The 270,216-nt window shown below is 46.1% G+C and overlaps 5 protein-coding genes and 2 long non-coding RNA genes across 18 annotated transcripts; 3 read left to right on the top strand and 4 right to left on the bottom strand.

Moving 5' to 3' along the window:
• The first annotated feature begins 9,377 nt into the window (after positions 1 to 9,377).
• LOC308577290 (zona pellucida sperm-binding protein 2-like) lies at positions 9,378 to 49,336 on the top strand. Of its 4 annotated transcripts, XM_081177343.1 has the most exons (21): positions 9,382 to 9,558; positions 11,168 to 11,226; positions 13,144 to 13,236; positions 13,688 to 13,812; positions 15,136 to 15,282; positions 15,997 to 16,092; positions 16,206 to 16,373; positions 17,057 to 17,153; positions 24,367 to 24,590; positions 32,000 to 32,153; positions 33,203 to 33,414; positions 34,088 to 34,205; positions 35,634 to 35,839; positions 43,019 to 43,133; positions 43,932 to 44,101; positions 44,609 to 44,682; positions 44,956 to 45,083; positions 46,484 to 46,673; positions 47,188 to 47,326; positions 47,680 to 47,776; positions 49,136 to 49,336. In XM_081177343.1, the coding sequence occupies exons 1-21, from the start codon at positions 9,533 to 9,535 to the stop codon at positions 49,213 to 49,215; spliced, it is 2,718 nt and encodes a 905-aa protein (XP_081033469.1). In that variant the 5' UTR covers positions 9,382 to 9,532; the 3' UTR covers positions 49,216 to 49,336. The 4 variants fall into 4 exon arrangements, with proteins under 4 accessions (XP_081033472.1, XP_081033470.1, XP_081033469.1 ...); XM_081177344.1 differs by lacking the exon at positions 47,680 to 47,776 and having other exon boundaries at positions 9,380 to 9,558; XM_081177345.1 differs by lacking the exons at positions 9,382 to 9,558; positions 11,168 to 11,226; positions 13,688 to 13,812.
• Positions 49,337 to 51,828: 2,492 nt separating this feature from the next.
• Positions 51,829 to 74,170, bottom strand: LOC308577342 (transforming protein RhoA-like). 3 transcript variants are annotated; one of them, XM_081177470.1, is made up of 6 exons: positions 74,012 to 74,161; positions 56,225 to 56,357; positions 55,345 to 55,505; positions 54,205 to 54,325; positions 53,616 to 53,746; positions 51,829 to 53,119 (listed from the first exon to the last, which is right to left on the bottom strand). In XM_081177470.1, the coding sequence occupies exons 3-6, from the start codon at positions 55,498 to 55,500 to the stop codon at positions 52,946 to 52,948; spliced, it is 582 nt and encodes a 193-aa protein (XP_081033596.1). In that variant the 5' UTR covers positions 55,501 to 55,505; positions 56,225 to 56,357; positions 74,012 to 74,161; the 3' UTR covers positions 51,829 to 52,945. The 3 variants fall into 3 exon arrangements, with proteins under 3 accessions (XP_081033596.1, XP_081033595.1, XP_081033594.1); XM_081177469.1 differs by lacking the exon at positions 56,225 to 56,357 and having other exon boundaries at positions 74,012 to 74,170; XM_081177468.1 differs by lacking the exons at positions 56,225 to 56,357; positions 74,012 to 74,161 and adding an exon at positions 73,440 to 73,532.
• Positions 74,171 to 82,393: 8,223 nt separating this feature from the next.
• Positions 82,394 to 132,734, bottom strand: UBA1 (ubiquitin like modifier activating enzyme 1). Of its 3 annotated transcripts, none has more exons than XM_081177336.1 (26): positions 132,534 to 132,734; positions 107,137 to 107,253; positions 105,803 to 105,861; positions 105,430 to 105,598; positions 105,197 to 105,331; positions 104,180 to 104,286; positions 103,846 to 103,936; positions 103,453 to 103,585; positions 100,448 to 100,545; positions 99,931 to 100,077; positions 98,284 to 98,460; positions 97,857 to 97,964; positions 97,455 to 97,535; positions 97,218 to 97,373; positions 96,714 to 96,879; positions 95,783 to 95,979; positions 95,355 to 95,419; positions 92,215 to 92,410; positions 92,054 to 92,128; positions 90,985 to 91,174; positions 90,470 to 90,558; positions 90,133 to 90,225; positions 89,831 to 90,022; positions 83,335 to 83,436; positions 83,135 to 83,235; positions 82,394 to 83,049 (listed from the first exon to the last, which is right to left on the bottom strand). In XM_081177336.1, the coding sequence occupies exons 1-26, from the start codon at positions 132,717 to 132,719 to the stop codon at positions 82,914 to 82,916; spliced, it is 3,366 nt and encodes a 1,121-aa protein (XP_081033462.1). In that variant the 5' UTR covers positions 132,720 to 132,734; the 3' UTR covers positions 82,394 to 82,913. The 3 variants fall into 3 exon arrangements, with proteins under 3 accessions (XP_081033462.1, XP_081033461.1, XP_081033463.1); XM_081177335.1 differs by lacking the exon at positions 132,534 to 132,734 and adding an exon at positions 115,696 to 116,103; XM_081177337.1 differs by lacking the exon at positions 132,534 to 132,734 and adding an exon at positions 115,166 to 115,296.
• LOC308577364 lies at positions 109,214 to 110,320 on the top strand. The gene is made up of 2 exons (XR_014003612.1): positions 109,214 to 109,314; positions 109,356 to 110,320. It is a non-coding gene; the product is annotated as an uncharacterized lncRNA (long non-coding RNA).
• A 3,096-nt stretch (positions 132,735 to 135,830) lies between the features above and the next one.
• On the bottom strand, positions 135,831 to 188,269 carry LOC308577322 (caM kinase-like vesicle-associated protein). 5 transcript variants are annotated; one of them, XM_081177420.1, is made up of 11 exons: positions 188,244 to 188,269; positions 156,357 to 156,452; positions 153,459 to 153,590; positions 150,296 to 150,370; positions 149,395 to 149,533; positions 149,081 to 149,201; positions 148,621 to 148,696; positions 147,990 to 148,126; positions 147,011 to 147,089; positions 137,912 to 137,999; positions 135,831 to 137,035 (listed from the first exon to the last, which is right to left on the bottom strand). In XM_081177420.1, the coding sequence occupies exons 1-11, from the start codon at positions 188,252 to 188,254 to the stop codon at positions 136,832 to 136,834; spliced, it is 1,158 nt and encodes a 385-aa protein (XP_081033546.1). In that variant the 5' UTR covers positions 188,255 to 188,269; the 3' UTR covers positions 135,831 to 136,831. The 5 variants fall into 5 exon arrangements, with proteins under 5 accessions (XP_081033546.1, XP_081033547.1, XP_081033548.1 ...); XM_081177421.1 differs by lacking the exon at positions 188,244 to 188,269 and adding an exon at positions 187,766 to 187,953; XM_081177422.1 differs by lacking the exon at positions 188,244 to 188,269 and adding an exon at positions 177,391 to 177,413.
• On the top strand, positions 179,060 to 189,910 carry LOC308577368. Its single transcript, XR_014003617.1, has 3 exons — positions 179,060 to 179,129; positions 185,130 to 185,295; positions 188,878 to 189,910. It is a non-coding gene; the product is annotated as an uncharacterized lncRNA (long non-coding RNA).
• A 5,793-nt stretch (positions 189,911 to 195,703) lies between these two features.
• On the bottom strand, positions 195,704 to 250,756 carry NDUFB11 (NADH:ubiquinone oxidoreductase subunit B11). The gene is made up of 3 exons (XM_081177476.1): positions 250,533 to 250,756; positions 210,444 to 210,574; positions 195,704 to 195,885 (listed from the first exon to the last, which is right to left on the bottom strand). The coding sequence occupies exons 1-3, from the start codon at positions 250,728 to 250,730 to the stop codon at positions 195,756 to 195,758; spliced, it is 459 nt and encodes a 152-aa protein (XP_081033602.1). The 5' UTR covers positions 250,731 to 250,756; the 3' UTR covers positions 195,704 to 195,755.
• Positions 250,757 to 270,216: the final 19,460 nt, after the last annotated feature.

Genomic DNA, 270,216 nt, shown 5'->3' with positions numbered 1-270,216 from the left:
TAATCCCGGGACCGGGGGGAGGGGACGCTGGAAGAAGATTGGATTGTTTTTATTCTCTTTTTTTTATATCGTCAGAAATGTTTTTATGAAAGTTGCAAAAATGTTGAAATGAAATTACTAGGCTCTTGTAAGAATGTTTAAAGAATTAGGTAAAAAGGTAATGGTTATGAGAAGCTGTTATAAATAAGATTTAAATTTTAAATTTTAAGGTTTAACATAAGATAAGATGAAAATAGAGCAAGGTAATGTATAGACAGAATATTATGAATTATGGAAAGGATTTGCTGTGACAATTATCAATCAAGATACAAGAGATGGGAGGAGGAGGAGGTCATGGAAAGAAGGTAAAGAAAGTGGAGAATTTGAAAATGAGGGTGTTATTTTTTCTTTTTCATTTCTGTTTTTTGTCTTTTTTCTGTAACTTTGTTTTTCTTTCTTTCTTTGTGATTTTAAAAATTCTTTTTTCAATAAAGATCATTTAAAATAAATAAATAAATACTTTTATACAAACAAACATCTCTGCTTTTCTCCATCTCTTTCTGTATCAGAGTCAGGCTGGGGTCATGCTTATGTAAAAGGGCCACTTACTAAAGCAGGGGGCAAGCCAGAAGAGTCTATTATTCTTAATCCTTTGTTACCCAAAGGTCTCCAGATGACTTACAACATATTTAAAACACACACCCATATACAGTGGTACCTCGGGTTACATACGCTTCAGGTTACATATGCTTCAGGTTACAGACTCTGCTAACCCAGAAATAGTACCTCGGGTTAAGAACTTTGCTTCAGGATAACAACAGAAATTGTGCTCTGGCAGCGCAGCAGCAGGAGGCCCCATTAGCTAAAGTGGTGCTTCAGGTTAAGAACAGTTCCAGGTTAAGAACGGACCTCCGGAACGAATTAAGTACTTAACCTGAGGTACCACTGTACATATGTACATATGGTACTTGCATCATATATAAATAGGTTGTAAGTACCATAATAACAGAATTAAACAAACCCCAAAATGGCCACAGGAAGCATTGGTAACACACTGATAACAGGTAAGTACTCTGTTGACCATGTTGTTGGCATTTGTCTGTCTAGAGAGACAATAGAAGAGTGTGTCATCAGAGATAAATTCAAACTATTGGATAGTTACAGCACCTGCTGTGACTGCAGAGACCGATACGGGAGCGACATGTTTTGTTGCAGCTGGGGCAGATGAAGGTGCCTGGTTTTGCTGTTACAGATGCACCATGACATTTCATCTCTCAGCTCTCACCCCCAGTGGTCACTTTTCCTCTGGTCACTGCTGTGGATGCACAACCTGACTGTTTCCAGACACTCTGGTCATCTGCAAGGAATTCCCATATGGCAGGTTTAATGTTGCCAGCCTTTGTGTCACATTTGCAGACATCTTTTTAACACAGATTTGGTCTGCCAGTAGGCCTGGTGCCTGAAGCCAGCTCCCCAAAAAGCACATCCTTTGGGATCCTGCCATCTTACATTCTGTGGACATTACCCAGCATAGACAACTTCCCTTGGTCAGTCTGGCTCACAGCCTTCAGGAGTTCCTGCAATAAGGTCCAAAAATATGATGGTGGCTGGAATGCGGGCCACAGAGCTTCATTGTACCTGTTATAATTATTTTAACCTGTTTGTTTGTTTAATTCAGTCCCTCTTCATGCCATTCATACTTTTGTAACCTTTTGGCTAAACTACTGCAACACAGTCTTTGTGTGGCCGTCACTAGCAATGATTCAATAGAGTGAGACAGCCCATCTTCTGTTGCCTTCCAGGAGTAATTAAAGTTGATGGTTTGGAATTATAAAGCCCTAAAGCAAGGTAGCCAACATGATGGCCTTCAGATGTTGCTGGACCACAACTCCCATTGTCCCTGATGGTTGGCTGGGCTGGCTGGAGACAATGGGAGTTGGAGTTCAACAATATATGGCAGGCACCACAAGTTTATGAATTTATGCCTTCTGAGGGTGTCTGAGCCGGCACACCTGCATGATCTCTAGTTCTCCATACCACTAAGGTGACTAGGTAAAAACCTTACGCCAAAGAATAAACGGACATAAATCTGACATCAAGAATCACAGAACAGAGAAACCAGTAGGAGAACACTTCAATCTCCCAGGACATTCTATACAAGATCTCAAAGTAGCTGTTTTACTACAAAGGAATTTCAGAAATAGACTGGAAAGAGAAGCTGCTGAATTACAACTCATTACCAAACTTAAAACCATGAAAAGACCTGGACTGAACAAAGACATTGGATTCTTATCTCACTATACATGACTAAACCATTTCTCACCTTCCCACCCCTTGCCTTTTCCTGTAAGACCTATTACAGTCGTTAAGAGTCGTCAAGAGGCTCTCTCAGCTATCTGCCAATCTCCCATTCGCACCCTCCCTTCTGAGTAACACCCCTCCCCACCTTCTCACTATATAGAAGGATCTGGCAACTTCTGTTTCAGTGTATCTGAAGAAGTGTGCATGCACACGAAAGCTCATACCAAGAACTAACTTAGTTGGTCTTTAAGGTGCTACTGGAAGGAATTTTTTTATTTTGACTATGGCAGACCAACACGGCTACCTATCTACTACTAGGTAAAAACAATAATGTTACAAGAGTTGGGTGCCACCCATTCTCTCTGCCGGTTGGTAGCAAGATTCCAGGGGGTTCCAGGTGCTCACCCAGGGTCTGTGATCCTTTGGGGAATTGAGACACATTGGAGACTGTTGTAGCTTTAAGAACTATGGTTTATTCACCTCTTTACACATTCAGTCTGCCTACAGAGAGTCCAGATCTTACAGCTTGGTCATTTCGAGAGGTGCTTGTCCCCCACAGCAGTGCAGGTCTGGAGTCCAAGGCAACTCTCCCAGCCTGCCTTCAGCCAGCCTGCCCAAGATGGATCTCAGTCTCTGACCTCTCCCTTCTTCCCAACACACCTTGCTCAAAAGACTCTCTTTTTGTGTCACCTCAAACACACACACCAATCCCATGGCAACCTCAGTTTGCCCAGGCCCAAGATTCCTCTCAGATGGGCCATCAACAGCTTTTGTCATGTTAATGCATCTATCCTGGGTGAGACCCTGACTTGGAAAGTAAGCTTTGCCAGCACTTTTCCATTGGTCTCCAATCTTCCCTTCAATCCTTCAGATAATCAAAATTCTACCATTTATTAATTTCTAGGGTTTAGGGGGAAGAGAAGAATGGAAGATAAAGGACAGGACTGCTGCACCCTTAAGAGTAGGGCAGCAGAGGCAATTTCAGCACCTGCCATTTGCCCCTTTCCCATGCAACCAAAGTGGAGACAGTCTAGCAGCACACACAACAGAAATGTGTGCACCACTCAGACCCTTCCCAGGAGGAGGTGTAAGTGAATCTGCTGTATTGATCTTGAAGCAAGGGCCCCCAGCTTCAGGGTCCCCCCCCCAACTGCTTCCTTTTTTTAAAAAAAGTAAGCAAGCAAAAGTCTCTTGCAGAACAAGAGATACACAGGGAAATATGCAGGTGCCATTCCAACCAATAGCTTTGTGAAAAAGGATCCCACTACTGCCTTTTAGTGTTTTAACCAATGACTGAGGTCACAAATATAATTTATGTTTATGACAGTCTTCTGTGCTATAGAGAAAAATCTAAAGTCACACATGCATCCATTTTTGTAGAGGGGACTTCCTGGTTAATTCTAAAAGTGTTTTTCCCCCTTGCAATTGTTGCCTCCCACTTGGACTCCATGCTTCATTCAAAAAGAAAAGGAGGCAAGTCTCTAGTTCTTGTACAATGACTGCCACTCAAGATTTATTAATATAATTGCCTTAAATTATTTGAGGAGTCTTGGTCCAACATGTACTGAACTTCCTGTGGTGAGTCCCAGAGCCTAATTACATGCTACATCCAAATGCATGTAAAAGTATTTTGATACCTTCCCAAAAATGCAAACTGCTTTACAAGAAGGCGGGGAGGATGTTGCCCTGTCTGTACTGCAAAATCTCCCTCTTCACAGAATTCCAGTTATATGTTTCCACTGTGCTTAGATGTCTGCTTGGAAAGGTAAGTAAATGGCTAAGTATTCCCTCCCCCTTGCAAACCATCTAGTCTAAATTTCCCTCTCCAGAGGAGCTTCTCTTTCAAAAAAAAAATGGCTTTAGGACACTCTTACACACATCTGTAGTTAGGTGCTCAGATGAGGTTTGTTGTGTGTTTTATCCCCAGCAAATTGAATGCATGGCACATTTTAAAGAAAAGAAGAATGAATATCCTGAAGTCTGTGAAGCAGAGATTTGGGGGAGTGTTGGCCATGCAGAACAAAACAGAAGAAGCCCTTGATGACCAGTTACCTGAGTTTCCTGAGATGGTTAAGCAGGTGAAGGAGGACAGGCAGCTGGGCAGATGAATTGGAGGATTATGTATCTCAGTGTCCTTAGACACCACCTCCTACAGGTTACTTAAGCAGTTCTATCTTACTTGCTGCTTTCTGAAGCCAAAAAGGCTGTAAATCCCATTTCAATCTATACTCCCACATCAGACTGTTCCTGGCTAGAAAGACTGTTAAGAGGAAAAAGACCTTGCATGCACATGCATCCCCCCTCTTCATTCCAACTAAACATCCATCTGACTGTCTTGGTGGATTTCCTGCCTGAAGCACAGGAAAGTGTCTTCCTCTCCTGCTGTCAGGCCAGACATTGCCTTGTCAGATTTTGTTAGTTTAATTCAAGTGTGGGCTTGTTCGGGTTCTGCACACAGCCAAACAAGCATTAGAGCTGGAATGAAACTTGTGCACAAAGAAACCGCCAGCTTCCCTGGACTGGGAGGAGAGGTGTGGGCTGTCAGGGGCGGGCAAGGAGTGGCTTACAGACCGATGGGAGCAAAGTGGAGTTGCCAACTCACCAGAAAAATAACTAGCTTGTGTCTTTAACAGCAGCATGTGGTGTAGACATCCACAGGTGGTGCTTTTCATAGAATGGAGATAAGCCTTAGATTACACCTGCTAACATTTGTTGCTAGTTGTTGTTAAAGGCAAAGGACATCAAAAATAATAAAAGCTGGCAACAGTAGAGCAGAAACATGAAGTCTGAGTTTACTCAAAAATAAGTCCCATTAAATGGGATGTTCCCAAGCAAACATAGACCTCTTGCAGTCCAAACCTAGGCATCTATACTCCCAAGATCTGGCCTTTTGAGTGGTGGCTCCCCACTTGTGGAATGCTTTCCCAGGGAGGGAGGCAAGCCTTTACCTGTTTTTAGGCACCAGGCAAAGACTTGTATCTTTACCCAGTTTATACTTTAATTTGAAGGGTAGCATTGAGGCCTCTTTCTGTGGGATCAGTAAGTCCTCATGTGTTTTATCTGTTCTGCTATGTTTTTAGATTTTTATTGGATGAATGTTCTTAGCTGGTTGTCACTTTTTGGTTCGTCCGTGAGAAAAGTGACCAGCAAATACAATAAGAAGTAAGCAAGTGTGTACAAAGATTGCAGCCTTGGCACCATGGCTCTCCATCTCCACCTGTACTAATGCTTCCAAATGGGGGGTAATGAGGACCCTTAATGGGGTTGCGCCTTGCCTCAAGACAGTCGTTTCCCTTAAACTGTTTCTACAGTCACAGCAGTAACCCTTCAGCGGTTTGACTACACCTGTGAAGGTGCACTCTTCCCTTGTCCCTTGAGACAGGCATTTGCTGACATGAGGCAGGAAAAAATATAGCTAGAAAACATGCAAACAGAGATAGCAGGGTTGCCACATCTTTATTTGACACTGCTCCTGTGTCAAGTTTGACCCACAGACATTAGCAAGTGACCATGTTTATCCGCATGCATGGAAGTGCCATGAATTCTGCCATTTTCTGTAGCCAAAGCTGCCTTTAGCACAGGAGCAAGAAAAATGTTTTTCTTGGTTAGTTGGCAACCTCTGAAATAGAAAGTAGGCTGAAGATGGGTCTCATTTTGCAAGCTGGACTTAGTGGTTGATCTCTAAATGAGAAGCCTAACCCAACATGCCATGAGCACTGCGGTGACTCCACAGACACCCAGTGTTATCTGCATCTCAACATAAAGATGCTGTGAAGACAGTGGTCTGAATGGTGCAGCAGAAATGCTTCCTTTGCCTTTTGTCCCTTTGAATGTGCAGCAAAAGCTAGTTTTTTAACCCCAATTAACTGCTGGCACAATGCTTCCGCTGTGTGCTTCCTGCCCAGCTTGGCTGGCTTTGACTTATTTAGCCCACAGAATATTTAACAGGAGGTGAAAACAACAAGGCCAACATGCCATCCAAGCCTTTGATCACAACTTGTAGTCACCAGTGAATTTCTTCCTGTCTTTGTTGGCACACGGACCTCTCTCTCTCCAAAGGCAGCCTCAATCAGCCACCAGGAGGCAGGAAAATAAAGTCAGCCTCTTGAACCAAATAGTCTGGGTGGAGGCAGCATTCGGTCCCTCCCTCTCTTTCTCAGAAGTAATGACTAAACATCTTCAGCAAGTTATGAGATGGCTATACTGTGAGTCCTGTAACTCTCAAATGTAACCCACAAGGTCAGTACAATGATACCTTCACTGGGACAAATCAGTATCTACAAACGGCATATAAGCTTGCACAAAAAATGTTTCTGAGCTAAAGCCCTTGGCTGCTGTGTATTTTCAGTCTTAAGAAGGCAGGTAACAGGAAGAGACTTTTGCAGACTTGACTGGCCCTGAGCAAATCACAACAGACCTTCAGTGTGGGTTTGAGCAGACCCCCACCTCCAAGCCCTAGAAATTATCCTTCCTTCTGGCAATGTTCATAAGAAACAAGGAGGAGGAGATTACCACTCTCTGTACCGACAGAGACCCTTGGCCTTGACCCACTACATGTGAACCTCTTTATGCCATGTTATGCCAACAGTGTGATGCGGCAGCTAAAAAAGCCAATGCAATTCTGGGCTGCATCAATAGGAGTATAGCATCTAGATCAAGGGAAGTAATAGTGCCACTGTATTCTGCTCTGGTCAGACCTCACCTGGAGTACTGTGTCCAGTTCTGGGCACCACAATTCAAGAAGGACACTGACAAACTGGAACGTGTCCAGAGGAGGGCAACCAAAATGGTCAAAGGCCTGGAAACGATGCCTTATGAGGAAGGGCTAAGGGAGCTGGGCATGTTTAGCCTGGAGAAGAGGAGGTTAAGGGGTGATATGATAGCCATGTTCAAATATATAAAAGGATGTCACATAGAGGAGGGAGAAAGGTTGTTTTCTGCTGCTCCAGAGAAGTGGACACGGAGCAATGGATCCAAACTACAAGAAAGAATATTCCACCTAAACATTAGGAAGAACTTCCTGACAGTAAGAGCTGTTTGACAGTGGAATTTGCTGCCAAGGAGTGTGGTGGAGTCTCCTACTTTGGAGGTCTTTAAGCAGAGGCTTGACAACCATATGTCAGCAGTGCTCTGATGGTGTTTCCTGCTTGGCAGGGGGTTGGACTTGATGGCCCTTGTGGTCTCTTCCAACTCTATGATTCTATGATTCTTCATTGGTAATTTTAATATTTCTTGTAGAAATATTAGTACAATCAAGCAGTATATAAATTTGTTGGTTAAATAAAAGTAAAAATGCATCTGTTGAAATTCTGCTCACTAAAAGCATGGGCGTAGGAAATAAAAAGCAGCTGATGAGACTTGCATAGCGCATCATGCCAGTCTTTAAACTAAAATGTTTAAAAACTAAAATGTTTAAACTAAAATGCCTTCTAGGCAAAATTATCTGTCTGTTTGCAGCCAAAAGTGAAAGCTTTGAAAAGCAACAGTTCTGTCAATAGGCGATAAAAGGAATTGAAAGTGAGAGGAATTTATAATATGGCGGTTGCCCACATTCCTAATCCCAAAAGTTGCAAACACACAAGGTCAAGTCACATCACCCCCTTTTCTCTAACTGACCATCCCAATAGTCTCCCAGTGTTTTGTAACTCCCCCCCCCCCACTTTCCAGGAGGTACAGCTTTCCCTCACTTCTTCTGCCTCAATCAAGTCTGGCGAGGGTTTACCAGGGCTTAGTATGTCTAGAAAAAGAACAAAAGTACCCCAGGTCATGTGCAGAGTGCATTCCATCACCTATAATAAATCAGTGAGGTGGGTCCTCCAGTTCAGGGAGTATGGCTTGCAACCAAGCATAAGCTCCAGCACCCATTCACCTTGGTTCTTAAAGTATGGGATCTTCTTTCTTCCTCTCCATACTCTATAAAAACCTATAAAGTTTCCAGACCACTTCATGCATCAGATGAAATGGATAACTCAAGGGATGGTCTAGGCTGCGATGGGTGTTGTTTTTGGCCACTCTAGGCAAGTTCAAATACTTCCCTCCACTCTCACTCATCTAATGGCATGCTGAGCCACAGAATAACATCACATGACCAAGAGTTGACCAAAATGCTATGTTCACATGTTCATTTTAAATGCCTGTCCTGGCTTTATTTCCTCCCATCCCTTTACATTTCCACCTCAGTGGCAGGCCGCCAAGGGAGATCAAGTGGCTCTTGAGTGCGTCCCCTGGAATGCAAAGGATGTGGCCCATCTGGTGAGCTTCTGGAAGCTTCAGTCAGAAGTGTAGGTGGTGGCGGCTCTCTCGCCAAGTGCTTGTCCAAATTGGTGTTCTTTCTTTCTTTCTTTCTTTCTTTCTTTCTTTCTTTCTTTCTTTCTTTCGTTATTTGCAGGACTATTTCTGCAGCATGTTGTTGATGTAATGCTGTTGGCATTGCCTCAAGAGACAATGGAATGTGCCTGCAATTCTAACCCCACTTACAGAGGAGCATGCCCAATTGAATTCAGGGGGTCTTACTTCTGAGCAGACATGTATGGGATTTGATTGGTAGACATTTTAACAGCAAACGTCCCTTAAATTTTGGCTGAAATAAGAAATAAAGTCTTCAGGGTGACATGGGAATCCTGAGGAATCCTTTAGCAGTAACGGATTAATAGGGTTCTGCTCTTCAACAGTTGCATTAAGTGAAGACTGTGAGATACTCAGAGATTGTTCTTAGGTGCAGCAGTTTTTAAATGATGTGTACAGCCCCAGAAATGATTTCAGTGAAGGGTGGCCTAAAAAGGTCAAATGAAGAAGATGTATGGTTCGAATGCAGTTGAAGGACTGGTTGGTGAAACGCTTGGAATTCTTTTCTGATTTGTTAGCTGAGGGTGAATATGGACAGGGCAGGAAAGACAACAGGCAGCTGCTGGAGGAAGCTTGTGTTTTGAAATACTGTAAGCCCCCCCCCCTCCCTCCTGGGCCACATGGAGGCGAAGGAGGACAGGGGAGCAACTCTTTCCCATGCGGGGCTGCCTGGGTGAAAACCAGACCAGGTGGGACGGAGATGCTGCCCGCGGGCTCCCCGCTAGGGTCACACCCCCCCCCCCCAAGGAAAAGGGCAGCTGCCCGCCCCCTCCTGTCCGGCCAGCGCCTCTCCTGCGCGGGCGGGGCAGCTGCTAATTGGGCGCAGCTGGGCGGGCGCGGAGCCCTTGAAAGGCGCGCGGGGCGCGGCGGCGGCGGAGGGTCGGGGACGCCTTGCTAGTCCGGCAAGATGGGGAGCTGGAGCCCCGCGGCCAGGTGAGTCGGCGGGGAGGGGCAGGTGAGAGAGAGGGGCGCTTCTGGTACTGGAATGAGCGGCCAGCAAGGTTTCCTGCGCGGGGGCCGCCCGGTGCAAACTCCCCTCCACGGATAAAGGAGGTTTCCTGTTGAACCTACTGGCTGTAGGGCTGCCCCCAGGAGTCCCGTTGCCTTCCGCACCCCCGCTGCTTCTACTCCGGGAAGCCACGGCCAGTCGGTTCAGACAGACAGAAGCGTTTTTGTTAAAGCGAGACTCCCTGGCCAGGCAGGCGATGCTATTATGTACATCTGACTACACTGGTTTTCTAGCCTGCTCTTTCTTAAAGTCGTCTTGATTTCTATGTTTTCACTAGGTTTTTCACTTATGGAAACTGTTCTGATATATTTGTGATTAAGCTGCAAATAACTCTTGCAGGTCAGGCGCTACATCCTCCATACACCTGTGGTCTCCAACCATCGCAGGGCGCTCTGCCTTCTCTCCCTCTCCACTATTGGCAGCCTCTGGTGGCTGCCTCACCTTGCCTAATGGCTGGGCCACTGGCTAAGGCTCAGTATTCTCGTGGGTATGTGTAGCAACTGGGGTGGGGAGAGTGTCCTAGCCTGGAACACCTTAGGCTTCTCTACTCCACAGACTATGTTTTCCTCCCAGCTGGCTGCTCTTTTCACACCCTCCCACCCCAGACTCCCCAACCCCGAGAGAAAGAGGAGACAGCCCATTGGGCATGCTCCAGATTAATAGAAAACTTCGTTAGCAAAGATGCCCGAGCAAAACTCTTCCAGATTTGGAAGCCATCTTGGGATTCATCTAGTCAATGCCCTCTGCTCAGTTCAGGAAACTTGCAGCTGGTATCCCTGGCAGGTGGATGCCAAGCCTCTACTCAGTGCAGGATTTAGGGCAGTGCGGGTGGTTCCTTTGCACAGGACACCAAGCCAAGGAGACACACAAGAACAACAACAAAAACAACCAAAAAAATCTTTGTTTATATGGGGACCAACTCAAAATTAGGCCCCAGCCAGACAGGCAATTGAGTTGCCACAATTATGATGTAGTGCACTTGAGAGCATGCACAGAGCATGTGAGAGCAAGGATGGCATGAAAATAATATTTAGGGGGGTGCCAGAATTTGCCCTCCCTCAGGGCACCATATTACCAAAGTCTGCCCCTGCTGTGCTTAAGTACTTCCAGTGAAGGAGATGTTGCCATCTTAAGAAAGCAACATCTCCAAACATGTAGCTGAAATCTGTTCCCTTGCTACTTCTGCGCCTATAGTTTTGCTTCTACCCTTCTGGAGCAACAGTAAAGATGCAGAACCATCTTTGGTGTTATCTCCCTTTGGCTCCCCCACTCTTGTTCCGTGTTTTGCCAGGTTTCTGATAGCTGAGGCAGTTTAAGATTAAATTACAAGAAAAGAAAAGAAAAGAAAAGAAAAGAAAAGAAAAGAAAAGAAAAGAAGGGAAAGGGAATCATAGAATCATAGAGTTGGAAGAGACCACAAGGGCCATCGAGTCCAACAAGGGAAAGGGAATAGTGACAGTCTGGGAGCAACCTAGGAAAGGCTTCCACTGTTTGCAGGCAGCGTCAACCACTGTTCCATGATTCTCTTTTCAGGTTGCTGCTTCTTGGCTTTCTGGCTCCTGGAGTGTGCTTTCAATTTGTTCCTGTAGCAGGTAAAAACCACTTGGCTAGGTGAATATAATGCCTAATGTGTTTTTCAAAGCTTTTGCATGCCCTTGATTTCCTTCTTGTTGTGAACAGTCTGTTAATAGGGAAGGAAGAAGGTACATCATTTTCCTCTTTAAAGAAGGTGTGTCCCACTCTTGAACGGCTTATTCATGCAAAGTAAACAGGACAGGAGTTGGCGGCTCGGCCCTTTTCCAGGCGTCTGTCTGCCATGGAGTGGATGATCATAATACTTGCAGCTCCTGTCATGGGTTGGCCAAGATTTGACAGTTGCTGGGTGAGCCCAGACCCATTGAGAGCCACCCAGCTGGAGGCAATGCTACTCTTTGCACTTGGGACACTAGCATACTCTAAGTTAGCATATACAGTGGTACCTCGGGTTACATACGCTTCAGGTCACAGACTCCGCAAACCCAGAAATAGTACCTCGGATTAAGAACTTTGCTTCAGGATGAGAACAGAAATCGTGAGGCGGCGGCACAGCGGCAGCAGGAGGCCCCATTAGCTAAAGTGGTGCTTCAGGTTAAGAACAGTTTCAAGGTTAAGAACGGACCTCCAGAACGAATTAAGTACTTAACCTGAGGTACCACTGTACTGCTTGCTAACATCTGACTTATTGAGGCCCTGAGAGCAATGCAGAAAAGAGTACATCATGAATAAATACACCATCTGCTGCCACAAGGGACCTGAGTACATTTAATTCAGTGAGTTTTTGCCCACCAAAGTTTACAATGAGAACCTGTGGCCCTCTGCATGTTGCTTGACCACAACCCCCATCATCCCTGACACTGGCCATGCTGGCTGCACCTTGTCAGTGGGTGGAATCCAACTTCCAGAGGGTGGCAGGTTCTCCACTGCTGGCTCAGGGCATATTTTTAGTCTTGAAGACTTGCGTTGAAGAGAAGTCTACCGATTGCTGTAGAAGCAAAGGATGCAAGTCCTTACGAATTGATCTGTTCCCTCTTTATGTGGCACTCTTAACTGAACTTCTACAATGTTTCCACTCCTACCCCAAGCCCATCCTACTTAACTGGCTGCATTTCTTTTTCTTCCCCTGCCCATTCGCAAAATAGCCCCTGCAGCCTGGCTCCTTTTGCCCCCCTCCTCAAATAGCAAGACCAGCATTTCTCAAACTTGGGTCTCCAGCTGCTTTTGGACTACAGCTCCCATCTTCCCTAGCTAGCAAGACCAGTAGTCAGGGATTACTGTACTTCACAAAAATGGATCTAGTGCTGATCCTGCTTTCTGTCTTCCCACAAGAGGAGGAAACTCAGTGGGTGCATTATATATCATGGGAGAGCCCTGGCGCTGCTGTGTAAAAAGACTAGGCAATCTTCCACCCAGTTCATGTGGCCAGGGAGGAGGAGAACTGAAGTTCACAGGGCGGGCAACACAGAAGTCAACCCTAGGAGCAAATCAGTTTCCTATCTTGGCTCTTTGTCTTGGAGAAAGAGTCCATGCTGGTCCTTCTGGAGTAGACATTCTGGAAACCCTTTGGAATGTTATTGTCAACCTGGAGCATAAAACACAGCTGTGAACAGATGGAGATAAAGAAAGACTTATTGAAGAACAGCAACATGAAAACAAGATTTGGCTGTCATTAAGTGGGCTACTGTTAGATGCCGCTGGAGGGAATTAGGGCTGCCACCTTTTGAACTCCCCTCTGGCTGTTCCTCTTTGTTCTTGTTTAGAGGGTGCAGTCGTAGGATGGAGGGCAAGGGAAGGGAAATGAGGAGCAAGCCCGTATAGATGTGTTGAGCATCCCCAAGAGGCTCAACCTGATACTGGGACCATGGCTTGGGAACCATTTAGGAGTTTTGCTCCCATGTTGACTTGAGCCTGATAGAAGGTCGGTGCCCAGTTTGCTAACAACTTTGATTTTTTGTTATCTCCTTGCCCTTCAGATCAGGTTAACGTGCAGTGTCTAGGCAGCCTTGCCCGACTCCGATTGAGTTCAGCCTATTTCCAAAACAAGTACATCAGCTTTGCTGCCATTGGTGAGTTCAGTTTCTTTTCCTGCTTTTGATGAAGAGAAGACTTGGGCGTTGTTCTACATGTAACATTCTTTCTTTCACCTTTGGAGAGGGGGGTGCATGGGTCCCGCATGTGCGCCTTAACCAGGTTCTGGCCAGTGGCCAGATGTTTGCTTTGCTTCACTGGCTTGAGACAACCTCTCCAGAGATGCATTGGCTGATATCATCACTGAGGGTTGCAAGACTATGTTTCCTGGTGACTCTTGTTAGCATGCAAAGCCCAACTGGCCAACTATCGAGTATCTGGTGCCACAGCCTGTAGGTGCCTCTTGTCCCACAGTCAGACGTTTGCAGCAGGGTCTCAGTGAGGTATGTTAAAGAATGAAATATTAATGCACACAATGCTGTTGTGGGTAACTATTCTGAAGCGATTTCCCTTTCCCTCATCTAATGATCTACATTCTTGTCCTTCCAGACCAGTTTGGCAGGCCCTGGCCTATAGACGAGGTCCAGTCAGCAAAATGTGGATACACCATTTCCCAAGACGTTTGGGGGAATATAGAGCTCCGTGCCTCGCTGCTTGGCTGTTATACTCTGATGGTGGGATATAGGGCTAAGCTGTATGCTGCAGGGATTGTGAAGAGGCTTCTGGACTGTTTGTGGGAAGCTGTCTTAATGCTCAAAACAAACTGTTTTGCACAGCGGTGAGGAGCCGCCAACATAATGAGGCCTGGCGTGGGTCCCAGTTTGGCCTGTGAGGTGATTCCCCCACAAAACACACCCACTTGCCCCCATGCCTGATGTCATCTATGATGTCATGTGTGGACATAGTCCAAAAGGAACAGCTGGGTCCTTAAAGCCATTTCCCCCATTGTTCCTTTGCAAATGGAGTTCCTTGATACTGCTGACTGACGCTGACAGGAAGGCCCACTGGGATGGGCAGCACTAGGGCATTCTCCATTGACTCTTGAGGCAGAGTGGATTGAAGCCTAGGCAATGCTGACAGCCTGTGAGAGACTTGGGGACGTTTCAGATCAAAAGGGCAAGGCACTATGAAGCACTGAGGCCTTAATTTACCATTCAGATGGCCCAGAGCATGCAGAACTACCTCCCGCCAGAGCTGTGCTATCTGCTTGCTCTGACCAAAGCGGCTGAACCTGTGTGATGGCCTTTGAATTCTGCATCTGAGTCTGTGCAGTGCCTGGAACCCATAAGTCTTCCTGATGGGAGTGAAAGTTATGGGCAGAAGTATGTGCTTAATCATGGAGACTGCTAGAAGAAGGTGACAGAGTTGGGACATAAGGCAGTCACTGTTCCTGGTCTTAGGAGCATCTTAAAGTTGGATCTGCATGCAATGCCCTGTAGCTTCCATGAGGACTAGCAATTTAAAACAAGCAGGAGAATACAAAGAATACAAACAAGGGTGCCATCTAGGGAGGGGGGTCGTTGTATTCTGTTTCAGGCCACCTGTGGTTAGTCCTCAGGAACACCTCGACATCTAGTTATTCCACTAGGTGTACGAAGCTAAGCACAGCTAACTGAAAGCAGGTGCTTTTTAATCTCTTAAAATTTGAAAATATCCACAAATAAATGTTGTGTCAAGTTCATTTTAGTAGGCATTTCTTAATGCAGTGTCTATAAATTCCTTCAGCCGCTTTCCTTTTAAACACCCTTGGAAACATATGCCAGTCCTTGACCTGCCCCAAACACTGTCTTGTGGCTAGGGCCTCTCTCTCCAGCCAAACTGACAACTTTCCCTCTTGCTGGATTGCAGACATTCTAGCAGCTTTGTTCTCTGAGCAGCTGGAATGTTTGTTACATATTTAATCCAGCTCATCCTATACTGCGGGAGGAACACTTCCACCACCGCAAGCATAACCCTTAATGCAGGTTAACTGTTGGTCCTCTTCTTCCCACATTCAGGATGACCAGCACTTCACTTTGAACATCCAGATAACAGCAGCGACAGACCCTGGGATGCAGCATACGGTGGTGCTTAATGTTCCAGTGAGCTGCTCATATGGCCCGTGGCAGCCTCGAGAAATAGTCTGTGAGGCAAACTATATGGAGGTAAATTTTTATATTAGGGAGCCAAGCAGCATTTTGAAATGCATGAGAGGCGTACCTTGAGATCAAGAAGCCAAGTCTCTGAGCAGGAAGACTTTCACTTCCTAGAGCAGGAGGTTGCAGACACAGTGTACAGATTCCCCCAATGAACCTTGGCACTGTAGTTCTTTTTTTTTAAGGTGATGGGAATTGTAGCTCTGTGAGGGGTAAACTACAGTTCCCAGGATTCTTTGGGGAAAACCATGTGCTTTGAATGTATGGGGTGTACACAGCCTGTATTTACAGTGTACACTAAAATGCTCTTGAACCTCTCTGACTCTGCTTATGTCATGTGTGAAAGTTGATCTGGGAGTAGAATGTGGAGGAAAAATTGTGTGTTCCAGATGCACATGGGGAGAGGTGGGTGGCAGTCTTAAAGGTTAGAAACAAATATGAGATGCCAAAAATAATTTGAGGTATACACTTCAAAGGCCAGGAGCCTTGCTCCTTGATTTCATGTCTGTTGCCAGAAGAAGCAAAAATGTTTAGTTGGCAAATCCTAATTGCAAAGTGTGGGTGGGTGGGTGGGTGGGTGTGTGTGTGGGTGAGAGAGAGAGAGAGAGAGAGAGAGAGAGAGAGAGAGAGAGAGAGAGACTCGGATAAGGCATGTGGGAGATCCTGTACAGAGAGTAGCTGTGAAGTCTCTCCCAATTACAATGTCCCCTTTCCCCACTCAAGGTCTCTGTAAGAAGGAACGTACCACCAATCCCAGATGGCTTTCTTCAAGATCAACCTGCAGGTCCCCCTGAGGACTGGGCTGCTGCCTTTCCGGAGGTATCTCTCTCCTTTGCCACAACTGAGAAAGAACTGGGGGGCAACAGACTTCCCTATGGGAGGTTATTTTAAAACTCTGAAATTATTTCTTCCCTCTCCTCCCTCCCCCATAGGCTGTCGCAGGGGCCTCCTCCATCTGGCAAATCGTCTTTCACATGGATGCCAGGAGGAAGGCTATGCGGGTGGAAGAAGCTCATGCTGCTGGCTATGGAGTCAACACCACAGACACGAGGATTGTGCTCAGGGCTCCCTACAATGCCACTGAGGCTCAGAAGGTGGAGGTAAGTGCATAACCCCCCCCCCCAAATAAGAAGGTGCATGTCAGAAGGAAACAGCAAGAGCTTGAATGGTTTGTAGAATTAAGAGTTGTATTTTTGTGTGTGTGTCTTTACACTGCTTTGATGGCCTCAAGCTGTAAAGCAACTTATAAAATTGTAAAGTAAAAACAAAACTTGCATAAGATAAATTTTGCACATATATTTACCTTGATCCCTTCAGCATGGAGCATCCCTGGCATGGCCAGGGACACCTGTGTCTTTTTGAGCTTGGAAAATGTGCACTTTAGTAATGAGAAATGTAGTGGGTGGGTAGCATGTAGTCAGCAGAATGCCTTGGCTAGGAAGTCTCTCTGAGTGTTAGATGATATATTTCTGCAACTGAAGTAGAAAAGTGGGAGTAGTACTAATGATGGTGATGGAAGCTAGACCCTTGACCAGGGCTTTATGTAGACTCATTATCTGTACTAACTTGGCATGAATGGATTTGAACTGAGCAACAAGAGGTGCTGAACTATTTGGCCAACATAAATGATGCAAACTAAGCGCAATTTAAATGGCATGTGCCTAATTCTGCAATGCCATTGAAAATAACTCTGCTTTTGCTAGTTCACGGGAAAAGGGACTGAGCTGTGAGGCACTGAAACATGAGAAATGGCAGAGACAGGAGCTGCTGCTTCTGTTTTCAGGTCAATGGGATTCCCTTCTCCTCTGTGAGGTCCAGCACCTACTACAAGCAGCGCTGGATGCTCCTAATGGTGGACACAGCAGTGACCTGCCCTATAGGTATGTAAACAAGGGGGTCTGTCTTTTGGGCTGTAGACCCCTTAAGCCCACAAGAGTTTCCATGCTTTGGATTCCCTCCTTGATGGGAATTCAAAACAGTTGCATTGAAAGGTGAACCTACCTTCTTCACATCTTCTGAAACAATATGAAAACAAACACAGCTATACTTAAAAAATTGCTTCTCTGAATTTTGCAGTACAGTTCTTCAGACAAGTAAGGTGTACAGCATTGCTTATACTGGGGATAAAGTGTGTATAAACATTCATATTAGTGAAAATTGGGGGGGGGGGGAATGACTCACTGCCAGAACTCACTGGAACTCAGTTGAAGCTCTACTCAGGTTGGTGCCATTGCAATTGTACAAGAACAAGGTGAATGCTGAACGATTTTCATGTGGACTTAGCCTTTCCCTTTTTTATCTTTTGCAAACTAATGTTGAGAACTAAATTTGAGGTTAGAAAAATGAGAAACAAATGACTTATTCACGCATTCCCTCCACTCTTTCCAGGCACAGTCTGTAATTTAAAGCTCTGTGTCTGAGTGCCCCCCCCCTTTCTTTTTTTGTTCTGGAGCTTTCCCTGTGAAAACCCAATCATAAAGCTCAGTCAGAGCAAATGGTCAATCTGCAGAAAATCAGAACTGACATTTGCTTGAATTCAGCTTTAAATAGTGGGTTTTTGCGGGGGGGGGGGGAGCTCTTGGACATGGAGCATTGAAGCAAGGACCTCTGCTAGACTTTAGAAAGAGCAAAAGGCAAGTAAGTGGATTCAGCCCCAAGAGGAGCCAAAACTGGCATGTTCCTCCATCCACTGACAAGCTGTTTGCTTAACATTCATCCTGGTTTGCTTGCACAAAAAGGTTATGTAGAGGTTAGATTACATGCCGTCTCTGTCATTCTGATTTGTTTGCTGGGTAGTTATTTGCCAATGAGCATCCAACCTGCATTCATTCCAATTTGCTTGCAGTATGTCTTCCTGTTGCTCATTCATTCATCCGACACTTCAGTGCCTTTCTCTGTCACTTTCTTTTTTTATATAAATTTTTTATTGGTTTTACAAAATTTTAGAAAACAGACAAACACTTAAAAAGACAAACATACATGTATAATTTCATAGCATATTTTCATAAACCTCTTTTCTAGGGCTTCCCCATACCCCCCCTTTCTGCATCCCAATGTCCATAATTTTATAGCAACTCCCAATTGTTGCTTTCCAACCTCTGTCATCTTAGTCATCTCTATATTCTGACCTTATATCACTGTATCCCTTTGTTTCTGAGAACCACAACACTTTAACATTCATTAAGTTTATAATAGTCCTTAAGATAACTTTTGAATTTTCTCCATTCTTCTTCCACCGTCTCTTTTCCTTGGTCACGGATTCTGCCTGTCATCTCGGCCAATGTCATATAGTCCATCACTTTCATCTGCCATTCTTCCAGAGTGGGTAGATCTTGTGTCTTCCAATACTTTGCGATAAGTATTCTTGCTGCTGTTGTAGCGTACATAAAAAAAGTTCTATCCCTCTTTGACACCAATTGGCCGACAATGCCCAAGAGAAAGGCCTCTGGTTTTTTGGGAAAAGTACATTTAAGTACCTTTTTCATTTCATTATAGATCATTTCCCAGAAAGCCTTAATCTTCGGGCATGTCCACCAAAGGTGATAGAAGGTACCTTCAGTCTCTTTACATTTCCAACATTTGTTATCGGGCAAATGATAAATTTTTGCCAGCTTGACTGGGGTCATGTACCACCTATAGACCATTTTCATAATGTTTTCCTTTAAGGCATTACATGCCGTGAATTTAATACCGGTGTTCCATAACCATTCCCAGTCAGCTGACATAATGTTATGACCAACATCCTGTGCCCACTTAATCATAACCGATTTGACTGTTTCGTCCTGTGTATTCCATTTCAGCAACAAGTTATACATTCTGGATGAATTCTTAGTATTGGGTTCTAACAATTCAGTCTCTAGTTTTGATTTTTCCACCTGAAAGCCAATTTTCCTATCCTGTTTGAAAAACTCCATTATTTGATGATACTGAAACCAATTTTGTACTTTATGTTTCAATTTCTCATGACTTTGTAATTTCAACTTATCTCCATCCTGTTCCAAAATTTCCCAATACTTCGGCCATCCGACCTCCATATTGAGTTTCTTCACTGCCTTGGCCTCCACTGGTGATACCCATCTAGGGGTTTTGTTTTCCAACAGATCTTTATATCTTATCCAAACATTAAACAATGCTTTTCTAACAATATGATTTTTAAAGGCACTATGCAGCTTGATTTTGTCATACCATAGATATGCATGCCAACCGAAAGCATTGTTAAAACCTTCCAGATCCAAAATGTCTGTGTTCTCGAGGAGCATCCATTCTTTCAGCCAGCAAAAAGCTGCTGCCTCATAATACAATTTTAAGTCCGGCAGGGCAAAACCCCCTCTTTCTTTAGCGTCTGTCAATATTTTAAATTTAATTCTGGGCTTTTTGCCCTGCCAGACAAATTTTGAAATATCTTTCTGCCACCTCTTGAAACATTCCATTTTATCAAGAATCTGCAAGGTCTGAAACAAAAATAACATTCTAGGCAATACATTCATTTTAATCACTGCAATTCGGCCTAACATTGACAATTTCAAATTTGACCATATTTCTAGATCTTTTTTAATCTCTGACCAACATTTTTCATAGTTGTCCTTATACAAATTCACATTTTTAGATGTCAAATAAACCCCTAGGTATTTCACCTTCTTGACCACCGTCAACCCTGTCTCCTCTTGGAATTTCTCTTTTTCCGTATCTGTTAAATTTTTTCCTAAAACTTTGGTTTTTTGTTTGTTCAACTTAAAACCAGCTACCTGGCCAAACTGTTGGATTATTTCTAGAACCCTTTTCGTACTAGTGTTTGGCTCTTGCAAAGTCAATACTAGGTCATCTGCAAATGCTCTTAACTTGTAATGTTTAGCTCCGACCTGCACTCCTTTAACCTGCTGGTCATTCCTAATCATATTCAGCAACACCTCCAGAACTGAAATGAAGAGTAATGGGGAAATTGGGCACCCCTGTCGTGTTCCTTTTTCTATCTTAAGTTCCTCAGTTACTGCATTATTTACAATCAATTTAGCTTTTTGTTCAGAATATATTGCAGCCATACCATTCTCAAAACCTTGGCCTACCCCCATCCCATGAAGATTCTTTGTCATAAAGCTCCAAGAAATATTGTCAAAGGCTTTCTCCGCGTCCACAAAAATCAGTACTGCTTTAGTATTTATATTCACCTCTAGCTTTTCCAAAATGTCTATTATGTTCCTTACATTATCTGCTCGGTGTCTTTTTGGGAGAAAGCCTGCTTGGTCCCTATGAATCATCTCCATCAGCATTTTTTTAAATCTTTTTGCCAGAATGTCTGCAAAAATTTTGTAATCCACATTAAGTAGTGATATTGGGCGGTAGTTCTTCAGTTGAGTCTTTTCAGTCTCTGTCTTTGGTATGAGTGAAATATATGCTTCTTTCCACGATTCAGGTGCCCTTTTTCCCTCAAGAATCTCATTACAGACTTCTTTTAGTGGTTGAGTCAACCATTCCTTCAACGATTTGTAGTATCTGGAAGTCAGTCCATCTGGTCCTGGAGATTTGCCCAATTGCATATTCTGAATGGCAGCCTCTATCTCTTGTTCTGTTATTCTCTGGTTCAGATCCATCTTACTTTGATGAGAGATTTTTTGTAATCCATATTTATCAAGGAATTTGTCTATATCTTCTTCATTTTGCGGGCCTTGAGTATAAAGTTTTTTAAAATAACTCAAGAAACAATTTCTAATTTCATTAGGTTTAGATATATTCTTTCCATCCACTTCTAGGCTTGTAACTGTATTTAATTTCTGCCTTTTCTTCAATTGCCATGCCAGAAGTTTGCCACATTTATTTGCTGATTCAAATGTCTTTTGTTTCATTTGCTTTATCTTCCATTCAATCTCTTGGTTCATCAATTCCATATATTGTGTTTGATATAACTTAATCTCTCTTAAGATCTCCTGGGACTTTGGTTTTACTCTTAATTTTTTCTCTCCTTCCTTTATCTTTTCCAAAATCTTTTCTTTTTTCTCATTTTGTTTTTTCCTCTTTATTGAGTTTTGTTGAATCAAGAAGCCTCGCATCACCGCTTTACTTGCGTCCCAGATCACTCTTTTCTCCACGTCAGCCCTCAGATTTATTTCAAAATAGTCTTTTAAAGTTTTTTGGGCCTTGATAAGGATCTCCTTGTCTCGAAAGAGGGTGTCATTCATTCTCCATCTAAATTGACCAGTTGTTGTAAGTTTCATTTCCATCTTCACGGCGTTATGGTCGGAGCAAGTTTTTGGGCAGATTTCTACCTTCTTAATCTTTGGAGCCATACCACTAGTAATCCAGATTTGATCAATTCTGGTCCAGGTCATCATTGCTTGGGAGAAAAAGGTTCCCTCTCTCTCCAGAGGGTTCCTTGTTCTCCATATATCTATCAAGTCCATGTTTTCCATCATTTCAAAAAAGGTCCTAGGAAGTCTCCCTTCCTTGGTAACTGTTAGTCTTTGTGCCTTGTCCATGTTGGTGGAGACCACACCATTCATGTCTCCCATAATTATCATATTGTAATCCAAATAGTCCGTCAGAGTTTCATGAAGTCTCTTGAAGAAGTCAGATTTACCTTCATTTGGTGCATAGATTCCAACAACTAAAAGTTTTTCTCCTTGTACTTGTATCTCCGCTGCCAAATATCTCCCTTGCTCATCTTTGAACATCATTTTTGGGGCCCATTTCTCTTTCACATATATCACAACTCCTCTTTTTTTAACTTTGTCTGATGAGATAAATTCTTGTCCTAGTCTTTTGTTTGTAAGTAATCTCCTGTGAGCTCTGGTTATGTGGGTTTCTTGTAGACATATCAAGTCCAGTTGTTCTCTGTTCAAAATGTGAAATACTTGTCTTCTCTTCAAAGGCCCATTGAGCCCATTACAATTCCAGCTAAGGAATTGCAGAGCCATCTTGTTATTTTTCTGACACTCCTCCAACAGCTCCAAGTTGTTGCTCTTCTTCTGATGGTGGTGGTTTTTGTCCAAGCGAGAAATTCAGAATGTCTAATGCTCTCCTCTGTTCTGCAATTGGGTCCACAGTCCCCTTCTGCAGGTCCTCTTGATTTCTTCCCAAAAATTTGTCTTTGTCCTGAATTGTCTTTATTTTCACCTTCTTTCCCTTGTAATCAAAAGACAGTCCTTGTGGGAATTCCCACCTGAAGCGGATGGAGTTTTTCTTTAACAGAAGAGCTAAATCCTTGTAGAAGTTTCTTAAATCCAAGATATATTTTGGGATGTCTTTAAAAATCTGTACAGCTGAGTTTCCAATTTGCAAGGCCTTTTCAAAGTGTAGTCCTAATATTTTGTCTCTTTCTTCCTTAGATCTAAATGTAATCAAGCAGTCTCTCGGGGTCTTTCTGTCCTGCTTTTTGCCCAGTCTAAAAGCTGTTGTAATTTTGAATTCGTCTTCCTCCAAATCCCAGCAGTCAACAAACTCCCGTGTTAAGTACTCCGCAAGATTGTCTCTTTCATTCTCTGGGATCAATCTCAATTTCAAATTTCTCTCTTTTCTCTGTAATTCCCACAGAGCCAAAGTTGCGTCATGCTCATGGACCTTCTTGGCAATCGGCTCTAAATTCTCTTGGGTCTCTCCAGCAATAGCTCTCGCTTCTTCGGCAATTTTACGTGTAGTAGAATTTTCCTCCACCAATTTGTTTATAGATTCTGTATTCTGGTCTAGTCTTACTGATATTTCTGTTAATTTTTGTGTATTTTCTGAAGTCTGTTTTGTCAGAGACTCCAGAGATTGATTTACCTTGAGCAGGGCTTCTGTCACGGCTTCCATAGAAACAGCTGTCACTTTTTCTTGTCCTGTTGTTCCTGCAAGTCCGGCAGTTACGCCTGAGACTGAGCCTCTTTTCTTTGTCTGTTGTTGCTGCAGCTGTTGCTGTTGTTGTTGCTTGGTCTTGGCTCTTGTGACTATCTCCTCTTGTGAGCCACTCATGTCAAGGTCGTTTCCCACGGGAGCTGTTCCCCACTGGAAAATTCCACTGTCTTAAGCCGTGCCAACCTTTACTTTACCCTCTAGGGGGAGCAAATCAAAATGGCCAAATATAAAATGTCCAAGTACAGAGGCAAAGAGAATCTCCAAAAACGTAGAAGAGAGAGAAAGAGAGAAATTAAAGCAAATGTAGCTGGAGGCTTGTAGCTGCAAATTGCCACAGTTTTCCAGTAGATACTGTTTCGTCTTACTCTGATGTACTGTAACCAAACAATACGGAAACTTTGTATCACAGTGTAACTTTCACAGGAAAAAGTCAGTTCAGTGTCCTATTGTCCTAAAAGGCAGACCGTTTCCTGCTCTTAAATAACTGAGGCAGCAGAGGATTTTTCTTTTAAATAAATCATGCAGTTACCAAAGTCTCTTTCGCCTCCCCTCTGCCCTGCTAGCTAGAGGGGAGATCTAAAGTCCAAATGTCAGGTTTAATTAAATAAGAACAAAGTTTTGACGGATGCAGCTTTAAAGTTCCGTTGCTTTCACTTTCATGCAGTCGGGGGGAGGCAGACTTCCTTGATTTTAACCTCCCCGCTTTCAGCCAAATCTCCAAATTTTAGATCCAAATAAAAGTTCCGTTTTACTCACGGGTTTTTTCTGTCCGTAATTTACAGGAAGGAATCGGCGCTCTCCACTAATAGCGACGCGGCTTCACCCTGCGGGCTGGGTAGCGATTCTCAGCACCGCGCTCCCCCGATGTCGTTCCAGAGCCTTTAAAAAGGCTCTTTCTGCGGTAAAGGGGGGCGCTTTTGGTGCCCACCGAATCTCCTCGTTCACAGGCTTCCGCGCCTGTGATTTTAGGGGTCCCCCGCTTGCCGTAGCGGGACAGACCCGAACTCGCAGGTCAGTCCTCCGGAGCTCGGAAAAAGGACCGCCATTAGCGCTGGCGCCGACCGGAAGTCCTTTCTCTGTCACTTTCCGACCCTCAAAGAGCCTGTTTCTTTTTCAAAGTGGTTTTGTTGTGCTGGGGCAACAGAACCCTTTAAGCCACTAACTGGGAAGTCTAAACTTCTGGAATGGGCTTCAGTCTCTCCCACAAAAGAGTGACCGTCTGGAGACTCCCTAAGCTTCCCTCTCTCCCTCCTCACTCCCCTCTGCCAGATGGTGTGTACTACTCAAAGGAAACAATTACCTGGACTATTCCCAAGAGCATCCCTCCTCTCCTGGTTGGAGCTGGCATTGTCAAGGAGCTGCAAGTGGACATGGGGGTCAACCTGGACAAACTGTCTACACAAGACATCAGAAGTTGGGGATACTCACTGGCTAGTGACAAGGATGCTATTGTACTAAAGATGCCCATTGGTGCACCGGGTGGTAACTACAAGGTGGGTACGGATGTTGTTCCTGGATGCTTTAGATAATTCAATGGTCTAGCACAAAGTGTTTTTGAATGGGGAGTAATTTGTTAAGTGGCAGGGAGGCAAATGGATGGCCATACATTGCTTCACTCCTAAACTATGTACTCTACAAGAGGGGTGGGCAGAAGGTGGATTGGGATCTACTGGTAGTTTCTGGATTGTTTGTAATGGCTCAGCAGGGGGTTGTCTCACAAGGCATATTCATACAAGGTGTCGATGCCTATATGGGCCATTTTTTTTGTGTGTGCGCCATTGTCAACATATGAGTGCTTTCCATTTTATGCCTCCAAAATCTCAATATTTCTTCATGCCTAGATGGGCTCAGTTCACACTCCGTGCTGCCCCTTTCCCACAATAAGTTCTTCCAACCCCTCTCCCTGCCGGTCAGGAAACCTGGGGTCCATTGTGTCCATGACAGCAGGTATTTGTTTACCAGTATGCATGCACCTTCGTAGTGGAATTGTGCAACAATTTTCCATCAAAGCCAAATTTGAAGCATGACTTTTTTATTTTAAAAAATTGAAATACAAGTTTTTCGGTCTACCAGATTTGCACAAAAGAGCAACTCAAAAGAGAGGTGTGTGTGTTGTTTTCTTTTAAAAAGATATTTATTAAAAGTTTTTAAGATATAACAAGAAAAAAGAAAAATAAACATACAAAATAAAAAACAGTTAAAAACACACATTAATTTTCAATAACATAACTTCCATACACTTATTTCCTCGGACCTCCTCATACCTCCCTTCTTTGTATTCCAGCTCGATTTGTTAGTTCAGCAAATCCTTACCATTAAACTTTTACCCATTTGTGAAACCTCTTTTTTTCATATCTCTTAAAGCATTACAGCTGGAAACCGCTTAGTTTCTATCCAACATCCTTCTAACATTCATTAATTTTACAATGTTTCTGTAAGTAGTCTTTGAATTTCTTCCAGTCTTCCTTCACCAACTCTTCTCCCTGGTCTCGGATTCTGCCAGTCATTTCTGCCAATTCCATGTAGTCAATCACCTTCATCTGCCATTCTTCCAGGGTGGGTAGATCTTGTGTCTTCCAATACTTTGCAATAAGTATTCTTGCTGCTGTTGTTGCATACATAAAAAAAGTTCTGTCCTTCTTTGGCACCAATTGGCCGACAATGCCCAGGAGAAAGGCCTCTGGTTTCTTCAGGAAGGTATATTTAAATACCTTTTTCAGTTCATTATATATCATTTCCCAGAAAGCCTTAATCTTTGGGCACGTCCACCAAAGGTGAAAGAATGTACCTTCCGTTTCTTTACGTTTCCAACATTTGTTATCGGGCAAATGATAGATTTTTGCAAGCTTGACTGGGGTCATGTACCACCTGTATATCATTTTCATAATATTCTCTCTTAAGGCATTACATGCCATAAACTTCATACCTGTAGTCCATAACTGTTCCCAGTCAGCAAACATAATATTATGTCCAACATCCTGTGCCCATTTAATCATAACAGATTTCACCGTTTCATCCTGAGTATTCCATTTCAACAGCAAATTATACATTCTTGAAAGTATCTTAGTATTGGGATCTAGCAATTCTGTTTCCAACTTTGATTTTTCCACCTGGAAGCCAATTTTTTTATCTAAATTGTATACCTCTCTTATTTGGTAATAATGAAGCCAATCTCGCACTCTATCTTTTAATTTCTCAAAACTCTGCAATTTCAATCTATCTCCGTCTTGTTCCAAAATTTCCCAGTATGTCGGCCATTTGGCCTCCATATTGAGCTTTTTCAAAGCTTTTGCTTCCATTGGTGAGAGCCACCTTGGGGTTTTATTTTCCAACAAGTCCTTATATCTTATCCAAACATTAAACAAAGCTTTCCTGACAATATGATTTTTAAATGCTTTATGAGCTTTGACCTTATCATACCATAAATATGCATGCCAACCAAATACATTGTTAAAACCTTCTAAATCTAAAATGTCTGTGTTTTCAAGAAGTAGCCATTCTTTCAACCAGCAAAATGCTGCTGATTCATAGTAAAGTTTAAGGTCTGGCAGGGCAAATCCACCCCTTTCCTTTGCATCTGTCAGTATCTTAAATTTTATTCTGGGCTTCCTGCCCTGCCAGACAAATCTAGAGCTATCTCTCTGCCACCTCTTAAAACAATCCATCTTGTCCACGATTTGCAATGTCTGAAATAAAAACAACATTCTCGGCAGTACATTCATTTTTATCACAGCAATTCGGCCCAACAGTGAAAGCTTCAAATTTGACCAAATTTCTCAATCTTTTTTCACTTCAGTCCAACATTTTTCATAATTATCTTTAAATAAATTCCCATTTTTGGCTGTCATGTTAATCCCCAAATATTTCACTTTCTTTACCAGAGTCAATCCTGTCTCATTCTGAAACCTATCTATTTCAATCGGTGTTAAATTTTTCTCTAAGACCTTGGTTTTTAACTTATTCAGTTTAAAACCAGCCACTTGACCAAATTCCTGAATTAATTCTAAAACCCTTTTAGTACTAGATTCTGGCTCCTGTAACGTCAGTACTAAGTCATCTGCAAATGCTCTCAATTTATATTGTTTAGCTCCGACCTGTATACCTTTAACCAACCGGTCCCTTCTAATCATATTTAGCAGGACCTCCAGGACCGATATGAAAAGCAGTGGGGAGATTGGGCACCCCTGTCGTGTCCCTTTTTCTATTTTAAATTCTTCCGTAACCACATTATTTACAATTAATTTAGCCTTTTGTTCAGAGTATATTGCACCTATACCATTTTCAAAGCCTTGGCCTACCCCCATCCCATGTAGGTTCTTCTTCATGAAACTCCAAGAGATGTTGTCAAAAGCTTTCTCCGCGTCCACAAATATCAAAACTGCTTTAGTGTTTATATTCACTTCTAGTTTTTCCAAAATATCTATTATATTCCTCAAATTATCAGACATGTGTCTTCCTGGGAGAAAGCCCGCTTGGTCTTTATGGATCTCTTCCATCAATACTTTTTTCAATCTCTTGGCCAAAATGTCTGCAAAAAATTTATAATCCACATTAAGTAACGATATAGGGCGGTAGTTCTTGAGCTGAGTCTTTTCAGTCTCTGTTTTCGGTATAAGTGTGATGTACGCCTCTTTCCACAACTCTGGTGCCCTTTTCCCTTCCAGTATTTCATTGCAGACTTCTTTCAAAGGTTGCAATAACCACTCTTTCAAAGATCTATAATATCTAGAAGTCAGCCCATCCGGTCCTGGAGTTTTCCCAATTGCATGTTTTGAATGGCACCTTCTACCTCCTGTTCAGATATTTTATGGTTCAGCATTAACTTGCTTTCTTGAGAGATTTTTTGTAATCCATTTGTCTTCAAAAATTGGTCTATGTCCATTTCTTTCTGTGGCCCTTGCATGTATAATTGTTTAAAATACTTCTGAAAACAATTTTTAATCTCAATTGGATTATGTATATTCTTTCCTTCCACTTCTAAATTTGTAATAGTGTTTGATTTTTGTCTTTTTTTCATTTGCCAGGCCAACAGTTTCCCACATTTATTAGCTGATTCAAATGTTTTTTGTCTCATTTGTTTAATTTTCCATTCTATTTCCTGATTCATTATTTCCATATATTGTACTTGATATAATTTTATTTCTCTCAAAATCTCCTGGGACTTTGGTTTTGCTCTAAATTTCTTCTCATTTTCTTTTATTTTCTCCAGAATTTTATCTTTCTTCTCATTTTGACTTCTCTTCTTTATAGCATTCTGCTGTATCAGAAACCCTCTCATAACAGCTTTGCTTGCGTCCCAGATTACTCTTTTTTCTACATTGGTGTTCATATTTATTTCGAAGTAGTCTCTCAAGGTTTTTGGGGCCTTTTTATACACTTCTTCATCTCTAAATAAGGTGTCATTCATCCTCCATCTGAAGGATCCAGTTGTTATTTGTTTCATCTCCATCCTTACAGCGTTGTGGTCGGAGCAGGTTTTTGGGCAGATTTCTATTTTCCTTATCTTTGGTGCCATTCCTCTAGTTATCCATATTTGGTCAATTCTAGTCCATGTCATCTTGGCTTCAGAAAAGAAAGTTCCCAAAAGAGAGATGTGTGTGTTGTGCCACACAAGGGCAAAGAATGACCAGGCAGGGAGGAGCATGGGTGCCTCTGATCACTGACTTAAAAGTTTTGGGGTGGAATCAATGGGGCCATGCAAGCGCTGTGCTTGAATAAAAGGATGTTGCTCTCATTTCTGAGAGAGAGAAGGTCCTACTTTGTCTTGTTGGGAAAGATCTTCCTTTCTTTTTTTCTGTACATGCAAGGGCAAATATTATTATTTTTATTGTTATTATTAAGATTTTCCAACAAAATTTTCACATACTGTATTTTTCGGCGTATAAGACGACTGGGCATATAAGATGCCCCCCCCCAACTTTTCCAGTTAAAATATAGAGTTTGGGATATACTCGCCGTATAAGACTACCTCTCTTCCAACGCACACCAAATAAAAATTTAAAAAACCAGTCTCCAGTCCAGCTTGGAAATCCGCTCCACTTCCCAGTGGCCGGGAGCTTCTGGGGCCAATTTTCAAGCATATTTCTGCTTCATCTAGAGAGCTTGGTGTCCTCTGATTTAATTTGCTGTCGTTTTATCCTTTGGTGGGGAGTTGCTGCAGGAACTGCTGCTGTAGCCAGAGTATAAGATGACCCCCGACTTTTGAGAAGATTTTCCTGGGTTAAAAAGTAGTCTTATACACCAGAAAATACAGTAATCAATGCTAAAAACAAACACAAATTACATCTTATATTTTCTATTATCCCCCCTCAACTTCCCCCAACTTCCCTTTCTGGTTTATCACATATTCACTTCTTCTGCCTATAATTTTATATACCTTATATATTGAAATTGAAATGATACCTTATTAACATTTTCTTAACATTTTACCCTCATATTTATATTTTCTGTTTATATTGATTAATTGTAAGTGTCTTAATCAAATCCTGCAAGTGAGTCCATTTCAGTGCATTGTTTCTGTATATACATCATAAAAGATTCCTAATCTTTCTTGAAATAATTATTGTCCTTATCTTTAAGTCTCTCCGTCAGCTTTACCATTTCAGCATATTCCTTCAATTTTTCTTGCCAGTGTTCTTTTGTTAGTATTTCATCACTTTTCCATCTTTGAGCTACTAAAATTCTGGCCGCTGTAGTCACATACATTAATAATTTTTTCTTGTCTTTTGGTAAATCTTGACCTAAAATACCTAATAGAAAAGCTTCTGGTTTTTTAACTAATGTTATCTCAAACATTTTTTTCATTTCATTATAAATCAAATCCCAATAATTTTTGTTTTACAATTCCACCACATATGAAAAAGGTACCTTCCTTTTCTTTGCATTTTCAGCACTTGTTAGAGCTTGTTCTAAATATTTTTGCCATTTTTACCAGTGTTATATACCATCTGTACATCATTTTCATATAATTCTTTTAGTAATATACAATCATTAAATTTTAACTTAATTTTCCATAAAAATATTATTTTTAATACATCTGTTTGTGCTAGAGCAGCTCTGCAAAAAAGAAGAAAGAAGCTGATTTTTAAATTTCAAAAAAATAACTACACAGACTACATATTTTCCTTTGGGACAGAAACCAAATGGGAGTAAGGAGTATAGTGCACAGATGACCCCCAGTGAAATGGCACCACACATATAAAAAAACCCCTAACATGCCCAAACAGTGCACATGTGTTTGTCCACCACTGGGTAACATGCACATTTATATTAGCTAGACTGTCCTTATTGGATTATCCTCAGATTCGAAAATCCAGATGTAATGTGAGGAAGTGCAGGCTAAGGTTCAAGGAGGAGGCGGTCATGTGGATGAGACTCAGCTGCTTCAAATCCACATTAAACTCCTGTGTGTGTGATCCTGCAGTTGCCTGACGACAGCAGCCACTAAAAGGCTTTCTTCCATGAAGCAGGCTGATGAGAGAGAGAGGGGAAATCAGTAGTGGATTTTTGTGTGTGAAAATATTGAGTGTGGTTCTGGAATTAGATTACTCCTTGGCATGGAGCATGTGCTTGGAGCCACCCCACTCCTGAATTCTAGAAAGAGAATGTTGCCCTTCTCTATCCTCAGACACTGAGCTCATCTACACTTCCACTTGTTCCGCTGCTTTCACCCAGGAAAACCCGCTGGAGCAAATCTCAGTTAGGTTTTCTACAGATTGATGTTTGCTCCAATTCAGCACTAGAGAGCGGGTTTCCCCCAGGAAAGCAGCGGGACAAACTGAGGACTGCTTGGAGCTGTGATTTCTTGGCATGGGATAAGCAGCCATGTGGACAAGCCCACTGTTTCGCACTTGGCTTTGGTTGGCAGAGCTCTAGAACAGTGTTTCCCAACCTTTTTTGGGCAAAGGCACACTTGTTTGAGGAAAAAAATCTCGCGGCACACCACCATTACAGCCCCGTGACGTCAGCGCGCAGCGTCACGCCGGGAGGGACGCACGAAAGTGAAAGTTTTCAATTTTTTTCCCTCCCCCTTGCCGGGGAACCTCCAAGCTTTGGGGGTGGGGGGGGGAGGAGGCAGCAAAGCGAGGGACTGAGGGACGGCGGCAGCTGAGGCGGCGGCGGCTGTTGTGGTGGTGGCGGCGATAGCGGGCGGAGGAGGGGGCGGCGGCGGGGCCGAGGTGGCCGGCGGCAGCGGGGGAGGCGGCGGCGGGTGGAGCAGGAGGGCGGCCGAGGCCGGTGAGGGAGTAGGGTTGCCCGGGGCTTGAGGAGGCGTCGCTGGGAGTTGCTGCTGCTGTTGTTGTTGCTGCTGCCCGGACATGCCGGCCTCCTCCTCGTCCGCTGTCTCGCGCTCCTCCCTTTTGCACGTGCTGCCCCGCCGCCGCCCCATTGGCTGGGTCCTGTCAGCTGATCCTGTGTTATTTTCTGTGTGTGTGTGTGAGGGGAGAATGGAGAGAGAAACCTCGGCACCACCACCGCGGAGCCGCCCCCGGCTCAACGCGGATCCTCGCCGCCGCCGCCTCTCACCGCCCGACTCGCCCGCCTCCCTCCCACGGCACACCAGCCAACTTCTCACGGCACACTAGTGTGCCGCGGAACACCGGTTGGGAAACACTGCTCTAGAAAAAAGTTATAGAAAAGAACAATGTAGATATGCTCACTCCTGCTGTACAAAATGGTCTTAATGGCACTTTCTTACAAAATGAGGGAGATGAAATGTGTCAAGTGTACACCTGTATTAGAAATCCTTAACAAATCTTAAAGTCCAGAGCCCATGTTTTGGGATTGAAATAGCAACAAGGTGGGAACCTGGGAGACAAGGTTCTCTCACACATCCTGTCACAACATGGCTTGTATTAACATTAGGTCCCTTTAACGATGTCTACTTGTTTATCTCTTGCTCCAGACCTATGTGATTGATGGGAAACCAATGATTACCTACAAAATCGCCCCTTATGTAGAGCATCTGTGGGAAGATGACAAGAGGGGTATTACGAAACATACCATCCTGAAGGATATTAGCACCCCTCTGCAACTTGTGTCGGTCATAGTTACAGATTGTGAGTGTTCATTGTAAATAATAGTTCTATAAAGTTGTTGAAACATTGGTGATGGCTGCTTCACAGACAACTGTGTGTGCTAATAGATGCCTTCTATTCTAGCAAGATCAAATTGCAGAATTCCCCTAGATGTTCTTAACTCTTCAGTGGGAGAGTTAGAGATGGCATCATACTCTTGGTCAAAGAGTACACTGGCTTACAATGTTCGTCTTGAGCACAGGAACCACTTTACTATTGCTGTGTGTGTGTGTGTCTATATGTCTATTCTTGATCCTTGAATTCAGGGAAGAGCTTGTCGCTCCATGGTAGAGCCTTTACATTGAATGCAGACGTTTCCAGGTTCAATCCCTGGCACTTCTGGGTAGGGCTGGACGAGAATCCTGTCTGAAAACCTGAGGAGCTGATGCCAGTCAGTGTACACATTACTAAGCTTGATGGACCAATGATCTTCCTCAGTCCCCTGGGTCCTGCCCACCTGCACTGAAGAGCTGAAGAGCTCAGGGGCAGAGCACATGCATTGCCAAAGGTCCCAGGTTGAAGTGTTAGCATCTCCAGGTAGGACTGGAGAGCCTCTGCCAGTCAGTACAGGGCTATATGGTCCAATTATTGGATTCCATTTTCTTTGTTGGAGGCTAGCTGATTTGCTGCTGGACTTCCCTCAGCCCGCCAGTGGTCAGGGATGCCAGGAGTTGCCAACCTACCACATCTGGACAGCCACAGGTTGACCACCCTTGGTCTTTGAAGGAAGAACATTGGATTGGTGAAGGAATAAACAAATAAGCAAACATGTTCTGTGGGAAGGATGAGCTTTGTTAAATAGGAAAATTGTCTAGCTTACTAACGTCCTGAAAATGTCTGCAAAATGACAACCTTGAAGGATTTATAGAAAGGAGAAGCATCATATACTTGTTGGGGCTTGTTGACAGAACAACTGAGGAAATCCATTAGAGAGCAAATTTAACTCGTAAGCCTGATGAGCAAAATTGATATGGGAAACTGGCCTAGAAAAAGGTTTTGTTTTACAAAAACTATTTCTCTTCTCCGTACAGATACTAATGCCAGTCTCCAGCTCTTCAATGCAACAGTTGGCACCTTCCTGCCAGATGTAGTGCTAGTCAGTATTACTGTGGATGCTTCAGGGCCCTTGCCACTACCTGAGGCTGAGAAGAAGGGCTATAAGATCTATGAAGCTAAGTATTCCAATGGAAGTCGGGGCTATGTGGTACAAGTCCCCTTTGATGCCCCTGGAGTTGGAAGGGAGGTGAGTGCTGCCACCAACCAAGCCTAGTCTGTGGGCTCTTGGAGGGGAGTGTATTGCAGTTGTAAGGGGCAAAGCATAGAGAGTGGAAGTGCTGGTAGTCCTGTTGACTGGGGAACTTCAGAGTTGACATTTAAATAACACTTAAGCACTTGCAGATACATCAACTATACATCCTTAAATCATCTGAGCTAGGAAAACAAATTTTGGCATGACATCCTTGGAAAGGTCTAACTCAAAAGAATATACTTGGGACATGGAGCTTCTTTCATCTAATTCTTTCCACGAGGTTGCATCTCTTCCCCCCTGTATCCTATAACTGAATTGAGACTTGGAAAGGGATGGTGCTTGTTTATGCCTCTGGAACTGCAAAGATGCCTCTCACTCCAAATGTGTATTGTCCCTGCAGTCAATAGCTGATGGGATGGAATATATGGATACCTTCTCTCTGGAGCATATTAAAACTAAAAACACTGCAAGGGTATGAAATCTAGTAGGCCACAATGCATGGTTTGTAGGTTAAAGTGTAGGTGCCTATCATGCCTAGCTTTCATGAGTACAACAGAGCCTCCTTCCCCTGAGAGCTGTTACACTCTAAATGATGGTGATATAATAACAAAGGTTTGTCATGATGCTGAATAACCAGAGCTCACCTTCGCTCAAATTATCTTCCCAGTATGTACCAGATAACATCAGAAGCTACACTACAAACCCCATATTGGGATTCAGTGTGACTCCTCAGGGAGACACCTTTGATGTCCCTGTTCCTCTGACAGCCCTGGTCCAGGATGCAGGTGAGTCGGTTGGAACCAACATTCTTATCACTTTCCATTTTGAATTCAAGAATCGGTTAGTGGAAATGGTGAGCTTAACTTTAGTTGCTGAAGGTTAAATTTTGGGCATCTAGGATTTCACCAGGGTCAGGGAGGGTACTTCTGGTTTGCCTGTAAAGAACACAAATATTTAACTATGAATATTGAATAGCTTGGCATCATTAAAACAGTGGTGACTAAATGGAGAAGTTATGCCAAGGTTTAGATAACTATTTGTATTATTTTGTAATGTTGATGCTTGGTGTAGAGGGTGATTTAGCCTACCTTGAAGTGTTATGGGGAGGAAAAAACGAAAGTGGGGCACTCCAGTTCTCCATCCTGGGCAGCTCCTGGAAGAAAGTTGCAATGTTACAGAATTCTGTGAGCTGCTGAACGTAAGAGGCATCCTCCTGTTGCAGGGGATGCTGGTCCACTAGGGCAGAGGGGACACTGTCCCACTCACCTTAGTCTTCCCTCAGCCAGCCCTCACCTGCCTACAATTGGTGCAGGGGAAGGCCCTGCCTGCCTGCCTGCCTGCCTGCCTGCTTGCTTGTCCTCCTTAGTCTCGGCAGGGAGTAGGATGGGGGTAAAGCTGGAATCAGTTGGCTCTGCTGGTCATTGGCTCTGGTTTCTTCTGCCTTACCAGTCCCAATGGGTGCCAGCCACTATTCTGTTGACTCCTGGAAATATAGCTAAGTACTAGAGTGGCAATTTTCAGTAAATAGAGATTAGTTTCTAGCCTGCAATAATTATTCTAGAAATTGTGCCTAGAAGCATAAAACAAATTGCCCCTTAGAGAGGACTTCTAGGAGAAGGTTGGGCGGGACAAATGGTTGTGGGATTCTTTTGCTCTAGGTAAGGTGAGAATTGATGGCCCTTTTCACTTCATAATCAGTAGCTCTACTTCAAGTACTCTTCAGTGGGCTAGGTGGTAAAAGCATGTTAAATGAACACAGATATGATTTGTCATTGTGTGTGGATCACATTCTGTTTGAGAATCCACAGGGAGCACCTTGTCTTTGTAGGTGCTCCACAACAAAGAGCCTTAACTGTGTGAATGGGGTGGAGGTGTGGCCAGTGAAGGGTTAACAAACATGTGCAGGGCCTTTCCAGGTGAGTGGCCAGGCACTGTGTCCCACCTACCTAGACCCAATGTGACCTGAAGTGGTGTGCCTCCGTTCACCTGTGCAATACCTGAGCCTTGGCATTTGGCTTACCCTGAAGAGCATTTGCTTCCAGCCTCATGCAAATACTCCTTTTGGAGGAATTGTCCTTGTCTGCTGCTCGGCTGCCTAGAAAGTTGTACTACTGTTAAATCATGCCGGTGGCATCGGAAGGGCAGGTAGAATGTGAATGGAGGAGGGTTCCTGCTCCTGAAAGCCTTGCTTCTTCCTACTGCCTCCCTCCCAGTGCTGCCCCAGGCTGAGGGATTCTGTGATGACGAAGCCCTCTACCTAGTGGTGAAACGAGGCAACGTGGACCAGGACTGGCTTCCCTTTGCGGGGGACGATCTTTTGACTCGGGAGAAGGCGCAGGCACTCGGCTATACTTTGCTGGACAATGGGACCCACTTGGCCTTAAGGGTGCCCAGGCAGGCAGCCCACGTGCGCTATGAGGTAAGGGGAACACGGGGTGTGTGGGGGGGGGTGTGTGTGTAGAAGCTTGGGTTGCCCAGCCATGAAGCAGGGAAACAAGAAGCAGCTGTGAGGGGTACGGTGATTGGTTTCCTTGGGGTAATTGTTTCCCAAGACTCATAGGTGCCAACGCCCTGGGTGCCCGGGCACCCACAAATTTTGGTGCCAGGCCCTGGGCACCCACAGTCATGGGGCCAAGCTGGCACTCCTGCCAATAATATGGTTCTCTGGCAAGCTCACTTGTACTGTACAAGTACTTTTATTTTATTTTTTTAATGATATTTATTAAAGTTTCAAAGAAAAGAATTACATGAATTAAAAAAGAAGAAAAAGAAAGACAAAAATAAAAATAGAAGAAAAAATACAAAATACAAAAAAGATAAAAAACACTTTAAAAAATACATCAGTCTTTCCATACCTTACATTCATTTCCTTGTTTCCCTGACCTCCTCATGCCTCCCTTTTTTGTATTCCAATTCATGGAATCATAGAATCATAGAATCATAGAGTTGGAAGAGACCACAAGGGCCATCGAGTCCAACCCCCTGCCAAGCAGGAAACACCATCAGAGCACTCCTGACATATGGTTGTCAAGCCTCTGCTTAAAGACCTCCAAAGTAGGAGACTCCACCACACTCCTTGGCAGCAAATTCCACTGTCAAACAGCTCTTACTGTCAGGAAGTTCTTCCTAATGTTTAGGTGGAATCTTCTTTCTTGTAGTTTGGATCCATTGCTCCGTGTCCGCTTCTCTGGAGCAGCAGAAAACAACCTTTCTCCCTCCTCTATGTGACATCCTTTTCTATATTGGAACATGGCTATCATATCACCCCTTAACCTCCTCTTCTCCAGGCTAAACATGCCCAGCTCCCTTAGCCGTTCCTCATAAGGCATCGTTTCCAGGCCTTTGACCATTTTGGTTGCCCTCCTCTGGACACGTTCCAGTTTGTCAGTGTCCTTCTTGAATTGTGGTGCCCAGAACTGGACACAGTACTCCAGGTGAGGTCTGACCAGAGCAGAATACAGTGGCACTATTACTTCCCTTGATCTAGATGCTATACTCCTATTGATGCAGCCCAGAATTGCATTGGCTTTTTTAGCTGCCGCGTCACACTGTTGGCTCATGTCAAGTTTGTGGTCAACCAAGACTCCTAGATCCTTTTCACATGTACTGCTCTCAAGCCAGGTGTCACCCATCTTGTATTTGTGCCTCTCATTTTTTTTGCCCAGTTAGTTAATTCAGCAATTTCTTTGCCTCTTTGTTTTTCTCTTAGTCCTTCCATTTTTACATACACCTTTATAACTTTGCTGCTTAAACCACTTAACTTCATTCTGACATCATTCTGACATTCATTAATTTTGCAATATTTCTGTAAATAGTCTTTAAATTTCTTCCAATCTTCTTCCACCGACTCTTCTCCCTGGTCTCGGATTCTGCCAGTCATTTCTGCCAATTCCATGTAGTCCATCACCTTCATCTGCCATTCTTCTAGAGTGGGTAGGTCTTGTGTCTTCCAATACTTTGCTACAAGTATTCCTGCTGCTGTTGTGGCATACATAAAGAAAGTTCTATCCTTCTTTGACACCATTTGGCCGACCATGCCCAGGAGAAAGGCCTCTGGTTTCTTCAAGAAGGTATATTTAAACACCCTTTTCATTTCATTATAAATCATCTCCCAGAAAGCCTTAATCCTTGGGCACGTCCACCAAAGGTGAAAGAATGTACCTTCCGTTTCTTTACATTTCCAACATTTATTATCGGGCAAATGATAGATTTTTGCAAGCTTGACTGGTGTCATGTACCACCTGTATATCATTTTCATAATATTCTCTCTTAAAGCATTACATGCCGTGAATTTCATACCTGTGGTCCATAACTGTTCCCTGTCAGCCATCATTGTTATGTCTAACATCTTGTGCCCATTTAATCGTAGCAGATTTCACCGTTTCATCCTGTGTATTCCATTTCAACAGCAAGTTATACATCTTTGACAAAATCTTAGTTTTGGGTTCTAGCAGTTCTGTTTCTAATTTTGATTTTTCCACCTGGAAGCCAATTTTCTTGTCCAAATTGTATGCCTCCATTATCTGATAATAATTTAAGCCAGTCTTGCACTTTGTTTAATTTCTCAAAACTCTGCAATTTCTTTTTTTTTTTTTAAGAATAATGTTTATTAAAGTTTCACAAACAATGAAAAGTTTCAAAATTTAAACATAAGAAAAACTACAAAAATGAAAAAATACAAAAGCAAAACACATAGAAAATACACAATAAAAAAACAGTTAACAAAAGAAGGGAAGGAAAAAAGCAGGTTAAAGGTGTACAGGTCGGAGCTAAACATTATAAGTTAAGGGCCTTTGCAGATGATTTAGTACTTACTTTACAAGAGCCAGACACTAGTACAAAAAGGGTGTTGGAGTTAATCCAAGAATTTGGTCAAGTGGCCGGATTTAAACTGAACAAACAAAAGACTAAGGTTTTGGAAAAAAATCTAACAGTCATGGAGAGGGAGAAGTTCCAGAATGAAACAGGTTTGACAGTGGTTAAGAAGGTGAAATACCTAGGGGTTCATTTGACATCTAAGAATTTGAATTTGTATAAAGACAACTATGAGAAATGTTGGTCAGAAATTAAAAAAGATCTAGAAATATGGTCAAATTTGAAACTGTCAATGTTAGGCCAAATTGCAGTTGTTAAGATGAATGTATTGCCTAGAATGTTATTTTTGTTTCAAACATTGCAAATTCTTGACAAGATGGACTGTTTCAAGAGGTGGCAGAAGGACATTTCGAAATTTGTCTGGCGGGGCAAAAAGCCCAGAATAAAATTTAAAATATTAACGGATGCAAAGGAAAGAGGGGGATTTGCCCTGCCAGACTTAAAACTGTACTATGAATCAGCAGCATTTTGCTGGTTGAAAGAGTGGATGCTCCTCGAGAATACAGATATCTTGGATTTAGAAGGTTTTAATAATGCATTTGGTTGGCATGCGTATCTATGGTATGACAAAGTTAAGGTGCATAGGGCCTTCAAAAATCATATTGTTAGAAAAGCATTATATAATGTCTGGATAAGATATAAAGATCTGTTGGAAAATAAAACCCCTAGATGGTTGTCACCTTTGGAGGCTAAAGCGTTGAAAAAACTTAATATGGAAGCCGAATGGCCAAAGTATTGGGAAATTTTGGAACAAGATGGAGATAAGTTGAAGTTACAGAGTCATGAGAGATTGAAAACCAAAGTACGAGACTGGCTCCATTATTATCAAATAATGGAGGTTTATAAACAAGACAGGAAAATTGGCTTCCAGGTGGAGAAATCAAAATTAGAAACTGAGCTGTTAGAACCCAATGCTAAGAATTTGTCAAGAATGTATAACTTGCTGCTGAAATGGAATACACAAGATGAAACAGTTAAATCAGCTATGATTAAGTGGGCACAGGACATTGGTTATAACATTATGTTTGCTGACTGGGAATGGTTGTGGAACACCGGTATAAAATTCACGGCATGTAATGCCCTAAAGGAAAATATTATGAAAATGATCTATAGGTGGTACATGACCCCAGTCAAGCTAGCAAAAATTTACCATTTGCCTGATAATAAGTGTTGGAAATGTAAAGAAACTGAAGGTACTTTCTATCACCTTTGGTGGACGTGTCCGAAGATTAAGACTTTCTGGGAGATGATATATAATGAAATGAAAAAGGTGCTTAAATGTACCTTCCCTAAGAAACCAGAGGCCTTTCTCTTGGGCATTGTCGGCCAATTGGTGCCAAAGAAAGACAGAAATTTTTTTATGTATGCTACGACAGCAGCAAGAATACTCATCGCAAAGTATTGGAAGACACAAGATTTACCCACCCTGGAAGAATGGCAGATGAAGGTGATGGACTATATGACATTGGCCGAAATGACTGGCAGAATCCGTGATCAGGGGAAAGAGACGACGGAAGAAGATTGGAAGAAATTTAAAATCTATCTTAAGAAATACTACAAAATTGATGAATGCTAAAATGTCGAGGTTTTTTAGAAAGGAAAGGAGATTACAGCGATAAAAGATTAAGTTAAAGAAAAGAATAATGAAGGAATACATTTGACAAGATTAAATTTAGGATTTGCTGAAATAATTTTGAAACTTGGGATGTAGAAAGGGGAGGTTTGGGGGAGTCCGAGAAGTGAGGTTTATGAAAAAAAGGATATGAAATTATACATGTTTGTTTGTCTTTTTATTTGTTTGTATTGTTTATAAAAAATTGTAAAACCAATAAAAATTTTATTTAAAAAAAAAGGAAAAAAGGAAAGGAGAGAAAAACCAAAAAACAAAGCAGAAAATAGATTAATATTTTCATATCTTATACTTCATTCACTAGTTTCTTGACCTCCTCACACCTCCCATTTTGTATTCCAGTTCAAATATTAAATTCAGCAAGTCCTTACCCTCTAGTATTTATCCTCACTCAATATATTAACCTATTATAAATATCAATTTTCCAGTTATCAATCCTTAATTACATTTTCTTAGAAATCTTTTTACCAATACCACTTATTTTCCATCAGACATCGTTTTAACATTCCTTAATTTTACAGTGCTTCTGCAAGTAGTCTTTAAATTTCTTCCAGTCTTCCTCCACCGACTCTTCTCCCTGGTCACAAATTCTGCAAGTCATTTCTGCCAATTCCATGTAGTCTATCACTTTCATCTGCCATTCTTCCAATGTGTCTTCCAATACTTCACAATGAGTAGTCTTGCTGCTGTTGTGGCATACATAAAGAAAGTTCTATCCTTCTTTGGCACCAATTGGCCGACTATGCCCAGGAGAAAGGCCTCTGGTTTCTTCAGGAAGGTATATTTAAATACCTTTTTCATTTCATTATAGATCATCTCCCAGAAAGCCTTAATCCTTGGGCACGTCCACCAAAGGTGAAAGAATGTACCTTTCGTTTCTTTACATTTCCAACATTTATTATCGGGCAAATGATAGATTTTTGCAAGCTTGACTGGTGTCATGTACCACCTGTATATCATTTTCATAATATTCTCTCTTAGGGCATTACATGCCGTAAATTTCATACCTGTGGTCCACAACTGTTCCCAGTCAGCAAACATAATGTTATGTCCAACATCCTGTGCCCATTTAATCATAGCAGATTTTACCTTTTCATCCTGAGTATTCCATTTAACAGCAAGTTATACATTCTTGAAAGTATCTTAGTATTGGGATCTAGCAATTCTGTTTCCAACTTTGATTTTTCCACCTGGAAGCCAATTTTTTATCTAAATTGTATACCTCTCTTATTTGGTAATAATGAAGCCAATCTCGCACTCTATCTTTTAATTTCTCAAAACTCTGCAATTTCAATTTGTCTCCTTCTTGCTCTAGAATCTCCCAATATTTTGGCCACCTGGCCTCCATATTGAGCCTTTTTTGAGCTTTTGCCTCCATTGGTGACAACCACCTTGGGGTTTTATTTTCAAGTAAGTCTTTATATCGTATCCAGACATTGAACAGTGCTTTCCTGACAATATGGTTTTTAAATGCCTTATGTGCTTTAACCTTGTCGTAGCACAAATATGCATGCCACCCAAAAACATTGTTGAAACCTTCTAAATCCAAAATGTCTGTGTTCTCAAGAAGCAGCCAGTCCTTCAACCAGCAGAAGGCTGCTGATTCGTAATAGAGTTTAAGGTCTGGCAGGGCAAATCCCCCTCTTTCTTTTGCATCAGTTAGTATTTTAAATTTTATTCTGGGTTTCTTGCCCTGCCAGACAAACTTGGAAATGTCTTTCTGCCACTTCTTGAAACAGTCCATTTTATCCGAAATTTGTAACGATTGAAACAAAAACAACATTCTTGGCAATACATTCATCTTAATAACAGCAATTCGGCCCAACAAGGAAAGCTTCAAATTTTGACCATATTTCTAAGTCCTTTTTGACGTCCGGCCAACATTTTTCGTAATTGTCCTTAAATAAGTTCCTGTCATATTAATCCCCCAAATATTTCACCTTCTTGACCACTGTTAAACCTGTCTCATTCTGAAACCTCTCTCTTTCAGTCATTGTTAAATTTTTCTCAAGAACTTTGGTTTTTAACTTAGTCAACTTAAATCCTGTCACATGACCCAACTCCTGGATCAGTTCTTTTAGTGCTAGATTCTGGCTCCTGTAATGTCAGTACTAGGTCATCTGCAAAAGCTTTCAATTTGAAAACTCTGCAATTTCAGTCTATCTGTACAAGTACTTTTAAATGTAACACATTTCCACCCTGCTCCCTAGCTGAAAATGCTCCCAGAGCAGCTTACAAAAGTCAGTAGTAAGACGGTTCTTTCCAGGTTATTGTTAAAAAGACATGATGTACATGGAAGAAAGAATGGAGCTAGAGGAACCTCAGGTGCCAGTTCTTAGTCCTGATGCATGAATGAACAGCTGGCGTGTAAATGATTCTAGTGGTATGATGAGAGAGGACCACAGGCAGCTGGCCTTGGCGGCAGCGGCACCACAAGAGGCCTTCTTCCCTTCTCTGCTCTTGAGCATGTTGGGCACTGGGTACCATGACCAGAATGGCAAATCTCTTTGCTTCAGCAAAAGGAGTTACTTACCGCCTATTCTCCACCTCCAACAAAAAATCCTTTTAAGGGCCCTGCTTTGCTTTCAGTAGCCCTGAACCCAGGCCCTTGAGCTTTGTAGGAGATCCATCTAAGGCTTAAGGTGACCTTGAGAATCTGGGGCAGAAGACAGGCTGATGTTCCAGTCTTCTGCACACTAATGTGTGAGTGCTGATGACTAGAAACTGTGTAGGAGATAGTTTGAATCTTTGTTGGTGCTTTGTCTGAAATGGGATTTGTGTGTTGTGGGGAGCATCCTTGGCAGTGAAAGATGTCCACAGTCTGGCCTGGGCCTTGGCAGGTGCCCACCTCGTCCATTGGCTGCTGGACATCCTCTTCCATTAATCCAAGATATGGGTCTAAAAGGGCCGTTCATGCTGCTACCTCCCGCTTTGTCCAGAGGGAGGATGACTGAAACCAAGGGTGCAAGCAGGTAATTGAGGACTGCAGAATATCCACCTTGGGTTGGAAGTGGTGGCGGTGAGGTTGTCTAAGCCTCCTAATGCAGCCGGCTCTTAACTTGTGCAACTAGTCTGGTCCCCTTTGCTTTGTAGGAAATAGATTCTTTTGGGATTTTGGTCACCTTCCGGTTGCAGCTGAAGGACTATCGTCTCGCTGAAATGATAGACTTTGCCGTTTCCTGCAGCTTCTCTCCAAAAGACCTCATTGGTAATCTCTCTCTCGAGCCCAGGGGCAGGGGACCCTTTCCCATATGGGGGCCACCTTCCCTTCTGGGAACCACATGCCAGGGGTGGGTGGAGCAAGAAACATAAGAGGATAGAGCATCTGATGCTCTGCATAGCAATGTGCATTTCTGTTGTGTTGTACTCTGTATTTTTATTTGCTTTTCCTAATGTCAGTTCATAATTTCTATCATGTCCATCTTGGGAACCAGCTATTTGTTCTTCATTTTCATTAGCAGAGAAAATGGTTTCATTTGATGGTACAGTGGTACCTTGTGTTACGTACTTAATCCGTTCCGGAGGTCCGTTTGTAACAGGAAACCGCTTTTACCATGAAGCATGCTTTCCCTAATGGTGCCTTCCGCTGCTGCTGTGCCGCCGGAGTGTGATTTCCGCTTGCATCCCAGGGCAAAGGTTGCAACAAGGGGCATCTGCTTCCGGGTTAGCGGAGCACGTAACCCGCAGCATTCATAAGTGGCGGTGCCACTGTATTGAAGTCTCCTGCTTGCTACTCTGCTTATATTCAGCAAGCCACCTTCTCTCATCTTCTTGTCGCTTCCGCTTCTTGACTAGTCTGCGGAGGCAGATTTAAGGGAGCACAACCAGTTGGGTTGCACTGCATGTGGAGCCTTGGGGGTGCCACAACTATGATGTAGAATGGAAGGTGAGAGGCAGGGTGTGTGGAATTTGGGTGTCTCTCAGGGTGCTGTTGAAATTTGAGACCCCAAGGTCTGCCACTGCTTGTCTGTTATGCTCTGGCATATATAATATATTTCCCTTGCAGATTGCCTGGCTAATGGCACAGTGAGGATCTCTGCCTTGAAGCTAGTTGGCACCCCAGATCTGGTGCCTTCTGGCCTAGTGCTGAGAGACAGACGTTGCAGGCCACTTTCGGTGACAGAGGAAGGAGCAACGTTCATCTTCAACGTGACCTCTTGTGGGACAACTCGCAAGGTAAGAAATGGCTGCTTTGTCAGGAGCAGAGTCCATGAGGCCACTCATGTTAGAAGAAGATGGTTCCTGAATGTTTGCTCCATCAGTTCATGTCAAGCTCAAAAAACCATGCTCGCTCTTGACTTGGATTGTCTTGGGTTGAAGCAGCCTGCCTCTTCCTTAGCTACTGGAGATGACTGTGAAGCTTGGCACAAAGTCTTCTAGTCTGGTACTTCAGGCTCCCTGCCTCTCAGGGTTGTTGGGAAGATGGAGGGACAATGTATATGCACAACAAGTGCTATGCTGAGCTCCTTGGGGAAGGAACATTAAGACTGGGGTGGGGTAACCTGTGGTTCTCCGGATGTTGCCAGATTCCAAATACCCAGGAGCCAGCATGGCCCATGGTGGGAAGGGGATATTGGGAGTTGTAGCCCAACCATGGCATCTAGAGGACCCCAGGTTGCCCAGCCTCTGCTCTAGAAGATGGCTGAAACCGCCTCCTGTTTTATCGTCTAATCTCATCTGCAGTTTGAAGATGCCACCATGTCCTATGAAAACGAAGTCCTCTATTTTCTCACAGGCCAAGCAGCACCTATCTATCAGTGAGTACTCGTGGCTTGGGCGAAGGACTGGGGAAGGAAGCTGTTTACCGCATTGTAATCCAAGGGTCACTTGGTGACATGGCCCCCATGTGCAAGCTTGTCCTAGAAGGAGATGCATCCTGCCTTTAAACATAACCAGCTAGAACTCTTGTGCCAGTTTCTGCTGCAGCTTCCTTTTTCCCCCTCCACCCCTCAAAGCAGGGCTATGCCCTCAGAACTGTTCTGGACTGGAAGGGTAACGAATGGACTATTCTCTCACTTGTATTTTTCAAGGTTGAAATGTGCTTGCCGGTACTTTATGGGTGATACCCTGTTGCTCCAGTACAGCCCAACAGAAGCCCCATCGCCAAGCATCCTGCCTGGGCTGGGGGTGCTGGTGCTTGCCCTTAAGCTGGCCAGAGGTAATGTCACAGCACAGCCTTCTGTGGGAGCCTTGCAGGTTAAGGCTGCAACCAAACTTTATCTCAAAATTTGTGAATTTTATCTCAAAACAGCAGACAGGAATAGATAAAACATCTATGAGAAACATTTTTTCATCTGACATCAGGGATGGGGAATCTGTGGCCCTTTTAGACATTGTTGGACCGCAGCTCCCATCAGCCTCAGGCATTATGGCCAGTGGCTGTGGGTGATAGGAGATGCAGTCAAAGATTTGTAGGGACAGATCTACATGATAATACAAATATTGTCTTGATGGTACTCCTGTGTGTTGAGGGAGAATACTTCTTAAGATGTTGCTAGTCAAATGCAATTGCAGTAAGTATTCACATTAAGTCTCTCCCCCCCCCCACAAGGTAGGGAGATTTAACCCAGCCTACAGTCTTTGAGTGTTGAATACCTAGTTTATGCATTGTGGGCTGAAGAGTTCTGTTGCCTTTTCTTCCATCACCCCAAAAGCATGTGGAGGGGCGTTTTAGGAGCAGCCAGGAACATCTCTTGGCTGTTTTGGGTGGGTGGGTAGTGGGGTTATCAGTGGCCTAGTTGGGATTCCTCACAGCAAGTGGTTTGGTAGTGAGCACCAGACTTTCCCAGACCACCTAGCAGAGATGCAATACACAGAGATGTATTGCAGAAAAGGATTCTTTTTGCTCAAAGTCACTTTTCCAAGCTCCTCAGGAGTTCTCCCACCTTGATCCTTGGGAGCAGCTTTTTGTGTGATGGTGGAGGATCTGTTTGGGCAGATTTCCATTTGATTTGCTCTAGATTCAGGCAATTAAAAAGCTTGTTCTCTGTCACTGGTATGAGGTCTTGCCATAGTTTTCTGTGATCTCTCAGCCCTGGGACCAGAGCTGAAAGCATTGCACCAGCCTGGCTCTCGTGCTGGAGAACAGAACCTACTAGGGAGAAATAGCCTGGGCCAGCTGCTCTCAACCTTGAGACCCAACTCCATCACCCCTGACTGCTGGCCATGCTGCCTAGGAATGATGGGAGTTGTAGCCCAACAATATATGGGGGCTTAAGGTTGAGAAAGGCTGACCTGGTTGGAAACTCAAGGCAGTAGAAACGTAAGATGATTGGAACCCCACTGAACTTGAAGCATGGGAAGCCCCAACAAAAATTTGTAATTTGGCAGAATATTTGGACTATATGATATGTATTTGTATAATTTGGAATACTTAATGTGATTTGATTGGATTGTTAAAATGGAAAATTTAATAAAAATTATTTTAAAAAAAAGAGAGACAAAGGCTGACCTGGACTGCTCAGTGCCAGCCTTGGCTTGTTAAAAGCAACTAATTCCTCTGGGTTTGTTAAGGTCCTGATATGTGCTTTTCTTCCCCCCCTGTGGCACCCTGGCAAGATAAGTCCTACAGCAGCTTCTACCAAGACATGGAGCACCCGGTAACTCGCTACCTTAGAGAACCGCTTCACTTCCAGGTTGAGCTTCTCCACAGTGAGGACCCACAGCTAGAACTTTTTCTGGAGGACTGCTGGGCTACAGCATCTTCTGACAGGAAGAGTCTTCCGCAGTGGAACATAGTGATGGACAGGTAAGAGTCTGAATAATACATTACTAGTTCTAAGAGCAAGGATGATGTTTTCACAGCCTGTTAATTGAGGGGTGAGGTGGTTGGCTGGTTTGGCTGCATTTTAAAATAATATCATTCCCTTAGGTATCTGGGGCAAAAATAGAAAAGCACTTCTGGGTGGAGGAGTGATGGCAAGAACTGAATGAAATGATACGGAAAAACACACAACACAAGGCAGAATGGAGCATGAGAATCAGTACTACCTGCTGCTGTATTCTCTTAAGTACCTGACCATATTGAAACAAACATTTCTTAAAGTGGGGAGTTTTAGTAAATTTCAGAAGCCAGAAACAGGGGTACTGGGCTTGTGCTGAGTATCACAAGTGTGCATAATAGCAGGTCACAGGCTCCAGCTTTTCTTGTGGCATTCAGGCTGCCCCGGTGTCTTCATTGCCATGGGGCTGCTAGCCAACAATGATGGGGCAGCAAGGCTTGTATCTCTTAGCTTCTCTGTCATGTTTCCCCCCCCCCCAAGTTGTGAGAACACAGAGGACTCTCATCAAACCACATTCCATGGAGTGACTGAGGACTCTGTCCCGTTCCCTACACACCTGAAGCGGTTTGAAGTGAAAATGTTTACATTTATGGTGGACAACCAGGCACTTCAGGGGCAGGTAAGGGAAGCTCTTGACCATGGGATAATGCTTGCTATTGAACTCCCCCCACCCCACCCAACGTGGTCCCATAAGAGTACAGACTTGCCTGCCTCAGTTGCTGTGCTCTGATAGTTTCTGTGGATGCAAACAGTCTTAACTATTACTTTTTATTATTGTAAGCTGCCATAGGAATTAAAGTTAAGGTTTATTGATTTAAAACAATAAAATTAAAGCTGAGCTGGTATGTATTTTGGCACCAGGAGACACGTGCTGGGGGCAGGGAGGGGAGGACGTAGTTGTTGGTATCCCGACTGTTGGGAGTTTTGCTTCCTGGTTCTCCTGCTATGTTATGTTGCTTTTACTGTCCTCAGATCTACTTCCACTGCAGTGCAGTCATCTGTGATTCCAGCTGGCTGGCCATGGACACCTTCTGTGCCCGGCGCTGCATTCCCAGAAGGCAGAGAGTTGGTAGGTGTCTTGTGAGTTAAATGGCTTCTGTAGAGCTCTCTACCTTCAAATCATAGAATCATAGAATCATAGAGTTGGAAGGGACCACAAGGGCCATCGAGTCCAACCCCCTGCCAAGCAGGAAACACCATCAGAGCACTCCTGACATATGGTTGTCAAGCCTCTGCTTAAAGACCTCCAAAGAAGGAGACTCCACCACACTTCTTGGCAGCAAATTCCACTGTCGAACAGCTCTTGCTGTCAGGAAGTTCTTCCTAACTGCTCTTACTGTCAGGAAGTAACAGCTCTTACTGTCAGGAAGTTCTTCCTAAATACAGCAGCAGGAGATCTGTGGCTCTCAAAGCAACATGGCCAATGGGAACTGTATTCTTAACAGTGGATCGCAAATTCCTCACCTCTCTTCTAATCCCCTGCCAGAGGCCAGCATGGCTTTCCCTAGAACACAGGTGGGAAACCTTTCTCACTCTGCACGCCATGTCCTTGGCAGGATCTGCTTTGCAGGCCAACCCATCTGTCAGTCACCTGAAAGGAGGACTAGCCTGCACAGCCAATGCAAAATTGAACCCCACCCCCATCAGCAGACACCACTGTTATCTTGAAAGGTGGGTGTGGTTTTCTGGGGAAACAGATGGGTTTTAGGTCAGCTCAAAAAGAAATGCACTCAGCAATTGATGTCTTGTCATGTGCGCACATGGGTATAATGCACAGGCAGAGTTTTTTGTTTTAAACTGATGAGCAAATAGTCTCAGTACTGAGATGTCTATTGTTGCCATACCTCAGAGGCCTTTTTAAGGCTACAGGTTCATGTAAGCTAAACACATCATTTAGACTGCTCCTTAAAAAACAACTATAATAGAAATTGCTTTATAATGAGGAAGTGTGATATTAAGTCTAAAACTCATGAAGACGTAATGGCACTACTTATGAAAGCATCTGTTTGACTCTGGAAATCTATCTTAGGAGAGCAGCCTGGCTGAGGCTGTGCTGCAGACCACGCAGTTCTCCAGGAGAACTACAGTGCAAGCTGGACTGTTACAACTTTCTGTAGCATTTCAGGAAATGGCTTTTGTTCACTGGGTTTCTATAAACTAATGGCATTTTGGGACATATGCAATAGTAAAGAAAAAATGGAGTAGAACACGTGCCGTTGATCCTTAGCCAGTGCAAAAAAATGCTTGTCAGCATGTTCAACTGAGATGGTAAAAAGACATTGAAAGTGTGAGATGATGCATTTTGATGGAAAGTGGATTTCAAGTCTGCATAGCTTATTAGCTACATTATACTGGTTGCAGAGTCATTCTGCTTTAGGAGGATGTAAATGAATGTGGTAATGCTGCCTTTTCCACCCTCCCTTTCCAGGCCGAAGCATTGATTCTACCCGCAGTCGGCAAGTGCACGTCTCATCTGGACCAGTTGTGATAAGGAGGGACCATACGTGACCATCCTAGGAATAGGAAGAGACTGGACTAGGACCATCATTTAGCAACTGAAATGGCAAATGTTGTGTTGCTGGCTGTTTCAGCGGTGTACATCTTGTGCAATAAAGGTATACAATAGAGATTTTCAGAACTTTTGCTTTTTGGGGGTGGGAAAAACTAAAAGGCCAAATATTTGATTAGTAAGCACCTTATCTAAACTATTGCACTGACCTCTGTATTGGAAATTCTGTTTCCTACCTCTGAAAGAAGGGCTAGAGCATTCAAAGCAGCTAAACTGCATTTAAGGAGCTAAAGCAAGATTTGACTTGCTACCCACCCTAGGCTCTGAAGCAAAACATGGGAAGCTTTAAATTTTGCATTAAAATGAAAATTACAAGCACCATAAGTTTCTTTCCACCGCATTGCTCAGAAGCTATTGAACTCCTTTTAGACATTAGCCTGGTTTTTCCAGGTGTTAACTTCCATAGTGGCCGGAAACCTGCTTAGCTAGAGGGCAAGGAGTGACCTCCCTTACAAGAAGGGCCTCTGGAATTAGAGACTCTCCTACTTCAGATTTCACCATGACTGGCTCTATCAACCTCAGCACTACACTGAGTTTGAGGAGGTTACTTTAAAAAAAGAATAGAGGATATATTTAGAACAGAGCAATACAGCTACTGTTCTGGGAATTAGAATGTGTGGCAACTCAGAAAGGAATTACTTTTAAGTCAGAAGACTACCATTTGCTGTCAAACAGCTGAGGGGGAAAATCTGGTTGTCCTAAAACCATACAAGGAAAAAACGTAAAAATAGATGTTGATAAAATACTGTCCCTTCCGCTTGTCCTAAAATTACAGAGAAAGTAGGCCAAATGTTTTAGAAGCTACAAACAATAGATAATGATACAAGCATGAACTCCAGTGGCATAGAAGAATGGGGGGGGGGGTTGAGGTTGCTCAGCTGTGCCATTAAGCAGAAGTTAGAATCATAGAATCATAGAGTTGGAAGAGACCACAAGGGCCATCGAGTCCAACCCCCTGCCAAGCAGGAAACGCCATCAGAGCACTCCTGACATATGGTTGTCAAGCCTCTGCTTAAAGACCTCCAAAAAAGGAGACTCCACCACACTCCTTGGCAGCAAATTCCACTGTCGAACAGCTCTTACTGTCAGGAAGTTCTTCCTAATGTTTAGGTGGAATCTTCTTTCTTGTAGTTTGGATCCATTGCTCCGTGTCCGCTTCTCTGGAGCAGCAGAAAACAACCTTTCTCCCTCCTCTATGTGACATCCTTTTATATATTTGAACATGGCTATCATATCACCCCTTAACCTCCTCTTCTCCAGGCTAAACATGCCCAGCTCCCTTAGCCCTTCCTCATAAGGCATCGTTTCCAGACCTTTGTTTCCAAGTTATCCTAAATAGGCCTGGCTTTAGGGAACTGAAAGTCACTAGACTTACGCTGCAGATGCATTGTAGTATTAAATGGTGCAGATCATGATTACATATATCCAATACAGTGGTGCCCCGCAAGACGAATGCCTCGCAAGACGAAAGAGTTTTCCGTTTTTTGAGTCGTTCCGCAACACGAGTTTCCCTATGGGCTTGCTTCACAAGACGAAACGTCTTGCGAGTTCTTGCGAGTTTGTTTCCTTTTTCTTAAAGCCGCTAAGCCGTTAATAGCTGCTAAGCTGCTAATAGCCGTGCTTCGCAAGACGAAGAGACTCGCGGAACGGATTAATTTCGACTTGCGAGGCACCACTGTACTGATACCATGAATTGACACCACAAGGAGAAGAAACACTGTTGGTAGTTTTCAGTAGCTAAAAAATTTCATCAGAATGTCAATTAAGTGCCTGTTCACTATTTAAGGCGCCTAAGAGAAATTGGATTTCACGTTAACAAAAGGGGAGAACCAGGAGAGAAAGACAGCAAAGTCACAATCTTGGACTCCAAAGAGTAGGCACAAGGACAAGGCAGGCAGAGTACTGTATAATGTTCACCTACCAGTGGTTCTCAACCTGTGGGTCCCCAAATGATGTTGGACTAAAACTCCCATCATCCCTGAGCTCTGGCCTTCCTAGCTAGGGATAATGGAAGTTGTAGTTCAACAACATCTGGGGATCCACAGGTTGAGAAAGGCTGAAAGTGAGAAGGCCCGTGTTGCTATTGTGTGTACAAATCAGCAAATAATCAACTATGAGAATGTCTCCAGTAGTTTTGCAAAGTGGTTTCTAACAGAACTGTTTGGAAAGTTTACTTTCCACCACATTTTCTCCATAGAGCGCCCTACACTTTCTAGAGCTTCAGGAATCCAAAGGGGCAGCAGGCCTACCTGAAGCCAAGCTCTCTATGCTTTGATTAGCTCCCAGTCTACTGGACTGCTTCTACCACCATCCTACTTCTTGCTTAAAAGATTTTTTGTTTCTGGGTAAGACTTGTTTCCTCATGAAGGTTATGGGAACTGTATGATTACTTTTACCAGCCATCACAATTTACTCCAACCAAAGCACTTCATGGGATCAGCAGTTTGGTGGGACAGTGCTGTACAACTGCTATAAGAAAATCAATGCTCACCTTTTTACTGGTTCCCTTTCCACAGCAGATTTTAAGAGGCAAAAAGCAAATCCCCACCATGTACTAAACATTGCTACAAATTTATTACAGATTTTTCTTTCAAGTACATTTTGAAAAGTAACAACCACTTTTTAAACATGTGAATACAAATTAAACACAAAATCATACACCCCGGTGGCAATGCAGTGAGTACAAAGAAGGCGGAAGGGAAGAGAAGCAGGAGTGTTGGGGGAGCAACGAGACAGAAGCAACAGAGGAGGTCCTTTGCACTTGAAGCTGTGGCAGTGGCTACTCCAGCTACCAGCTATCCAGAGAGCTTCCAAACAGCAACAAACTGGCTCATAGCACCTCTGCTTACAAATATAGATTTTTGCTAGAAAGGGGCCAGGCTGCAAGGCCCAGTCTCTTGGGCCAGTTTGAAGGAAAGGCAGCTGTCTGCTCTGCTGTCAGGAGATAAATATTTAAGTGGAGACAATTCTGTTCTGGGGTGGGAGAGAGAGAAGGTGGAGGACCTGATGTCACTTTACTGAGACAGCCCTCAAGAAAGTGACAGTGGGTGGCTTTTGAACTGGGCTATGTTCGCCTTGTGGAAGGGGACAAGCGCCAAAGTGGTTCTGCTCTAGCCTAAAGAGCAGAAAAGCCAGCTAAGGGATCAATGAGTCTGCCAAGATAAGGGTAACTGCTTGCCCACTGTGCAGGAGCACTGGCTCCACTCACAATGAATGACTTGTTGACACGTCAAGAGTCCCTTACTAGGCAGGGCCAGATGTTTCAATTCAAGGCTCTGACCTTTATTGAAGCAAAGGGCTTTCACACTTTGGCAAAAAGTCTTCTACAAAGAAACGGCCTGGAGCAGTGTAGTGCCCTAGGCTGCCAACGAGAATCAAGACTGCTGTGAGCAAGCACGCGGAAAGATAAGGAGCTCTCCCACTGACCCACCGAGGGCCAGAATTTTCTGACCTGTTATGAGGGAGTCAGAAGCCTGTGACGGAAGGGGGAAATACCACCCCACCTCCATAGTTAGTTGTCATGCTCCAGAAGAGCCCCTGCCCAGCTCTAGCAAGCCCCCTCTCTGAGGAGAGCTGCCAGTCCATGGTATCACAAGAGAGGCAAGCCTGGAAGCTAAGAGCTCAAAGGCTTGGCTGGCTGGCTGGCAGGGAAGGCATGCTGGGAAGGAATTACAGCAGCTGGCATGAGGTCTTCTTGCGCCCACGTTTGGCCTGCAGGGCAGCCCGGGTAGCCATCTCAAACACTTCCCGTACTCCATCCTTTGTCTTTGCAGAACATTCCAGGTAGCCAAAAGCACTAATCCTGTTTGCCATGTCACGTCCCTCCTCTGGCTTCACTGGTTCCTGAAAGGGAAGGGCGAAACACACAGTGAGGTTGCCTGGGATCTATCCTGGTAAGGGAAATGAGGTAGAATCTAGCAATCAAAGCTAGAGCCTAGCTATCAGAACTCCTGGCTCCTATAACCACACAATACTAACTCCCTGGGACTATATCCTTTGCTGAAAACTGGTACCCAGCCCTTGCTAGGGTTGTGAAGTTGGAGGTTATTTTATGGTATCGTGCAAGCCAAGTGCTGTCTTCAGTCCAAATAGAGTGTGTTGTGAAAAGGTACTGAGAACCCCATGGAAACCAGTAGCTTTGTGCTTCGCCAAGCCCCCTTCAAAAATGAGAAGAAGGCCACAATATACCTTATTGGATGGGCTTGTGCTCAGATGTAAATGGAAAGGACATAGATTCCTTTCAAGCCCCAAATGGCCATATGCATAGCTGTTTGTACCCTCCTCCTATTCTGATGGCAATACTAAATCCCAGCAAAGAATGTCAGTTGCCTCTCTGCACCTGCTTCATCTTGGCTAGCTCCCGGCGTGTATGCTCATCATTACGTAGGTCCTTCTTGTTCCCCACCAGGATGATAGGCACATTGGGACAGAAGTGCTTCACCTCCGGAGTCCACTTCTCAGGGATGTTCTCTGTAGGGGCACAAGGTAAAACCATAAGCCTAAACCTAGGAAGACCGTGGAGTTCTCAGCCACTTGTGCCCCAAAGCAAAGATTTGGGAAACTGTCTCGAGTTCCTTCAGACACCACCAGGATGAAATTTAAAGGACTTCCACCACTGTCGGTACAGGAGTAGCAAGCTCAGAAAATGGATGTGGTGCAGCCAATGTTAAAGCTGGGATATGTGTACATGGGGGGGGGGAGGCAACGGGGGAAAAGACGGAAATGGGGAGGGACAAGCGGCAGAACCCTGAACGCCAGCCGTGGTGTGATGTAATACACAGCATATGACCAGCTAATCAACTACTATGACAGTTTAACTGCTCCCATCAGCAACCTGACATCTGGGAAGAGACCAGAGCAAAAGGTCTACAGAAGTCTCTGCTGCTTCTTATTCAGTCAGCCCTCCCACATACTCAGGGGAGACTCACCTAAACTGTCAGGGCTGTCAATGGAGAAACACATGAGGATGACGTCTGTATCTGGGTAGGAGAGGGGTCTCAGGCGGTCATAGTCCTCTTGGCCAGCTGTATCCCAAAGGGCAAGTTCTACCTGTAGAAACGCAAATATGATAACTTAATGGGGGCAAGTCCTCAAAGTGCTGTCATCACTCCATTAAACGAAAGCATATTCTGTGATGTGCTAGTGTCTTCCCTATTAGATCCTTAAAGGTAAAGGACCCCTGACAGTTAAGTCCAGTCACGAACGACTCTGGGGTTGTGGCGCTCATCTCGCTTTACTGGCCGAGGGAGCTGACGTTTGTCCGCAGACAGTTTTTCTGGGTCATGTTGCCAGCATGACTAAGCTGCTTCTGGCAAAACTGGAGCAGCACACGGAAACGCCGTTTACCTTCCCGCCGGAGTGGTACCTATTTATCTACTGGCACTTTGATGTGCTTTTGGACTGCTAGGTTGTCAGGAGCTTAGACCGAGCAACAGGAACTCACCCCGCCGCGGGGATTCGAACCACCGACCTTCCCATCGGCAAGCCCTAGGCTCAGTGGCTTACACCACAGCGCCTGTAATGAATGTGATTCTGTAATGAATCACAACCAAAGTGGAAAGATGCTGGTATTGTTGTAATTCAATCAGAAAAGCATACTCCAAACTCTACTCCCAAGAAATGCAGCTCCAAAAGAACCACCTGTTCTTTCTGCAGCTATTCTTCATTTCTCTCAAATCACATTACACTGACCAACTCAGAGGAGGAGGCCAAATGCCCCAGACAATATATAAATATATATAGTGGGCAAGCAGCTGACCTCCAATTTGGGCTCAGCACAGGAGCTTGCAGCAGGACCCCAGCTGGGCCTCAGAGAAATGGAAAAAGTAGAATGGTTTATAATGCTCTACAAAATACGCAGACTCTTCTGCTGCTGCGCTGCTGTGTGAGTCAGGTGGCTTGCAGAAGCTGCTGCTCTTTTGCTGAAGTGCTACCACAAGAGCCAACTGATTTGCACCATAGCATGGTAGCAAAAAAACACACCAGCCAGCCAGATGGTGGAGATATCAGGCCCTATCATTGCGCCCAGGCATCTGCCCAGCCCGGCCGGCTCCCAAAATCAGTATTACCTGCTTTCCATCCACCTCAATGTCAGCCACATAGTTCTCAAAGACAGTGGGGACGTAGACCTCTGGGAATTGGTCCTTGCTGAAGACAATAAGGAGGCAGGTCTTTCCACATGCTCCATCTCCTACAATGACAAGTTTCTTGCGTATGGCAGCCATCTCTCCTGAAGGAAGAAAAGCAGCACCCTCTTAGCAATTGGGGATGGGCGAGGGCTTCCTGACTCCCACACAATCGGACCTCAGCCGTGCCAGTAATTCGGGTTGATATGGGGGTAATTAGCCCTGGCAGACTCCCTAGGGTGGGGGAGGACTGTCTCGTAGACCCGCAGATCGTCCAAGATTTGTCAGCTGGCATCAAGGTGCAAGCGGCAAGGACACTGGGTCCCAGAGCACGGCACGGCTGGCACTCTCCAAAGTCACTCTCGTAAGCCGGAAATATCTGATTCATAAAATAATTGGGTTTGGACAATAAACAGACATAGTCTGGACCGAAGAAGATTGAGAAAAAATCTGCAGAATTGCACAGTCCCTGGTGTTTAAGCTCAGACTTCCAATAGACTCTCATCATGGTGCTTGGATTTACGGAGGTGACTGGTACGTTCTTTTTTCTTCTCTATACCTACAATTGTTTTTCTATGCCAAGCCTCATTAAGAAACCTATTTTTTTAAAAAAACGGAGTACAGATGGACTTCTATTTATAATTTAAGTATTCAGTTGCGCAGCTTTACTTAAACTTGATAAAGATAAAAAAAGAAACAAGATGGCGCTTGTTAGTATGACGCAGCACGGAAAAATGAGAATTCCTCCCTTTTTCGAGGGAAGTGGGAAATACTTGCTAGCTTACATTATAATGACTTGAGATAACAATTTGGGACAACGTACAGTGCATCTGTTTGCAGAATTTCTTTATTATGAGCGAGAGAGAAGGCTAAGTTGATGTCTAGCAACCCCCTTTCTAGGGCCCAGGGGGGGGGTGATCTCCAGGAAAGCTGATCGATCGCCAAATGACCTACATCTGTGGAATACAGTTCATTTACATTTCAATATTGCAAACAGTATGTGTCAGGGAACTGCCATCAGTGCCGGAGGGAGAGAGCAAAAGCCAGAGGGATTCCAGACAGCGTCCAGGGATCAGGAGAAGCAGCCCATCTTCTGGGGAAGAGAATCAGCGTAGCACCAGTGGAGAAGGGGGGCAGATGGGGGAAGCGGCGAGGCGGTCTCATGACTCCTTGCCCGGGACCAGCGGGGAGAGTAGGGGTCCTCCGTTGCCTACGCCCTCCTTGCGCAGAAGGCTTTCGCGCAGAGAGAATAGGAGACTAGGCGTCAAAGAGCTTCTTTGCTGGGAGAAGTTTAAGAAATGCCCACTGACGGATTCTGCCAGCGATTGAGTCAGCCACGGGTGAGTGGCTGTCCGGACAGAAAAGGTTCACTTTGGCAACCCAGCCAGGTGTTTGCACCCAGCCAGGGAGATAGACACCTGCTTACGCACGAGCAACCCCTAGAACCATCACAGTATGCTTAACAACTTGACATTGGGAATTTATTGTGAACAGTAACAATTTAACAACTTGGGAGTTACTGCGTCATTAAACTACAAACGACAGGCTTGGACAACAGCCTGGATTGGAAGATTGGAATGAAGTCAGGAAAAGCTGCGCTGGCAAATTGACAGTTGAAAAAATATATATACACAAATAAAACTGTACCCGACGGATGAAAGGATATATGATCTCTGACATGACTGAGAATTGCACAGCCAGGGACAGGGAACTTTAAAGTGTTAAGATCGGAATGTGGAAATATGAGAACAGGAAGAAGGCAAAAATGAAAATACTGGAGATATACTTTAGAGGTCCAGAGTATGGGAAGCCCAAAAAATTAATAATTAATAAATTGGATTGTAATTTGGCTGTTTTTATTTTATTATTTTTAATTGGATTATGATTTGATGGATTTAATTGGATGTTCTTATTGGAAAACTAATAAAAATGATTGTGTGTGTGTGTGTGTGTGTGTGTGTGTGTATACACACACACACACACACACACACACACACACACACACATAGGAGATGGGCTTTACCTTCACTCATGACCCAATACATTAGAAAGCCCCTCAAGCAGAGACTCCATGCCACAAATCTTTCTTGCCTCTGGGTTGGCAGCTGGAAGGGCCAACTGGTACTCCTCACAGGAACCATATTTGGGCTCATGAAGCCTTCATTTGTTGATCCCTACAATGCAGATGGATCAGGCCTACAAAACTTCCAAGTGAATTTTGAGGAACAAAATCAGGGGGATCAGAGATCACCAGTGTTCGAAACTCTCCATTCACAAGTCACATTCTGGCCATTTCCTTTGTGCCTGAGCCAGTCTGTGAGAACTTCTTTCTTTTACGACCTCAGTGCCACCTGAGCCCTGCCCTGCCTGCTTGCTTCGAAAAGACTTCTTGGGTATTGGATCTTCCTGGTTTTTATGTAGGATGAGAACAAAACCACTAAGTAACAGAATACAAATGGAATCTGCAGCCTGGGAGAACCGGGCAGCAGTTGAAGAAGGAGCAAAAAGGGTTTTCTTGTGTGTGTTTCTTTGTGGCTGATTAGCTGCTCTCCCTGTGCAAAGGTCAGAGGGGGCAGGGTTTCTGTTGAGTCAGGTGATTAGATGTGGGAGGAGCGCAGTTTGATCCATCTTTTAGATTTAGGGGAGCTAGTCTCAAACGTTTGTGGGGGGAGACCTAAGTTTTTTTGTGGGGGGAGTTATTTGTCCTGTCTTCACGCTTTTTATGATGGAGGACCCCAACGACACGTTCTCAAGATGGAAGGGGAGGGAACAGCTGCAGTCGCCTGCGGTTCCTGCACAATGTTTGCCATCTTGCCAAAGGTTGCAGGCAGCTTTACCTGCAGCAATTGCATGTTGATTGCCCTCTTAAAAGACAAAGTCCAGCAACTGGAGGAACGTGTAGCTACGCTCCAAAGAATTAGAGAGCTGGAGCTCTTCTTGGAAGCAACAGAGCACACCGTCTCCACCAAGGAGGAGACAGGGAACTCCCCTGAGAAGGAGGCTAGTTCACCAACACAGGAGCCAGATATATGGAGAAACGTGACTCAAAGAAGTAGGAGGCCCAGGGTTCGCTCTGATTGTTTAGAAATACACAATCGCTTTGAGGTCCTCTCCCCTAGCATGGAAGATGAAGAGCAGACTCCATTTGAGGATCTCTCCCTCATTACAGTCGATCAGGTATATGAAGACGAGCAGCAAAGTCAGCCCTTAGGGAATGTGCAGGCGACCTTGGAATGGACAGCTCATGGAAGAACCCCGACCAAACCTAAGAGGAGGCGTGTAGTGGTGATAGGGGATTCCCTATTGAGGGGAACAGAAGCAGTGATCTGTGGGCCTGACAAGATGTATTGGGAAGTGTGCTGTCTCCCCGGGGCTAAGATCCAAGATGTAACTGAACGACTGCAAGGAATCATAAAACCCACTGACAAATACCCCTTCCTCTTGGTTCATGTGGGAACCAATGACACTGCAAGCAATAGCCTCCAGAAGATCAAAAGAGACTACGAGGCTCTCGGCAGGAAATTGAAGCAACTAAATGCACAAATTGTCATCTCATCTGTCCTCCCAGTTGAACGACGTGGCCCAGGGAGAGAGGGAAAAATAGTGGAAGTGAACAGCTGGCTTCGCAAATGGTGTAAACAGGAACGGTTTGGATTCTTAGATCACGGACTGCAGTTTCTTGAAGATGGACTTCTGGCAAGCGATGGGCTGCACCTCACAACGGTTGGGAGAAATGTTTTTGCCAAAAATCTCAGAAACCTCATCAGGAGGGCTTTAAACTGACTAATGTGGGGGAGGGAGACAGTGCTCCTGAAGGTAGGAGTCTATCAATTGATGAAGATGATCATCCAAATGTCATAGACCAAATGGAGCAAACAGCACGCAGACCTAATGGTGGGAGGAAAAAATCCTTAAATAAGAGACACGGGGGAATGATTAATGGACTTCAATGTCTGTACACTAATGCGCAAAGCATGCGAAATAAACAAGATGAGCTTGAGCTCTTGGTACAGCAAACTAAATATGACATAATAGGCATCACTGAAACCTGGTGGGATAAGTCCCACGATTGGAATGTAATAATGGGGGGATACAATCTATTTCAGAGAAACAGACCAGACAAGAAAGGAGGAGGAGTGGCGTTATATGTCAGGGATGTGTATACCTGTGAAGAGATCCAAGATATAGAACCTCAAAGCCAAAGTGAGAGCATTCGGGTCAAAATTAAGGGAGAGAAGAATAACAGTGACCTCACTGTGGGAGTTTACTATAGATCCCCAAGCCAAACGGAGGACATAGATGATGCCTTCCTGGAACAGATGGCCAAACATGCAAAAGGAAGGGAGATAGTAGTAATGGGGGACTTCAATTACCCGGATATTTGTTGGATGTCAAACTCAGCCAAGAGCATAAGGTCAAACAGATTCCTCACTGGCCTTGCAGACAACTTCATTGTCCAGAAAGTGGGAGAAGCAACAAGAGGAACAGCCATTTTAGATCTGGTCCTAACCAATGTTGATGACCTGGTTAGTGGGGTAGAAGTGGAAGGATCATTAGGCGTGAGTGATCATGCTCTTCTGAAGTTTACTATACAGCGGAAAGGAGCAGCCAAGCATACTAGGACTCAATTTCTTGACTTTAAGAAAGCCGACTTCATAAAACTTAGGGAAGTGCTGGGTGAGATCCCATGGACAGTAATACTAAAAGGAAAGGGAGTTCATGATGGCTGGGAGTTTGTTAAGAGGGAGATAGTAAAAGCACAACGTCAGGCAATACCAATGAGACGGAAACATGGAAGGTGCCTAAAGAAGCCAGGGTGGCTATCTAAAGAACTTTTAACTGAGTTAAGATTAAAAAAGGATGTGTACAAAAAATGGAAAAGGGGGGAAACCACCAAAGAGGAATTCAAACAAATAGCCAGCACGTGTAGACACAAAGTCAGAAAAGCTAAAGCACAGAATGAACTCAGGCTTGCTAGAGAGGTTAAAAGCAACAAAAAAGGCTTTTATGGGTAGGTTCGTAGCAAAAGGAAGAACAAAGAAACAGTGGGGTCACTCAGAGGAGAAGATGGTGAAATGCAAACAGGGGACACAGAAAGGGCTGAACTCCTCAATGCCTTCTTTGCCTCAGTCTTCTCCAATAAAGAAAACAATGCCCGACCTGAATAATTTGAAGCAAATGGACAGGAAAATTGGCTTCCAGGTGGAGAAATCAAAATTAGAAACAGAATTGTTAGAACCCAATGCTAAGAACTTGTCCAGAATGTATAACTTGTTGCTGAAATGGAATACACAAGATGAAACAGTTAAATCAGCTATGATTAAGTGGGCACAGGACATTGGTCATAACATTATGTTTGCTGACTGGGAACATTTGTGGACCACCGGTTTGAAATTTACGGCATGTAATGCCTTAAAGGAAAATATTATGAAAATGATTTATAGGTGGTACATGACCCCAGTCAAGCTAGCAAAAATTTACCATTTGCCTGATAATAAGTGTTGGAAATGTAAAGAAACTGAAGGTACCTTTTATCACCTCTGGTGGACGTGCCCGAAGATTAAGGCTTTCTGGGAAATGATATATAATGAAATGAAAAAGGTACTTAAATGTACTTTCCCTAAGAAACCAGAGGCCTTTCTCTTGGGCATTGTCGGCCAATTGGTGCCAAAGAAAGACAGAATTTTTTTTATGTATGCTACCACAGCAGCAAGAGTACTCATCACAAAGCACTGGAAGACCCAAGATTTACCCACTCTGGAAGAATGGCAGACGAAGGTGATGGACTATATGACATTGGCCGAAATGACCGGCAGAATCCGTGACGGGGGGAAAGAGACGGCGGAAGAAGATTGGAAGAAATTCAAAATTTACCTTAAGAAACATTGCAAAATTAATGAATGTTAAAATGTCGAGGTTTTAGGAAAAAATGGGGATTACAGCTGTAAAGGATTAAGTAAAAGAAAAGAATAAGGGAAAAATTCGATAAAATCAAGCGTTAGGATTTGCTGAAATAATTTTGGAAATTGGGATGTAGAAAGGGGAGGTATGGGGAAGTCGGCGAAGTAAGGTTTAAGAAAAAAGGATACGAAATTATACATGTTTGTTTGTGTGTTTGTTTGTTTGTTTTGTGTATTGTTTGTGTTTATAAAAACTTTGAAAAACCAATAAAAAAAAAAGAATTTGAAGCAAATGATTCAGCAAAGGAAACACAGCCCAGAATAACTAAGGAGACAGTACAAGAATACTTGGCTAGTTTAGATGTATTCAAGTCTCTCCAGGGCCAGATGAACTGCATCCAAGAGTATTAAAAGAACTGGCAGATGTGATCTCAGAACCACTGGCAGTCATCTTTGAGAATTCCTGGAGAACAGGCGAAGTCCCGGCAGACTGGAGGAGGGCAAATGTTGTCCCTATTTTCAAAAAGGGGAAAAGAGAGGACCCAAATAATTACCGCCCAGTCAGTCTGACATCAATACCAGGGAAGATTCTGGAGCAGATCATTAAGCAAACAGTCTGTGAGCACCTAGAAAGGAATGCTGTGATCACCAATAGTCAGCATGGATTTCTGAAAAATAAGTCATGTCAGACTAACCTGATCTCGTTTTTTGACAGAATTACAAGCCTGGTAGATGAAGGGAACGCAGTAGATGTAGCCTACCTTGATTTCAGCAAGGCATTTGACAAGGTGCCCCATGATATTCTTGTAAAGAAGCTGGTAAAACGCGGTCCTGACTATGCTACCACTCAGTGGATTTGTAACTGGCTGACTGACCGAACCCAAAGGGTTCTCATCAATGGTTCCTCTTCATCCTGGAGAAGAGTGACTAGTGGGGTGCCACAGGGTTCTGTCTTGGGCCCGGTCTTATTCAACATCTTTATCAACGACTTGGATGATGGACTCAAGGGCATCCTGATCAAATCTGCAGATGACACCAAACTGGGAGGGGTGGCTAACACCCCAGAGGACAGGATCACACTTCAAAACGACCTTGACAGATTAGAGAACTGGGCAAAAACAAACAAGATGAATTTTAACAGGGAGAAATGTAAAGTATTGCACTTGGGCAAAAAAAATGAGAGGCACAAATACAAGATGGGTGACACCTGGCTTGAGAGCAGTACATGTGAAAAGGATCTAGGAGTCTTGGCTGACCACAAACTTGACATGAGCCAACAGTGTGACGCGGCAGCTAAAAAAGCCAATGCAATTCTGGGCTGCATCAATAGGAGTATAGCATCTAGATCAAGGGAAGTAATAGTGCCACTGTATTCTGCTCTGGTCAGACCTCACCTGGAGTACTGTGTCCAGTTCTGGGCACCACAATTCAAGAAGGACACTGACAAACTGGAACGTGTCCAGAAGAGGGCAACCAAAATGGTCAAAGGCCTGGAAACGATGCCTTATGAGGAACGGCTAAGGGAGCTGGGCATGTTTAGCCTGGAGAAGAGGAGGTTAAGGGGTGATATGATAGCCATGTTCAAATATATAAAAGGATGTCACATAGAGGAGGGAGAAAGGTTGTTTTCTGCTGCTCCAGAGAAGCGGACACGGAGCAATGGATCCAAACTACAAGAAAGAAGATTCCACCTAAACATTAGGAAGAACTTCCTGACAGTAAGAGCTGTTTGACAGTGGAATTTGCTGCCAAGGAGTGTGGTGGAGTCTCCTACTTTGGAGGTCTTTAAGCAGAGGCTTGACAACCATATGTCAGCAGTGCTCTGATGGTGTTTCCTGCTTGGCAGGGGGTTGGACTTGATGGCCCTTGTGGTCTCTTCCAACTCTATGATTCTATGAACAAATGCACTTCCAAAACAGACTGGAGAGTACCATTTGATGCATCAAATATTAGAATCATAGAATCTTAGGAGCTGGATAAGCTCCTAAGTCTAACAAAAGGTCTGACGTCCCACCATAGACCCGGGCAGTTCTCTACTTATCTTTCTCATCCAATACTCAGCGGCTAACGATCTGGTGTCCCACCAAAGCTATGGTAGATCTTCAAAAGCGATTCAGTGGAAGCTCGATACTTTAAATCCTATCAATATTCTCAGACAGTTCCATATATTTTGTAATAATCCATAAATATTATTGTCAGGGGTTCAGGAGCAGAGACGCAGAGAAGGGAGGAGACAGAGAGCGAGGGGGAGGAATACGAAGGAAAGATGAGTGGGGATGACGAACCGAGATCGCCGAGCTTATCCAGTGAGTCCGAGGATTCCCAGAAGGGAGCGCCAGCGGTCAGAGCAAGGGGGGAAAGCAGGGGGACACCCCAGGAAGAAGGGTCCAGAGAGGAATCAGAGAGCAGCAGTTGGAGATCGGGACCCACGTACCCAGCCGGGAGCAGCGGGGAGAAAGGGGACCAGATATCGGGTTCCGGAGGCTTTCAGAAGGAGGGAGGGCATGAGTCAGGAGTAGTCACGCCCACCTCGGGGAGCGACGAAACGATCAAGAGGAAGGTTGAGAGTTGGGCGCGCGCGCCAAGTTCAAATGTAGCGGAAGCTGGCGCAGTAAGCAGCCCAGAGAGTGAGCCAGGTCCCAAAGCCCGCCGCAAGGAGGCGGAAGGGTCAGGGGGGTCCGCGTCAGAAGAGAGTAGGAAAGAAGAGACCCCGGGGGGCAGAAGGACCCAGAGACGGAAGGAAAGGCGCAGGAGGTGGAGCAAGGCTAGGGTATTAAGCTGGTGTGCTAGAGGCGGAGACTCAGACGGGTCTTCGCCGGTCTGACCTAGAAGAAGTAGGGCTGCACGTTGCAGTTTGGAAATGGAACCTGTAATCCAATAAAGACTCTTTTAACCTGAACGCTGGCTAACGTGGTCCTATGTGAGCTGGGACTGAGTGGCAGCCCTGACAATTATCTTGTTATCAGTGATTTCCTCTTGCTTTTTCTCACTCCATTAACTCTCAGGGGGAGGTTTGCCGAATCAATAAAGCAGCAAACATGGTATATAAAGAAAGGGTAAAGGCTCCCCTCCCCCAACATACCACACTTAGCTATGAAGAAAATCTCTCCAGATCAAAATATTATTAATAATAATAATAATAATAATTTTTTATTTATACCCCGCCCTCCCCAGCCAAGGCCGGGCTCAGAGCGGCTTACAAGCAATAATAAAAACAAGATGAGTGATTACAACTTAAAAACAAAAATAAAATACAACATTAAAATAATGGAACATTAAAATATTAAAATGGAGCCTCATTGCAGGAGAAGGAAAAGAAAAAAGAAAAAGGGGGCGGAGGGAATCAAATTGGCTCCAATCCAAAGGCCAGGCGGAACAACTCTGTCTTACAGGCCCTGCGGAAAGAGATCAGATCCTGCAGGGCCCTGGTCTCATGAGACAGAGCGTTCCACCAAGTTGGGGCCAGTGCTGAAAAGGCCCTGGCTCTGGTTGAAGCCAACCTAACTTCCTTAGGGCCTGGGACCACTAGGGTGTTGTTATTTATGGACCTTGAGGCTCTCCGTGGGGCATACCAGGCGAGGCGGTCCCGTAGGTACGAGGGTCCTAGGCCGTGAAGGGCTTTAAAGGTCAAAAGCAGCACCTTAAATCTGACCCTGTACTCCACCGGGAGCCAGTGCAGCTTGAAAAGCACTGGATGAATATGCTCCCATGGCAGAGACCCTGTGAGGAGCCTCGCTGCAGCATTCTGTACCCGCTGGAGTTTCTGGGACAGCTTCAAGGGCAGCCCCGCGTAGAGCGAGTTACAGTAGTCAAGCTTGGAGATGACTGTTGCATGGATCACTGTGGCCAGGTCGGGACGGGAAAGGTAAGGGACCAACTGCTTGATGCGGCGAAGGTGGAAAAATGTCGCCTTGGCTGTTGCTGTGACTTGCGCCTCCATGGAAAGGGAGGCGTCAAGGATTACACCCAAACTCTTAACGGAAGGCAATGGCACTAATTGGGCCCCTCATCCCCATGCTATCCCGACCTAGCCATAGGACCTCTGTCTTCGAAGGATTTAGTTTCAATCGGCTCCCACGAAACCATCCAGCCACAGCTTCCAAGCATCTGGTCAGTGTGTAAGGGGCCGAGTTGGTGTGGCCATCCATCAGTAGATAGAGCTGAGTGTCATCAGCATATTGATGACAGCCCAGCCCAAAGCTCCGGATAATCTGGGCAAGAGGGCGCATAAAGATGTTAAAAAGCATTGGGGAGAGAATTGCGCCCTGCGGCACTCCACACACCAAGGAGTGGCGTGACGACATTTCCCTCCCCCTATTGCGACTCAGTGGCTGATTCAGCAGATTATCTTGTCCCATTAATCCGGTACACATCTGCAAATTAAATCCAATTTCTTTCTTACTAATAAACAGAAGAACCCCTGCCCTTAGTGGCTGTGTCAGAGGGTTACCGATAAGCGAATTGCTTTGCACTCAGGTCCTCCCACCTCCCGTCTCCGCTGGGACGAGAGCCAAGTATCAGACGATCTGCGAGTGGTGCTCACCCCCCTGATTTTTTTTGGGGGGGCTTGCAAGGACAATTACCCTTATTCATCTTTGTTTACGATCTGCTACCAATCTCTGCTAATGCGGGAGCTGCCTCCATTATGGCAGGAAGCACCAGAAGTCAAGGTCATTTTGAATTTTGATTCTGTCTTCTGCGACTTTAGCTACCCCTCCCAGTCTGGTGTCATCTGCAAATTGGATGAGCATCCCCCCCAATTCCTTCATCCATGCCATTTATAGAGATGCTAAAGAACAACAGGACCAGGACGGAACCCTGCAGCACCCCACTTTTCACTTTTTTCCAGGATGATGAGGAACTGTTAATGAGTACTCTTTGGGTTCAGTCAACCAGCTACAAATTCACCTAACAGTTACCTCGTTCAAACCACATTTTACCAACTTTCTCGTGAGAATATTATGGGGGACCTTTGTCAAAAGTCTGAAATCAATATGCACTATGTCCACGGCATTTCCCTGATCCACCAAGTTTGTAATTCCATCCATAAAAATAAATCATATTGGTCTGGCATGACTTATTTTTGAGAAACCCATGCTGGGTCTTAGTAATCACACCATCCTTTTCTAAATGCTTACAGACCGACTGTTGAATTATTTGTTCTAGGATCTGATTGGTCCTTCGGGTCTTAAGGATAAAAACTTTAGGAAAGGAGCCTGCAGGCGTGCACCCATCTGCCCTTCTGCCATATTCACCGCCATGCTGGCAGTCACTTCCTTTCTACATTGATATGCATGTCCTTTGTGATGTAGAATTCCTGTTGTCTTCTTGAGATGCTGATTCAGCCGAGAACGCCCTAACTTTTATTGTGTTCTCGTTTTTTGGGGGGGTTTTTTGTAAGTACGTTTAGCTAGGGGTGCTTTACAATGTTTTTATTTTCCTGTCTGAAACCCTGTAAGAGATGTGCCTACTTTTAAGTATATTTAATCTTGTTTTTAAAATAAATCTTAAAAAAGGATTTTCCCATTTTGTTCTGTGTGCCTTTCGTGGGGAAAGTCTGAATCCAAAGTCTGACCACTCAGTCGCCTACTGAACCTGTTGAATTTCTGCCTGCAGTTTGTGGTGAAGCAATTGCAGGGTGGGGCAGCCGGTAACACTGAAGAGTAGCCGTCTCCCTTGGGTTATTCTTCTGGGCTATCCCCAGACAAGGGTGTGGTGGCAGCATCTACCCTTCTGTTGTGTTTTGTCCTGAAAAATAAAAGTAATTTGGCCCACCTCTCTCTCTCAGCCTGGTCCTGCTGGACTGGAGGACAGGTGAGGAAGGTGGGGGCGGGGGCCAACAGACCACCATTAAGGTTGGTGGTTTATCAATTTGTGATTCCAGATATTCCTACACATTTATGATATTCCTGATGTTACTCTGAATTAGGCGGCTGGGGAAAAAGTCAGCCTGGTCTTTATTACAGTCTGTTATTACGGCCTGGTCTGTATTACGGTTTGGAGAATTTTTTTCATTCTTTCGGCTAAAATATAGGTGTAGAGTTTATAGTCATTGTTCAACAACGAAATAGGCCTATAATTGGCTATTGACAGCTGGTCTGTTCCCTGCTTTGGGATCAGTGTGATGTAACTTTCCTTCCATGATTCAGGCATTATGCCATATTCTAGGATGTTGTTCATTGTTGTTTTCAAGGGTTTGAACAATACCTCTTCTAATTTTTTAATACTAAATTGCAGGGAGGCCATCAGGCCCTGGTGTTTTTCCTGATTTGGAATGCTTAATTGCCTGTTGGACTTCAAAAACTGTGATTGGGTCATTCAGAATTTTGTTTTGTTCTTTAGAAATTTTGGGGAAATTATTTTGGTCCAGGTATTCTTTTATCTCTGCCTTATACTCTCAATCTGGTCCTGCTAGCTAGAGATCATGGGAGTTGTAGGCCCAAAACATCTGGAGGGCCAAAGTTAAGGAAGCCTGCCCTTTACTCTCAATCTGCTTTTCATGCTCCAGGTCATGGATTTCTTCACAAGTGAACACATCCTTTATATATAATGCTACACCTTCTCCCTTCCTGTTTGGTCTATTCCTTTTGAATAGGTTATACCCCTCAATTCCTACATTTCAGTCATGAGTCTCATCCCACCAGGTTTCAGTAATGCCTACCAGGTCATATTTGCCACCCTGTACTAAAAGCTCCAATTTCCCATACTCTGTGCATTGGTGTAGAGACAAAGTATGGATGCACCACCTTTCCAAAAGTGAGATCAAGGCTGAATTTAGGAGACTCGCATGACTGTGCGTATGCACACTCTGTAGAAGGATCTTTATCATTTTGAAGTTTACTTGATGCCCTTCTAAAATAAACGGGAACTGCTTTGTTTTGGAACGTGAAGTAGTCAATGGCAACTGGCTAAATTTGTTTTTGGGAGCTTAGTTTTACTACTTACATCTAGACACCAAGCATAGATGCTGAAATACTAATCACAGTCAACCTTTAGCCAAAAGATCTAGGATGGTATTCAAGTTTTACTCAGAGTAGGCCCACTGAAATTAATGGGCCTAACTTAGTCATGTTCATTAATTTTAACAGGTTTAGTCTGAGTAAAATTTTGTTGACCACAACAAAAGGATAAAGATGTCTGCTCCCTTTGTCACTGCATTAAGAGTAAAATGATTCACTATAAGCTACAACTATTAACACACAATATTGAAAACTGCCCTACTGATGCTGTTTATGAAATGGGACCAAATGAGCTAGTTGGCTCTTCTTCTAGTTTGACTCATAAGATCCAGAACAGAAGCCTTTTTCTCTAGGAAAAAAAAAACCACTGCCCAGTTCTGAAACATGGTACTGGGGATTCATAGCCAAGTCTAGCTTAGCGGGAAGCCTGCATGCTGTTTTCAAAAGCCAGAATGCTTTTATGTCAGAACTTGGGGTTACGATGGGAAGAACAGAATACCCTGGTGACTAATTAGTTTGGATGTACACTGAGAGGATATATAAAGCTAGACAAGTTACACCCATATCTGTAGTTCTAAGCAAACTTCCCGCTTCAAAAAGAAAAGGAAAAGGGCTCCGTCTGCTTGGCCAAGATTTAATGTCTGCTTTCTTAAAAGGGTTTTAAGGCAAGAATTAACCAACCACATTAAACTCTAGATTAATCGTCTTGTGAGATTTCTTGTAAGGGTATTACAGCTATGAATGTCAGACTTTCTATCTCCCGTAGTTTAGAATCCCCTTTAATGGGAAGACATCTCACAACAAAGATTCTCTGGTAGAAAATAAAGAAGAGAGAGCTTCTGAATAACCTTTCCTTAGTATGCAACAACAGCAGCAAGAATACTTATTGCAAAGTATTGGAAGACACAAGATTTACCCACACTGGAAGAATGGCAGATGAAGGTGATGGATTACATGGAACTGGCAGAAATGACCGGCAGAATCCGAGATCAGGGAGAAGAGGTGGTGGAAGAAGACTGGAAGAAATTTAAAGACTACTTGCAGAAATACTGTAAAATTAATGAATGTTAAAGGGATGTTGGAGTGAAAATAAGCGGTATTGGTAAAAAGATTAACAAGAATATGTAAATATGGATTGACAATGATTGGAAATATATAGTTATAGTAGGTTAAGATATTAAGTGAAGATAAATGATAGAGGGTAAGGATTTGCTGAATTAACCATGTGAACTGGAATACAAAAAAGGGGGGTGTGAGGAGGTCAGGAAACAAGTAAATGAAATATAAGACATGAAAATATGGTTTTTTTCTAAAAAAAAATTCTTTTTTTTACTTTTTATGTATTTTGTCTTTGTATTTTTGTATTTCTTTTTTCTTTTATTATTGTTACTCTTTTTGAATTTTCTATTTTTAATTTTGTAATTTTATATTGTCTGTAAAATTTAATAAATATCATTTTAAAAAAAATTAATAACCTTTCCTTAATGCAAACTTCCAATCAGCAGAATAGAAAATCTAGCTGAAAAGATGTCCTGAAACTAAACTGTAAGGAACAAGTTATTCTCATCTAACACATGATTAAGGCCAGTATCCTCAAGTGACTCAGCAAGTTGGAAAACAAATTTACTGTGATTTAAGCAATGAGTGATTTAAGACGGACGCGGGTGGCGCTGTGGGTTAAACCATAGAGCCTAAGACCTGCCAATCAGAAGGTCGGCGGTTCGAATTCCCACGACGGGGTGAGCTCCCATTGCTCGGTCCCTGCTCCTGCCAACCTAGCAGTTCGAAAGCACGTCCAAGAGCAAGTAGAAAAATAGGTACCACTCCTGTGGGAAGGTAAACAGCATTTCTGTGCGCTGCTCTGGTTGGCCAGAAGTGGCTTAGTCATGCTGGCCACATGACCCGGAAGCTGTACGCCGGCTCCCTTGGCCAATAAAGCGAGATGAGCGCTGCAGCCCCAGAGTCGTCCGTGACTGGACCTAATGGTCAGGGGTCCCTTTACCTTTAAGCAAGGAGTGGGGGAGACAGAAAAGAAAAACTTGCATCTTTGAGTCATCCAAAGTACTTCTGGAATTGTAGTTCAGAGAACGAGGCTGCCCCACAGCAATGACATTTGGACAACAATCAAACTTGCTGCTCCCACTGCAATGCAGCCTTCTCATTCGATAAACTACTTGTTTCTTTAAATGCCACAAGAATATAGAACATACCCTCCCCACAGAAAAGTAGGAGCCCAGGATCAAACATAAACTATTAATTGATCTTAAAGAAGGAGGGGGATTTTCCCTGCCAGATTTGAAACTCAACTACGAGGCGTCCTGTCTCTCCTGGATCAGGAAATGGTGTATACTACAAAATACTGACCTTTTAGATCTGGATGGGTATGACAACCGCTATGGCTGGCATGCCTACTTAGGTTACGACAAGGTCAAAGTACACAAAAGCTTTTTAAATCATGTTATAAGGAAGCCTCTATGTATGGCTTGGTCAAAATACAAAGGTCTGCTTGAATCCAAAACCCCATGGTGGATATCTCCTATAGAAGCATTGGCAGTAAAGAAGAAAAAGATGAAAGGGAATTGGCCAACATACAAAGTATTGTTAAAAGAGGAAGAAAATCAGCTGAAGCCAAAAGATTTTGAAGAAATTAGGGTATACCTGTCAGATTGGTTACAATATCACCAACTCCATGAGATATTTAAACTTGAAAAATGAAATGGCTTCGCGACAGAGCCCTCCAGACTGGAAAAAGAACAGATTAACTCCAAAGGAAAAACCCTCTCTAAAACGTATAGACTCCTCCTTGACCAGGAAGTCAAGGAGGAGGAGGTAAAATCAGTAATGGTTACATGGGCTCAAGATTTTGGTTACAACATCCCAATGGATGCTTGGGGAAAACTATGGAGGTAGAAATGAGGTTCACCGCAGATTATGTATTGAAAGAAAATTTTCTGAAAATGCAATTCTGCTGGCACTTAATGCCATCAAAACTATCGAAAATGTATAAAAATACCTCAAGTAAATGTTGGAGATGTGGGAAGGTACAATGCTACATATGTGGTGGAACTGTAAGAAAATAAAGGAATTTAGGAGGTAATCTATAACAAGCTCAAAAAGATGTTTAAGATCTCTTTTATAAAAAAGCCGGAAGCTTTCCTCTTGGGGATACTAGGTTCAGACATACCTAAAAAAACAAGGACAATATTGTTGTACGCTACGGTAGCTGCAAGAATATTAATCACTTCAAACTGGAAAGGGGACACAATTCCAACCAAACTGGAGTGGCAAAGCAAACTGCTAGAATACACTAAGCTGGCAAAAATGACAGGGAAATTGAGAGGCACTACTAAACAACATTTATCAAAGAATGGGACATGTACAAAATATACTTTAAGGAACATTGTAATAATATGATGTCAATGGCAGGCCTTGAATGACTTCTGTGGTATAATAGGAACTTATAGAAGAATAAGTCATTAATGAAAATCAATAAAGGAAAATGGAAAGTGAGCTCAAAGAAATAGGTGGTAGATGCATGATGGAGTGACGGGAAGTCATTATAGATGTAATAGGAATTTAATGTGATATGATGTAGCATTTTCTATTGTTATTTCTGGATGAATTTCTGTTTGTCTTTTAATTTCAATAAAGCATTCAACAAAAGAAAAGTAAAGTAGGAACAATCATCTCAGACATGGAATAAAATACTTTCTCCAAATTCCCTTGAAATTTCTGACATGAAAGCTCATGACTCAAGAGAAGTACAAGTGATAACTGACCATAGAAATCAATAGAGAAATCCAAGTTTTCATTATTACAGTGCTGGGAAACTTTCTGTCTACCTGCCCTCTAATAAAGGACACAAGTTTGCAAATCTGAAAAATTTGCATGACAAATATGTTTGACAAATTTGCTAGTGCTTCCTATGCTAGAAGGCAAAAAATTAAACTGTTCAATATTATTCCCATATGATGGTCAAGAGCTAAAGTTGAGAGAGGTGATGCTCACAATTTACTCCAGTGTCATCCCTTGAATGCAAGAGGGGATAACTGGACTGAGGGCCCAGGAAAAAACATAAGAGGAAATTAGTTTTTTCCCCATTCTGCATCCCCCTCTGCCAATATTTTTTTTCCTCATTTGCCCACTCAAAAAAGAGAAAACTGAATTCTTGTGCAATATTTTATATTTCAATATTATGCAACTGGTTAGCATTATTGTTACAGAGTTAATTACATTGCCACAGAACCCAGGTTTAAAGGTAATGACAGCAGTGCTACTGTATTTGTCTAGATTATTTAACAAATTCCCAAGTCTACCTTTGCACGTCTCAAGACTCCATCTTTTATTTCAAGTGAAATAAAGTTAATACAACGAACACACATGAGAGCAGTAACTCTGACATACATGAAGAATAAAGAAGCAGAAACTACGGATCTTACAGACCCCGATTATGCTAAAGACAAATATACTGATTTGTGCTAATATTTTCAAGGATATCATCTATGAAGATGAAGTGAGATGTGAACTGCATTCAGGATAGCTAACTTTTATCTACAACTAGTTTTGCAACCTGTTTTCATGAATATACAGAACCAAGCCCCACCAAGTTCAATGGAGTTCATTCCCAACAGTGTTTCCAGGTCTGCAGCATTAGTATGATGATGTACTCCATGTAGAACCACTTCTTGTTTGTCTTATAGGGGTGCTTATGAATCATCTCTCTAAATATATGAATATCTTCTGATTCTGTGTAATTATGCCTACCTTCTAAGATCAAATAGCAAAATCTTTTCATTACCACGTGGGTCTAAATTTCATTTTATTTATTTTCCAACTAGCAAAAACTAAGATACCTCTTAGGGTCTTACAGCTTCATGTCCAAAACTTGTGTATCAGTATCTAACTTCTGCCTTAAATTATTTACTCCTCCAAAAATAAAGGGGAATGTGTTTTTATGGGTTAAAAAAGCTATATGTTAATAATACACCCAATATCAGTTTTGGAGGAAGCAGCAGCTGATAATGACATCCTATAAAGTAGATGACTGTTAGTATTCTTGTATTTAGACTAAAGCAAGACAATTACAAGCACCATTCCATCAAAGTGGGAGAGGTTATACTTGGGCAGCGATCCAGCAAGGAATACTTGAGTATAAGCTTTTGAATTTAACAGGACTTACTTCTGAGTAGACATGCACCCCACTTTTCCATCAAGACTTTTATCATAGGTTTGACCTCCGGTCCTACATGGTGCCCACCTGCCACCCAGAGGAGCACAGGCGCGCCGACCCACTTCAAGTTGCTGGAATTCGCCCCAACTCCGTGATTTAAAAGTACAAGCGATTGCGATTACAGCCAATACCACGCGGCAGGCGAGACCGGCCTTGGCCGCGCCCAACGGGGGGGGGGGCTCGGGGAGCTCCGTGTTTGCGCCCCCCCCAGCCACGGATGGAGGCCGCACATGCGCAAGGGGCTCCGAAAGCCCCCTCGGCCTCCGCCCCCGAACCCTTCCCCGCGGAGCCGCCCAATCAGGCGCGCTTCCTCCCCCGTCGCCGCCGCGACCCCGCCCAGCAGCCAACCGTCTTCGGGCTTCGCGCATGCGCCGCACATTCGCCTCTCGACCCCCCCCCCCAAACTTTTCACCAAGAGCTTTTTCGTGAGGCTAAAGCCCCTCCGTTTTGAAGGAAGCGAGGCCCAGTCGCCACGAGGGCAGCTGCCTCCCGTCCCGCCGTCGTAGGAACTTCCCTCTTACCCGCTTCTCTCGGCGGCCTCCACTGCCGGCTCCGCCCGGCTCACTCGCAGCCGCCCAGACTCTCCTCAGCAGCCCCTCGCAGGCCCCACCCACTTCGGGGTTGACAGAAGCCACCGCCCAATCGCGTAACTCCGTACTGACATCGAGGCCGTCGCTGTCTTATAAAAGGCGGCTGAGACTTCCCTTCCGTCGGATTGACAGAATGATGCGGCCAATGGAAGAGCGTCATTCGTGCCAAACGAGAGGATGGTCGCGTCATCGGGCGCTGTCCGATTCCGCAACGGGAAAACACGGCGGCCAATCGCCGCCCACCCACAGAATTGCCTGATAGGCAGGTTGAACTGACCAATCGCGCTCGACACAAGTGAACATTGCTCCTATTGCCGACGGAGGCCGGGATTTTCACCTCAGCCTCGTTGACGAGTGGCAGCCTGCGCCGCTAATGGGAGCCCGCCGTGAACCAAGGCGCCCTTGTGATTTCCCGGCCAAGGCGGGGCAAACGCCCACTCGGTGACATCAGGGTCAGCGGCCACCAATGGCGGCTTTCCCGACGAAGCCCCGCCCAGCCCGCAGGAGAGGCGCTTCCCGGCCAATTGTTGCTCGGCTGAGTCGGCCTGGCGGCCATCTTGGGCGCGTCTCTCGGGCGCCGCGCAGAGGCGGAGGAGTCTTGGCGGCGCGTTTCGCGACGCAGATCTTCCCTCACCGGCCTCAGGTGCCAAATGTCTCGGGCTCCTCCTGGACGGAGCTGCCCTCACTATCGCAGTGGATGTAGCCTACATTGATTACAGCAAGGCATTGGACAAGGTGCCCCATGATATTCTTGTAAAGAAACTGGTAAAATGTGGTCTTGACTATGCTACCACTCAGTGGATTTGTAACTGGCTGACTGACCGAACCCAAAGGATGCTCATCAATGGTTCCTCTTCATCCTGGAGAAGAGTGACTAGTGGGGTGCCACAGGGTTCTGTCTTGGGCCCGGTCTTATTCAACATCTTTATCAACGACTTGGATGATGGACTCAAGGGCATCCTGATCAAATTTGCAGATGACACCAAACTGGGAGGGGTGGCTAACACCCCAGAGGACAGGATCACACTTCAAAACGACCTTGACAGATTAGAGAACTGGGCCAAAACAAACAAGATGAATTTTAACAGGGAGAAATGTAAAGTATTGCACTTGGGCAAAAAAAATGAGAGGCACAAATACAAGATGGGGGACACCTGGCTTGAGAGCAGTACATGTGAAAAGGATCTAGGAGTCTTGGTTGACCACAAACTTGACATGAGCCAACAGTGTGACGCGGCAGCTAAAAAAGCCAATGCAATTCTGGGCTGCATCAATAGGAGTATAGCATCTAGATCAAGGGAAGTAATAGTGCCACTGTATTCTGCTCTGGTCAGACCTCACCTGGAGTACTGTGTCCAGTTCTGGGCACCACAGTTCAAGAAGGACACTGACAAACTGGAATGTGTCCAGAGGAGGGCAACCAAAATGGTCAAAGGCCTGGAAACGATGCCTTATGAGGAAGGGCTAAGGGAGCTGGGCATGTTTAGCCTGGAGAAGAGGAGGTTAAGGGGTGATATGATAGCCATGTTCAAATATATAAAAGGATGTCACATAGAGGAGGGAGAAAGGTTGTTTTCTGCTGCTCCAGAGAAGCGGACACGGAGCAATGGATCCAAACTACAAGAAAGAAGATTCCACCTAAACATTAGGAAGAACTTCCTGACAGTAAGAGCTGTTTGACAGTGGAATTTGCTGCCAAGGAGTGTGGTGGAGTCTCCTACTTTGGAGGTCTTTAAGCAGAGGCTTGACAACCATATGTCAGGAGTGCTCTGATGGTGTTTCCTGCTTGGCAGGGGGTTGGACTCGATGGCCCTTGTGGTCTCTTCCAACTCTATGATTCTATGATTCTATCTGTGATCTCATCTCCCGCCTTCTGTTTAAGGAACACACCCAGCCCGAAAAAAGCAGGATTGAGGCAGCACTAAGATGCCTGATCTATACCAAACATCCACCCCCATTGCTCAGCCCGGACGTGGAGGGGCAGCTCCGAGGGCCTTCCAGGGAAGCTACAGGGAACCAGGCAGAGGGCCTCCTCGGTGGTGGCGCCCGCCCTGTGGAATGCTCTCCCGTCAGATGTCAAAGAAATAAACAACCAGCTGACTTTTAGAAGACATCTGAAGGCAGCCCTGTTTAGGGAGTTTTTAATGTTTGATGCTTTATTGTATTTTTAATATTTTGTTGGAAGCCACCCAGAGTGGCTGGGGAAACCCAGCCAGATGGGTGGGGTATAAATAATAAATTATTAAATATTATTAAATAATATTGAAGTGTTGTTAAGACACATTGATGAAGTAACCACTCCACCTCTAAATCTTCCAGGTTTCCAAGTATCTGAGCAGTAACGTCTCTGTCAGGCAGCACTGGAAGACTGAGAAGATGAACTTGTGGCATTTGCCAATTGTAGCTTCTCAACAATAGGAAAATGCCATGTTGGTTTCTGTTCATGTGCCAGGCAGTCTCAGCAGAATGTGGTCTAGGCACTGGGCAGTTTTCACCCAAATAAATGTGCAAGCTAAATGACCTCCACTTGTGCAGGGGGACATTCCCCCTCTCCTCCCCCCACGGATTGGGGAAACTCCTGGAAGAGTTTTAGGGGGCACCCAAGTGGGGAAGGGAAGTTATTCTTTTTTGTCAGCATAGTAGCTGTCTTTTCTCTCTCCTGACTGTAAATGTGTTACAGGATTTCACTAGTTGTAGAAATACTGGTAACTTCTCTTAGCTTAGTAATCTGAAGACTTTTACAGGTCATGCCACTTTGAAACGATCCAGCAGCAGTATGTGGGACATTTTGTTGTTAGCGGCTTGTACTGGTTTCTCCACCTTCCTGCTGCTTGAGAGTAGTGATACAGTGAAACTTGTAAGATGTCCAGAATGACTGGGGCTTAGCTACTGTCCATTGCATCAGACTGTAGGTCACATTTTCCTCTGGTATGCCAGTTAACAAGGATCAATTGTGAAAGAACGCTGTGACAAGTAACATTAGCCAAGGAGAGCGCAATATACTTTGAATAATATTATGTTTACATTATTTCCACCATGCTTTTTAGGGCAAGTTCTCCCAAGGTAGCTTAACATTTCTATTGCAATGCTCAAAATAGTAATGCGTAGAACAACAAAATAAAAACATTAACAGATGGTACCTAATCCTGAATTCACGCTTGTTCAAGGGGAATTCCACACTCCTCTCCACTACAGCCTCTCCTGAGAGTTTTGGGGGTGGCAGAAGTATAAGCATGAGGAAAAGGTGTGGCGTTATTGGGGAATCATAACCCAGATATTTTCAACCTCTTCAGAGCCAGGACCCATTTTTAACCTAAACATGCATTTGGGCACCCATTTCTGGATCTTTTACGATATATTTTATGCTATATTTGCATGGTGGCAGTGCTCCTGTTGCAACCCAACTAGGATCGGGCCACAACTCACTAGTGGATCCTGACCCACCAAATGAAGATCAGTGACATAGTCCACAGCTGCCAGATAGTATCAACCTTTCAATTCACACAGGTCTCTTCCCTTCAGGGAAGGCTGCAGTAATAAATTTCTTTCGTTATGTTGTATTTCTTCTGCAGCTGGTGCAAGGTAAGATTTTGGGGGTATTCAACTACCGTATTTTTCGCACCATAGGACGCACCGGACAATAGGACGCACCTTGTTTTAGAGGGGGAAAAACAAGGGGAAAAAATTCTCCCCCTCTCTGCCCAGCGCCCCTTCAGCGAAGCGGCAGGAGGCGCTGCGCAGAGAGGGGGAGAATTTTCCCCCTCTTGTTTTTCCCCTCTTAAACAAGGTGCCGTTTAAGGTGCGTTCCGGCGGCTACCTTGGAAGCCTGGAGAGCGAAAGGGGTCAGTGCGCACCGACCCCTCTCGCTCTCCAGGCTTCAGGTTCCTTTCGACCTGCTCTTTGGGGCTGGCGGGGGGAAGCCCACCACCAGCCCCAAAGAGGTCAGGGAGCAGCGGAAAGGCGCGCAGCGGAGAGGCTCCTGCCATAGCTGCACATCACCTCTCCAGCCGGGAGAGGGTCGCGGGGCTATGGCGTCTTTGCTCCATAGGACGCACACACATTTCCCCTTCATTTTTGAAGGGGGAAAAGTGCGTCCTATAGAGCAAAAAATACGGTAATCGCTCCTACCAGTACAAGGATTTCTGCTTGTGCAACAGGCCCTTCCCTCCTGCTACACACACCAATCTCTTCCATTTCTTGACATGCCTCTCTAGAGGTTCAGACAGGATTGTTTGCAATCATACCTAGATATGCCAGTGATCAAGCCTGCAGTTGGCATCCATCTTTTTTGAGAGAGAATGGATTGTGCCTCCAGGGGTGAAGTCAAATTGCTGTGTTAGAAGCACCAAAGGGTGCAAGGCTGAGCAGTGTGCATGAGGTCCTGGGCTGCCCAGATGACAAGCCTCTTGGCCTCACTGATGTAGTTCAAAGGAAAGCAGAGCAAGAAGTCTGGCCGCTTGGCTCCAGGAGTTGCTGAAAGGAGGCATACAAAGCACCATCCAACTGCCTTAGGGACTCAGGATTTGTGTAGGGTTTACTCCTTAGCCTTTTCTTCTTCAACAAGGCAGTGTGGGTACTGATTTTCCCTTGGGGTTTACTCCTGAAGCCTTTCTCACAAATGAGTATAGCAGAGATTTAGGACCAGAGCTTACCCAGGTTGACAAGCCCCATCTGCCCTCACTTTGCTCTACAGCACACGCAGAAACCCACTTCTTGATTGTTGGACCCATTATTGGTTCTTCTCAATCTGCTGGAGCCTGCCTTTTGCATGCAGGGGAAGTCCCTAATTCAACACCGGTTTGAGACCCATCAAGCCTGTACTTCTGTGGAAAGTATATGTTCTACCACTAAACTACAGCCACAGTCTATATATTGACCACAGTGATAGTCTAGAACAGGGGTGGCCAACTCCTCAGAGTGATCTACCCCCTTTTTTGGGTTCAGGTACCTGTTGGACGTGCTTGGTCTAGAACAACACACAGCTTAACCTTCCTCCTCTTTGCTGAAATCCCTTTGTACTGGCAATTAGAGGAAACCTGTTTAGTTTTAGAAGATAATTGCTCCTGAAGAAAACTATACTACATTACCAGTTCACCCGACTCTTAATTCTGCCTGTGCCTCCAGCAATAAGGCATTAGATCCACAGCAGTAGACACAGAGTCAATTCTGTAGTCTCTGGCCCAAGAGTGATGGAAGTCTCACGCTACAGAGGCAATACAGAACAGTTAGAGGGAAAGGCTGCCTCCTTGCTGACAGGCAGTCTGGACACACAAAAATCTTTAATTGATTTTTGACAAGACAGCTGGTGGAATTACCTGATTAAAGACAAGCCTAGACTCCATAGAAAGGCTGTCCACAGGACTAGTTTTTATATGTGCCCTCCTAGTGGCTTTGGTTACCTCTACTTGGCTGTAAAATAGGAACATAGGAAGCTACGTTATGTCACGTTAGACCACTGGTCCAATTTGCCTAGTCCCTACAGTCACTTCTGAGTAAAATATGCTTCAGATTGTATTACATGGGTGCCTTAGGTTTCAGCTGAAGAGGCACAGCAGAAGCCAGAGCTTTAAGTGTCACTTGTAAACATACATTTTCATTAAGCTATGTAAAGGTAAAGGTACCCCTGCCCGTACGGGCCAGTCGTGTCCGACTCTAGGGTTGCGTGCTCATCTCGCTCTAGAGGCCGTGAGCCGGCACTGTCCGAAGACACTTCCGGGTCACGTGGCCAGCGTGACGAAGCTGCAGCTGGCGAGCCAGCACCAGCGCAGCACACGGAAACGCCGTTTACCTTCCCGCTATAAAGCGGTCCCTATTTATCTACTTGCACTTAAGAGTGCTTTCGAACTGCTAGGTGGGCAGGAGCTGGGACCGAACGATGGGAGCTCATCCCGCCGCGGGGATTCGAACCGCCGACCATACGATCGGCAAGTCCTAGGCACTGAGGTTTTACCCACAGCGCCACCCGCGTCCCTATTAAGTTATGTAGGGGCCCTATTTTCTACATTTCTTTTTGATTGTGGCATAAAGGTAGGAGCCAGGAAAGCTTGAGAAATGAATGTCTCCTTTTAGAAACGAAGTCCTGCTTAGAACACCAAATCTACACTTTGAAAATCAGTATGTCTGCAACAGCAGTGCAATTTATCGTTCCATTATGAAAAGTAACATAAAATACTATCAATGAAAATATGAACTACTTCAACCCAAGAGGCACTAGCATCCTCCAAGATCCAGGCCAATCATTGCAATTAACCTTACACACACATCTAGTACTGAAGTAGTTCAGCTTTTGTGTTCTAGCAGACAAGGAAAAAACAGTAACATGCTGGCTTGTTGCAGGCTTATCTCTCATGTCTATAAATGGAGCCTGAAGGTGGTGCATTGTCCTAAGAACCTGGTGGATTAAGGCAGGGGCCATCTACTCCAGAACCCTGTTCTCACAGTGGCCAACCTGATGCCTATGTAGGCAGAGAGCAGCCATTATGGTTAGTAGCCCATGATCTCTGCCTCCATGAATCTGACTCTTCCACTTGCAACGCCACCCAAGTTAGTGGTCTTCAAGGCCGGCTCTGGCAATGAATTCCATAGTTTCACTTTCTTTTATCTGTCCCCAATACTGAGCTTCACTGGATGGCCATTGAGTTCTAGTGAACCATTTCCAAGCAGGTCAGATGATTAGCAGTTTTAAGAGGCAGAACATGGCAGCCAATCAAGTTGCGTTGTTTCTCAGGATTGTATTTTCATAATCATAAGGATGAGTCAAAGTGAAATAAAAACACTACCTAAATTCAAAAGATGCTAATACATTTCTTTTAACCCTTACCCCAAATGTACGAACTTGAAATTCTGCAACTTTAAGCTATAAAGGCCAGTGTCTTGTCCATAGTTTTCCTTGAACAAGGGACCCAATAGAATGCTCCCAGGTCAAAATGGCATGAATAAGAACTGCCCCTTCTTTTTTCCGTGGTCAAAAACTCTCCACCTCCCACAGCACTCTGGAGTTCTACCTTATGGTAGACTTTTGGATCCAAGTGAACCCAGAAGCATATATAAATGAAAACTGATTCTTCACACAGAACATAATCTGTAAAGTCGAGGAACCAGTCATAGATGGCTGACTGACTAGACTGTCCCTTATCCAATTTGGAGATGAAAGATGCAAGATGCTTCTGGAGCAATCCATATCCATGGACCAACCCAGAAACCTGCTTGTCTTATTTACCTATGGAGACAAAATTCACCTGACTTGCCACATTCCGCCCTTGTCCTGAAGCATGCAGGGTGGGGTGTTGGTGCAGCAGCTTCATAATAATTTTAATTCTCCACTACAAACCTAACTGGGAATCTGCTAGAGGCTAAGCTCTGCTGAGCATTCCCAAATTTAGTAATAAGCATGTATGACCGATAGGAGAGATAAAGTATTGCTGAAGACAAATCAGTTGATTCTGGATAAAATAGATACCTCAAAAAGATTTGAGGGAATGCAAAACTAATGGGCTCCTTAAGCTCATATAAGGTTCCTGTAGTTCTATTTGAAGGGGAGAAAGCTATCAGTTGGTGCCAATAGCTCTGGCAAAACTGCCCCATGCACACCAGCGGTCCTCTACCACCCTCAACATAAAGGGATGCTCTATCACCCCCCCCCCGAAAAGAGCACTGTTTTGAAGGTTCCTCCCTAAACCTCAATGTGGAAGGCCCAGTACAAACATCAAGCCAAAGAGGGAAGAAATCCTCTGCGAAGAGAATTGTTCTCCCTGTTAAACTTCATTGTATCTGAGTGAAGCATTATTAATGGTTTCACTATGATTCTGAAACTAGGCCACCTGCCTCTTGGGTGTGACATATGGTGGAAACGCAATACGGGTAATGTTCTGCCACAACTATGCATGGTTGCTACTCAATCTCTTTTGTTGGAAAAGATCGCCACATTCTCCCAACACTGGAGAGCTTCAAGAAAACATCAGTGTAGTCTTCACTCTGCTACTTCAGAAGCAAGCAGAAGCACACACACACACACACACACACACACACACACACACACACACATTTCCACGTGTGGATTGGGGAGGGGGTGTCTTCAGAAAGCAGCAGTACATTTAAAAAGCTGTCTATAAGGAAACACAAACTGCTTGCATGGAACTGAAAATCAGGAGTTATCAGCCCAGGCCTATCCTATCCACCCTAGTCTACAGCTTTATCAATGCACTTTTTAGCAGCAGCCTGAGAACTCCAGGCATTTGAACAATGGTCACAGTTCCAAGTTACATGCAACCAACAATCCCTCTTGAGTTCCTTGGTTGAGCAATAAAGGACCACTGGCTTTTGCAAACGTTTATTGACTCATTTACTTCTCTTACCAGTTCTGACCTACGCTCTCGGCCCATCGCATCCTCTCCCCCCAAAGCCAGCCAGGGCAAGGCCTCCCAGTGCTCAGAAGACGACAAGGGGGCATTTCCTGTTACAAGCCCCCTCTCCAGAATAGAATGAGGGAGGGAGCAGCCTCCACTACCAGAGAGTGGTGGAGGGGGGAGGTGGTGGTGGTGCAGGAGCCAAAACACAACACGACTAACATTGAAGGACCGGGGGGGGGGTTAAGGCGCCTCAAAAACATGACATAACTGCAAGGAATGGGAGGGTGAGGCCACAGGAGTGGAGCATTTCCCAAGCCCTGGTGGTGACAAAAACAACCGGGGGGCGGGGAGGGAATCCTAAAAGGGTATAAACATTATTTCATGTTTTGAGTCACTTTAACAGTGAAGGGTGAGGAAGGGAGGCGGACCCTTCCCTGCACTAACAGTCCGTGGCAGGCAGGTGGTTGGTGCTAGCAAAGGAGCCCCTAGCGGATGGTGTAACGCACGTAGGGCACCTCTGTGTCATCCCCATTGTCGTCATTACAGCACAGCTCAAAGACGAGGGCCTTCACATGGCGTCCAATCTTCTTCTTTGAGACTCTGGTGACAATCTCAGTCATCCTATGGGAGAGGACAATGGTCAGAGAAAGCGTGGGCTGAAGTTGTCCACCTTTGTTTAGCCTAAGCACAGCCAAATGATACATACGCCTGGTCATGCCGCTCTTTCAGCTTGGCTGGTTGCATAAAGAAGGAGTACAGCATAGAGACTCCCTGGGACAGCATTGTGATCTCCAGTTTGTGCTCCTTCTGTGTAAGACAAGAAGTATTTCAGTTCCATTACTAAAAAACGTCTGCAACTGCTAAGCTACTTTGACAGGGAACGGCTCTGGACTCCCCAGCTCTTACCTGGAAATAGGCCAGGAACTCACGCAGGGTCATCTCCTGTCCATCAGCCTGGATGCCCTGCACCTCAAAACGGTCCCACAAAGTCCACTCAGTGTTGTAGTACTGAAGAGAGGGGACAAAAAACATAGATTTTGGGAATTACAGACATTAAACCTGAAAAGTTTCCTCATGTTCCTAGGATCCTGTCTCTACAGCTGAGCCTCCGCAATCAGGCCCTCCACAGGAAGACCACTTGTCTGCATGACGGGACACACGTATGTGCACACTTCTCTTACCCCATACAAAAAAAGGGATTCTGCACCTGCAGTCAGGTATTATTTCTGAAGAGTGGGCATGGACACTCACTTGTTCCATTCTGTTCCAGTTTTCTAACGTTCTTTTGGAAGCCGAACATTCGGCAGGGCTTCTGATTGGTTGCAGGAGCTTCCTGCAGCCAATCAGAAGCTGTGCTTTGGTTTTCGAATGCTTTGGAAGTCGAACGGACTTCCAGAACAGATTCCGTTCAACTTCCAAGGTATGACTGTATATCTCTTTGTTCTAATATTTTAAATTGTTTAATGCATATTCTTGGATACAGTAATAAAAAAATTCCCAGGGCCTCCCCGCCTATGTAACACCCCCTAAACATGGTGAAGTGACAGTAATAGGAATGCCCTCCTCCAATGGATTTGCCTCGTGAAAGCAGAGAAACTAGTATAAAAAAGAAAAAATCTGAAATGTTGAGCTGCAAGAAGTTTAAAAAATATTATTGTACTTGGAAGTGCAGCCACACAGAAGCTCTTTGGAATTTCACCTGAGTGCTGAAGGGCTTCAGCTGGTGTTAGTTTTCCTTCCCCACCTCCCAAGTTCCTACAGCAGTAGTTCTCAAACTTTTTTCACTGGGCCACACTTTCAGAATATGCTCATGACACACTGAATATTTGATTGATAAAGAATATGTTGGGGGGGGGGGAGAAACTCCTCCTAGCAGTGCCTGATTTATAACACAGAACACGACTACTTTGTAAAACCATTGTATAAATCAATGCAGCTACAGAAGAGCACAAATTCTTCCCAAAATATAAACATAAACGAGCCTCTTACACTTGTACCATAAGAATGTATACAAACTCAATTAGAGGTGTGAGCTTGTTTTTGTTGGGTAATCTCATTTATATTAGGTCTAATTTGAGATGGCACTGTGGGTTAAACCACAGAGCCTAGGGCTTGCCGATCAGAAGGTTGGCAGTTCGAATCTCTGCGACAGGGTGAGCTCCTGTTGCTCGGTTCCTGCTTCTGCCAACCTAGCAATTCGAAAGTACGTCCAAGTGCGGACTTCCGGGTTAGCGCCTCCGGCAATGGCGGATTTCCTCTGATCGGGAGGAATCCGCTCCGTGGAAATCAGGGTCTGGACCGCCACGGCGAGGCGGAGACCCATTAAAAACCACAGGCGGGAGAAGCCTGTGGACGTGGGATTCAGCTGGCACCTTTTGCGCCTCCCCTACTTGCGGGGAAACCTGGTTCCGGAGCAACGTGGGGTGAGTGGCGCGGTGCTTTGAATCGACTGCTTTTTTCACGGAGTGAAGCCGCATTGCTGTTGCCGGAGAGCACTGACTTTTTCCTGTGGACAACTGGATTTTAAACAACTACCCATGAATAGAACGGAAAATTGGATCTTTAAACATCGTAATTTGGCATCGAAACGGGAAGGCTCCAAACAGGAAGTCCGCCTTCCCCTTTTGTAAATAGATTGAAGCAAAGACGTTGCAAACTAAAGTCTGGAAAGCCTTTTGTAAAGGATTAAATCTCCATCGGTTAAAACTACTAAACCCCCCTTGGAAGCAGGAGAAGAGGGGGGAAATTTTAGACTGCCTAAGCCTGCAGAGAGAGAGTGAAGGAAGATAAATTACCACCGTCTTGAACCTGGGAACGGACTGTCAGTAAGATCGACTTTTTGGGAAAGTTCATTGACTGTGAATAACGTATGCTGACAGATAGCTAAATAAGAGAAATATATTGTTTCCATTGTTTCCTTTTGCACTTGAAAAGGAGCAAATGTAACTGAAAACTGAACTAACTTTGTTGCTGGACATTTTTTTAAAAGGATGGTTACAATAGAAATTGTTTCCTCTAGAGGGAGTTTTTGAAACTATTGCAGGAGTGGAGCTGGGGAATTTTCCAGCTGTAGAGATTAAAGACCGTGAGAAACAGAGATTGACCTTAGACAAGAATGTTGACAGAAGAAGCCCTAGTGATTGCATTTTGCAAGATAAGTGCTTTATTGGAACGGCTTCATACTTCCGGGTTGGCGCCATCGCCGAATGGCGGACTCCCTCCGAGCTCCGGAGGGAGTCTGCTCGGCAGGGGCTGGGTCCTACTGCGCCGGCGACGCGGGGACCCTTAAAAACCACGGGCACGGAGCCCGTGGACATGGTGACTCGGCTGGCACCGCTAGCGCCCTCCCGACTCGGGAAGGAGCCTTTTTAAAGGCTTCCGATCGGGTGCCGGGGAGTGGCGTGGTGCTGTGAGTCCTCCGCTTCCCCTGCCGAGCGCAGCCGCATGCCATTCGACGGAGAGCGCTGGCTTCTTCCATTGGAAATTCGGACTTTTAACAACAACCCGTGAGTAATTGGGAAACCGGGTACAAAAGGAGAAAAAAAGAAAATTTTTTCGGATTCGGCACGAGCGGGGGTGATCTAAAAAGGAAGTCAGTCCCCCCCTGATTGTAAACATGCTAAAACAAGGACTGGGTAACCAAGATCGATCTAGAAGTTTACTGCTGATAAAAATTAACTCCACGATGGGAAATTACAAGAATTGTGCTGGAGGAGAAGAGTGGAGGGTGAGAGGGAAAAGGCAACCCCCCCTGGGAACCGGGGCGATTCGTAGAACCTGGCGAAGAGAGACGGAGAATTTGACAGCTGTCAAAGTAGCTGTCAAATCTTGAGAATATAAAGAGGACTTTGTTACAAGTATTTTGCTGGTCAATTCTGTTATAATTTGATATAATATGGATACAAACTGTTGGGGAAAAAAAAGAAACAACAATCTGACTTTTGGATTAGAGGATACAAAGTTACTGCAATCCCCCTAGAGGGATTTCGGGACATTACAAGTGGTCGTATGTGGGAAATTACTCTGGGATGTGTACAGGTCTTATCCTCTGGGAAAGCTGCAAAACTGAAACAGTATTTTGTCTACAGAGGTGTTTACATTAAAAGGAGACAATAGAATTTTCTATTGAAGAAAGGAAGGGACTGGACGTAAGTTTTTGTTCCTGAATAACAAACCTCTGTAGAGATACCAGATCTCGGAATAAGAACGTTTTAGCAGCTGAACAAGACAAGAAACCTGAGAAAGCAAGGAATAAAAAGAACAAAGGACCAACTACGACACTGAAAGAACAATGGGAGGAGCACCAAAGACCAAGGAAACTAAAGGCCTCTATTAGACTGGATTTTTGAAGTTAAGGTAAAGGTAAAGGTACCCCTGCCCGAACGGGCCAGTCTTGACAGACTCTGGGGTTTGTGCGCCCATCTCACTCTATAGGCCATGGGCCAGCGCTGTCCGGAGACACTTCCGGGTCACGTGGCCAGCGTGACAAAGCTGCATCTGGCGAGCCAGCGCAGCACACGGAACGCCGTTTACCTTCCCGCTGGTAAGCGGTCCCTATTTATCTACTTGCACCCGGGGGTGCTTTCGAACTGCTAGGTTGGCAGGCGCTGGGACCGAGCAGCGGGAGCGCACCCCGCCACGGGGATTCGAACCGCCGACCTTTCGATCGGCAAGCCCTAGGCGCTGAGGCTTTTACCCACAGCGCCACCCGCGTCCCTATTTTTGAAGTTAAACATCATTAAAAACAAACAAATTAAAAGAAAACCGGCAAGGTGGAATGGGAAAAATTTGGCTATGGACTTGAGACCTCCAGGCTGACAACATACAGACTGATGGACATGGGGAATTCAAACCGGGGAAGGGAGGGGGGAATTTTGGAATCCAAAGGCTATGTAACCAACTTTTTGAATTTTCTTATATCTTTTATCTTCTATTTCTTTATATAACTTTTGTATTTTGATTTAACATGTTTTTTTAAAAAAAGGGGGAACTCGTGGAAGGAAATTGGGGCAGATCTTGGGGGGAAAATCTTTTTTCTTTTTCTGTTAAAGATGAGGAGTGATGGTAGGATCGTATAAATTTAAATTGGTTAATGGGTTAAACATATTGGTTTCAAATTGGGAATGAGAGCTTGTGGAACCAACTTAAGGAAAGGGGAATACAGTCGGGAGGGGAAGGAGGGAGTCCTAGAAAGAAGGTTATGAAAGTAAGGATTTAAATTTCTCTTTTTTTTCTTCTTTTCTCTATCTTTTCTATCTTTCTTATTCTGTTATTATTGGAAATTTTAATAAATATGATTATAAAAAAAATAAAAATATTGGAACAGCTTCATAAGAAGATGGATGTGATGACTTCTAAAATTGACAATATGGGACAAAAAATGACTGAGTTGGGACTTAAAGTGAATACTTATACAGATATAACCCAGGATTTGATTCAGGAATCTGTTTTGACACTGCAAGCTGTGGAGAAGGAGAAGGAGAAGGTTGTTGTTGAACCCCAAGTAATTCAAGTGGATAAAGCCTCGGCCTTACAGAGGCAATTTAATGAACATAAGCTGTTGCCCTTTACGAATGAATCCAGAGAAAGCCAGATTTGGAGGGATGGAGTCCCGCCTGGATTGGAGAAGGAAAGTTGGATAGATCCCCTTATGCAGGTTTGGGATCTGGATTTGGGTCAGGGGGAGATTGGAGATGTGGGGGCCTTTAGCTTTGGAGGGACTTTGAAACACGCTCTGAAATATTGTTTGGACTTTAGTTCTGACTATGGAGAATGGGCTGACCTGTTGAGAAGGAATAAAGACATTGTTAGGTTGGAGTTTCCCCGAGATCTACTCCTCAGTGCCAAAGGAAGGAAACTAAGAACAAGATCAGCAGAAGACAAAGCGAAGCACATGTATAGATATGAAGAAGACCTGCAGAAGGGACATGGAAAAGAGTTAAGAGCCTCGGATAGAAGATCACCAGGTTGATGGACCATATGGAATTGATAGAAAGGACTGACAGAATCCGAGTCCAGGGAGAAGAGACGGTGGAAGAAGATTGGAAAAAAGTTTAAAAAATTTATTTAGAGAAATATTGTTAAATTAATGAGTGTTAGAAAAATTGTTGGAATGAAATTATATGGCTTTAGTAAAAATGTTATAAGGAGTTAAGTATATATAAGTTTTAGGATTTTAATGGTAAGATAAGGTTAAAATAAAGTAAGACAATTGAATGACAGAAAATAGTGAAAGATGGAAAGGATTTGCTGAAATAATTAATAACTAGAATACAAAAAAGGGAGGTGTGAGGAGGTTGATGAAACAAGTCAATGAAAGATAAAGACCTGGAAATATTGGAGGTGTTTTTTAATTGTTTTTGTTTGGATGTATTGTGTTTTTTGGTCTTTTTTCTTTTTTTCCCTTTATATGTACTGTAATGTTTTGATTTGTATTGTTTACTTTTGCTTTACCTTTTTTACTGTTTTGTAATTCTTAAACTTTTAATAAATATTATTTAAAACAAAAACGAAAGCACGCCCAAGTCCAAATAGATAAATAGGTACCGCTCCGGCGGGAAGGTAAACGGCGTTTCTGTGTGCTGCTCTGGTTTGCCAGAAGCGGCTTAGTCATGCTGGCCACATGACCCGGAAGCTGTACGCCGGCTCCCTCAGTCAATAAAGCAAGATGAGCGCCGCAACCCCAGAGTCGGCCATGACTGGACCTAATGGTCAGGGGTCCCTTTACTAATTTGAGACAAACTAACTTTCATCTCATCAACACAAAAACCTTTTCTCTTTTCTGATCTTTCGTATTTGTCAGTGGTGACGATCCCTGTTCACAACAGTATGTCATGAAGAACTGTAATAGCCAATACTCTTGAAGAGAGGCATGGATGCAGTTTCTGGTTGTGTGTGTAATATTTTGCTAAACTATAGTCATACCTCGGGTGACAGGCGCTTTGAGTTGCACGATTTCAGGTTGTGCACCGCACCGAACCCGGAAGTACCGGAACGTTTTTTTCCTGGTTTCGGTGCTTGCGCATGCGCAGAAGTGCTAAATCGTGCTTTGCGCATGCACAGAAGTGCCAAAACGCAACATGTGCAGACACGGCACTGCAGGTTGCGAACGTTGTGGGTTGCAAACGTGCTTCCCACACGGATCACGTTCGCAACCTGAGCGTCCACAGTACAGTGAAATGCTTGAAAATTCTTTTGCTTGCCCTTGAATCATCCCGCACCATCTCCTGCCAAACCCTTTGAGAACCACTGCCCTAAGGAGACATATTCCCCCTGCTTGCAGGAGAATTTAGCAATGCTTGTATTGCTAAACGGCTGGTGTCTTCTGTAAAGAAGGGGTAAAGAATGCAAGTTGGGAGGTGTGAACAAAAGAAGAGGTGCAGGGAAAAGCCACCCCACTTACCTTGTTCTTGGGGCAAGCAATGGGCTCAGAGAACCCAAAGAAAGGCAATGCCAGGTTGAGGAAGCCATTCTTGTAGGACTCCAGTTGTTTGTGGCCCTGTACCACTTTGAATAACTCCAGACACACCAAACCTACTACAGCAGCCGTTGTCGTGGCAATAGCTGGTATGATTTTCCCTGCAATCAGCTTGCTCTGAAGAGATAAAGAATGTAGAAGAGCCCACTTAAGTGCCAAGTCCACACTACTGCCCCCTCCTTCCACTGACCAGGGTTGCACTCTTCACACCCAATAGGGAAGCCAACCTTGTGCCGATCAGCAGGAGGAATATCGTAGTTCTCTGCTCGTAGGTTGGATGCAGCCACAATGAAATCCATATGGAAATTTGTGTCATCATCCTGAAATGCAAATAAAATGACAACTGAGCCCTGTGATAGTCCCACCGTACCACTTATCTCCCTAGAACCTCTTCTGGGCGCATATGTCCCAGGGAGCTGCACACTTGACTGGAGGCTTCCAGACTAGGCACCAGAAGCACTTCCACATGGCAGCCTAGGGACCATTTCCAGCCAATCCCACCCTGCCAAGGAATCAGGAGGTAAAACTAGGAATTAGCCACCAAGAAATTCAACTGGTCCTTACCTTTTCAAAATCAACAGGAAACATCTTGAATTCTTGCAACTGCTGGGAACTTGGGAGTGAGGATTTCAGCTCCTCCAGCCGTCTGTCATCTGGGAAAAAGAAAACAGGAGCCTTGGAAAAGGTTAACAACAACCTCAAGTACCCTCCTCTTTCAGTAAACTCTGGTATCCACCGACTGACCCACCCACCCAGCAAAGTTCCCCTAACATAGTTATGCAGCCAAATTTCACCACTGATGCTTGAAGGATTCAGAGAAGCTTCACAACCCAAGAGAACTGAAACAGGTTGTTTCAGCAGGTTGTGCAGGCGTCTCCCTCGGCAGGAAGCAAAAATCCAATCTGGCACAATATTGAAGCAGGCAGAAAATACTTTATGTGATACCCCTCCGGTCTACAAATATGAAGTTGTTAGGAGGAAGAATGTTCAAATTATCTTTCTGTCATTCCCTACTTCTCTATCAAGGTAGAGGCCTCCCCACTGCAGCCCACTTCACTCTCAACTCTAGGAAGCCTTACCAACAGAGGCGTTGGCATTCTGCAGCTCCTGATCAGAGATGTGGATGCGAACACCAGACTTTGGAGTGAATTCTGGAACTTGCACCTGGCGCAGAAGCTCCACTATGGCTGCCCTGTCCCGGGTGCCTGTGATGCCGTATGTTTGTGCAAACAAGTTTGCTGCTGCCACCACATAATCCATGTGCAAGGGCTGAGGAGGCAAAGACAGAAAGTTAAGCCAGGAGCCTAGTTTACTTGAGAGTCCAGATTCTCTAAGTGATGCTCACACTCTGACCAGAAGCCATGCTTCTTTCATCTGAATCAATAATATGTCAATAAGTAATAAATGCAGACAGAGAAGGGATCGTGTAGAATGGTCTTAAAGACAATCTAATCCAACTTGACTACACCCACCACTACCACCTCCGTTCAGGTTTAACCCCATGGGCCCCTGAACAAGCTGCCTTATATGCCAGAGGAACTGGGATGATTTGAATAACAGTTTCATGAAACAAATTGAACAATTCCAGCAAAGACTCAAGCTACATGCATGGTTCTATTCTGTTCAGGGTGTCTCTAGCCAAATCTGACCTGGAGGAATGTCTCTCTCTGACCTTCAAATAAAGCCATCATGAGCACAAAGCAGAAGCCATTCATCCTCTCCCACTCTGACCTGTCCTCCACCACATGTCTAACTCACGGTAGTTGAAGAGGGAGCAACTTAAGAGTGAACGTTGCTGACTGGAGTTTGCCCAGCTTTAGCAAAGCTTCTTGCTCTGCAAAGGTTTCAGCACCCAGCACTTCCCTCCCCTACACCCCATGCCCATGTGCTCCTTTCCCGTTCCAAAACTAACAACCCAGTGTCTAAAGGAGAGTTGTAGCCTAAGTGTCTCTCCCTTTTGGCCATACTTCCAGTTTTCAACCTTTTTAAAAGAACTATGAATACCAAGACTAAATGCAGCTGCAATACGGTTAGTAAACTTTTTGAGCACAGTAGATATGACAGGAACCAGCTCTTGCCACCTCCTCCCCACTCCCACCTGTCCTCTAGTTAGCGGTGCTAGTTCTCCACCCCCATCTCAGTGCTTACATTGTTGACATCAAAAGTGAGTGGATGAGGGCATCGCTTCGGACCTGACCAGAAGAGGGTTCCTGAATTAGTTTTCTAAAAGAATACAGAGGGGGTGTTACAAAGGGGAAAGCAGTTAAAACCTACCCCTCCAACTGCTAGAAGGACCCTCACTTGCTCACCTGGTTTGGGGGGAAGTTGTGCAGCAGCTGACGAATATTGTTACTGTACTGAGTGTGCCAATGGTTGCAAGCCCACGTCACACAGTCAGACCATGACTTGGGCCGATCAGTCACCAAACTCTTGTAGACAGCTTCCAGCACCTCCAGAGGTTGGGTGCCCGGCAGCTTCTGGGTCCGCTCCATGAATTTGGAGTCTCTGGAGAAAAATCAACACTATTACCGTATTTTTTCGCTCTATTGGATGCACCGGACCACAGGACGCACCTAGTTTTTAGAGGGGGAAATCAAGGAAAAAAATATTACCCCCCCCCAGCCCCAAAGAGCAACGGACAGGCTGCACGCTTCCTCTTTAGCCTTGAGCAGCATCTTTAGCCTTGCACAACAGGATGGATCGTGCCCGCTGTCCACTGGGGCTGGACTAGATGACTCCTGGGGTTCCCTTCCAACCCTGCAATTCTGTGACCTCGGAAGTTGTTGGGGGCCTCCACCACTGGAGGCTTTTAAGCAGCGGTTGGGGGACCTTCTGCCTGGCGTTCTTTAGCTGTGATTCCTACATTGTGAGGGGGCTGGGCTAGATGACCCTCGGGTGGCCCTCCCAACTCTATACAGTCCTACACTTCTGCAGCAGGAGATCCACAGCCACTTCACACAATGCCCACTCCCAATTTTCATTGGAGAGACATGTGGCTTCACTGTCTAGGTAGGTACCCCCCTACCTGCCACTCTTCCCTCACCCCACTTAAGCCGAGGGAATTCCTGCCCAGAGAAGCTCCCAGGTAAGGCAAGAGTTAAGATCCACCTCTGGTAAATGGCTTTGTATCCTCCCTCTTTCCCTTTTCTCTTCTTCTTCTATGCTAGTTCCTTCTCTTGTGTTTTGTTTAATCTGTTTTTATTGTATACTAAAATAAAAGCTGCAAAGTTTCCTTTTTTAGAATATCCCCCCCCCCAAACTAAAACATTAATCTAGATAAAAACACTGATCCAGAGGAAAATAAGGGGGTGGAGAAAGGACGAAAAAAGAAAAAGAGGTAGAGATAGAGAGATTTTTAAAAAGTTGGCTTCTTTAGCCTTGTGCAGCCTGCCGCGGCTGGAGAGGCGCGCACGGCTAAAGAGGAAGCCCAGACAGCGAGTGGGATGGATCGCGCTCGCTGCCTGGGCTTCCTCTTTAGCCTTGCACAGCCTCCCGCGGCTGGAGAGATTGCGCAAGGCTTTTCTAGAGCAGTGTTTCCCAACCACTGTTCCGCGGCACATTGGTGTGCCGCGAGATGTTGCCTGGTGTGCCGCGGGAAAAATTAAAAAATTCGAAAGTTTTTTTTTTAAGTCAAATTTTCGATTGGGGCGCCGTCACTAGATGACCCCTGGGGTTCCCTCCCTCCCGCTCTGCGCCTCCCTCCTCCTCCGGGGAGGCCCTTCCTGGCTCTCGGCCAAGGCTTGGCGGCTGCCACTCACTCACTCGCTCGCCCACCTGTCCCTCCATCCCTGCACCCGGCCTCTCCCCCTCCGTCCCCGGCGCGGGGGCTGTCGGGATCCGTAGTCCCCTCGCCCTTGGGCTCCGCGCCCGCGCGGGGTGCGCGAACTACGTTTCCCAGCGTGGCCTGGCGGGCCGGGCGTTTTGTTTGAAGCGCTCTTCTCCCGGCCATGGAATGAGCGCGGCGGCGGCCGGGCGGGCAGGGGCTCTTCCGCGCAGACCCCGCGCAGCCTGCCTGCGCCCCCGCGGAGATCGGGCGGCAGGATGGAGCCCGGGGATCCCCGCGGAGGCGGAGCGGCGGAGGCTGCCCCCCAGGTAGGGCTGCGTCGGGGGGGGGGGGTTATTTTTGCAATGCTGCATCCGCGCCGGAGGGGACGCATCGGACCGCGGGGAGACCCCTTGGCGGGCGTGCAAGGCAATGCATGCGTGCAGACGTTGCATGGAGTGCAGTGCAGTGCAATGCAATGGCAACGCAGCACCCTGCATGCATGCATGCAACTTCCACCGGCGCTCCGGACTTGGCAGGTGAGGGGGGTCCCCAGTGGGCGGCAGAGAGAGCCGGGAGGGCGAAGGGGAGCCGGGGGGGAGCAGCGCTGCTCCCCTAGCCGAGCCCGGGGGGAAACTTCGGCGTCGTTGCGCCGGGTGTTGGAAGCGGAGGCTGGCGGGGGCCCTTCACCTGCAAAACCTGGTCGCCTCTCATATATTTCGTGCATTGCATTCATCGCCCGCTTTCTCCTCCAAGGAGCTCCCGGGGGCGCGCGTGGTTCTCCCCGTGTTATCCTCGCAACAACAGCCCTGCGAGGTGGGTCAGGCGAGTGGCCCAAGGGAGCACCCAGGGATTGTCCTGGCCAGGTGGGGTGATTTGAACCCTGCTTTCTGCCCGGTCTTCGTCCTCATTTAGCCCCCACATGTGCATGACTGTGGTTTTCCCCCCTCGTCTTGGCTATGGTGTGAGTCTGTGCTGTTAATTAATGGGGTTCTGCCTTCGGAGAAGATGAGCCAGCCCTCAAGGAGGTGATTATGTAATTTGCTAGCAATTCATGTCCCTCCCGGCGTGACACTGCGCGCTGACGTCACGGGGCTGTAATGGTGGTGTGCCTCGAGATTTTTTTCATGAAACAAGTGTGCCTTTGCCCAAAAAAGGTTGGGAAACACTGTTCTAGAGGAGGGAGAAGGGACTGACTGGCCGCGTCAGTCCCTTCTCCCTCCTGGGGAAAAGCCCGCAAGAGCCGCGCGAAGCTTGTGTGTGGCTCTTGGGGGCTTTTCCTGCTTGCCTCCCCCCCCCCTGCATTCGCTCCATAGGACGCACAGACTTTTCCCCTTAGTTTTTAAGACGGAAAAACTGCGTCCTATGGTGCGAAAAATATGGTATTATTGAAGTTGTTTAAAATTCAGTATTAAAAATAGTTAAAACCAAATACCGATGAAAATGAGAACTGGCCCTGCAATTTCCATGTGTCCAGACTTCTGAAAGGTTTTGAAATGAGCAGAAACTGCAAAGCCACACCCCAACTGCCTGTTCTCCATGTTTCATATGCCTGTGTTTCATTTAGTGCACATCATTATACTTTACTGGTCAGTGCTCAATCCACTGCATCTTCTGTTGTGCAGAGCAAGGCTTTGGCTCCAACTCTGACCACTTTCAGATCCTCAAATACAGCATTTTACTCACGTGATGTACTGGTTGACATTCTCTGCGGGCTGCTTAAAAAGGCCTTCAAATTCATCACGGGCCCACTATCAAAATAAATGATAATAAATATATGATTTCTAGGTGGAAGAGAAGATTGGAGGTTTTATAGTACACAGCAGCAGCTACCTCACTTTGCTCCCAACACTGGTGCATAAAATTATAGTAACTAGACATAAGATTAGACATGGCAGTAAATGCTGCCTCAGCAGACAAAACCAGATGGGGACAGGATCCAGCTTCCCCTAATGAGACAAGATGCAGTTGTCACATATGGCTAACATACTGAAACGCAAGGTCCTGCAGCAAATTCATTCTGCTGAGAACCCAGGCAGCATTCTGGTTCCTAACTATTACGATACACCAACTATTGCCTTGAAAACTGCAAATGCAACCGAATACAAACTGACCTGTAAGGTGTGTTCAATGGCATTGGGAAAGTTTTTGAGCGTGCAGATTGGGATGGATTTTTCTGGAGGGTCCTGGCTGGAACTGTAGGACTCCGTAAGGAAGGGGATCACCACCTGGATGTTCCCTTTGGTCCCCAGCGTCCCTGATTCCAGCAGGGGCTTGCGGTAATAGACGCAGCGACGGTCCATGTACATCCCTAGTTCAAACGAGAGGGAAAACGGTTACATGAGAAAGCAGAAAAATGCTGCCAACCAGAACAGCATGGGAATCAGACAGGAAATGGAATGTTTTCCAACGCTACTAGTTGGGAGAAAATTGTTTTCTAGGTGTTTGAAGAAATAATATTCTGAATTTCTCTCCCTGAAAAGGGAAGTATTATTGCAGGAATATATATCAGCTGACTATGCATATAAGATCATTTATACAAACCACTCATATTTAGAAAGTCCCATATACAGTGGTACCTCGGGTTAAGAACTTAATTCTTTCTGGAGGTCCGTTATTACCCTGAAACTGTTCTTAAACTGAAGCACCACTTTAGCTAATGGGGCCTCCTGCTGCCACTGCGCCACCGCTGCATGATTTCTGTTCTCAACCTGAGGTAATATTAACCCGAGGTAATATTTCAGGGTTAGTGGAGTCTGTAACCTGAAGCGTATGTAACCCGAGGTCCCACTGTATAATGGGATCCACCTCGGATAATGAATGGGTTTGGTTCAGACTGTGAAGAGGCCAGACAGTGATTGTCCTTTCCCCCTATTTAGTTATGCTCACTGCATTCTTATCCACCGCCTAGTAATGCAAGAACAATGCCAGAGAAGCCATCCTCTGTGAGGATGCCTTGCAGCTGAACACCAAGGAAAATGTATCAGCTGCAAAAAGCTGTGTGCAATGCACAGGTAAGCAAGTCAACCCCTGACAGATACACACGAGCATCCACGTTGTCCAGTGCATTTGCCACTCCGTCGAGGCTCTCAAAGAAGTCATCATCATAAACACGCTCTGTGTCTGGGCCCACACGATCTTGGTGGCTTGTGATGTGGATGTTCGGGTTCATTTCCTTCACGGCTGCCGCCGCTGTATCAGATTTCATTTTCTGGGCAGACAGAAAGTCAAACAATGTGGATACAGCACTACAGCTATGAGCTTCATTCCAGTGACTGTTTTTGCTCTGTTCAGACATAACTATGACTCGGTTTCATTATGGGTTTATTGGTCAAACAAGGAATCTTGAAATTGACACAGAATGCAGTATCAGAACAAGCAGAGTTTCAGGAAAAAAGCTTAAGCAAGCACCAAGTCATATCTGCACAATCTTTTATAATGGTTGGGTTCATTGGGGCTTACGGAACAGATACTGTGGAAGACCACAGACCTCTAAAGCGTCACTCACCCCACTCCCAGCAAAAGCAGCTGCAGATAAACAGAACTTACTGTAACATCCCAAGGCCGGAAGAGGAACTGCCGGTTGAGGTTGGATTTCTCAATTGTGTCCATGTCAGTCACAGCCACCTCTCCACCTGGCCCACACCCCAGACCTATCATAGCAAAGTTCTTCAGCAGCTCACAGCCAATGGCACCAGCACCAACCTAAGAGTGGGAAAGAGCAGAAATGTCAACAAGGTGCTTGGGATACTGACCAAGGCATAGGAAAACGGTACTAGCACTCACCAGAAAATACTTCTGCTGACTCAGCTTATCCTGCAGGTCACTGCCAAAGACAGCAATCTGCCCATCATATCGACAGTGTTTCTATAAAGAGAGAGGAAACAAAGACAGCTTTCATCTCTTCTTCTAGCCAATGCTTGATTTCTCTATTTCCTCAACCTTGTTGTGGTCCCCAAAAACAAACTCCAGCCAATGTTGCAGCATATTTACTCCGGTACATATCAGATGCCAGTTTGTTTGTATGTAAAATACCACCCATAAGGTCCTGCTACCCTTAGAGCTCTCACTTTTCATCAGAACAGTGCAGAAATTTAAACATGTTCCTTATCCGGGGCTTAAACCTTACAACCTCAAATGAACTTCCCTCCTACTCTTGGCATGCATCTCAAACCCCACAGTGCTTACAGGGGTACAGTTCTCCTCAGTCAGGGCATCCTTGTTTTCCTCAGGGAGGCACTCCAGTGCATCAAAGTACAACCACTGTGTAACAGGCATGAATTTGCCTGAACAAGCCTGAAAGAGAGTGAGGAAAGAGGAAGACAGTCATATCTTATGCCATGGTCATTTGGCTTTTTTACAAAGAGGCCGGTGTCCCATTTAAGGACATGAGCTGGGTTGACACTGCATGCCAAACTCATTAACCTTGGTCTCTCTATTACTGAGGCAAAGATTTTGCTGTTCTAAATAGTCAAATACAAAGCTCCTGGTTGAAGAAGAAATTGATGATGATAGGAAACGCAAAACTACAAATTATTTCTGAAGAGAACCCAGGACCTGAGCTCCTAGCCAACTTCCCCAATATCTGGGGTTAATTCCTGGAGCCTGGCATTACCTTCATGACTTCCTGTGCAGCCAGTCCTCCAACAAAGGCATTGACAGGAGCCAAGTTTCCAGTAGCTTGGAAGGCCAGTTCTTTGATGACATCCTCATTCAGCTGCTCTTGTCTTAGTGAGGGTGCCGCTTGCTCATTCAAATCCTTGACCAAAGCTAGAACCTCACTGGCATCTGCCTGAAAAGGAAGGGAGAGAAGTAAGACATAGGCTAGGAAAAACCCCTAATGTTCAGTTAGATTGCAGGATCATACAGGCATGCAGAGATTTGACAAAGATAATGGAATGGAACTACAATAAATACTTCTAATCCCCTTGCAAAGTTTCTGGCAATACTTTTGAAACTGATATAATAGTATCTGCAGGAGACTCAAGAACTGAAGTACAGCCTTTGCCCTGTGCTGTTGCCCAGCTCTCACACATACCTATTAAACAAGGATTGTAGGTATTTAACCCCACAGAGTTTCAGGGAAGAGTTAGAAGTTTCCAGTTTCTCAGAGGGAGAAAGCATTCCCCAAGGGGGGAAGGGGAGCAGTGAATCTAACAGAAGGGAGCAAGAGGAACAAGAGGGAGGGAAAGGATGTTCCCAGGAAAGGCAAGGGTTCAGTTCTAGCTCAGATTGGGAGGAGGGGAGATACAAGCCAGCTCTAGCCAGGAGGGTAGGAAAAAGAGCAGGAAAGCGAAGGGAAGGGCGCCTTTGCCATTTTGAGAGTGGCTGGTCACCGAGAAGCAGAGCTCAGAAGGTATCTGAAAGAAGTGACTCTGAGGAATAATAGTTAAGAACCGTTCATAAGATTGTTTTGTTAATACGCAATAAAAAGTTATAAAAGACAAGAAGCGTTTGTGTGGTGATCTGAAGAGGACAACGACCAGTCCTGGCACAGAGGCACAGGCAGTTTTGAATAAGTTATAGAGCACAAAGTGCCCCCCATAACTTCTTGCCCTTCCACTTGAGTAATAAAGCCAGAATGATGCAAACAACTAAAAATGATAAAATCACACGTGTAGAATTGTATTTTTCTGGATGCACAATTCACATCGACAGGGTTCACAACTAAACATGCACACACTTAAACCCCAACAACATTACATACAACAATGATCACATCTTCTTTCCCATATACCACTCATTTCCATTTCCACTCCCTGCCTGAACAATACCTTTTGGAAAATAAATAGCAACTGTGCAAAACCTGAAAGGGTTAGGGCCAAACTAGACACTCTGAGTCTTGCATTTGAAGTGCAAGTAGTGCCCACAGGAGCTTTTCTCCCAATGCAAGTAACAGCTTTGGGTGTACAATCAGGAGCCCAAATGAAGGAGGAAAGCAACAAACTCCTCTCCATCTGCTGCAGTCAGGATAATTATCAACCTCAAACAGATGCTATTTTCATTTTTAATGGTGAAAAGGTGAATTTAACATGACACAACAAGTTTGGCTCTCAGCTTCAAAATGAAGCAAAATTGAGTTGCCTGCTATAATGTCAGATTTTTTACATAAAATGCTATCTGCACTAATGTTCTCAGGAGGGAAGTTCTGCTTATTACAAAACTTGGGGCTTCTGTGGCTAGTATGAGCAGCTGCAGCTATAGAGAACTTCAAATCATGGAGATAAAGGTACCACATTACCACCAAGAAGGAACAACCTACCTGATTACGGGGCTTGGGGAAACGATCATGCTTCTTGCGAAACTCGTGCAAGGCCTGGAATCCCAAGTGCAACTGACCTGGTCGGTCAAACTTGCCAAAGTCAGTAATGATGAACTCTGGCTCCAGCAGAGAAGTGCGCAGAGATTTCTGGAAGAGAAGAGTGAGAAAGTGTGCCCTGATAAGCAGATGAATATTCTCTTTGAACATGGAGACACCTGCTTTATCCAATATAAACAGTGGAACTTCAATACTGCCACATTCACTGCAGTTGTAGGTTAAACATTCCAGAACCCTAGATAGGAACATTCACTACAATTGGGGCAGCACTATCAATCCAGTGAAATGGGAAGTGCGTAAGATCACTTCATGGCTCCAATTTTCTATGGCCAAGGGGAGAGTTGATAGCTCCAGATCACGATGCCTCCCAAGGATTGGCACATGTGGCCCAAAGGGGACCAGGCTGATCCAGCACAAGAGCACTGCAAAAAAGCCAGAGTCTGTCAGCAACAACACTTACAAAGCTAATCTTATTTGGCATCTTGACCTGGGTGACAATACCACCACGTATATAGTCTGAAAAGTTGGAGGTGTCGCCAATGCTGAATGTGTAGGGGCCTGAAAGAGAAAGAGAGAGAGAGAACACATGTTTTTGTCAGTCTCATAAGAGAAATCAAACTAGGAATAAAACGGTACCGTATTTTTCGCACCATAGGACGCACTTTTTCCCTCCTAAAAAGCAAGGGAAAATGTGTGTGCGTCCTATGGAGCGAATGCAGGGGGGAGGCAGGCGGGAAAAGCCCTCAAGAGCCGCACACAAGCTTCGTGCGCTCTTGCGGGCTTTTCTCCAGGAGGGAGAAGGGACTGACTGGCTGCAGCAGTCTCTTCTCCCTCCTGGGGGAAAAGCCCCCAAGAGCAGCACCCTCTTTAAAGGCTGCAAGACTCCTGCGGGCTTTTCTACGAGGTGGGGGAATCCCCCCACCTCCCAGAAAAGCCAGGAGAAGCCGCACAGCCCCTTTAAAGAGCGCACGGCTTCTGCGGGAGGTGGGGGAAGCTGCAGCAGATTCCCTCCTCCCGGGCTCCCTTTGAAGCGGCAATGTGGGAGGGGAGCAGCTTGCACTCGTGTAAGCAGCTCCTCTCCCACTTTCCTCCTTCAAAGCAACTACGGAGGAGGGAAGGAAGGGGACCATGGATCCTCCCCTGCTGGAGGCTTCAGCGGATTCCCTCCTCCGTGATTGCTTTGAAGCAGCAAAGTGGGAGGGGAGCAGCTTGCACTCGTGTAAGCAGCTCCTCTCCCACTTTCCTCCTTTAAAGCAACTACGGAGGAGGGAAGGAAGGGGACCATGGATCCTCCCCTGCTGAAGGCTTCAGCGGATTCCCTCCTCTGTGATTGCTTTGAAGCAGCAAAGTGGGAGGGGAGCAGCTTACACTCGTGTAAGCAGCTCCTCTCCCACTTTCCTCCTTCAAAGCAACTACGGAGGAGGGAAGGAAGGGGACCATGGATCCTCTTCGCTGCTCGAGGCTGCAGCAGATTCCCTCCTCCCGGGCTCCCTTTGAAGCAGCAAAGTGGGAGGGGAGCAGCTTACACTTGTGTAAGCAGCTCCTCTCCCGCTTTCCTCCTTCAAAGCAACTACGGAGGAGGGAAGGAAGGGGACCATGGATCCTCCGCTGCTCACGGCTGCAGCGGATTCCTCCTCCTTGATTGCTGGGAGTTTCTCTGGGCAGGAATTCCCTCAGCTTAAGTGGGGTGGGGGAAGTGTGGCAGGTAGGGGGGTACTGAGAGACACATGTCTCTCAGATGAAAATTGGGAGTGGGCATTGTCTGAAGTGGCTGTGGATCTCCTGCCGCAGAACTGTAGGACTGTATAGAGTTGGGAGGGCCACCCGAGGGTCATCTAGCCCAGCCCCTCACAATGTAGGAATCACAGCTAAAGAACGCCAGGCAGATGGTCCCCCAACCGCTGCTTAAAAGCCTCCAGTGGTGGAGACCCCAAACACCTTCCGAGGTCATAGAATTGCAGGGTTGGAAGGGAACCCCAGGAGTCATCTAGTCCAGCCCCGGTGGACAGCGGGCGCAATCCATCCCGTTGCGCAAGACTAAAGATGCTGCGCAAGGCTAAAGAAGAAGCCAAAGCAGTGAGCGGGATGGATCGCGCTTGCTGCCTTGTCTTCTTTAGCTGCACTGGAGAGGTTTAGCTCCTGGCTGGAGAGGTTGCGCGGCTATGGATCCCGCGCGCTGTCTTGGCTTCTTTGCTCTTTGGGGCTGGGGGGGGGGAACCCGGGCTTCCCCCGCAGCCCCGAGAAGCTCTGGGAGAAGTGGACAGGCTGCATGCAGCCTGTCCGTTGCTCTTTGGGGCTGGGGGGAGGATAATATTTTTTTCCTTGATTTCCCCCTCTAAAAACTAGGTGCGTCCTGTGGTCCGGTGCGTCCAATAGAGCGAAAAATACGGTATTTGTGTCAGGGCCTCCAGCAACCATGTCAAAATGTTATTATTAGTACAACTATTTATTACCTGCCCTTCACCCTAAGGTCCCAGGGCAGATTACAACATTAACACACAATATTAGAATCATAGAACCATAGAGTTGGAAGAGACCACAAGGGCCATCGAGTCCAACCCCCTGCCAAGCAGGAAACACAGTTAAAACAGCTTACCATCACAAAAATAAAGTGGGCCCCAAAAATATACACTACTGGTATCAAAAGCAAAGCGGCATGCCTTCAGCATTCTCCAAAAGCTGTACAATGAAGGTGCCAGTTGCACCTCTGTGGAGAGGGAGTTCCACAGCTGAGGGGCTGCCACAGAGAAGGCCCTCTCCTGAGCTGTCACTCATCTTGAGCCTCTGAGTGTAGAAGAACTACCGAGAGGGCCAGCTCTGCCAATATTGCAATTGGGGACACTCTATAATAAAAGTATGGAAGAGATCTTTCAATCCTTTTAATAGGATTAAATTATAATTTGGGGAAGGAGAGAAGTGTTATGTCTCCATATACCAGAGGAAACAGAAAAAAGGAGACATGAACAGGTTGTGAAATGAATTTTATTCTATGCCTATGTGTAAAGGGGTTGATATGGTTTTGAGTGAAGGGAATGGTGTGCTCTCAGGTGTAAGACAGTAGGAGGAGACTTAAATTGCATGATTGTTTTAGGGATGGAATGCTTGAGAATGGAAATGTTTGTTGATTTAGGGATTGATAGGCTGTGTCTAGGTTAGAAAAGGGCTCTTAGGAAGACAATCATGAAGGCGGACAAGAGAGAGGATGGTCAGAATTAACATTTGTCTAATTGTACATTTTTTGTTTCTGGCATGTTTAATCTATTGTAACTCTCTTAGGGTATATGGGGACATAGCAGGCTAAAATTCCAAATAATTAAAGTAAATGCTAGAACACCACTGAAAGGCATTAATATCTATCCAGGTAGTTTTGCCAGACACTTAGAGAGCCTAAAACCCCAGCAAGCATCCAATTCAAGTGACATCCAAGACTTGCTCTGCTTAGTCAAGGCACCAACAGGGTCTCACCAAGCACTTTGATTTCCACTGGTTCACAATTGTTGAGCTCCTTCATGCCTTCAACTTCAGTGAAGGAAACGAAGTCGCCAGTCTCAAAACCGTGCCGAGCTTCATCCAGACAGGTTACCTCTCCAGGGCACCCCTGTACAGAAATAAGGGAATCACAGAACTGTAGAGTTGGAAGGGACCCTGGGGAGCATTTAGCCCTATGCAGGAATGTCAGGTAAAGCATCCATTAAAGCTGGCCATCCAACTTCTGCATAAAAACCTCCAAGGACGTCCACTGTCGAAATCAATGCAAGACATTGCAGGAGGCAATGCATACATGGGCCCTCTATAAGGAAGACTGCACATCTCCATTACAGGAAATAGTTGTGGCTTCCGGCCTCAGGAAGGAATTACCTTGGTAATCATGGAGACCATGGCGCTGAGCGGCTGCTCCCCATTAGTGTCTGTCACAACCATGTCATCACCAAAGTCACAGAACAACTGGCTGTAAGGAAAAGGAAACAGGGTGAGGGGCCAATAGTGCCATTTCCACTGCAACCCAACTCTCAGTGCTGTCACTGATGCAACAATACCCTAAGCAGTAAGGCTGGGCTGGACATGTTATTGGCTATAAAGACTGGAACTCTCAAAGCTGCCCATGTTAGACAGGATGGAGAGCCCAGCCAAAGGAAACGGTCAAGGGTTGCTATAGCAGAGATAAAAGAACAGAGCTGGAATTACATCTTACCCAAAAAGGCCCTTTGTATCGGCCACGACCAGCTTGATGTCTTTGCCATGGCAGAAGTCACCTATGCGCAGCTGCTCCTCCAAGGGACAGTTAGTGAGCACAATCACCTGCAGAAGGGACAAAAGATCCTTCTAAGTGCTACTCTAGGCAACAAACACTCTGCCGCTGTTGGTAACACCACAGATCTTGAGCTCTGTACCGGCTCATTCTTAGAGTGAAGTTTAGCAGAACAGGAAAGCTAAACAACAAGAGGGCTTTTCTCCACAACACTGCTTTTTCCACTCTGTTCTATGGCACAGAGAATTAAGAAGCTCTGCTTTCAATAATATTACTTTTCTTAGAATCTCTCACCAGTGAATTCCTGTGGCTAGCTGGCTCTTAAAGCTATATGCACCCACAGGATTAGACTGACTGCAGCAGAAAACATGGAAACGTATACATAAAAGCAGCAGCAGTTATGCCTAGAGCTCTAAAGTAAGCAGTGCAGCCCCTACCTCTTCACAAGGATTTGTATTAGGACTTGTGTTATCTAAGATTGCTAAACGATCCGGAGTCAAGGAAACAGTGAAGGAACCTGGCCTCCAAATGACAAACAGTTCATGATGGCCAAGTTCCAAGCAGACTAAAGAAATTCAAAACGGCTCTCCGCAAGCTACATGAGCAAATGGAGAGGAAGATGACATTCGGTATATGTACAAATGAGATGCATGTCACATTGTTAGCCCTGATAATTAAATGGAACCTTAATGTATGGGGCAATACCATTTGGAATGTTAGATGGTGGGGACAAAGTATCACAACCACTATTGTTATACTGAATTGTCCTCTGAAATTCCAGAAGCACCTTGCTGTCCACTGCTGAAGACAAAATTCTAGACTAGATGGACCCTTGATCTGTTCAAAAGTAATTATTATATCCTGCTAATCTAACCCTCCTCTCTTCTGAAAACCAAGCCGACATTTCCCCTATGAAGAGAAAACCAGTTATCGATAAGCTGCCATCCTGCTTTACAGTACCTGGAAGTTGCTAAGGAAGTCCTCACTGAGGGGCCCAGTGTAAGAAGTAACAGGTACATAGGAGTTCAGCTCAGCTAGTCGAGGCTGGGATACTTCAGCTCGATTCTTTCCAAGGTCCTCCTCACGCAGGTAGAACTGGAGAGTGAGGGGAAAGAGTATGAAATGTATGGAGCAGTATGCCTACCAGAAGGAACACACTTTAGGCCATTTAGGTAAATGCAGGAGGACTCTACCTGGGAAGAGAGGTCAGACCACTCAGCCACACCCTGATCATGGATTGTGACAGATTTCACTCCTCCCAAGATGATGTTCTTGGCAATCTCCACACCCAGTCCTCGCAGGCCAGACACCAGAATGTTGGCATTCTGCATTCGTTTCATGGCCTCATGGCCCAGTACATATCTGCTCAGAACAAAGGGTGGAGGGAAGAATCCCAAAGGGTTAATTTCAGAGCCTTGCTTTCCCAACCAAAACCCGAGGCATCTTGCCCCGAAACTGCTGCCTCTCAGCAGCAGAAAAACAGCTGAAGATCAACAGCCACAGAAGAATAGCACCACAACTCCTTTTGTAATGGTGACCCCCCCCCCCCGCCTTTCTGGTACTTACAGCTGCCTTGAGTACAGACCCTCATCAATGTCCGTTTCATTTCCATTCTTGGCCATACCCTGAAAAAAAGAAAGGAAAGAGGGTGATCGCTAGCAGAACTTGCACCAACACAGTGTTTTCCTCTCAAGCTATTTGACTGTACCACAGAATAAGTGGAATACTGACTAGTACAAAATACAATGACTATTGAAGCTTTTTGGAAATCAAAGCATTCTTTTTTAAAAAAATACATGCATTTCCAGGCCTCTTGGTTGCTGACAAAAACTTAACATGCACAGTCTGTTTCTAAAGGGAACAGCTAAGGCTGCCCATGGTCAGGAAGCAGAGTTGCAAACCCATCCACCCTTTCAACTATTTTGTAGCATTTGACAATATTGGCCGTCTAATATTTGACATTCAGCAAATGGGACCAAGCTATATATATGCCTCTACATTCAATTCACATAATCGTATCCCAATAATGGAATTTCCAGCTGTATAGTTTGAGGACTTTCCAGCTCAAATCAAGACCTGAGCCAGAATTAGGAATGAAGGCAGCTGTAAGTCATGCAGCTGGTGCCTTTATTCTCCAAATGACCGGCTGAATAAGGAGAAGGGTTCTCTTGCTGGTTGCCTGCTACTTGCACACATTATGGTAGGGCAGGAGAGCCTAATCTACACAAAAGCCTGAGGCTTAAGGCTGTAATGCTGGGCTACTGAGCATAACTGAAGGCTCCAAACAGTTGGTAGAAGCAGGATGTTTGGCTAGTTAATACTGATTTCCAATATATTCAGAGACAGTCCCAACCAACTATTACATTTTATAGGAGTGTTGAGTTCTTGTGCTGATTTTACGATAGCTGCCTTGAACATTTGCTTGCAGATAACAAGGTTCCCAACAACTCCCACTGAGATCTACAAGGGGAGGAAGGTGGGGATGACTGCACTGTCAAGGCTGCAAGAGGTCTGTGAGCAAAATTCTGGGGCATGTCTAGTTTGCATCTAAATGATATCCCTGAGGCTGCCCTTTTGTTTTCTCTTGCGTAATTGTCACCTCAGAGGAAAAGGTAAATTACTGCTGCACCAAGAAACTACAGTAGTCAAATCTTTCTCACCCTCAGCCCTGACAGGGTGGCCCACCCGCCACCCAAAAGATGGTGCAGACCTACACTGTACACATGCTGCAGAAGTTCCTGGTGACAAACAGACCCTTTTTCTGTTCCACCCATCATGGCAACAAACCCTTTACTAATATCAAGACTGTGGGGTCTGACCTAGTTTCTCCTTGGAACAGATACTAAAGTTTCCCCACTAAGAATCAGGATGTAAGAAATGGGCTCAACACAAAGTCTTACGTTGGCAGGCGCCTCGCGCAGATCAGTCTGTACGGATTTGCCAGAGGAGCAGTTTGAACCCGTCTTCGTCTCCGAATCAGACAAGCGACGCTTCTTGGACAACGGCGAGCTGGACATCTGAATGCAGTAAAGGGGAAAATACAACTTGTTAAGAATACAAGGCTTGGTCTATAGCCTGCAAGGCACAAAGTCCCTTGATTGTGATGGCTTCTGGCAGCAGAATTCTGGCTCTGCCCAAATATACAAGACTGTCATCTCATGTGAAGCAGGGGTGAGAGGAAGCAAAACCTTTTGACTCTTGCAATGAATGGGTCATAAAAAGTGAAGGTCCCCTCGATGTTAGTCCTAAACAGGTCTCTGCTGCCAAATGGGACACGCAGCTCCTTCATCTGAAGGACTGATACCACGGGCCTTTTAGGCTACGCAAAGGAGGCTATTCCATTGGAGGTACTCACTAGTATGTCCTAACAGTTAATATGATGTTGCAGCACTCACAGATTTCCCAAAGTGTTGGCTTAGGAAGTTCAGTGCTACCAAATGTCCTGTAAAGGTAAAGGTACCCCTGCCCGTACGGGCCAGTCGTGACCGACTCTGGGGTTGCGTGCTCATCTCGCTTAAGAGGCTGGGAGCCAGCGCTGTCCGAAGACACTTCCAGGTCACGTGGCCAACGTGACAAAGCTGCTCTGGCAAGCCAGCACCAGCGCAGCGCACGGAAACGCCGTTTACCTTCCCGCTATAAAGCGGTACCTATTTATCTACTTGCACTTAGGGGTGCTTTTGAACTGCTAGGAGGGAAGGTGCTGGGACCAAACGACGGGAGCTCACCCCGCCGCAGGGATTCGAACCGCCGACCATACAATCAGCAAGTCCTAGGCACTGAGGTTTTACCCACAGCGCCACCCGCGTCCCTCCAAATGTCCTGTATTATCAACATAAAAAGACCCCCCCTATTGCCTGCTGTTACTGAGAAGGAAATCTTAGACCAGGCATGTCCAAAGTCCAGCCCGGGGGCCAAATCCGGCCCGCTGGTCAATTTATTCGGCCCCCCCAAGCAATTATGAGAAATGAATCTGTTGCGGTCCCTGAGCACCTGCTGCTCATCTTGTTCTGCCCAGCAGCCAACGCTCCACCAAAGCCATTTCTCTTCACCAGGGAAATGGTGTTGCGGGCTTGTCATGGAGCTCTCCCCTGTGTCGCTCCTTTGGTTGACCAATCTGGTCAGCCGGGGGCGTGGCCTAACCCCATTTAAGCAGAGCGCAGAGGATCTTGCCGCTTTCTCTTCAGCATTGACGGAGAGCTGCAGCTCTCCAGCATCAACCCTCGCTGGACGCTCCTGGGAGCGGCCCTCACGCATGTTCACTTCATCAAATCTGGCCTAGACTAACCCACTGTGTAAAGCTGCTAAATCTCAATGTGGACATCTGAACCACACGACCTCATTCTAGGCTGCTCCCTCCCAGCAGAGTTCTCCAGCTCAGTACAGGAAGAATCATAAGTCACACAGACGGGGCTGGCAAGGGAGGGGCTGGATATGAGTCAGCTGGGAAACAATCAGCCTTAGCTGGCAGAGGTTAGATCATTCGGAATTTCCAAGCAATGGGCTTGGAAGATCAAGGAAAAGCAGAATGCAATCAGGTTCTCTCTTTACAGGTCCAAAGACCTCTCCCAACAGGGAGTCTTTGTAGAGACGTAGCTGACCAACAAAGAACTCTAGGTGGAAAATTGGGACTTGGTCACACCATATAACAGAGATAATGGTAATACAGTGGTGCCCCGCAAGACGAATGCCTCGCAAGACGAAAAACCCGCTAGACGAAAGGTTTTTCCGTTTTTCGATGCGCTTCGCAAGACGAATTTCCCTATGGGCTTGCTTCGCAAAACGAAAAAGTCTTGCGAGTCTTGCGATTTTTTTTGCTTCCCCCCCTTTTTTCTAAGCCGCTAAGAGCCTTTTAGCCGCTAAGCCTTTAATAGCCGCTAAACCGCTAAACGCGCTAATAGGGTTGCTTCACAAGACGAAAAAACCGCTAGACGAAGAGACTCCCGGAACGGATTAATTTTGTCTTGCGAGGCACCACTCTAATCTCTATGCCACTGGAGGTATGCAGGTAGATCCTAATATGTGCCTACTGAGAAATTACCGTACACCCCACTGAATTCAGCAGGACTAATTCCCTAGGAGTTTATGGTCAGGATCTCAGCTTATACTGAAAACCTCTTAGAATTATATGCAGTTACACTTATTTGATTTGAGATAATTCATTAGCTTTTACAATGTGTGAATTTATCCAAGTGGACCGAGTTCAAACAAGTTTCTTCATATAACCCTAGGCAGGTCAACTTTGGTCTTGTTTTGTCTACTGTTTCTTTTGACCTAAATTCCCATTTATGCATTTCAAAAATTTACAAAGCAATCCTGCGTATTCATACTTGCCTCAGGACATAAAGAGCATCCCCAAGGTACACCTAGCTCAGAATTTTTTGCAGTGATTCCTGGCAGGCACCAAGTAGTCCACTAGAAACTGGCCAATGATCTTTCAACAGACCATCAGCTACCTTCTGTTAATAGAGAGATCATAGGCAGGCAGAAGAGAGGTGAAGAAGAAATACCATCCAGCATCACAAACCAGTAGTAATGAAGGGAAAGACCACTACATCCCTACTTCCTCCCTGAACACCAATCCCAGTGCCCAGTGTCCTGAATCTGAGCCAGTTCTTTTGTACGGTGGCCGCTTAAATTCATCCACAAGTATTGCTTTTATTCTTGGGTCCCGAAACAGACAGCTGGGACAGTAGCCTGGGTTCCAGCACTCCAGTTGCAGCTTTGTCCTTATACTCCCACAGCATAAACAACTGCTTGCATTTCTGCAGAGCTACACCCTCTCTGCACCCCATGCAGGAAGCCAACAGTGACACAGCAAGTTGGTGACAAGTGACTACATTTCTTCAACCAGGAGAAAACCAGGATCTGAAAGACATGTCAGAAAGAAGCACAAATGCAGCCTTCCAAGAGGCAAAGCAATCTACAATTTGCTCAATCTTTGACAGAATGTGACACACAAGAAAAGAGTACCTAGATCTAAAAGGTTAGAGGACAAGGAAAGAGAAGACAGGAAATAGAATTGGGCAGGGCATGAGGACTTATCTGTTGTGTCTTGGGGTACTATAGGTTAAGGCTGGGACATTTTAAGAAAGGGCTTACCAAAACAGAAAATGAAATGGGGCTGAAGCGAACTTCATTTCTTTTTTAAAAGAGAACTGAGGTACCTTAACAGCTAGCAAAGGGAATTCTAGGCTAGGATATATAGTACATAAGCATCTCAGGACGAACAAGAACATAATTTAAACTATTTCTGCAATAAGGCAAAATACATGTTGGGTGGAATTCAATGTTGTGCTAAAGCGATTGTTCCATCAGTGCAATCATTTGGGCTTGTTAGACAGAACTTCCCCCACTCCTCCCTGGCACGCTGTTCTGGGGTGGGGGTTCTTCTTAACACCCTGAGCCAATTTCAGGGTGTTGGTGATAGAAGGGGGAAATCCCTGTTGCACAAGTGGAAGTTCTTGCACAGGCTTCCACTTATGGGATTAATTTTTGAATCTTACCTATGAACGGTAAGCTTAAAAGCATAACTAAAATAGAAGCCATTCCATGCAAACGGAAACCCAATTCAGTTCAGTTAAATTTGGGATACACACCACGACATAAATGGTACATAAAGATGTAAACTTTAATGCCTTGTTGTGTATTTTAAATTAAATGCTTTTATTTATTTTTTTAATGGACACACCATGTGCATTCACATTAAGGATTCTGAGACCTCAAAGAGTTTCTTCTTTAAAATATGTGTGTGTGTGTGTTTGTGTGTGTGTGAGATATATATATATATAGTAAAAGGAAGAAAGAGAAAGCTTTAGAATAGAAAAAAAATAGCTGATCAAAGAATCATAGAGTTGGAAGAGACCACAAGGGCCATCGAGTCCAACCCCCTGCCAAGAAGAAATCGTCTGCCAGCAAACTCAAAACTTGCATAACAGCCCAAAATCTGACCTGGTCTATTGACATAATTTTAAAAGGTGTCCAGGTAGTGCGACAAAATTTACAGAAATCATTTAACTGTTCAAGTTATGGACTTTTAACATGCGCGGAAATGACGAAACGTGACCCGCACATGTGCAGACGCATCTTACGTTCTGTTCGGGATGTGAACGGGGTTCTGGAACAGATCGCCTTCGCATCCCGAGGTACCACTGTATTGGCATGGAGGCAACTGCTGAAAACTAACTTGTTCACCCATGCTTTCTCTGGGAGGTGAACTAGTGATTTGTTGCATTTTTGTACTTTTATCCAAGTATGTAATTTTTTTTGTTCACCACCACAGTATTTTTTTCTAAATTTGGGCTGTAGTTAATTTTCTGCAAATGAATAAAATCAAACAAGATGGGGAATTTTGGCTTTCACAGATTTGGGACATACTGGAATATATGCACACACAGAGAGAGAGACAGATTAAAGGTTCTTTGTACTTTATCAGTTGCCTTGAGGAGAATCTGTAGATGGAAAACAGGTTCAATCTCATATGAATAAGCTAAACCACATGTCCTGCTAATGCAGAGAAGGTAATTTGCTGCAGTACTGGGAACCAAGAAACTGGCATCACAAATCCAGATACAACAACAAGCAATTAAAAAGGGACTGATGAGGAATCTTGCTATATTGTCGTCTAGAAGTTAAACAGAATTAAAATTCCCTTCCGACTTTCTGAGAAATACTTATTTTACTTAGATTAGTTTAATGCAAAAGCTTGTCTTTACTTGGGTCCATGGTCCTGATAAGTTTCAGTCTTACTATGGTTTTGAGAGAGTTGGTGCATCCTCTACGCAGTGAAGACTGACAAAAACCACAGCAGTCAGCTCTTTGATTAATAAAGTGAGCTCAGCAATTTTCCGTGTGACTATTGTTTAAGAAGGTGCATCTCCAATGAGGAAAGCAACTCTAGCATGGTCCACCACATCCAATTGAATTAAAAGGCTACTGAACAATGCAATCATTTGGTGGAGAGCCCAAAAAGAGCTCCCACCTTCTTATTCACCTTATCCAATGTTGCAGCATATTTCTAGCACAGCAACAATAGACCCCAAAGATAAAACAGATTACAGTGACACCTCTGGATACACACACCTCTGGTTGCGTATACTTCAGGATGCAAATGCGGCAAACCCGAAAGTATTTTTCCAGATTTCACCGTGTGCGCATGCGCAGAAGCGGTCCCTCTAGTTGCGGAAACCTCGGGATCCAACCGGAGCTCCGGAATGGATCCCGTCCGCAACCGGAGGTACCACCGTATAGGGAAAACTGCAAAGGGGTATATTAGTCTTGAGTTCGGAACAAGCAACAGTCTCGCCCAGTAGTTTTCCTATGAACCTTGGAATCCTTTGGAAGCTTATCAGCCCCTGATTAAAAGGTCAGCCATAGAGAGCAGGTTTCTCACAAGGACAACTTTTTGAGCATTACTGATCTACCTCAGCAACTGAAAGCAACAGGGGAGTGTCAGGCACACTCTAGGATGCCCTCAATTTACAAAGGATAACAAACCTGATTAGTACCACCCCCTGAACTAAGGCAGTACCCCAAAATGCTTCACAAATCCAGGAATTCTGTGGCAGATATGCTGTCCAGCAAATGAATTCATGTGCAAAATGTCGAAACAATTAACTACTAAAGAAAAATAAAGGAAAACTCAAGTTCCAATTGGTTTAACTGCAAGAACTGAAGGACAACCTGGGCACTCCTTGGTCGAACACTCCCAGCACCGAATGCTATTTCATCACGGGAAACAAGAGTGTATGAGATATTATTATCTGATAAAAACCAGCCTGATGGAAACATAAGAGCTGCAATAGTATGGTACTCTTCCTCAGAAATGTTTGAAGAAGTTTAACTCTTATTTGAACCCCAGATGGAGTATTCAACACAAGTAAGCCAGCCAGACGGTTTAATCTGAATGACTGTAGAACCAGCATGCAGGCACTTAGGCCAATGTGAAAAAACATGTTTACACCTTGAATTTAGGTATGGCAAAACCAAACTAATCATGTTGACACAAGACCCATTTGGGGTGATGTGATAAGGCACATCAGATAGAACCTGGCATCTGAGAAAAGCAATAAGCCAAGAAATATTCCAGGTCATAACTGATCATCCAGGCAAATGCTACAAAAAGACAAGGGAGGAAACAGAGTGAGAGTGAACCAATCTCTCAAATCATAAAGGATGTGATTTAGTCCTTTCCATACTTGACTGATATTACTGTGGCTATTTCCTTTTACATAAGTGCCCATTTGGTGAGGCCGACCATATGCAGGGAATCAGATCTTTGAAAGTTGGCACATGTAGCTGGTTACTAAACAGAAACCGTTCACACTGAACACGGTTGTCAACTAATAAGTGATAACCAGACCTCATAATCAAAATGCAAACTGTGGTGGGAGTTGGAGAAAACAGCTGATCTGAAAATTCCAACTAGTCACGGACAATCTTTTAATCAGGATTAATATATTAATAGATAGGGACTATCATCATTTGACTAGTACATTTTTTTAAAAAAATAGATTCTAATGGAGTCATCTGGAACCTAGACAGCAAAAGAAGCTAGCTAAGATGACTGTCCCTTGTCAAAATGTTAGTTCTGCGATACTAGAAGAGTAAGACATTTAAATCAATGTGGTTTCAGTCTGGCAACTTTAGCACACAAGCCTTTCAATTGTACCAAGGATGAGGAATAAAATTCCACCAACCTTATTTGCTTATTGTAAGCAGACCACTGATCACTCAAGACTAGGGGAGATAGAAACAGTCTATTCCAAGTAGTTTGGTAAGAGGAAAGAATTATGAGATGGAACTGACAGATGATTCCTTAGCAAGGATGAAGTTCTACTCCATTCCAAGCCTTCCTGCTACAAACCCTTCTGAGAATAAAGCTAAGATCCTTACTCTATAGATTTAGACTATACTGTATCTGGCTAAGGTTAGCCATAAGTTAACAGTATGTACTACTGATCAAGAAAATCAGGTCACTCATATAACATGTTGCAAGTTCTCGCAGAACTTAGACACTCAGTTGTTTCGAGCCACACCCAACCAGCTGCCATTTATCTTACACACTGGAGCCCATTCTAACAAAGGATGCCAATAAAGGGTCATAGTAAGGAAGGCAATTGTCCACTTAACCCAGGGGTCAGCAACCTTTTTCAGCCGTGGACCAGTCCACTGTCCCTCAGACCATGTTGGTGGGCTGGACTATAGTTTGAAGGGAAAAAATGAACAAATTCCTATGCCCCGCAAATAACCCAGAAATGCATTTTAAATAAAAGCACACATTCTACTCATGTAAAAACATGCTGATTTCCGGACCGTCCGCGGGCTGGATTTAGAAGGGGATTGTGCCGCATCCGGCCCATGGGCCTTAGGTTGCCTACCCCTGACTTAACCTCTTGCTCAGGGTAAGTCAGGCACTATTCCTTCTGGGCAACAGCCTGCCAGACCTACATTCAAACTGCCCTGCAATACATATATTACAGGGATATGGATCAGTGATAAAGGCAACAATCCTGAGTTCCTATGCTCTCCAGCCTAAAGAGACCTAACAGGAAAGTGGATTTCTATGCAGGAGGACACCTGAGCAAAAGAAGTTGCTGGTTCGTTTTGTGAAAATTGTACAGCCTCACAACCCTGTAACCAATAACGATGAGCATTTGCAATTATTTACAGTACCAACTTAAATTTCTCTTCCTAGACTAAAGCAGCTCCCACCCCAAATCGAGCTTCCTTCAAAGGCATGCCATCTCCAGGCAAGCTTGAAAGGGCTGTTACTCTATTATTTGCCTCGTCCCATGTTTTGCACCTCCGCAATACTGGTAAGGATGGGGTATCCAGAGATCCCGGGCTCCCTTCTCCTTGGAATGAATCCCTTTCGCCCCCGCCAGGGGAGGCGCTAAAACGCTCCCCGTCCCCCGCTAGCCCCGCACTTGCCTGCTCCCATGGCTCCCAGCTGACTGACCCCCTGGACTTTTTATCCTGGCTCTTCTCTGCAATCCCCGCCCCCTCCATCCTGGGGGAAAAGAGAAACAGCGAGGCCGCGGCGCCGGAGCAGCTAAGGCCGCAGGCGCTTCCCGGCTTCCGCGAGGACCGAGAAGGAAGCGCCGCCCCCTCCGCTTCGGGGGGGGGGGGGCTCCTTTCAAGTTCTGGCAGAAAAGGGGCAAGTGGCGGGGGGCGGCATTTCTGAAGGAAGCGAACACGAGGCAGAGGCGGGTGACACAGAAACGCGGAAGGGCCCCCTCCCAGCCCGGCTCCTCAAGGGCGGGCCGCCGCCCCTTCTACGGAGCAGCGAGAGGCCAGGAGCCCGAGGGGCTGCGAGGGAGTCCGAAGGCCGGAGCGGCTGGGAGGAGCCGGGGGGGGGGGGAAAGAGTCCTTGTTTCTATGGCGACAGGCATCCTTGGGCGGGTTCTGTTTCTATGGAAATGGGGAGCGAGGAAGCCGAGAGCGACCCCCCCCGCCGTTACCAATGAGGCTGTGTCAGGCCCCGCCGCGGCCGCCGCTGCTGCCGAGTCACCGCTCCGCGCTGCTGCCGCTTCCTCCTCCTCTTCCGACCCGCACGGACACAAGATGGCGGCGGCCGGGCCCGGAACAAAAACCTCCTCAGCGCCGCTCCGCTCCGCTCCGCGCGCACAGAGCCCCGCCCGGCCCTCGGAGCGACCCCATTGGGCTAGGCCTGTGCCCCTCACAGGTACCGTGCGCCCGGATAGGCTGGCGCGGGGAGGCGGTCGGTCGCCGGCCCCGCCCCCTGACCTGGAGATCTGCCTCCTTTTATGATGAAAGCCCCAGGCAAGGGAAGCCCCGCCCTCCCGGCTCGGGGAAGCGGGGCGGGACTTTCCGTTTGGGTGGCCCCGCCCCATGGCAATGCCCAGGCTGCAGCTCAAGGTCTCAGCCCACAGGAGCGTCGGCGGCTTCAGTCCTATTCCTCCTCCCCGCTTCCGCTTCCCCTTCCCCTCCTCATCAGCAGGGGAGCCCCGGACTGCAAGCCGCTCAGGGCAGAGACCTGTCCTCTCCCCCTTCTGTCAAGAGCAGCGCAGCAAATCGTCATTCATTAAACAGTGTGGAAAATGCTTAGGAAGAACAGTGGACTCTCATTCCTAGGCAGTTTTTAAGCAGAGCTTGGGTGGCCATCTGTCATTGCAAGGGGTTGGACTGGATGACCCTGGGGACCCCTTCTAACTCTACAAGGCCATGATTCATTGTTGGCACAGTCACCAACTCCAAAGTCCTCATACAAAAAGGCATCGGTTAGTTTTCAGTGAGTCCCTGGATTTCACTTCATTTTTGCCACAAGACAGCTACTCCTACTATAAAACCAAGGTGGTGCAGCCAGAAAGAATGGGGCACTTAAAACTCTGTGCAAATCTTCCTTTTCTTGTGGAGCAACCTATGCTTTGTTGTTTAGTCGTTTGGTCTTGTCCGACTCTTCGTGAACCTAGGGACCAGAGCACGCCAGGCACTCCCGTCTTCCACTGCCTCCCGCAGTTTGGTCAAACTCATGCTGGTAGCTTCAAAAACACTGTCCAACCATCTCGTCCTCTGTCGTCCCCTTCTCCTTGTGCCCTCCATCTTTCCCAACATCAGGGTCTTTTCCAGGGAGTCTTCTCTTCTCATGAGGGGGCCAAAGTATTGGAGCCTCAGCTTCAGGATCTGTGCGCACTCAGGGCTGATTTCTTAAGAATGGATGGGTTTGATCTTCTAGTGGCGCCCTCCTTGTGGAACGCCCTCCCACCAGATGTCAAAGAGAACAACAACTACCAGACTTTTAGAAGACATCTGAAGGCAGCCCTGTTTAGGGAAGCTTTTAATGTTTGATGTATCACAGTATTTTAATATTCTTTTGGAAGCCGCCCAGAGTGGCTGGGGAAACTCAGCCAGATGGGCGGGGTATAAATAAATTATTATTATTATTATTATTATTATTATTATTATTATTATTATTATTATTATTGAAGTCCATGGGAGTCTCAAGAGTCTCCTCCAGCACCATAATTCAAAAGCATCAATTCTTCGGCAATCAGCCTTCTTAATGGTCCAGCTCTCACTTCCATACATCACTACTGGGAAAACCATGGCTTTTAACTATACGGACCTTTGTTGGCAAGGTGATGTCTCTGCTTTTTAAGATGCTGTCTAGGTTTGTCATTGCTTTTCTTTTTTTTATAAGATATTTATTAAGATTTTATTTAAGATATTACAATACAAAATGAAAAAGAAAAAAAATACAAAATAAAAATTATTAAAACCACTCCATTTTTCTATCACTTATTTTCCTTAGCTTGTTTCCCGGACCTCCTCATACCTCCCTTTTTTGTATTCCTGTTCAATTTGTTGGCTCAGCAAATCCTTACCCTCTTTGTTTATCCTAATCTTTGGTCTTAAAATAGTAACATTAGATTTTTCCCTATTAACAACCCATTTTTCATTTAAAAAATGAAAAATGGGTTTGTCATTGCTTTTCAGGAGCAGGCGTCCTTTAATTTCGTGACTGCTGTCACCATCTGCAGTGATCATGGAGCCCGAGAAAGTAAAATCTTTCACTGCCTCCATTTCTTCCCCTTCTATTTGCCAGGAGGAGATGGGACCAGTGGCCATGATCTTCGTTTTTTTGATGTTGAGCTTCAGACCATATTTTGCGCGTTCCTCTTTCACCCTCATTTAAAGGTTCTTTAATTCCTCCTCACTTTCTGCCAATCATCTGCATATCTGAGGTTGTTGATATTTCTTCCGGCAATCTTAATTCTGGCTTGGGATTCATCCAGTCCAGCCTTTCGCATGATGAATTCTGCATATAAGTTGAATAAGCAGGGAGACAATATACAGCCTTGTTGTACTCCTTTCCCAATTTTGAACCAATCAGTTCAAACCTATGCTACGGCACAGAATTAGTGTCTGCAAGGACTAATTGAAAGCTCGACAATGCAATTAAGAGTCAAACTGTCCCCAAGAAATAAACTCCCAAATTTAAAAAGGCGGGGTAGAAATAATAAGATGATTATGATGATATCTGCTCAATATCAATAAAAGGCTGGTGCTCAAAACCGAAAAAGCAGAGCAACTGCATCCAAATATGTACCCATTTTCTGCCTTTTATTCTCTTGGGCCAATGGGTCAACTACTTGCAATTCCAAAATATTTTGGAGCACAAGCAGGCAAAAATAAAACAAAACTTCTAGCAACAATAAATGAATGCTCCTTGGAACTCACTGCTACAGAATGTTGCAAAACATGGGACAAAAATCCAGAGGACAAGACTATAAAGCTGATGAGGACAGGACTATAACTGATGAGGATAGGACCCTTATTCATGGTATCCATTAACCTCTGGTCCATCTTCATTAATGGGGTGCTGCTTTTAAACACATTTTCATACTTTTATTTACTCTTTTGTGGGGCTCCTCATAATCTTTCATCCAAAAGACTGACCTGATGCACACCTACATCATGTGCTCCTCCTGGGCCCTGTCACTCACAATCTGTCTAAGCTTTATCCAACAACATCCACTGAAGCATCCAAATCTGGCCCAATCAGATTTGCAGAGTGAGGATCAGATCCACATTAATTTTTTTGTCCTGGAATAATCTAGCAGTCATCATGCTATATTAAGGCTCCAATGCAGAAGAGAACACAATGAGTGGACGTTATTGTAAGCATAATATGAGGTAAGCTTTCAAATTCAATTTTTTTTGTTTTGTTTACTAATTACAAGTAAAATTAACATGCTAAATTAGATCATTCTCTAGGAGAGCAGTCGCCAGCCTGGCACCTAGACAACCATCATCCCACCTGTTCTGAACAGAAGAGAGGTGCAAAGAGCTAAGGTGCCTTCCCTCCCCATTGATGGGCAATACCCACACCATTTTGCATTCCTGTCTCCTTTCCTGCTCTATTTTAAACATGCCAGCCACTGTGTGTTATGTCACACACCCAATACAGCCATTTTGTGACTGGCACCCATGGCCCTTTCTCAAATTTCCAAACGGGACTGCTGGCTCAAAAAGGCTGGTGACCCCTGCTCTCAGACAGCAGAAATGTTTCTGATGCAGGTTACCCAATGCAAATCACCCTATTTTACAATTCAGAATGTTTCAGAAAACTAATTGTTGCCCATGACCATAACCAGCAACTTAAATCAGTGTCAAAACAGGCTGCCACAAATATGCATGTTACAGTTGTGATTGCTCCTACTGCCTATCACAGGGCCTCGGGGAGGAAGGAACACAGTGGCATCGCTCATGCCATACTCATGTGCCAGGAAGACAAACATTCCAGGCCACAAAACCCAACTCATTCAAGGCAAGGACAAGAGAACATAAGCAGAGGTGGTTCTGGAAGTGCCCTCCCAGTGCTAGAAACAAGTCCATATAATGAACAGAACTAGGAAGATCTACTCTCTAGTGAGCAATATCACCTCATATATGTGCTCTAACTTTCATCACTCCTTGGAGAAGACAGGATATAAATCTAACAAATTTGAGACCAGACTTTGGAGCATGAAGATCAGTTAAATGAAGCTGAAGGCTTGTATTCCCTTTCTTGGAAACAGGCCCAACTGAACTCAGTTGGACTTACTTCTACGTAAACATGTATAGAATTGTGCTATGAGAGCCCTATGATCCAGGGCAGAAATGCAATCTTTAATTACGGTATATACCTATATAGCTTTTCAAGAAAAATTCTTCCCAAAGCTATTTACAAGCCACGATCTAAGACCATAAACCACCACAAAATATCAAAACACTATTTCAAAATACAGTGGTACCTCTGGTTACGTACTTAATTCATTCCAGAGCTCCGTTCTTAACCTGAAACTGTTCTTAACCTGAAGTACCACTTTAGCTAATGGGGCCTCCTGCTGCCGCCGCGCGTGATTTCTGTTCTCACCCTGAAGAAAAATTCTTAACCCGAGGTACAGTGGAGTCTGTAACCTGAAGCGTGTGTAACCTGAAGTGTATGTAACCCGAGGTACCACTGTAATACCGAAACCAATGCCAATGCAGCAAAATCTGGCAAAAATGGTGGAGTTCTGCAAGTCAGGTTAAAGTAGCTGCTAAAGGCAGGTCTTAAAACCTACCCCGGAGGGGGCTTGCCAGATGAGCCATGGCATTTCATTTCGCAATTGTGGAGCCACCACTGAGAATGCCCTTATCCACTTGCATGCCAATCTAGCTTCATTTATAGAGTGGCATCTTCCTTTGGGGAAGAGTCACAGCGGTAGAGCGTCTGCTCTGTAGTTCAACTGCAGGCCTCTCCAGGCAGGCCTGGGGAAACCCCCCCCCCCCCCGGAAACCCTGAAGAGTCATTGCTTAGTCAGTGGAGCTCCAGCCTCCAGACCTCATTAGGCCTGTCGGGTCACTTCAGCCAAGCCAAGGCCAGCTGCTCTCCAGGGAGTCTGCAGCTGACTGACGGTGCCTGCAAAGCCTTGGAGAAGCCCTGTTCGAAGTGCCAACTGGAAAAGGGCTGCTTTGACCTTGGATCAGTCACCATCTCTCATCCTAACCTGCCTCAGAGGCTTGTTGTGAAGATAAAAGGGGCTAGGAGAACAATGAATGTGGCTTGAGGTTCTTTGAGGGAAGGATGTAATTTTAAAAATAACTTTTTTTAAAAAAGTAATGAATTATTTAAGTTAGTACTTTTCTATTAATTAACATTAGTACCAAACCTCATGTTTTCCCACAACTTTAATGCCTTAATATACTTGAGCTTCACTTGACCAAATCTATCTTGAACAGTCAAATATCCAGCTCTACCTGCTACCACTGGCCCACCTGATGCAGAGTGGATTACTGCAGTGGGCAGTGGCTCCCCAGCGCCTCAGGCCTCCTGCTTGAGATCCTTTAACTGGAGACAGCAAGGATCTAACCAGAGATCTTCTGCCTGCAAAGCATGAGGTCTCCCACTGAGTTACAGCCCCTCCTATTCGGAGCTGAGCTTGAGCAGTATTCCTCTTTTATGCCTAACATAAAAATAGTTAACAAAAAACAAAGTAGGCAAATTAACACAACACATTTGTCGTCAAAGAATTCAGCTTTTGGGGCACACGTTTAGCCTCTTAAGAACAGCACAGAGGTATTTGCCCAAGGATTACCATTCCTCAAATTAACAGACACCCAAAAGGTGGCCTCTTACACTTGTGGTGCGTTTGGATACAGAGGCCTGAAAGCACAATACACATGCAAGAAATATAAGCACGAACCACGGTGGATTGCAGTTAAACAAACTAGCGCACAGAGCTCTCGATAGCCTGCAACCCAAATACCTCCAATGTCATCTTGCTTCGCATTCCCTGCCTGGCAGGGGAGGCTGTGTGGGTGGGGCTGATGGCTGCCTGTCACATGCCAACCCAAGACAGAGCCTTCTTGGTAGTGGTCCCCCACTTATGGAATGCCCTCTCTGCTGAGGTTAAACTCTCTTCCTCATTACTGACATTTAAGTGGAATTTAAAGACATTCCTATTCACTCAGGCATTGGGCAGCACTGAGAGACATTGTTGCTGGCACTCTTGAAATATTAATATGGACTGATTAATATTAACATGGAAGATATTTGGTTTGTTTAAAAAAAGAAAAAGTATTTTTCAGTGATTTTGTTGTTTGCTCACTTGGACTCCTTTGGGAGGGGGGTGAGAAGGGGATGACAGAGGACGAGATGGTACTCGATGTTCTCAAAGCTACCAATATGAGGCAGTGGAAGACAAGAGTGCCTGGCGTGCTCTGGTCCAGGGGTTCACGAAGAGTCGGACACGACTAAACAACTAAACAACAACAAAAATATCTTTGGTTCTCAATCTGAGTAGCCCTCCACTGTCCACTAAATATGTGTCACATACACTGGGATCTGCAGGCCAGAGCCCATGAAAGGTCTCTGTAAATATCCCCTCAAAACTCCACAAGCCTCAAGAGGCTGTCTTCTCTGTTCTTCCTTGCCTGGCCTTGCCTACACAGCACATTTGTTCAGCTGCAGCTCTCAGGGGGGCGCCACTGCCATCCTAAGAGAATGACGGAGGAGCTCCTGGTGAGTTCTGGCACCTCTTTTTCTAGAAAAACAGCCCTGCTGAACACATTCACTTAAACATGCCTCAACTTGACTGGATGCCCGGACTGGGCTCCCACCCAGCCAGCCCTTTTGAACACAGGAGAGGTGCAAACAGCATCTCTCTGTGAGGGAATACAGTGGTATCTGATGTAGGTGCCCCCTGCCTACCAAAGGATGGGACAGCTACTGGGGGTGTCCACACCCTTTCAATGTCTTTTTTAAATCTTTTTTCCCCCTATAGTCATACCTCACGTTACATTTGCTTCAGGTTGAGTGTTTTCAGATTGTGTTCCGCAGCGACCCAGAAGTACCGGAACGAATTACTTCCAGGTTTCGCCGCTCACGCAGACGCGCAAAATGCCATGACGTGCATGCGCAGAAGCGGCGAATCACGACCCGTGCAGACGCAGGTTGCGTTCTTTTCAGGTTGCGAATGGGCCTCCGGAACGGATCCCGTTCGCAACCAGAGGTACCACTGTACAGGTACACTGTACACTGTACAGTGGTACCTCGGGTTAAGTACTTAATTCGTTCTGGAGGTCTTTTCTTAACCTGAAACTGTTCTTAACCTGAAGCACCACTTTAGCTAATGGGGCCTCCTGCTGCTGCCGCGCCACCGCCACGCGATTTCTGTTCTCATCCTGAAGCAAAGTTCTTAACCCGAGGTACTATTTCTGGGTTAGAGGAGTCTGTAACCTGAAGCATATGTAACGCAAGGTACCTCTGTATTTTGGTTGTGGCAACCATTTTGTGTTAAACTCTGCCCCCACGCCAGCCATTTTGTGTTATGCCACACCCCCACAACACTTTCCTTAAATTCAAAATGTGTCCAGTGGTTGGAAAACATTGGTGACCCCCGACATATATCCCACCAGATTTCCAGGTCAGATGTCCATGAAAAGCCATGTCACAGTTCCTAAGATGTGAGCCATGACAGCCCTGAAAAGCTGTGTTGAGCAGAGATGGGAACCTCCAGAATGCAAAACGGGGAGAAGCTGCTTCACCTCCCACAAAGTCTCCATGACCAGAGCATGTGGGAGCTGAAGCAGGGAGTTCTGGATTAGGCCCTGAGGCAGCTCCTCCTCTTCCTGGTCACTTGCTGGATCAGTGTTTGCGGCTGGATTTTCTTCCTCCTCCCAAGGAAGCCCTTGGTGTGGGAAACCTTTGGCCCTCCTGATGGAGTTGGATTACAAATCCCATACTTCCTGATTACTGGCCACACTGGCTAGATCTTCTGGGTATATTGTACTTCAGCAACACCTGGAAGCCAAAGATTGTTCACACCTGCAGCAGAGCCCTCTGGCCCCAAATGGGCGCCCCTAGAGCCCCTTTGGGCTTCCCTCCAGGTCCAATGCTGCCTTCACTTTTGCAATCTGTGGGGTGAAGAGGAAAACTGGGGATTAAGCCGAGGCTTGGGGCATTGTCAGAGATCCTGACTCAAAAATTCTTCCAATGGAAAAATGGGGAATTCCAGAAAAATGTGCAAGGAAACCCTCTCATGAAATATTTTCTCCTTCACAAATATGTGAAACGCCCTTTAAGGCAAGGTTTTAAAATGTAGTTTTGGTTGCCCTTTACTCCTTCAAAATGTTTTCTAATAACTCTGCCATGACTACATAAGTTCATCTACCATTTTAGATAATTACAATTCCGGTATACTGTTAAGACATGTACAACTCTCATATCTTCTCAGGTTCCTCAAACATTGCAGCACGTGAAAGAAATTTGTCTATGTTTGGAAATGCGCAATACCAAATTGAGAAGCAAGCTGATTTGAAAGGTACCGTATTTTTCATCCCATAGGACGCTCCGTCCCATAGGACGCACCTAGTTTTTTTTTGGGGGGGGAAATAAAGGGGGGAAAATTTCCTTTATTTCCCCCCCCCAAACCAGGTCGGGGGACAGCGGGGAGGCGGTGCTGCGCCTCCCCGCTGTCCCCTGAGCTTGTGGGGCTGGCCGATGTCTGCCCGAAGCGCTCTGCTTCAGCGCGCCCCGCGCTCCGTGCAGCAGGCTGCTATCCGCAGGGCTCCCCAGGCTGCGGATATCTGCCCGGCGCGAGGGGCGCTCTGCTTCAGGGCGCCCCGCGCGCTGACCCCTCTCGCTCTCCAAACTTCAGCGAAAGCCTGTATTCACCCCATAGGACGCACACAGATTTCCCCTTCATTTTTGGAGGGGAAAAAGTGCGTCCCATAGGGCGAAAAATACGGTAGTTTCAATCTGTGCAAACCTTCAGCTCTCTGAAGACCATGGAGATAAAAATGGAAGGTCATAATCAGCTCCTATTGGTCTTTCAGAAACTGTTATCACCTTGATTTAAACTTTAAGTGACGCTCATAAGGGCACTCTCATAAGCTCCCACTCAGACCTTGTCCTGCTTTGGCAAGAACTACAGCTCCCAGAGTCCGTATGGAAAACTGTCATTTGTTCCAATGCGCAGGTTGGGGAGCAGACAAGCTCCGGGCTCCCCACAACCCTTTCCCAATAAGCTATGCTGGGGTACCAAATGTGGTGCCCCCCATGTGTTATTGGGTGACAACTCATCCTTATCCCTGACCACTGGCCAGACTGCTTGGAGCTAAGGGGAGAGGCAGATTTTTTAAAATGGTTTCTTCTGTTTCTGGATAATACTGACTGTGTGGAGAGGTCATTTCATAATTTAGGTAACAAAAATGCCCTTTGGCTTAGAACAACATTTAATGGCTCTGTTTTCTGCTATCCTTAATGCCCCGCCTCACAAAAATCTAATTTTCCTATTGGCAAAACCTAACTTATGTGTAGGTACCCCTCACCTCTAAGTTTACTTGCAATCATTGTCTGAAGAAAACCAAAGCAGCTAGACTTGAAGATATCACAAATGTATATATTTATGTGGTGAGCTATAAACTGGGGTAGGGAACCTACTTCCATAGTAGTGGGGAACCTCAAGGGAGACGAAGAGGGCAGAGGAGAAAGGCTGCACAATGGAAGAAAGGTGAAAAGACCCTCTGCAAGCAAGCAGTTTAGAGGAGTTGGGGTGATGGAGGGAAGGGAGCCAAAATGGATGGAGCATTGCAAGCTACTACGGTTCAATGTCCGGATCTCTGGCTAGAAGAATCTGCAGCCCCCTGGGCACCGGGAAAGAGGGAGGGAGAAGGGGTTGATAATGCAAAATGGGAAGAAGAATGAGAGAGAGAAAAGGTGGCATTGTGACTGTGAAGAAATGCAGCTCTCCAATCCTGCTTTATTATAATGCCTTTTAGGTCCCACAAGTAGAAATATTTGAATCAGATAAGAAAATAAATATAGCATATATTTCTTTTTACATAATTTTAATTTACAAAAATAATTGAAAGGGTGGATGGATGGATGAAGGAAAGGCAGACATCTCAAGTGGAAAAAACCCAGTTTCCCCCCATGTTTCAAACTGTATGAACATTTCATATGCCATGAGGATGCTCCTGGATTGGGAATGTAAAGAGCTCCCAGGTGCAGAAGACTCCCAAAGCACCTCCTTGCCTGGCCATGACTCACTTGGGGAACAGGAACAGCAGGAAACCCAGAGGGCTACCCTGAAGTCACACAGATGATGCCTGCCCACTGCTTTGGGAGCTGGTGGTCCACCCTGTGGCCCACAAGGCCTTTTCAGGCAGCCCTTACCCAATGTGGAGAAGGAAGCTGCTTGCTTGCTTGCTTCTTGGGCCCTCTCCCAAGGGGTGGGCTTAGGGAAGCGGCCATGGCAGTGGAGCCGCAGGGCCAGAGGGAGGCTGTGATGCAGCCTGGGCCCACGGTGTGTGGCGACATGCAGGGGGCCTTGGAGGGGCCTCTGAGGGTGGTTGGGCTGCCCTGGGCAGGGAGGCTCTGCTTCTGGCTGCCTGCCAGGGATTGCAGGGGGTCTGGCTAGATGACTCTCGGGAGTCCCCTTCCAACTCTACAGATCCCTGCCCCTCCTTAGTTAATAACCAGCCTGAAGGGGGGGGGGAGCAAGTGGGATAAATGGTGGCAGCTGTGGGCAACCAGCAGGCAAGTGAGGAGGATGAGGCAGCTGTTGCCCCTGTTGCCCCCCATCCCGTGCCCCCTCCTCCTCCTTCTCATGGGCTGCATTTATTTACTGGCTTCACAAGAGACTCAATCTATTGTGTATATTAAAGAATATTAATTATATTGCAAACACTTTAATTTATGATATGGAAATTTAATTCAGTGTGTGGTCTGCGGCTTCTGTGTCAAAGTCCTCTTGCACCCACTGGGTCTGAGAGGCTGAAGTGTCTGGTTCCAGCCTTATAGAAACCCAGCACCTTTCTGGCTACTCTGCTGCCACAGTTTTTCTGCTGTGAGGTCCTAATGACCAAAGACCAATGTAATGAATAACAATAATGAGTTGCTCAGAGGAGGAAACCTCTTATGTCTTTAGCCTTCATGCACATTTAACCTATGGGAGTACATTATCTGCCTGGGGGGGGGGGGCAGTCTTAGTAAACAGTCCCAGGCTTCCTTTCTGCCATCTTTCCCCAGGATTCTTCAGCTAGCCGGAGGGTTTCCTTGAGATTGCTCAACACCACAGCGATGTGGCTCTTTCCTTCCCTACACCATGAGCCACACCAGAGCAAAGCTGTGCCAGCTGCCTCTCCACAGGCAGGTACCTTCAGACGCTTAAGGCAACGGACTAGAGCCTTGTTTGCTACAAAGACAAAGCAATCCAACTGACATGACATGTTGGGAAAGAGCAGGGTAAACCAAGAAGGATGGACTTTGACACACTCTCCGTAGGGTACATGTGAACAATGCTCGTTATCCTCATCCATATTACCTGCTGCTTGAAAGGCAGCCATAGGAAAATATTTCCAGATGGGAAGCAGCTTAAGAACAGAAAAACAGCTCTGCTGGATCAAACCAGAGGTCTGTTAAATCCCACACTGTTCTGCCAGCAGCTAGTTAAGCCTCGGCGGTGCTCTTGCGCTGCTCCCATTCATCTCTGCAGTTGCCATCAGCACTGTACTTTCTAAAGCAGGGATAGGGAACCTGTGGCCCTCCAGAGGTTGTGGACTACAACTCCCATCACCCCTGACCATTGGCCTTGTTGGCTGGAGGGCTGAGCAAATGACATCTTGATAAGTGTTTCAGCAAGGCAATACACCAGTGAACAAAAGGTGGAGACTTAACAGCTTCCCAGGGGGCAGCTCAGCTTTGCAGATAATTTGCTCCCTCCCTCCCCCTGTAAGAAAAGTAGACAAGCCCTCACACAAAGCAGCAAACTCTTTCAGCTTAGCTGGTGGCTTTCCACTTAGAGCTGAGTAATTATGCAGAGCCTGCTAACAATCCAGGAGGGACCCCCACAGATAAACAAACAAAGCACTTCTTTCTTCCTCACACTCACCCCCACCTTGAAAAATCTAGGGGGGAAGAGCTTCTATTTTTATTTTCTGGTAGTGTTTATGTCGTTGGTTCCCCCTAAATAGCTTTCTTCCATATTAAAAAGGGTGTTTTTTAAAATTTAAAAGAGACTATTCTTTTTGCTTGCTTCCCCTCTCTCCCTCCCTTTGATAAAAAGGGAGATATTGGTGGGATGAGAGCTTTTTGGGGGCCTTTGGGGGGGAATGGAGGGGAGAAGATTTAGGTGGCTGCCTTATGCTGAAATGGGAGGTTGGGTACTGTGTAAAAATGATGGGGAGGGTGTTTTTTGGTAAGCAGTGAAAGCAAATGCGTGCCTCCTCACAAGTAAGCCCTACTGAATTCAATGGGGCTTACTCCCAGGAAAGTAGAAGTTTAGTTTAACTCAGTGGGGCTTATGCATGCACAGATTTCACTTAGACCTCTGAGTTGGGGAAGTGTTATGTACTGAGTTGAATAGGATCCAAACTGCAGCAGTCTGATTGGTCCTAGAACAATGCAGCAGTATGATTGGTCGGCAGGAACCACCCAATCCTGCTCCAGATAGAAGTGAATCCACAACCTGATTGGCTTACAGTAGAATTCCGGAATTAGCCAATCATGTGCAGCCCATTGTGTAAATAATGTATATAAAGCAGATACTGTGAGGGGACATTCATTCATTCCTCCTCACCACTATGAGCTGAATAAAGAGCATGAAATCACTTTGCGACTCTGAGTATATTTCAGGAAGCATATGCAACTTGAAGAGTAAATCACTTAAACTACTATTAAATTAGCTGAAAATATATTAAATATATTACAGTGGTACCTCGGGTTACATACGCCTCAGGTTACATACGCTTCAGGTTACAGACTCCGCAAACCCAGAAATAGTACCTCGGCTTAAGAACTTTGCTTCAGGATGAGAACAGAAATCGTGCAGCAGCGGCAGCCCCCATTAGCTAAAGTGGTGCTTCAGGTTAAGAACAGTTGCAGGTTAAGAACGGACATCCCGAACGAATTAAGTACTTAACCCGAGGTACCACTGTATAAAGGTAAAGGTACCCTTGCCCGTACGGGCCAGTCGCGTCCGACTCTAGGGTTGTGCGCCCATCTCACTTAAGAGGCCGGGGGCCAGCGCCGTCCGAAGACACTTCCGGGTCACGTGGCCAGCGTGACATGCTGCATCTGGCGAGCCAGCACAGCACACGGAACGCCGTTTACCTTCCCGCTGGTAAGCGGTCCCTATTTATCTACTTGCACTTGGGGGTGCTTTTGAACTGCTAGGTTGGCAGGCGCTGGGACCGAACGACGGGAGCGCACCCCGCCACAGGGATTTGAACCGCCGACCATGCGATCGGCAAGTCCTAGGTGCTGAGGTTTTACCCACAGCGCCACCCGCGTCCCACCACTGTATATGGAAGTTTATTTAATATTTTTATTAAATCTACTACTTCCTTACATTTTAAGGCCCTCCACCACCATGGGGAGGCCCAGCAAGGCCCTCTGATGCTGTGGGGAGATACGCAGGAACCTCTTCCGCCACAGGGAGACCCTGCAAGGCCCTTCGCCACCGCAGATATATATCATGATATATCGAGATAGCGTGATTTTAGCTGGTTATATACCAGCTAAAAATGTTGAAAACCAGATAGTGCCCTAGTTGGCTGGCTGGGGCTCATGGGAACTGAGGTCCAGCAATGTCTGGAGGGCCACAGGTTCCTCTCCGCTGCCCTAAAATATCAGACTCCATTCTCAGCTGGATTTATCCAACTCTCTCAAACAGCAGTTGGGGTAAGCAACCATTAGAGACAGTCTATGATGATCAAGAATCTCTGTTGCTGGACCAGAAGTATTTACCCATTCTCAGCTGCCAGTAAGAAAAAAGCTAAATTTCTGTGTGGGGAATGACCTGGGTTAACGCATGTTTGTGCAGGGGAAGGAAGAAAAGTGGCCAAAGGGAGGCCGAGTTGGGCTTTTTGCTCCTTAACAAAGGGAACAGTGTGAGAAAATCTTTGTCAAGCATTGTTAGTGTCTCATCAGAGTCTGAGTTAATGGAATTTGATGAGGACTCTTTCCCTGTGAACTAAAATGATTTCAGGGCATTTTCCACAAGGGTTTTTGCAGGGTTGAGGAGAAAAGAACATATCTGAAGTTGTTTTCAAGATCTATACTGGATACTCTGATAGGTATGCAGCATAGTAATTCTTAAAAAAAAATAAAAAAAATTCAAATGCTACACAGAATCACAAGCTTGTAGGACACAAATATTGCTCACATTTGCACCTTGAATTTAGTGTCAGGAACAGTTAATATTTTCCCAACATGGCTAGACAAAGCGAGCATTTTAGGGAGTTGCTTGAATCCCAAACCTGACATGGAATTCTCCAGGAATGGGATGGGGGGCAGGTTGGGCAAGTCAAGGAAAAAGTACTTGTTGCTGCAGATCCACTTTGAGGAATGAGGGGGGCAGATGGGTCTGGGCCTCTCAACAGGTTCTTTTGAGCCCCTTTTTGCCTCAAGGCTGGCAGCTGAGAAGAGTTTGGATTTGATATCCCGCTTTATCGCTACCCGAAGGAGTCTCAAAGCGGCTAACATTCTCCTTTCCCTTCCTCCCCCACAACAAACACTCTGTGAGGTGAGTGGGGCTGAGAGACTTCAGAGAAGTGTGACTGGCCCAAGGTCACCCAGCAGCTGCAGGTGGAGGAGCGGAGACACGAACCCGGTTCCCCAGATTACGAATCCACCGCTCTGAACCACTACACCACAAGGGAGCAGATTTAACTCAGGGGCCTAAAGCTGACAAATTTTAAGGCCACACACACAACACAAAGTACACAGAGCACAGCTGGCATCCTGGGGTATTTCAGTACATGAAGCAGCTCAGTCAAAAGTTGCCATAAACCATCTCAGCTAGCCTGCTCTGAGTCTGTTGCCTTCTTGATCCACAGTTTTACTCCTGCACAAACTTTTTATAACTAGGATCTTCTCTAGGATCTCTTGACTCAATATAAAAAACTATTCCACTCCCCTCTTATTGTGACCACATCTGGTAAACTGTCTTAATTCATGCTAGTTTTAGTTGTCAGGATTCAGGTAGGAAGCCATGTTGGTCTGACACAGTCAAAATAAATTAAAAAATTGTCCAGTATCACCTTAGAGAGCAACTAAGTCTCTAAGTTGGTCTCTAAGGTGCTACTGGACATTTTATTTTTATTATTATTATTATTAGTTGTCAGGATTGAGGCTGATGGGCACCCTTTTTATATTTTGGCTCTACATGGGAATTCTTCAGTTCAAATGCAACCTCACTGGCATTCCTCCCTCCCACTATCTGCAGTATGGGAATATTATTGCCTTGCCAGGGCTGTTGTAAGAATGACCAAGATAATGTATACGAAGCACTTTAGATGCTGAAAAATTCTATAACTCTCAGTTATAATTAATGCTACTGTACAAATGATAATAACAGAGAGAACATTAAAAGTGGTATTGCATTATACATTGCATTTGCATTCCTTCCCTTAATGTTATCAAAATGGCACCTATATTTACAAATAATTATATTTATAAATATGAAAATTAAGTTGATTCTTTGACTTTTGATTACCTAGACAATTTTTAAAAACTAACACCTTTATTCAATGAACAGTCCCCTATATTTGAAGGGGGAAATTCAAGGTCCAATTTATAAACTTTCAGGGAAACAAAGTAAACAAAAACTATTTCAGGAGCAAAAGGCACTAGCATACGAATGCATCTAGGTAGCTCTTCAAGAACAGGAGGCTGCTTACAGATACTATGCCACTTTAGCCCATCCCTAGAGAAGTTGTTACAGTCTCTTGAGATTAGGTTCTTAACCAGCTCCCTTCTTACAAGTCAAGGAAACAGAAAACATAGAAAAGGGTCAAACCATATGAGCCAGCAGGTCTGGATCATCCATATTACTTGTCCCAATTCTCCCCTTCCTCCCCAAGCTGAGAATGAAACATCCATTAATGATTGAAATAAAAAATGTCAGCACACAAGGCTGCCTTGATGTCCTGCTATTTGACACAGAGACTTGATTCCTAACCCTAGAAATGTGATTCACAGTTAGCCAACCCTCAGACAGGAGTCTGCAACATATTGGAAAACAGAAAACCAGCGGACACAGACTTGAAGCCAGATTTTTGTCTGGCAATACAGCCCATTCACCAGCTCAGTAAAACTAGGGGGTGGGGGCAGACCAAGCACTGACAATGGCTGGAGAGGAACTTCAGCACACTTCAGAGAGACTCTGTCTCATACCTTTGGAAACTAGGTTTAGAAATTGGAACAGGCTTATAGCTGTACTAACAACAGTCCTTGCCTGAGGAGAAATAATCTGGAGACTAAAAAAATGGAGGGGAGGAGAGGAAGGAGCCTGCAAAAGACCAAAGGTGCCTAAAAGCTCAGTTGGCAGAGCGTGAGACTCTTGATCTCAGAGTTGTGGGTCCCACATCGGGGGAAAGATTCCTGCCTTGCACGAGCCTCGGGGCCCTTTCCAACTCCACCTTTCGCGATCCTATGATCCTTGACCCTTTTCTTGCAATGACAGGTGTCACTTAGGCTGCCAGGGGAAGCTGGCTTCGAGTGCCTGGCGGGCACGGAGACACGAAAGGGCTCGGCGCCTCTCCCTCCCTTGCCCCCCCCCCGCAGGTCGCGCGCGGCGCGCTCACGACGATGGCAGAGCCTCGGCGCTGAGTTCCGCGGTGGCTTCCCAGGTGCCGAGGGGGCTCCGGGAGGGGAAAGGCGGCAGGATGTCCGGCTTGGGAGCAGCCATTCGCCCAGCCCCATCCCGCGCGGGAACGCGCCCCAAATGGAGGGGCGGGGGGAGGCGGACGCGGACTTCTCCCCCCCTCCCCCCGGCCCGCCCCCCTCTCCCCGCGCGGCTCTCACCCCCCCTCCGTGCGCCGCCTGCGTCCCCGCTCCGCTCCGGCTCCGGCTGCTGCTCCCGCCGCCGCCTCTGACGCCGCGCGCCGCCGCCCCCCGCGCCGAGGAGCGCGCCGGCCGAGACCACGCGGGCCGAGGGGGGGCGGGGTCCCTCCGCGCGCCCAGGCCGAGCTGCCGGGCGTCCCGCCGCATTTCCCGGGCCGCGGCGCGGCGGGGTCGGGGCCTTGGCCTCCTCTCGGGTTCCTTGAGGGGAAAGGGCGCTCGGGCGGGCACGGAGGGGAAGCTCAGAGGGGGAACCCCCCCCGCACGCCCCACTCGGGTGGTTCGGCTCGGCCGGCGGGGCGGGGCTGCGGTGCCTCCTGGGAAATGTAGTTGCCGGTCGCCTGGAGGGGCGAGGGAGCACGTGGCTCCTGATGTCGCGCAGAAGCACGTGGCCGGAGGGGGAGGGGTGGGCGGGAGGATCTCGCGCAGAGAGCAATGTACCGGACAGGACGCAATCCAGGATGGGATAGACGCAGTGCTTTTTTTTCTAAAAAAATGTTTAGGGGTTTTCTCATTTTCCTACTTATATCGAAATACTGCCCCTCAATGATGGGGTGCAGCGCTGGATCTCGCCTCACGTTGAGGGAGCCAGTGTTTGTCCACAAACAGCTTTTCCGGGAATGCAACGGAACACCGTGATGGAAACCAGAGCTCACGGAAACGCCGCTTACCTTCCTGCCGCAGTTGTACCTATTTATCTACTTGCACTGGTGTGCTTTTGAATTGCTAGGTTGACAGGAGCAGGGACAAAGCAACGGGAGCTCCCCGGTTCAAACCACAGTGCCACCCGCTCCCTCACCACTTCCAGAACATCTCCCAGAGCTTGGATTGGGGCCTGGATGGATCTTTGCCCCTCTTGGCTAATGAAATCCATCAGGGAGCAGATCTATGTGGGCCCAGGGGGTGGTCAGTGTCTCTTTATGAGAGGGGTGGTTCCTGCCAAGTTGAAGGTGGCAGTGAAAGGAGCGCTTCTCGAGACACCATCCCTAGATCCTAAGAACTTAAGTAATCACCAGCCAGTTGCCAATATCCCTTTCTTAGGCAGTGTTCTTGGGCGGGTGGTCACTGACCAGATCCAGGAGCTCTCGGTCCATTTCAATCAGGGTTTAGGCCTGGTTTTGGCACAAACTGTCCTGGTCACTTTATATGATTACCTCTGTCAGGAGAAAACTAATCCTCCTTGATTTCTTGGTGGCTTTCCATTTCATCAACCACTGTATTCCCCTGGAGAGGCTATCTGAGTTGGGATGCTTGGGGACTGTTTTTCAGCAGTATGGGACCTTCAATATGAGGTCCTTCAAAGCTCAGTTCTATCCCCCATGTTGTTTAATATCTATATGAAGCTGCTGAGTGTAGTCCTCCGGAGTTTTGGAGTGTGTTGTCAGCAGTTTGACACACAGAATGCTCTTCCTTTCCCCTGCAGCCATAGCCAACCACAATGTATCTGGGATTTGGAAAACCAGCCCTCATGGTAGAAGAGGCAGCTTCAGTTGGTCCCAACCATTTTCTTTGTGTTTCAGATAAGAGACTGAACATAGGAAGAAAAGGAAGTGGCAGGGAGACAGATTAATTTGAGTCAAGAGTCTCTGGCTGTCCGTTTTCAATGTCTGAGGTCTACTGTGTAACATAAGGAGAAAGTGCCCAAGAGTGAGAAGAGAAGAAAGAGCAAGAGAAGAGGCCTCCGGCATCCCATTCTCACGGGAGCAGGTGCCTGGGGGCAGCCCCAAGCAGGACCCGAGTCTCTCAGCCACCTCCCCATAGGTGATTCCCAGCAGCTGATCTTTAGAGGCAATACTGCCTCCAAAACGGAGACAGAACATTGTTGACATGACTAGTAGCCATTGTCCTCCATGAATTTGTCTAATCCTCTTTTAAAGCCATCCAGATGGGTGACTCTCACTCTGCCTCCTCATGAGAGCAAATGTCATAGTTTACCAGTGCCCTGTGTGAAGAACACGGACGCGGACTTATAAAAAATATTGGGGGGGCCCGGGAAAGCTCATGAATAATAAATAAGCTCATGAATATGCAAATAAAGTGGCGCCGCCTCCTCGTGAGCGAATAGCGCCTATTAATCAGCTCCGGAGCGGAAATTGGGGGGAGCTTTTGCTCGGGAGGGAGGGCAGGAGGCATGCAGCCCGATCCTGTGCATTTTGGGCTGGGGGAGGGGCGGCGATGGTGCTCTGCTGGAGGGGCGCCGGAGATTATTGGGGGGCGGAGCCCCCCCAAACGAATTTTTGAGGGGGCTCGGGCCCCCTCAAGCCCCATGGAGTCGGCGCCTATGGTGAAGAAGGACTTTCTTCTGTTCTGAATCTTCCAACATTCAGCTTCATTGGTTGGCTCTAGTATTATGAGAAAAACTTCTCACTATCTGCTTTCTCCACACCAAGCATCTTCACACATATTCTCCACCTCTGTTGTGGCCCAACCCTTGCTTCTTCTTTTTCTGAACCCTGTCTGCGTGGGAGAGTTGCTCTTGAGAATTTCATCTGGACCTTTTCCAGCTCTACAATATCCTTTTTGAGGTCAGGTGACCAGAACTCTACACGTTATACCAAGTGTGGTTGCAGCACAGATATGTATAACTGCATTATGATATTGGCAGTTTTATTTTCTGTTCCTTTCTTAATGACTCCTAACATGGAATTTGGCTTTTCAAGCTGCCACATGCTGCTCAGCAGGATCACCAGCCCAACCACTACAACTCCATTCCTTGTCAGTCACCACCAGTTGAGACCCCATTACCATATATTTGAAATGGGGGAATTGCACACTTGCTTCCAGGACAGCATGTGCCTAGGCTGGCTTGAGCTCAAAAACATCACATTTTTAATTTTTTAAGAATCTATGAATAGAAAGGCCAATGTCATTCTAGATTATTCCTTTGGTTTGATCTAGGGAGGTACTTAAGACTCTCTGCCTGAAGCCTTGGGAGAGCCATTCCCAGTCACTAGAAATACTGAGCTAAGATGGACGAACAGGCCGTTTTAGTATAAGGAAGCCTCCCTCTGTGCTTGCTTTTCTCACATTTGGCTTGCTTCAGCCCCAGAAGACTCCTCTGCTGTTTAAAGAAATAAGATGGCAGCATTATCGCAGGACTACAGATTACATAATCAAGCCAACAGAAAGCAGGGAACTGTATTTACTACATACAGATGGGGGGGGGGGTTAGAATTCAAAATAGGCCCTTCTCCCCCACCTTGTTTAAGGATTCCAGTACCAATTACCTCAATAATAACACTCACCATCAACAAAAAGAGATCATCAATAACCAGAGACACTGTTTATTTTTTATTTCCCAGAGCTGCCCCAGGAGAGGGGAAAGACAGCACCAGGGGAGGGGCAGCTGGGAGGTTTCTGTATTAAAATAGCATCTTCATAAAACATGCAGCTGGCTTAGACATGCACCTCTCTTGCCCCTCCTTGCACAGTCCGGTTGAGGTTGGGGATCCAAACCAGGAGGGCAGTCATCTGTAACAAGTTTCCCACCTGGCTGCTGTTGCTGCCCCTGCTCAAAGTGAAATGCAGGACTGGGCAAATAGAACAGGGAAAGGCTGGGAAACGGATCCTTTCTCCATGGAATGGATTCTTCTCCAACACTTGCTTCACTAGCCTGAAACTGCTTCCCATTCCATTATTGGCTGATGTTTGCAAATGCTTGGCATATCCCAAGGCCCCCGCAAATAGGAGGTCAAGGTTTCCCCTTCTTGGCTCATACTTCCAGCTTCTTTGTGGAGGAAGGGAACTCCTCTGAAGCCATTGTGACATCGCAAAGGCAAGGATGCAGATGTGTGGGATGTGGATCCGTGAGGCCTGGGAGAGACAGTCACTCTGCAAGACATTCCGCATTTGCGCTGGGGTGGTGGATGCAGTATGGCAAGGGGCACAGCTGGCACCCACTACTGGGGAAGGCCTAGGAAGAAGTCTCCCCCCCTTCTGCTCAGACAGGTGCATTTTCCAGGGAGCTGGGAGTGGGGTAGCTGACCACCACCCTGTCCTACCATATTTCTTATGCTCAGTCCTCCCTTCCCATACACATCTCTGTGGGGTCGGGTCCATCTCTCCTTTTGGTTGCCTGTCTGTCCAAACCAAATAGCTCTTGCTCCTGACCAATGGCAGGGGTGGGGGGAGGGAATAACACTGCTAAGGGTCTCCCTAGTTCCTTGCCCCATAACTACCCTAACTACTGTCCCACAGACCCCACCCACCCCTTCCAAGAGCAGAGAAGGCATCAGAATATGGGATCAGGGAAGCAGGGGCCATTATTCCTCCGCCTCCGTGACTTCCTCTATCTTGCTCTGCTGCTCCTGCGGTGTGCATGGAGTCTCCAAACGTTTGGCCAGCCTGGGTGCCTCAATGGTGACCTCATGAGCAACGCTCATGGAGGAACGCGGAGTCACAGGCAGACGGCCACCGGCATCGGGAGCCCGGAGACGTTGCATGAATGTAGTAACACGAATGGCTTTCTGCAAAAAGAAGGGCAATGTCAAATAATGGCCCCCAGCCCCCCAATTTTTCCTGAGTCTCCTGGTGACATGGGGTACGACAGGCAGAGACATTCATAGCCTAGGCTGCCAAAACTGGTAAGCAGGACAGAGCACAGCGCCATCTCTGACCTGCTTGCAATGGTTTCAGGGAAGCTGTCTACAGATTTCCTGGAACCATTGGCTTTGAAAGACACATCACGTCACATCGAATTGGGTTGCTGATGCATAGGGATAGACTGAAGAGCCTCAGACTCAGCTAGCTCATCCTCCTCCGTTCACCCTGAGCTTGAGGCCAGAGCCACAATGGAAAGGTTGTTCCCATAGGCCTGGCCAGCACTTCATGTCAACTTAGTCTGTGCCCCAGAACACTTCCTGGTTCCCTAGACTCCCCTGCAGTGTATCTGCTTCCTACAACATCATAATTCTTATTACTGCCTAGATCAGAGGTCTTCAGCCTGTGGGTCAGAACCCACCGGTGGGTCATGAGGCAGCACCAAGTGGGTCACAGCAAAATTGTTGCTGCCCAGTTGGATTCCAGCTAAGACTGACTGGACCACATGCAGTGTGGTCAGGACACATTCTTCACATGGGACACTAATCTTGTTGATTTCCACAAGTGCTGTAATATTTCAGGAGAAAGGCATGAGCTGTTTTTTAATAAGATACATATTTTTGACCGATCCCATGCCCTTCTTCCTCCAACTCTGCCTCTGGTGAGGGAGCTGCATTTGGAGCCAGGGGACTCTGATCAAAATTGCTGGATTTCAATAGCCTCTCAGCCTTTTGGCTAAGATAAAGTGGCTGACCACTGCTCTCTTCCCCACAGCGCCACCATGTGACATCTGACTCACTTACCCTCCATTTGGCCTTGGCAAAGTTCTTTTCAATCTGGGCGCAGACCCCTTCCTTGAGGTTCTTTTCAGAGGCAATGTTTCCAGATATCCTGAGAGGTAAAGGAGGTAGAATTGCAGGTGAGAGAGTGTAGGCTTTCAATAATACAGGGACAATTCAGTGTTTTTACCATCTGGTTTTCCTAGTGTTCTTAGACAAGAACCAGAAATAAGGAAAAGGCTCTGGGGACACCTGCAAGTTGGCACGGTTGTGGGAGGCATATTTAGTTAGTATCCTGCCTCTCTACCAAATGGAATACTGTAGTAAAAAAAACAGTCAGTGAACACTGGCTGAACTGGGGCAAGGCCTAGATGCTGAGGAGCCTGCACCTGTGCCAGATCCTCAGGGGCAGGCACCAGGTGAGACCATTCTGGCCCCAGAGGTGCTGGAGGACTCAGTGGCTACAGGTGAGCCTCCCCCGGGGCCCAGTAACCCTTCGGCCTCTCCTGAACTGCAGAGGCTTAGGGCAGAGAGGCGAAGGGAACTGGTCTCTCCCAGGAGGAGTGCTCGCCTTAAGGCCAGGAGAGGCGGGGCTCCTGGGGGCCGGGGCCGCCCCCGGCCTTAGAAGAAGATAAAGGTCAGGCAGCCCGGTCCCAGGTTGCGGGAGCAACGTCGTTGTGGAGTACCTGCTTTACCCAGACCTAGATCTGCACTCCCAGTGTGCCTGTTCCTCGCCCGGCTTCCTGCTCCTGACTCTCCGGTGTTCCTGTTCCTCGCCTGGCTTCCTGCTGCTGCCCTACCAGCGTTCCTGCTCCCCCGCCCGGCTCCCTGTTTCGGACCTCGCGTCTCATCTAGTGATCGTCTACCCTGCTAGTGACTCTGGACTGAACTTCGGCTACGGTATTAGTACCTTTCCCCCCGGGACCAGCACAGTTTGCTCCCGCCACACCCGCACTCCCTCTTTGTTGGGGTGCGTTCGGGAAGAGTCAGAGGCCATGGCCGACCAAGCGGCTAGACTGTTGGCAATAGCCCAGGAGAACCAGGCCTTGACGCACACCGTGCAGCAGCTCAGTAACGCGGTTACGGCACTTCAGCAGCGGTTGGACGCCCTACCGGCTCCTGGGGCCGACGCCCCGGCTCCTGGCAAGTACCCAGTTGCCTTGCCTGAGAAATTTGATGGGGCCCCGGCCAACTTTCCCATGTTTCTTGCCCAGGCCAAGCTGTACATTCAGGGGCGCGCCCGGAACTTCCCTGACGACCACACCAAGGTGCACTTTTTGATTAGTTTGTTAAAAGACCAGGCGGCCAAGTGGGCGTTGCCGCTGCTCAGGCAGGACTCCCCTTTGCTGGCGGACTATGTGGGGTTTTGCAATCTGTTGGAGGCCGCGTTCTGCAACCCCCAGAAGGGGAGTCAAGCCAACCGGGCGATTCGGCGGTTGAAACAGGGCAAGTCCACGGTGGCCGCATACACCACGGAATTCCGGCTGCTGGCACAGGACTTGACCTGGAATGACTCTGCTCTTCGGGACCAGTATCTCGAGGGGCTTTCAGACGAGATACTGGACTAGCTGGCCACTATGGAACGTCCCACCACGCTAGACACCCTCATTCAACGGAGTCTACAGATAGACGATCGGCTAGAGGACCGTCGTCAGGCTCGGGGCTGCCGGCACTTCCAGTTCTCAGCACCAGTTTCTACCAGCAGCCCCACAGGCACAGCTAAGTCATTGGAGGAACCTATGCAGCTTGGGGCAGTGCGGCCACGCCTCTCCCCCGCAGAGAAGTCGCGGCGTCGGGAGGGGAATCTATGTCTCTATTGTGGCAGAAGCGGACACTATGCCCGGTCCTGTCCTGAGAAACACCAGCCACAGGGAAACCGCCAACCCCAGTAGCTGATGGCCCTGGCTACCTGGGGTCCCAAACCGCACAGAATGGGGCCGCACCAATTGAACTACAACACCTTATGGTTCCGGTACGTCTATACCCTCCAGGTGGGCCCTGGATCCTTACCCATGCTCTAGTGGATTCGGGGGCAACCCGCTCTTATATGGACGCTGCTTTTGCTGCCCATCATCGGGTGCCACTTCAGAACAAGCCAGAACCGGTACAGGTGGAGGCAATCGACGGACGGCTCCTACGCTCGGGAGCCGTTACTCAGGAGACCCAGCCCCTGGTCCTGTGTCTCCAGCAGCACCGTGAGATGCGAACTTTGGATATTGCCTCCATGCCCCGGTTCCCCCTGGTGCTTGGGATGGACTGGCTAGAGGCTCACAATGTGCAGATTGACTGGGTCAAACGGACTGTACACTTCCCAGACCCAAGTTCTCCTGCTGAGACTGAGATGCTAGCAGCTGTGCCCACTGAGGAGGCTGCTGCAACGCTCCCCGCTGAGTACCGGGACTATCACGACGTGTTCGAGGAACGGGGGGCAGACCAGCTGCCGCCGCATCGGTCCTTTAACTGCGGCATAGACCTTCAGCCCGGAGCGCCCCTACCGGTGAGTCGCTTGTACTCATTAACAGAGCCAGAGCGCGAGGCTTTGCAGGACTTCTTGCGCAAGAACCTGGAGCGTGGGTTCATTAGGCCTTCTACCTCGCCCACTGCTGCGCCAGTGCTCTTTGTTAAAAAGAAATGTGGGGAGCTCCGCCTTTGCCATGATTACCGGGCCCTGAATAAAATTACCATCCCAGACCGGTACCCCTTGCCCCTTATTTCGGAGTTACTGGAGCGGGTGCAAGGGGCGCAGGTGTTCACCAAGCTAGACCTCTGGGGTGCCTACAATTTGATTCGGATCCGAGCCGGGGATGAGTGGAAGACAGCATTCGGGACCCGGTACAGGCAGTTCGAATGCCTGGTTATGCCCTTCGGTTTGTGCAACGCGCCTGCTGTGTTCCAACGGTACATCAACCACGTGTTCCAGGACTTGCTAGACAAGTACGTGTTGGTGTACTTGGATGACATTCTAGTTTACTCCCGTGACCCGGCACACCACGAGGGTCATGTCCGGACCGTGCTGCAGTGCCTGCGCGAGCACCGTCTGTATGCAAAGCTCAGCAAGTGCGAGTTCCATCAGCGGTCAGTGGACTTCCTGGGTCACCGACTCTCACCAGGTGGGGTGCAGATGGATCCTGGGAAGGTGGCAGCGGTTTGGGAATGGGCGGCACCTTGGAACCGCAAGGACCTACAGCGTTTCCTGGGGTTCGCCAACTATTACCGGACCTTCATTGCGGATTATGCTCATCGCACCACCCCGTTGACCCGGCTACTGCGCCCCAAGACGCCGTTTTCCTGGGACAAAGAGGCAGAGGAGGCATTTCAAGGGTTGAAGGCCTGTTTCCAGAGAGCGCCAATCTTGCAACATCCGGATCCTTCTCGACCCTTTGTGGTAGAGACTGACGCCTCCAGTACGGCTTTCAGTGCCGTCTTGTCTCAGCAGTGCGGACCGGAAGCGCCACTCTTACCCTGCGCCTACTATTCCCGCCAGCTCCTCCCAGCGGAGCGTAACTATACCGTGTGGGAGCGGGAACTACTAGCCATCAAGGTGGCCTTTGAGGTTTGGCGCCACCATCTTGAGGGGGCACGACACCCGGTGGAGGTGAGAACCGACCACCGGAACCTGGAGTACCTCCAGACCACCCGCAAGCTGAACCAAAGGCAGATCCGGTGGGCGTTGTTCTTTTCCCGGTTCCAGTTCCGGATCCGCTACATCCCTAGCTCCCAAAACCAGAAGGCGGATGCCCTGTCCCGGAAACCTGAAGACAACGCAGACACGGTACAGCAAGCAGTACCCACCACGATCCTACCACCAGCTGCATTCCTGGCCACCCAGGAGGTTGAGCCACTGCAGGCTCGGGTGCGGGAACAGCTGCGGGTCGACGCTTGGGCCCAGGAACGACTCCGGGAACTGGCCGAAGGGTCATGCCCTCAGTATCCAGGGCTGGTCTTGCATCAGGGTCTTCTGCTGCACCACGGGCGCCTGTACATCCCACCAGGGCCGCTGCGGGCTGAGGTTCTCCGGATGACCCATGATGCTCCAGCAGCGGGACACTTTGGGCGGTATCGGACCACCCATCTGGTAAGCCGTGAGTTTTGGTGGCCCCGTCTGAAGGCTGACGTGGCTCGCTACGTCGCTGGTTGTGATGTCTGCAGGCGGGCCAAGGGGCCTACCGGGCGACCCCCCGGCCTTCTGCAGCCGTTGCCGGTTCCACCACGTCCTTGGCACACAGTTTCTCTGGACTTTGTAGTGGAGCTACCCCCGTCTCGGGGCTACACCTGCCTTCTAGTTTTCTCTGTCCATTTCACGAAGATGGTGCACTGTGCCCCCTGCCCATCCGTACCCTCAGCTAAGGAAACCGCTCAGCTGTACCTTCAGCATGTCTTCCGCCTGCATGGCCTACCTGAGCGTGTGGTGTCCGACCGTGGCGTTCAGTTCACGTCCCGGTTTTGGCGTTCTTTGCACCAGGCCCTCGGAACAGAGGTCTGTCTCTCATCTGCTTACCACCCACAGACTGATGGCCAGACGGAATGGGCGAACGCGGTGCTGGAGCAGTACCTCCGGTGTTACTGCAGCTACCAGCAGGATGACTGGGTCGACCACCTAGCCTTGGCGGAGTTCGCTTATAACAATGCGGTGAATGCGTCCACCCAGCAGACCCCGTTCCAGGCCAGCTACGGTTTTCATCCACGGTTGTTTCAGGATGTGCTGCCGGCATCTGCGGTCCCTGCGGTGACAGAGTGGCTTCAGGAGCTCCAGTCCCAGCAACAGCTGTTGATGGAGCAGCTGCGCCAGGCCAAGGAGGCGTACAAGGTCCAGGCCGACCGCCACCGCCAGGTGGGGCCAGAACTCCACGTCGGTGACCTGGTATGGCTCTCCACTCGCCACCTCCACCCTTCTCGACCTTCGCGGAAGCTGGACGCCTGTTTCACCGGCCCGTTCCCCATCGTGCACCAGGTCTCGCCGGTGGCATTCCGTCTCCGGTTGCCAGCAACCCTGAAGGTTCACCCGGTATTCCACAGGTCCCTTCTGAGTCCGGTGGCCCCACCTGACGAGTTCCACCCGAACCGTCCCCGACCACAGCCAGTTTTGGTTCAGGGAGAGCCTGAGTACGAGGTGGAACGCATTCTGGACTCCCGATACCGCAGGGGAAAGCTGCAGTATCTCATAGACTGGAAGGGGTATGGGCCGGAGGACTGTTCCTGGGAACCAGCGGCCAACGTCCACGCGCCTGCCTGCCTCCGAGAGTTTCATGCGGCGTACCCCAACAAGCCGGGTCCGGACCCTCAATTGAGGGGGGGGCTGGGAGGGGGATGGTGTGATGGCCTGGGATTCCGAGTCTGAGAGTGAACCGGAGGAATCCCAGCCGGCACAGGAGTCCCCGCCTCCAGGGCCGGCTGAACTGGGGCAAGGCCTAGATGCTGAGGAGCCTGCACCTGTGCCAGATCCTCAGGGGCAGGCACCAGGTGAGACCATTCTGGCCCCAGAGGTGCTGGAGGACTCAGTGGCTACAGGTGAGCCTCCCCCGGGGCCCAGTAACCCTTCGGCCTCTCCTGAACTGCAGAGGCTTAGGGCAGAGAGGCGAAGGGAACTGGTCTCTCCCAGGAGGAGTGCTCGCCTTAAGGCCAGGAGAGGCGGGGCTCCTGGGGGCCGGGGCCGCCCCCGGCCTTAGAAGAAGATAAAGGTCAGGCAGCCCGGTCCCAGGTTGCGGGAGCAACGTCGTTGTGGAGTACCTGCTTTACCCAGACCTAGATCTGCACTCCCAGTGTGCCTGTTCCTTGCCCGGCTTCCTGCTCCTGACTCTCCGGTGTTCCTGTTCCTCGCCTGGCTTCCTGCTGCTTCCCTACCAGCGTTCCTGCTCCCCCGCCCGGCTCCCTGTTTCGGACCTCGCGTCTCATCTAGTGATCGTCTACCCTGCTAGTGACTCTGGACTGAACTTCAGCTACGGTATTAGTACCTTCCCCCCACCCCCCGGGACCAGCACACTTATGGTGCCCCAGAGAGAGGCTGGATGTGGGATGAAATATTCCCTCTAGATGGACTGATTGAAAGTCCTTTGGCAGGAAACCAGATTCATACCCATTGCACAAGTCTGTCACCTCCAGAGAGTGGTCTGTACTTGGGTATGTTCTTTGAGATCAGAATATAACTGCAGTGACAAGGAGCATAAGTACACCCTGATAGGTCTCGAAATAGTGGACACTTGTCCAGGCTGTACAATGGGCATGTCAGGCTGAGCTTGAATGATACAACACAGTGGGTTGCTCTCTTAGAAGAAGCAATATATTACAAAAAAATTGAGGACATCCTGTCTGATCCATTAAAAAATATCATGAACAACATCTTAAAAGATGGAATCATGCTGCACTCTTGGAAAGACAGCCTTATTGCATGAATTCCAAAACAGGGAACGGACCATCTACTTATTAACAACTATAGGCCTATCGCACTTCTAAATAACGATTATAAATTATATGCAAATATTCTAGCTGAAAGATCCAAAAAAGTCTTCCAGATGATTATACACAATGACCAAGCTGGCTTTCTGCCCGGGAGACACATTCATAGCAACACTAGAAACATCATAAACTTATTAGAGTATTTAGATTTAAGAATAGAAAAGAAGGCAGTCTTAATGGCTGTAGATGCTGAAAAAGCTTTTGACAGGGTCTCCTGGAAATTTATGAAAGGTCTATTATATCATATGGATTTTAGTATACAGTATATAAAAGGGAATGAAGCAATATATTCAAAACGAAAAGCTAAAATAATAAATGGAAATATATCACAGGAGTGTGAAATCAGTAAAGGGGTCAGTCAAGGCTGCCCACTATCCCCCTTAATCTTCATATTAACACTGGAAGTTTTATGTAAACGAATTAGGGAGGAAAAAGAAATAAAAGGGATTATGCGGGGAAATAGAAGTTACAGAATGGGCATTTGCTGACAATTTAATTATAACTACGGAGCAACCAAAACAGATAACAAAGGCGTTCGAAATAATACATGGCTACGGTAAAGTTGCGGGGTTTAAACTGAATCTAAACAAGACAAAACTATTAGTTAAAAATCTGTCGCCAGATGAAAAAGCAGAATTAGAAAAAATAATACAAATTAAAGAGTACCAAAGCTACTCTTTCTATTCCAAATGATTCCAATTAAAGGAAAGACCAGCAGTATCGACAAGTGGCAAAAAGAAATTTCTAAATTTTTGTGGAAGGGTAAAAGACCAAGAGTTAAGCATAAGATATTAATAGATACTATAGAAAGAGGTGGCTACGGGTTAACGGACTTGAAGCTATATTATGAAGCCTCATGTCTTTTCTGGTTGAAAGATTGGTGTACATTAAAAAATTGGGATATTTTACATCTAGAAGGCCATGATACCTGCTTTGGGTGGCATGGCTATCTTAATTACAGGAAGATAAAGGCGCATAGGAGTTTCTCAAACCATACAATACGAAATGCTATATATATGGTATGGGAAAAATACAAAAGATATTTGGAACAGAAAACCCCAAGATGGAACTCTCCACTAGAAGCAATCACTGTTAAAAAAAATTAATAACATCAAAGAGAACTGGATAACGTATAACACAATATTCAGGGAGGAAGAGGGTCAACTATTATTGATAAGTTATGAGAAAATAAAAGATCACTTTTCTAGTTGGCTAGAATACTTCCAGGTGAATGAAGTGTTCAGACAGGACAAGCAGATAGGTTTTGAAAAGGAGCCTTCAAGATTTGAAAGAGAACTACTGAATAGTAAAACCAAAATAAATAAATAACAAACAAAATATTGTTGTATGTAATTTTTATTTCTCGGTTGTATTTTGTGGTGGTATGGTTGTGTTTTTGTGATATAAATCATTCAATAAAAATTATTAAAAATAAATAAATAGAAGAAGCATTCCCAAACATGGGAATGCCTCACGTGCGGAATAATCCCAGGCATGCCTACTCAGAAGTAAGTCCTGTTCATTTCAGTGGGGCTTACTCCAAAGTATGTGTGTCTTGGACTGCAGTACTAAGACAGTGTTGTTTGACTATGGCCCTATTATTATTATTATTATTATTATTATTATTATTATTATTATTATTTTATTTGTTATTAGTAACATTTGTTAGTCCCACTTTGATCTTCTCTTCCTAGAACAGGAACACACACAGAGTGGCTAGTTCACCACCATGTGCAAACCAACACTTGCAGTTTGTTTCTCTCTCAAAAACACCACCAGGAGTGGAAGAAGAAGAAGAAGAGAAGAGTTTGGATTTGATATCCCGCTTTATCGCTACCCGAAGGAGTCTCAAAGCAACTAACATTCTCCTTTCCCTTCCTCCCCCACAACAAACACTCTGTGAAGTAAGTGGGGCTGAGGGACTTCAGAGAAGTGGGACTGGCCCAAGGTCACCCAGCAGCTGCATGTGGAGGAGCAGGGAAGCGAATCCGGTTCACCAGATTATGAGTCTACCGTTCTTAACCACTACACCACACTGCTCTCTATGATTTTTCTTGGCTTCCTGCTTGCCAGGGCAAGCCCAAGTCATTTGGCTACCTCAAATGGACAAAGTAGCACCCTTCTCCTATTCCATGTTCAGAGGTCAGCTAGTCTTACTTCAATGCTAGTATTGGGATAATATGCCCCGCCATACCTGCAGGAAGAAGGGTAGTTATGAGGGTGCAGGGTAGGCCTCCTGGCACACTCAGTTCACAAAAGAAGGGTATGTCCAGGGGGCTCAGGGGGAAGAGCTGCAGGGCTGTTCCCATTGCTCTTCAGAATCTGCTGTCTGAAGCCATTGCCTCAATCTTCCTAATGGTAGAACTGGCCCTGTGGTTCATAGTTTGTTCAGCAGAAACAGCTTATGGGTGCTGGTTCTCACATAGTACTAAGCCAGTCACTCCAGTTTGTTAATGAAAGGCAGGAGGAAAATACGAATGGAGAAGAAATGGGGCAGATTATAGGCATGTTTTCCACACACATTCACACACGTCCTGCTAGTATTGATAGAATTTAGTTTCATTCATAGTCATCTAATAAATGCTGCAATATGTAATAAGCAACCAATTTCCCCCCGTGCACATGTATGTTGAGGGCCCAGGGAGGGCCTCATGAATGGTGAATTCTCACCAGATATGTCCCAGTGCCTCCTGGGCAGTGATTCGTTGGTCTTGGTCAACTTCCATAAGCTGTGACACCAACTTTTTGGCTGCATGGGAGAAAGGAAAAGGGTGGTTGGTGGGAAACATTAAAGAAAGTGAACAATCGTCGTCTCTGTCCCCCGTCCCCCCCGTGACCCAGAGCAAGGTTGGAATACATGCTCCGTGGTAGAATGGACTTTACCATTTCAAGTAACAAGAGGAGCATACATTTTGAATTCCTTATGTAGTTTTGGGGGGTGGAAAGAAGACCACCACAGTGAGGAGTGTGTGAGATACCCAGCCTCATATAACCAACATGCTAAACTCTAATTAATGCATGAAGGGGTTAAAACCATAGAGTAAGCTGTCCTGCCAGGCTTATATTAGTCTTGCACGTTTTGTGATTGAAAATCCGCCGAGGCTCTCTTGCCAAAGAGTACAGTCGTACCTCGGCTCCCGAACGCCTTGGGAGTCGAACGTTTCGGCTTCCGAACAATCGAAAACTGGGAGGGTTCCAGTTTTTGAATGTTCTTTCGGAAGCCAAAAGTCCAATGGAGCTTCCGCAGCTAATCAGAAGCCGCACTTTGGAAGTTGAACATTTCAGAAGTCGAACGGATTCTGTTCAACTTCCGAGGTATGACTGCACTTGCCCCAAACCCGGATCTTGGCATCCAGGGAATTATCCTTTTATTATAGCATATCTGTTTTCCTTTTAACCAAATCAACCCACACAGAAGATTGCGCTAAAAGATGCTCTCCCCATGTGTGCTTTCTTCATTCATTCATTTAAACAAACAGGCAGAGTTTTATATTAACAACCAATGTCCTTCCCACTTGAAGCCTGAAATCGCCCACTTTCCGTCTTGGGATTCTACTGTCTCATTCATTTGCATGTCTAGACTAGGCTAGAGGAGTCTGGTCAGAATCGAGTCAGTTCCCAGAGTCCTGGCCAGGCCTCCCTCTCTTACCGGCAAGAGAGATGTCATCCCAATAGGGGGAGTCAAAGTCGTAGTCCCCAGCCAGAATTTTGCGGAATATCCGGCGGTTGTGGCTGTTGCTGTTCTCATCATCTGTGTCATCGTAGAACGGGGGGTTCCCAGACAGCCTGTTTTTGGGGGGGGCACGTAATAGGGGTGAATCAAATCATTACAAGGCAACAGAAGACTTGGACCCAAGCAATTCTGAATCAAACACATCATTGAAATAATCATATATTCCACCTCTCAGGGAATAGCCTCGCAAGGCAGCATATAACTAAAGGAGATCCAGTGGGGGTAGAGTTGAGTGGTTAAAAAAATAAATAAGAATATGGAAGCATCCAGTCTCAGGAATCAGCAATAAAAAATGTGGCCAAAGAAAGGCAGACGGGAAGAAATGAGTCTTCAAGGAACATCTGAAGACCTGCCCTGAAGGCCCTGTGCTTTGTGTCTGCCAATCTCAGAGGCCATACCTGTGGGTCAGATGTCTGGCAAACCATGTCTGTCAAGCTTGTTGTGAGACTGCCACTTTGGCCTTTCCTAGGTTCCTTTCTGCCCACCTTTTCCACACACACACACACACACACACACACACACACACACACATGCTGGTGGAACTCACAGAATAAACATGATAACTCCAACAGCCCAGCAGTCAACAGGACGTCCATAGCGTTGCCGAGCAACCACTTCAGGAGCTGTGGGGAGAGACACATATGGGTCAGAAGGGGAAAACATTGAAGAGCTAGTTAAGACAAAACTAGTGGTGTTAGGAGGCAGGTGCCCAGGTGCTGCTTTTCACCTTCCCAGCCCCCCTCCCCGGCCAAGGTGGTGTGCTGTTAGCAGCCGTATGGAAGGCAGAATGCAAAAGGCAATGTCTTCTTTGTCACTGTGTCTCTGTGCCAGAAGGATGGCTCTATCTGTTGAATTTTTGCCTGTGAGGAAAGAAGTGTTGGGCAGCCTACAAAGCTCCTAGTTTCTGTCAATGTGCCATGAAGGCCAGTTGGAGCTGTACAGGGGAGGAGAAATCATGCCTCTTAGTTTTTAATCCAGCTCTGGGAAAGGGAAAGACATATCCATACCCAAATATTCAGGGGTCCCGCATGGTTCTGTGATGGCCCCGTTCTCGAAGCGTGAGAGGTAAAAATCCCGCAGTACCACCTTGGAGCGATTGTTCTGGTTGTAGTACATGAGATTCTCCAGCTGGAGGCGGCAGAGACACAGGTGAACAAAGTTAGCCATCATCTCTCCCCAGCCCTAAAATGGTACAGTGCAGTACAAATGTATTCCGGGTCCCTCTGGGCCCTTTCCTCTTGTTGGAAGAGTGAAAGGCCCATCAGAGGGAGGGAGGTCACTCTGAGCATGTCAGGCCTGGGATCCAGGAATCTTTCCTTACCTTGAGATTGCGATGAACAATGTGCAGGTTATGTAAATAGGCCAGTGCCTCCAGCACCTGCCGGACAACATTGCTGGCATCCTTTTCCGTGTAGTAGCCCTGGTCCAGGATCCAGTCAAAAACATCCCCCCCAGTGGCCCTGCAGGCGACACACAGAATTCAGCGTGAGTTGTGGAATCAACGGAAAGAGGGCAGCACACCCCATTCCCCGCTGGGCACTGCTGGATTCGGAGTAGCCAGACAACAGAATGGATTGCAGAACAGTGGCAGCCCAAGGGATTCCTACGTTGCTCTTCCAAAGACTAGGACCCCGGGAGATCAGAGTTCAAATCCCCACTCAGCCACAACGCTCACTGGGGGACCTTAAGCGAAGCAGCCAGCCTGACCTACTTCACAGGGTTGTTGTGAGGATAAAATGGACAAGGGGTGGACCATGTTTGAGTTCCTTGGAGTCAAGGTGGGATATAAAAGTAGCAGAGATGTGCAAACATTCAGAGGCAAAAGTGGGCAGAGCAGCTAATGCAAATGTTACTTTTGCAAAGTGAGATGGCTTTAAATATGCCCCCTGTATGGCCTCCACTTATCAGAGTTCAAAGACTCAGCCCAACCAAGCAATTCTCAATACCCAGTCAAGCGCACACAAACACCTAGCATGGTTTAATCAGCTTTACACAAATTGAAATGGCACTGGCATTATTTCTGTGATAGTAAGTTGTTTTTAACTGCTTTTAACATTGTACTTTTAATTGTTCTAACCTGCCCCAAGCCCTTCAGGTGGAATGAGGGTGATGATGACGTTCAGGGCAGGTGGAAGGGCTCCTTGCCCTCTCAACCAGCTGCTTCTTGGGCACATTTGTGCCTGACATGTCATAGTACGCCTACACCTCCCAGTGAAACTTACAGTTCCTGGATGATGTAGAATTCCTTTCTCGTCTCAAAGGTGTCAATCAGTTGCAAGATGTTGGGGTGACTCACCCTGGAAGAAAAATGCAGAGATGCATGAGCTCCTGTCCTGCTCCCTCCACGAGTATCCACTCCCCACCCCTCCGAAATGCTTCAGTACCAGCCCAGTCCCCCATCTCCTCTCTCTCCTGATCTGACTCCTTCCACCATTCTTGCTGCCTGTCCCCTGCCAGTTTGGCTTTGTTGTTTGCACCTGAGGGATCATTTGTGCAAAGACCAAGTCAGCAGAAATCCCAGCCAGCCCCCAAGGCCCTAGTCAATAATGCATGCCTGGCCTTTAGACGTCTAAAGAGGCTAAAACCAGCTCTGATGATGTCAGGTTGAGCAGGGAATCAAGTGCACAGCTTTGATGGTGGCAAACAGAGATGCGGGGAGGGTTGGCTGCTTGCAATTTAGGATGGAAACAGGTGAGGGGCTGCCACCTTTCCCTTTTGGCTCTCTCTGCCTTAGTCTTTCTTTCTTTCTTTCTTTCTTTCTTTCTTTCTTTCTTTCTTTCTTTCTTTCTTTCTTTCTTTCTTTCTTTCTTTCTTTTACATCTACCTGCCTTGCAGAAACGGAGACTCGCTTAAAGAGAAATATTAATATTCCTCCTTTCCCCCTAGCAAATGCTAGCACAAAATGAGGGTGAGAGTTATGCGAGTGCTCACATGGGTTGGGCTGTGCAACTACAAAGCAGAAACAGGGATATTTTCCAAATGATTTGGCAGTTAGCACCTCAAGTTAAGGTTGTCTTTAGCAGGCATGAAATCTGTTGCCGTTAGCAGCAAAATTAACGGTAAAAGCTAGGTTTAACAGCATGGGCGTAGCCGGGGGGGCAGGGAGGCAGCTCCCCCCCCCCCCGCATCAAGCAAAACAATAAAAAACTTAACTAACTGAGGTTCTGTCCCCCCAACATGGAGCCTGCCCCCTGGTGCAGTTAAAAGCAGATTAGGCATGATTTTCAAGGCTGGGTGTGTCATGAATAGAAAGTGGCAAGGGCCCTCTTCAACTGCACTCTGTGTTGGTATGGGAAATCACACATCCTCACAGAACTCTGTGTCACATGTAGTTTCATCCACAGCCTGAAGAACTTGGGAACCCCACACAAACCCCGTTTTATTCTGTTTTTAATCTGTTGGGGGCCGCCCAGAGTGTCTGGGGAAACCCAGCCGCATGGCTGGGGTATAAATAATAAAAAATATTGTTGTTGTTGTTGTTGTTATTGTGGTGGTTGTTGTTGTTGTTGTTAACTTTGAATTTTGTGATACATGGGGGGGGGTATAAAAATATTAATGAAACAATCACAGTGCCAGAAACCACTGGGATTATAAATGCCACTTAATGTTTGTTTTGCAGTTCTCAGCAATCTTTCAGCGCTGCAGCATCTACCCTCTGGAACTGCCTGCCAATTGACATTAGACAGTCACCTTCACTTTATTGTTCTTGGTGTCTGCTAAAAGCGTTTTTGTTTAAGCAAGGCTGCCAAGATGTGTAAAGTTGGCATGTATTTTAATATGTAATTTTATTTTAGGCTGTGTGTGTTTGTTTGTTTGTTTGTGTGTGTGTGTGTGTAATTGGTGGCTTTACTTACAATTTGTTAAGTCTTATTTTTAACTTCCGGTTGTTACTGATGATTTTAATGTCATTTTATATCTTCCATAAGCTGCTTAGAGGTTTTTATGATTAGGCAGTATACAAATTCTTTGTTATAAATTTAATAACACAAATAATACAAATGCCCCAGACCACACAGGGGAAGTTCATATTCACCCACTTACCACAGGGAAGGGAGGGGGCTGTGGGGACACTTCTAGGCTGTAACACCGGAGGCGCCCCCCCCCCCCGCGCAGTGGGCTGGAGCCCTACCTGTCCTGCCGCTTGTGGGACAGATTTGACACCCACCTGTCAACCACTTGGCATTACAATGACATAAAGTCACAGGCCTTTTCTAAGCTGTGCTCTTCAGAAGACTTGCTCCAGGATCACAAAGGAGTTTGCACTGAACTTGCTCTTAAAATGGAGCGCCCCCTCCATTTTAGAAGGGCTTTAATACAAACACCTTCCAGAGCCTGGAGCAACATATGTTCCTCTCCTCCTTGTTTACCAGGAACAGCTGAGCGAGAAGGATATTTGGTGAGCCAAAACTGGCCCATACGCCAGAGGGTCCTCACCTTTCGTGCAGTATAAGAACCAGCCATTTCACATTTGGCACACCTTGTGGTTATTCCACCAAGATGTCCTGCCTTCTCTGCTCTGGATTTTAGTTTCCTTGCTTGGCCCTTACTAGGTAGGATAGATATATTTCCACCATCACCCCACCTGGTACAGTTTTCAACAAGTGGTGATTTTCTCAGCATGCAGAGCCGGTGAAGGGAAAGCTTTATCTGTGGAATTTCTGCCTCATAATGCAGCAGTGCGTATATATACCCACATACTGTATATAATTTCCTAATTACAAAATATTTCTTAAACCGACCAGCCTTCAAACCATATATCATAAGAGAGATGTTAAAGACCAGAGGAGCCTTCCCGTGAAACCCCCACCCCCACAACAGATGGCAACCTTTTTGTCCTGATGTATTTGCTTTCGTGAATATTTTTATTCTCCTTTCATGTCCCCCAGTCTCCCTGTCTCATTTCCTCACAATCCTGGAGCTCCCCAGCCCCAACGCCTCACTTCCGTTGCTATAACTGAACATTTAGCTGCGAGCTTAACTCTGGCTCGGTGGCCATGAACTCGCTCCACAGCCTGTCAACTTGGCAGTTTGCTGAAAAGAAGCTACGGGGAGTGTTATGATTTACAGAAGCACAGCTTCTTTCTCCCCAGAACAGCAGAGAAAACACACAAGCTTTATACACAGATGGGGGCCAGGGAACACCCGGGAGTCCACTGGCACAGACATGCCAACCTGGGCTGCCTGCAGGATGGAGGGACCTTTGGCAAAGGGACTTTGGGGAGGTAAGAATAATATTTCTACCCCACCCATTCTGCTTACCCTGCCACTTTCCCTGGGAAAACCCACAATCAGGTTTCCTCGGGAGAAAGTGGCAGAGCGAGGGCAAGTGTGGATGACTCCCAGCATCCCCCCCCCCACTCCTAAACCCCCATCTCAGACACGTACATCTTCAGGATGAGGATTTCATTCTTGGCTGCCCTTCGCACCTTGCGCCCGTCTTTCTTGAGGAACTTCTTGCAGATGTACAGTCGGTCTGTCTGGCGTTCGCGGGCCACACAAATCTCACAGAACTCCTTCCTGTGGGACAGGGGAGGGCAAAAAAGAAACCCACTTTCGCTGTGAAAGCCGCCCAGGCTGCCTCGTTCAGCATCTTGCTTTCTCGAGTAGCTGGCCAGATCATGTCTTGGGGAAGCAAGCAAGCGGGGCAGAAAGGGGATAGCCTGTGCCTCTTGCCTCAGACTTTAGAGGGCCCTTTCAGCTGCCATGGCTGATAAACAATCATATATCAGTTCTCCATGCTTTGGGTTTGAGGCCACTTTTTGGAGTGTAGCATAGCTTTTAGGGGAGGAATAGGGAACCTGTGACCCACCTGATATTGCTGGACTACAAGTCCCATCATTCCTGACCTTTGGCCATGCTGGGTGGGGTTGATGGAACTTTTGGAGGATACCCCATTCCTATTCTCAAGTGGTGGACTGGGACCTGGGAGCCCAGGGTTCAAATCCTCATCAGCCATGAAACTCACTTGGTGACCTTGGGCTATCACTATCTCAACCCATCCTACCTCTCAAGGTTGTTGTGAGGAGGAAGTGAGGACATGGGCTGCCTTCTCTCCTCAGAGGGAAGGCATAATAATAATAATAATAATAATAATAATAATAATAAATTTATTTATATCCCGCCCTCCCCAGCCGAAGCCGGGCTCAGAGCGGCTAACATCAAATGAATAACATATTAACATAAAATCAGACAATCAATTAAAATACATCCTCAAATCAGGATCAGAATAAAATCCAATCGGATGGCAACCCGCAGATTAGGGTTGGGGACCTGAAATGCTCACCAGGCCCAACTGTTTGTGCTGAACTTATATGGGCCTGTGAGAAAATTTGGGAGGCCACTTTCATGCAAGTTCTTATGAAAGGGGAGAGGGAGTCAGACTGAACCCCGACCAAAGGCCTGGCAGAACAGCTCCGTCTTGCAGGCCCTGTGGAAAGATGTCAGGTCCCGCAGGGCCCTAGTCTCTTGTGACAGAGCGTCCCCACCAGATTGGAGCCACAGCTGAAAAAGCCCTGGCTCTAGTTGAAGCCAGCCTAACCTCTCTGTGGCCCAGGACCTCCAAGATGTTTTTGTTTGAAGACCAGAAGGTCCTCCGTGGGACATACCAGGAGAGGCGGTCCCGTAGGTACGAGGGTCCTAGGCCGTATAGGGCTTTAAAGGTTAAAACCAGCACCTTAAACCTGACCCTGTACCCCACCGGGAGCCAGTGCAGCTGGTATAGCACCGGGTGAATGTGATCTCGCATGAAGTAAATGCAATGACCAAACCAAGTCCAGAGGCACCCGGACAAGTTTGAATGATTGTGGTGCATTGAAGATGCCAAATAGGCTGGCTGGACATTTGCCGCCTGTGCTGTCCTGAAGGGACTACCCTCTGGCCTTCAGCTTGTCTCTCCCAGCAGCCAGTTCATGGATCCTCCGCAGCCTAGGAGGCCATTTTGGAGAAGCCGTGCTCCTCTTCTTCCTGCTCACTTGTGGCAAAATGGCAGGCAGGGTATGGGCTAAAACGAAAGCAACAATCGCCGGAGCTGCTAACTGTCCCTTGCTCACGGGCTGCATATGTGCCATGCATTTAGAGCACACCCTACACCCCAGGGAATCTTGGGAATTGCCGCTTGTTAAGGGTGCTGGGAATTATAGCTTTGTGAAGAATAAGTTACAGTTCCCAGCATTCTTTGGGGGGAAATGTGCTTTAAAAGTACATAGCTATTATGTGCGTCAGGGGCACTGAAGGCAGAGCAAAGGGAAGGAAGGGGTTAAGGGCTAACGGGGTGGGCAGCCGCAAAGCAGTGGCGTGAGAGACGTGAGGCCAAGAGCTCTGTCCTGCTGCCAAGTGCCAACTTCCACGTGCGCCAGGCAAGGGTGAGAAGATGCTGTGGCTGCTCTGAGGCTGCTGGGTGCAGGATGGCCGTGCGAAAGAGAAGAAAGGATGCTGCAGCTGTGCCAGAAATGCCAAAGGGCGTCTGGCCAACTGCTGTGACAGGACATTCCAAACATAGCTGTCAAGTGTCCCTTATTTAAAGGGACAGTCCCTTATTCCAGCACGATGTCCCGCTGCTGTCCCTTATTGATGGATGTCCCTTAAATGTCCTTTAAATGATGTCCCTTAAATTTCAAAGGAAGCGGCTCCTCTCCCTCCCTCCCTCCCTGCCGGCCAGGGAGGAGGGAGGATCCAACTGTGTTGCTTGGCTGTGTTGCTCACCCAATAAGAAGTCTAAGAACGACTGGGGGGTGGAGCTTGCATGCCTTGTGTGTGGCTAGTTAATGCAAGCTGAGGGGTTTTTTTGAAAGCCGGACGCCATTTTGTTGCGCGTGCTGCTGCAAACTTTGCAGTGCAAAGCCAGGCCGGGGAGCCATCTTAAGTTGAGGCTGCATAGGCCTTGTGGTGCATGTGATTCAGATTCTATTCAGTTGAACCTCTGGTTACAAAGTTGGTTGGACAGTGTTCTCGAAGCTACCAGCATGAGTTTGACCAGACTGCAGGAGGACAGGAAAACTGGAGTGCCTGGAACGAGTGAGACTGCAGGTCCCTTATTTTGGCTGCTGGTCCCTTATTTTCAAGGCTGCTGGCCCCTTATTTTCAAGGCTGCTGGTCCCTTATTTTCAAATCTGTAACTTGACAGCTATGATTCCAAATAATGGGTGGCAAAGACACAAAGACCCGCCCCCAACAGCCCAGCCTGCCAATGGCCCGGCTCCTTTGCTCCCTTGGGGTGCTTCCCCAGAGGCCACAGGGAGCTGCGGCTCTTCAGCCGGGGGCTCTTCATTCTGCTACCCTACTTACGCCCGTAGCAGCTGCCCAATCTCATACTTGTCCGTGATGTCAGACAGGCTGTTGTAGTTCTTGTCATCCCGAAGTCCGATGCAGCCAAACGGCATCCTGAGGAAAAGCAAAGTGGGCTGAAATGATTCCCAGTATAATCTGGGGGCCCAGGGAGGAGGGGGCCGTCAGCCAGGCCAGTATTTCTTGCTCTGACTTGCAGCAGCCTTCTAGGGTATCAGGCATGAGACATTCCCTTATCCACCCTTCACCAAAAAGTCTCACATACCCTCCAACCTTCTCTGATGAAAATAGGGGTGCCATATTCCATAATAATATAATGATAATTTGCCACAGCCACTCTGGGTGGCTTCCAACATATATAAAAACATAAGAAAATATTAAACCTTAAAAAACTTCCCTATCCTGGGCTGTCTTCTTTTTTTTTTTTAATCATATTTATTGAAGTTTCCAAAACTCAAAAAAGAAAAAAATAATAATAAACCTTTACAATTAAAGCCTTACTTTCATTAACATCTTTCCAGGACTCCCCCATCCCCCTCCCTATTGTATTCCCCTTTCATTAATTTGGTTCCACAAGTTCTTACTCCCAATTTAAAACTTATTTTGTTTAACCCACTATTCAATTTAGTTGTATAACCACTTTCCCTTTACATTCCACCATCCCTCATCATTAAAAAAAAGTTTTTCCCCCAAGGTCCACCCCAATTTCCTTCCACGAATTCCCTTTTTTTGATAAACACGTCCAAACAAGGTAAAAAATATAAAAAGATTCAAAAAATAGTTGTACACCCTTTGGATTCTAGATCACCCCCCTCCCTTCCCCGGTTTCGATTCCCCATGTCCATCAATCTGTCTACTGTCAGCCTGGAGATCTCACGTCCATAGCCGGTTGTTTTTTTCCAGTTCCACCTTGCCGGTTTTTTTTAAATAATGTTTAACTTCAGACGCCCAGTCTTAAGGAGGCCCCTGACAGGCCTTTGGTTTTCCTTGGTCTTTCACAATAATATGGCTCCTCCCTTGTTCTTTCCAAGTCGTCATCAGTCCTTTGTTCTTTTTTCTCACTTTCTCAGGTTTCTTTTCCTGTTCCGCTGCCAAAACGTTCTAATTCAAAAATTTGATACCTCTACAGGGGTTATTGTTAGTTCAGGAACAAAAACTTGCGTCCAGTCCCTTCCATTCTTCAATAGATAATTCTATTGTCTCCTTTAATATAAACACCTCTGTAGACAAAATACTGTTTCGTTTTTGCAGCTTTCCCAGAAGATAACAAGTCCTGTGCGATTCCAAGAGTATTTTTCCACTTACGACCGTTCTTGTAATGTCCCAAAACCCCTCTAGGGGGATTATAGTAACTTTGTTTCCTCAAATCCAAAAGTCAAATTGTTATTCCTTATTTTTGACAATTTATATCCAAATTGTAACAAAACTAACCAGCAAAGTCCTCATAGCAAAGTCCTCTTTATATTCTCCAACTTTGACAGCTACTTTGACAGCTGTCAAAGTCTCTGTCTCTCTTCGCCAGGCTCTCTCGCGGATCGCCCCGGTTCCCGGGGGGGTTGCACTTTCACTCTCACCATCCACTCTTCTCCTCCAGCACAGTTCTTATAATTTCCCATCGTGGAATTAATAATTTTTATCAATAAACAGAAGCAAGCTCCTTTCTCGACCTTAGTTGCCAAATCCTTGTTTTAAAGTGTCTACAATAGGCCATATTGTTAGGAAAGCCTTATTTATTGTCTGGACTAAATACAAGGACTTACTTGAAAGCAAGACCCCGAGGTGGTTATCACCGACGGAGGCCAAGGCCATAAAACTACGTAATATGGGGAGTGGCTGGTTGAGATATTGTGATATAATTGAGAGAGATGGTGATACCTGGAGGTTGCAGAGCTTTGAAAAACTGAAAGGAAAGGTGCGAGACTGGTTTCATTATGCCCAAATTCTAGAGATTTTTAAAAAGGACAAAAAAATTGGTTTCCAGGTGGAGAAATCAAAATTAGAGACAGAACTACTTGAACCTAAGACGAAAGTGCTTTCAAGAATGTATAACTTGTTGCTTGAATGGAATACCCAAGATGAGATAGTTAAATCAGCAATGATAAAATGGGCACAAGATATTGGGTACAACATTATGTCTGAAGACTGGGAAAGGTTGTGGACCACAGGTATGAAATTTACGGCATGTAGTGCCTTAAAGGAAAACATTATGAAAATGGTATACAGGTGGTACATGACCCCAGTCAAACTTGCAAAGATTTATCATTTGTCTGATAATAAATGTTGGAAATGCAAGGAGGCTGAAGGAACTTTTTTTCACCTCTGGTGGACATGCCCGAGGGTGAAGGCTTTTTGGGAAATGATTTATAACGAGTTGAAAAAGGTGTTTAAATACACCTTTTGTAAGAAACCAGAGGCCTTTCTCCTGGGCATTGTGAGCCAGAGAGTGTTAAAAAAAGATAGAACTTTCTTCTTATATGCAACTACAGCAGCAAGGATTCTTATAGCTAAATATTGGAAAGCACAGGAACTACCCACGCTGGAAGAATGGCATTCGCAGCTGATTGACTATATGGAATTAGCCGAAATGACAGGCAGAATCCGAGACCTGGGAGAAGATGCAGTGGAAGAGGACTGGAAAAAATTTAAGGACTATTTACAAAAACATTATAAGTTATATGAATGTTGAGAGTTTGCTAAGTGCTTTGGAAAAACACGCTTCAGTATTGAAATTGGTCAATGATTGAAACTAAGTTTTAAGATTTTGAAACGTATAAATTATGGACTATATAACTAAATGAAAACACAAAAACAACTGAAATAAGGTATTAATTTGCTGTTTATTTTTTATTGTAAAGAAAGCAGGGGATGGAGGACGTGGGGAAGTCTGGTTGATTATGAAAATTGATCTGAAAAAGTGAATCTCTTCTTTCTTTTTAAAATTTCTTTTCTTTTCTGTAAAACCGCTTTTGTTGTGTTACTGATGTTGTATTTTAACCCTGGAAAAAAGCAAATAAAAAAACTATTATAAAAAAAAAATAAAGTGTCTACAATAGGGGGGAGACTAACTTCCTTTTTGCATCTCCCCCGCTCGTGCCGAATCCGAATTTTTTTTTTCCTTTCTCCTTTTAAGTCCGATTTCCAAATTACTCACGGGTTGTTGTTTATAGTCCAAATTTTCAATAGAAGAAGTCAGCGCTCTCCGTCGAATGGCATGCGGCTTCGCTCGGCAGGGAAAGCAGAGGACTCATAGCACCACGCCACCCCCATCCCCCGCTCCGTAGCCTTTAAAAAGGCTCCTTCGCGGGTCGGGGGTGCTAACGGTGCCCGCCGAGTCAACCATGTCCACGGGCTCCGTGCCCGTGGTTTTTGAGGGTCCCCGCGTCGCCGGTGCGGTAGGACCCAACCCCTGCCGAGCAGACTCCCTCCGGAGCTCGGAGGGAGTCCGCCATTCGGCGATGGCGCCAACCCGGAAGTCCCTTGGGCTGTCTTCTAAAGGTTGTGTAGTTACTTATCTCCTTGGCTCAGGAGTCACCTCACTCCCTACCCACTAACATTTCTCTGATGAAAATAGGGACATCCTAAGGAAAATAGGAACATTCTGGAATCAAATCAGAAACTGGGATGGCTTCCATAAAATCGGGATTGGACCTGTTTTAGCTGCACCTCTGTGGGAAGTCACTTCTGCAATTTAGGGGCTGCCACAGAGAACTAGCCCCCTCCCAGGCCAAGCTTCCCTAAGCTTCTGAGGGTAGTAAAAATACCGAGGGAATCAGCGTAACATTAAATAAGAATTAAGGAAACTTTTTGTTCTTGCAGCTGTTCGAATTCTGTGCAGCCCCTAAATATTGGAGTACGAACATAAACAGGTCAGTAGGTTTTGTTTAAAGTCAACAAATTGAGTTTTGTGTGTGCAGAATTTAGCAAAATGTTTTAACATGCGTTCTTTATCTTCCTGGTTCCTTTCCAAAGTGCCTATCACCCAATGACTGGCATACACACACTCCACGCCAGAGCCGTGCAACCAGAACCCCTCTTGCCACCCTCTTCACAGCATGGGGGGCTGCCTGGGACCCCTAAACCTGGTCCTAACTGGAACCATTGCCCCCTTGGAAGGGAGGAACAGAGGCACCTCCTGCTGCCATGACCCTTTCTCCTGTCAACGTTCCCTTCATGCCTCGTTAGCGCGGCCTTCACACTCCAGAGGCAAGGAGCAGCTAGAGCGGAAGAGCACGCACATCTCCTTTCAGGGCTGGGAACAAAACCCTTGAGTTCTCTCTCTCACACACACCAGCCCAAATACATCTGTCTACATGCTGTGTGCACATTTCTGGCTCAAGAGGCAGCTACGTTGTTCTTTTACTCAATCCAGATCAAAGCCAGTTTGATAGGGAAATGCATAAAAAGGCAGAATTTCCTAAGAAGCAACAGGATAGATATGGATTGTGCCTAGCATGGTGTGTCCACCACTCCCCAAACCAGAGGTGGGAGTGCATAGGATGCAAAGCACATGGGAAGCACATAGCCTCCATTCCATGCCTCTCCCAAGGCTAAAGAGAGAACCAGGGGTCCTGGTTCCCTCAGCACCATGGAAAGCATGGTGACACATCAGACAGCACAAACAGCACCCCCTCCAGGGATGATAGGTGGGGGACCTGTTCAAATGATGCCCTTCAAATGATGCTCTACTGTAACTCCCACCATTCCTGGCCATTGGCCATGCTTGCTGGCACTCATGGAAGTTCTACTTCAGCAACCTCTGGAGGGCCAAAAGTTCCCCATCCCTATATGACATCTCCCCTCCCCAAGGATCCCAATCCAGAGAAGACGAATTGTGCAGAAGCCTTGTGGAAATTAATGAGACTTACAGTAACATAAGAATAGACCTGCTTGATCAAGCCAGTGGCCCATCTAGTCCCACATCCCACACAATGTCCAACCAGATGCTGATGGGAAGCTCACCAGCAGGACCATCTCCCCACCTGGGATTCCCAGCAACCAGAATTCCAAGACAAACGACCTCCAGCAGTGGAAACAGAAGATGGCCATCCTGCCTAGTAGCTATTAATAGCTGCCACAGACTGATTGGATGCAGAGCTTGTTATTCCTAAAATCTCAAGTTCTTTTTCATAAATGTGGTTGTGTGTTAAAGCACATTGTACAAAAGCAACACTTTTGACCAGAGATAGCTCTGGGGCATTTCAAAAGGGGGAAATTATTTTGTGGTCAATGGGCTATCTTTTTCTTTGGTGATCCCTTGTAGCTGATTAAGGTTGTCTTCCATGAACACGGTTTTAACAATGAGTCTGTAATAGACTGTGGAGGCCAATTCTGGATCCACACATCCTTCCACAGTGGGGATATTGGTTTCCGGACGGGAGTTGGTCCCGGTGAGGGTTTGCCAAACGTGCCTTCCTCCTAGCACGTTTCTCTCTTTCATCCTGAGTTTAAGTGCCTTCAAAACCCAAGACACCTTTGGTAAAGGCTGTTCTCCAACTGGAGTGCTTGCAGACCAGTGTTTCCCAGTTGTCAGTGTTTATACTACATTTTTTTTAGATTTGCCTTGAGAGAGTCTTTGAACCTCTTTTTTGACCACCAGCATTACGCTTTCCATTTTTAAGTTCTGAATAGAGTAGTTCCTTTGGAAGACGATAATCAGGCATCTGAACAATATGACCAGACCAACCAAGTTGATATTGAAGAAAGATCACAATGGTGATCTTTGCTTCTTCTAGTACACTGGCATTGGTTCACCTGTCTTCCCAATTCATGTGTAAAAGTTCATGTGTAAAAGATTGATGGAATCTTTCGAGGAGTTGATGATGGCGTTTATAAGTGGTCCATGTTTCCCAAGTATACAGTAAGGCTGGCAGTACACTAGCTTTGTAAACAAGCATTTTTGTTCCCCTGTGAATATCCCGGTCCTCAAACTCTCTGTGTTTCAGTCAGGAGAAAGCTACAGAGCTCAGGCAATGCTGGATTTCGTCATCAGTGTTGGCCCTTGTGGAAAGATAACTGTGCAGGTAGGGAAAGTGATCAACATTTTCCAGTGTTACACCATTAAGTTGGATTTGAGGTGCTGCCAATAGGTTGTTTTGTGCTTGTTGGTGCAGCACTTTGGTTTTTTGGATATTGAGCAATAGCCCAAGTTTTCACTGAAAGCTTCTTTGAAGATATTTAGGATGGTTTGGGTAGTTGTACACACTATGTTGTCATCAGCATACTGAAGCTCTATGACTTAAGTTATGGTAACCTTACTCTTTGCTTTCAACCTACTCAGATTAAAGAGCTTTTCATTTGTTTGATTCAGTATATGATTTCTACCCCGGTGGGGAGTTTCCCTTTGACAAACTGTAGGATCATGACAATGAAAATAATAAATAGAGTTAGGGCGATAACACAACCCTGTTTAACACCTGATCCCACTTGTGAATGGTTCACTTTGAGAGCCATTGCTATCTGCAATTGCTGCTGTCATATTATCATGTTCACAAATTTATCTGGGCAGCCAGTTTTCAGAAGGATAGTCCACAGGGCATTGAGATGTACAGTGTTGAAGGCCTTAAAGGTAAAGGGTAAAGGGACCCCTGACCATTAGGTCCAGTCGCAAACGACTCTGGGATTGTGGCGCTCATCTCGCTTTATTAGCCGAGGGAGCCGGCGTACAGCTTCTGGGTCATGTGACCAGCATGACTAAGCCGCTTCTGGCGAACCAGAGCAGCGCATGGAAACACCGTTTACCTTCCTGGTGGAGCAGTACCTATTTATCTACTTGCACGTCGTGCTTTCGAACTGCTAGGTTGGCAGGAGCAGGGACCGAACAACGGGAGCTCACCCCGTTGCAGGAATTTGAACTGCTAACCTTCTGATCAGCAATCCCTAGGCTCACATTTAAACCTGCAGAAGTGAAGTTAAAGTAAAGTAATTTTCCACCGTCCTGACCCTGGAGCGGGGTGTCAGATTTGATGTTTGAAGCTCATTGACCAGAAATAAATGTCTTGACAGATAGTTAAAAGAAGAGAAACATTGTGACTCCATTGTTTCCTTTCATCTTTTAAAAGAACAATTATGGACAAAATATCTTAAAAAAGAAACTTTGTTGTTATTGTTTCTAAGGAAAAGTACTACCAGAAGTCTTCCCCCTAGAGGGGAACTGTGAGATTGTAACTAAATCCTGGGAACTTGCAGCTGTTACTGATTACAACTGTGGGAAAGAATTCGTGACCTTGTAGGACAATGCCTTCAGAAGCACTGTTGGGTACTTTCTGCAAAATAAGTGCCCTATTGGATCAATTAAGTCAGAAGATGGATTTTATGACTAATGCGGCCAGAACCTTTGAACAGGTAGTGGGAAATCATATGGAGCCCATCGAGGAACCAAAACAGGAGCGTGCCATGACAGAACAACTGAAAGAAGAGGACCTTGCTGAACCTTGGGCGCCAGGGATGGAGGGACTTTTGGCCCAGCAAGAAAATGAGTCTTTGGATCTGATAAATGAACTTGGAAAAAACCAGATTCTGAAAGATAAAGTTTGGCTGGAAATGGGGGGTTGGACTGACCCCCCTATGCAGGGATGTTTGGACTCTCAGAATCTGGCAATGGGCCGTCAGAGGTTTGGAGCTGTTGAGACTTATCTTGGAAGGAATTGGAAACATGTTTACTACTTGAAACATGTTTTAAAATACCACATGGAGCTTAGTCTGGACTATGAGAAAGGGGCTGATCTGTCGAAAAGGGTCAAAAACACTATCAAGCTGGAGCTCCCACGAGTGAAAGGAAAATATGAAGAAGAACTGCAGAAGGGACATGGAAGAGATTTGATGGCCTCGGATATAAGATCACCAGGTTAAATGGGCCAGACTAATGGGACAAAAAGGACTGATAATCCCGGGACCGGGGGGAGGGGACGCTGGAAGAAGATTGGATTGTTTTTATTCTCTTTTTTTTCTTTTTTATCGTCAGAAATGTTTTTATGAAAGTTGCAAAAATGTTGAAATGAAATTACTAGGCTCTTGTAAGAATGTTTAAAGAATTAGGTAAAAAGGTAATGGTTATGAGAAGCTGGTATAAATAAGATTTAAATTTTAAGTTTTAAGGTTTAATATAAGATAAGATGAAAATAGAGCAAGGTAATGTATTGACAGAATATTATGATTTATGGAAAGGATTTGCTGTGACAATTATTAATCAAGAGATGGGAGGAGGAGGAGGTCATGGAAAGAAGGTAAAGAAAGTGGAGAATTTGAAAATGATGGTTTTATTTTTTATTTCTGTTTTTGTCTTTTTTTCTGTAACTTTGTTTTTTTTTTCTTTCTTTGTGATTTTAAAAATTCTTTTTTCAATAAATATCATTTTAAAAAAAAGCAATCCCTAGGCTCAATAAATGTTGTATACAGGGGTTGGTTTTGCTCTCTGCATTTTTCTTGAATCATAGAATCATAGAATTGGAAGAGACCACAAGGTTGTCAAGAGGTGAAAATCATGTCCACTGTTCCCCTAGAAGGTCAAAAACCATTTTGGGATTTAGGAAGGGTCACCTCAGATATTGTTAAGAGACGGTTTGCTAAGATCCTTGCAAGAATTTTGCCGGCCTCAGCTAGCAAAGAGATGCCATGATAGATTCTGCAATCCATTCTGTCACCTTTTTCATGTTCATGATAATTTTGGCATCCCTAAAGTCTACTGGGATCTCCTCTCTCTCCCAGATTTTTTCGATGAGCTTGTGAAGTTGTTGTATAAGTTTAATTCCGCCCACTTTGAAGAACAGCCATTTTAGATCTGGTCCTAACCAATGTTGATGACCTGGTTAGTGGGGTAGAAGTGGAAGGATCATTAGGCGCGAGTGATCATGCTCTTCTGAAGTTTACTATACAGTGGAAAAGAGCAGCCAAGCATACTAGGACTCAATTTCTTGACTTTAAGAAAGCCGACTTCATAAAACTTAGGGAAGTGTTGGGTGAGATCCCATGGACAGTAATACCAAAAGGAAAGGGAGTTCATGATGGCTGGGAGTTTGTTAAGAGGGAGATAGTAAAAGCACAACGTCAGGCAATACCAATGAGACGGAAACATGGAAGGTGCCTAAAGAAGCCAGGGTGGCTATCTAAAGAACTTTTAACTGAGTTAAGATTAAAAAAGGATGTGTACAAAAAATGGGAAAGGGGGGAAACCACCAAGGAGGAATTCAAACAAATAGCCAGCACGTGTAGACACAAAGTCAGAAAAGCTAAAGCACAGAATGAACTCAGGCTTGCTAGAGAGGTTAAAAGCAACAAAATAGGCTTTTATGGGTATGTTCATAGCAAAAGGAAGAACAAAGAAACAGTGGGGTCACTCAGAGGAGAAGATGGTGAAATGCAAACAGGGGACACAGAAAGGGCTGAACTCCTCAATGCCTTCTTTGCCTCAGTCTTCTCCGTTAAAGAAAACAATGCCCGACCTGAAGAATTTGGAGCAAATGATTCAGCAAAGGAAACACAGCCCAGAATAACTAAGGAGATAGTACAAGAATACTTGGCTAGTTTAGATGTATTCAAGTCTCCAGGGCCAGATGAACTGCATCCAAGAGTATTAAAAGAACTGGCAGATGTGATCTCAGAACCACTGGCAGTCATCTTTGAGAATTCCTGGAGAACAGGCGAAGTCCCAGCAGACTGGAGGAGGGCAAATGTTGTCCCTATTTTCAAAAAGGGGAAAAGAGAGGACCCAAATAATTATCGCCCAGTCAGTCTGACATCAATACCAGGGAAGATTCTGGAGCAGATCATTAAGCAAACAGTCTGTGAGCACCTAGAAAGGAATGCTGTGATCACCAATAGTCAGCATGGATTTCTGAAAAATAAGTCATGTCAGACTAACCTGATCTCGTTTTTTGACAGAATTACAAGCCTGGTAGATGAAGGGAACACAGTGGATGTAGCCTACCTTGATTTCAGCAAGGCATTGGACAAGGTGCCCCATGATATTCTTGTAAAGAAGCTGGTAAAATGCGGTCTTGACTATGCTACCACTCAGTGGATTTGTAACTGGCTGACTGACCGAACCCAAAGGATGCTCATCAATGGTTCCTCTTCATCATGGAGACTAGTGGGGTGACTAGTGGGGTGCCACAGGGTTCTGTCTTGGGCCTAGTCTTATTCAACATCTTTATCAACGACTTGGATGATGGACTCAAGGGCATCCTGATCAAATTTGCAGATGACACCAAACTGGGAGGGGTGGCTAACACCCCAGAGGACAGGATAACACTTCAAAACGACCTTGACAGATTAGAGAACCGGGCCAAAACAAACAAGATGAATTTTAACAGGGAGAAATGTAAAGTATTGCACTTGGGCAAAAAAAATGAGAGGCACAAATACAAGATGGGTGACACCTGGCTTGAGAGCAGTACATGTGAAAAGGATCTAGGAGTCTTGGTTGACCACAAACTTGACATGAGCCAACAGTGTGACGCGGCAGCTAAAAAAGCCAATGCAATTCTGGGCTGCATCAATAGGAGTATAGCATCTAGATCAAGGGAAGTAATAGTACCACTGTATTCTGCTCTGGTCAGACCTCACCTGGAGTACTGTGTCCAGTTCTGGGCACCACAGTTCAAGGAGGACACTGACAAACTGGAACGTGTCCAGAGGAGGGCAACCAAAATGGTCAAAGGCCTGGAAACGATGCCTTATGAGGAAGGGCTAAGGGAGCTGGGCATGTTTAGCCTGGAGAAGAGGAGGTTAAGGGGTGATATGATAGCCATGTTCAAATATATAAAAGGATGTCACATAGAGGAGGGAGAAAGGTTGTTTTCTGCTGCTCCAGAGAAGCGGACACGGAGCAATGGATCCAAACTACAAGAAAGAAGATTCCACCTAAACATTAGGAAGAACTTCCTGACAGTAAGAGCTGTTTGACAGTGGAATTTGCTGCCAAGGAGTGTGGTGGAGTCTCCTACTTTGGAGGTCTTTAAGCAGAGGCTTGACAACCATATGTCAGGAGTGCTCTGATGGTGTTTCCTGCTTGGCAGGGGGTTGGACTCGATGGCCCTTGTGGTCTCTTCCAACTCTATGATTCTATGATTCTATGATTCTTTGACTTTGGCAGGTATCCCAACAGGTCCGCTGGCTTTGTTGTTTTTCATTTGGTTAATAGCTGTACAAAGCTCTCCCTGATTTGGAGATACTGCAAGCTCATCTCTAATTTGTTTTTGCGGGATTTGTGAGAGGACCTCAGCAGCTACAGGGGAGTTGTAGTTAAGGAGATGCTGGTATATATAAACCTCCCTGTTATAAGTAGCCATAATAGTGGGAAAGGGAGACTCTGGGATGCCATGGCCCTTAGGCATGGTTATTATGGGGTGCCAGCTGTATGATCTTACTCACCCTTTTAGTCCACCCTTATGCTCTGCTCTCTGGGCAACACACATACGACTCAGATACCTTCACCCCTGAGCTCTTTATCACTTTCCAAACACAAGAAGACACTAATTTCTGAAAAGACGCATGGCATGGTGCCTCTGCTTCAAATCCTGCAGAGGGAGGGAGGGAAGGAGAGAGGGAGACCTTGCCCAGGCCTCCGGGAGCAATGACAAACTAAAACTTGGAGGCATCGACACGGATCACAAGGGCAGTATGTCCCATGACAATAATAGGGCACAGCCGCCCGCCCCCCGGGGCCTTCCTCCATCTTTGCTGGAGGTCTAGGAGACCTCCCTCTCTCAAACTCTTGCTGTTAAGTGTAGACAGTGCTAAGCTGGATGGGCAATAGAATAGCACTGATTCAGGGAACTTGCAGACCACAGAGCTATTTTTTGCTGAGATTCACACCTGCAAATTCAAAATACACAATTAAAGATGATTTTTGAACTCTTGCACAATAAACTTGCTTCCCAAAAAGATCAGACTTTTCCTGACAAAGTAATGGAGAAATGCATTAGAAAATGGTGCGAAACACTTGCTTTGATGCAACTGTAATCTAACCTCCGCACAAACAAATCAGAACAAATGTTCATTAAAGAGCCAACATCATCTAATCTCCCTGTAAAAATAAATAAATCGGGTTGAATGTTCGATAATCAGGTTGTCTGGAAGCACTCTCAGTATAAGGCAGCTTCCTGCACACCTATGCTTTTCAAATGGCCTCTCAGGCCATTTATTAGTTGGACTGTGTATTAGTTGGACTGTGTGGCTGAGCTTAACTGTGTTTTCTTCTGGCCTTCTTAATATTGGGAGGAGAATGGATAAGTTTTCTTTTTTCCTTTTTTTGTTTGGGGTTTTCAGAAATGGAAGAAACAACCTAAATATATTTTCAACTATATGAGTGAGTAAAATCTCCAGTGCTCTTTCTCCAAAAGGTGGTCAGACTACCAGTTGCAGAGCTGGCAGCCAGTGGGTTCTGTTCACAAACTCCTTTCCTAGCATGGGCCTCTTGCTCTCCAGAAAGATTCTCAGGGTGTCATTGGTGATTGACATAGCCTTCCTTTCTGAGCAGAGGGGCGATCTGTCTCTTTCTTCCCCCACTCCCTCGCTGGAAGTCAGCCAGGCTGCATTCCTGCATCAGTTCTCAGTGAGTCATCAAGAACCTGAGGAACAGAGCCATATAATTTCTGACTCCAAACTTATATAGTTGGATATAATATCTGGAGGCAGCTGCTTCTTACCCAGGAATAAAATGTCCCAGTTTTCTGTTGTGATTGCTGTACATTTGAATTCCTCACAAGCAAACCAATTCCTGCCTCAGGCTTGTTTTTTGACCCTTAACCCTTTTTCCTTTTCAGTAAATCTATTATTTTGACAACAGCATTGCTAAATACCTTGTAAGGGGTGACATAACTGCCAGAAAAAGTTGCAAAAGCCTGCATAAAAGGAGGGACCTGCTTGCCACTCTCAGCAGCAACTCAGCTGTCGGCCACCAGGCTCAATTCTTTTGTTCCAAATGGCTACTCAGCACTTTGATTTTTGCACTCTTGGATTTGTAGTTTATTTCTTCCAAGCAGGGTGACCAGTGCAGGAGGGCCACAACTCCATCATCCTTGACCATTGGCCATGCTGACTGGGGCTGATGTGAGTTGGAGGAGGTAATTATGGAGACAGGTGCTTATCTCACATAAGGGCACCAATGAAAAAGATGCTTGAAATGATCAGGGTGGACAGTAAGCTGTGCAACACCCACATCTCTTCTGTTGAAATATACAATTACTGACTCACACTTGCGTACATGAAAGGGTTAACCTGAGCTCACTTTACCTAATAGTAGAGTCATCTCATTGACAAGAAAGGCATGCACAAGAAATAGTTTGCAGAGAGGCCATTTAGAACAGCAAAAGTGAGTGTCACATCTTAATTTGAATTACTTGCCCGGCAATAGAATGTTGAGAAACAGTGCAACTTACGGTCAAAGTGGACAGCATGTTAAATGTGTATTTGCATTTAAGGTGTGCATTTAAAAGCTGCAAACAGAAGCTGCTTTGGGGCGGCAGGGTATATATATATATGTGTGTGTGTGTGTGTGCGTGTGTGTGTGTGCGCGCGCGCTAACCAGTAATTAGCAGGGTTGCAGTGTCTTGAGGCCTGACAAAAAACCCTCTGCAGAAACAGCTATTTGCATCGGAATGAGATCCAAGAGATGGGAGAAGGTGTGCATTGCTGAAAGGAACCAGAAACAGCCCAGGGATGATGGGCAGGAGGACTGAGAGGGGGCAGAAGAGGCAGAGTACTTGAAAAACAGAGACCTTGTGGGGTTGGCAGGAGAAATGAATGGGGGAGCTGGAAGCCTGAGAAAGAAAGAAGGGCAAACAAGAAATGAGCAGAGAGAATGGAAATAAGCCCTCAGACAGGATTGGACCAGAGGAGAATTTGCAGCTTTTTCATCCCCTCATGTGTCATAGAATCATAGAATCATAGAGTTGAAAGAGACCACAAGGGCCATCGAGTCCAACCCCTGCCAACCCCCTGCCGTGTCTCTACCTTTAGTGGCAGCTTAACCTGCAGTCAAAGCTTGTCACCTTATTTATTGATTTATTATTATATTTATATTCCACCGTTCTTCCAATGAGCTCAGAATGACACACTTAGCATAGAATCATACCCTCCAACATTTCTCTGCTGAAAATAGGAATGTCCTATTCCATTATTACTGTATTATTATTATTATTATTATTATTATTATTATTATTATTCCCCACCCATCTGATTAGGTTTCCCTAGGACATATTCACAAACTGGCAATAATCTACAAAAAATAATAATATAGAACAATATAGAACTATTTTCACAAGAAGTGTTGCAAAATAAACAAAGCAAGAGGGAAACAAATACAGTAATCATACATTTTAAAAGTCTGACAGGAAGAGGTCATGGGGGCACTTTTATCAAATTAGTCCAACTCTCTGTGGTAGCTTACAGCTCACTCCCATGCATGGTTACTCAGCAGTAAGTGCCACTGGGTTCAGGTGGATTAATTTATATTAAATATGTCCAGGGCTGCAGCCAGCACTCCTGGTGCAGCTAAAGGGAGCCATGACACAGGCTGCAAATAAACCAGCCTTCGCCAACATGGCCCCTTCCAGATGTTTTGGAACACAACTCTCATCAGTGCATGCTTGCTAGAGCTGATGGGAGTTGTGGGTGGAAACATCTGGAGGGCACCAGATTGGTGGAGGCTGCTATAAACACTTTCATGCGAGTAGACCCTGTGTAGGCATCTAAGGATTGCACTGTAATGCCCATTAAAAGCAGTGGGAGTGGGATTTAAGTCAATTGCTATCACTTGCTCAATTGCTTTCAGTGGGACTTATCTTTGAAAAAAGTTTCTTAAGATTATGGTGTAGGGACTTGTTCCCTACAGTTCCTGCTAACACCCCAGAGGACAGGATCACACTTCAAAACGACCTTGACAGATTAGAGAACTGGGCAAAAACAAACAAGATGAATTTTAACAGGGAGAAATGTAAAGTATTGCACTTGGGCAAAAAAAAATGAGAGGCACAAATACAAGATGGGGGACACCTGGCTTGAGAGCAGTACATGTGAAAAGGATCTAGGAGTCTTGGTTGACCACAAACTTGACATGAGCCAACAGTGTGACGCGGCAGCTAAAAAAGCCAATGCAATTCTGGGCTGCATCAATAGGAGTATAGCATCTAGATCAAGGGAAGTAATAGTGCCACTGTATTCTGCTCTGGTCAGACCTCACCTGGAGTACTGTGTCCAGTTCTGGGCACCACAGTTCAAGAAGGACACTGACAAACTGGAACGTGTCCAGAGGAGGGCAACCAAAATGGTCAAAGGCCTGGAAACGATGCCTTATGAGGAAGGGCTAAGGGAGCTGGGCATGTTTAGCCTGGAGAAGAGGAGGTTAAGGGGTGATATGATAGCCATGTTCAAATATATAAAAGGATGTCACATAGAGGAGGGAGAAAGGTTGTTTTCTGCTGCTCCAGAGAAGCGGACACGGAGCAATGGATCCAAACTACAAGAAAGAAGATTCCACCTAAACATTAGGAAGAACTTCCTGACAGTAAGAGCTGTTTGACAGTGGAATTTGCTGCCAAGGAGTGTGGTGGAGTCTCCTACTTTGGAGGTCTTTAAGCAGAGGCTTGACAACCATATGTCAGGAGTGCTCTGATGGTGTTTCCTGCTTGGCAGGGGGTTGGACTCGATGGCCCTTGTGGTCTCTTCCAACTCTAGGATTCTATGATTCTATGATTCTATGATTCTATGATCATGGCTTACTTTGCCATCCTTCCACACCCTTCCACATTGCACAGGCAGAAACAGCTGCACATCTGTTAAACATTAGGAAGAACTTCCTGACAGTAAGAGCTGTTTGACAGTGGAATTTGCTGCCAAGGAGTGTGGTGGAGTCTCCTACTTTGGAGGTCTTTAAGCAGAGGCTTGACAACCATATGTCAGGAGTGCTCTGATGGTGTTTCCTGCTTGGCAGGGGGTTGGACTCGATGGCCCTTGTGGTCTATTCCAACTCTATGATTCTATGATCTGTACGGACACCATTTTTAATACCACAAATCTCTGCCTGAACTCCCCCCACTGGGCAGCACACACAATTGCACATCACTGAAGGCTCTACTGTGCCTAATGTAGTCATCTGTTCTGCAAAGTTTTAAAGCTAAGCCAGTGTCTGTGTTTGAGTTAAATACATGCCAGAAACCATGAGACCCACAATATGTCATTCACAGTTCGAAATAGATTTTAGCAGGTGCAGTGTGTGAAACAGAAGACTGTACTGCGCGTGGTACCCTGTTGCAATGGTTTTCAACCAGTGTGCTGTGGCACCCTGGGGTGCCTTGAATGATGGTCCAGGGTGCCGCGGGCAATACTGGCCTCTGTCCCTCTTTCCTCCCCTCTGATGCCCTCTCTTGTCTCTGCCTCCTAAAGGCTTGCACAGCTGTTTGTTGCAGCAGCCCCGGCTACAACCTCCCCAGGCGAAGGGTGCCTCTTGGGGTGGTCAGGGGGTGCTTCCCTGGCCCCTGTGGGGCAGTGTGAGGAGGCAACTCTCTTTGGGGTGGGGGGGAGCATCTCAGAGACCAGGGACGGCAGCAGCGGCTGCCCAGAGGACTCCAAAGGAGAGGAGAGGAGGCTGAGGGAACACTCCACAAGGGAGGGGGGGAAAGGGTGAGGGGCTGACAGCTCTGCAAGCAAGGGGTGACAAAACTGGGCTCCTGAGCCCCACAGGGGAGCTGCAGAAAGAATGTAGTTGGTTAAGGGAGCCGTGGACCCAAGAAGGTTGAGAATCTCAGCCCTAATGCATGTTCACTGGAGATCAGGTACATTATTCCCTCATCCATACAAGCCCTGGAAAGGGAATTGAACCCTGAAGATGAATGACAGCTGCAGACCCTCCAAGTGTCCCTATTTTCCAGGGACATCCCTGATTTGGCAAAGCTGCCCTGATTTCTGATTTGATCCCAGAATGTCCCGCTTTTCCTTAGGACTTCCCTATTTTCATCAGATAAATGTTGGAGGGTTTGGAGTTATCCAACTCCTGAGTCGTATGAAGGCAATCCTGTATAGGGAATTTCTTAATGTTTTTAAATGTTTATATATTTTGGAAGCTGCCCAGAGTGAGTGGCTGGGGCAACCCAGTAAGATGTGTGGGGTATAAATAGTAAAATTATCATTATGGAATTGGATGTCCCTATTTTCACCGGAGAAATGTTGCATGCAACTGTTGCATCTCATGCAAGCAATTTTCCATCTCCCATTTTAGGTTACAAACTTTCCACATTTGGCAAGGAAATATGTTCAGCTCTCAAGCCCAGCCTCAGGGAGCAAATTTGGAGCACAGTTACTCCAAAGTTTCAGTCAGGGCTGGCCCTACCATTGGGCAGAGTGAGGCAGCAAGCTCAGACAGCAGATGCTTGGGAGCAAGGACTGGTAGTTGTGGTGTTGAAGGGTGGAGCTCCCTCTGTCATGGGGCCTGCCTTGCTTGTCCTTGTCTACACTGCTGCTCTCCCAGCATTGCAGTAATTCACAACAGCCTGTCCATCATCTTCTGCATGTGCAATGATTGGGCTTCTCCAAATGGCAACATGCCATGGATGCACTAAGAGTGCTTTAGGGGTGGGCATATTGGACCGCCTACATATCATTCTGCCCGATTTATTGTTCCATGATCTTTCCCAAATGCTACCATCTTCAAATATATAAACAAGATGAACTTTAACAGGGAGAAATGTAAAGTATTGCACTTGGGCAAAAAAAATGAGAGGCACAAATACAAGATGGGGGACACCTGGCTTGAGAGCAGTACATGTGAAAAGGATCTAGGAGTCTTGGTTGACCACAAACTTGACATGAGCCAACAGTGTGACGCGGCAGCTAAAAAAGCCAATGCAATTCTGGGCTGCATCAATAGGAGTATAGCATCTAGATCAAGGGAAGTAATAGTGCCACTGTATTCTGCTCTGGTCAGACCTCACCTGGAGTACTGTGTCCAGTTCTGGGCACCACAGTTCAAGGAGGACACTGACAAACTGGAACGTGTCCAGAGGAGGGCAACCAAAATGGTCAAAGGCCTAGAAACGATGCCTTATGAGGAAGGGCTAAGGGAGCTGGGCATGTTTAGCCTGGAGAAGAGGAGGTTAAGGGGTGATATGATAGCCATGTTCAAATATATAAAAGGATGTCACATAGAGGAGGGAGAAAGGTTGTTTTCTGCTGCTCCAGAGAAGCGGACACGGAGCAATGGATCCAAACTACAAGAAAGAAGATTCCACCTAAACATTAGGAAGAACTTCCTGACAGTAAGAGCTGTTTGACAGTGGAATTTGCTGCCAAGGAGTGTGGTGGAGTCTCCTACTTTGGAGGTCTTTAAGCAGAGGCTTGACAACCATATGTCAGGAGTGCTCTGATGGTGTTTCCTGCTTGGCAGGGGGTTGGACTCGATGGCCCTTGTGGTCTCTTCCAACTCTAGGATTCTATGATTCTATCTTATTGCCCTCTGGAGGGGCACAAGGAAAGAAAGACAAAGTATAAACCAGAACTTTTGTGGCAAGTCACAGGATTTCAGCAGGATGTTCCAGCACTCGCCCTGGTTGGAAGAAACACTGAAAGTGTGGATATCACCACAAGCACATATCATCGTGAATACACAATAAAAAGGATGTCTGGGGTGGCTGTGTATATGTGTGTGTGTGTGTGTGTGTGTGTGTGTGTGTGTGTGTGTGAGAGAGAGAGAGAGAGAGAGAGAGAGAGAGAGAGAGAGATGTCCCTCTTAGGCTGTGTCTTACCACAAATTGCTGTTTATTTTTTAACAGCAGAGTGTCAGGGGATTGAGAAGAAGTCTTTTGGATTTCCATCTTTTGATGTTGAAATGTCCAGGGACAACCCTGGCAGAGCTAGTGCTGGAAGATGTGTCTTCTCCTTGCCTCCTGCGTTTTGCTTTTTGAGGCAATCTTGGGGAAAGCTAGGACAACACAGCTTGTTCGGATGCATTTCATTGTTAAGTTTGATGGGCGTACAATAGAGTGCAGATTCCATTGTACCCGTTCCGGGCAGCCACAGAAGCCCAGGGTGGAAATCAGGAGCAAAAGAGATATAATGAAAAGGAATAGTTTTTAAAAATGAAGCTCAAATGAGGGGCTTCGGAGAAATGCCGCTCTTCCTCTCTTTCCGCCAGACTAAGGCACAGTTTCTCCTCCATTGCTTGCTAGCGAGACATCGTCTGCGGCTGCATGGGCAGAATCTCTTTCGCGCACTTCATCATATTTGGGACGCTGAAGCAGAAAGCATTTCTCTGTTTCCATCGCTCTGCTGTCACAACGATTACACAACGCTCTCCTCTCTACAAAGTTCCTTGGGGTGGCTGTGGAGTTGCTCACATGCCACGAGGGGGCAGTGCCACACTTGGAAGACAATTAGCTCATCCCCAGCTGTGGGTTTTATGGGGGGGTGATCACAGTGTGTGGCTTGGGACGAGGGAGTGTGCATGGCTGCTTGCGGTGTATGCGCGCATCTGGGGACTGATAGCTTTATGACCAGAAGAAGCAGAGGAGAAGGTGAAAAAATTATTTGTACCATCTTAAAAAACCACGAAGGAACCTGGAGAAACAGCCGCCAGGGATGAATTTGCAGAAGAGGGAGCGCAGGAGAGAGAATAAGGAGGGGAAGGAAGAGAGGAGATCAGAGGAGCTTTTGATGTGATGATCCCCACAGGGCAGCCAGAGTCTGCATACGATTTTGAGGGTGGACTGCTGCTTAGATGGAGACAAAAGATTGTGCAGCCACCCCTGCCCCTCTCTTCTTCTGCTGCCCCTGTCCCATCAGACAACCTCCTTCAACGTTTCCTGCTGAAGACCCCCTCCCTCCTTTGGGTTTCTCAGCCTCAGCTGCTCAGAACCTGTTGCTGCCAGAGAGAGAGCCTGTGGGAAGTTCTGGTAACCCTGTTATCCAGGCTGTAACCTCCAAGAAGGCAGGCATTGCCATGGCAACCCAGCGAAGCACCGTTAGTGTCAGGTAACTTAACAGGCGAGAATGGAAGGAAGGCCCGGGCACATCTAGCAGGAGACACACGCAGTCAGCGAGAGAGGCAGGCGCTTGCTCACACCCTACCTTGTGTTGTTTACACAGCTGTGTAACTGTGTGCAACAGGAGATGCAAAACCAGTAGAGGCCCACCTGACACACAGATAGGGAACCAAGGAATGCCTGTGAGTTTTTCTGTCAAAGTGCCAAGGTGCAGGGGAGGGGGGTGCTCAGGCACACAAATGGCCACACAGCGCGGACATCTGTATCAAGACTGGCATCTGTGCCAGTGCCACATTCACATGCCCCACAAAGTGCACACACGCCACTGAGGGCATGCCAGGCTTCGTCCCGGCTCAGGCAGTGCAAGTGTCTCACGGACAAAAAAGCAATTTACATGCAGATAGGCATAAGCAACCATGCTTAGCTGCACAAACATGCCACACCACAAACCCAAGGGAGGGCGCACTGAGGCACCAAGCCATGAACAGTTGCCGGATCTCAGAATGAACACACATAATGTGGTGCATCTGTATATAGATATTTTGCACACAACCCCCCCCACCCGGTGACAGAAATGCAATGTGCATACCAGCACAACCAGTAAGTATATTGTAAGCAGATGGCTGTCTTTTGTGACTACGCAGGGGGACCTCTTCATTAGGCATGTTATGACTCCACTGGAAAACATAAACCCTGGGATACAAGGGTGGCCAAGGCACCCCATGGCAGGAGATCCCTTCCAAACTTGGGCTCCCTTACTAGCTACCCTCCTATACATCTTTATGCATGCACACACAGACAGAGGTACCTCCTTGGCTACCCCACTTGCACTGGGCGGGAGAGCGCCACCTTCTGCTGGGGCCGCAGAGGAGACAGCGTGAAAACCCTTCTATGAAGGATGATCAGTGGCATGTCCCATTCATGAATCTTGGAGACAATGGGAAGGAAATCTCCCAGAACTTCTCAGGTTCATGCAAGGAAGCTGTATCTAACCAAACTGGAATTCTAAAGCCTTTTCTCTCTTCTTTGAAACACCTGACCCTCTGGCGTGCTGCAACACTTACTGCTTTTGAAATTGCACCCTCTTTCAAATGCGGTTTGGCATATCACACGGCAGGGGTTGCAGGCACCGCTGCTGACTGCTCTTGGAGGAAAACAAAACAAATATCACATGGTAGTCGCCCCCCCCCACCTCTATAGAGTGCCATGAACATCGATGGTGCTAAGTAAACAAGCAGGGACCTTGGCCTTTGACTTTATATGATTTGCAGTCGGGCTGTACATTTTTCTTGGCTTTATTGTTTTATCTTTTTGTAAACCACTTTGTGGGTTGATTTTCTTTCTTTTCTTTTCTTGCAATCAAGCAACGTATAAATTTTATGAAATAAATATTAAATAAAATGTACATTTAATTGCTAAATATTACAAACATTTCAAGTTCTCTATATTGTAGGGTGTGTGTGGAATCTGGTACCAGAACAAGAAAACTGTATTTAGTGGATGTGCTTCAGTATTCACCACAAATATAGCAGACAACAACTAATATGCAGAATCAGATAATAGGATTTTCTATTTGTATGCCAGCTTTCTCCTAATGCATCCCCTGATTTTCTCTCTTTCTCTCTTTCTCTCTCCCCCCCCCCATGCTTTTTAACATCTATATGAAGCCTCTGGGAGAGCTTCAGGGGGTTTGGGCTGGGTGTTCATCAGTATGCAGATGCAGATGATATCCAGCTCCACCTCTTTTAAATCGGAACCAGTGAAGGTGGTGAAAGTCCTGTGTGAGTGCCTGGAGGCGATTGGAGGATGGATGGTGGCTAACAGATTGAGGTTGAATCCCGACAAGACAGAAGTACTGTTCTTGGGGAACAGGGGGCGGGCTGGTGTGGGGGACTCCCTGGTTCTGAATGGGGTAACTGTGCCCCTGAAGGACCAGGTGCGCAGCCTGGGAGTCATTTTGGACTCACAGCTGTCCATGGAGGGGCAGGTCTATTCTGTGTCCAGGGCAGCTGTCTACCAGCTCCATCTGGTACGCAGGCTGAGACCCTCCCTGCCCGCAGACTGTCTGGCCAGAGTGGTGCATGCTCTGGTTATCTCCTGCTTAGACAGGATCAATAGGAATATTAATGCCATGGTTTCTTCCAACTGCTCAGCCTATATGTCTATATGTAGAAAACCCCTCCTAATGTAGCAGGAAACACCAGATGCCTGCAGTGACCTTTGTTCCAAGAGAGCCAAACCCAAGGGGGATGCTGAGACCCCTTAGATTTCTTACTGTTCCAAGATTGTGGTGCATATTTTCCTTTCTAACCTCCTTAACCAAGCTAGCCAAATCTTTAGTTTCAAATCCCACCTTTTGCCATAAGTTCACCAGATAGCCTTAAAGAAACCACATTCTCTAAGATGGGACAGACAGAAGTTTTGAAGAGACTTAATAGTGAGATTCTAGTTGGTTTTGCTCCTTGTGGTGCACTCATATATTTCCTTTGTCCTTTTGGTTTGAACAGGTGTTGCAAGCTTTCCAAACAATGCCAAAAACCTCCCAAATCTGTTTACCAGAAGCAGAAGTAGGGGAAATGCACACACTATGAATAGTGATCCCTCTCTCTTTTCTTTTCTTTTCTTTTCTTTTCTTTTTTTCTGATAACAAAATAAAACTTCATGAGACAAACACATAAAAACCAAACCAAACCAAACCAAACCAAACCAAACCAAACCAAACCAAGGCTGACTTAGGATGTTATATTCACAAGAAGAAATGATAAAGCTGCTTATTCGGATATTTGCAATAAGATGCAGACAGGTAAGTGGAGAGTACAGTCATAAGAAACGAGAGCAAGAAGTGTGGCGCATATGACTTTAAAAATACACAGAAACATAGACCCACAATTGAAACTATCAGAGACATAAGGAGTACCAGTAATAAAAAGCTCTATATTACATCAAGAAACTTTTTCAAGCAATTAGGTGTCCTTATCCCAAATTTCATGAGAGGCTCGTAAAGGTAAAGGGACCCCTGACCATTAAGTCCAGTTGCAGACGACTCTGGGGTTGTAGCTTTACTGGCTGAGGGAGCCGACATTTATCTGCAGACAGTTTTTCCAGGTCATGTGGCCAGCATGACTAAGCCGCTTCTGGCGAACCAGAGCAGCGCACGGAAACGCCGTTTACCATCCCACCGGAGCGGTACCTATTTATCTACTTGCACTTCATGCTTTCGAACTGCTAGGTTGGCAGGAGCAGGGACTGAGCAACGGGAACTCACTCCATCACAGAGATTTGAACTGCCGACCTTCCAATCGGCAAGCCCTAGGCTCTGTGGTTTAGACCACAGGGTCACCTATGTCAAGAAGAGACAAATGTATTTTTTCTTTTTTAATGTATTCATTTACATAAATCCCACCAAACTGAGACAACATGTTCTTCCTTTAAAAAAATGGTTGTAACATATAAGTTTTTAATGTCCTGCATTTTTCCATATATTACTCCACCACAATGAGGTGTTTATTTCAGACTATGTTTTCCATATTTGGGAAATTGGTGGACTTGCAGCAATAAGAAAGTAATTTAACAAATCTTTCAATTTTATATTTTTATTCTCTTCTTTAAAAAAGTGAATAGTGGTCTCTCTTTCAAACTGCCTTCAGCTCTCTGGAAAAACAATAACAGGCTGTTGTTTATTTCTGGCCTTAACCTCATTCCCTTCCTTGTTCAGAATGGGGATTATAATATTGACCTATCTTACAGAATAGTTGTAAGGATTACTCAGGCAATGTCTGTGAAATATTTTTCATTTTCTAAGTGCAATGAGTGCCTATTGCTACAACCAGAACTACTTTCTATGACTATATTCTGTTCAAATTCCCACCTGAGTCCTAGATCCTAAAAGAAAAATTGAATAATTTGTTTGTTAGACAAAGTCAAATCCACACCATACATTGAAAGTCCATTTATACCACTTTAACAGAGCTATAATTCCCAGCACCCTTAATCCACTACAGTTCCCAGGATTATTGGGAGCAGGGAAGCCATGGGCTTTGCATATATGATGCGAGTGTGCCTTGAAGGCCACACTTTCCCTCAAATATGGAGCCCAAGATGACTTACAACAGGCATGAAAATGTATGTGTGTAAATGGGAAACAAAAAAAGAAACATAAATAAAACTACTATAAAATCAATGAAAGTCCATGAGCTACAGAGTAGACAAGAGAGTAGCAGATCAGTTACCGGTAAATACAATAGTAAATACTCTTCAACCAAATGCCTGGTGAAATAAAACAATCTTTAGTTTCGATCCCCAAGGAAGAAGTTTCAGAATTGGGGAGCCACCACAGAAAATGCCCTGATGGGACAGGTCACCCTCCTAGTGTCTCAGGGGTGGGGGTGAGACTGCAAACAGGATCTCTCCAGCTGACCCCATGGCACCTGGTGAACAGGATGGGGACAGACATCCATTTAGGTACCTGGGCCCCAAGTCGTTCAGGGCTTTAGAGGCTAGTAAAGGTAAAGGTAAAGGTACCCCTGCCCGTACGGGCCAGTCTTGACAGACTCTGGGGTTGTGCGCTCATCTCACTCTAGAGGCCGGGAGCCAGCGCTGTCCGCAGACACTTCCGGGTCATGTGGCCAGCGTGACGAAGCTGCTCTGGCGAACCGGCACCAGAGCAGCACACGGAACGCCGTTTACCTTCCCGCTATAAAGCGGTCCCTATTTATCTACTTGCACCCGGGGGTGCTTTCGAACTGCTAGGTTGGCAGGCGCTGGGACCGAGCAACGGGAGCGCACCCCGCTGCGGGGATTTGAACCGCCGACCATGCGATCGGCAAATCCTAGGTGCTGAGGTTTTACCCACAGCGCCACCCGCGTCCCATAGTTAGAGGCTAATAGCAATATCTTAAATAATGCAAGGTAATTCACAGGCCCCTTCATGGATCACTGCCTTGCCGTGGCAAAGGGGCTTGAATAACTCAGAGAAGCCATGAACGATGCTGAGGAGGGCACCCAAGATGAACAGGTCATAGTGGAGAGTTTTGACGAAACGTGATCCACCTGGAGCAGGAACCGGCAAGGCACTCCAGTATCCCTGCCAAGAAAACTCCATGGACAAAGACAACAGGCATATAAAAGTTATGACGCTGGAAGATGAGCCCCTCAGGTCGGAAGGCGTCCAACATGCTACTGAGGAAGAGCGGAGGGCAAGTACAAGTAGATTCAGAGCTGATGAAGCGGCTGGGCCAAAGCCGAAAGGTTGCTCAGTTGCAGATATGCCTGGAAGCGAAAGGAAAGTCCAATGCTGTAAAGAAAAATATTGCATAGGAACCTGGAATGTAAGAACCATGAACCTGGGTAAGTTGGATGTGGTCAAAAATGGCAAGAATAAATATTGACATCCTGGGCATCAGTGAACTAAAATGGATGGGAATGGGCGAATTCAGTACGGATGACCATCATATCTACTACTGTGGGCAAGAATCCCGTAAAAGAAATGGAGTGGCCCTCATAGTCAACAAAAGAGTGGTGAAAGCTGTACTGGGATGCAATCTCAAAAATGATAGAATGATCTCGATACGAATCCAAGGCAGACCTTTTAACATCACAGTAATCCAAGTTTATGCACCAACTACTAGTGCTGAAGAAAATGAAATTGACCAATTCTATGAAGACTTACAACACCTTATAGAAATGACACCAAAGAAGGATGTTCTTCTCATTATAGGGGATTGGAATGCTAAAGTAGGGAATCAAGAGATAAAAGGAACAACTGGCAAGTTTGGCCTTGGAGATCAAAACGAAGCAGGGCAAAGGCTAACAGAATTCTGTCAAGAGAACAAGCTGGTCATCACAAACACACTTTTCCAACAACACAAGAGACGACTCTACACATGGACATCACCAGATGGGCAGCATCAAAATCAGATTGATTATATTCTCTGCAGCTAAAGATGGAGAAGCTCTATACAGTCAGCAAAAACAATACTAGAGCTGACTGTGGCTCAGATCATCAGCTTCTTATAGCAAAATTCAAGCTTAAACTGAAGAAAGTAGGAAAAACCGCTGGGCCAGTAAGATACAATCTAAATCAAATTCCTTATGAATACACAGTGGAAGTGAGGAACAGGTTTAAGGATTTAGATTTGGTGGACAGAGTGCCTGAAGAACTATGGATGGAGGCTCGTAACATTATACAGGAGGCAGCAATGAAAACCATCCCAGTGAAAAGGAAATGCAAGAAAGCAAAGTGGCTGTCCAACAAGGCCTTACAAATAGCGGGGGAAAGAAGGCAAGCAAAATGCGAGGGAGATAGTGAAAGATACAGGAAATTGAATGCAGATTTCCAAAAAATAGCAAGGAGAGACAAGAAGGCCTTCTTAAATGAGCAATGCAAAGAAATAGGGGAAAACAACAGAATGGGAAGAACCAGAAATCTGTTCAAGAAAATTGGAGATATGAAAGGCACACTTCGTACAAAGATTACCATAATAAAGGACAAAAGTGGTAAGGACCTAACAGAAGCAGAAGACATCAAGAAGAGGTGGCAAGAATACACAGAGGAATTATACCAGAAAGATATGGATGTCTCGTACACCCCAGGTAGTGTGGTTGCTGACCTTGAGCCAGACATCCTGGAGAGTGAAGTCAAATGGGCCTTAGAAAGCACTGCTAATAACAAGGCCAGTGGAAGTGATGACATTCCAGCTGAACTATTAAAAAAATTAAAAGATGGTGCTGTTAAGGTGCTACACTCAATATGCCAGCAAGTTTGGAAAACTCAGCAGTGGCCAGAGGATTGGAGAAGATCAGTCTACATCCCAATCCCAAAGAAGGGTAGTGCCAAAGAATGCTCCAACTACCGCACAATTGCACTCATTTCACACGCTAGCAAGGTTATGCTTAAAATTCTACAAGGAAGGCTCAAGCAGTATGTGGACCAAGAACTCCCAGAAGTGCAAGCTGGATTTCGAAGGGGCAGAGGAACCAGAGACCAAATTGCAAATATGCGCTGGATTATGGAGAAAGCTAGAGAATTCCAGAAAGACATCTACTTCTGCTTCATTGACTATGCAAAAGCCTTTGACTGTGTCGACCACAGCAAACTATGGCAAGTTCTTAAAGACATGGGAGTGCCTGATCACCTCATCTGTTTCCTGAGAAATCTCTTTGTGGGACAAGAAGCTACAGTTAGAACTGGATATGGAACAACTGATTGGTTCAAAATTGGGAAAGGAGTACAACAAGGCTGTATATTGTCTCCCTGCTTATTTAACTTATATGCAGAATTCATCATGCGAAAGGCTGGACTGGATGAATTAAGATTGCCGGAAGAAATATCAACAACCTCAGATATGCAGATGACACAACCTTGATGGCAGAAAGTGAGGAGGAATTAAAGAATCTTTTAATGAGGGTGAAAGAGGAGAGCGCAAAATATGGTTTGAAGCTCAACATCAAAAAAACGAAGATCATGGCCACTGGGCCCATCACCTCCTGGCAAAGAGTCGTCCAGCTCCAGGCCTCAGCTTCCCAGCATGCTCCAGCTTGCTCCCAGCCTCACCTGCTAACAGTGCTCAAATGGGCTAAGGGGATGCTCAGTTCTCTGCTCCATTACAGCAAGGCTGCTGGGCAAATCCTTTCCCTTGCAAAGGGGAGGCTGAGGTTGGCGACTGCAGCAGTGGCAGCCCTAGGAGGGGAAGCAGTGGGGGGCACAGGGTGGGGCAGGTGGGGACTGCTTGGTGCTGGAGGGGGCTTGCTAACACACCCACACCCATAAAATTGGGGGCCAGGTGTGCTCAAGGGATTATTCTGTGTTATGTGAACAAGTTTTTCCATTTGGTTTGGCCTGAATTTCAGCAGATGGGCTGGTTCACACATGTGTCTGCATTTCTCAACACTTGGTTCCTCTACACTTGCTGACTGGCAGCTGTAAATGTGAGAATTGACTCGGCCCAAAAAGCACGGTAGCCTTGGAGGAGACAGGAAAGTTCTCCTCTGTGGGTGTCAGATCTGTGGTGGCCAAGGCATGCGAGCATGTTGTGCTCGCGGTGCCTATGGGAAGCAGTGCATGATGCTCTGAGAGAAAGTAACTCATTCACTCCTAATTTTATAAATGGCTATAAACCCCTCAACTGGTTGTCTTCCCACCCACCTCCAACCTAAAAATCTCTGACCTCTTAAGCCTTTTCCCCTAAGCAAGATGCCTCATCGGAAACATGTTCCGCACGCCATGTGTGTGAGGCATGTTCCTAGTCCCAGATCAGGAGCCTCGGGGTCCAGCTCCTCTCTTGCTCACTCTGCTGCCCCACTTGTGAATGCAGCTTCCTCATGGCAATTCATGCCCGACCTTTCTCTGCTTTGAGCCTGGACCAGATTGCCACAGTGGCAAAGCCAGCCAGGGTACATGATCTGTGTGGGTTATTCTGTCCAGAAGAAGGTCTAGCAGGAACAGGGATGGCTGAACCTGGAGGGCATCAGGGCTGCTGCTGCGGACAAGAGACTCCAGGCTCACCAGAACCCCCTCCAAGGGGAAGAGAGGCAGCTGAGAGGCAGCGCATCCTCAGGCTCAGTGCAGCTGGCACCTCCAGACAGGGCTAAGAGAGATCCTTACAGAAACCCTGTAGAATCACACCAGTCAGTGCACAATGCGACTGGGAAACGCTGTAATGAGGTCGAGAAGGAAACCAGGATCCAGGGTGGAAGGGGAAGCAAAGTTAATTTTCACCTAACAGGTTGTGCTGGCTCTGAGTGTGAATGCGCTCACAGCCTACTGTCTAAAAACCAGAGAGTCTAAATTCCTTGCACCCCTCAGAAAGAAAGAGAGAAAAAGAAATAGAGAACATGCATTATCCCACGAAGGACAGAAGGTGCAAATAGGATTGTCCAAGAGAGTTGGAGACCATGCCAGAGAATTGTTTCCTAATTTCCCAAGTTCAGTGAGAAGGTCCATCCTTATTCTACCACCCAGGTGATCCCAGGTAAGTGATCTGCTGATCATTGTCCCATTTGGTGCCTCCACAGCAAATACGCCCAACTTGATAGAAGGGTTTTCAAGGAAAGATCCCCAGATTGCATAACTCTGCCTTTGGGGAAAGGGATGGGGGAGATATAAGGATGTTTCTGCTTGGATGAGATCAATTTTAACATTTCCATACCTGGAGCACAGGACTGAGCAGGCAGGAGATGCTTCATGAGAGCATAATGGAAGCCCTGACCAAAAACCCACTTAGTCCTGCATCCCATTTTCCATAGCGGTCAGGCAGATGCATAAACCAGGGGCAAAGGCACAAGCCCCCTCCTGATTCTGCCTCCCAGCAACTGACCTTGCGTGGTGCACTGCCTCTGAACATGGAGGTTTTGTGGAGCGTTTCTGCCATGGCCACTAGCCTTTGATAGATCTATCCCCCTGAATTCATCTGATCTCCCTTCAAAGCTACCTGTGACAGTGAACCATCTCGTTATCCTCCAGCAATGAATTCTGTAAATTAATAATGTGACAAGTGCTTTCTTTTGTCTGTCCTGAATCTACTGCCAATCAATTTCATTGGGTGATCCTGAGCAGTCACAGCATTATGGGAGAGGGAGAATATATATTCAAAAGTCCCCTGTGATCTTATCCTCTTTCAGAGCTGAGTTAGTTTAATCCATGCGCTTACAACATGCAGTTGTGCAACACACTCACAAGTCTAAGCACACATGCACACAACAGGGCACATGCTCAAGATCTCCTAACAAGGAATAGAAGGCATTACAACCACTCTTATGTGCCAGAAGGGTTACAGAACAGGTTTTTCCTATTCTCCATGCATGTTTAGTCCTGATATAACTCTACAAGCAGAATTGTGTGAGAACAGAGGGGTTAGGGAATTGGAGACCTCAGTTTGTTGCACATCCAAGCATCATAATTGACAACTGAGAATTATTGGAACAGAATGTGCAACACAGTTTAGACGTAGGCACACACATGATAATGCAAATATTATTTGATCTAATGAATCAATCAGATGTTGTTAATGCTACACAGAACCCACAGGGTATCAGCAGAAGCGCTAACAGATTCTTAGGAGACAAGGTCCACTAGGTAGTCTGTCCTATTTTCAAAATAGTGCAACAGAAGTCAGTGTAGAAATGGGACTCCTAAGAGGTGGAAGGGAGAGGATCTCAAACTCTTGAAGGAAAGGGCAGGGAGTGTCAGGGAGGAAGCCGACCACTGAGATCATGTCCCAGGTCTCCTGAAATCATCTTTCCAGAACCATGAGGATTACTGAATCTCAGAAGTCCAGTGGACTTCCCATATACCATGCTGACTCCACCACCAGAACTGAATTTTGTGATCCTTCTTCTGTAATAAACTGTTGTAGCTGATGACTGTTATTTTAAATCCAATAGATTGCAGTAAAAGACTATGCTTGTGGTGTGTGTGTGTGTGTGTGTGTGTGAGAGAGAGAGAGAGAGAGAGAGAGAGACCCTGTGAGCAATGCAGCACACACACACACACTTGTAAAGTTCCTGCCAAGGCACTGGAAAGAACCCTGTGACTTGCATGCACATGCTACCTAAACACATCTATCTGTCCATGCACACAAATGTAGCTAGGTGAGAACAATGGTCTATTGAGTCACACATGTGCTTGCTCAAAGACACATAGGTGGTCATATACCAACCAATAGAAAAAGCATACAAACAGGAGATACGTATGCATTAGTGCACATGAATGCATTTGCAGAGATCCCTGGATGCATTATCTTTCACAGACACAAAAGATTCAAAATAATGTGGATACATAAACACACACACACGTTTGAACCCACTTCTACTGTGTAAATTATATATAATTACAAACACACCAATACAGCTATATTGTAGTCCATTTTCGCCTGTGTGTGTGTGTGTGTGTGTGTGTTTGAGAGATGTAGAATGAGCTTTTACAAAGCTCCTACTGCCTGGCAGGCGTTTGAGTGCATCAAATACATTGGCAGGAGCTTTAAAAACCCCTTTCTTCTGATTGTGTGCACGTGTGCTCTCTTATATGGTGCTGCCAGTGCCTTTTATTCACCGCTTTCCCTCAGCACCCAAAGCGGCTCTGCTCTTTCTCCTTTACTGTGCAGCCCTCTTCTCACAGCCCTGTCCTCACCCAGAGGGAACTTCTGCCCCGTCCCAAAGATGCTCCTAAACTTTCTGGGTGTCTAAAGAATGGAATCGCTTGAGCTGTGGCGCACCCAGCATGCTGCCCCTCCCATTTCCAGGTCAGAATCCCAGCCCACCTTTGTATCCCAACTTCTGGTTCCTGCGCCCCTGCGCCCCAGTCTCCAGTCCCAATCTTAGCTCCATGCACGCCTTGCGCGCCACCTGCGGTCCATCCATTCCCGCATCCTTCTCCCGCGTACTTGCGCGAAATGCAAACTCCTCCATCCCCCAGCCCTCCTGCTGCCCCCTCCCGCTTCCTACCTGGGGGGAGCTGCGCGTCCCTCCCCCTCCTGGGGCTGGCGGGATGAGTTCCCACGTTACAGCTTGCCACGGGGCACAGGGTCGGCAGCTTGGGATGGCTCAGCCATGGCACGGAGCTGCCTGCCTCTGCGCTCCCTGGCAGAGTGTGTGAGCACAGCCTGCCTGGCAGAGAGCCCAAGGAGAAGAAAGCAGGGGCGGGAGCGGCTGCTGGGGCGGGGGGCGCCGAGGGAGGAGAGACCCAGGAACACATGGAGAGCCCGAGGCTGGGGACATGTGATTTAGGCAAAGAGAGGGCAAGAGGGAGGGTGGACGTGTGTGTGTATGTTTGTGTCAGAGAGGCAGTGTGCCTGCTCTGTGAAATATTGCATGTGTGTGTAGCGCGTGCGTGCAAATGCACGCACATCAGCACATGTGAGAATGGTCCCTCAGTCGCTGCGCATCTTCGTGGCTCTGCCTGCCTCAAGGGACCTGTACTTACCTGCGCCACATCCTTTACATCTGCTTCTCTCTGACGTTTGCACAGCAGGTGGTTGTGGCTGCCGGGCGAGGGGCGGGGGGGGGGAGTTTGGTATGTTGGCAAGTATTTGCAGAGCTGCCCGGGCATGCAGCGAAGCGCCCCTTTGCTCCTCTCCGACCACCGCAGCTGTGGAAGAGGAGGACCAACGGGTGCAAGTTTGTGTTTGCGAGCCGGTTGCTGATGCATTTGTGCCTTTCCACCACAAAGGAGAGGTGGGGCTGCCTGTGGGGGGGGGGGAGAGGTTATAGTCCTGTTATCTCAGTTGGGATCTGCAAAGTGTATTGCCTTCCTTTAGACTAGTATATCAGAGACCTCTCTCTCTTTCTCCTCTGTGTGCGTTTCTCTCACAGAGACTCTCTCTGTGTGTAGTAAGTTTTGGGATACATCAATGTATGCTCTTGCGAATTGTCAATTCTGAAGACTCAATAGATGGCTTTTGTTTTATGATCAGCGTTTGCCTCTCATATTTGGTATTAGCAAGCAGCTTTTCTCCAGATCAGAAGAGTGATCGTGTTGTTGTGCTGCTCTTTATATTCTCCCTCCACCCACCCACCCACCCACCCCGCCATCTCCATTTCTGCTTCTTTTGTAACAGGCTTCTTGGTTTGCCGGCATTTCTCTCCGTTTTTGCTTCCCATCTGGCATACTGGTCACACAGGTCAAGCGACATGCTGGGGGCTGCCTGACACCTGAAGGTCCTCCTCTTGGACTCATCACACTGTAAAAAGAAACGGAAAGTCAGCATCCGCAAACCCTTCCTCCCCGTGGCAGCAAAGGAAAGGGAACAGGACACAGCCGGGGTAGGATGGTGGGCTGTGAACATCATACCAGAGAACTCTGCTTATGAAGGCAGCTTGGAAATAAATAAACAAATATGTGTGTCTGTGTACATGCAGTGACGGGTAAATCAAGGGGTACAACTGGATAGCAAGATACAGGGATGCATGGAAGGGGCTTGGAACAGGGGCAAGTGATGGGAGCTGGGAGAAAGGGACAAAATGACCAGGGACTGCACTAATGCAACTGTTCCTAAGAAATTTGGTGCCGTCCCATATCTTCTCTGTAAACAACTGTGCATTTTTATGTAGCTGATTATTTGCATGGAGCTGTAGAGCTGGAAAATTCTAGAACCAAATGCATTTCCTTTAGGTGTGTGCATATGGTATATGCAATGGCCTGTTTGCATTCATTCTATTGCAGCAGTTGCATAAACCTCTGGTGTGTTATGGAGCCTGGGCTTATAAATCAGCAGGGGGAGTTTAACTCTGTGCACTTGTGGTTTGGTTTTGTTGCAGTTTCTTCCAGAAAGAGCAGTATGTGTGCATGTGCAGAATATTTCCTAAGGGGTGTGCAGACCTTTGTGATGGTGCCTCACCCCATGCACAAGTGCATCATAAGTGCCACAGTGGCACCAACTCGAGAGCAACATCTGTCTGAAGGCGTAATCTGCAAATCTATTTGCTGCAGCAGGAACCTCTATGGGTGTGAGATACACAATTTCCGCTGTGGAAGGAGGGGGTGGCAGGACGCTTGGGTTCTACTCAAAGCCCTAGGCCATGCAGGTTGGGCACACAGCCTTATTTGGTAGTGGCAATTAGGAAATGTCAAAACTCTGGACTTAAAATGGACTTTCCCCATGGCAATGCGCTTCAATTGCTGCACACTGAGTGCAGCTTGGCCTTCTGACCCCAAACCCGCCAACTGCTATTAAGCAAACCCACTTCCTGGAAGAACGGAGGCGGAAGCAAGAGGAGAAGCAACCAATAGCTCTGTCCTACTCATTCTGCCAGCCGTCCCTGGGAATCACCCAGTGGGGAGTGCGCTGTTGCACTCAGGTCCTCCTTGGGAGCTTCCCCTGGGCAGCTGGTTGGAGAGTGAGACCAAGATGAGGGACTGCATGGGCCTTTGGCCAAATCCTGCAGGTCTCATCTTACAAGAAAGAGGAACAAGAAAGAGGAGCAGAGGCTGAGGTTAAGGGAGGTCACAAGTCGGAAAGCCAAGGGCTGGAACAGCAGGAGCCAAGCATTGGGATACATTAAGAGAGAGCAAAATGTGGCCTTGTTCCAGCAGGAGAGCAGACATGGCCAGGTCCCTCTCCCTTTGCGGCTTTAAGTGGGGCGTTATCTACATCTGATCCTTTTTGCGGCTCCTCATGTAGCCAAACTAGTATAATCCACGCCAAAGAGGAATGCATCAGCAGCTCAAGGGAAGCTTCACGGCTTTGTTGTTTACTGAATTTTGATCCTGCCTTCCTCCTGAAGCAGCTCAGGAAGCAAACTGTGTTCCCAACTGCGGTGCAAGTCCTTCTCTTCTGCTGATGCTGGGCAGCCAATGACAATCTCTGTTTGGACCCCATTCTCTCTGCTGGCCAGAGGACAGGGGACCTGTGGTCCTCCAGCACTTGCTGAACTGGTCAGCATGGCCAATGGTCACAGCTGTACAGGGCAATATTTGGAGGGGGCAGATTCCCCAGTCCTGCTTCCTGCATTCTCAGACCTGGCATTGTGCCCTCACACCCCACAGCTCTTAAATGTCAGACTAGCACCAGGAAGACTCAGGTTCAATTCCTGCTCAGCTATGAAGCTCACCGCGTGACTGTGAGCCAGTCAACCTATCTCAGCCTAACCTACCTTGCAAGGTCGTTGTGAGGATACACATAGATGGTGGTGGGAGGACCTTGTAAGCTCCTTGGGGGTAAGAGAAGGATAAAGACACAACAGCCATAGCATGCTGCATATTTTTCTTAAAAACCAGCCACGACAGCGGCATTAGAAGGGAATCAGTGTTTCTTCAAAATATTAATAACAGTTTAATCTCCCGAGGGGCTCAGAACTCCGCTCCTCTGCCCCTCCCTCCAGTCAACATCTCACTTGGCTTTACAGTACTTCGCCAGTGACAGCTTAGAGCTATCTAATCCCTTTCCTGGACCCTCCTAGCATGGTCACCAAATTTTAACTGAGAATACAGGGATGAACGCCCCACCCCAAAGTTGGGGAACTCATCCCCCCTCTCCTCCCCAGCCCTTCCTCAGTTCACCTCCTTTTGACTGTCTGTCACACATACGGAAGGATGCAGCCACCTCTGGGGTGGGACGAATAAGAGAACAGCCGTCCAGAACACCTCGGCACACTTGACAAGATGCAATCACAGCTCTGCTTGGGCTGTGAAAGGAAATTAGCACCATTTGCTGAATGGGAGCAGCCGTACCCGATTTAGGAACTGCTATTCCCAGAGAGACAGTCGAATGCTGATGAAAAGCAAAGAAGGGAAGGAGTTCCTGGGTTCTGGCTGGAGCTCTGAAGGGAGAATAAGCAATTTTAGTGCCTGATGGGGCCAGGGCCATAGCTAGGGGGTGGTGAGGTGGGCACCCGCCAGGGGCGCAGGCAATGGGGGGGGCACAAAATCAGCTAAAAATATGTCCATAAATATAGATTATTGCCTCATAAGAAATGGTTTTAGAGGGTGAATTGAATGGGGGGCAGGGTTGGAGGAGAGGCAGAAAGAAGAGCTAATTTGTCTGTGGCTAGGGGGAGCAACCTGGACGGTTCTGCCAGGGGCGCAAGATCACCCGGCTACGGCTCTGGATGGGGCAGGGGAGCCGGAGACTCCCAGGCTATAGGCTCAGGTCAAAGAGCAGACAAAGTGGGGGAGGTATGGGGCTGGAAGCCAGGGCCCCCAGAGTGCTCTGCCCAAGCCTCCCACTGCCTGCTTGCAGAGGGTGGCGTCAGCACCAGGATGAGCGTGAGTCACATCTGCTCTTTGAGGCTGCTTCTCTCCCCTCCCCTCCCCTCCCTCCCTCCCTTCAACAGGATAATGACTTCTCTTCGCTGCTGTAAACCCTTAAAGACGTGCAACTCAGAGAAAGCTCTGGCCATGCACGGCATTATGGGGAGCGGAGAGGCGGCTGAACAAAACTCCTTGTAGCAGGAAGCGAGAGGAAAATAAACTCAAATGAGACTGCATCTTTCTCTCTCTCTCCGTGTGTGTAAATATTAACTCCAGAGAGGCTGCAGAGAAGGGATGCAAGGCGCGCCCGGCAGTGGGAGGGAAAGCAATGGCTGCCAAGCGGTGTGTCTTGACAGGGGCTTCCAAGTCTGGTGATAAAGTGTGAAGGGAGACAGGGCAAAAGAACATGCCAGAGGAAGGAGGCATTGCTGAGCACCAGGAGGCCACGGCTCATGCCAAACGGCAGCCCAGTGAAGCAGCCGCTGGGAGTCCAGCTTTGGTCTATGGAAGTGGGGCAGAATCACCAGGGAGGAGCACCACACACACACCCCGGCTCTACTTTCTTCTTCATGTTAGCCAGCACTATGTAACTAGAAGGCTGCAGCGGTGTGTCAAATGGTGAAGTTGGCCTGCAAGGGGAGCTGGAAGGTGCTGTTTCTCCCTCCAAGTGCTTGGCCTTAGAACTGTACCTGTACCTTGGGGCAGGGGTAGGTAGATGGAGGCAGGGAGCAGAGAGAAATCTAGGACAGAGGAAAGTGGGTGTTTCATACGCAGGGGGTGGCAGGAGGAAGATGCTGTGCTCTACAATAGGCTAGCCAATGTTTTGAACTGCAGCTCCCAATGTCCCCAACCAGCATGGTCAGTGGTCAGGGATTGCAGGATCCATCCGCTATCCCTTCTCTAGACTATCTGCATTACAAAGCTGAGGACTCGACAGCTAAAAGAGGCACAGAGGACAGCTAGACAATTCTCCCCCAACCCTCCCCACATCTGCTCCTTCAAACGGTTGCCATTTACTCGTCCTCTTCAACAGTGAAGGACTTTGACCCTGCAAACAGGTGCAAAAGCATTTAGTGAGGATTGAGCATCACTGGTGTTCCTCTTTGCTTGGTGCAACGGGGGGGGGGGGGACGGGACACCACAAACCAGCCACCACCTTGTATTCCTCTCCATCCAGTAAAGGTACAGGGGAGGGTACTGCTTTTGAAAAGGACTGTCCACCCTATAACTTCCAGCAAAGGAAGGAAACAGGAGGAGTCCACCCTATCTTCTGAGATGCATTGTTCATATGCAAACGCAGGAGAAAAGCCCGTGGTGAGTGACCAGGGCACCTCAAAAGGCTCTTCTCTCAGAAAGCTTTGCTGGTTGCCATAGTCCTGTGGCACACGGAACAGAGCTCTGCTCTAATGCAACATGCCCCCACCCCCGCCGTTTCCCCACCACATGGAAGTGACTGCAAAAAAACCCTAGAGCTCTTCAAGGCCATCCATTCCCATGCTATTATTTACCAGCAACCAGCACTCAGGGAGGGAGGACTGTCACCGCAGCTTTATTGTTATGGCCAGGAAAGAAAGGCAGCGTATCACATGACTAATGGGGAAAGGGGGGTGGGGGCTTCCTCCCTAAAGGAATACCTGAAAAACAGAACAGGTGGTAGAGATTCAGGAATAGAACCACAAGTGCCCTTGATTTCAAGAACACAGATAAAAAAAATGTGCATATTTCCTATGGTCAATTGTAAACTCTGCAGGCATAAATTTGTCTTCTGTGATTAGCAGGAGTTGCTAAATCTCACCCTCCCTGCCAGTCAGTGTGTTTAAACGTTTCCAAAAAGTTTTGCAACAGGCAGGGTTCTGTCTTGGGCCCGGTCTTATTCAACATCTTTATCAACGACTTGGATGATGGACTCAAGGGCATCCTGATCAAATTTGCAGATGACACCGAACTGGGAGGGGTGGCTAACACCCCAGAGGACAGGATCACACTTCAAAACGACCTTGACAGATTAGAGAACTGGGCAAAAACAAACAAGATGAACAGGGAGAAATGTAAAGTATTGCACTTGGGCAAAAAAAATGAGAGGCACAAATACAAGATGAGTGACACCTGGCTTGAGAGCAGTACATGTGAAAAGGATCTAGGAGTCTTGGTTGACCACAAACTTGACATGAGCCAACAGTGTGACGCGGCAGCTAAAAAAGCCAATGCAATTCTGGGCTGCATCAATAGGAGTATAGCATCTAGATCAAGGGAAGTAATAGTGCCACTGTATTCTGCTCTGGTCAGACCTCACCTGGAGTACTGTGTCCAGTTCTGGGCACCACAATTCAAGAAGGACACTGACAAACGAACGTGTCCAGAGGAGGGCAACCAAAATGGTCAAAGGCCTGGAAACGATGCCTTATGAGGAAGGGCTAAGGGAGCTGGGCATGTTTAGCCTGGAGAAGAGGAGGTTAAGGGGTGATATGATAGCCATGTTCAAATATATAAAAGGATGTCACATAGAGGAGGGAGAAAGGTTGTTTTCTGCTGCTCCAGAGAAGCGGACACGGAGCAATGGATCCAAACTACAATAAAGAAGATTCCACCTAAACATTAGGAAGAACTTCCTGACAGTAAGAGCTGTTTGACAGTGGAATTTGCTGCCAAGGAGTGTGGTGGAGTCTCCTACTTTGGAGGTCTTTAAGCAGAGGCTTGACAACCATATGTCAGGAGTGCTCTGATGGTGTTTCCTGCTTGGCAGGGGGTTGGACTCGATGGCCCTTGTGGTCTCTTCCAACTCTATGATTCTATGATTCCATGATTCAGAAACCCAACAGGCACAGTTCCACTTTAGCATGGAGGCACAGACACAGGAAAGCTTCATCTGCTGGACTTCTGCCCCTGACATAGCTGCAAACGGTGGAAGAGCTCTGCTGGAAGTGTCTTTCAAAAAAGCCAGCAAGGTAACAAAATCCCCCCCCCCACGTGGTGCACATCTCTGCTTTTGTCTTGGGATCCTGGAGGGCTATAATCCAGACTCACGGCCAGTCCTGACAATACTAAGCAAGAGGGACACAGGATAGGCTCTGTAGATACACAGTCGATACACATACAAGGATGGGCAGCGACACACAGGATAAATATAGCACTCCTCCGCAAGGCACCAGGAGGGCCATCTGCCCAAGGCCTGGCTTCAGCCAGGAGTGAGTGGTGCTGCCAAATTCTACTATATCCAAGGCAGGGCCAAGGAAAGGCCTGGCCGAAACCGAAGCAGCCCTCAGGCCTCCCATTTCCCTTCGTGACAAAGCAGCTATGAGTCCAAATGCTGGTATTTCCCCCTTCCTTTTCAGCATTAGCCTGTTTCTTAACAGGCAACGCACAGGCTAACTCTTGACTGTGTGCAGCGTCTGCCAGCATCCCAGGGCTCATTGTCGTGTTTCCTCATAACAACATGCACATGCAGCATCTTGACAACACAGCAGCTGGGATGATGGCAGCAGGGATATGTAGCAAATGCAATCGCCCTTGAAGCAGAACATCAAGGGAGTGGGGTGGCTGGCCTGGCCTACTCTATACTGTTCAGATTACACACCCCTTTTAGGTGGATGAACTTTCCCTTTCCAAACCCACGAGAGAGAGAGAGAGAGAGAGAGAGAGAGAGAGAGAGAGAGAGAGAGAGAGAGAGAGAGAGAGAAGCTGGCAGTAAACACAAATCATCTTGGAAGTTTATTCTCAGCTTAGCCAGACAGGCAGACATCATGGAACTTATTCCTCATCCTCTGGAGGCAGCACAATTTTGCTGGGGTCATAATAATTAGAGTCAAGCACAGGCAGCCCCTGTGCCTCCCGCTCTTTAATTTTCCGTTCAGCTTCTCGACGAGACCACTCTTCCATCCTGGGGGGAGAGACAAAAGAGAGACCAAAGCAGAGCAAGTTATTGCAAGGTGTCAACAGTGCCCTGGAAATACAGGAAAGGGCTACGGGGTGCTAGACTCCAACCTTCCCCAGCGTGGGGTCTTGGGACTCTCCTCTCCCCATAGCCCTCCGCAACGTGGCCAATGTTCAGGGATGATGGCAGCTGCAGCCTGGCCACATCTGGAGAGCACCAGACCGAGGGAGGCTGTTCTACTGTAATGGGACCTGGCTCCTGCTATGGGCCAAATAGGGCCAGAGGGGGACAGCAGCCAGGCTGCAAAAATGGGAAGAGGCCAGCTGCAGCCACTTGATGGACTGTAGGGAGGCAAGGTGCTACAGAATTTGGATTTCTTTGGAAGGAGGAAAGGTGAAGGGGTAGAAACACAAGGACACATAAGTCAGGGGGAGCAGTTTCCCTGGAAGAGACCGAGATGGCCAAGCGGGGTGCAAAGCCTCTTTCCATGAGGCAGAGAAAGTGCAGCATTTGCATGACGATGAGGACCAGAAGCTTGCTTAAACCAGTGTTTCCCAACCTTGGGGCTCCAGCTGTTTTTGAACTACAACTCCCATCATCCCTAACTAGTAAGACAAGTGGCCAGGGGTGATGGGAATTGTAGTCCAAAAACAGCAGGAGAACCAATGTTGGGAAACACTGGCTTAAACTACATTTCCTTAGGAAGCCTGGTTCTGCATTAGACACTGAATTCCACTCAAAGTTCAGCGTGTGCTGGAGCACAGAAAAGTCATCACAGGCCAAGGCTGTTCGTGTCTTCAAATCAGAGATGGGATTCATATAGAATATTTAGGAGAGACAGATACTGAATGACACTTCTACAGAACTGCTCAAGCCCCACAGCACATTTCTCAGCATGCTTTCTGCTACTCTAGGACAGGGGTGGGGAACCTTGTGGCCCCTTCAGATACTGATGGACTGCCAGTGCCTCCACCACTGGCTGTTGGCTGTGTTAGCCGGGGCTGATGGGAGTTGTAGTCCAACAACCTCTGGAGAGTCACTAAGTTCTCCAGTTCTGCTCTAGCAATGCATATAGGCACAGCTGATCAAGGAGCACTCGGAGCCGTTTGACTGTTATACCCTGGATGTACCACATTGGCACAAGGAGTTAGGAGTGTGAACCCAATCAAAGCTGCAGCATTAATTATACTGTGCTGAGATCAAGTGCAAAGCAGCTTGCCTTAATTAGTGCTTCATTAAGGAGTCTCCAGCTCTATTCAGCCCAGCTCTATTCAGTTTTGGGCTTCCTGTGAAAACATCAGAATCGCTGTGTGTGCATGTGAGAGCGAGAGAGAGAGAGAACAATCCTAGTCCAATTTCCTTATTAAGGTACGTACTGGCATGGCTCTGCCCAACAAATCACCTTTTGCCCCCTGCCTCAGCTGACCCAGCACAGACCAGTCAACCCAGTTGATTAGGCATGGCCCTTGCTTGCATTTGCTCTGGGGCTTCTTGCCTGAGGCTTAGTCAGTGCTCTTAGCAAAGGGCAAGTCCAATGCACACAAGCAGCTGATTCCACATACACATACACAAACCAGACAGCTGCTTTGGTGGCTCAGAATGCAGTAATGGGACCTGGCCTAGTTTGCAGCCCCTCTCTGCTATTTCCATCTCCTCTTCCAACAGACAGCATGAAGTCAGGCAAATTTAACAGAGGGAGGAAGGCAGGATCCTTTGAACTCTCCTTGCTCTAGTGGCAAAGAGGAGGGAGGCAATGGCGGCAGCATCACCCCCTCCTTCCTTGTCTAGTGACAGGAGTGAAGCTACCATCTAAGCCAGCATTTCTCAAACTTTTTGAACTCTGTCCTTCTTCCAAAACATCTTTCTATGCAAGCAGCGGCCCTCCCTTTGGCAAGCAGGCATACAAAGTCCTCGTGCGCAACTGCACGTATGCAGCCCAGTGGATGAAAATGTGTGCATGCAGGTGCTCACTACTCTGGCCCAGGGAAAAGGGAGGGGGGAGGAGAGAAAGATGTGGCCCGAAACTCCCAGTGTGTCCCCTTGCCCCTCCCTTAGTTCACATGCAAAAGCTCGGGTGACTACAAAGCCAAACCTCTGCTATGTCTTCCTGGTGCTGGATTTTCTCCCTCCCTGCGACTCTCATGCCCACCCCACCCCCCAGTCTGTCCCACAGGGTCATCCACTCCATGGGTGAGGAATCTTCTTCAGTGCAGGGCCCACGTTCCCTTGGGGGCAAACTTCTGAGAGCCACATGCCAGTGGCCAAACTGGGCAAAGCAGCAAATATCAACGCTGCCTTTCAGGTACACAGCACTCCAGTTTCTGCAGACGCTCACCCCCCCTTCTGTTCTCCACACAGGAGGACACATTTCCAGCAAGGCAAAATTATTTGGGGTAGTGACTCAGGACCACTGAGGAGGGTGGCTGGGGGGGGGGAGCTTTGGTTGCTCCCTCTCCAGCAAACCTCAAACTCACCAGCCAGGCAGTTTTATGCACTGCAGTGGAATACATTCTCCAAACAGAGGCCCAGAAATTCTTTGGCCACAGAAATTGCCCTGTGGAGATCTCAAAATGGGAGGCAATATTTCAAGGAAAAAAGTGGAGCAGATACTCATGAGTGGCTGTGAACATTTTTATAAAATACATCAAAAGGACAGAAAGCATTCTGGTTCTGTGTAACTTCAGAAATATGGTTTTATGGTTGCCACTGACAAGTGAAGCAGCACAAAAATTTAGTGACTTTTAGAAGCTGCATTCAGGAGTGCTCTTTTTTGGCAAACATTTAGTAAGCAGAAGTAATAGTTCTTTTGCCTATAGCCATGAGGACTAGACACTTAGTCCCCCCGCCCCAAAATAAGACCACAGAGTATCAAGACTAAGTGCCCATTTTGCATTTCAGCCAGCCATGAGCCACATTCTTTGTATGTCTCTCTCTTCTCACCCTCTGCAAATGGGCATGTCAATAGCTACAACTTCATAAGAAAAGACTGATGTCAGAGTATCCAGTGGGGGGAGTAAGAATGGAAGGGTACACTCTCCACTCCTAGTAGAGGCACTGGAGGGGAACTCAGGAGCAGGCTTTATTGTGGCATTAGCGTTTCCTTCAAGACTGATAACCCTGGGCCATAAAGTGCATTTACCAATGAATTTGCTCTCTGTTCCCTTTCGCCCCACCCGCACTCCAGATGTTGTGCCGCTCCTATGGGACAATCCCTTACATGAGAGAACACCACCTGATCAACCACCTGAAGGAGGCAGGAGAGGGAGGGGAGGTTGTTGCCCAGAAATGGCCACTCACGACCTGCAGCGAGGACAATAATGCAAAACATCAGCCTAAAGTAAGTTTAATTATTATTTCCCACTCTGCAACCACAGAGGATCTGCTTTGTCAGCTCATTAAGCGGAATATTAACGGACTGGAAACGGGCTTTCATCTGAAGCTTCCTGGCTGACAAATGGGACTGCAGCAACTCCACAGAGAAAGGGAAAGGGGCCAGGCAGGAGAGAAGCCAGGGAGCAGAGCTCTTTCTCTGTGTAGGAGGGGAGACCTTCTCCCTCCTTCCTGGAAGGAGTCTGAAGTGGAGGCAAGGAGACTTTGTGTGCGTGTAAAAGAGAAATGCCTTTACAGAAAGAAGAGTCTTCAGAAAAGGAGAAATAGAAATGGGAGCAGTAGCCTCCCGAGATTGCTCTTGTACTTTTATGCCAGCAGATAGGCTAAGAGAGAGTGGCGTACTCCTGCCTTGGTTATTGGCTTTTAGTGTTTGATTGTCTTCTCCAATTGCTAAGCAATTTTATTTGCTCATCACTCCAATAACATTGTTACTGGGTGGCTCATAAATACAGGTGAAACTCGAAAAATTAGAATATCATGGAAAAGTTTCACTTTTCTTTCAGAACCTCATTATGTAGAGCTGGTGGGCGGGCCACACCAAACACTCTAGAAGGAAAAGGCTGTCCTTCCATAACACCTCAGCAGTGCCACAGACTGATAGCATCCATGCCATGCCGCATTGAGGCAGTAATTGATGCAAAGGGGCCCAAACCAAGTACTGAGTACATATGCATGCTTCTACTTCTCAGAGGTCCAATATTGCTCTATTTGCAATCCCTGTTTTGCTGATTTCATTTAATATTCCAATTTTCAGAGACTGTTAATTTGGGGTTTTCATCAGCTGTACGCCATGATCATCACAATTATAACAAGTAAAGGACTGACATATCTCGCTTTGCATGCCATGAGTCTATCTCATATATTAGTTTCACCTTTTAAGTTGAATTACTGAAATAAATGAACTTTTCCACGATATTCTAATTTTTCAAGTTTCACCTGTATAAGATGATATAATAAAATGTAAATAAACTGTAAGCAGACCTGGACTTTCAGAAGGGGAGGGAGGCGGGGGGGGGGGGGAGAGAAAACCTAGGCCCTAAGGGTACTTTCAAACAGCAACAGACTAAAGATGGACCTTACCAGCCCACTGACACCCACCTGCCCAATTGCTGCCAATGTTTGGGGCCTATGCATGTACCACAGCTTCAAAATCAGGCAGAGTACAGTGGTGCCCCGCAAGACGAATGCCTCGCAAGACGGAAAACTCGCAAGACGAAAGAGTTTTCTGTTTTGGAGGTGCTTCGCAAATGAATTTCCTATGGGCTTGCTTCGCAAGACGACAATGTCTTGCGAGTTCCTGCTGGGTTTCCCCCCCCCCTTTTCTAAGCCGCTAAGCCGCTTATCAGCTGATCCGATCAGCAGATAAGCCGCTAAAAGCCGCTAATCCGTCAATGGGCTTGCTTCGCAAGACGAAAAAACCGCTAGGCGAAGAGAATCACAGAAAGGATTCTTTTTGTCTTGCGAGGCACCACTGTATGGGGCAAAACACACAACAGCAAAAGGGTGTGGCTGGTTGAGATGAGGTCCAGGAACACTCCAGTGGCTGGAACAATGCAGAACAACATTGCAGAGTGGAGAGAAGCTGCACTTTCAAGTCCCAAACTCAGCCACAGACACAACTGGAAAGGGCATAAGCCACTCAACGCTCAACCTCAGTTCTGCATCTGTAAAATGGGAAGAGTGGGCTGCTTCAAAGGCAAAGCAGATGTCTGTGATCTTTGTGCTAAGACTGCAATTATAACTAAGGATATCCAAAAGAGCTGAGATGCTCATTATAATATGCATTCATCTTTCTCCACTGCCCTCCTCTCCTCTCTTCTCCTCTCCTGTCTGGTCCTCTCCCCTGCCTAAATGCTGTCAGCTCAATTCCCCCATGTCCCCCTCCCCAACTCCAGCAAGCAGAGGCTCCTGCTGCCGCAACAGGAGTTAGAGGCTCCCCAAAGACCTCGCTAATGAGACCCCATCAATTAGAGAAGAGTTATGTCTTGTGATTTGGCGCCTCCCCAGAACACAAAAAGTAGACAGGCAGGCTCCCACCACTCACAATCAAGACACCGCAGACCTAGGCCTTTTCCGAGGTGTGTGTGGAGGTGGCGGCAGCAGCAAGCCAGACTATTGGTCCATCTATCCCAGCATTTTCCAGTCAACATAACTAGATGCTTTCAGAGAATCAGGGATGCAAAGCAATGACAGATTTTTGGCTGTCACCCTAAACAGTTTAGGAATGCATCGCAAGAGAGAATTTGCAAGTCTGTGCCTCAGAATTTTCGCTACAATAAATGGGCAAAAAAGGTTTCAACTGTGCACTCAGTATTTTTCACAGAAGTTAGTGCCCAGAAGAAAGGCTCCTATGTGTCTGTGATTGACTGCCAGTCACCGAATGAAGGTCCTAAAGGATTACTTTGTCCCTTTTCCATTCTATTTCCAAGAATTCTAGCCTTCTAGGTTTGTTTTTTAACACAAGTTTCTAGTCCCCATTTTTCCAGGAAATGGAAGCTAGTATTTTCTAAGAAAAGTCCATTACCACAGGGTGTATGGAGTATGAATACATCACATTGCTTTACCCCTGCCCCCCGCAAAAACCCACCTTCATTCGTCTTTCCCTTAAAATGATTGCATTGATTCAGAGTTAGTGCAGAGTACCTGGTATGGGTAGTAGCCAACTCTGTGAGTACTGAATAGAAACTGTGTCTGACAAACAGGACAGGTGCTGTTTGCTCAGAATTACACCAAATATACTCTGCCTGCTAAGTCTTGGTCTTCCTGTGGTTCCCGGGGTCTGATTTGCAGCAGCTGTGGGTGAAACACCATGAAGGCAAAGACAGGACTTGTGATGTATACAGTAATGGTGGGAGCAACCAGGTTTTTTCAGGGAAGCAGAAAGGGGCTTCTGCTCCCCACCCCCTTTTCCTTTGTCCTTCTGGGCCTCCCTCTCCTGTGCTGCTTCTCTCACCTTGATGAGCCTGTCACATATCTGGTAGTGGTGGGAAAGCCACTTGAGTAGTGGGGGATGGCAGAGAGAAAAGCCCAGCAAAGCAAGGGAAGAATTGTCGAAAAATCAAAATTAGAAACAGAACTGCTAGAACCCAAAACTAAGATTTTGTCAAAGATGTATAACTTGCTGTTGAAATGGAATACACAGGATGAAACGGTGAAATCTGCTATGATTAAATGGGCACAAGATGTTGGACATAACATAATGATGGCTGACTGGGAACAGTTATGGACCACAGGTATGAAGTTTACAGCATGCAATGCCTTAAGAGAGAATATTATGAAAATGATATACAGGTGGTACATGACCCCAGTCAAGCTTGCAAAAATTTATCATTTGCCCGATAATAAATGTTGGAAATGCAAAGAAACTGAAGGTACATTCTTTCACCTTTGGTGGACGTGCCCAAGGATTAAGGCTTTCTGGGAGATGATCTATAATGAAATGAAAAAGGTATTTAAATATACCTTCCTGAAGAAACCAGAGGCCTTTCTCCTGGGCATTGTCGGCCAATTGGTGCCAAAGAAGGATAGAATTTTCTTTATGTATGCCACAACAGCAGCAAGAATTCTCATTGCAAAGTACTGGAAGACACAAGATCTACCCACCCTGGAAGAATGGCAGATGAAGGTGATGGACTATATGGAACTGGCAGAAATGACTGGCAGAATCCGAGACCAGGGAGAAGAGTTGGTGGAAGAAGATTGGAAGAAATTTAAAGACTATTTACAGAAATATTGTAAAATTAATGAATGTTAGAATGATGTTAGAATGAAATTAAGTGGTTCTAGCAGCAATGTCATAAAGGTGTATGAAAAAATGGCCGGTTAATAGGTGAGAATCTAAAGCTATAAAATATTAAGTTAAAGGACTAAGACAAACACAAAGAGGGAAAGGAATTGCTGAATTAACCAATTGAACTGGAATACAAAAAAGGGAGGTGAGAGGAGGTCAGGGAAGCAAGGAAATGAAATGTAAGATATGGAAGGATTAATTTGTTTTTAAGTGTTTTTTCTAACTTTTTTTCTATATTTTGTATGTTTTTTCTTCTTCTATATTTTCCCTTGTCTCTTTTATTTTTAACTATGTAATTTTTTGTTTCTGAAATTTTAATAAATATCATTCCAAAAAAAAAAAAAAAAAAGCAAGGGAAGAATTAAGCACCCCCCTCCGTCTGCCACGGGAGCCCATAGCCTCCCCCAGTTCCAGTGTTTCCAGTACCCAGAAAGCTCTGCATTCTCTAAATGCTGAATTCTGCACCCAGTTCTAATTTCTGCAGTGCTGCAGTACAAACCATGGAATACGTTCCCTGGTCACACCTCTACATTGCTCTCAGTGTACAGCTTTGCAGGCAACCCACCCTTGCCCTTTCAACTCCCAGTTCACCTGTCTGTTTGCCCAACAGGAGCCCTCCACCCCCATTCCTTAGTAATACAGGACAACTCAAGTCGACAATGTTTAGGAGAACTGGAAGCAGATGGGAAGGAGACAAACAAAGAGATGGGCTCTAGTCTTAGCTGTAAGAGGAATGTGTTGTCTCAGAAGATGAGGAGGAAGCTGCACATCAGGACTCCTGGGTTCCCATCTCAGCTCAAAAGCTGGGGGCAAAGCCTTGCTCATTAGCAATGCTCCTCTACAGGGTCTTTTGCAGAGCCAGAACGGATGGGAGCAGGAGCTGCGCAAGCCGCTTCTGATCAGAAGGTTCGATGTGCGTCAGCAGCAGAGAGAGCCAGGCTGTAACCTGCCCCTCCTTGCCAGCCAAAACAGCACGGCTCCCGGCTCTGGGCCTCGGCTCTATCTATATCCCAGAAGCTAAATATACACGCGCACACCTAGCTCCAGCTAGTGCACTGCCAAAATTACTTCTAGTGGCTCTTGAGCAGTGGTGAATTTCCACAACTCGCCCTCTAAATAGCCTGCCCTTTCTGGAAACAAACCCTTTCGCAAAGCCAGGGCCAGGCTGGGAGGGCTGCTGGGGAGCAGGGATGGAGAAGGGGAGAAGGGGTGGGGGTGGGTGCTCTTGCACAGGCCATGGCTAATGCCTTTAAAACCAGGGTGGGGGACCTGTGTCTGTCCCAGGCTGTTGGGCTCCAGTTCCCATCAGCCCCAGCCAGCGTGGCCTGATGGCTGGAGATAAAGGGAGATGGAGTCTGGAGGCACAGAGGGAGAGGAAAGCTTGTCGTGGATGTTGGACCACCCACCAGCTGCCATTCAGGCACAGCCTGGTGCTCTCACCAGATTTCCAAGGTGCTTCCCTCCCATTTTCTGCTCTCCCTGCCTCCCATGAGCATGGCTGCACATATCCCAAAAACCTCACTTTGACTCACAAGCAAGTATAACCCATTATTCATCCAGCATCCTGAGAAATGCAGCTTCCCTAGAAGAAAAACTATTTTTCTAGCCCTCATTATCACAGAGAAAACACCTGAAGTGTGCAGGAAATACCTCGCAAAGGATGAGAAAAAGCTTCAGCAGGGTGGAGGTGCATTTCTCTCACTGCTCAGCTCACCCAGCCCAGCCATCTACCTTCCTTACAAAACAAAAACAAAACTGAGCTGAAAAACTCAATCAGAAAGCAGAATATATTATGAAAAACTACTTGTAGACGTATCATTTTAAAATTATCATTTGAGGGTCTGTGTCTTCTAGATGTAGAATTTGATTTGCAGGTTGTTGTTCTTGGGAAGCACTTAATATGGGTTGGGGCAGATGTAACACTTTTGGTTAAGAGGCTCCAGGACTGTGGGCTTTCTCCCCTCCAGCCTGATTCAGATGTTACATCTACACCAGTTAGCCACAGTTAAACAGGAGCCCTCTAAGTCAAGGTGGTATACCTGTTTCATCTGTCCCACTCATTGTACCCTCAGAAGAAGCTAGTCTAGGCTGAAAGACAGCGACTGGCCACCCAGGGAGGCTGAATCGTAGTCTAGCACACTTACCACTACAACGGCTTCACTGGCTCCTGGTGGTGGATCATATTGATGCCAATGGAACACTTCGCTTTGGTTTAAAAGTGGGCTGGAGGGGTTCGCACCCAAGACGGGAGAGCGAGCACTGCTCCTGCAGCCTGCGCCATTCTTTTAACCACGGTTGTGAGAGCAAGAACATCCCATCTGTACCAGCCTACCTGCCAACATAGGAGGAAAGGGCAGAAGCGAGGGCAGGCCAGCTTACAAACACATAGTTCCAAGCAAGCCACGTCCCTTTGACTCCGGCTGGGGGCTGCAGTCCCTGCTGAGCAACCTTGCAAGAGCGATGGTGACAGGCAAAGGTAAGCTGAGCAAAGAATGGACACTTCATTGTTGCATGGTAGATGCTCAAGAACACATTGCAGCCAGGCAAAAACTGTTGGGAAAAAGCAGCAATGCAAAAGCCAGCTGCAGGTGGCTGGAATGCAAAACAGGATGTTGTTGTCTGGAACTGTACTGTTGGGAAAAAGGGGCAGTCTATTCTCTGTATTCTCAAAACAGGTTGAAGCAGAGTCTACGTCAGAGCCAAAGACACAACAGAGACCTGCTAGCCAAGGTAATGCAGAAGCACTCATTCCTTGGAAGCCAGACAACCAGAGAGGTACACTGGGGAAACCAGTGATGGGGAGTTCCAAGGGTGGAACTGAAACAACAGGGGACTGTTATATGTATAACAACTGTTTGTTTTCTTCTCTGGATCGTGTTTTGCCTATTGATGCTTTTGGGGGAGATTGTTGGGAAAAAGCAGCAATGCAAAAGCCAGCTGCAGGTGGCTGGAATGCAAAACAGGATGTTGTTGTCTGGAACTGTACTGTTGGGAAAAAGGGGCAGTCTATTCTCTGTACTGAGCACCGGATGTTAGCTCAGAGTGTCATCTGACCTGTACTGGAAGTTGTGACTCTTCTGTTGGAGTCTGGAGGGTGCAGTCACGTTTCTATGTACTGCTGAAATGACAGGAATAAAGACATGTAAATAGACTCCTGTCTGTCTCTTTACCCCTCCCTGGGGGAATGCAGGGAGAGGGAGGATGGTGTTTTCTTCTCACGTCTGAGGAGGATCGCCGATTTACGGCCTTGCCTGTATCCTGCCGGGAGACGCAGACGGCGAGGTCAACAAGTATCTCAGTCGGTTGCCCGGGGGAGGCCAGTTACCTCTGACTGCGAGCTGAGATACTGACAAAAACACCTGGGATTTTGGCAGAAATCCAGGGTCCCAGTGAAGGGTGTGGCCTGGGGAGCAGAGGTCCAGCCAGTTGAGATAGTGGCCCCCAGGACTGAGTTTCCCCACTCCTCCTCTGAAACACCCTCGTTCTTTTTCCTTTTCCTCTTCTCCTTCTTTCTATACCACTTTATATTAGCAATGCACCCCAACACTATTTTATAATATTTCCTAGTTCTCCTCTTACCATTTATCTAGTTGGTTTCTACTAAGAGCCCTTTGCAAGCCACAAAGCCCTTCTGTATCATTCAGAGGCATTAGCTGCCCTAAACTCCCCGGATAGGACATGATAAAAATAACCAAAAAAAGCCAAGAGCACTCATTAACTACTGACTCAGGTTGCCCCTCCTAAGGTCACTTGGTCCAGATTATTCTCACACACATACAAAAGCAGCGAGGACAATGTTGTTGTGGGAGGAGGGGGGCTCCATTCAGAATATGCAGCCAATTAGCAGGGATATTCCATCCTCCAATCACCACCCTAACTCCATCCCAACCAGATCTTCTGAACCCACAACAATTTTTCACCTTCCTAATTATTGAGGAAAATGGCTTCCAGTCCAGAAACTAGACAAGTCCAGGAGGGTATTTTAGTTGGCATGGGAAGGGAAGCGTCTAGTCCTCAATACACCTCCCTTCTCCTAAAAGGCCCATTTTCCTCTACTATCCAGGGTCCTAAGAGGGGGGAGGGAAAGAAGTTTGCTAGCTTCCCACCCTAAAATAATGACTACAGCATCTCTCTCGTAGCCTTTCCCCCTTTTGTTTCCTCTTGCAACATGTTCTTTCCTTGTAAAGCTGAGGGAAGGACCTCCACTCTCAGTAAAAGTGGCTTTCCTATTACAGCTGTTTCTGCAGGGAGAAGCACCCACTGTGGCTCCCACAGTCATGGCCAGGGTCAGAGAAGCCCCAGAGGAGCTGCTTCCACCTTGGGATGGTTGTGGTGGAAAGCCTGGCATGCAGAGGAGGGCAAGAGGAATTTCGCCCGTGCCAATCTGGGAAGCAGAAGGCCTATCCTACTTTGGGGTGCCTAAGTGTTGTGCAACAACATTTAATCAGTCAGATTTAGTGGCAAAGCTTTCTGTGTTCTCCCCCGTCCCCCAAGAATAACACCAAGAGGAAGTGGCAATGGACTGGATGAATCCACCGGTGTTCTGAGTGGTTAAGCCTGCACAAACTTGTTGAGGATCATGTACAAGGAAGGGGATTAGGTCCAGAAACCTCACAAATTCCTTCCCAGCTTTGCAGCCCTCCCAGCTAACAGTTGCTGCCTTCTTCATACTCAAGACCTAGGGAGATTGCTGCCAGGGCAAAGCTGCCTCAGTGCCAGAGGCAATTCTGCAAGGCAACATTTCATTGGAATAGACTCTCCAGAAGCCACTTCGGAGAGGGATCAAGAGGGCAGCTATGGGCACAGAGCATATAGGACCCTCAGGCAGTCAAATCCACCTACATCTCCCAAGGATCTTAGACCTCCCACAAGCAGCAGACTCCGGGCCATTGATTATTTCCCTCTAATTCCCTCCATCTCTTTCCTAAACCTTTCCCTCTGAGCTCCTCAAAGCAAGATCTCTGCCTCACCATAAAAAGGGTACAAAAATGAAGGGAGACTGCTCCAAAACACTGTTGCAAAGCAGACCGTTAGAGGTGAATGGAAGATTTATTGAATCACAAAAATGTCCAAAAGGCCGCACAGTCTTTCTTCAGGGAAATACCTTAAAATAAAATAAAGCTCTCATTTAATTATAGGAGGTTAGTCACATCTAGAGGTACAAATGTTCTAATACTCCATCTTGTACAGTTCTAACAAAATCCTGCCTCTTGAAGTAGGAAAATACACATGCACAACAAAATGACTTAAATATGCCCAAATGGTTAACTGCACAGTAACAGAAAGACTGAGAAAGCTCAAGAACAACCACACCAAGAGAAAAAAACCCTTTCCAGGGAGATCTGAAGGCAAGTCTCATTTAGATGGGTGACCGCTGAGTCAGGTGTGACCAAGAAAGCCCTGAGCTAATGTCTGGGTGCAGGGCTGCCTATTTGCTAGCAGGCGCAAGGCTGAAGGTTTCGCTGCTGGATTTATAAAACAACATGGAACTTGGTTATCTGCAGAAGCACCTTCACCCACATAGGTATGGCGCAGTTCATCTCTTCTGTAACATTTTAATGAAGATTCTGTTCATCTCCCCTGAGGTGTCCCCCCCCCCCAGGCTAAAGAGCCCCACATATGATGGAACTGTAGACGCTCTTGTTCAATAAATATTTGGTGCACCTCTAAGAGTTGGCTTTGCATCACCATTACATGTGTACACCCTGCGACGTATCCAAAACTTACTAAAAGAGGATTTACATTCTTCAGGATCTGAATGACAGAATATTGTTATATTTGTTCACCACTGACACTTCTCTCCCTGGGCTACTGGACTTCTAGCGTGAGGATTTCGCCTCTGGAAAGGAGGTGGAGAATGCACAATACAGGGCTAAGATAAACATCTGTGATCTGGTGCTGATATGTGTAAAAGAAAGGTTTAGAAGGAAACAAGACAAAAGGTTTCCTCTTCAGGTAAGCATGGCCCCTGGCCCCTCTTCTCTGACTAACTGCAAGTACTGAGATGGATTCTTATAGGCTTATTCCTTCCCAGCACAGAAAACACTTGTGTTATTGGGAAGGGAAATGATAGATATATTCCTTTTGGTTTGAAGATGTTACTTGCATTAATTTTGTACTAGCAAAATCCTTGATGTTTGTGTATTCTTAAAACATATCCTTGTAGATTGGGGATTAATGTGTGGGCAACAAAAGTGGATTTTTGTGAGCCCTTATGGTGGCTAAGGAATGTCTACCTTGAGCCTCAGAGGATACATACCCAACACCTATTACATAATGTTCTGGGGGCCTCATTCTCCTGACTACATTTGAACATATTTCATATGGGCATAAAGTTCGTCGGGATACTGATTTGGACTTCTAGAGGGCTTATATTAATTTATATGTTTAATTTAAGATTTGTGTACTGACAGTCATTGTATCAGCAATGTGAACTGATGGTGGTCTACTGTTATTATTAGCATTATTTGTGTAATATTATTATTCCCGTTTCTTTTTAAAATTGTCATTTATCTTCTTTTTTCTTTTTCCTTTCCTTGTCCAATTTGAAATAAAATAACAACAGCAACAACAAAAGGGAAATGTTTGGTCAAAACTGAGACCGAAGACCAGAAGGAGTCTGAAAACAGGGACAGAAGGGGTGGATCACTTCATGAGGAAGCAGGATGAGAGGAAGGGGTTGGGAGATCCAGGATGTGCTTCAGGAAATGAATGGACTTATGGGGAAGCTACAGGTCAGAAGCAGAGGAGTTGCTGTGCTAGTGATGATACTGGCTGCCCTGCCCCAAAACATCTGGACCGAAGAATCTCTGCAGGAATGGCCCAAGACATGTTGGTGCCTGAGGCAAACCTCCAAATGCACCCCACCCCCCACAACCACAGAAGCGGGGATAAAGTAGGTCTACACCAGAAACAAGGAGGCAAGTGGAGATGTACATCAGAAAAAGGGCGGGGAATCAAATCAACCTCGCTCAATGGCTGAAGTGAGAAACAAAGGCTGTTGCAGGGTGGGGCGATGCTCTGAATCATGCCACGTGGAAGCAGAGCCCAGAAGGCTCTGGAGGGCAGCCACCACGCTTTCCTCCCCAGGGGTGGGATGAGACCAGCAGTGCTTCTATTCGCGGAGAGACTGCATGGTGGAAGGCTGCTGAGGAGGCAGTCGATCAGGCCTCCAGGGAGCAACAGCAGCTGGCACTTCCACCGTGGCAGCAGCCTCAGCAATGCATTCCTTCGGTGTCAGATCTGCTGCCCTGGTGGATCCTGCTGCCTGAGGTGGTTGCCTCATCTTGCCTCATGAGTGGGCTGCCCTGAGTCTCTGTGTGAGGGATGAAAAGCCTGCAAGTCTCAGCACAGCTTGGAACAATGTTTCCCAAACGGACCTTACCCGTAGTCCGGCAGATAGCACACGAAGGTGGAGCCCAATACAATGGTAATGGATATGCCAAAAAAGAAGGCTACGCGCATGCTCCAGACGTCAACGACGGGATCTGGGTCAAAGCCGTGGTAATCTGGGTTCTGGAAGGGAAAGATGCAAACAGTCAGCCAGCAAGGGTGGAAAAAACAGGTCCTTGTTCTGAGCAAGCCAAGAAGCAGCTCCTATGGTCAGCTAACATACACAGGCCAGTAATTTCTCCTCCTTTTTTTGCTGCCCCATAAAAAGTCCTCTGGGCAACTTACAATAAACAAAAACTACAATTATTACTATTAATACTTGTTGTGTTTTACACAGACAGCTCTCAGAGTGGCTTACATAATAAAAACAGAAATAGCAAAAAACATTAAAACCAAATATAAACAGCAATAAAGAAAACCTGAAGCAATAAGCGTAATAATAATAATAATAATAATAATAATAATAATAATAATAATAATGACAGTTCTTATTTGTCTTTGGCACCAGTAATCATCTCCTGCCAAAGCCATGCAGCTTCCATCCTTAGGGAAAGGCTTCTTTGCACTGCATGCTATTTCTACTATATTCAACCCCAACTGCCTGTCTGCCTCCATCCCCACCACAGGTGATACACAGGTGCCCAAAACATCAACTTAAGAAGATGAAATTGCTGAGAGGCCAAAACTGGAAACCTTCAGACACACAGAAGGGCAAAAGTTTAAGGAGAAAAACATGGAAGTGTATGAACCAGTGGATGTGGGTAATCAATCAAGTCTGATACTGCAAAGGGTGCATAGGAAGATATATACTTCATTTTTTTTCTTCAAAATTTTTGTTGATTTTCCACAAAATTAAAAAAAAAACACACTAACAAATAAACAGACAAACATAAATCATAACCTTATTAGGAATAATCTTCTTAACATTGTTAAGTGACTTCCTCGTATCCCCTTAGTTGAATTTCAATGTATATCACTTTAACGGTTTTCCAAATCAAAGTTCTTAAAATCTTAACTTAATCACTTAACATTAGTCTTTCTTCCCAATTCAGCATTAAACATAATAATTCCTCACACTACTTAATTAAATCCTAGGCCTAGCTGGTAATTGTAAACTTTTCCCAATTAATTTAACTTGATGTATTTAGCTAAATAGTCATTGAATTTCTTCCTGATACTCCTCCACATTCTGGTCGCGGACTCTTCCGGTCAGGTTGGCTAGCTCCGAAAAGTCCATCATCTTCATCTGCCATTCTTCCACGGTTGGTATTTCTTGCGTTTTCCACTTCTTAGCTAGTAATATTCGAGCAGAAGTTGTGGCATACAAAAATAATTTAACATCTTTCTTGGGCAATTCCATACCTGTTATTCCAAGAAGAAAGGCCTTGGGTTTCTTTATAAATGGATATTTCAACATTTTTTTCCAATTCATTATAAATCTTTCCCCAGAAGTCTTTCACCTTGGGGTAGGTCCACCACATGTGATTAAAAGTTCCTTCTTTTTCTTTACATTTCCAAGATAGGTTATCACAGTTATGATAAATCTTTGCTAATTTAACAGGAGTCAAATACCATCTGTACATCATTTTCATTATATTCTCCTTTAACATTGTACATGCAATGAACTTAGCCCCTTTCTTCCACAATCTTTCCCAATCCTCAAACATTATGTTATGTCCTACATCTCTTGCCCAATCTATCATTACTGATGTAACTTGTTCATCCTTTGTATGCCATTCCAACAGTAACTTATACATTTTAGACAGATTTTTAACTTTCAAATCCAACAACTCTGTCTCCAACTTGCATTTTTCAGAAGCAAAACCGTTTTTTGTCTTCCTTCCTCATCTTTAAAAGCCAATTTTGGATTTCATTCTTCCTTGATATAGAAAACCACTCCTCTTTTTTTTACTTTGTCAGAAGAAATAAATTCTTGTCCCAATCTTTTGTTTATTAGCATTTTTCTATGTAGTCTTATAATGTGGGTTTCCTGTAAACAAATTATGTCCATATTCTGTTTTTCCAAAACATGATAAACTTGCCTCCTTTTTTGAGGAGAGTTCAAACCATTTACATTCCATGAACAAATTCTCAACGCCATAATGCCAAATTAAGAGGATGCTGCCTCAGCTCCTGACAACTGCGGGCTCTGTAATCCAGGTTCCACCGAGTGCTTTTGTAGAAATCTGTCCTTATCTCCAACGGTCTTTATCTTTTGCTTTCCTCCTTCAAATTTGAAGGATAGGCCCTCTGGGGATTCCAACCTGAAAAAAATGTTCTTCCTCCTCAAGATGTTTGTCAAATCCGTATATTGGGAACTCAGGTTCAAAAATTGGCATGGGATCTCTTTAAAGAGCACCACAGATTTGTCCTGGATTTTTAGGCCTTCTTTATAGTGGTGACCCAAAATAATATCTCTTTGCTCCTTGGTCTTAAAAACAACTATACAGTCATAAGTTATTTTAGTGTTCTTTTTGGGACTGAATCTATAAGCTTTCTCTATCCAAGCTTCCGCTACCTCTTTTTTCAGGTCCCAACACTCCACAAAAAAGCATATCAAAGACTCCTTGAGTTTTTCTTTTCCAGAAAAGGGACCCCCCCCCGCTCAATCTCAAATGCGATTATTTTTCCTTCAACTGGGGAAACGCAATTGCATGAGCATTTTCATATTGCAACCATTCCAAATCTTGCACTCTAACAGTCTCCAACTGTGCTAACCTTGTATCATGTGTGGTTCTCTCATCTTTCACTTCCTTTAAGTCAGTGCTTAAAAGTTCAATCCTTTTATCCAATTTTTCAATGCTTGCTGTACTGCGATTTAAACCTTCTCTAATGTCACTCAATATTGACATCACCGACTCCTCAAATTGCTGGGCTTTAGAGCCACGTCTTACTTTTTCTGAACTCATAATAGCTTAGGAATGTCAAGGTCAGTCCCACAGTCTGGCGCAGCAGAGGAGAAAAACAGTTTCTCTCCACCAGTCCCACTGCAGCCGGCCCAGAGGCAGCGTCCCTGTTCTTTCAAACAAACTGAATACCAAAAACCAGGATGGCAAAGAGAAAATTCTCCAAAACTCCCCTTCAATCTGAGGGAGGAGGACACTTTTTAGTCAATTTAAGATGTAGCCAGGCAGCACAGGAAAGTTTGTAACAAAGTCAGTGGAAACAGAGATTGAATGTTTCCTCTTCCATTGTGACGTCACAATGGAGACAAGTCTTCCCTCCCAGGTGGTCCGCTGCAGAATGGGGAAGGCTCTCTCGTATTCACTGTCTTCCTAAAATAATTTCCTAGACACAAACACCCCCTCTTCCCTCGAGGAGGGGGAGCAAGATTGCTTGCAAAGTTTCAAAAGTTTTTCGCTTCTTAAAGGCTTCGGTCTTTGTATGCCGATTCTCACCTACTCCAACAAAAGGGGACCGACCTCCATTTTTAAGCCTGGTAGATGAAGGGAACGCAGTGGATGTAGCCTACCTTGATTTCAGCAAGGCATTTGACAAGGTGCCCCATGATATTCTTGTAAAGAAGCTGGTAAAATGCGGTCTTGACTATGCTACCACTCAGTGGATTTGTAACTGGCTGACTGACCGAACCCAAAGGGTGCTCATCAATGGTTCCTCTTCATCCTGGAGAAGAGTGACTAGTGGGGTGCCACAGGGTTCTGTCTTGGGCCCGGTCTTATTCAACATCTTTATCAACGACTTGGATGATGGACTCAAGGGCATCCTGATCAAATCTGCAGATGACACCAAACTGGGAGGGGTGGCTAACACCCCAGAGGACAGGATCACACTTCAAAACGACCTTGACAGATTAGAGAACTGGGCAAAAACAAACAAGATGAATTTTAACAGGGAGAAATGTAAAGTATTGCACTTGGGCAAAAAAAATGAGAGGCACAAATACAAGATGGGTGACACCTGGCTTGAGAGCAGTACATGTGAAAAGGATCTAGGAGTCTTGGTTGACCACAAACTTGACATGAGCCAACAGTGTGATGCGGCAGCTAAAAAAGCCAATGCAATTCTGGGCTGCATCAATAGGAGTATAGCATCTAGATCAAGGGAAGTAATAGTGCCATTGTATTCTGCTCTGGTCAGACCACACCTGGAGTACTGTGTCCAGTTCTGGGCACCACAGTTCAAGAAGGACACTGACAAACTGGAACGTGTCCAGAGGAGGGCAACCAAAATGGTCAAAGGCCTGGAAACGATGCCTTATGAGGAAGGGCTAAGGGAGCTGGGCATGTTTAGCCTGGAGAAGAGGAGGTTAAGGGGTGATATGATAGCCATGTTCAAATATATAAAAGGATGTCACATAGAGGAGGGAGAAAGGTTGTTTTCTGCTGCTCCAGAGAAGCGGACACGGAGCAATGGATCCAAACTACAAGAAAGAAGATTCCACCTTAACATTAGGAAGAACTTCCTGACAGTAAGAGCTGTTCGACAGTGGAATTTGCTGCCAAGGAGTGTGGTGGAGTCTCCTACTTTGGAGGTCTTTAAGCAGAGGCTTGACAACCATATGTCAGGAGTGCTCTGATGGTGTTTCCTGCTTGGCAGGGGGTTGGACTCGATGGCCCTTGTGGTCTCTTCCAACTCTATGATTCTATGATTCTATGATTTTCTTCCAAATTTTTCCCAAATTAATTTTGTAGTTACTTACAGTTCCGAATTTTTAAATCTTTCTTCGTGAAGGAATTGGCCACTCACGATCGCCAGTCTCGGAGCTTCGCTGCTTTGAGCTTACCGGGGAGCAGGGGAGTCGCTGGAAGGCACCCGCCGGAACATCAGGTCCTCAGAACGCCCAATCTGAGGTTTTTAATGGGGAACCACGACACTCTCGTGGTCTCCCCAACTTCAAAGCGCTGGGGCTCTTTCAGCCGAAAGAGCTCCTGACTGCCATTACTGGGCGACCAACCGGAAGTCTGCACTTCAAGGATAATCATAAAGGTAAAGGGACCCCTGACCATAGGTCCAGTCGTGGCAGACTCTGGGGTTGCGGCGCTCATCTTGCTTTACTGGCCGAGGGAGCCGGCGTACAGCTTCCGGGTCATGTGGCCAGCATGACTAAGCTGCTTCTGGTGAACCAGAGCAGCTCATGGAAACGCTGTTTACCTTCCCGCCAGAGCAGTACCTATTTATCTACTTGCACTTTGACGTACTTTCGAACTGCTAGGTTGGCAGGAGCAGGGACCGAGCAATGGGAGCTCACCCTGTCGTGGGGATTTGAACCGCCGACCTTCTAATCGGCAAGCCCTAGGCTCTGTGGTTTAACCCACAGTGCCGCCCGCATCCCTAGGATAATCATAATCATAATCCTAATCATTTTATTATTTATACCCTACCCATCTTGCTGGGCTTCCCCAGCCACTCTGGGTGGCTTCCAGAAAATTAAAACACAATACAACATCAAACATTAAAAACTTCCCTGAGCAGGTCTGCCTTCAGATGTCTTCTAAAAGTTGTGTAATTATTTCCTTGATATCTGATGGGAGGGCGTTCCACAGGGTGGGCGCCATGACTGAGAAGGCCCTCTGGCTGGTTGCCTGTAACTTTGCTTCTTGCAGTGAGGGAATCACCAGAAGGCCCTCGGAGGAGGACCTCAGTCCTGGCTGAGCGATGGGGGAGGAGACGCTCCTTCAGGTATACGGGGCCAACACTGTTTAGGGCTTTAAAGGTCATCACCAACACTCTGAATTGTGCTCGGAAACATACTGGGAGCCAATGTAGGTCCTTCAGGACTGGTGTTATATGGTCTCGGCAGCCACTTCCAGTCCCCAGTCTAGCTGCTGCATTTTGGATTAATTGTAGTTTCCGGGTCACCTTCAAAGGTAGCCCCACGTAGAGCGCATTGCAGTAGTCCAAGTGGGAGATAACCAGAGCATGCACCACTCTGGTGAGACAGTCTGCAGGCAGGTAGGGTCTCAGCCGGTGTTCCAGATGGAGCTGGTAGACAGCTGCCCTGGACACAGAATTGACCTGCACCTCCATGGACAGCTGTGAGTCCAAAATGACTCCCAGGCTGCGCACCTGGTCCTTCAGGGGCAAAGTTACCCCATTCAGGGCCGGGGAGTCCTTCACACCAGCCTTCCCCCTGTCCCCCCAAAACAGTACTTCTGTCTTGTCAGGATTCAACCTCAATCCATTAGCCACCATCCATCCTCCAACCGCCTGCAGACACTCATACAGGACATTCACCGCCTTCACTGGTTCTGCTTTAAAAGAGAGGTAGAGCTGGGTATCATCTGCATACTGATGAACACCCAGCCCAAACCCCCTGATGATCTTTCCTAGAGAGCCAGTGTGGTGTAGTGGTTAAGAGCAGTGGACTCATAATCTGGTGAACCGGGTTTGCTTCCCTGCTCCTCCACATGCAGCTGCTGGGTGACCTTGGGCTAGTCACACTTCTCTGAAGTCTCTCAGCCCCACTCACCTCACAGAGTGTTTGTTGTGGGGGAGGAAGGGATAGGAGAATGTTAGCCGCTATGAGACTCCTTAGGATAGTGAGAAAGTGGGATATCAAATCCAAACTCCTTCTTTTTCCCAGAGGCTTCATATAGATGTTAAAAGCATGAGGGAGAGAACGGAACCCTGAGGCACACCACAAGTGAGAGCCCAGGGGTCTGAACACTCATTCCCCAACACCACTTTCTGAACATGGTCTAAAAGAAAGGAGTGGAACCACTATATAACAGTGTCCCCAGCTCCCAACCCAACTAGACAGTCCAGAAGGATACCATGGTCAATGATATCAAAGGCTGCTGAGAGATCCAGCAGAACTAGGAAACGGCTTTCGCCTTTGTCCCTAGCCTGCCGCTGGAGATCAGTGACCAGTGCAACCAAGGCAGTTTCAGTCCCAAGTTGAGGCCTGAATCCTGACTGGAAGGGATCCAAATGGTCTGCATCCTCCAGGTGTGCCTGGAGTTGTTCAGCATCCACTCGCTCAATCACCTTGCCCAGGAATGGAAGATTTGAGACTGGGCGATAGTTGGCCATATTGGCTGAGCCCAAATATGGTTTTTTAAGAAGCGGTTTAATAACCGCTTCTTTAAGCAGGTCTGGGAAGACTCCCTCAAGGAGGGAGGCTTTTATCACCCTACAGAGCCCATCGCCCAGACCTTCCCTGCTTGCTTTTATGAGCCAGAATGGGCAAGGATCAAGGAGACAGGTGGTTGGTATCACTCATCCAAGCAGCCTGTCCATATCCTTAGAGGTAACAGATCAGCATTAATCCCATGCAACTTGACTAGACAGGGCTCTAGCAATCTCCCGCCCCGGCCCTGGTCCCATGGTGGAGTCTACCTCTTTCCGAATATGAGCAACTTTATCTGCAAAAAAACTTTACGGTTATGTGGGTCTCCCTTGTTGATTCCAGTATCCTTCTGGTCAAGACCAGACCCGGAGGCAGGGATAGTCTTCAAACAATGACCAAACCTGCCTCCTCGGTAATGACGTGGTCTGGTCTTAGATTAACTCCTCCTCCTGTCCGTGATCACTGAGATCAGGTGTCCCAGTGCATCCCCCTCTGTGGAACTTGTCCTGGCCATTATGTTGGCTGGGGCCCACTCCCGGGCAGCCCTGACCCTCTCCCCAGAGCGGCCGATGTACTTGCAAATTATTATTATGTATTAAATTTAAATTTATTAAATTTAAATCTGAGCTCTCATTTCAAAAACATGTAGGTAGCACTCCCTATTAACAAATAGGAGTCCAAAAGGTGCAAGTTTTGAAGGAATGAAACACCCCCCATCCTGCCCCCCCCCGAAGTCTGACATTTTGGGTGAAATTTAAATATGTGCAATAATTACTTCTTTATCAAACCTAAACTATTTTATATTTGGCATGCTTATGAAATTTACAGAGCAATCTTAAGCATGTTTACTCAGGAGAAAAGCTATGATGTTTAGTATGATTACACCCCTAGAATTTCAGCCTGATGGGTTATATTCAATCCTGCTGTTCCACTAGCACAGCAGACTTCTGCTTGCATAATGGAACTTGCCCCTCTTCTCCCTTGTAGCCCCCCATGCACCCGTAATATATGCTCAAGAGGGGTGGGGGGTCCTCTGGAGAAGATTTTGAGGACATGTGGGGAGAGCAGAGCAGAATAAGTCTTTCTCTGTGACTGGAACTTCATGCATGCAATGTTGCATACAACTCCAAAGGTATTAATTAAGGAGATAGTACAAGAATACTTGGCTAGTTTAGATGTATTCAAGTCTCCAGGGCCAGATGAACTGCATCCAAGAGTATTAAAAGAACTGGCAGATGTGATCTCAGAACCACTGGCAGTCATCTTTGAGAATTCCTGGAGAACAGGCGAAGACCCGGCAGACTGGAGGAGGGCAAATGTTGTCCCTATTTTCAAAAAGGGGAAAAGAGAGGACCCAAATAATTATCGCCCAGTCAGTCTGACATCAATACCAGGGAAGATTCTGGAGCAGATCATTAAGCAAACAGTCTGTGAGCACCTAGAAAGGAATGCTGTGATCACCAATAGTCAGCATGGATTTCTGAAAAATAAGTCATGTCAGACTAACCTGATCTCATTTTTTGACAGAATTACAAGCCTGGTAGATGAAGGGAACACAGTGGATGTAGCCTACCTTGATTTCAGCAAGGCATTGAACAAGGTGCCCCATGATATTCTTGTAAAGAAGCTGGTAAAATGCGGTCTTGACTATGCTACCACTCAGTGGATTTGTAACTGGCTGACTGACCGAACCCAAAGGATGCTCATCAATGGTTCCTCTTCATCCTGGAGACTAGTGGGGTGACTAGTGGGGTGCCACAGGGTTCTGTCTTGGGCCTAGTCTTATTCAACATCTTTATCAACGACTTGGATGATGGACTCAAGGGCATCCTGATCAAATCTGCAGATGACACCAAACTGGGAGGGGTGGCTAACACCCCAGAGGACAGGATCACACTTCAAAACGACCTTGACAGATTAGAGAACTGGGCCAAAACAAACAAGATGAATTTTAACAGGGAGAAATGTAAAGTATTGCACTTGGGCAAAAAAAATGAGAGGCACAAATACAAGATGGGTGACACCTGGCTTGAGAGCAGTACATGTGAAAAGGATCTAGGAGTCTTGGTTGACCACAAACTTGACATGAGCCAACAGTGTGATGCGGCAGCTAAAAAAGCCAATGCAATTCTGGGCTGCATCAATAGGAGTATAGCATCTAGATCAAGGGAAGTAATAGTGCCATTGTATTCTGCTCTGGTCAGACCTCACCTGGAGTACTGTGTCCAGTTCTGGGCACCACAGTTCAAGAAGGACACTGACAAACTGGAACGTGTCCAGAGGAGGGCAACCAAAATGGTCAAAGGCCTGGAAACGATGCCTTATGAGGAAGGGCTAAGGGAGCTGGGCATGTTTAGCCTGGAGAAGAGGAGGTTAAGGGGTGATATGATAGCCATGTTCAAATATATAAAAGGATGTCACATAGAGGAGGGAGAAAGGTTGTTTTCTGCTGCTCCAGAGAAGCGGACACGGAGCAATGGATCCAAACTACAAGAAAGAAGATTCCACCTAAACATTAGGAAGAACTTCCTGACAGTAAGAGCTGTTTGACAGTGGAATTTGCTGCCAAGGAGTGTGGTGGAGTCTCCTTCTTTGGAGGTCTTTAAGCAGAGGCTTGACAACCATATGTCAGGAGTGCTCTGATGGTGTTTCCTGCTTGGCAGGGGGTTGGACTCGATGGCCCTTGTGGTCTCTTCCAACTCTATGATTCTATGATTCTTTGTCTACTCAGAAGCAAGCCTCTCTGAGTTCAATGGGGCTTACTCCCAGGCAAATATAGCACTCTACATATAGGAGTGTAGCTTTAGTTTTGTACAAGCGAAAGGACAGCAGAAGAGGTTACTTGCTTCTAGTATCTCCAAATTAAATCAAAGTTCTTCAAAAGAAGACAAGCAGCAATTTGCAAGAAAGCAAAAGCCCCCGCTTGCTCCTTCCATGGGGATGACAGCAACCTAGGTGCAGAAATGCAATTTGATGCAAGTGTTGTAATATTCCTAGAGTTTAAACAAGAATTAGCATTCCCTAATCACATAGATTTACTTGCATAAAAATCTTTATACCCCTTATTCATTCCAAAAGGGAAAATTATTTCACAGACTCTTTTTTCCAGTGTTCTCTAAAATTTCCAATTTTTCATTGGAGAAATGAATGCAACTTTGTTTTTTTTTTTTAAATTTTTTATTGCATTTCTTTCCATAGGTTAACAGATTTGTTTACACAGCAACATGCAAGAAACATTTTTTTTCATATATATAAAGAAAAGTAAAGAAAAAGAAGAAAAAGTTAAGATACTTTCATAACGTCCTTCGACGGCTCATTTTTGGACCTCCTCGCATCCTCTCAACATTGCATTCATTATTCTAGCCAGTTCAGCAATTTGTTATCTTGTTTCCCATCTTATTATACCTTTAAATTTATTATGTTACCAATTTCGAAAATTTGTAATTTAGTTTTAACACTCTTAATAAACATAATATTTTGTTTCTAATTTGTCTCATTTTTTTTTGCATTAATACTTGCTTTATCATTTACTTAAAATAAATTGCAGAAGCATAACGTTTCTTAATCGTGCGCAATCTTAACATTCAAACAACTTATAATGTTTTTGCAAATAGTCCTTAAATTTTTTCCAGTCCTCCTCCATTGTTTCTTCGCTCAGATCTCGAATTCTGCCAGTCATTTCTGCCAACTCCATGTAGTCCATCAGCTGCGTCTGCCAGTCCTCCAGTGTGGGTAAATCTGGTGTCTTCCAGAACTTTGCGATAAGAATCCTAGCTGCTGTGGTTGCATACATAAACAAGGTTCTGTCCTTCTTTGGCACCTTCCGGTCCACCATGCCCAGGAGAAAGGCCTCTGGTTTCTTAGAAAAGGTATATCTGAATACCTTTTTCAGCTCATTATGTATCATTTCCCAAAAGGCCTTTACTTTCGGGCAGGTCCACCAGAGGTGAAAGAATGTCCCTTCTGCCTCCTTACATTTCCAACACTTATTATCAGAAAGATGATATATTTTAGCCAGCTTGACTGGGGTCATGTACCACCGGTATACCATTTTCATAATGTTCTCTTTCAAGGCACTACATGCCGTGAATTTCATACCGGTGTTCCATAACCTTTCCCAGTCCTCAGACATAATGTTGTGTCCTACATCCTGTGCCCATTTTATCATAGCAGATTTAACTGTCTCATCCTGTGTGTTCCATTTAAGCAGCAAGTCATACATCCTCGAAAGTACTTTGGTCTTTGGTTCTAGTAACTCCGTCTCCAGTTTCGATTTCTCCAACTGGAAACCCACTTTTTTATCCATTTTAAATACCTCTTGAATTTGAGCATAATGTAACCAATCTCGCACCTTGTTTTTTAGTTTGTCCTGGCTTTGGAGCTTCCAATTATCTCCAACTCTTTCAATCAATTCCCAATATTTTGGCCAGTAGGCCTCCATATTGGGCCTTTTTTTAGAAATCTTGGCTTCCACTGGTGATAACCACCTCGGGGTCTTGCTTTCTAATAAGTCCTTATACTTCATCCAGACGGCAAAAATTGATTTTCTGACAAAATGGTTTTTAAACAGTTTATGAACCTTCGCCTTGTCATACCACAAGTATGCATGCCAACCATAGACATTGTCAAACCCTTCCAGATCTAGGACATCAGTGTTTTCCAACAGAAACCAATCCTTCAACCAGCAGAAGGCTGCAGCCTCATAGTACAACCTTAAATCCGGCAGGGCAAACCCCCCTCTTTCTTTTGAGTCAGTTAATATTTTGAATTTAATTCGGGGCTTTTTGCCCTGCCAGACAAACTTAGAAATATCCTTCTGCCATTTTCCAAAACATTCCATTCTGTCCACGACCTGGAGGGTTTGAAATAAAAATAACATTTTTGGCAAAACACACATCTTTATAGCTGCGATTCGGCCTGACAAGGTAAGTTTCAATCTTGACCAAATATCCAAGTCTTTTTTAATCTCCGACCAACATTTTTCATAATTATCTTTGAATAGATTTAAGTTTTTGGTGGACAAAGATACCCCCAGGTATTTCACTTTTTTAACCACACTTAGCTCTGTCTCTTTCTGGTACCCCTCTATCTCTGTAGGCGTCAAATTTTTGGCCAAAACCTTAGTTTTTTGTTTGTTTAACTTGAATCCCGCCACCCGACCAAACTCCAAAATAAGTTCAAGAACTCTTTTTGTGCTAGATTCTGGCTCCTGTACTGTAATGACTAGGTCATCTGCAAAAGCTTTCAGTTTGTATTGTTTCGCTCCGACCACTATACCCTGCACCAACTGGTCCTCCCTGATCATATTCAGCAATACCTCCAGAACAGAAATAAACAACAGAGGGGATAAAGGGCACCCCTGTCGTGTCCCTTTTTCAATTTGGAGTTCCTCAGATACCACATTGTTCACTATCAGTTTGGCTTTTTGTTCTGAATAGATTGCTTCTAATCCATTTTCAAACCCCCGTCCCACTCCCATCCCTTTCAAGTTTTTCTTCATAAACATCCAAGAAATGTTGTCAAATGCTTTCTCCGCATCAATAAAGATTAAAGCAGCCCTTGTGTTTCTAATTCGCAACAACTCCAATATATCAATAATGTTCCTGGTGTTGTCAGACATATGTCTACCAGGGAGAAAGCCTGCTTGGTCCTTGTGAATTACTTCATTTAGTACATTTTTAAGTCTATTTGCTAAAATGTCTGCAAATATTTTGTAATCCACATTCAGGAGTGAGATGGGACGGTAGTTCTTAAGCTGAGTCTTTTCCCTTTCTGACTTGGGAATCAATGTGATGAATGCTTCTTTCCACGTTTCCGGTGCCCTTCTCCCCTCCATGATCTGGTTACAAACCTCCAACAACGGTTGTATCAAAAAGTCCTTCAAAGTCTTATAATATTTGGAGGTAAGTCCATCCGGGCCTGGAGATTTGCCCAGCTGCATGTTCTGGATGGCACCTTCAATTTCCTGTTGAGTTATTTTGCTGTTAAGAGTTGATCTTTTATCTTGGCTTATTTTAGGTAGTCCATTTATCCTCAAAAATTGATCTATTTCCAGTTCTTTCTGAGGCCCCTGTGCGTAAAGCTCTTTGAAGTATCTGTGGAAGCACTTTCTTATTTCTTCTGGTTTCTGAACTATTTTTCCTTGAATCTCCAAATTTGTAACCGTATTTAACTTTTGTCTTTTTTTCAACTGCCAAGCTAGCAACTTTCCACATTTATTTGCTGATTCAAACGATCTCTGCTTCATTTGTTTAATTTTCCACTCAATCTCTTGATTGATCAGTTTCGAATATTGTGCTTGATGGAATTTGATCTCTCTTAGCACCTCTTTTGACTTCGGTTTGGTTCTCAACTTTTTCTCTCCTTCACTTATTTTCTCTAAAATTTTTTCCTTTTTTCCATTCCAAAATTTTCTCTTTATTGTATTCTGTTGTATCAGAAACCCTCTCATTACAGCTTTACTTGCATCCCAGATTGTTCTTTTCTCCACCGTGGTGTTCAAATTTATTTCAAAATAGTCCTTTAGCGTTTTTTGGGCCTTCTTGACAATCTCTTGATCTCTTAACAAGGTGTCATTCATTCTCCATCTGAAGGATCCAGTTGGGAAAAGTCTCAATTCCATTTTTAAGGCATTATGGTCGGAGCAGGTTTTTGGGCAGATTTCCACTTTTCTTGTTTTCGGGGCCAGCCCTCTAGATATCCAAATTTGGTCAATTCGTGTCCATGACAAATGGGCCTCAGAGAAGAAGGTTCCTTCTTTACCCAAGGGGTTCCTTGTCCTCCAAATGTCAATCAAGTCCATATTGTCTGTCATTTCAAAAAAGGTTTTAGGAAGTCTGCCGTCTGTTGTTAAATTTTGATTTTGGGATTTGTCCATATTTGTGGACACCACCCCATTCATGTCTCCCATCACAATAATGTTAGAATAGTCCAAATAGTCCATCATTGTCTCATGCAGCTTCTTATAGAATTCTGATTTTCCATCATTTGGCGCATAAACTCCTAATATCAAAATCTTTTCCCCTTGTGTTTGGATTTCAATTGCGAGAATTCTTCCATGATCATCTTTGAATAGAAATTTTGGTGACAGGTTCTCCTTTGCATAAATTACAACGCCTCTTTTTTTAACTTTGTCTGATGAGATAAATTCTTGGCCAAGTCTTTTATTGATTAATACTTTCCTATGGAGCCTAGTCACATGTGTTTCTTGAAGGCATATTACATCCAATTGTTCTTTTTTTAGGATATGAAATATCCTCCTTCTTTTTTCCGGAGAATTCCCGCCATTTATGTTCCAACTAAGTAGCTGCAGAGACATCTTGTTCTAATTAAGATGTTCTTAGGATGAGGTGTCTTCCTTTTGCTCAGGTCCCGAGGGTGCAGGCGTTGGCCCGCTTCCAGGCAATATTGGTGCTGGTAAAACTGGAAGCCAATCCACTCCTTTTTGGAGATCTTCTCCGTGGTCGTGAAGGAACTTTTGGTTATCTTCAGGTGTTCTAATTTTAACCTTCCTTTCTTTGTAGGTGAAGGATAATCCTTGTGGAAACTCCCACCTATAGGGAATTGCGTTGTGTCTCAACAATTTTGCTAGTTCTGTATAGGTGGCTCTGAGGTCCAGCAACTGTCTCGGAATATCTCTATAAATTTCCACCCTTTTGTCTTGTATTTCAATTGCTTTTTTGAAGTGAAGACCTAGGATCTTGTCTCTCTCTTCCTTTGATCTTAAAATTATCAAACAGTCTCTGGATCTGTCTTTCCTTACCAATCTTCCCAATCTATATGCCGAGACAATCCTGAAATCTGTATCTTCCTTTAAACCCCAGAACTTCGAGAATTCCTGTGTCAAGTATCCAATCAAGTCTCCTTGTTCAAGTTCCGGGATGCCTCTCAATTTGATGTTATTCTCGCGATTTTTCAATTCCACCATTGACAGATAAACTTGTTGTTCACCCACCTGTTTGTGCAGGGGCTTAACTTCTCCCTTTATTTCTTCAACTTCTTTTTGTAAAGCTCCCACTTTCTGGATTGCTTCTCCAGCTAATTCCCGATTTTCCGCTGTTGCTCCTTGCAAGTTCTCTATGGCTTGCGTGTGCTGGGAAACTTGATCAGTCAATTTTTGAATCGAGGAAGTCGCTTTATCTATCTTCAGAGACTGGTCGTCCACCTTCTGGTTTAAACTTGATAATTGCTCCAATATTTGTTTTAATAGTGTATCTGACCCACCTGCTGCCATATCTTCCTCAGTGGCCTTCTCAGTTATTTCCCCTTGTTCCCTTTGGGTCACCAGTACAGCTGGAACCGACGATCGGCGTCCTTGGGTCAGTGTTGTTTGTACAAATTGTGCTGGTTTTCTTTCCTTTTCTTTTTCCTTGGCCTCTTTAGATTCCTTAGCTTTAGATGCTCTTGTTCTCCCTGCACCACTCATTACACATCTGTCAGTGTTCAAGGTCAGGTTGTCTATTGTTCCATGGGAGAGACAAATTCAGTTATAAACAACCAGTGAAGTGGAATTCAAAACAAAAGTCAGTTCCCAGGATTTTGTAATCCGAAAGCCCTGTAGGGGGAGTGCCACCAGGTTTCAAAGACAAAGAAGGAAGTAATCCGCCATTAAAGTTCCAAATTATTTCAACTCAGTAAATTCAATGATCCAACAGTCCCTTCAAAGACTCAGAATTCCCCAAAGCACCTTTTAAAGTTCAGCAAAATTTCACAGGAGGTGCTTGCAACAATATCACGTCCAGTCTTTTCTGCTCAAATGTATCAGTTACGCTTACAAAGTTTTTACAACTGTTTCCGCAGTTTGACACAGTCTCCCTCTCCGGCAGCCCGACGATCTGGCTTTTTTTAAAAATACGACCCAAAGAAAAGGGAGGTAGGAGAGAAGTCTCCTTCTTTTAATCAATGTCCCTTTCCACCTTCAATTCAGCAGGAAAAAGAGCAGGTTTAATAGCACGAAAAAGTTAAAGCTTCCCACAGTCCCGTTTCAAGCGCTTTCCGCTTTTTAAAGCTTTGCTTTGATCTTGTCAGCAATGTCGGAAGACGGACTTCCCTTTTCTCGTCTCCCGTTTTCAGCCAAATTTAACAGATTCTTTGCCAATTTTAAACCCTTTACTCACGGGTATGTTGCTTGCAGTTTGATGTTGGTTTTAGGAAGAAGGATCAGCGCTCATCTGCAACGGCCGCGCGGCTTCACTTCCACGGAAAGAGCGATGAACTCACAGCACCGCTACCCCTCCTTCACTCCGGGTCTCCTTACGGGGTCCCTTCTGTGTTTTCGGAGCAGCTTCTGGTGCCCGCCGAGTCCCACGGCCACGGGCTCACTCTACCCGTGGTTTATCTTGATGGGTCGTCGCTTTGCCGCAGCGAACGACCCTTTTCCGCGGAGCCCCTCTTCAGAGCTCGAAGAGGACCGCCATTACAGTTTCGCGCCGCCCCCGGAAGTCCTCGAAATGAATGCAACTTTGGGTGGAGTCAACCAACAAGTCCCGCGGAAGGACTTCCTTTAGTGCAATAGAGCTTTCTCCCCCTCTTCTCTCCCTGTGCCCTTCCCAAATTGGCTGTAGGCGGGTTGGGAGAACTCCCCAGAACAGTGTGCATTAAAAAATAAAGAAAAATTCTTTATTGCTCACAATTACCGTATTTTTCGCTCTATAACACGCACGCGACCATAACACGCACGTAATTTTTAGAGGAGGAAAATCCGTAGGCATGCCACCCGTAGGCATTTCTCCTTAACACGCACAGACATTTCCCCTTACTTTCTAGGAGGAAAAAAGTGAGTGTTATGGTGCAAAAAATACGGTATATCTTACGGTATGAATTAATGATTAATGATAAATTAACATGTGCCATTAAGGTAAGATGGGGAATATGCAGGAGAAATGATTTTGAGGAGAAATGGAAGGTGTTTGTAGAATTTGTACTGTTAAAATGGAAAGGGGTCGACTTCCGGGTTAGCGCCACTGGCAATGGCAGGCTTCCTCTGATCTGGAGGAACCCGCTCCATGAAAATCAGGGTCTGGACCGCCACGGCAAGGCGGAGACCTATCAAAAACCACAGGCGGGAGAAGCCTGTGGACCTGGGATTCGGCTGGCACCTTTAGCGCCTCCCCTACTCGCGGGGAAACCCAGTTATGGGGAGCCGGAGCAACGTGGGGTGAGCGGCGCGGTGCTTCGAATCGATTGCTCTTTTCACGGAGTGAAGCCGCATAGCTGTTGTCGGAGAGCGCTGACTTTTTTCCTGTGGACAATTGGACTCTAAACAAGTACCTGTGAGTAGAACGGAAAATTGGATTACTAAACTTCGTAATTTGGCACCGGAGCGGGAAGGTCTAAACAGGAAGTCCGCCTCCCGCTTTTGTAAACAGTTTGAAGCAAAGATATCGCAAGCTAAAGTCTGGAAAGTCATTTGTAAAGGACTAAATTTCCATAGGTTAAAACTACAAACCCCCCTTGGAAACAGGAGAAGAGGGGGGAAATATTAAATTGTTCAAGCCTGCAGGAGAGGGAGTAAAGAAAGATAAATTTCTATCGTCTTGAACCTGGGAACGGGCTGTCAAAGATAGACGTTTGGGGAAAGTTCATTGACTGTGAATAATAACGCATGTTGACAGATAGTTAAATAAGAGAAACATATTGACTCCAATGTTTCCTTTTGCGCTAAAAAGGAACAAAGATTTGAAAAACGAAAGCAATTTTGTTGCTGGATCTGCTTGTAAAAAGATGGATACAAATAGAAATTGTTTCCTCTAGAGGGAGCTTTGGAACTGTTGTTGGAGTGGACCTGGGGAACTCTACAGCTGTAGAGATTAGAGAGCGTGAGAAACAGGCTCTGACCTTGGATAAGAATGTTGACACAGGAAACCTTAGTGTCTGCTTTGTGCAGGACAAGTGCTTTGTTGGAGCAGCTTCATGCGAAGATGGATTTGATGACTACTGCAATTGATAATTTCGGTCAAACAGTGACCACTGATATAGAACCTGCTCAACAACTGACCCAGGAATCTGCCCTGACAGGGCAAGTTGTGGAGAAGACAAAGGAGGAGGTTGTTGTTGAACCTCAAGTAATACAAGTTGAGAGAGATGTGGACCTGCAGGAGCATAAGCTGTCGTTGCTGAGGACTGAATCTGGAGTGAGGCAGACTTGGAGAGACGGAGTCCTGTCGGGACTGGAGATGGCAAGTTGGTCAGATCCTCCTATGCAGGGATGCTCTGACCTTTGGGATTTGGTTTTGGGCCAGGAGGAGATTGGAGTGGTCGAGGCACTCAACTTTGGAGGGGCATTGAAGTATGTTTTGGAATATTTTTTGGACTTTAGTGCTAACCATGGAGAACGGGCTGACCGGCCGAGAAGGGATAAAGACACTCTTAGGTTGTTCCCCCAAGATCTACTCCTCAGAGACAAAGGAAGGAAACTAAGAACAAGACCAGCAGAAGACAAAGTAAAGTGCACGTACAATTATGAAGAAGATCTGCAGAAGGGACATGGAAAAGAGTTAAGAGCCTCGGACATAAGATCACCAGGTTGATGGACTAGATGGAACAGATAGAAAGGACTGACAGAACCCGAGACCAGGAAGAAGAGACGGTGGATGAAGATTGGCAGAAAGTTTAAAAATTCATTTAGAGAAATATTGCAAAATTAACGACTGTTAGGAAAATCTTGGAATGAAACTATTAGGCTTTAGTAGAAATGTTATAAGGAGTTATGTATAAATAAGTTTTTAAGTTCTAAGGTTTTTTATGGTAAGATAAGGTTAAAATAAATTAAGACAACTAAAGGACAGAATACAGTGAAAGATGGAAAGGATTTGCTGATATAATTAATAATTAGAATACAAAAAAGGGAGGTGTGAGGAGGTCGAGGAAACAAGTTAATGAAGATAAGGGTATGGGAATATTGGTTTTGTTTTTAATTTTTTTTGTTCTTGTTTTTGATTTTGGTGTATTGTATGTTTGGTATTTTTTATTTTCTTTTTATTGATTTGTATTGTTTGATCTCTTTTTTCTGTGCTTTTCCTTCTTCTCTTTTTTCTGTAACTTTAAATTCCCAATAAATATCATTAAATAAATAAATAAATAAAATGGAAAGGGGTCAAACCATTGCAAGAGGTGTTGACATTTTGGGAGGTTGGATAGTTACAATGGAACGGTCTTGGTGATGGGGTGTACATTTTTATTCTTATTTATTTATGATTATTACTCTGTCAAAAGAAATACAAAATCATAACTTTTTTATTTAAAAAGTGTGCAGGTCGGGGAAAGGGGGCTGTTCCGTCTGGCAAGCTGAATTCCGTCTGCTGGCTAAGAGCTGCTAGGCTCAATTCCTTCCTCTGTGTGTTCAGCAGAGGTCCTGGTCACACTCCACATTAATTGTTATACAGCAGCCTTTGGCATCCTGGTGCCCTCCAGACGTTTTGGACTACAGCTGAGCTGATTGCGGATGATGGGAGCTATAGTCCAAAACACCTGGAAGGCACTGGATTGGGAAGAGCTCTTTGATAGCCATTTTTGCTGAGCCTGCAATAACTCAAAAGAGTCTACAATGCTGCCAAAACCCTAAGCTATGCAAATGGAAAGAGGAGACAATTACACTGACTTTTGTAAAATATACTAATGGAACTAATGGAGAATGTGTTAAGGGGAGTTAAGCATGATATTCAATAGCTTGGACTAGGCTTGAGCATTTGTGCATATGAGAGGGATTCTTTTGCAGAAACACCCCAGAGTGAGAGCCCTTGTTCTCTAGCTGCTTATTATGTGGCTGCCTCTGAACCTTCAGGCAGCAGCGCTCCCTCCTCGACTCCCCCAGACATGAATGCAGACGTCCCTCCTCAAACCTCAAACATGGTTTGTGTCCAGCCAGCCCTGCAAGCTACAAAGGGATCAGAATCTGCCTGGCATTATTAACCCAAGCAGAGGTGCAGAACTCTTTTGGACACATGCATGCCCTCCAGTGGCTTCTTCTGTAGTGAAACAAGGGGAGGCCAAGCTCCTCAGAAAGGAGAGGCAGACCCAGCACTCAATCCAGACACACGACACACTGAGCTGCACAATGGATCAGCACAGCAAGTCTGGAAACTAACAGTGCAACGTGGGGAGAACATGCAGGGGGTCCTGCTTTCCCTAAAGCTCCCTGCCACCCCTGCTTTTTGGCTCAGGTGCTCTTTCAAAAATAACTGCTAGACAAAAACAGTTCCAACCTGGGCATTATGGGGAAGTGTGAGGAGGATCAACATTTTATGGCCTTTTAATTTTTGTTTGGGGGGTTGTTATTGGTTTGTTTTGGTTTTTATTATGTATTTTGTGTTCTCATCTTGAATTTTTATGTCCTGAACCACCCTGTGATCTTCGGATGAAGGCTGGCAGACAAACTTAATTAATTAATTTCCCCTGCCTTTTTCCCTGGTGGGACTCAAGGCAACTTACAGATAAAATAGAAAGTGTAATAATTTTTAAAAAATGAAAGAATATATTCTATTAAAGCCATACAAATAATTACAATAAAAGCAGAACAGCACCAACCCCCTTATTAAAAATAGTCAAGTTCCCAGCAAGGCTTTTTTCCTGGGGGTTCTCAAGGGTATGCAGTACCAGAATCCCCCCCCCAAATTAAAAAAGTGTGGCACTTACTGTAACACAGACGCTGGTTCCCAGGCATCTCCCAACTGCCCAGAACTTCCTGGTTCAGAGACACACCTGTTTCCCTGGTAGATTTACTTGCACTTCCAGCCTACTGTGGCAGTGTGTGCTTTCCTTGTCATGTCAACCAACTATCTGTGCAATGAAATTTGGGGTTTATTTCCCCAACCATACACACATGCACACACACCCCCCCAATTGAGGGAGGGCGAGAAGGAAATTTCAGAGAGCTAACAAAAACAGGAGAGATGAGATCTCATTAGGCCGTTGCTTGGATACTTCTTTTTGCCCAGTTCCTGGCACCGGGGCTGTGAAAGATGAAGTGCTTGGGTAAGAGCAGTCTTCAAAAGGAGCAAATTCTCCTGGCGCAGCCCACTCGCATGCAAACAGGCACACTCGTTTTTATTGCCTCCTTGGAACCATATAGAAGCAACATGTCTGCAGGCATGCTGACCTAGTGATGTGCAGGACCCTCAAGACCTCCAGTGGGGCTGGTGGTGAGGTGGTGTCAAGTTGGTCAAAGGACCAGTTTGGGCAACTTGAGCTTCCCTGCTCGATGCCACCCAACTCTCCTCTTTCTGCCTTCCCACCTCCCTGCACGGTGGGGGGCTTCTTTTTCTTTCGCCCACTTACTGGTTCAGGCTGAGTCACAGCAGGCTTCAGAGAACAGGCGCCCCTCCTCTCTTGCACATCTAGGGAGCTATATTTGCAACCAATCCTCTCTTCCTCCCTCCCTGCTTCAGTAGCAGAGCTGGGACAATTCTCTCTCTTTTCGGTTTGTTTTTTAAAGGATCCATTATTGGCATGGGATATACTGAATATGAAGAGGGAAAGGTCTGTGAGAGCAACTTTCTTGCCTGGTCTGGATCAGCAGCCTTTCCAAATACTGTTTAGCATTGCCCGTTCCTGCTCAGGAGGCATAATGATGCATTCGTGAGTCCGGCCATCTTTCTCTCTGCTTTGAAATACAGCAGAGGAGAGAGAAAGGACCCCCACTCCATGAGCCCTGCTGGCTGGAGCTGATATGCAGGGGGGCGGGAGCTGCCTGGGACCACAGATTCCCCACCCCTGAACTATACCATATACCCAACCCTATAGCAGGAGCTATATTACGGTCTTGGAAGAAACCAAGATTTTGGAGCCATATTCTTAGGGAGCAAGAAGACAACAGCACCGTGGTCAGGTCCAGGCATTAATCCCGGGGCACTGCAAGAGGTGGGACTTCCAACTCTACAATTCTATGATTTTATGAAGGATGGAACCAAAGTGTGTGGGTGGGGGTGCCTGTGTGTGTGTGTGCAGCTTCAAAGGGCTTCCCTCCTAGTCAGCCTGGTGCAGAAGCTCTTTGCACGTCCTTTCCCCTGCCTGCTCCCTTTCTGTCCTCTCTGTCTTGCTATGACCAGCAGCAGTGTGAGCCACCTTGCTCTGGAGCTCCCCTTAGGCAAGGCAGCAGTTTCAGGTCACTATGATTTATTAAACAGCATGAGCAGCTTTGCCGCTGCTTAAATATTTAAAGAGTCTTTGTACTGAGAGAAAAAGCATGGTGCTCACACACACAGAGAGAGAGACAAATAGCAGGTGCTGCAGAAAGCATGGTTCATCCTTCCTGAAGACTGGAGTCATGAAGTAGATGGAAAAGGTTGTTGGTAGCAGCTGCTGTTCTGTGGACTCCCAGAGCTGCCTTCCAAAGTCTCCCTTCTTATAAGGGTGGGGCAATTTGGGCTCAACTGCACATGGCTCCTCAAGGGAGACTCTGCTCCATCTAGACATGGACCTTGCAGAAGCCAGGGGTCACTTTCTTCCCAGTCCCATGTCTCTCGCAAGGCCATGCCTCCACAATGACCTGCGGCCAAGTAAGCAGAATGCAGCCGTCACTGGCTATGCAGGCCAGCCCATCAGAGATCAGTCCACCCAGGCACTTGTACTGCCTGCCTAGGATAGTGGTGCAGGCCTGCCTTAGGTTATCGTAGAATGCCCTCTTGACTATTTCAGCCAGAAATCATTTTCTCAGCCTAGCCTACCTCACTGGGCTGTTGCAAGGAGAAAATGAGACAACCACAGACATACTGCCCTGGCCCTTTTGAAGGAAGGGCAGAATGCACACGTGAGACATTAAATAAATATAAGCAAGATCCAGGCAGGTGTTTGACCCAGGCCCAGGCTCCTTGAAAATGTGTGTCAGATTTCAAGGGATATTCTATTTGCATTTTTAAAAGCTATAATCGCCAGGCTCTAGATAAGAGTGGATTTGAAATCCTGCCAAAGATAGTCACAAATGTCCTACCATTCCGTAATAATAGGTAGGCAGCACAATTCAACTGAGATTGCACCCCTAATTTCTATGGTCCAATACTTCTCTTTTTCTCCATCACTGCAGAAATTATACAGGCAGCATGGAACACAAGAGGTTCTGCTGCACTGATGGAGCAGAAAAAGGGACAAAACACAAAAAACACATACACCTGCACATGATCCTGAATGAGGAAGGGTTAGTCAGGGACTCAAACATCCCTCTGGCAATGAGTGTGGCCTACTTAAAGGGAAATCACCCAACAAACCTCTGTAGGATGTCCACATATAAGCATTAACAAGCAGACGTAAGTAAGAAAATGTGAGTGGTTGTATTTTAAAATATTTTATCTTTGGTATCAAGGGGCTCCCCCCCTCCCCCTGTGCTTTACCTTTACCGCAGACTCTGCTTCCAGAGACACAACCACCCTTTGCAAACTCCTTAGCCAATAGGCTTCATGCTCCACACCAACGTGACGGCACAACAGTGAAGTTTCTTTGTGGGTGGTGCAAACAAGGAGCTGCGCGCAGAGCCCTGACCTGCTTCCCCCTCCCAAGCCCATCTTTGTGTCAGGCATCAACTTGGCAGGCTAGGAAGCGGGGGTGTCAGCCCTGACAAGCTGTCAGTGGAGGCTGATTATTCCATTATTGGCAAGTCTCCTGTGACACCTGACCCCACCCCCTGGCTCAAAGCAGGTGTTATGCCGCCAACCCAGCGTGGAAGATGTTAATGCAGTAGCAATGGGTAGATGGGGCTTGGAGCTGCCTGTCCCCCACAGTCCTCCTTTTGGGGCATCAGAAATGATGTCATTCTTGGAACCATCCCAAAGGATATGCTAACAGACCACCTGATTTCTTAGCACACACCCTAGGAGCTAGGAGAACAGAAGCAGCTTCCGGGGGTGGGGGTCTGAGCCACAGAACCGTCTGGAACACAACATACTTAAAAGCTTTCCTTGAACTCTGCTCATTCCTCTTTGGAGGATGCGTGAGAGTGGCCCCTACAGACTTCTTTTCACGTTGTAACAGCTTGCCTTCCTCAACACTTTCATGGATTAAACACCACTCTCTATTTCTGGCGCTCAATGTCACTGTCAAGGGTGCTCGGAGGCCAAAGCATTCACATATTTATTCCATAAATATGCACCCTGGTACCTCAAGAAACTAAGCTTCCAAGTTACTGTTTCCTTAAGAATGAAGGAATGGATGCATTTGACCAAATTCAACCAGCTCCTACACTTTGATTTAGAGCTCAACACCTAGCAGTTTGGTGGGCAGGGGAGGGTTTATCAAGCACAAGGTTTCCACAACAAAAACTCCAAAATCCTTACCCAGGTTATGTAAATAGATAGCCACACAGTAAGACAGTGCACAGAAGCAGAATGCAAATTCAGCAACATGAGCTGACATTTCTTGGCAAACAGTAGTACGGTATTTTATATATACCATCTATTTTATTTCTTCCACTCATAACCTACCCTTCATCTCAAAGGTTCCCTGGGCAGTGCACAGCCAAATTCAATTAAAAAACAAATACATTAAAATATAACCTACAGCACTGCACGGGAGCTTAAAATCAGAAAACATCAGAAAACCACAATGCAAGCAGCAGGAGAGAACAGGTATTCAGCTCAGCCTTCCCCAAATGCCCAATGTGTGGCAGCATCGAGAGAAGAAACAGCAACAAAGGAGCATATTGGGGCCGTGAAGAAGCCACAGCTTGGCCAGTGCCACACAGATTACTGGATGCCGCTCTCTAAACACCAGAAGCTCCAGCAGACATTGCCAACATCCTTTCAGCTTAGCTCTATAAAGGACAAAAACTCACTCACTAAAAAATGAAAAAGCAGAAGTTTCTTGGAATTCAACCATGATCGCACCTGACAACTCTGCCTGCCATTTACTGAGAAACAAGAGCACACACATGCAGCTATAGTTGAGTCAGCAATTCTTTTTACATGCTCAATCGGTAAGTCCTACCAAGGTTCCCAGGGAGCCATGCTGCTACTGAACTCGGCCTTGTATTCTGCGGGTCCTCAGGTGCCTTGTGGGAGAGACACTTCTTCACCTCACCCCATTCCTCTCTGCAGATAGAAAACCAGGTGCCCCCCAGAGGACCTCAGACTAGCATGGCTGCAGAAATCACTTCCAACTAGCCACTTGCTGAAAAATGTATTGCTCCCAAGAACACCAAAGCCGCCGCCCCCAACAGCAGACCCTGTATCTGCCTAGCTCAAGGAAGCTCAAGTTCTACTATTCTGCATGATATAGATATGCTGTTTGAAATTCCTTAAAAAAAATTAATCCATCCCCACATCCAATGTGCAACACAACCCACCGGCCCCACACCTGACACAGCTTTACTTTTAGCCCCTGAAAAATATGTCTTAATTCTAAATGCCCCTTTATGTACTTTGAAATCTGATATCCCCAGAATTCCATCTTCTTCATCCACTATGGTTCATGTGTAACATGATGTCTAACTAGAGTCTTTCATTTTTTAAGAGAGTCCCAAGCATGAAACTGCCCCAAGAGAGAAAAGTGAAAAGGCGCAGAGACTGGAACCAGGAAGCCAGCTTTTCCTGATAGAGGAAAACAAATTGTAGCAGCTAGAGATGGCAGGAGGAAAAGAGATCAAGCCAGAATCAGGTTTCCTGCTACAATGTGCAATGCCGAGCTATTGTTTTAGACACAAACTGCTCAGAACAGCAAGACTCAGTGTATTTATTAGTATTGATAGAGGTCCTTAAGAGCTGTTAAGGGGAATTTTCAGTGCATCAAGGATACCATCCTATTCGGCCTTGCTTCCCTAGCATGACTGCATTTCAGATGATTCCTCAAAGGAGCAAGTGGCACAGAAAGTCATGAAATCTGTTTCCTCAAATATTTCCCAAGAAAGGCTGGAGTAAAGGCCACTAATCATGCATCAGGATTAGGACATATTGCCTTGGGCTTGCCTGAATGACTAAGGCTACTAGCTCAGATCTGTTTAAATTAATCAACCCAAACCTTTAGCTGATTAATTTGCAAGGGGGGCAATTTTAACTTGCAAGTTTGTGAAATAAGGAGAGCACACCGGTTTGCTTCTGAAGCAATCTTGGTTCCAGTGTATCATAGGGGAATAAATGAAGAGAGGAAACAGTGGCGATGGTCCTTCCTTCTAACCAAGAGCACCTTTTGGCTAGGAACTTGTATGTCAGCTTCCACTTTCTCCATTGATCTCACCACACTGTTCCATTTCTCCACAACCCTCTGCCGAGTCAAAGAAAGCACTCAAGCACACAGCCCTGTAATCACTCTCCCCTCTCAACCTCAAAGTTGGCCTCCTAGCAAGCTCAGCCAAGAACCACCCACTGAAAGCCACAGCAGAGAAGGCTGGAGAGTGACTTCAGCTCCTTGCATTCTACAAGCCAATGATTTCTACATGTCCTGTGCCAGAGAGCTTTTTGGAAACAAAAGACGCTGAGACAGGAAGCGAAGCAAGGTGCCACGTAGAGAGATCTCCCTCCAGAGATCTCAGCAGGCAGTTGGTGCTTCTCTACCCCTGAAGACCAGCCCCCTGGTGGGCTGGGAGGTGGAACCCCTCTCTCCTTGGTAAAAAAATTCCTCAAGTGGAAATTTATTCTCTCCTTCCATCCTGGCCCCTCCCAACCCATCAGAAATACAGCAGTCACTCCTGTTAATTTCCCCTGGGTCTAATAAATGGCTACCCCCAGGGCTCCACAGTTGCTGCCTTCTCCATACAGCATCAGTGCTGACACTCGAAGAGCCTGTGTAAACCATCGCCTGGAGCTACAAAACCCAACTCCTGCCTACAGGTGCAGCAATCAATGCCTCCTGCTCATACGCAGGCAGCCCCCCCCCCGTCTCCCAGCCCCCCTCCCGTGCTGGGCGCTAATTATGGAGCCAGGTTCAAAACTGCTCCCAAGATGCTCAAGTGTCTCATCACATTTCCACCCAGTGCAGACAGTATGAGTCTGTTCCAGCTCCTGGTTAATGTCACTTCAGGGGTATACAGAGAGAGCGGCTGCTAAAGTGAACCTGGCAGGAGATTTATGGCAGCAGTGCTGCTAGACCGGGAAAATCTCATTTCTCTACAGAAGGGGCTTCTTCATCATTCACTTATTGAGAATGGAAGTGGACTGTGGTCCCAGCACTACTGCTATTTAGCGTAAAGGCACTCGGAGATAAGTTAACTGTCACTGCTCAATGCACGCATTACACTTAAATTAGGAGAACGTGAGGGTCCCTCGGCCCCCCCCCACCTCAGTCCAGTGGATATGCAAACTGGTGTGGACTAAACAACAATCAGCCAACAGGTCTGTGGAGATGCAATCTAACCAAAGGAAGCTCTGAAAGTGAGATGAAGGCAGGGCCGGGAGGTAGCAGGGGCATGAGAGGCCACAGACTCCTTACCTACTGAGCCTTCCTGATGACACAAGCCTAGAGAGCTCCCTCTTCCTATGGCAAAGTACCGGAAGGTCAACGGCTACACATGCCTGCAGCCCACACTTAGATCAGTGGTGGTAGCAGCTGGATGTTTCTGGCAGGGCTGTGCTCATGTCCCAGCCTGACCCAGGGGCGGAGAGAAGAGATTGTGATCCCTCGTAATTTTCCTTCTTTCAGTTCTCCCAAGCCTCCCTTTTGTTATTTCCCCAGCCCTTGATATTTAGACCATAATCTCTGCAGGGCAAGACTTGCCTTTTCTGACTTCCCATGTACCAGGAAAAACCATGGTTCAGTGGATGAGAGCCTTCTCTCAAGTTCAATTCCTGGCATCGCCAAGCAGGGCTGCCTCAGAAAGATTGCTGTGAAATCCCAAAGAGCCATTACCAGTCAGTGCTGACAAGGACTGGGGAACCCGGTACCCTCTAGCTGTTGCTGCTGGGCCACAACCCCCACCATTTCTGACCATTGGCTCTGCTGGTTGGGTAGGAGGGGAGGGAGTTGGAGCCCAATACCTTCTGCAGTAGCACAAGCTCTCTATCCTTGGTATAGACAACCCTGAGCTAGATGGGCCAAGAGGCAAGGTTCTGTCATTGTGTAACAAGAGGGTTAAACACAGTGGTACCTCGGGTTAAGTACTTAATTCGTTCCGGAGGTCCGTTCTTAACCTGAAACTGTTCTTAACCTGAAGCACCACTTTAGCTAATGGGGCCTCCTGCCGCCGCCGCGCCACCAGAGCACGATTTCTGTTCTCATCCTGAAGCAAAGTTCTTATCCTGAAGCACTATTTCTGGGTTAGTGGAGTCTGTAACTTGAAGCGTATGTAACCTGAGGTACCACTGTACACGCTAAAGCAAGACTCTGTTGTTGTAGTTCCTCTGAAACCAGGATACAAAACATGCAAAAATAAGTGAAGCCTATACAGCCAGCTTAAGATCTTGGGAGTGGTGGAAGAGGTGTGAAGACAAAGATGAATACACCACAATCGGGACAGGGGAACCTCAAGCCCAGACAGCCAAATGCAGCCGCTTCCAGGCACCTCTACAGCTCTTGTGCCTCTCCCTAGACTACATTTCACCCCGGAAGTGCTCTTCCCCCACTTTGAGTGCTCCTGCCTGACTGAAAGGAGTTCTTGTACTGGGATAATGTCTCTTACTTCCCTGAATGGAGGACAGAGAATGCAGAACCCTTTGGTTTTGTATGGGTGCAATGTAACCCATTGTACAGGTTAAGAGTCACCTACCACTGACAGTTCCCACACAAAAACCAGAGGGTTCTGCATTCTTTGATTGGCCATGGCTCCCTGGCACACACAGGATGATGGGAACACAGGATGGCAGTCAGACATTGTGCTAAGCTCCTCTTTTAAGGTGTGGCTATGTTGCTTTCCCTTGACCCTTGTTGCCTGTCTACTGCTTTCCTCTTTGCTATATCCGCCTATTTTGTCCATCTGTCTATCCCGCCGCAGGGTGGTGACCACCTCAGGGTGACGGATTTGGGATGTCAAAGACGGATGAGTGGAGGCACACAATTTATTGTTGTTGTTAAAATTTGTATACCTCCCATTCTTATTATTATTAAAATTTGTATACATCCCTATACCCACAGGTCTCAGGGCATAAGATTGACCCCAAAGTACCATCAATTGTGCAGTAGTCCTGTACAAGCAAAACAGAAACGACTGAGGATTGAGAAAGAGCATGGGGTGGCCCATGCTAATTCTTCTTCTTTGGCGATCGCTTGTAGCAGAGTAAGATTGTCTTCCATATACACAGTTTTAACAGTGAGTCCGTAAGTGACTGTAGAGGCCAATTCTGGATCCACACGTACTTCCACAGTACGGACATAAGTTTCCGGGCGGGAATTGATCATGGTGAGGGCTTGCCAAACGTGCTTCTCTCTTCGCATGTTTCTCCCTTTCGTCCTGAGTTTGAGTGTCTTCAAAACCTAAGACACCTTTGGTAAAGGCTGTTCTCCAACTGGAGTGCTTGCAGGACAGTGTTTCCCAGCTGTAGGTGTTTATACTACATTTTTGAAACATTTGCCTTGAGACAGTCATAGAATCATAGAATCATAGAATCATAGAATCATAGAATCATAGAGTTGGAAGAGACCACAAGGGCCATCGAGTCCAACCCCCTGCCAAGCAGGAAACACCATCAGAGCACTCCTGACATATGGTTGTCAAGCCTCTGCTTAAAGACCTCCAAAGAAGGAGACTCCACCACACTCCTTGGCAGCAAATTCCACTGTCGAACAGCTCTTACTGTCAGGAAGTTCTTCCTAATGTTTAGGTGGAATCTTCTTTCTTGTAGTTTGGATCCATTGCTCCGTGTCCGCTTCTCTGGAGCAGCAGAAAACAACCTTTCTCCCTCCTCTATGTGACATCCTTTTATATATTTGAACATGGCTATCATATCACCCCTTAACCTCCTCTTCTCCAGGCTAAACATGCCCAGCTCCCTTAGCCGTTCCTCATAAGGCATCGTTTCCAGGCCTTTGACCATTTTGGTTGCCCTCCTCTGGACACGTTCCAGTTTGTCAGTGTCCTTCTTGAATTGTGGTGCCCAGAACTGGACACAGTACTCCAGGTGTGGTCTGACCAGAGCAGAATACAGTGGCACTATTACTTCCCTTGATCTAGATGCTATACTCCTATTGATGCAGCCCAGAATTGCATTGGCTTTTTTAGCTGCCGCGTCACACTGTTGGCTCATGTCAAGTTTGTGGTCAACCAAGACTCCTAGATCCTTTTCACATGTACTGTTCTCAAGCCAGGTGTCACCCATCTTGTATTTGTGCCTCTCATTTTTTTTGCCCAAGTGCAATACTTTACATTTCTCCCTGTTAAAATTCATCTTGTTTGTTTTGGCCCAGTTCTCTAATCTGTCAAGGTCGTTTTGAAGTGTGATCCTGTCCTCTGGGGTGTTAGCCACCCCTCCCAGTTTGGTGTCATCTGCAAATTTGATCAGGATGCCCTTGAGTCCATCATCCAAGTCGTTGATAAAGATGTTAAATAAGACCGGGCCCAAGACAGAACCCTGTGGCACCCCACTAGTCACTCTTCTCCAGGATGAAGAGGAACCATTGATGAGCACCCTTTGGGTTCGGTCAGTCAGCCAGTTACAAATCCACTGAGTGGTAGCAGAGTCAAGACCGCATTTTACCAGCTTCTTTACAAGAATATCATGGGGCACCTTGTCAAATGCCTTACTGAAATCAAGGTAGGCTATATCCACTGAGTTCCCTTCATCTACCAGGCTTGTAATTCTGTCAAAAAATGAGATCAGGTTAGTCTGACATGACTTATTTTTCAGAAATCCATGCTGACTATTGGTGATCACAGCATTCCTTTCTAGGTGCTCACAGACTGTTTGCTTAATGATCTGCTCCAGAATCTTCCCTGCTATTGATGTCAGACTGACTGGGCGGTAATTATTTGGGTCCTCTCTTTTCCCCTTTTTGAAAATAGGGACAACATTTGCCCTCCTCCAGTCTGCCGGGACTTCGCCTGTTCTCCAGGATTTCTCGAAGATGACTGCCAGTGGTTCTGAGATCACATCTGCCAGTTCTTTTAATACTCTTGGATGCAGTTCATCTGGCCCTGGAGACTTGAATACATCTAAACTAGCCAAATATTCTTGTACTGTCTCCTTAGTTATTCTGGGCTGTGTTTCCTTTGCTGAATCATTTGCTCCAAATTCTTCAGGTCGGGCATTGTTTTCTTTATCGGAGAAGACTGAGGCAAAGAAGGCATTGAGGAGTTCAGCCCTTTCTGTGTCCCCTGTTTGCATTTCACCATCTTCTCCTCTGAGTGACCCCACTGTTTCTTTGTTCTTCCTTTTGCTACGAACATACCCATAAAAGCCTTTTTTGTTGCTTTTAACCTCTCTAGCAAGCCTGAGTTCATTCTGTGCTTTAGCTTTTCTGACTTTGTGTCTACACGTGCTGGCTATTTGTTTGAATTCCTCTTTGGTGGTTTCCCCCCTTTTCCATTTTTTGTACACATCCTTTTTTAATCTTAATTCAGTTAAAAGTTCTTTAGATAGCCACCCTGGCTTCTTTAGGCACCTTCCATGTTTCCGTCTCATTGGTATTGCCTGACGTTGTGCTTTTACTATCTCCCTCTTAACAAACTCCCAGCCATCATGAACTCCCTTTCCTTTTAGTATTCCTGTCCATGGGATCTCACCCAGCACTTCCCTAAGTTTTATGAAGTCGGCTTTCTTAAAGTCAAGAAATTGAGTGCTAGTATGCTTGGCTGCTCCTTTCCGCTGTATAGTAAACTTCAGAAGAGCATGATCACTCGCGCCTAATGATCCTTCCACTTCTACCCCACTAACCAGGTCATCAACATTGGTTAGGACCAGATCTAAAATGGCTGTTCCTCTTGTTGCTTCTCCCACTTTCTGGACAATGAAGTTGTCTGCAAGGCCAGTGAGGAATCTGTTTGACCTTATGCTCTTGGCTGAGTTTGACGCCCAACAAATATCCGGGTAATTGAAGTCCCCCATTACTACTATCTCCCTTCCTTTTGCATGCTTGGCCATCTGTTCCAGGAAGGCATCATCTATGTCCTCCGTTTGGCTTGGGGATCTATAGTAAACTCCCACAATGAGGTCTCTGTTATTCTTCTCTCCCTTAATTTTGACCCAAATGCACTCACTTTGGCTTTGAGGTTCTAAATCTTGGATCTCTTCACAGGTATACACATCCCTGACATATAACGCCACTCCTCCTCCTTTCTTGTCTGGTCTGTTTCTCTGAAATAGATTGTATCCCCCCATTATTACATTCCAATCGTGGGACTTATCCCACCAGGTTTCAGTGATGCCTATTATGTCATATTTAGTTTGCTGTACCAAGAGCTCAAGCTCATCTTGTTTATTTCCCATGCTTTGCGCATTAGTGTACAGACATTGAAGTCCATTAATCATTCCCCCGTGTCTCTTATTTAAGGATTTTTTCCTCCCACCACTAGGTCTGCGTGCTGTTTGCTCCATTTGGTCTATGACATTTGGATGATCATCTTCATTAATTGATAGACTCCTACCTTCAGGAGCACTGTCTCCCTCCCCCACATTAGTCAGTTTAAAGCCCTCCTGATGAGGTTTCTGAGATTTTTGGCAAAAACATTCCTCCCAACCGTTGTGAGGTGCAGCCCATCACTTGCCAGAAGTCCACCCCTTTCCATTTTTAAGCTTGGAATAGAGTAGCTCCTTTGGAAGATGAGAATCAGGTATCCGAACAACATGACCAGACTAACCAAGTTGCTGTTGAAGAATCATTGCTTTGACACTGGTGATCTTTGCTTCTTCCAGTAAACTGGCATTAGTTTGCCTGTCTTCCCAAGTGATGTGAATTGATGGAATCTTTCGAGGCTTGGAGATGGTGTTTATAAGTTTATAAGTATAAGTGGTCCATGTTTCACAGGCATACAGTAAGGTTGATAGTACAGTAACTTTGTAGCTAATTAGTGGGAAGGTGGCGCCATCTGAATTTTGCAATCTACATCAGGGGTCAGCAAAGTTACCACGCCTTGGGCCGGTGTCTCCAGCGCCAATCATGTGGTGGGCCAGAGGGCGGGGGAGTGTGTGCCCATACACATGCGCACACGCTATTTCTGGCGCACTTCTGGGTCGGAGAAGCACCAGAAATAGCTTGTGTGCATGTGCACGGGCCTCCTCCAACCCAGATGTGCACCGCAAATAACACTTGCGCATGCGCACAAGCTGTTTCCGGTGCTCCTCCAACCCAGAAGTGGGCAGCAGCAGTGCAGTGCCGGTAAGAGAGGGCGGTGACAGCGGGCGGCAGAGGGCTCAGGATGCCGGATAAATGAGTCCCATGGGCCTTAGTTTGGGGACCCCTGATCTAGATAGAAAAAATGTATTGGGCTGATCCTGATCCTGCTCTTTCCTTTTCTTTGGCAGGAAAGAAACAAAGCCAGGATAGGTCTAAAGAACCAAAGACACTCTGAATGTAGGCAACAGAATATTAGGGAGGAGATAGAACAGAGCAAAGGTGCAGCAGGCAGGTGACCCACGAAGGATGCCCCTGCAGAAGGTACACCCAGCAGCCAGCTGCTCAGTGTCTTCTAGGACCAGATATCCCATCTGTCCTTCCAACAGATGCGTTGGCTCAGAGCCCAACCCATCAGAGCACATACAGCTCTGCCAAAGCCAGAACTGAGGCTGTCATCACACCCTGCAAAGCCCCATCTGCTCTGCAGCTAGGATTCTTCTCATCTGGGGCACAGCCCTGGAGCTAGAGTTCCTAGGAAGGAGGGAAAAAGATGTGAAAGGCCTCAGCGGTGGACAAAACAGCTCTCCGTATTTCACCAGACACAGCAGTCCCAGTGGTGCCTCATCATGCAAACAGCTCTCCTGTCTAATAAATCTGGCCCTAGTCCCAAGGGAAGAGACAGGGGCAAACAGGTCCCTGGTCCCTTTGGCATAGCATGCATCTGTACTGCTGCACCATGCTCCTTCTGGCCCACATAGTTCCAGGCAGGGATTAGCCAATGAGCTCTAAAAACAAAAATGTGGAAGAGTGGTGCCAGATGCCGCTGCTGCTGGGCCCAGATTTAAAGGATGAAGGAGAGAAAGTGTGCTCACAGGTGTCGCATCAGACACAATAAGAAGACTGCTCAGCTCTATTAATCATGGAGACCTTGCTATTAAATAACATAGAAAGGGGAGGGGGTGGGGAAGTCAAGAATTTGAAGCCCAAATGCAAATCCTCTCCCTGCAATTTACTATCCTCTCTTCCCTGAAACCCTAAGGCAATCTTGGCATCCTTCCAACCATCCAAGTTCTCTCTTGCTTTAGCTGACCACTAACCTGTACCCTTAAACTTATCCCAGGCCTTCTACTTCCTTTATTTTTATAAGCCTCTGTGGAACTGTACAGTGTGGTGTACAGAGCAGGTCTTGATGGCTGTACAGAATGTAATTGGTGCAAAACACAACACCTCACTTCTTAACATGGGAGGCTGGAAGCTCATAAAACTCAGCATGGGCTTCTTTATAGCTTTTCTTGTACAATTCAACACCCAATTCAAGTGTAACCTATGGAAACTCAAAAAACTCATGAGCCATATTTAACTAAAGCCAGTGCAAATACTTCTGCTAACACAAAGAATCTCCCCTTCCATGTGTACCCCAAGCTGGCAAATTGGGGGGAGCACAGAACAGATTCCATCTTTGAAATGATGGAAATTTAGCCACAGTGCTATGTTGAATGCAAACCAGTGTCTTACAAATCTTCTCCTCTGTTTATATCCCTGGTGATTTTTAAAGATCTGCAATTACCTTCATGGCATCCAGTGGTGCCCTCTGATTTCCGCTTGTGAAATGGGATGTGCCCTTTTTTCCTCCTAGAGTTCCACTCCCTCCAAAAAATATCATCTCCAGAGGGTCTCCCAACCTTCCAGAGCAGTGTGCACACTGACTGAACACCAGCTTCAGATACATCACTACAATGGCACTTGAAGTACTAAATTGAGGCTTTGTTTAAATACTGATGATTAATGTAAAGAGACAGTAGACAGGAAACTGGGGGGGGGGGGAGAGACCTGTCTAGCATAATGGGAAAATGGTAAGGTAGATAGGAGGATTACTTGGTGAATTTTCTGATGAAACTTCTTCCTAAATTGCCCAGAATACAAATCAAAGTGGCAGCCCCTCTACACACAGACAATAATACACGTTGCAAATCCATGCAGCCTCTGTTCTTTCCATGCTGCTTTGTCCAGATCTGTTCACCTATCAGGCCACCACCCTGCAATGGTACGCTTCCTCTGCTGATGGATGCTAAATAGCTAATAACAGGTTAAGAAAAAAGAAACCGCTGTGCCCAATTCTGGAAGAGACTGCACCAGCCTATGCCTATGTTCACACTTTGGCACAGGCTTACTGCTTCAATACTCATCATAAACGTTGACAGAGAAAACATAATGTCAAAAGAACCCTCCCAAGACACATACTCTCTCCCTCAACCTCATGGGATTGGAGCTTGGTTTTTTATTAAATGCCAAAGACAGATAAAAGGTTAGAAGGGGGGAAATGCCTCCCCCTGCCCCACCAGCACCTACTACCCAAAGAATGCTGCTTCACACTTTTTTTGTATGGCCAGCACTCAAATCTACTGAAGTGCCCCTCCTATTTGATGGGTCCTTTGCTGGTGCAAGTTCCAACAAAGGATTCAAGACAGGGAAAGGTAACAACTGGTGGCCTAAGGACTTTCCGTTTGGCTTGCAGTAGAGACCCACATTCCTAGGGCCCTTCTGATTCTCCCCACATAAAGCCAGGACACAAGCACAAAGTCAGACTTCCAAGCTGCTGCATGCAGTGAGAACAACAATGGAGGTTTACACACAGCCTTTTCCCTAATGCACATCTTAGCTGTTCACTCATGGAGGCAGGTCAAAGGCTCTTCAAAGCTTCCACCCTCCCATGTCAAGAGTAGCAGAGGCTTTCACAAGGCTCCTCATTCACCTGAGCTGGGTCACTCCCCATTTGCCTGGATCTTGGGTTTCACTGGGAGCAACTTCTGATAGAGTCCTGATACCAAGGTCTAATGAAGGAGGGATTTAATGGGCCTTTGCTTGACTGGCCAGAGTTAATTCCAATGGTTCACAACACTTCACTCAAGACAAAAATGTCTTTTCAACATTACTTTGCCAGAAATTGAGCAGAATCATGTCTCCTCCTGAGACAGAAGACAATGGATAGATTGCCCTTGTCACATGCATCGATCTCTGCATACATTTAATCCAACCTTCCCCACCCTTCAGGTGTTGTGAGACTCATCAGCCTTAGCCAGCATGGCGAGGGATGATGGGAGTAATGGTCTCTGGAGAGCATCAGGCTGGAGAAGACTGCTGTCACCCAAGGAAAGAAGAGCCACAACACTCCACTCAACATCACATACCTACTCGTGGCAAGCCAGTGAAAACCAGGAGTAACTGAAGTTCAGTAAAAAATGAGAGAGGACACTACAGGTGTGTAGCTAATGCAGAAGTGGCAGCAAGGGAGGAGAAAGTGTTCCCATAGGTGATGCCAGCGCAGCCCTGAGGACCAACCCCAGCCCAGCACCTGGGTTCCCACCCTTGCAGCACAAATGGCTGCAAACCTACTTCAGACAAAGCAGGCAATAGATTTTCCTCTTAGCCTTGACCTCACTTCACCAGACAATGAAACAGCATTGAACTGAACATTACAATAAAGCTCACGGGAAATGTGAATAACACTAGCTCTCTGGCCCTGATATTTAACATTTCCCTGAGGCACCACAGCTACAGAGGAAAGAGAACAAGCAATACATGCTCATCTATGAAAGAGAATGCCTAGCCTAGCTATGGCATGTGGATTCACAGCACCACCTAGTGGCAAGATGGTGCATTGCACAAGCCACTATGCAGACATGTCCAACGAGTTGATCGCGCAGGATGGATTTTGGTTGATCACACTATGGCTAGGCAGCCTTTGTGCAGGGCCCAGCTGTGGGAGGGAGCAAGCTACGCCTTCGCTTTCACCATCCCGTGTGAGCACACGCCTCTCTCACTTCACTCTGCTAATGAAGCTGCCCTCGGCTGGGCTGCTTTCACTGAGTGATGCAGGGCTGCGCTCGTGTGGCGGGTTGAGGGTGCAGCGGTCCCCCTCGGGGAAAAAGGAAAGTGGAGCCCGGGGGTGCCGATATTCCATATTCGGGATGAGGCTGGATAAAAGGAGTGTGCCTTTCCTTCCTCCTCCATACAGAGCTGCCTGTAGCTGCCGCCTTGGCGATACGTGGAAGAAGGCGATGGAATCGACCACAAATCCATACTAAGGAAAGAAAGGGGTTTTTCCTGGCCACCAACAACGCTTTACCCCTTGCCCCTAAAGCAAATAAGTTGAAGAATGACAATGGGAGTGTGGTAGATCACTGCCAGTTTTTAATACTAGATAGTAGATCACAGCCTACTTGAAGTTGGACATGCCTGCAATAACGCACTGCGGATGCTGAAGAACTAAGAACTCTGTATTGTGCTTCGGAGCCTCAGCTTTAGAAATATGCACGGCAAAATAAGGGCTCAAAATAAGACTTCGAAGGAGACAACTGTAAGTGGAAAGCTGCCTGTGTGCTGTCGGTACCTGGTCCTCAGTCCTGTTTTCTCGAATGCTTTGCCACATGGAAGAAAGGAAGAGCTACTAGGCAAGAACCTTCTATGCTGGTGCTTCTCACACTCTTTTCCCTCCATGGACCACTTGAAAACTGCTGATGGTCTGAGCAGACCACTTAATTTTTCTGTTTGCTGTAGCAACTGTCGTGCACTGCGCTACATGCTGTTTGATTTTTAATCACATTTTGTTGCTTATTTTCTCTCTTCTATTTTATTTTATTGTACTACAATTTGCATTCCAGAGTTTAAACACAATATAAGAACTAAAAGCCACAACAAAAATACAATAAAAAAATCTCTTGGAATATTTAATGCCAACATGCTGTGTGGAACACCTGAATGAACCCCAGTGGGCCTATGGTCCAGTTTGGGAAACCCCTGATAAAAGCCTTTGAAAGGGGTCCACTGATATACAGATGAGAGAAGCAGACAGGGAAAGGAAAGATTGACTCAGGAACAGCAGCAATCTTTTTAGAAATGGGAATCAGCTACAACAGAATCGGATGAAAGTAACAAAGCATACAGGAAGCTTTGATTTGTAAATTTTGGAATCCTTGTTATGAGATCACTTTGTGTACTAGAAAACAGAAGCCACCCCCGCCATGACCACTGGAAGTTCTACTCAGCCTCCTCATCTGGTTGAGCTGACTTAACAATGGGCATTACGTGTATTTTGTGTGTATATTAATGAACTGAATAGAAGGAAAGATTACGACTCATGGGGGTGCAGAGAGTGTATACATGAACTTAAGCTATTTTGTTAATGTTGTTACTATTGTTTTAGAGATTCTTAGAATCATATACAGTGGTGCCCCGCAAGACGAATGCCTCGCAAGACGGAAAACTCGCAAGACGAAAGAGTTTTCCGTTTTGGAGGTGCTTCGCAAAACGAATTTCCTATGGGCTTGCTTCGCAAGACGACAATGTCTTGCGAGTTCCTGCTGGTTTTTTTCCTCCCCCTCCCTTTTTCTAAGCCGCTAAGCCGCTTATCAGCTGATCCGGTCAGCAGATAAGCTGCTAATAGCGCTAATCCATCAATGGGCTTGCTTCGCAAGACGAAAAAACCGCTAGACGAAGAGAATCACAGAACGGATTCTTTTCGTCTTGCGAGGCACCACTGTAGATTCTAAATAAGTATCTGGTACCACACAAGTGTTCCAGCAAAGTGGAGGGACAGAGGAGCACATATGGAAGAGCCTCACAGGAGTGACATCCCCCATTCAGCTTCTTTAGGTAATCCTAGGTTTCAGTGTTATGAGAGGGAGAAAACCTTCTCCCTATCTAGCACACTATTGAGATATATACAAGTGTGCACAATACAATGGCAAGCAGCATTGCATATTGAAGTGCTATCCTGGGCTAGTTTTCACAAAGCATTAGTTAAGAAACATAATGAATCTTTCACGGTGACAGATGGAGCTCAAGTGACTCTAGTTTTAGTCTGTTGTAAAATCAATGATTAATTTTGGCAAAAATTACCGTAATCACCAAGAACATGAACCTGCGACACTTTTCAAAAATTAAGAAAGTCCCAAAGCTATCTTCAGTGTGCATTGAATATCTCTCTACCCAGTACAACAGTGATACCCACAAGTGAGTCTGAAGCATTCACTGAAAGTGAACCACAACCACATGGCAGAAAATCTGCTTTGCACTGAGAAGGCGTCATGCTCAATCCCTGACACTTCGAGGTAGGGCTGGGAGAGACTCCTCTATCCTACAGAGCTACTGCCAATCAGTGCAGACAATACTTACCTGGATGGAACCATGTATCTGATCTCAGTATAAGGCAGCTTCCTGTGTTCCTATGTTCCTGTGTTCCTATGTTCCTGTGTTGGAAGCACCTACCACTTAATGCTTCTCAAAGACAGAGGAAACTCCCTGTATCATTGATCTGTCCCTTGCTCTCTGGCAGTGGCACCGTCCTGCATGCAGAGGCAAGAAAGCAATGGAATCTTAGATTCAGGTAGGTAGCCGTGTTGGTCTGATGCAGTCAAAATAAATAAAAAAATAAAAAATTAAAATTGTCCAGTAGCACCTTAGAGACCAACTAAGTTTGTTCTGGGTAAAAGCTTTCGTGTGCACACAAAAGCTTGTACCCAGAACGAACTTAGTTAGTCTCTAAGTTGCTACTGGGCACTGGAATCCTGCAGCACAGCACAGGTGCAGGTCCCTGAAGCATCCACGCTGCCCAGAAAACACCCAAGAACAGCATCCCAGGGACCAGGGTCAGCAACCGCCTCCCCCTGCTTGATCCCCAGGGGCAGCGGATCCCAATGCTGATCTTTATTCCCTGCTCGCTCGTTCTTCCCTGGGTGTCTGTGGTTCGCCCCCGGTGACAAGACGTTTGAAAAAGCCATGTTCTTTTGCCCCTTGCAAGGAAGCCTCTGGGTTAGGCAGGTAGCTCCCTCCGCAGAGCTCGGGGTCCCTTCTACTCTTCCAGGATCCCCGGGGCTCGTGGCCCTGGGAACTGACGGGCAGGATTCGCGCGTCTCGCCCCCCCCCCCCGCTCACCTTCATGAAGACGGACACCCCCTCGTCGTCGTCGTCGTGGTGCTTGCGCGGAGGCGCCACCTGCGCGGGGCTCGAGGCGGGCGGCACCTGCACCGTCGCCGAGGAGCTGGCCGGTCCCCCGGAAGAGACCGCGCGGGCCGCCCGGGCCGGTAACCCCAGCAACCTCTGCACGCCCGCCAGCCGCCGAAGGGCCGCCATGGTCGACAGCGCCGCCGGAAGCGGAAGTCTCGCTGGGCGGAAGGGGCGGGGAAGGAAGGCGCGTGGGTCACTCTCCTGGGGGTTTTCCGCCAGAAAAAAAGAAAGGCTTTGGCTTGGGGGGATCTCCCGACCCTGCCTAGGATGGAGAGTCTCTCCTGCAGCCCGAGGAGTTCCGCCGAGCCCTCAGACTTGCATCAAGGACAAAGAGGCTCCTGTAACTGGTGTAAAAGAACTTGTGGGGGGAGGGGTCCCCCTAAGCCCTAAAAGTAATAAATGCTAGGATTTGGGGTTGTTTGCGAGATGAAGAGAGAATATAAGCTGCAAGGGAGCTCCTGGGCTGCCTTTTGCATACCTGTCTAGCTGGCGGAGGGAAGAGCAGAGCTGTCAGCATGACGAGAGAGCCACCGAGGCTCGTCCACAACTCCTGGTCCCAGGTGGGACCAGGGTAGCTGCTCTTGAGTGAAGGAAGCACTGCCTGCCATGATCCGGACCCCCTCCATACAGACGAGTAAACCCTATTTCTTAAAGCACGAGAGTCTCCACAATGTCGTCCAGAGAAATTTTCTTCCAACGAAAGGAATACCGACCCTGTGCGGGCGCCTGTGACCCCATGCGATCTGGCCAATGCTTGGCAGAGAGGGGGCAGGGACTGCTCTTGCCCCTGGATATCTGGAATATATGTTGGCTAGAGAGAGAGAGGATCTATTATCTATATTGAAAGTCCACGCGCCTCCTGGCGAAAATTCCAGACAGCTGCCCGCACGACGGCTTCTGAGTTTTCAGCAAGGAGGGGTGGGAATTTAATTCCAGCTGCCTGCCTTCTCCCCAGGGGCACGTGCGGATCGGCAGGTCCGGGACCAAGCCTATGAAATCACCGGCGAGGCCGCGGTGCTCCGCTCCTCGTGGATCTTGATGCGCGGGCTGCTGTTGCCTCGGCCCCCGTCTTTCCCCGTGGCGGCTCCCAGGCTGTCCCGCCAGCAGCCCCGGGCCAGCTTACCCTGGGAGCCGCCTTCGGGTCGGAAGCCGTTTCCCAGGCCCGCCAGCCGGCCGGGGAAACGAGGGGGCGCAAGGGACCCCAAGGGAGCAGGCGGCAAAGGACACTTCCCTTAGAACGGCGCTGCTTAACAAAGATTCTCCCGAGACGCCGGGAAAGGAGTTTATTGCGGGCGCCGAGACCGTTAGGGGGAAACCAAAACCCGCCCGGAGCTCCGAATCGCGGCAGCCCAGCTTAAAAGGACAGGATCACCCCATGATCCTTTGCGGGAGGCCGCGCGCGATAAAGCGGCGCCGGAGCCCGCCTGGCAGGGAGGCGCGGGCTGGTCGCTGGTCGAAGCGAGCTCTGAGTGGCACCGGCTTCCGCCAATCCCGTCCGGAGAGCGGGCGGTCGCTGCGGGGCCGGCGCGTCCAATGCGCGCGGGGCGGGAAGGGTGTCCGGCCAGCCAGTGTCTCCGGAAGGAGGGGCTGCGGAGGGGCCGCCATTTTGTGAGGCGGCCGCCGTGAGGGGCGAATCCCTTCGTGAGGGAGGCGCTGGCCAGGTGAGGAAGCGGGCGAGAGGGCGAGAGACGGAGGCCGCCGCGGAGAAGGGAGGGCGGCGCCGGAGGAGGCGAGGGCCGGGCGGGGCGAGGGCGCCTGGCGAGGAGCAGGGGCCGCGAAAAAGGCCCTCGGGCGGCGCAAACGGCCCACCGCGGGGCGGGGCGTGTGGGTCTGGTGCGCGCGTGTGGATCCGTGTGTACGCGCGTGTGCGCATTATCTCGTGCTGTTTCGTGCTCTCCCTCATGAGCAACAAGCGCGCCTCGGATCCCCTTCATTGGCTCCAATGCCACCCCTGTGACATACTTCCCTCTGTATGCGTAAGACCAGTAAACAGTCCTGGTGTGCTGAAGAGACTTGGACATTATCTCACATGTTTCTGTGACCCGCAGCAGAATTCATTTGGAGAATTATTATTATTATTATTATTATTATTGTTGTTGTTGTTGTTATTAAGGTTTGTATACCGCCCTTCATCTGTAGATCTTAGGGTGATTCTCTTCATTTGCCACACATTGACCCAAAGGCTCATGAGTGTAGGTGCTGGAGTCAAAAGGGTGTGCAGTGGGCGAAGGATCCCTGGGAGTTGCAGAGAGTCTTGTCCCCCCCCCCCCCGCAAAAGGCTACCTATAATTCTCACCATGACTATTCAGAAGTCAGTCCTGTTGAGTAAGATGATATTTAGTCCCAGGTCAATTGACTTCCGATTGTGGCCTAATTTAACTTGTTGTGGAGTATTTGTTTTTAATTTTAATTTGTTTTTGCTGGCACAAACGAACATAGTGATCTTTCTGGATTTTAAAACAGTGACAGCAGCCACAGTTATAGGTTGTAAATGCAACTCCTTCCCCACAGAGGTGCGGCTGCCATCTTCATTATGCAGCTCCCAGGGAATGCTGAACGTGCACTTTTACCCTTTTGACACTTGAGGTGTATATTTTGAAGACTTATTTCTGTGGTTGTAAGTTGTTTTAAACTGTTTTTATATTGTGTTTTAATGTTACAACTCTCTCTGGGACTTTGGGTGAAGGGCAGGCGATTAATAATAATAATTCCTTTGCTTATTTAAGAACTGTAGGTCATAGTTTTGTGTTTCAGTTTTACACCTAAATAACTCTTTGAAATATCTTTGTTGAATAATAATTATTTTAAAGTCAGTAGCAGTTAGCTACTCCAGGATGTGAAAACCTGCTACTAGGCTTTGTATATTATGTGGTATTTAATTCCATCCCTACAGTATATAATATAGAAGCCAATGGTAAAGGCAATAGAATTGCAGAGCAAGAGCTAAGTTAAGTCATCAAATCCAATTTCCCATTGCAGGAGAGAAATCTTTTATGTTTATAAACACCTGGCAGGGTCCTATATATAATGGCTCTGGGGGGAAACTGCAGAGGGTGAAAACTCCTATAGCCCTGTCCTGTAGTTTTGAGTAAGTCCTACTGATGTAGAACTTATTTTCACGTAAGTGCATAAAATTGCAGCCTATGGTACTTTGGTTGTTATATGTTAAATCTGTTTTGCTACACTTAAATCCTATATTTTGTGATCCCTCTGTTAGGCAAGGCTGGTTGCTTCTTAATGAAAGGTTTTGAAATACAACCCAGGGCTATGATGCACTTTTCCATTAAAAATTTTGAATAGAAAATGTGGGATAGGCATGGACAGACCTGGTTAGATTGGGAAGGTGCTACTAAGAATTTAACATGAGGTGGAAATGTATATGGATCACACAAGGCTAATTTAAGTAACATAGTTGTGGAATTTAAGTCCATGCTCTGACAGGGGCCTGGCTTCTACCTGCTGTCATGCTCTTTGCAGATGCTTGGTCTGTAGGACAGAGTTGTTTGTAGAGGAAAGTATATGCTTAGTACAACAGTACTGGAATTAAAATGCCAAGTAGAAGGGTTTTAAATATATAGACTGTAAGTCACTGCAGTTGTGGGAAGAAATTGGTGAGATATGATCCATATTCCCATGTAGTTCAAAATTCAGGAGTTAGTTTGCTAACTGCAGTTTCTGAACAGTCTTCAAAGTGCAGGCATGTAAGAAAAAATTAGTTGAATAGAGACAACAGATAAACCTAATAGAAAACCAGCAGCTAATTCAGCAATAGAATACGCAGAGGGATATTCAATAGTATTATCCCACCTATGCAAACTGGTCTTGTCCTTCATTCAGAGCAGACTGGAAAGCTGAAGGGAGGAAGGGGAAATCTTAACACATTGGCTGGTACAATGGGATTCAAGGACTAGTTTTTTCTTGTCTCACACTAGCTAGGCTGAGGGACTTATTTATAATAAATAAAATGGGGACTTATGGTGAGGCAAACTAGCAGGTGCCACGGCAGTGCAGAGCTCCTAGGGACTGCCAGCACCAACAAGGTTCTCTGGCCGGTCCCCGAGCTGCCAAAAGCTTCGCCACGAGCAAGCAGAAGCCAGGGGCACCGGACGCGGTGATTGGGGGAACTGCACAAGGCTCCCAGGTCCCCACCCCACCCAGCGACCTTGGCTGTGGCCGGGTAAGGCTCAGAATGAGTGCAGCGGAGCTGCCCACCCCCTGACCGAGCACCTGCCAGCCGCTGCCGTGGCCACCGCGGCAGCCATAAGTGAAGAGAGGTAGGAGGGGACCGGGAGAGCCAGGCAGGCTGCATGGAAGCCCAGCGGAAGCCGCATGGAGGCCCAGTCCAAACCCAGCCCCCGGCCCAACCTCGAGGGAGACAGGCAGGGCCCACCAAAACACTGTGGTACCCCGCAAGACGAACGCCTCGCAAGACGGAAAACCCGCTAGACGAAAGGGTTTTCCGTTTTGGAGGCGCTTCGCAAAACGAATTTCCTATGGGCTTGCTTCGCAAGACGACAGCCCATAGGGAAATCTCCGGGACAGCGGGGAAGCGCGACCTCCTCCCGCCGCCCGGCATCGGAACGAAGCTCCGATGCCGGGCGGGGGGGGGACGCCTCCTCCCGCCGCCCGGCATCGCAACGAAGCTCCGATGCCGGGCGGGGGGGGGACGCCTCCTTCCGCCGCCAGGCATCGCAACTAAGCTCCGATGCCGGGCGGGGGGGGAACGCCTCCTCCCGCCGCCCGGCATCGCAACGAAGCTCCGATGCCGGGCGGGGGGGGCGGGGACACCTTCTCCCGCCGCCCAGCTTCGGATGGCTTTGCTGAAGACTTGGGGTGGGAGGAGGGTTTTCCTTCCCACCGCCAACATTCAGAATGCTGTTCTGAATGTTGGTGGTGGGGAGGAAAAACCCTCCTCCCACGCAAGCCCCGGGAACAGAGGGAAAGCGCTGCGCGCCTTCCCCTCTGTTCCCGTACTTGTCCTGAAGGCTTGCGGTGCGGAGAAAAGCCCTTCTCCGCACCGCCAGCCTGGCAAGCGGTTTCCCTAGGAACGCATTAATTGATTTTCAATGCATTCCTATGGGAAACCGTGCTTCGCAAGACGAAAAACTCGCAAGAATAAAAAACTTGCGGAACAAATTAATTTCGTCTTGCGAGGCACCACTGCACATACATACATTGATTAGAGTTTTTTCTTCTTGATGTTTTTTCTTTGATCTTCTTTTAAATCCTTTTAAAAAAATCTTGATCTTATTTTGGTTCCTTTTCCTTAATTTTTCAAAAATATTTTAAAAACATTTTTAATACAGTTTTTTTTTCTTTCCCCCTCAAATTTCTTACCTCCACTTTTTCAAACTCAAAGGAATCAAAATGGCAGTGCCCCAAAAGGAGCCCTAAACCAAAACAGGCCACTGCCTGGGATCGATGCTTCAGCCCTGACTTCCTATTTTTTATTACTCATTTTTTAAATAAAATAGGGAAAAGAAAGAAAGAAAATAGAATAAAATGAAAACCTGATTCCTTTATTTTTCTATTTTTGTTTTATAGGGGGGAGTCCTTTCTCTCCCCGCCCTCCCATTACTATCATCTTTTCTTAAAAAACAAACAAAAAATTATTATTTCTATTGTTATTTCCCCCTTCCTCTCTTTTCTTTTTCCTCCCCCCTCTCTCCTTTTTCTTTAAAGAGAATACATACACACACACATATATTGTCGGCATCTGGGGGTTGGGAGGCCAGCTGGCTAGCCCCCAGCTGGATCGTCTCCCTCTCAGCCTTCACGCTGTGGAGATTCATCGACCTCTGGCTCCGACTTAAATCAGCAACTCAAGCTTGCTGCCTTGAGCACGCTGTATGTAGAAGAGTAAACTGCACAACGGAAGAGGCTGTAGGCTGTGAATACATAGTAAAACCACGGATTTATTTTACATAAATCAGAAGAAAGAAGCATGTCTCTCCTGTCTTCTCGAAGAGAGACTCAAAAGAAAAGCTATACACAGAGCTGAAGTTCCACTCACGGGACCCAGCAGTTTGTGCTGGAATGTAAACGGACATGTGATACGCAACGATCCCATGTCTGCAACAAAAGGTGGAATGGAATCTCCCAACATCTATATCTTATTTTATCTTTTTCCCCTCCCAAATGGGTTTTCTATTATATGTTTTATTTTTTTACTTTTATCATTACACACACACAACACTTCCAGATAGATACCACCACCTCAACATCTTCAGGTTCTTCTTGGGGGGGGGGGCTCTTTTCCATTTTTTGCCTTTTGTTTTTTGTTCTCTTTCCCTCTTTCTTAACTCTTAAATTCCCCCCATCCCTCATCTCTCTTTTCTTTTCTCTCCCGCCCCCAACAAATAATCACATACCTACATACATACACCTCCCCACCCACTTTCAATAGCAACCCCCCCTTGGTGGTCTTTTACCTCATACTATAACTAGAACCACCACTGCAGTTTATTAGCATTATCCTTACTATTCTTTCTTTTTCTCCTTTCTTCTTTTATTTTACTTTTTATTCCCCCCCCCTTCTCCTTTTTCCCTTTCATTCTCTTCTTTCCCCCCTTTTGCTTCTGTTTTGTTTGGTTTTATTTCTGAACACACCCTTGCCAGTCTTTAATTTTTAGCTCTTCTACGAATCCCTAACCTCACCTTCCACCCTTAACTGGACCCCATTCTCCCTTTTGTGTGTATGAGTGTGCATGTGTGTGCGCACATGTGTATCCACAGATAACCCACCTAACACACACCCGCCCTCTGGCCCCACCCCATCGGTCTCTTGCACCTCTGCCTGCTAACCCCTTTATGTCAACTGGTCTACTTGTCTGTCTGCTCATCTGCCTCCTACTCCATCAACACCACTGAGGCGACTACGGGAACCCCAGAGAAGTCCTTAAAACACAGCCCAGATGTGATAAAAATGGCTGCCTAATCCAGATGCTCTTTAAAAGCCACCAAACAACGCCTGTTCAACTCAGCAACTCAACAACCAGGAACCACCACAACTCTTAACCATAGCATGCCACATTGCAAGAGGACACCAAGCAGATCTCAAACCAAGATAATCAGGGAGATTGTGATAACACCAACCAGGGAGATGGCAAACAGCACTGAGACCACAACACCCCCTCCCCAAGATGACAACAACCCAACAACAAAACAAGACCTGAGGGAAATGGAACTAAGATTAGCAGAACTACTGAAGACCACAGTGGTTCCCCAGCAGATAATATAATATCTGTGTCCTGGCCTCCAAAGTGGAAACCCTCACTAGCACCATCTCCAATCTAGGGAACAAGAACCAAATTCAAGAAAGAATAATAGAGCAGTACCAAGAGGAAAACACACGTGTGAATAATAAACTGGCTGAACTGGAAAGCCACCTGGAAACAGAAAGCTCCGAAATGAGAATCAAACAAGCGGATCTTGAAGATCGCAGTAGACAACATCTGCTTCCACAACTTTCCCGAAAATGTGGAGGAGAAAAGCCCAGCAGACCTCATTGTATGGTGGCTAAAAACCACAATCCCTAGCCTGACACTCGAGGTAGATGACCTGGAGAGGGTTCACAGAGCTCTAAAACCTATGCTGAAAACCAACGCCCACCCAAGAGACATCTTTGTCTGCTACAAAAAGAAAGAAGTATTGAACAACATCAGAAATTCAACCAATCTCCTTATGGAGAAAACACCATCATAATTGTATTCAGCGATCACTCGTAGCCAAGTAAGATTGTCTTCCATAAACACAGTTTTAACAGTGAGACCATAAGTCACTGTGGAGGCCAATTCTGGATCCACACGTCCTTCCACAGTGGGGACATAAGTTTCTGGGCAGGAGTTGAGCACAGTGAGGATTTGCCAAACGTGCCTTTCTCTTATCATGTTTCTCCCTTTCATCCTGAGTTTTAGTGTCTTCAAAACCCAAGACACCTTTGGTAATGGCTGTTCTCCAACTGGAGTGCTTGCAGACCAGTGTTCCCAGTTGTCGGTGTTTATACTACATTTTTTTTAGATTTGTCTTGAGAGTCTTTGAACCTCTTTTGTTGACCACCAGCATTACGCTTTCCATTTTTAAGTTCTGAATAGAGTAGTTTATTTGGAAGACAATAATCAGGCATCCAAACAACATGACCAGTCCAACAAAGTTGATGTTGAAGAATCATTGCTTTGACACTGGTGATCTTTGCTTCTTCACTGGCATTAGTTCACCTGTTTCTAAGTGATGTGTAAAAATTTTCGGTGATACCGTTGATGGAATCTTTCAAGCAGTTGCAGATGATGTTTATAAGTGGTCCATGTTTCACAAGCATACAGTAAGGCTGGTAGTACAATATCTTTGTAAACAAGCATTTTGGTTTCTCTGCGAATGTCCTGGTTCTCAAACACTCTGTACTTCAATTGGGAGAAAGCTGCACTCGCAGAGCTCAGGCAACGCTGGATTTCGACATCAATGTTGGCCCTTTTGGAAAGATAACTGTCCAGGTAGGAGAAGTGACTGACATCACAGGAGACCCTAAATCGGAGGAAAAGCCTATGCCCATGCTCCCAATGTCTCCAACAAGCAGGGATCACGTACCGATGGGGTACTTGATACCTTCCACCTCATAACAACCAGCACAGCACGCAGCTACCAGTATACCTGAAGCCCTGCAAGTACTAAAGAACCTCAGACTCGACCCTCCATTAAAATGGCAATCCACAGACCCACCAAGCAACAGCCACGTCCAAACAACAGCAAAGAGGAAGAAGAAACCACAGAAACAACACGACAACATAAACCAGTACAGTCAAGCATCGCTCATAGAATTGTCCCGCTGAACATATACCGGCAAACCAGCCTCAAACAAACCAACATACCATAGATTGACAACCCTGCAACAACAACCACAGCAGCTGGAAATCACCTCAAATTGACGGATTGGTGACCGCCCCTTCCCCTTTTCCTCTCTCCCCATGCCATTAATATTGCCAACACCACCAATACCCCCTGTGCCCCGCACCTCCATGGAGATCCCCATTCCCACACCAACACTGACCCAGACGACATCAAATCACATTCCCCAACTATCCCAACAACCCACACTCTCAGCCCTCCACTCCACTCCAAGGACTCCACCCATAACAAAAGAGGGGGGAAAAGAGCACACATACAAAAATACACACACACACACACACACACACACAACGTCTCCGTCTCCTTAATCATGCAAAGGCAACAAACAAGCAGGTAAAAGAAAAGGAAAACAAAGAAACCCATACCAAGTAAAATAATACCCCCAACCTCAATAAAACAAGCCACAAACAGGCTAAAATCTGACACACAGCTAGTACAATGGTGGCGTTAGAGCGTGCCAACACCCATATTCCCACCCCAACATACCAACGATGTTAATAACACACATTGCTTATAAACCTTATACCCAACACAGGCATCACAAACAATGCTTAACACTGTCTCACAGACCCTATTGCAAATGACAGGGAGGACAGCCTGCCCTTAAACAAGGCCTTCCATGTCAGCTGAGACCCAGGTCCAACTGGCTAGACACCAGATGGTCCGAGATACCCCAAATAAACACCTATATAGGCTACTTTCTGTCATCTACTCCCCTTTTTTTAACCCAAATCTAATCCTAACCCCCCTCCCCCCCCCCACACACTCTAGGTCAACACACCTTAATAGGTTTGATAGACAGTGCAAAGTGAAAGACACAGGGCAACACAGATGAGTTGGCCAGGGAATCATCCTATAAAGTAGATAAGCAAGATGGCTAGCTTATTCCTTTTGGTGTACCGACCTCCCCGCTGCACCAAGGATTCCCTGCCCGAGCTGCTTCAGGTTGTGGCGGATGTTCTCCTGGAGACACCTAGCTTGGTCGTCCTAGGGGATTTTATTAGGGGATTTTTTATTAGGGGATTTATTAGGGGATTTTAACATCCATGCCGACACGACCTTACAAGGGGCCGCTCAGGACTTCGTGGAAAGCATGGCCTCCATGGGGCTGTCCCTGAATAAGTCTGGCCCAACCCATAGCTGTGGACATGCCTTGGACCTGGTGTTTACCTCTATGGATGTTGGTGATCTGACACTAAGTAAAAGCGAAACGAAAGAAGTGCCATGGTCAGATTACTTCCTGGTGCAACTGGACTTCTCTGCGACCCATCCCCTCTGCAGGGAGGTGGGACCAATTCGGATGGTCCGCCCCCGCCACTTAATGGATCCAAATGGTTTCCAGAGAGTGGTAGGGGATGCTTTATCCCATGTTAATGGCCTTTCAGCTGATTCCCTGGTGGCCCGCTGGAATGTGGAGTTAACCAGGGCTATTGACTGTTTGGCTCCGAAGCGCCCTCCGATTGCATGGAGCCCGGACAGCCCCGTGGTTTTCCACGGATCTGAGGGCAATGAAACAATCGTTGAGACGGCTAGAGCGCCGGTGGCGGATAACTCATTCCGAATCTGACCGGACACAGGTTAGAGCTCAAAGTCGAGCCTACCAAGTGGCGATAGCGACGGCGAAGAAGAATTTCTTCACTGCCTCTATTGCATCTGCAGGAAACAGCAGCAGGAGACTTTTTCAGGTGGTTCACAATTTAGCGGAACCACCTGCAACATCGGGGCCCAGTAAGGGCCACATGTTCTCCTGCAATGATTTTGCAAAGTTTTTTTGCAGATAAAATCGCTCAGATTCGGGAAGAAGTAGACTCCACCGTGGGAGCAGGACCGGGGCGGGAGAGTGCTAGAGTTCTGTCTAGTCAAGTTGAGTGGGATCAATTCCAATCTGTTACCTCCGAGGATGTGGACAGGCTGCTTGGACGAGTGAAACCAACCACCTGTCTCCTGGATCCTTGCCCATCCTGGCTTATAAAAGCTAGTCGGGAAGGACTGGGCGATGGGCTTCGTGGGGTGGTGAATGCTTCCCTCCGTGAGGGAGCCTTCCCAGACCCACTGAAAGAGGTGGTTATTAAACCGCTTCTTAAAAAACCATCTTTAGATGCGGCCACGATGGCCAACTATCGCCCAGTCTCAAATCTTCCATTCCTGGGCAAGGTGATGGAGCGAGTGGTTGCTGAACAACTCCAGGCACGCCTGGAAGAAGCGGACCATTTGGATCCCTTCCAGTCAGGATTCAGGCCTCATCATGGGACTGAAACTGCCTTGGTCGCACTGGTTGGTGATCTCCGGCGGGCTAGGGACAAAGGTGAGAGCTGTTTCCTAGTTCTGCTGGATCTCTCAGCGGCGTTTGATACCATCGACCATAGCATCCTTCTGGACCGTCTTGAGGGGCTGGGAGCTGGGGGCATGTGGGAAAATGATTGCTTGTACATGAGAGCATGAGCAAAGTTCTTATTGTTGCAGGGTGATTTCATAGCTAGAAGCATCCTTGGAGCATGAACAGCGCGTGAACAGCTCGTGCTGTCTCAAATGATTGGTCAACTAGCATAGCCTGATCGCTCGCATGGTCTAGTGCGAATGTCCTTATCTGCTGGCTAGAACAAATTGCTTGGCTTGTATTTTGTATCTTTCTGATTTCACACAATAAAAGCTGTGCTGCATTAGCCCTAGCAAGCAGCCATATTTCGGAACCCCTCATGGTGTGAGACTGATTTTTCCCTGGATGCCGAGCTGCAACTCGACATTTGGTGCCCCGTGTGACTGCCTTCGGACTTCACGTTGTTTTTCATTATTCAGCACTCACCAACACGTCGTTCATCCACGTAGTGGATCCCTGGTGAGTGCTCCCGTGTGATTTCTTTCGGACTTCATGCTGTTTTACAACGTTCAGCTCTCACCTCGCCCCGCAAGGGCTGCAGACGCGTCGTTCATCCACGTAGTGGATCCCTGGTGAGAGCTCCCGTGTGAATGTGATTCTGGACTACGTTACGGACTTATCAGCACTTATCTCCGCCCGGACAGGGCAAAAAGGCGCCTCCCTCATCCTCCTAAGGATCCCTCGGTAAGTGCTCCCTGCTCTTTTTGCAACTCTTGCAATCATGGGAAAGTCTCTCTCTGCACCACAGAAAAAATTTTTTAAAGACCTTAAATTCCTTTTGGCCAGTAACAACCTTGCTGTTCGGAAAGCTGACCTTAAGTCCCTTATAAAAGCCCTGGACACTCACTGTCCCTGGTTCCCCCAGGACGGAAATTGGGAGTTAGACGATTGGAAAAAAATTGGACACTTCTTTCAAAATCATCCACAAATTGATGTCAAGGTTTTGCATGCCTGGGGTAACGTCTACAAAGCTATGTCGTGTTTAACTCCTTCAAACATTCTTCTGGCTGCTGCAACAGCTTCTTCGCCCGCCCTCCCGGTACCTGTTTTGCCTGCCTCAAACCTACCTCCTAAACCGCCGGACATTTTCCCTTCGGCTCCTCCTGTCGTCCCTCCCCTGCATTCTCCGCATTCTTCACTTCCTGCACCTCCCGTTATTACTCCTCTCCAAGAATCTTCGCATTCAGCACCTCCCGCTCTTCCACCTCCTGCACCCAAGGCCTCTGGCACCGCTTCTACTACTCCTCTCCAAGAATCTCTCCGTGCCGCTGCCCCATTGTTGGGTTTTGACTGTGCAACTCCTAATCTCTTCCCTGTGATTGCTCCTGCCGCGCCAGGGGGAGGCCCAGCCCGGCACGAACAGTTTGATTTGAGATTCATAAAGGAACTGCATTCCTCTGTCAAGGACAATGGTTTACAATCTCCTTACACCCTGGGCTTGTTTGGCACTATTTTTCAACAAAATTTGATACCAGAGGATGTTAAGCTGTTGGCCCGCACTGTAATGCAGCCTCATCAAATGATTTTGTTTATACAAGCTTGGCACTGGGCCTGCCAACGTCGTGTTGATGGGATTCGGAATAATCTTAATAATGTTGCATTGGCTAATCATCAGGCTGCTTTGGCTGCTGCCGCTGCTGGTGCCGCCCCACCCCCAGCCCCCGTCATGTTAACCCAAGCTGATGTCCTCGATGGGTTAACGGGAGGAGGCAATTTTCTTACTATTGCCCAACAGCTAACTCTCGATCCTCAATATTGGGAGGCCACCACTGCTGCCGCTCAAGAGGCTCTGGCCTCTGTCCCTGATGACAAGAATGAGCGCAATGGCCAATTGGGCAGCGTCAGACAGGGCCCTGCAGAGCCCTATGGACAATGTGTTGATCGCTTGTATAATACCTTCAAGCGGCAAGTTCAGGACCTGGCAGCACAAGACCTGACTGTACGCCAGCTTGTGTTTGCTAATGCAAATGAGGACTATAAGCAAGCGCTGCGCTCTCTAATGGCAACATCAAATATAGCCATTGCTGATATGCTTAAAGCCTGCCAGTCAGTGGGCACTGCTAGCCACGGCCTGCTAGCCACGGCCTTGTCCTCCGCCGTGTCCCAAAATCCTGCAAAGGCTGCAACCTGTTGGATTGACAGTGGCTAAGGAGAAAATCCAGCGGACTTTACCCATTACGTACCTGGGACACAAGCTGACAGCATCTGCAGCCATTCCAGTTACGCCTCAACTACAGTTTCCTGGTTATCTTAGATTGGTGGATTTACAACAAATTCTTGGACAGCTGAATTGGATAAAGAGTTATTTGGACCTGCCCACCTCCACTTTGTCTCCACTATTTTCTGCCCTTAAAGAACACAAGAATCCAGCGGACAAGATCACAATCACCTCTGCAATGGAAGAGGCTCTTCCACAGCTGTTCCAGTGTTTCCTGGCACGCTGAAAGGCCATCTTCACCCCTACTGCATTGGCCCCCCTTTTCCCTGGGAAGCCACTTCAACCACCAAACATCATTACAGCTTTGCTGCCTCTGAGCCTGGCTTTGAAGGATGCCCTCGCTGGACTGGCATCGCTTGGTTTTTTTGCCTCCTAATAGCGACCATCCCATCTGTGTCATCACGCTTCATTGGGCTTGGACTTTTGACTCAGCAGTACAAGGAGCAATACATCAGACTTATTTACAGCAAATGGGCTCCTGTATCTGCAGAAATGGTTGTGTGACTTCTTCTGGATTATGGTTTTTACATGCCAATAATCGAGCCACGAAATACCACGCAGGTTGCTCGGAAACAGCCATTGGACTAATTTACCATTCTCATCCTTATTGGCATCGCTTGGATTTTACCCCCCCAGATCTCTTCTTTTTTTCTCCTCCCTCAGGAGTCCTGCCTTATGATGTGTTCCCCTGAGCATGTACAGAGGGCTGTCTTGGAACTATTGTGGACTCTTGGCAAGGGAGGGGGTGAGGTTTTAGTGTGTTCCAGTTGTTTCATTCTTGTGCTTTGGCATGGTTCCCGGACAGAAAGCAAGTTGCAAGTTGCAATATGGTTCTTTAACATGGCCTGCGAATACAATGGGCTCTGTTCTCGACCTTGTTGCAATCCTTTTAGTTACAGCAAGTGGAATATGCTTGAAGCGAAAAAAAATATGCTTAGCTAGTGCCTTTTTGCTGCTGAGAAAAATGATTTTAAAAAGCTTCTCAAAGCTTTGAACCTTTTTTTTTTGGTGATGGTATTCTAGCATTCCAGTAAATGCTTCATATAAGATTAGCAATAATATGAAGGACAATCGCATAAGTTTACCTCCTGTATTTCTATCGCTTGTAGAATTAGCTCCTTATTGTTTTTGTTTTAATCATAATAGCAAAAAAAAAAAATTTAGGTCATTATCCATATTGTAATTGGACATATGAGTATGTTAATGGATCTTGTTTTTTTTTAATATTACCACTATGAGTGATAGGCCAAAAGTTTTAGTTAATAATGTCACAACCTACACGACTTATGAACAACAGGCTGCGTGTAGAGATTTTTATGTTTGGTTCGACTGGATGAGAAAGAGCAGTAAATCTACATGTTTGCTTCAATCTGATTCATGGTTACTTTGTGGCACAAAGGCCTACAAAGAAATAACCTTTGCCTTTTTTGGAACCTACACTCTAGAAATAGTGATACCCCTGATATACAAAATAGATAAGCTCCCAGAGGTTCGTTTGCATAACAGAAGGGAAGTATAATCACCTATTCCTCATTATACAGGAACAGCCATCTCTAGATCCCTTTTTTTCCCTCTTTAGGTGTAGGGATGAATTACCGTGATTTGCATAGATTGGCAAGTTGCACTGAAGCCTTGTTTGGTTCTACTATCTTGGCTTTAAAAATGATTAACAAAGAAATGTCAGAAATAAGAAATGTAGTTCTTCAACATCGTTATGCTTTAGATGTGATCCTTGCTTCTAAAGGTGGAATTTGTGCCTTAATTCATTCTCATTGCTGTATGTATATAACCGATCAATCGACCAATATCTCTGCTACTATTGATTATATGGAACAAATGATAGCTCATAATCCTTTGAATCCACCTGAAGGTTTTGATCCATGGGATTGGTTATTTTCTTGGTTGCCTAATGGATTATGGTTAAGAAAAATATTATTGATTGTAATTGCATGTATTGTTGGCTTCATTATGGTGTGTTGTTGCATTCAATGCATACCCTCTTTGATTTCCCAATGCACTGCATGGTGGTACCGACCACGGCCCACCACAGGGGTTACAAGAGGAATTTATGTTGCAAAGTGTAGACGCTTAGGCAATGAAATGTACGATTTGGACTAATGGTCCCTCTTTTCCTCTAATATAAACAAGAAAAGGGGAAATGTGGGAAAATGATTGCTTGTACATGAGAGCATGAGCAAAGTTCTTATTGTTGCAGGGTGATTTCATAGCTAGAAGCATCCTTGGAGCATGAACAGCGCGTGAACAGCTCGTGCTGTCTCAAATGATTGGTCAACTAGCATAGCCTGATCGCTCGCATGGTCTAGTGCGAATGTCCTTATCTGCTGGCTAGAACAAATTGCTTGGCTTGTATTTTGTATCTTTCTGATTTCACACAATAAAAGCTGTGCTGCATTAGCCCTAGCAAGCAGCCATATTTCGGAACCCCTCATGGTGTGAGACTGATTTTTCCCTGGATGCCGAGCTGCAACTCGACAGGGGCACTGTCATACAGTGGGGTGGGGGATGAGTGTTCAGACCCCTGGGCTCTCACTTGTGGGGTGCCTCAGGGTTCTGTCCTCTCCCCCATGCTTTTCAACATTTACATGCAGCCGCTGGGAGAGATCATCAGGAGGTTTGGGCTGGGTGTTCATCAGTATGCGGATGATACCCAGCTCTACCTCTCTTTTAAATCAGAACCAGTCAAGGCGGTGAAGGTCCTGCGTGAGTGTCTGGAGGCGGTTGGAAGATGGATGGCGGCTAACAGATTGAGGTTGAATCCTGACAAGACAGAAGTACTGTTTTTGGGGGACAGGAGGCGGGCAGGTGTGGAGGATTCCCTGGTCCTGAATGGGGTAACTGTGCCCCTGAAGGACCAGGTGCGCAGCCTGGGAGTCATTTTGGACTCACAGCTGTCCATGGAGGCACAGGTCAAATCTGTGTCCAGGGCAGCTGTTTACCAGCTCCATCTGGTACGTAGGCTGAGACCCTATCTGCCTGCAGACTGTCCCGCCAGAGTGGTGCATGCTCTGGTTATCTCCCGCTTGGACTACTGCAATGCCCTCTACGTGGGGCTACCTTTGAAGGTGACTCGGAAAGTACAGCTAATCCAGAATGCGGCAGCTAGACTGGTGACTGGGGGCAGCCGCCGAGACCATATAACACTGGTCTTGAAAGACCTACATTGGCTCCCAGTACGTTTCCGAGCACAATTCAAAGTGTTCATGCTGACCTTTAAAGCCCTAAACGGCCTCGGTCCAGTATACCTGAAGGAGTGTCTCCACCCCCATCATTCTGCCCGGACGCTGAGGTCCAGCGCCGAGGGCCTTCTGGCGGCTCCCTCATTGCGAGAAGCAAAGCTTTAGGGAACCAGGCAGAGGGCCTTCTCGGTAGCGGCGCCCGCCTTGTGGAGCGCCCTTCCAGCAGATGTCAAAGCGATAAACAACTACCTGACATTCAGAAGACATCTTAAGGCAGCCCTGTTCAGGAAAGTTTTTAACGTGTGATATTTTACTGTATTTTTGGTTTTTTTATGGAAGCCGCCCAGAGTGGCTGGGGAGGCCCAGCCAGATGGGTGGGGTATAAATAATAAATTATTATTATTATTATTATTATTATTATTATTATTATTATTATTATTAAAAGCAATTACATCAAATGTGAGGGGGTTGGGAAACCCTATCAAAAGAAAATGCCTCACCTTGTATGTAAACACCATGAAACCACACCACCTTCCTACAAGAATTACACAACCCACCCAAAGGAAGCAAACTCCTGAGCAATCCCTGCTTCAGTCAACAATAGGTAGCACCTGGCTCAGGAAAGGCCCACGGAGTAGCCATAATACTCAGTAGAGACCTGAACTTCAAAGCCACAACAGTCCTAAAAGACAAGAGGCAGATTCATCTTTGCTAAAGGGACACTAGATGGCAAAACTAAACTGACAATCGGCTCCATGTATGTCTCAAACTCAAAACAACTAAGAGTTTATCCAGAAAACACTGAACAGGTTCCTCTCCTCCTCTGAAAGGGGAGCAATACTGGGAGGTGACCTCAACCTAAATATGAGAGGCATCTCCCTGAAAGACACCCACCATACAACCCCATGGGCAACCTTCCTCCGAAGGAAACCCCAAACAATTAGGGAATCTTACAAGTTGCTAAAAATGCTTTAAAAAAGGGTCTCTGTGACAATTGGGGTGAAGAAAACCCGGGAGACACCCGCCACACATTCTAGTCTGGGCGCAATGACACAGTATCCAGACTAGACAACATTCTGCTCACACAAGGTCTGATCCCCTCAGTGGAATCAACTGACAACTGATAGGTAACATTAAAATCACAGATCACGCCCCAGTATAAGCTACCCTTTAAGAGAAGGGACACAAACCACCCCATCATGGTCCTTCAGTCCCATCCTAACCACAATTAAATTGGCGAGAGTATCACAAAAACTCTCCAAAACTACTTCAAAGAAAATGATGTAGACAATATAACAACCCCTCTCATTTGGGACACAATGAAAGTGGTCACCAGAAGAGCTTTCATAAAAGAGAAAACATCCCTTAAAAAACAAACCTCCTCAAAAATTAGCAAAATAGAACAAGACATCACGGCCCTCTCATCATGCAACAAACAAACAGGAGCTAAAGAATTCCTTACACTTATAGAACAAAAAAGGAGGGAACTAGACTCCCTAGAAATCAACAAAACAATGATCAACTTTCTATACTCTAAACAAAGCTTCTATGAGTATGGAGGGGAAACAGGTGTAGGAAAAAATCACTCAAAACACGAATACATTGCATCACCAAAAAAGATGGCAACATTCTCCCCCAAAGAAATAACCTCAGAATTTGCAGAATTTTACTCCAACCTATACACCTCCCACAGCCCGCCCAAGGAGAAAATCAGAAAATTCCTAGCAGGGCTGACCATGCCTACCTTAACTGATGAGGAACAGGAATTCATGCTTAGTCCTATCACCCCAAAGAAAATAGAAACAGCCCTCAAAAACCTGAAGCCACACAAAGCCCCAGGCCAAGATTGCTTTACAGCAGAATTCTATAGGAAATTCAAAGAACCCCTGATGCCCTACATGACCTGCCTATTCGATGACATCATAAAAGGGGGTCCCATTCCTAAAACCTGAACCTTCTCCAAGATAGTCTCCATACCAAAACCACTGAAAGACAGCCTCAAAGTAGAATCATACCGCCCAATCTCATTGATAAACCAAGACTGCAAGATACTCACATCATTCTTGGCCAACTGTCTGATTTTTTTCCTACACAAGTTAATAGCCCCAGACCAGACTGGCTTCGTCCCCGGTTGCCATATAGTAGACCCCAGTGACAATTATGTCCCTAGACATCCTCAAAGCTTTTGTTTTTGTTTTTTTAAGCATCTTTATTGAATTAAAATACAAATACATATACTTAGGTAAAGGGACCCCTGACCATTAGGTCCAGTCGGGACCAACTCTGGGGTTGCGGTGCTCATCTCGCTTTATTGGCCGAGGGAGCTGGCGTACAGCTTCTGGGTCATGTGGTCAGCATGACTAAGCTGCTTCTGGCGAACAAGAGCAGCGCACAGAAATGCCATTTACCTTCCCGCCGCAGTGATACCTATTTATCTACTTGAACTTTGGCGTGCTTTCAGACTGCTAGGTTGACAGGAACAGGGACCGAGCAACTGGAGCTCACCCCGTCGCGGGGATTCAAACCACCGACCTTCTGATCAGCAAGTCCTAGGCTCTGTGGTTTAACACAGAGTGGTTTTCTCTTTTTTAACTTCTGGAATTTTATGTTGGCTTAGAAAGTATTCTATTTCTTCCCCTACGTCTGTATTTTTTTTATAAAGCTCTTCATAAAATTGAACAAATTTTTGTGTTATTATTTTGGGATCATCTATGCTTCTTCCTTCTATTTTTAGTCTATTGATTTGTTTCTCATTTCTTCTTCTTTTGAATTGCCAGGCCAGGTATTTACCCGGTTTATTGGCAAACTCAAAGTTGTTTCATTTTAGAGTTTTCAAATTCCATTCGATTTCTTGCTCGATTTTGGACACATATTCTGATTGTAATAGTTTAATCTCTTTTTTATTTTTTTCATTATTTG

Source organism: Podarcis bocagei (assembly GCF_964188305.1).
Source record: "Podarcis bocagei genome assembly, chromosome: 17".
NCBI classification, from domain to species: domain Eukaryota; kingdom Metazoa; phylum Chordata; class Lepidosauria; order Squamata; family Lacertidae; genus Podarcis; species Podarcis bocagei.
Note: the sequence above shows the minus strand (reverse complement) of the source record. Positions and strands in the feature narration are given on the sequence as shown.

What these genes read in the sequence shown, in the direction of transcription:
- LOC308577290 (XM_081177343.1), top strand. Translation starts at nt 9,533, where the DNA reads ATGGGGAGCTGGAGCCCCGCGGCCAG. An exon ending in CTGAGGCTCAGAAGGTGGAG is followed by an intron (nt 16,374 to 17,056) that starts GTAAGTGCATAA and finishes TTCTGTTTTCAG; the next exon opens with GTCAATGGGATTCCCTTCTC. An exon ending in CCCCTGGAGTTGGAAGGGAG is followed by an intron (nt 33,415 to 34,087) that starts GTGAGTGCTGCC and finishes TTATCTTCCCAG; the next exon opens with TATGTACCAGATAACATCAG.
- LOC308577342 (XM_081177468.1), bottom strand. Translation starts at nt 73,485, where the DNA reads ATGATAAAAGTCTTGATGGAAAAGTGGGGTGCATGTCTACTCAGAA. An exon ending in TTGAGGTGGATGGAAAGCAG is followed by an intron (nt 54,326 to 55,344) that starts GTAATACTGATT and finishes GCGTTTCTACAG; the next exon opens with GTAGAACTTGCCCTTTGGGA. An exon ending in AGCTAGCCAAGATGAAGCAG is followed by an intron (nt 53,120 to 53,615) that starts GTGCAGAGAGGC and finishes CTTCCCTTTCAG; the next exon opens with GAACCAGTGAAGCCAGAGGA.
- UBA1 (XM_081177335.1), bottom strand. Translation starts at nt 116,088, where the DNA reads ATGGGGCGGGGCCACCCAAACGGAAAGTCCCGCCCCGCTTCCCCGAGC. An exon ending in TGCGCGAGGCGCCTGCCAAC is followed by an intron (nt 105,862 to 107,136) that starts GTAAGACTTTGT and finishes TCTTTTTTTCAG; the next exon opens with GGTATGGCCAAGAATGGAAA. An exon ending in CTCCTGCTGATCGGCACAAG is followed by an intron (nt 90,023 to 90,132) that starts GTTGGCTTCCCT and finishes TTATCTCTTCAG; the next exon opens with AGCAAGCTGATTGCAGGGAA.
- LOC308577322 (XM_081177419.1), bottom strand. Translation starts at nt 154,913, where the DNA reads ATGTCCAGCCAGCCTATTTGGCATCTTCAATGCACCACAATCATTCAA. An exon ending in GGTACAGGGTCAGGTTTAAG is followed by an intron (nt 153,591 to 154,746) that starts GTGCTGGTTTTA and finishes CCTGTCCCACAG; the next exon opens with GAAGGAGTTCTGTGAGATTT. An exon ending in GGAGTTATCATGTTTATTCT is followed by an intron (nt 148,127 to 148,620) that starts GTGAGTTCCACC and finishes CCCCAAAAACAG; the next exon opens with GCTGTCTGGGAACCCCCCGT.
- NDUFB11 (XM_081177476.1), bottom strand. Translation starts at nt 250,730, where the DNA reads ATGGCGGCCCTTCGGCGGCTGGCGGGCGTGCAGAGGTTGCTGGGGTTA. An exon ending in GGGTGTCCGTCTTCATGAAG is followed by an intron (nt 210,575 to 250,532) that starts GTGAGCGGGGGG and finishes TTTCCCTTCCAG; the next exon opens with AACCCAGATTACCACGGCTT. An exon ending in TGCTATCTGCCGGACTACGG is followed by an intron (nt 195,886 to 210,443) that starts GTAAGGTCCGTT and finishes CTCTCCCCCCAG; the next exon opens with GATGGAAGAGTGGTCTCGTC.